Source organism: Battus philenor, unplaced genomic scaffold (assembly GCF_028537555.1).
Source record: "Battus philenor isolate CCGP_79_NKW_IND1 unplaced genomic scaffold, ilBatPhil1.0.hap1 SCAF_22, whole genome shotgun sequence".
NCBI classification, from domain to species: domain Eukaryota; kingdom Metazoa; phylum Arthropoda; class Insecta; order Lepidoptera; family Papilionidae; genus Battus; species Battus philenor.
Genome location: NW_027181685.1, coordinates 3,827,981 through 4,116,338, shown reverse-complemented (window position 1 = coordinate 4,116,338; position 288,358 = coordinate 3,827,981). Strand labels below are relative to the sequence as shown.

Sequence of the window (288,358 nt, the reverse complement as noted above, 5' to 3'; positions counted from 1 at the left end):
ATAGAGGCAACATTTTTCGGAAAAGTTAAAAAAAAATGTATACTTGGCAGCTTGCGTGCGTGCAACGCGTTTATAATATACCTGATACAACATATTTGTAAATTTGCGCACTCTTTGTCGCATTACAAATCAAGATGTTTTTATTTGTAGGACTTTAGATCTGTATTTTACAAGCTTTTTTGTGTCTTACCCCTTCTTAGCCTTTATAATATTCTTACGCCCCCCTATGTAACATACATGATTTTTATAATATAGCGAAAGGGTTAAACTCGTGTTCACTTCCGAATTGCCCCGTTTCACAAATAAATTGCCCCCCTGTGGGGCATATTTATCTTAGAGACCTCTTTTTAAAATGTAGGCTTACTTATTATATGTAACGATGTGTATCTTCATGTGTATCATTACATATACGCTTAGAGCCAGGCTATTGCATGTCGGTTTGTTCGTGCTAGCGGCCGAACCTTTGACCTCCAAAACTTTGCCCTTCTCAGTTGTTTACTATGTGTTCTTTTTAGTATATTTAGTTCTGTAACCAGTAATTATGCCAAGCCCTTTTGACAGAATGATTGATCCCTAACCTGATGTAGGAGGATACAAAAAATATCTTGATAGATTATTATTTAGTAGCAAATTTATCAGCAAAAAGTTTAAAAGGTTTTACGCCTACTTTAAAATATCCTGTATAAAATGATCACTTTGAAAACATTCATTAATTTTTTCGTGATCGCCACTTGAAAATCTTTGAACTCGAATGGCGCGATCGTGGTCATTGTTGTGATCTTGAGGGGATGTCTATACCTTGAATTGGGCCTCTATCTGCTGACATGATGATTGTGATGAACTTATTAATTCTGTTGGAATTCGGTGCGTTAAGTTTAAGTTTTGCAAAGTTTCCAGGAACAGATAATAAAAAATAATTGTTTTATCATAAGCACTCCGAATTTTGAAATCGCTTTTTTTACTTTGTTATAAATTATTTCTTAAACTGTTGATTTTTGGATGAACTTTACTTGCATTAGTTGACAGTAAACGAGATGAAAATTCACTCCTTTAAAGTTTTTTCGTCTATACAGAAAACTTATATAACAATTATTTAATATTTTACACTACACACTACTCCACAGCATCCAGTTCTCGTCGAAATGAGATTTATTAAGTAAATTATTCACATAGAAACATTTTCACTTAGGGCGAAAGCGGGAACAAAAAGGGAATGCAATATTCGCGGGAAGTATCAGGGCTCGGGATAGATTGAGTTTCATGTAAAAACCAGTGCAGCGACTTTGCACGCATTCCTAGTGCGGTAATCATTTTCCAGGGACCAGTTCCCTTCTCGTTAGCAGGATAAGATACAAGCGTTTTATATTGAATACTAGATGTCCTGACAGACTTCGTACCGTCAAGAGTTACTGGTATGTTGCAGTCAAATGCAATAAATAGCTAAATAAAACTTTAGTGTTTAGTTTTTTAAAGCTTTTACATTTGAAAAGCTCCGAAATATCTTCACGTTTGGGATTGTTTACAAAGGGCGTTATATGAAAGTTCAAGGTCACACAGAGAACATTAAAGAGGTCGATGCTTGAAGCTTCGCCGCGAGTTTGAAAGAGCAATAAGGAGGTAAGCAGAGAGTCACTGACGTTGCTACTAGTCGTTGGATACGAACCTCAAGACCCTGGCCATGTTGATGATTCACATCATCATCACTTTATTTTATAAGTTTAAATATATCAAAAAGCAAATAAATACAGTCCAATATCATGAATTTGATATTAATCGATGTAATTCTTCAATAATTTTATTCAATACATTTGACTTATATTAAAAGAAGCTGCTACTCCAAAGGCTTCGCATTGAGGATTATGTGAGGAATCTCACACTTTTTCAAGTGTACGTAATGTAGATTATCATTAGAAACATGACTTTATTTCTGTTTAAAATTACCTCTAGTTTAACCAGCGAATAAATTGATTTGCTTCGTTAAAGGATGTATGTATATAAATGTATTCATTTATGTATGTATATAATTGTGTTAAGAAATTTCTATGTTAATATCACGTTTGGGATTGTCAATTGGTGATTAAGTTCCAACTTAAAAACATCAGATATATGAGAGTATCATAAGGACAGAGTAAAACCGAATGTTTGTATTTAGTTTAAGCAATGCCTTTTTATCAGTAATTAACATTCTATTTTTTGTAAAAGCATAGTAAGTGAAATAACTAGGATAGATTCGAAGTCGAAGTACTTGCGACTGAGATGTAGAAGTGAACAGTAATATAAATCACGTTTATAAGTGTTTATTTGAACATCCATTACTAAACGAAGGATTATTACTTATCATAAGCTAATTAACAATCTGGCGACACAAAAATAAATTTCTATAATTGAAATGATAGTTGTTCAATAAAACAATTTCACAGAATGCGTCTCAAGTTAGTACCGATTGTTCAATCGGTATGCCACTGACGAGACAATCGACTGTTTTGACTATCAACTCATAATATCCGCTCAATGGGCCCTATTCGATCGGAATGCCTCGCGTATCTAATGGCCTAATTGTGTAGATGGTTTCTTGTGACATAATACGACGTGTATTGAATTGATGTATCCTTTTAATTATGAAGGAATAACGTTTCAATTACGAGTAACTATTTATTATAAGCAATGGTAATTTTATAGCTACGGGGGATTTATACCTCTCATCATTTATACCTCATGTTATAATTTCTGCGACCACTCTTTAAAATATTACGTTGCAAAAGTTAGACTCTGCCTATTTCAAAAAATAATGCCCATTCATATTAAAATGTAATTAATAAGTGCCTGAAATTAAAAAAAAACGACATAAATTCAGTTTCTGAAATTTTCTGTGATACCTATAATCGTTATTTAAATATCTTACTTACTCACCCCCACGGGTATCCTTGAATCAGATCGCTAAACGGGTATCAACGAGTGACTGCCAAATCCGTGGTCTCCTCAAGGGGTCCTTACGCGTAGTCCCTCTATATAGCTTCCGCCTAAGCGATCTAAGAGCTTTGCGGCCTCCCAATCTGGTAAAACTTACAAGCGTACCTTGCTGAGACTTCCCAGTGAGCCTTCGAGCTTTGCTACATTAACAAAGATATATAGCTAAATATCCTCCGCGTCCAGTCCACCCGAACCCGTGGAAACATATATAAACTGTTTTGTAATGATTTTGACGTGTACGTTGTTTTTATTAAATGAAACTGAATGTAGTTAACAAGTGCCTGAAATTAAAAAAAACGACGTAAATTCAGTTTCTGAAATTTTCTGTGATACCTATAATCGTTATTTAAATATCTTACTTACTCACCCCCTCGGGTATCCTTGAGTCAGACCGCTAAACGGTTATCGACGAGTGACTGCCTAATCCGAGGTCCTCTCAAGGGGTCCTTACGCGTAGTTACTATATAGCTTCCGCCTGAGCGATCTAAGAGCTTTGCGGCCTCCTAATCTGGTTAAACTTACACAGCGTGCTAAGGCTTTCCTTCGAGATTTGCTACCTTAACAAAGATTTATGGATAAATATCATCCGCGTCCTGTCCCCCGAACCAGTGGAAACATATGTAAACTGCTTTGTATTGATGTTTTCATTTAATGAAAAGTAAAGGTAGTTATGTTTCAACATTGCATTTAAAAATGAGCAATATATAAAATAATTAAGAATCTCTTTAGCAATGCATAGATGGATGTAAAATATTAGTGAAACTTTCAGGTGTTTTACGCAAAGGCTCGTGGATTTGTTATCTGCGAGATCAATACCTAAATAGCGTATCTCTTCAGGAATAAATATCCAAGGAAGCCTGTGTAAATTGTAATAATTTATAGCACAGAACGGGACTCAACACGTCGAATCGATTCAGTGCACCAGGCCAGCATGACTCGTTGATAGTTCAAACGAAATCGAAACCACAAACGGCTACTTCATACCGCATGATCAGTACCTTACAAAAACTCAAGTAATACAAAAGCCTTAGCTTTTTGTTCAAGATCGAGAGTGAAACGGATAAGAGTGGAAAAAACTGAGGAATGCGGTGAAGCACTTAACAAGGAGTTATTTTACTATTAACTTAATGTTTTTACAAGCGTGCTATGATGAGTTGGTTGAAGGTGTTAAAGCGAGAACTCGGTTATAAGGAAAATTTTAATGTTATCGCATCGGTGATAAGTCGAGACTTAGACGATGGTGATTGGGGTCAATGGATTTTTAAAATGATGTTTTAAGTGCTGATGTTGTGTGATATGTTTAAAATTATGACATTTATAGCTTGCGGTACTTATATTTATTACGTATACTATGGGAAAAATGGACGTAATGATGAAGTCGTTGATTGTAATAAAAACACAAGCTTTGTTTTGATATAGTTTATATAGTTTTGATGATATATGAGATGAATAACTATACCAATGCTTTAAAGCATTCATAACCTTTAAGAATTTAAAATAAGGGAATCTAATTGCCATTGAAGCCCAAAGTTTCTAGAGCGGCGATCTGGTTGACGCTGGTAGACGTTACGTGGGTAAGCGGCAGGTCTTTGGTTCGGACCGGTCATCGTGGTTATCTTTGGAGGAGACCAATGCCGAACAGTGTATAAGTCCACACTCGGCTGAAAAGAAAAAGAAAAAGCCGTAGTATAATCCGCTAATAAGTTACAGTTTTTATTTGTTTATCTTATTTACCCCTAATATGTAAATATTTAACTAGACAGGTCTAATAAGGAAAGTATATGATATCAACTGTAAGAAACTATTACACTTGTGATATTTAACACAATAGATTTCTTACGAAATGTTACAAACCACATTATCGTTAGAACGTCTGATTGTAAACAAATTAAAACTTATTTATCACTGTATGTTAGTCACATAAATGTATCTTAGTTGAATAATAACAGTTTATAAATGCCAATATTTTAGACAAAAATTAGGTCTACATTTTGGTGATATTGTAAGTATTTTTTGGACAAATACAAATGTGGAAACTAAATAAATATAATTGATTTTAATAGAACAACAATTAATAAGAATATTATTAAAAAAATAACAAGAGTATTAAAGTTACAATAATGGAACAAAAATGTGTCTTTAAAAATAAACAAGAATATAATTACGTGATTTAAGCAAGCCGGACAAGACATATGAGGTTTAATAATGAACGGTCTTTATGTGTTACAATAAAATTATTTATTTTTACGTACAAATTTAATCATATTTTTTATGAAAGGCAACTCTTGCCTTGTTTGCATTTAGAAATTACACGCGCCTAGACTTTATTTTCAGCTTTAGTTTGTGGATGGATTATAAAATGGCCATCTTCAAACTATATATTTTTATCTAGTTATAATGTATATTGTAAATTTTCCGAAGACCGAAATATCGAATGCCTTTAGTAAATATTAATTATATAACAAAAATTTTTGCAGTAGTGTATCGTATTATTGAATTTTTAAAAAAATTTATTTAGATTGATAATAGTTTCTGTCTTTACGGACCGGGAACCGTAGCACACGACGTGCAACAATAAGGTGGTAAACACTGGTGGTAAATACAGGCTGCTTCCAACCGATCTTATTGAAAATCTGTAGGGGATGTCTGTGTTTAGCAGTGCACGTACAAGTTAATAAGAAAAATCGCCAATTATTGCTGGATGCAAAATCGAATTTAATTACCGTTACACTTGACATTTTCGTATTTGAATGGACTAACAAGGCGTTTAGCATACTAATATTAGATGCAAGTCGCTGCCAAGTTACTGGATTTTTTTGGGGGAGTTCTATGTCCAGCTGTGAACATGAAATAGGGCATGAAAATAATTACAAGTTATAAAGGTCGACATGTAAATGCTATTTCTATACTATATGCAACAATAACAATAACAAGAGTATGAAAATCATTGAAAACATCTGTCGCGCGTAGGTTTATTTTAATTTTAGAAACTATGCAATTATTTAGTTTCGCATCGGACGTTAAACTAACAGAGTGGTGTGCAAACAAACGTTTGCATTCAAGAAAACGTTTTTCGCACGATAAACACGTCGAATCTTTCAACACCGCACGTGTTTATGCAGTTGCAGCGTGAGAGTGGGCGTGCCTTATCCGCCAAGGTCGTATCGAGTGCAACTGAAAGGCCTGCCAAGTTATGTTAATGCGTACCCATCGACCTTGTTATTGGTATTATATAAAATTTGGTACAGAATAAATGTCCAACAGGATCGTAAATTTGCATTAATATTGAACTATGTTATATTCATTATTATGATATAAATTATTTAAATTAATAATAAAATAATGAAATATCATCTTCTATCTATGATGCATTGATATAACTAAAGAACGGAGAAGTGGTTCAAGTCTTCTGACAACCGAGTATCACTTCACACACCAAACGTCTTATAAGATGTAGAGATATAGTGAGACGAAGCGCTAATAGTTAGAAGAACAAACAAGCGCCCACCAACTTTTGATCTATATTTATTTCATTTTAACAGTAGTTAACTATGCATTATCTATTTAATTATTAGATAATTGGCACGTCAATTAGTAATGTACATTACAAAATTGTATATCCATGATAGTGTCCTATTTCGTATTGTCGAACTTGTACAAATAAAATTATTGACCTTTTAATATTTTTGTATTACTTTTACATTTACATTTTTGTATTACTTATTTATGTTATAAATCTTATAACGTGCCCATTATTACGACACAAACCTCTCAGTGAGTACTGAATGGATTATGGAAAGTCATCTTTTAGATGTTTTTGCTATTTTATTTTACTGTTAATGAGCATTGAACCTTATATTGTTTGAACAATCCGTCAATAAAAACAACGTGCCTTTAGTCTAAAATTGAACCTATCAATTCCGAGGCTTTGTATATATGAGTTAAAAACATATTTATAATCATCATTATCATCTCTGCTACTACATCTACTGCTGAGTTTAGTCCTGTTATATGTTTCTCATGAAGCGTTTTCCGACAGCAATAACAAGGTTGTCTGTCCTTGAGACCGAATCGTGGTCTCCACTACAGAACCTTAAAGCACCAGCGACCATCTGTTCTGTGCGTTGTGTGATTCGCAAATTTAACTTGTTAACCATCGAACCTGTTAACCGTTGAGCTCTATAACTAAAAACATTTCAACCCTTTAAAATAGGATATTGTGTAGCATCTCTTAATTATTCGTATTCATGTAATCCTTGTCCCTCGTAATTATTTATATTATATGCATATAACTATGTATATGTAAATATTCTCGTATGTATTTGTATGTATGTACAACCTAAACGAGCGATAAAACCGTCTCTTGTACCATATGAATTGTTTCTTTTTTTCCCCTCTATTTATTGTCTATAGTGTACAAAAAAGTGTTGATAGATAATAAATAAAAAAAAACAATTAACATAACGATATTCAAACGGCATTGAATAATAATGATACCATTGATCCGTACCAAAAGCGTAATGCATTAGCGGACAACACTCGAACAGCGATGTTTGCCCAGCCACGTCCTTGCCTATTGTTACTAATGTAGATTGTTGCTTGGATCTTTGTTCGGATTTATCGATAAGCTCGTGCCTGCACTAGCAACTTGGCCTTGTATTCATTTACACAGGTAAAGCACGTACAGAAGTGAACTATATTATCGAGGCTGCCACTCAATGTCGTGTTTTGCAGTTTACAGTCCGGCCCTGACTGTGTAACATTATCCCTACGATGTATATTTACTTTGCTCATACGTTACTATTTATTTTCCTTGTAATATAACAAGCATGTATTAAATATACAGACATTTTAATCATTATGAGAACCGATAGAGGAATTTTCCGTGATTATGGCTTTCATATTGACGAATGAATTGAGAGACATTTTTGTTTAAAAATATTCCATCTGTTCAACGCTTTCTTTAGAAATCCTTTCCAACGATTAATATAGATATCTGTGAACTACAAGAATGTAATAAGGGCATTTAAAATTAACATACTTCCATAAAATGTTAGAAGAAAGGAATAAATATCTATTTAAAGTTAAAGTATAATATCATGTATAAATAAAAATAATTTTATGTTGTATAAAAGAGAAAAAATATGATATTTTATGAAAAAGGTCTTTCTCTCCAAGCTCTTTAGATCTCATTAGCTCGTGTAGATGCCGGGTCAATTGCATTGAAGGGACCGGAGCTGTGTATGGTGAAAGCACCATATTCAGCTGCGCGTTTAGTTAGTTATGGATTCAGAATTATTTTTAATAAATACAACACGCGACAAACATATGACGTAAAACACAAAATGTAAAAACCGTTTCTTTTATATTCTATCTATGTTATTAACGCTATTTTTATTTAACAATTAAACTACAACGAACACTAATTTTTTGGATTATAATTCTTATGCTATGCCGAGCAATATCGAAGCTTCGATTAAATGTTCACGATAGTTAAACATAGACGTTTTATAAACAGAAGAATAGATTGCCTTGGTAACAGGGTCTAGTAACACAGTAATATTTTATCTTAAGTAATAAATTTTATCTTGAATACCAATTAATAACTTAATAGCGAAACAGTTAATTATTTCATTAATTATCTTGTTATATGCATATCTTATCTGTTCTGAATAAACATTACGTTTTGTGGCTTAGGGACCATTTGACTGCATTTCTAATGCATTAAATGTAACTATGTAATGTTTTGGAATCCGTCATTTGCTTTACTAATAAAAGAAACCACTTACGAGACATTCAAGCAGTAGTCATTATCTAAGATTTGAATAAATTCATGTGATTCGTGTATCAATGGCGTATCAAATTTTAAAATCTTACTGTTTTAAGAGAATCTAAAAGTTACTACTTCTATCTATATAATCTAAAAGTACTATAACTATTCTATGGCTAATATGGACGTGATAGACGTTTTTACTATAATTACTTGCATTCTATTTGTATATCTTGTATTATTAGAAGAAATGTAAATTTTATAACGCTGTTTAACGACAATACAAAAAACGCATGAACTGACAAATGCGCAAATCTTATTGAAACTAATTACTAAGACGCTATATTTGTATACGAATTTACACAGGATCCATTAGCAAAGCGATAACTATATAAACTAGTATGTTGTATAAGTAGATTTACAACCATATTATAGACGTCATAGTTTCAGCCAATAGACGCTCACTGCAAGGCATAGGCTTCCCCAAAAGTATCTTTGGTATATCCTCCATATACCATAATTCCAGCGCTGCGCCTTCTGCGTCTGCGTTGTCGATTTTATTGTGGTATTATGGTACGCAAAGGAAGTTGCTACCTATCCTCTGGAACTTGTTTGTGAGCAGTGGCAATTCTATAATAATTAATCCATAAAGTGCTAGTTATATAATATTTTATCTCGGGAATTGAACCCACGATTTACTCTACTACTGGTTTTGTTATATAGTGAGGTACTAATACATTTCTTATTATTATGTACGATAGAGAATCACTTTCCTTGAAGCAAATACTCTATAATTTCATATTTACTTGGACAAATCCATTGTAATAAACGGTAATGTCTTTAAAGAGATAGATTTAATATTTTAAAGGTTATTGAACTCTCTCTTGTTTCACGAAAGCAATCACAAAGTCAATTACCGAAGTGCACTCAACTGCACAAATAATATTTGTTGATCGTACTAATATTTATTTCGTACAGATCATTTACGCGGAATGTCTTACTGTGTCCAGTGTTGTAACGAATTGCTGCCTTGCTTACACAATATATATGTAATTATTTTATATTATAAATATTTAAAGGGGTGAGTGCATAGTCCATTTACTGACGATGTGCTCAGTCTGAAATATTATTTTTGGAACTTTAAATAGTAATATAAAATCTGCAGGGATAGATAAGATTACATTATAGTAAACACAAGTTTTTGTAATAACATATTATCAATACGTTATTTTTTATTATTTCTGAAACCGTTTATTTTTGGATATTATGTATTAAGCAATAGCAAATGAACTATACATTTACTTTTTTAATTTTTTTTTCTTAAAATTCAATCACTTTTTATAAAATAATTTACGCTTTACATATAAATTTATAAATGTTTAAACTTTGCAAACTCTATTTATAATAGGAATTCAGCTGAACTGAACAAGGTTACCTAATTGAGGTCGCAGATGGCAAATAGTTAAAACACTAAACACAAGTCAGGAGACCTTGTTTATTTGTAACTTTGGCATTTGATATTTCGGCATTTAGCGTCGTACATATTATCTATCAGCTGCAAAATATCACCTGTAGTTTTATTGTAAATATTTATTTATATGGGTAACACCTTTTCATTAGTTAAATTTAATAATTGATACATGAACTGAAATTTCTTGAACAGATCATTAATATTTTGATATTAAAAATCGTCACGCGATTTCCCGCGCAAGCGCGTAGCTTGCGCATGCGTTCTGTTTTGTTTGTTAACCATGTTTTCAAAGATTTTTCAGGATATTTCATTTTGTATGTTAGTAATTTTTCGAAACATAAATAATGGAAAGATTCTCTAGTTATAACTATAGCATTAATCTTATTTACCTTTTTGATTTATTTGGAATAAGTGTTTATAACTGTTCCTGACTATATCATATTTAACCGTTGTCTTATATAAACATTAGTTATATAAAAATATTTGATGGGTAGATTTTTTACCCACTGAAGACCAGAAATCTTATATTCGGTTATGACTATATGATTATAATTTATGTTACTAAAATAACGATATTAAGGTGGATTGAAAACCTTGTTAAAGTCGTCGGAAAACGCAGTATGTAGACAGATTTCTAGCGGTCCTGTAGAAAACCTATGGGAAGGCTTAAGTGTTGACGTACTGCGGTTAAAATGATGATGATGATATACTGTAAGAATAGGTATGATCATATATTGATGATATGTGATCACATATTCTTGATCCACAGGTGTTGAACTATGCATTATCAGTTTACCAATTTTTATTAAATAAATATAAATGTAATATATTAAACAAAGTGTTTAATATGTATTTTATGTTATCTTAACGAGATATTATAACACAGTCCTCTTTTAATAGGTACGTATGGTCACACTAGTGTTGCCTAGTAACGCGACCGTGATTTTGGGTGACAGCTGCATCATATTGATTTATTTTCCCTCTCGCTTACACGCTTTGTTTGTCATTCGCAGTTGCCGGTGTGTGCGATGTGTCAAACGTGAAAAATCTTTTGGTTCATTTACAATAGTTTATTATTAGTTAATCTACGTTGTTTTTACACGGGATACCTCTAAGAATTGCCATGGTAAGTGTTAATATACTTTAGTCACGATGTTTTATTGGACTATTATCCTCTGATATTTCCGGAATTAATTCATAATTAGTCACAGCTGGAAACTGAACCTTACTCAATATTCCTAAACGATAATTTTGTCTCACTTTTGCGTATTATGAAAATCTTTTTATATCGTTCAACTAAATGTTATTTACCTATTGGCGTTTGCTTTTTCGGGTTTAAGGTGAGAGAGCGTTGAAGCATGGATCTAAATTCTAGAAACTTCATAATCAGTCAATGTTTAAAATGAATACATAAGAATTTCATTATGGGAAAGTGTTGTGTATTTATGGATGTTCTTTATACATACATTTATGTATGTAAATAGTACATACAAACGAAGATTTCAGAACGGCGTTAGGCCTATTTTCGCATATCTTAATTTCCTTTTATGTATTAAATTATGATTACGATAGGCTTTAATTGCCCTGTATATCTTTTGTTAGTAACGAATAGTTTACATAAGACGCAAACTTACATCCTTTAAACTGGTAAAAAATAGTTCCTTTTTATTATAATCTCTATAAGTACCTAAATAAATGTTGACTTGGCTTTCGAAAGACATTTTTTTTTAAATTTCAAACACGGAAGCATTTGAAGCATTCGAAATCGGGATTACGTGGGATAATAACGGCACTGAAAACTATAACCGATTTGTGTCATTTGAACCCTTAAGGTTTTCAACCGTTACAAAGGCTATAAATTCGTTGGGATTTTATTCAACCAAAGCATTTTACCGTTAACCGTTGCTCTGCTTCGTTGACTTGCTGTTATTTATCAAGGTGACATCCAGTTTAATCCCATGGCACAGCGGTGAGAGAGTCAGAGACCGATGTCACGGAAATTTTGATGGGATTGCTATAAGTCTGAAGTCGTGCATAATACATTGAATTTACGATAGAGCTATTAAGCTATTAGCTTATTCGATAGCACAGCGATAGCGTATTTATATATCCATTAGAGATAAATAAATAATCGCCAAATATGTTGTTAAGCTATAGATTAGATAATGATTCGACAAATCTTACAATTTTTTTCCTCAATTCCTTTATGCATGAAAGGATTATGGAGAGAAACATTGGAAAACTGCCAGAAAAATAGTTAAAACAAAAGCTTTCTTTTCTATTCTGAAATATAGCATAGAGTAAAAAAAATGAACTGATAAACCAATAAATGTGTTAAGGATTTAGTTTTACTATACACCAAAATTGAAAATTTGTTTTTGTAAATTATCTCTTGTTACTAAAGCTCAAAATCAATGAATAAACCTATATGTCTATGTATGTACGTACTCTGATACATATTTATATTATTTATATATATTCTATTCGTATCGTAGTATTCTCCTGACACATAGCAATCAATGATAGAGACAACTACTATATAAAAATATAAATTACTTAGTTTAAAGTATCTTAAATAAACATTTGAATTGGTATGTCCGGCCGTTTATAAAAACCTTAAACTTTTTGATATTCATTGGGAAATGAAAGATTACCGTTAGTGATTGGGAAATTGGGATATTTGCCGATACAGACGCGAGCGTGTGGGCAGGTGTGCATTAATTATACCTTTGCGTAACTTGTAGGCGCGTAGCGATTTAGAAAGCGGTGTCATTGACCTGAACTTGAATATCGCCTGTCCCAACCAGTTAGAAAAAACACGAGCGATCTGAATCTAAGACAGGGACAGGTGTATGCTTTGTTTTGCTCACCTGCCCGACCTTCGATTGTTAAATCTAAGTATTCGCTAATTATGCCGCCCTGGTACTTTAATGCCTTGTTAACCTTGAAATCAACCCCTTTTCAATTATTCTTTTTTAAGTTACCTGTCATGGATTATTATAATGACTTATACTCTACTACAATTTATAATGGATTAAATGTTCGATTACGTACAATACAGGATGATTGGTTATAGGTCTAAAAGCTTTAAAGAGGCGAATGCACAGCAAAATCTTTATTTCCGATCATCTTGTATAAAATTATCAATTTGTAATAAGTCACATTAATTTATTTTTTCGACTGGCCAATAACTTGCGGTAATACATTCTACAGGAAAATATATAGTAAACATATCCTTACGTCATCTATTATTTGTAAAACTATTAATTTTTGATAGGGTGCACAATACGTTCATTGATAACAAATTAATTATACATTCACGACTATAAAATCTTTATAGCACCCTGTATGCTGTTTTTCAAACGTTTGGACACGTTCATTTGTGTCCAAAAGGTCTATCATTACTAGGTTTATTATTACTACATTAATATTTCATTACATTATATTTATACAAATGAATAATTACAATTAGCTTCCAAAATAAATAAATAAAAAAACGATAAATGTATTGTGTAAATGTCATTTACTAGTGCAATATTGTTAATCCACGTCAAAAGACAAGGGAGGGTATGTATGTTGTTTTACATCAAAACGTATCAGTTATGTATATATCGTTTTAATTCCGTAAAGAAAAGACAGTTAGGATTTATTCCGTCGTTGAGTAATCCGATGCAATGTTTATGATAAGATAGGTGGAGTGGTTTGTGCTTAGGGTCAAGGGCTCGGTGTATCTTCCACTAGGGAAATGAACTGTGACTTTGAAAATTAAAGATTTTTTTGCCTAATATGGTCTATGTACATTTTATTTCGGGAGAAATCTTCTGAACTTTTAAGTAACGTATTCTTTGGGGATGATAGAGTTTTGAGGGGTTTCTACCAAAATTAAACTTTCTTGTCGTCCTTTGCGCTGGTCTGATGAACCTTGGTTGAACATTGGGAACTTTTTGCCACCGTTCCTTGCGTTGTAATATTTTGAATAGCTCGGTCAGCGATAAGCGTTGTTCACCCTTGAAACCTTCGTTGTGCTATCGCGACAGTTCGAAACCACGTAAATCTACCGTTGTTTCGTAAATAGACACAATATAATTTGTCATTTTTATCTGATCTTATTAATTTTAATGGGACTGAAAGGAAATATTATAAATAGATAGATAGAATAGAATAGATAGTCACGTATGCCTAGTAAGAATTGGTAGCTTTTTGATTTCAGATATGCCAGACTCCTCGCTAAGAGACTTTCCTTTATCATTTCGGATCAGGGAAGTTTTACATAGTGTTCATCTGAGTCATTCATCGGGTTATGATGAATCTCTATGTGTGTTCGAATATGATACTAGGAGTTCTGCGATGGAAAGTCATATAATCTACTTAAATAAAAATCAAAAAAGAGAGACAAGCAAAGGTTGTCAACCTACGTTCAGTTCATATCTTAGCGCGTGTAAGTTTCGTTGCTCTATTGTGAGTTCAACGACCGATTAGGGATAAAAAAACATCCAGCGGGACCAGGGTACACATCTGCCACGCGAGGCACCATGCACGGCAAACATCCGGGGCCCGTGCGTGGAACAATGGCTACTACGGGATAATTTACAACGGGAGATACAAGTGTTATCTGTCAACTGTGACCTACATTGTCCTTGTAAATATTTACGTACAACTTTAAAGCGTTAAAAAAGCGTAAACAATTACGGGCCCTCTTAAGATATGAGATAGTGAATCTAGGAATGCCCAACTTCGTACAAAATCCGATAATAGCAATCGATTGAGCCTGAGACATAATCAAGGTCAGGGGAAGTTGTGTAAGGTCGATCACTGTCGCTGAAATGATGATGACGATGAAGAGTCTTAGTCAGTATCTTGCAGTTGAAAAACTGTCAACTGTACCCCACCAAGTCAACATACCCAACTCCGTACAAAATCCGATAATAGCAACCGATTGAGCCTGAGACGTAATCAAGGTCAGGGGAAGTCGTGTTAGATCGATCACTGTCGCTAAAATGATGATGACGATGAAGAGTCGTAGTCAGTATCTTGCTGTTGCAAAACTGTCAACAGTACTCCGTAAAATTATTCAGAACTTTGGCCTCCCTAAAGATTTGAAATAAGTCTTGTTGGAAGAGACCTGCATCCAGCGTCTTCTGATTTTCATTATTCGGTCTTCCGAGCGTTTATTTGCCGATCCGTGGTCTCTTTTCAAGAGTAGAATCAGCCAGTCGTTTTATGTCAAATCGTGGTAAATATTGTCTTTTAGAGATAATAGTAAAAATGTATTATAGTTTACATAGATGACATCGGTATGTCATAGATGATATTTTAATAAAATAATTTTTTACATTAAAAAAACGTTTAACAAACAATAGGTTATTATGGAAATATCAATCGATCTATAAGCTTGGTACACATGTAAGACGCGCGTGACGATAATAAACCGTGAAGGAATCGTGACGTAGCGCCACGCGCGGGTTCGTGCGGTTGTCACGCGCGTGTATTTGTATCCTAATGTTATTTTATTATCAAAAATTCGAATGTCGTAAATATATACGAGTAACATACTAATCGTATCCAGTGTTTTTTAATACCAGCCACGCTTCCATAATCCATTCGCGTTTGAAATACAGTGTTCACAAATAGAATTGTCTTTGCGAGAAGCAGGCGTGATACCAGGTCAGCGAATAATGATAATTTACTATATTATTTAGGCAAAGGTACTGTGAAAGAGCGGTTATATATAATAATGTAATATCGTAGAGGCAATGGTCATCGTATCAGTCGTATTTCTCTTGAAATTGGTACAGGGATGTCTTTCACGGGGACGGCAGCAACGAAGTTATATCTATATATATCTCTATATATCTTACGAATTCAATTTCAAGAGTTTGCGATGTTTTCCTTTGTCTTTTTGCATAAGTTGCAATGTCATTATTGAGACAAAATGTACATTAGCCAACTGTGGCACAGTTCTAAAGCACTTATCTACCGCAGTTTAATAATTTCACGACAGACTCCTTAAACTCATTATAATTTCAGTCGTAAGCCTTATGGCCTATTAGTAATTATTCAATATATATTACAAATTTTATTATAACAAAAGTGTGCGATGTTGTCTGAAATTACCTCAATGTAACTATTTCTATGGAAGTAATTACATATTTCTTCTATAGACACTACGTGTATTTACACACACAAAAACACATATACGATGAATCCCTACGACATAGGTAAAAAAGTGACCTAAGTGGCGCTGTAACTTAAGAATGGTAAAATTTAATTTTTTATGAGATTTATAATACTTACTAGAAGGATCTTAGGGGAAACAATAGGAAATTGTGGAGAAATTCGAAACTTCAAAAATATAGTGACTTTTGTATCATTGCGTGTTTGAAAATACTTGGCGCACGTCGGTATGTACATGGAGTATAGAACTAATATAATTCTTACCCTACTCGCCGCCCCAAACGCGATATGAGAGGCAATGCTTCCAGCGCGGCAGTTTTACGTGCAACCTAGGGACAATATCCCATAGAAGAGCAGAAACCGATGATACCGTAAAAGTCAAAAAGGCTAAGCGTCGAACACCAATCGAGTTAAATAATTATTTGCGATGCAATTGTATTATTGTTTAACTGCTGCATGACTCAGTATTTAACGATCAGGAAATTAAGTTAATTAATTATTATAAAATGTTTACTTTGAAACATTTTATATTAAGTTATTTTTTCTTTTCCGTATCATCATTAGCATTTAGCATTAGGACGTTCATCGCTGAACATAGACTTTCCCCAAAGATTTTCAATAGGACCTATAGGAATCTACTCTCTCAGATAACCTTAACACGGTCGTCTGTCCACCGTTGTATAGGTATTTTAGTTACATAGATTATTTATATAGTTTTAACACCTTTTGTACGTTATTCTTACATATAATGTAATTAACATAACAATTGGTTGTAATGAGATTAAAAAATAAAAATAATAAGTAATATAACACCCGAACAATTTCCTTTGTTTAAATAAATCATCGGGTGTATAGTGTTTACACGTAACCGGGGTTACAGAGTGCATTACAACATGCATCCAGAACGGATTCGAATCGCGTCCCCTACGTAAACCTACCCCTAAGTTTTAGTAAAAATCAATACAGCGCACGCGCGCCGTTGAAAGATCGATATTGTCTTTCGTTCACCCCCTCGACGCGCATCTGCTCACATTCGCTGCAAGGGCCCCGGTTTATTATTACTCGTCAGTAATTTTAGATGCATTTTTCTAATTTTATATCAGTTAAATATTTATTTAAATATTTTTTGCTTACACATAAATATTACAAAGGGCGGACTTAATGACTAGTAGCATTCTCTACTAGCGGACCCTGGAATAAATGTGTTGTTGAAATATTTATTCTGAAGAGCCACGAGGAGGGCTATGCTCAGATTCTCTACTAGATCGAATCTGGAATGAGAAGTTCCGTAGACGAATGAAAGTAATATATAGACCAGTGGATTGTATAAAGTGTTGGTGGATAGACCACATTGAACGCAGAACAACATAACATAGTACGTTATGACCGCTTTTGCCTGAAGGATTTAGAGGAAAGATCACGGACCAGCAAAGCCGTCGGAAGAGACTTCTATTGGAAATTTATTGGACAGGTCTTTGTCCATCAATGGACATCCTTCGTGTGAAATGATGGTTACACTAACAAGTACATATAGAATATAAATGTATTTTTAACTGTGTTCTCTTAGCAAAGCTATATTGGACATTGTTAGGATTTACTGTCTCCGGTATTTCTCTCTCAAAGAGACATTTCGTGAAAGCTTTTACTTGATTTTTCCACTAAAAGTTGTAAACTTTGCGGGTGGATGTTCTACGTCTCGACTACAAAGCCTCATAGCTCAGAACCTTATTTTACAGTTAAGATGATTTTAGACACACAGTCTAATGACATTAGTTTTTTATAGACTAGAGTCTGAGTATGAGTGAAAATTTGAATTACTTTTCCAATATAACTTAAAAAATTAAATCCAGGTTCAATACGGCAATAAGCGTCCAGTCTTTTAAAAGTCCCCACGAAAAAGTAACGCAAAGTTTTATATGATGTTATTTGAAAGATTCTCTTACGAAATTTTACTTAAATGCGACGGCATAAGAATTCTGGATTGCGACATCTGCATAAGAATTTTTTGAAAACAAAAAAAAAGTGTAAGGGAAGTATTTCCAACCCAGTCTATTTCAGTTCGAGGGGTGAGGGTGGAGAACGAAGGGATGTAGATGTTTGTTTACGTGCGATGCGACGTGAGAACGGATTTTGTTTCGTGCTTACTTATTTGTGTGTCGGGTTGAATTGAAAACAAGTTTTATTGAGGATAATTTACGAGTTTGGAATTGCTAATGTATAAAAAATGTGCCGTTTAGAGTCGACAACGGAGTTATCCATTATATCATTATCAAGATCTTGAAAATTATCGGTCACGATCACTTCTTTTCATGTTTTTATAAATACAATAAGTCTCCATTTAAATATTTAATATACTTTTGTAATTCCTCTTTTATATTCATGAATGAATGAAGTGGTTTTCTTACATTTACTGATCGCAGACAATCGGGAAAGGGATTGCCCTATTTAATACGGATAGTTCTTCTTCCTATTTCATATACGGGGCAAGTCTATGTCTGGTTGTGGTCGTCCTATGGCGAAAACGAAGATGACCATTAAACACTTGTGTTAGGACACTTATTCTCTCTCTGTTTTTCTCTCTTTTCAGTCGGTAATTGCTCACTCTAAGGCCATAGGCCACCTCCATAGAGGGATATAGGGATGGAACATGATCGCCAAGCTTGGCAGATAGATTGGTGTGTTGTGTGGAACACACTGCTACTCAATTTCTTGAAACTTGTGAATTATGAAACACGAGATTGCATTCCGGGAATCGAACCCGCGACTTGAGGGATAAAAACAATTCTTACGAAACCTCCTATAGACACATACATGACACTATTTACATAAATTGCATTGGATTTGAAATATTGATAAATCAGGTTTGGACGCAAATTTCTTAACAATCAAGGACATTTCATTAACATCAAGAGGTTAATTATCTAATTTAGTCTAACTTCTGTTGATTGCGATCAAGTATGCATAAAAACAAATATTATGTAGCAAAATAAAGTTTCTAAATACTATAACAGTTAGCAAAACATAATGCATATTTATTTAATGGCTCAAAATTATTATTCTTAAATAGCTCTATGGAATAAAATAATTTCGATATACAATGATTGACACATTTTTTTTCACATAGAATATTGCAGTGAAATTTTAATATGATTACAATTTTTGTATTTAAGTAAAAGCATATTTCTGTATTATATATTCGAATTGAATCTAAAAGCAAGGTACGATACATATTATCTCCACAGCTAGAAGCTGTTGATCATGACATCCGGTGAATGAGGACGTAATATGTTTTTGGAGTAGTTTCATGCTTCCGGGAATGGCTGGTATAGATAAATTTATGTTTGGAACTACTTTGTATGGTGGTTGTAGTTTTGTTATACATAGCTTATCACGCTAGTATTATTTAATATTATTATGATTGAAAAGTTTATTGTTGAGCAGAGAGAAGGTATAATTTTGAAGCTGAGACAAATGAATTGTAACTTACTTGAGGTGCATCTTAAGGAGGTAAGGAAATCTAATAATATGAATAAATGAAGCTATTTATTTCCTAACTTCAAAGATATTATAAAAAATACATTTCCTGTAATGTTAGTAATGTTTAGGGTTTCTTTAATATTACTTGTATTGACCTTTTTTGATGTAGATCTACTCTATCGTATTTCTCACCTATCATCCATTCATCTTTTATATAGCCGACCAACTTTTATGTCATCATTTGTCTTGAATCGCATGTGCAAATATTGTGTTAAGATGAAATCGAATCTATAACGTTTCTTGCTCACTTTCTGATTTAAAAAGACCGCTTAGCTGTTGAAAATGAAAATATGGTTGCTGTGTACGTTCAACATCGTTTGTTTTAAAATTCATCTATGCATATTGACTTTGTTTATATTCATAAGGCGCGCTTGTTTCAAAACAAGACCGCGTTACACGGTGTTTGTTGGAATATATAAGTATGCAGTCTATTATACTAGCTTACGCGCTTGATTAGAGCAGCTGTAGCTCAGCGGCTGGATGGGCTGTGACTTAGATCGTAAGTCGTGGGTTTGATCCACAACAGGTTTTGAGGATTTTAACATTAACACAGCAAAAGAAATTATGAATAAAAATATGATAGCTATATTACCAGACAATAACATACCTGAATATAAGGTTTGTACCCTAACAATCGATGTGAATTTATATAAATAAGAATGAATGTCTGACTGTACTAAATAGACTCAAAAACCATACTTTCAATCACTGAGAAAATTTAACTAAAATTTTTGGGTACATCCCTGGCATGTTTTTGAAAATTATTAGGTATTAAAACTTTCTTTTTGGTCAGATTTTTATTTAAACGCGTAAAGCAGTAACGAGTGAACGACTACAACAAGTATATAGGCCATCTTTTTAAAATTGTCGAGAGACAACGAATGCAGGCTGCTTTAAAAAAATATATCAATTGTCTTCTCGAGTACTGATCATACACCGGCAAGCGTAGCGTGGGACATCCGCCCACAAAGTTGACAATTGTTAAGATCGTTTCGTTATGATTTGTACGTGAAGATTAGAAGGCAATATATTCAGATAGCAAGCCTCCGCTATGTGAATATATTTAGGTCCTCCTTTTTTAGTTTCTTAAATCCTCCGCCACTACCGCCTTACTGCGTAGCATTAGAATTCCCTGTTAATGTTGTTAGAAAATGCTGTACGCAGGTCACTTCCAAGCTTATTGCTTATGTCCAACAGTGGACGTCTCTTAGTTGAAATAATGAAGAATATGAATTGATAGTTAAATGCTTCAGAATTTTAAAACAGAATAAAATCCAGAATTGCTTAAGAATATAATTTTATTTACTTTAAATCAATACGATTTTTAAACATTTTAGATGACACTTTGTTATCAAGAGTATTATCGCGTAAATAAAATTCCGAGGAGTCGTTAAAACTTTACGACTTAAGGAGTCATTTGAATAAAATAAATAGTGCAGAGACGTTAGTGAAGAGTGCTTAGTGAAAATCTGGTCATACTAATCCAGATCATATAATTTTTGGCGCATGATCAAAGATGCGTGGGACTTTGTATTATGTTTAGCTGATTTATTCGAATAGCACCGGCGTATCGGCTAGTTATTGTATACACGTTTAAATTAAGTGAGTAGAACAAAAAAGTGAACATTGACAAGTACACGCACTTCTCGTCCCTTGTGGCGCTACAGATCTTTGGTACAGCCGCCAATTATTATTAGATCGTAGAGTACGATTTACCCCCCAACTCGCTTAGTTGCGAGGTTATGGAGACCTGCAAATCGTCATACTTACCTTCTCTCTCCGCGTTCAACTTCCAATGCAGAAGTAGAGACAGATGCTCTTATCTCTGCTCCGTGTAGCCTTACAGCTCGTCTCTGAAGTAGCCACTTCGAGTTCCTTTCAACAGCCGAGTCTTGTGCCTCAAGTCGATCATGTGGGAAACTTTTAATGACTATGCCATAGCTACAGAGCCATGAACCATTATAAGACCGGAACCAGACTAAAAAGGTCCAAACCAGTGTTTCCTTATGTGAGGCTCTCACCCCACAAGGGGGCAGTTTGATTGTCAAGGGGGCAATTCGAAAATGGACGTGACACGCGTTTAACCTTCGCTTTGATATAAAAATTATATATGTTAGATAGGGGGGCATTAGAATTTTAAAAAGGCTTAGGTTGTGCATGGCACAAAAAAAGGTTGGAAAAAACTGGTCTAGATTGTGACCAGTGGACAATTCGGACCAAATTCTCCAGGTAACGACTCGTGCCGGGGATCTCCAGAGATCTTATTTACTAAAAGCAAGACTTTAAAAAGAAAGCTAAGAGCCCTTCGCGTTCAGCCAAAATATGAAAATTAAATGTCATTAAGATGAGTAGCGGCCTCTCGAAATAAAAAAATATCGAATCTCGTGAAACTGAAAATGCCTAATAGCTACTTTTATAGTAGTTTTCATACCAAGTTTACATTTAGGGATTACCGCGTCTTGATTGTACTAGTGTAGTAATGAAATTAATTATAAAAAGACTGCTATACGATTCTAAGCAATATAAGGTGATTTATACTTCGCTTAAAAATAAACCGTGTGTAACAGATTTTTTTAAATACTATATTTAATTTAATCATAGTTGTATTTCGCATTTAACAGATATATATTAACAACCATGACACGATCTACTGTTTAGTAGCAGGTCAAGGTGAAGGGGGAGCCTTTACTAATTATCATATCATCATTGAACACGTTGGATGTCTATTAAACATGGTCTATGTTAGACCAGTTTAAAGAGGCTTTCATATAGTGTCTACAGCGATAGTTTAATCGAAATGAAAAAAGTTCTATTGCATGCATCTAGTGTCTTCCGACAATCTAGCACGGTGTACATCTTATGGGTCAGACGATCTCATTAATAGAGATTTATTAACGACAGCGTCAATATAATTATTTTATAAACAAATATTTTTATAACAGATTACAATTTAAAAAAAGATTTCCAATCAACTAGGCAAGTACTGGCCACTCCGGCGGCATAAAATAATCATAAAACATTACGGCCTCCCGGAATGTCGCGCCCACTGGGTCATTGCCAGTTCAGTTCAGTTATTCTAACGATTTATTTAACAAGTTTATCTATCTAAACAAACTATTAATTTATATCAACGGTAAGGGAGTTATATGGTTATTTAGTATGTTCGGTCGAGTAGGGTTTTATGTTGTAATAAATTTTACACAGCAGCCATACTTTGAATGGTTGTATCGAATAAAACAGACGACTTCTCCCTTCTTACGTACTTCGCACGTATTCCCCGATTTCTAGGTTAAAAGTATATATAACTGACGAAAATATATCCACGAGGAATTTCTCAGGTCTATTATATTCGACTGTTGGCGGGCGCTGCTAGTCTTTCTAGATTTTAAAGCTTTATTGTCATTCTCAGATTCGACACAGCTTCTTACAATTAATAATCCGCATAGTTGTTTTATTAGGGTTTGAAATTCGTTAATGAAATAACTAAGGAAAGCTTTAGTAATTACTTTAAATGATGACTTTCATCTTAGATGTTGTGAACGTGGACAGGAATTTCAAAAGTTTGGACACAACAAAAGAAACGGTGTATATTTATTACACTCTTTACTGAATAAAAAGAACTTCATTTTTACACTTTTATGTTATATAATGTTGTCATGTATATGCGTTTTATTATAATATTCTATTTATAAACGTTTTTATAAAAAAATATTTTCTTAACGTAGTACTGTGATAGGCACAAGGTTTATTTGACTATTGAATTTCTTAACAGGCCATTCCAAACCAAAGCCGTGTCAAATCGCTGTCGGAAAAAAATTTCTTTTAAAAGAATCAGTTGCAAATTAAATGCCGGTAAGGCACATTGGCTTTTATGAGTTTTATTATACTCTTATATAATTATAATTGAAGATAGAATTATTATACACATGTTAAGTGTAATTTTTAAGTTTAAATGTAACTTTTCTTTTTTTAAATCTGTGTTTTCTTTATGGTACGTAGTGGACGCTAATGCCAACTCTCCAGAAACTTGTTGGTGAATCGTAGGTATCCTATATAATTAACGCACAAAGTGTAATTTATGTAACATTGTTTTCTGGGTGTCGAAACCGCGACCTACGATCGTTTCGACCAAGTCTCTATTCTTTACCCGCTGGGCTATGACTACTCTGAAATTATTCATATAGGAACTTTATTTAAATTAGTTTTAACATCATACTTTCTCTATCTTTAACTTTTTTTAAGTTAGAAAAAATTACAAATAATAGAAGGGTAGCAAGACTCCACTTAGGAATACCGCAGCGACCGTGCTCCGTAAACATCACGATATACACTTCCTCAGTTACTTAGTTACTTAGTGAAATATTGGCCCTCGATTGCCTCTTGAGTCCTTCAAGTAGTACGAGAATGGTTAAGTACATCTTATCCCACGGGTAGTAAACCCGTCAATACTAGACGTAATTATGTAACCGTAGAGTTTTTAAAGCCCTCTGGTATCATAGTAATGTTGTTATTTTTCGAATACAATATTTTCTTTTTAAAATAATGTATAGCTCTTTGTAAATAATAATAGTACAGTGTCCTGCAGGAACCAGTTAAGGATGCTTTTGTGCTATCTAGTTAGACGTAGCCTCTCACTTTGATCCTTTTTGGCGAACTCAGTCGGTCAATGAGCAATGGAAATAAGTATGGTCGGAATATCTCTACCAGATTGAATCAGGTCTAAGCAGATCCATAGACAAACAAGAGATCGATACAGTCAAGCGGATTTCATTTTTTTTAGTCCCGTTGTTAGGCACCTAATTCCTATATTAAATTTTGTTTCTTTAAAAAAATTTCCTATTATCTATCCTCCTCTATCATTCTTCACATTTTGTGCCATTCTTCTTCCTTCATTTCACACATTATCTTTAATTCTAAACTTTCATTTACTTACCATTATTGTAAAGCCTCCAATCCTTCGCGACATTCCTTACAATATTACATTAAATTTTTCTATTTTATTATTTTCCTTTTCCTATATTTTTATAGATTTCAACTTCATTTATAGTTAACTCTATATCTCAGTTTCTTCTAATTACATATTTACTCCTTACTCAATCTTAAGTTTAGTCATTTAATATCACTTTTTTGTAATAATTTTTTTTCAACACTGCAAGAATATTCTGGGACGTACAGCCTAGTTGATTGGCGAGTTAAAATGGCAGTGAGCCATATAGCACGCAGAACAAATGGCCGCTGATCCTTAACGTTTTGAAGACTAGATACCAGCAAGAGCAGAGAAGGAAATCCACACATAAGGTGGGCAGACGTGCCTACTAAGGTCATTGGAAGACGCGTATACAGGACCCTTGCCACAAGTCCTAGCAGAAATTTCTGGACGAGGTCTGCTTCTAGTAGAACTGCTGAAATAATGATGATGATGTTAACAAAGTGTTATAGGTGGTGAAATTATCGGAAGAGACGTCAACGAAAAACAATGTTATAAGTCATCTAGTACGAAATATATTTATGCTATTGTAATAACATAATACGAGTACTTTTCTTGAAAAAGTGCCTTAAGTAGTGAAAATATTTTTTAATTTTGCATTAATACATTTTACAGTGTAACTTCAAGAGCACAGAATGATTTAGTTTATAAAATCTTCCTTGTCATTGCATCCTGCGTTCTACTAATCCATATTTCTTTGTAGAAGTACGTCTATTGCTGTGTTTTTCTGAAATGTAATATAATAGCTAATAAAATTATTGGGATAAAGTCAATGTTGTACGGTAAATCATATCAATTGCAGACTGCTGGTATGTATATATAAATCTCTCGGTATTGCAGCGCATAATTTTGCATTTCAAATTTCTAAACACCGCCGCATACAACGTTATACAAGACTAACAATTTTTTAGTACAAAAAATCTCGGCTGGTGGACATAAATCTATGTTGATACTCGGTAAGGAAAGTTGCTATAGAAATGTGCAATGCCACGCTTCCGGTGCTTGCTACGTGCAGCTTACATGGAGAGATGTTCTTTTAAGGAACAGATACGCAGTAACATCCCGCAGTCCGTTGACTTCTTCGTACAACTATTCTAAAAAAAATTATCTAAGTATTGATACATTCAAGACTAATTAAATTTATTGAATTTTATACAAATTTACTACCTATCACTCGCCTTCTACGCTTGGCGTGCATTTTGCGGGTGCAACTTTATAAAATCTATTTTTCATTATTTTTTAAATTCAAAAAAAAAATCTGTTTTATATCGGCAAGTTTTATACCTATAAGAGCAATAGTTTAAAAATATGCATTTTAACAAATAAATTTCCTCCCAATATACTCTGCGAAATTCGAAAAACTCGTTCTTTGCTGATCCAACCAATTTTAAAGAGTAGAATCAGGTGGAATTCTCATATTATATATATACTATATACAATAAAAAAATATTTCCTAAAGATCTATATTGTTAGTTTTTAACCTCTCATTTTTAGGTTTGTTTATTTTTTTTTCCTTTTATTTTTAGTTTTGCTTACAGATTCATTAAAGATTACTATGAGTTTTGTTGTACCTAATTTAAATAAAAATGTAGCACACGTCTGTCCTTTCCTGTAGTTTAGTATCTTATAGTTTTGTATAACGAATTATTATTTTGTTCGTAAATCCCGAGACACGGAAGCTATGTAAACCTTAATCACTCAAAACGTGCGACGTTTTTAAAGTATTGTTTACGGAATGCAGTAAAAGATAATTGGAACATAGAGCCTTGACCCTCGTGTGTCATAATATGCATACGTTATCTGCGCGGGGCATTGACAGCTGCGACATGGCGCCCGCTTATTTCGTTACACCAGTTGCTTCGGTAATGACACAGCAATGAGCAGGTTTGCAGAAATACACGCTTCTGTAATAACTTCCCTCTCTCCGCTGTCATTTTCCACTTGGAAAAGTAATATTATGTGTATACAATGGAAAATTTGCTTTTTATTGCGCGTATTAACGACGACCGCTGATGGTAAGTTGGCTGCACTGATTACGGGGTATTTTGTGAAGATTTATGTTGTTGGTTTATTACTTTGCCTACGCTTGAGAGACGTGTGGAGTCGTAAGTGAAGGATTGATTTCTTTGAACGCAATAAATCTTTTATAGGTGACAGTTGACAGGGTTTTACATATGTACGTAATAATAAATCTTACAAGCATGCCATACAACTTGAGAGCCATAAATTTTTCCGTAAATTAATTTTTAATTCTATTACTTATGACCGATTATAAGGCTTAGCGTTGGTAATTAGTTTATCTTCTATTGTATGTAAAGTTATTTGTAGTTTTTTAAAAAAATAAACTATTTTTGTGTTATAAAGCCTTGGTAGCTTCTTTTTAAAGCAGCCGTTGTCAGTTATCTTACATTAATGTCTTGGGAGATTCGAACGCTCGTCGGTTCCTCTTGGTTATTTTTACCAATCAATGGACATACAAATACCTTTAATAAATTCTTAATAATAGGCCATAGTATGTCCATAGCTATACATAGGTCTCACCCATAGATTTCATATGGAAAATGCCTACATGTAGCGCCTTCCGAGGAGATTGACGAGGTCGTATGTCAGCCCGGTGGACGCCAACAGTGAGTTTTCTGGTCCGTGGTCTCCACTGCAGAATCTTAAAGCTCCAACGGCAGTCTGCTTTGTACGCTATGTAGCCGGTTCACTACCACACATATGTTAATATTTTCAATATGTATTTATTTGGCAATAATTATTTTTTAATATTGAAATTTTAAACGCGGTCACACCGACATGTTTGAGTTTATGGTGTCATTATTTTAACCACTAGACGTCGCCCCAAAGATATCTATGAGTAGATATATGTTAATTGCGCTTGGCAAGCGAATTGGCGAAGTGTAGTCTTATGGTACGCAGAGGACACTGTTGCCCGTCCTTTGGAAGTTGTTTGTGAGTAGTCGCAATCCTATACAATTACTTCGCAGTGTAAATTATTTACGATTGTATTCCAGGAATCGAACTCGCGACCTTCGATTGCAAGTTTCAGTTTCTACTGCGAGACAACCAGAGATCTATGAAGTATAAATTTTCAAAGTAGAATTCTTAGAAAGTACATCATATATTCATAATGCTATGTAGACAGTATAAACGCGAGTTACCTTCTCGTCCGATGAAACCCGACGGTTGCCGATTCACATGTTTCATTCGAATTTAGAACACAGAACTGTTGTTTTGCTACTAGGTCAAATCGAAGTCAAGTTCACGGGCGTACAAATATATCGGTGAAGATTTTCTGGTGCGTAATTTCGCTGTGATATGCAGAGCTTACTATAGACGATTTCAGAACGAACTTATTATTCATGTTCAACTGTTTAGATTATTACAAATGATCGGCTAGGCCAGTGCTTCCCAACCTTTTTAGTGCTATATCTCATCTTAACCGTTCTACAATTCTTATGTCCCCTTTATGTAATATACATAATTTTTGTATAAAAAAATTAAATTCTTCGCTTAAGAAACTAAATGTTGAGTTTTAGGAGGAAATCACTAAGAAATTGTCAATGTAACATAGTAAGTAAATTTATAAAACATAACAAAAACTTATTCAAATTCCATTAAAATTTAATTAAGATTTTTCTATATAAATTAATTTTTTACATAATTCCTTTTCTTAATCGTACACTGTTGTCAGAGTGGTCGTGCTCGTGATCGGTTCTGGTGTTCCAGCTGCTTTTGCTATTGTGACAATAATTATTTACCGCAATTATTTGAGAGTTTGCTTTTACAAAAAGGTTAAATAAGTGTATAGTTCATTTTCGAATTGCCCCCTTTAATTATCAATTCCCTTCTGTAAAGCGATGGCCCTACTTTCAAAACATTGGACCAGCTATAAGTTTTAACATGCAGTTGTATAAATAATAAGCAAATGGATGTACCGTGATATGTCTCAGTATCCTGAAATACACCGATGGTCATTTTATCTACAGATATTGGGCCACCGAAAACAATATTTAAGAAAGATATATCTAATTTTAAACTTTTATGTCAATTAGAATTACACACTAAGAAAAAAGATTGCACATTATTTACGTGTGCAATTTGTTTATCATAAAAGTGTATTTTTTTCTCATTATTCATGTAGAGTTCGAATTCTTACATACAAACTTTCTATTATATGTGAACGTCCAATTCAAATATCATTCGAATTTTATTCTATGTACCAGTATATTTTTTATTGATGACTTGTTTTCAATTATGGCCAATGATAATTATAAATATTTCACATAAAATATTCATATTCTCGACCTGTGATTGTAAATAATGCTCAAGTAAAAGCATACGCTTGATGCTGGCTTCTAACCAGTCTTATTACGAATCTAAGGGCAGGCCTTTGTCCAGCAGTAAACGTTCTAAGATTGAAGTGATGATGATGATGATGGCTACCGCTACGCAGTGTGGGACATCAGCCCACAAGGTGGACAAATGACTTTGTTAAGGTCGTTGAAAGACGATGTATGCAAGCTGCTTTCAACCGGTCGTACTGGAAATCTAGTAAGTTTTTACCAAGTTTAAAAAAAATATTGATGGTGTTGCCACAAATTGCCAATTACGTTTGTCTCGCGTGCCGCAGGACGTGCCCGGTGTAGATTTCTTTAGCGATCTTGGTCCTGGAATGCGTGCGTGATAATATTATGTATGGATGGGGGTGGCAAAGTAATATCTGTTGCGGCTTGATCATTCATTGCACACGGCGTGTTGTATGGTACGAGTGTTAGCGGTTGCATAAGCGAATAGAATCAGGATTTAATACAAATATTTTTTTATCATTAACAATAGCGTATCTGGTATATTTTTTAATAAAAAATAGTTATTTTGCACACTTTAATAAAAAAAAAAAACTAGGGAGATTAATGCCTATTGTTTATTAAATATCTCAAAAATATATCTCGTGAAGAATTCGTTAAGAAATATAAATAATACTATAAATGATATGAAGAGACATAAAAAAACAATTTTCTTTATATTTTCTTAACAATCTTTTCATGTTGTCTGAAATTTTTTATGTGTTAGGGCGTTTTATAATAGAAGTAGTTGAAAATGTTGTTTTTAGCTTACTTGATTTGTTGTTTTGTTTTAACAATAAGTGTGTATGCGTATGTTTTATAAACATATCATCATACAGGCCTCACCCAATAATAGCAGTTTGAAGCGGCCTTCATTCTGTATTTTCGTACGAGTTAAAAGAAAAGTTACATTGTGTTTTTTCGGACTTTTGTCTGCTATGTTTGGTTTTCCTTTTCCCATACATTTAAATTTTATTGTAATCGCAGTGTATGTACTTCAATGATAAGTAAATTAAAACGCCGATACTGGGACCCCACCCCGAAGGGCGCTGATTATCTGCGCATCATTTGCTCGTACGACTACCGCCATTACGGATTCGTCTCTCAGTCGCGATGTTATTTTCTATAAGCGTTGTCATTGTTTATTTTTTTCACGCTGTAATTTGTTACAGTTTTTCATTTACACTGACAACATAAAGATTAATGTTCATCCGTAGCAATGTTTTTGCTTTTCTTTGCTACGTAAATATAACTCTGATGTTACAGTGTAGTGTTTTATGTTGTGGCCATTATGTATTATCATATTTTGTTTCGAGACAGGTCTGCTCTTAGATTTTTTTTTAAATTCATAACATACATTGATTTTGTGTGGTTATATCAAATAGATTTTAGGAGATATACGTATGTGTATGTAAATCGAGAGTTCACACCATTATAACTTTAGAGCCAACGAATTATAATATATAATTAAACTTTAGTTACCAAATGGGATGCAAAGTATTTTTTCGTAATTTCAATAAGACACGAGTAATTATTAAAGATAATTCTTATGAAGAGGAAAATTAAAACATTGCGTAATTGTAAACTAAAATACCTAGCCGTCAAAGTTTTGAAGTACATCAAAATCCATTGGAATGAAAAGATTGACAAAACGAAAAATACCGTCTTAAAGTGAAAGTACTGTATAATCACATCATTATAAAATAATACTATCGCAATGTATGAAATAGACACAATAGTTTTTAAGTAATCGTTACGTATTATTGACAATGACAATATATAAAGTGCGTATGTTTAATTTTAAAAGGTTTTTTTATTTATTTTACTAACGAGGCAGCTAATTTATAATAAGAATTAAGAATTAGTTTATGGAAATTACATTCTTTTGTATTTTAAAACATTGGTGAGCTCCGCCATATCGTAGATAGCATCAGGTAAAAGTCGTATTTCTTTACGGTTGAAAGGTAGATATCTCTAGTGAAGTCGAAAGTCGTTCCAATTTTAAATGTTCATCGTACATCCGGGTAATTGCATCCGGATCAAAGGGTCTCCGGTACTCCGGCGTCCGGGGAGCGATTCGCGTGAATAGCATCGTCCGAGTTGGGTTCGAGTCCGCGGCTTCGCTCGACTAGCCCCGAACAATACGGCAGGATACACGCCGCTCCATTATTTGAGACAATGGACTCCGATCGATGTCGTTAGCCGCATTCTTTGTTATTTTCCAACTGGCCGGTGGAACTGTGCTGGCGTGATGTTGGTTGGTGGTTTATTGAGGTGCATTGGCTTACTTTTAAGTTTTTATAGAGTCGAGAAATTTGACTCTTACGTCCTGCCAATAACAAAGTGTTGCTGCTTTAGGTTTATACATTTCCAATCCTAGTAATAACACTAGCTACGGAGCCTACAAAGCAAAGTATGGTGCCTCGGTGTAGTAATATCTTTTATTATCTCTTATACTTTGCTTTCACATGACGTGTACAGAGAACTTAACTTTAAAATGCTTATAACTATGTATAGCTTGTCTATGAGATGGAAATGGGAATGGGGAAATCCGTAGACGAATGAAAGTATATATAAGCAGGTCACATAGCTTGTCGAACAGATGGCCACTGCGACCATAAGGTTCGGCAGTGGAAGAAACCAAGGGTACGCAAGCAGCAACGTCCACCCACTAGGTGGACATACGATCATATTAGGGGGCCCGAAGACTAGCCTTTGTTTCCAACAGGACTTTCTAGAAATTCTTTGGGGAGGCCTATATCCAACGGCGGACATTCTACGACTGATGATAATTGTATAAAACATGAGTTTTCGTTTTAAACTAAGCCTGAAAATCTATTATTACACTGCTATATTCACTTTTATAGTTTGCATTGTTTTTAAATAGCACGTCTTGATCCATTTCTCAGTCGCTTCCTAATGACTGATGTTCGAGGCCAACATGTCATACTCTGCTACCATTTTTGCAGACTCTTGCCCTTTTTCCCTCCAAATTTCCACCAATATTAGCTTCTTCAGTTTATTCTAGTTTCTCCGTGCGACATTGCTAAAGTCAAAGGGTAATCTGCGTAAACAGATTGTTGGTAGTCGGATCCTTATTCTATCACCTGTACATAAAAGTTTATTTATTGTATAACGTATAACGCTCAAATAAAAATGTTCGATGATATCGTAAAGTAAGCATAGTTTGAGTGCAGGATGGGTGCGCCAGTCGGTTCCGTTCAGCTGTAACGGAAATGTCGCGGTCCCCGCTTTGCATATGCCGTGCATCTCATGTTACAAGCGCACACCAAAGTTTTGTATGCAATGTGCAGGTTAACTTCGTATCTCTCTAGCTGTACCCCACACGCTTTACATGGCCCGCGCTGCCTTTTGTGGGTGAATTTTCTTAAAATTCTTTCTAGATAATTTTTTATATACCAAAAACAATCCGACCTTCTTTTATATTTATAAGTTTCAAAAATGAATTTTTAATGTACGCCTCCTTAACCCCTTACGGAAGCAATTTTGAAAATTTTCTTCTTAACTGACTATAACAAGTTAAAATAAATACTTCTACCAAATTTCAAGCACCTAAACCTTATGGTTGAAGATATCGTGATGAATCGGTAGATAGAAATCTCTTGTATATTATTTATATATATAAAAGGTTATTAAAGAACATAACTTTTATACATACAAATACGAATGCACACCTTTAAATATATTAGCACTTATGTGCATTCTATATGGTAAATTGCTTTCAACTAATTACGTTATATAAAATACTGTTATTTAAAAATACTAGTCTTTTTTAAGTAAATATACATCTTTTCAATATTCATGTTTATTTTGTAACATTTATTCGAGTTTATTTACATATATGTAGCATATTAAATTTTCCAGATAATTCTATTTTAATATGTGCTGCTATAGTGAGTTATTTACCTTACATCGAAACTTAAATTGTGTTTTCATATTAAAAATAATTATAAATTACAATGAAAGTGTTACAAAGGTTTACTTAATTTTTATCTTCCTAAATATATTTAATTGATTTCTGAATCTGAAATTGTCGAAGATCACTAGAGTAATTTCTTGAGACCCCTTTTAAGGTTTACCTGCCCAGGTATGACACGATTGACAAGACCCACGCGGGATATTTATTTTTATTCTATTCGAGTACGGCAAATAAACAGTAATAAAAATTAACACTTTCTTCCAAAATTTCAAACTTAATGTCAATGTAGTTTCCAACATCTAAATAGAAATAGTTACAAATTTCGTCGACACATATCACCTGTTGCTGTTTAATATTATTGAAGTAAATACAAGGAAATAGATATTACCTAAACTTGACATTTATCTTACGTCGACCTTTAAGTTCTTGTGAAATATATCATTATTATTGAAAATACGCATTTAACGGCGCGAAAAATCTATATAATATTCACGTTTGCGAATAATAAGCGGTAACATATTTGAAAATAGATAGCTTGACGTTTATTTAACTTATCCGTTATTCTGATAACATGTGTGTGTGTGCGCCTTAATTTGTATTGTACGACTTATCCCTTGTTGTAAGTTCTTTTATATTATGTCGTGTTTGAAACCTTCGTAGCTTTAAGTTGAAAGATGCTTTATGGAGGAGGTCAATCTGATTCTAGTTTCTAACGAATAAATCACTTCTGACATTAGTGACGTACACAAAAGGTAATTTTAAATGATATTTAAATAAATATTCCATTTTAATAAGCGTCGACAATTAGCGAGTTGGGTCGTTCACCCGGTTTTCAATTACAAACAATGATAGCTGAAACGCGACCCGCACCTAACGCAACACTAGAGAAGCGCCAACAAAGCGGTTGACAATGCGCCTTTGTACATGCGTCCTGTGTATTGTTTCACGCAAACCACCCGTGAATCGCGGAGTCGGATCCTCGGATGCTGTTGGCACTGGACCGCCGGTGCAATACGATACAGTTACAGTTTTTATTAGTATCAATTAAACTGGTTTCTTTTGTTCTTTACTTGTTAGCATTTGTCGTAGCTCGCCCGGGCTCTGGTCGCTTCCTACAGGTCCTTTTGGAAATCTATAGCCATGTCCAGATGTTGAGGACTATCGGCTGAAATGATGATATTAATTGGAAGAATGGCCTCTGACCTGGCGAGAGAAGACCTACCTTCAATTATTACATTTGTGATAGATGTTAATAATAATATTAATAATTACCTAACAGCTTTTTAAATTAGACTAAGATATGAAGGTAAACAGAGCATGTGCAGGCGCATGTTGTCTATGCCTACCATTAAATTGCTATTAGTCCCGTATTTTTTAGTTGTTAATTATATCGATAATCTTTAGTAAAAAGTTTCTCATTTCCTTTTTACAAGAATCTTTCTCGTCCTTTAACGACAATGATGAAAAAATTAAGCCGATTTCCGAATTTTGCCCTTAGCAACATATTTGACGATTTATTATTAACATAAAATTTGCTGCTGTTAAAATATCATCAATAAATAAGTATTAGTTTTGAAAGAAATAAACGTTAATAATTTTGATTATTAAATAAGACAGTAAAAATCTTTAATAACGATACATTTAATGTCTCATTCCTGGAAAAACCTGTGGTAAATGGTGTCTCCCTGTGTTCTCAATGTGGTCATAATGAAACCTTTTTTTATAGTAAAAGGGGCATTAGGCGGTATGGTGCACAAAAGTCATTACCCGTCACAAATAACGAGCCCTGCAAACGCAATAACACGTATTACTCGGTAACCGTTTACCGGTAATGCGCGACAAGACGCGGAAATGGCGGCGCGCGATGGTCACCGCATCGCGTCCCGGACAAGTGTCGCTAATGTCCGTCGATAGTGGCAATCATGGTCGCACTTGCCTTTTTTTGCTTTCGCGGCTTCCTGTATTGAAGGAATTGTGAAAATTGATACGTGGTTGTGCGGTATGAAATAATTTTGCTCTCTTTTTTTATTTTCAAGTGGTCATTCAAGAAATGTTCTCGTATGGCGACCACAATATGGTAGACGCGGCATAGGCAGGCCCTTTACTAGGTCGATGACCCGAAAATATAGTCTAGGTTGCGGGAAATCGCTGAATACGTCCAGCGTAGCAGTTTTCACTGTGGCGACCTTTGGAGGAGGCATATGTCTGGCAGAAGACGTCTATAGGCAAATTTATGTGAATAAAAATAAATCTGTTTATTATTAATTGCAAATAGTTATATTTATAATCATTTGTGTACAAAATAAAGTTATCAACATCACTGAGCTCTAAAGAAAGCTAGCCGGACTCTCCATGGTGTGAGGTAACTTTAATTCGGGCTTTCACTGAATTCTCGTTTAGCATTCCGATTTAAGACCGCACGGATGGACCTTACTACGAGTCTCATGTATATAATTTAGTACAGATTTATTGACATTGAGAAAAATTTAGATTTATTTACTATTAACATTTTTTTGTACACCATACACAATAAATAGAGGAAAAAAAGATACAATTTATATGGTACAAGAGGCGGTCTTATCGCTTAAAGCGATATTGAAAATCGCCTTCATTTGCCAGTATTTTATCGTGTATTTAAATAACAACTTATTTTTCCAAACTAATATAATCTTAGAAATGTATAGGAAGATTTAAGTCTTACGTATATATTAATATTACCTAGTCTGTTTTCCCAAAGTACACGTGCAATGTTGAATCTTTTACATTTTTTCTAGGCGTGATAGGTTAAGAATATAAAGTCGTCTTAGTAACTTCGTATTTTTTTTTACAAAAAAATGTCTACATTAAGCGTAGACATGTAAGGTACCCTGACATTTCCTTTTACAGTATCGGAAGCTACGAGATCGTCTTTTATAACAACCACGTACTCGTGAGAACACTGATAAAAAGCAAATACTGATAAGGTATCCAAGTCCTCTAGTTGATATGCGGACATCATTTCCGGGTTTGTTGTAATTGAATAATGCTATTGATTTGCATTAATATTATATTTTACACAAGCCTTAATTAACCTTCACTTTAAGAATATTCTATGTACTTACATATTTTAATCAGAAAATAAATAAAAAATATGTATTATTCTACGATTAATGTAAAAAATTATGATCACCCTATATGTTGATTTTTTAATGACACCGCCTGAATGAGTTACTTTTACGGAGCTGGTGATAACTGAATTAATAAAAAGACTGAAGCTATCGCTTATGGATATGCAAGTGTTAGTTTTATAGTGCGCGTGACGATTTTACAGCGGGTTGTATTATTTAAAACATATGAGAGAGTTTAATGAACCCATTATTTTAATAACTTCATAATAATAAAGAGTGCATCTGAAGTCCTTTTAAGCCTGTCTCTTAAATCCAATTAAATATTTGACTTTAAATATTTTGGTTAAGTTTTAAATGCGGGATAATTGGTAACAGGTGTAAAACCTTTTTAGTGAATGTCAGTAAATATGTTAGGAAAAATCTTTGGAGCTTTTACACAAATTTCCAATCAACCTGTATAAAGTGGACATTCTGTATAAACCGAAACTATTGGAGTGCTATAGCTGCAACTTCTTACAAAAGTCAGGGGCGGATAAACATTAATTAATATTAGTATTTTTATTTTAACGCTATTTATTATTACTGAAATAAAAGATTTATTTAACAGCAAGCTATTGATTGAGCTATGTATAGCTTTTACACCTATAACCAATTAACCTGTATAATTTTAAAATGTAGATAAGCTAAGAATTCATTTCATAAATCGTAATGTCAGATTTTGAATCGTCAAGAATACTGGGTTTGTGTAGTCACCATGAATTAAAATATAAACAGATGGAGCAATTTTCAACTAAATATAAGTGAAAGAAAATGTTAAAAAAAAATGGGACATATGTAAAGGCGTACGCGCCAGCGTGGTTGTTTACGTCCGTGTCCTCTTTTGATCTACTTTTACCAAGCAATTAAGTTTTTATATAGCTGAAATAACTTATTATGTTTGTGTTTAAACTATTATGATGAGTTGGGCGGTGTCATGAGAAGGTATTCATTGAAAAGGATGCAATTTTACCAATGTGACTGCGACGAACGAAATGATCGGAGCGTTGAACTCTGTTTTTTGATTGTAACTGACTGGAATCAATTCGGACAAAACATTCATTGTACTCGTCGTGTAAGTTTGAATACGTTTGTTTGCAATAGTTTTGTGTACATAACATATATATATCCTCTGTGGTCGTTTACCTCATGTTGCAAGATCGTAGCTTTCAATACATACATTAAATTTAGGAACACTAGCTCTGTACACATGTACAAGTTACCGTATTAATAATGATTCTCCCTTGGATATAGAAATGACTGCACGTAAGAGGAAATATCTGACTTATAACTTAAGGCACCCGAAGAGTTCATGTCAAAATGTTCCCTTCGGCGCGCAAAATTTTTTTTAAGAAGAAGCTTAAAAATACACAACTAGAAATCTGTTGTATATATATGTCAAGTTTATTCTACGATGTTCGAATGATAAATACCTCGGACAGATGATTAAACAAAGTGTGTTTAAGTATAAGAGATGTGAACTTAATTTATATCAATAACTTTATACCTGGGTAGGTAAAATAATGAAAACGATGACGTAAGATGACATAAACCTTAATTAGTATTAAGGTTTTTAAATTTAAATATATATTAGTAAAATAATAATAGCAATTGAATTGATATGTGTTGTAGTTGACAAGGAAATGAATTATAAAGTGGAATTCAAGTTTAAGTGTCCCGATAAGAGCTGTTTTATTTTAAATAAAGTACGTTCACACAATCCGAAGCGGGAAATGGGGGTCGCCGAAAACAACGAGGCGGTGATTATACGGAAATCCCGGCGTATGTAAATTGAGTCTGCGAACTTCCGAGAGGGAGGCAGGCAGACGTGCAGCGATGCGGGCGCTAATTCACGTTTCGCGCTGTGCACGGCGATTAAGTAATGGACGTAAATTGTAAGGCAATTTATCAGTTAGCCTTTATTACACTTGTTGTGAAGGACACGTCGCCCGTGTTAATTTGGTGAGAACTTTCTTCGACCCAGAATTTTCATACAAAACTGTCTTTGGATACCGCACTGTCACATCTGTAGGCGTAGCCAGCAATGGAGTTTTACAACTTGAACTTGGTCACTCTTGAGTGCAATTGATCCTTTACTACGCTATTGATCGCGACTCTACTTTGCGTTTTAGTTTCAGTGGTTGTCAGTATTTCTTCTCATAACATATTCAAAATACTCAAGGTAGAGTAGAGTATAGTAATAACTTTAAGTTACTTTATTGTATAAAAACTTGTTTTCCAGTAAACTGAATGTATGTGTATGTATGTATGCAAACGTAATTTATGACTAATTTTACGAAATATGAAAGAACTTTGGAATTGTAATAAATATACACAAAATACTTATTCTTGTCGAGTGTGTACAAAGTATTACAATAAGCAATGTCTACTAAGTTTTAGCAAACTGCTCAGAGTGCGTTAGAATTTTACAAGCTATTTATTACGTATATTAACGTTTGTGATAATCGATCTAAAGAATACGATTAATCGGGAATCCAACTCCGCTACTAACCATTCACAAGATCAATAACAATTAGTCCAATGCTGCAAAATTATTTTTATCATTTCAATACGAACTGTTTTGTCTGGAACTTCAATAGGTAAACAAGGACTAAAATAGCTTGCCGGTTTCACTGTTTTAAAAAAAAATTGACTAAAACAATAAATATTTTTTTTATGTTACTGGCATTGTTTAAAACCGCAGCATTATACAGTATCGTTGTTTGTGATCGGCGTCTGTAAATGTTTCCGCGGGAGGAAACTATTTGGAGAATCGGCGGGTGTCCAGTCGAGCTAAATCTAGAAGGGTTTCGGCTCGCACACCTCCTTGCCCGCCCGCCGCCAAAATGTCTATTTCCATCACACCCATGCAGAGTTCTCTTAAGTTCGCGCCATATTTCTCTTTGTTGTGATTTTATTTAACACGCTATCCACGTAAATAGGAATACGACAATTCAAACAATATATTACATTTACAGCACCTTTAAAATTCAAATTAAAATCTTTACATGATTTATTAAATATGTATAAAATATTTTTTTAATATAAATAATAAATTACATTTCAATGGTGTTAATAATAAATAATAATGGATAAAATATTTAACTAAATATGAAAGAATGTACAATACACAGGTCCGTTATGGGAATAAACAATTTCTTCATCGTCAAAATTTGCTACTGACAACATTTGGATCGTGAATTAATTGAAGTTCGATATGACTTCAATTAATTTTGGTTCAGACACTGCCATCGCCAACCTGCCTGCCAATGTGGTCAATTATGGTATATTCCCCCATAGGTACCTTTGGGGGAGACCCATGCCTTACAATGGTCATCTATGAGCTGAACCGAACTTATCTATAGTCTTCATTTGATCCGTAAATGTTTCGACTAGAAAACCATTTCCTCTTATAATTATATGTATTAACGTATGGCAGTGTTAACTTAATGGTAAAGGTTCATGACCCATGGTTGTAGTGTGTAAGATCAATTAATTAATTGTTTTATTACACTCCACAATTGTTAAATAGGTTTTTAAATAGGTTTATAATTAAATAGTGGATATAATTGGTCCACGATTCTACAGGGGGCAGCATAAGAGAAGAGAGGGAAAGTTTCATCGAAAAAAAATGTTTATAATTGTTTTTTGCCCCTCGAACATCACCAGAGCATAAACGGTGAAGAAAAAAATCATGAATAATTAGTTAAAGATAATAAAGATTTTTTTTACTCCGTGGAACATTTAGAGACTAGAAGGTACGCTAAGTTAAGTTTAAAATTTAGAAATGAATGTCGCAGTCAATTCTCTGTACGTTTTGTATATCGCCTTTTTAAATTATTTAATAGTTAAATAAATAATTGTAGAGGATAAACACATGTTCTTTTAAGCCTTGTACTTGGATTATTCTTGAAATTCCGTTTCCGATGGTTGACGATGAACAGGTTTTTTATCGTAATTATCAAAGATGTGTGTCCAAAAGTTCGAAGTCTTCACAAATGAAGATAACAATGTAAAGAGAAAGGCGAAGTTAGGGGTATAAATAACAACGCCCTAGCCGTACAGAGAGAGCAGTCGCTCGAACCCCCGGAGCGTTAAGTTCTATCAACTTCTTACGACGAAAGTTGAATTTAAGAAGAATCGTGTAAACTATATTTTATTTTAAGAAGAGTATACATTAAAGTCATATCCGTAATAAAAGTCTCGATTAAAAATACAATTTTTTTTTAAATTTTGCTCCTTTCTTTCCTCTCAAAATCTTTCTCTCTTACTTAACATCTTTCACAAAATCTTTTATTATTTATTCTTCCTTCTGATCTTCTTTCACACAGCGTCTAACTACTGAATACATTTCATCGACAATTGAATTACTCTTTTATTACATTTAACTTCTGGTTTCTTGTCGTCGTGCTTACCCGAGTCCTTGTTTTAATTCTTAGCTTTGTTCTTATCGATTGTCTGCTGTAAGACTACCTTGCAGAACTCAAGGAACACAGGCGGACATTTATTGTCGTCCACGAAGGATTCGATGCTATCTTCTATTCCTCTTCCTATTTTTACCTCGCCATCAAGGCGGAGTCTTCTAAATACAGTACAGCCGGTGATAAGGTGCATCACAGTCTAGTTAACTCCAGGGTCACAGATGCACAAGGGTCTCTCCCGGGCTTAAACATATGCAGGTATTCAGAGAATCCTGTATAATAAGCTGAATTTCCTGGAGAACACGATAGGCTGATACGGTGTCCGGGAAAAATTTCCTCGTAGCGCCAAGCGCGTCCAGTCTGATTTGTCGATTGACGATAGAAATGCGACATTTCTCGTATTCTGGTCTTCTTTTGCTTTTCATAAAACTTTGTTAGAACCTTCGCTTCGACCTATGTATGTCATCACCTGCAACAGTCAAAATAACGTGTTTTATAAATAGGAATGTACAGTGTATAATGATTTCACAAATTCTCTTTAGGAGGAAACTTATACCTATACAGTGGAAATAGTACCGCAGTGAGACAAAACAAGTAATATATATCAATGAGAACTTGCGAATGTCTGAATTCTCTTACGAAATATTATCTTCAGTTAAAAGCACAACAGTTAGTTTAATCTACAGGAATCAGAGTGCGACGGTTGTCGTGTATAACTGTAGTTTCTTGTATAACTGTTGCGTCAGTTGTAACTATGTTATATGATACGACAATGACGCCATTTTATAATACAGGGGCGGTCAAGCAGTTTGAGAGTCAAGCATGTTTGAAAATTTGAAATTTTCGCGGGCCATTATTAAGTACGTATTGATGTATTGAGTTTAATACTAACAATTAAACACATTTGTCTTAATTCTATTGATCATTAAGTAAGAAAAGGACTAATATTTAGCCACTTCCACGCATGCAGTGGTAGTCGTGCAACAAAGTGCACCGCCCGCCAGCCCGCTGATAAATGCACATGCGGCAAGCAATGCGAATTACACAACTATCGTCAAATCACTCAACACGCGTTTCACCCCTCCACGGGGCATCTTCAGGAATTATGTTACACCGATTAGTGCCAAACACAGAGTGCCCTGTGGATGAAGATTTATCAGAAGAAGACTTTGTTGCACGACTACCATTGCATGTTCGGAAGTGGCTAAATATTAGTCCTTTTCTTACTTAGGATGGACTTCCGCAAAATAACGCCTGATTCCATTAAATATCTATTGATCATTATTTAAAATGAATAATCGGTGACAGCAATCTTCAGTTATTTTTTCAGATACGGATAAATTCATACTGATCGGTGTTTAAATTTCACGAACTTTAAGAGAAATAAAATGATACACATAAATGTGCTGTTTCGAACATTGAAATAATACCGAGAGCCACAATCTATTTTTCAAAGAGCCGCATGCGGCACGCGAGCCGCAGGTTGGCCACCTCTGTTATTATACATAGTGTTAGAGATTGTGCGAAAATAGAGTTAGTAAATATTTGTTTTTACATAAATAATAAACACAATATTAGTTAGCAAAGCTGCACGTTGTTCTTTAAAAATACTATCTCGGCTAATTTCTCTCTTTCTTAAAAATGATAAACTTTTTTGGAATAAAGCGATTTGAAAATGGTAAAGAAACATTAATGCAGTTTATTGTAATTACTTTTAAAAACAGTTAATTTAGTACCACTAAGTGTACCACAGTAAAAGAATTGTCCATGTAATTACATCTAACATACTACACATTCATATTCATTTAGCTGCTAATTATAAAAAAAGTTTTTAATACATATAAAGAAAAGCGTTGTCTTGTAATATAAGCATTGCTATACTTAAAAGAAGATACTAAAACTTGTTGATATTTATAATTTATTCTGTAGGCGAAAATATACTTCTTTCAGGCAATACCGAATGTGAGCGGTAAAAGTCTACCAGCGGAACCACGCAGTAGACGGACCAAGTTATAGCTACTCTATACATATATAGTGTTATTGAGAAGATAATAGGAAAGTAGGAAACCATGAAAGACATAGAAATATCGGATTGAAAACGTAGTAACTGAATAGTCAGAGTAAAGATTCTTACCTGTGAGAGACAGATTGAAAAGATATCAAACGATAATACGAATAATTCACTTTGTATAGAATAGTCGAAAATGTTTAAAAGTTCCACGCTGACGTGAGAACATCCCCGACTTCCGATCGCGCGGAGGGACGTGACGTATCAATTTCGGATGCACTTGTCGGCGTTCGGGACGGAAGCGGTTCGTTGAGGCCGCCATTTTGCATCCGCGGGCCGGCGCGTGCGCGTCCCAATTGGGCCACACTCCTCCCCTGTTCAAATTTAGATTGTTGTTGCTCCCGCGCAGTTTGTCGCCTTCGGCTCCGTGTGAAACTGCCGCTCTGATTTCGAATGCCAGATAATTTATCGACTAAATCGTTGCGACGATTTAGACACGCGGTATACTTTATACAACACATTAAAACGGACGAACAGACATTTGAACATGCATAGAAAGATAAATCGACAAATTACATCATCATTACATACATTTATCTAAATAAACAAATTTATTATAATAATAAAAATACTTAACAATTCACTTTAAAAAAAGTAATATTGCATTTTACTGTAAATTTTTGTATTTATTAATCGTAAAGGAGTGACGTGTATATCATTTAATAAAGAAATTAATTAAAGTCAAAAAGTCACGGCCTAACAAACTATGTAATAAGTTTAAGTGTAAAAATAGAAATAATTCTACCATTATGTTTATGTGGGTGTAACGAAAGAAAACTGTAACGTGTTTATAACAAATATATTTTTAAACAATTTTTTTTTGTTTTTTATCAAGCTAATCTACAGGAAGATCTAGTTTGTGCTGGATTTCGTTGTTATCGAATTGAGTAAGAAACTGGAAAGTAATGTTGGGTTTGTCGAGATATTTTACAGAAAAATTGATTGATTTCTACCGCTCCGGAATTGAAAATTATTGTACTAGCTGGCAAAAGGTTGTTGATGACGAAGGTGAATATATTGTTGATTACAAATAACTTGTACTATCTAGTAGTGTGAATTTAAGTTAAGAAAGCAACATTACCTTCCGGCCTCCTTAAAATTTAGTATAGTTTTCAAATTTTGATTTTAAAAAGTTGTGAAAATTAAAAAAAAAATAATCTTATATACCTAATATTGTTCAGATTTATTATTTCAGATTAGAGTTACAATTTTTTAAACACAAGTTAATAAGTAAGTTAAATTATTCAAAGCTGTTAAAAATTTATGCAAAAATATATGTTGCTTTAATAACGACAATTTGACGCAGATCGATTAAATAATTTTGAGATGGCACGTAATATACGCCCGTAAATTTCACTGCTATATTAGGCAGTATATTCATTGTCATTAATAATGTGCTTGTAAAAAAAAACAATATGGCGGCATGGGCTTCGCGCGCTTTTACTCGACGAGCTCGCGCTGAGAGTAAAAGTGGCCGGCGGAAGTAATAGTTGTAAAACATATTTTATTACCCCATTCCGTTCGAAGCACGCCCTTTGAAGAGACACAAACTGACAAAGCGTTTTTGCCACTTAAAGTTTTGAGATGATATTTACATTTACATTTTTACTAGGTTTATTTAGGAATGGACAAAACCCGACGACTCATTTATACTTTTAAAAAAAATGTTAAGAGAAGTATGGCAACCCTCTAAAGGTTACGTATAAGACATAATTTCATTATTCGCTGACCACTCAAAATACGCACTAATTTTTGATGGTAGATATAAATGCTGCAGTACACAATACCTTGCAAAAAGGACCTTTCGAAAATATATATATGAAGATTGATTTTATGTATTAATAAATCTCGGTTTAGTACTTCATCTTGGTCAAGTGTGAAGTGGTTCTGCCCCTTGGGGTAATGTACACGACTTTACCAACTTCATTCATCTATAAAAGTGACCTAATACTAAAGAAGTAGTAGTAGTAGTTTCCAGTGCGTTTTCCATTTGCAAAGTCGATAAGTAAACTTCAAGGCCAGTCGTTGAGCATTTGTGTAATCTTTTTAGAAACAAAAGTCAATTATATGTTGCCTGTTTCCGTATTGGTAAAGCATTATCATTATTTATTTCATAACAACGTTACAGCGTATTGACCACTTCAAGGTATATACCTCCCTAAAAGATATCTATAGGGCGATATAGTACAATCGCCAACCTTGGCAGATAAGTTGGTGATCGCAGTTTGGTATTATGGTACGCAGAGGTCGGTGCTGCCCATCATCAGGAAACTATTTGTGAGCAGTGCAATCCTATTCAATCAATGCACCAAGTGTCAAGATTGTTTATATAAGATAGTATTCCAGGAATCAAATCCGCCACCTACTATCGCAAGTCTTAGTTCCATACCGCTGCTTAGTAATTTATTTACTCAATACTCAATAGAATCAAAAATCATTACAATATTTTTCTACAGGTCTGTGTAGGCTTATCTAGGAGATAATAAAATATTTTAAATAATAGATATTAAATAGGTTTATAGTATCTAATAAATAAAGTACTTTGACAAATTGTCGGTATCTGTTCTTGCCAAAGTCTCACGTCTTTATTTACGCGACCGCTTCAAAACGATTTAAAGTATAATCGTTCTAAATGCGTTGTCCATCAGCATTAGTAATTGTTGGGTCAATGTTTAGGTCAAGTTCGAAATAACGGGATGTGGGAGTCTGAATGAGACATTAGAGACGAGTGATTTGATTCGTCACGCTGGGAATTGCTTACGGATTGATAACGTGGTTAACTAACTTACTGTTACCGTTTCAGGCTTTATACACCAAATGCAATACATAGGCCTCCCCCAAAGATATCAATGGGAGGATATACTATAATCGACGAACTTGGCAAGCGGGTTGACAATCGCAGTGTGGTATTATAGTACGCAAATGACGCTACTGCCCATCCTTTGAAAACTTCCTTAAGAGCAATGGCAATCCTGTATAATTAATACACAAAATGTGAATTATACATAAGACTGGATCTTAGGAATCGAACCCGCGGCCTGCGATCGCAAGACTCAGTCTACTGTTAGACTATCACTGCTCGAGCTTTTCAGCGATAGGACATATGTATGTTTTGACACCAGGATTCTTTCCGAAAAGGACATCTTCTCTTTTAATAATGAGACTTGTATAGAGTTTAAAGATACGACTTTACAAATGTAACATAGAACATCCATGTTCAGTAGCTGATAACATATTTAAAAAAAACTTAAGATTATTTCTCTGACATTATATTTACACTAATATTAAACAATTTATATACGAGTAATTTGCTTGGCACTCTATACGGCTTGCATTAAAACCTTTTCGAAAAATTTTAATCGGAGAAAATAAAAAAAAGAACACGTCAAATGTCGAAGCAAAATGTGGAAAAATTAAAAGCTATCGACATGATTTTCGGCTGCGGCTCTACACACACGAATTGTGTATATAATAGCAAAATCTCGTACGATTTGCTAAACTGTTATCAACACGATATAAATGGTTTAATCATCGCTTCAGACAATCGAGAGCACTCTGATGAAGTTTCAATTAATCACCAAGTCACATCATTTGTTTTTTGTAATAAGGTTATTGTTATTTAGTGTTTATATGCATGTTTTTATCCTGCAAGTATAAAACATACTGCCTGGCTGTTAAGTCTTGTCAGTGCCCGCTGTTGGGATATAAATCTCTTCAAGAAAGGGTATGTTCAGTAACTCGCTGCAATGACATCGATAGTCACAAAACTACAAGTTAAGATTCTCAGATTTACCAATATAATTTTATTGATATTAAATAGCTTTAGTAAATTGGATCACTAATAATTTTTCATCTAAAGGAAACACGCAATTAAATGTCTATTCAATTGTTGCCGCTCCACAAAACAGTACGTAATCAAATTCACATGCAACTCCATTACGCAAACAGCTCGAACAATTCCTTTGCATAAGCACTCGTTAGTGAAATTGCAGCGGGTACGTTGCAATGCCGATTCGTCACCGAGAAGTCTAGATAAATATAGATCTGAAACTAGGTCACACCCATTGTCGTTCCTGATATTAAACTCCCCAACGACCTAATTGAAAACTCTAACGATTTAATTTGTCCCACATACAAGTTTGTTTTGTTCACACTGACACGGTAAATTGATATTATTCTATGAATAATCAATGTTAATTTTATAATGTATATATAAAATTAAACTTTATTATGTTAGATGTACATTTTCAGAAAACGCATGTATTGCTGTTAAACTCTTACAAAACAGATGTTACGATAAAAGACCTGTTTTGTAATTTACGTGATTCTATTTTGAATTAAATCTCTCTACCATTAGTTTCATTCCGAAAACTTTTATGGTCTACTTTGTTTATCAATCCAATTAAAAGGACTAATAATACTAATAGTTTATATTGATTGATGTGCTTGTAACATCCTATTTGAATAAAGAATATTTTGATTATTTAAACTAGTCTAACTGATTAATAATGAATACAGCGAAGCAACCGCCTTTCATTCTAGAAAGATATTGAGTTTCTTTCACCGCTTTTACGGGCAGTATTAACTACTTAAGTAATTTTAACCAAGTAATAACAGCGCATCAAGTATAGATTTAGCCCTCTTGGACGGCCTGCTAAATGCGTAGTGAGTGACATCCTAAGCCGTCAACCCCTCTTAGGTTCTTTTGGAACTGGTGACTAAATGGAACGTCTGCCTAATAGATGAAGGGGAACGTCGGCCTTCCAATCCAAGTAATATTGGATATGCTGTAACGGACCAGGTCAAGAACATCCTCGAGCTATAAACGAGCTAATGAGGATTAGGTTAAGCGCCTTCCACGCTTTACTGTCTTCACCTTGCGGAAGTAAATGCCGTAAGGTAACAGTGTAGATTCAGACAGACATAATACTCGGTTATTATAATATAACATGATCAATTGCCACAAATAGTAATTGAAGTGGTCGTTAAGAAGCCGTAATCACCATATATGCTTAATATAGTATACGTTTATTAATACTATTGTACATCAAAGGTGAGTGAATAAACTATAACAACAAAAAAATTATAATCTTTAGATGAAATATCTACCTATACATGTATTTATATATAGGATATAGGATTCTCGGTACGAAGAAGCCTGTAAGACAACGTTTGATGTAATAACAACTAGTAAAGTATAAAAATAACATACGCTCCTTATCGCACCATGAAGGTGAAATATGAAACGGTTCTTCATCAATCTTGTATCTAGTCGTATATATTTAGTTTTTACAAAAACCCGTAAAGCGCTCAGTAAAAACGACATTATGAACCATCAATCACATCGCGACATACGTAAGAAGTATCGAAAGAACACCAGCGTCTTCACGTTGCGTAACAGTATCGACGTTAGCAATGCATTCCTCGTGAGCACTTTGTTGAGGACGACGGCAGCGGCCGCGTAACGGTCACCGTCTGCTAACAGCGCGATAAATGCACGCTAATCGCAGTCCGGAATGCGTTTTCAGACGTCAGCTACAACTAACTCGGCAAATGCACTCATAATCCCTTAAGCAATAACAAATGAAACGACAAACTAATTTCTTTGAAAACCGCGATTTTTCTTAGATAAAACATTTATTTCACACCGTAATGACATACATACAATTCCACTTACAAAACGATTTTTAAAAATATTAAATTGAACACAAAAACCTACACTAAAATAGGCACCTATAAGTAATAAACATGCTCTAATGGTAGAGCACTGAGACTTGCGATGGTAGGTTGTCATCGGGTTCGATTCCCGAGATGCAATCTTATATAATTCTTACTTTGTGCATTAATTATATGTAATTTTTACTGCTCACTAACAAGTTTCCAGACGATGGTCAGCAGTGTCCTCTCCTTATCATAATATTACTCTGCGATGGCTAATCAGCCTGCCAAGCGTGGCGACTAAGGCTGGGGGGATATCCCCCATAAATACCTACTCTGTGTATTAACAAAAATGTTTAAGCAAGTACAATTAACGTGTGTCGTGTCAAATAGGTCATGTACGGGAATCGAAAATGATCTCTCTCCAAACCATCCCGTCTTAAGGTTTGTAAGGGGCAGTTGTAACATGGAGTCCAATAGTACTTACGTATACTACTTATAACAACAGACTTGGTTTCATCAGACCAGCGGGTAGAACGTCCATGCAGTCTTTCAATCGTCTACATTCCCTACGGTAGTTAGTCGAAGTAATCAGGTTATCTGTGGTTTGTTAAGCATACATTGCGTCGAAAGTAACTAAAGATGCTTGGTAACAATTGATATGTGAACGAGCATTTGCGGTCGCAGGTCGTGTTTTCAAGCCCCGGTATAAATTATATATTACAGATAGATTTAGGTCATGCGCCTTCAGTGTTCCGCCACCTCATACTCGAATATCCTCTTAATGCCTTCAGACAAACAGCACTTGTCTGTCACAAAACATACCTTTTAATATGTACTCCGAAAGTCTAACTTGACATCGCGTTTTAGTTCACAGCTTTGAGCAACTATTTACTAACTTAGCACAATAGTTTCACAAGACGTTGTTGTCTTTACTTATATATATGTATTATAATATCACACTGTTTAAGTATGTGTATTTGTATTTAAATAATCGAAATAGAATTTAATATATAATACGTATCTGCCATTGATCGATGTCTGTAAAAAGCGTAAATCAATGTATCAGACACTATAATCCGAAATTCGTCAGAATTAACATCAGTGTTCTACGAAGGGCGCCGTAGCCGTCCCTTATCGTAGCACGTTTGTTAATTAAATCATTACGTTTTTTCTTTCGGCGGAGTGCAGACTTCCGGAAAACATTAAGCTCTCGCCACGTCGTGAAGTGCGGCGTCCAACGCCCGACAGTGTGTCGATAGCTTAATTTATTCTCTGTATACATTACGTCGTCGAGGCGTCGACACGATGTCTGCGGATATCGTACAAACCACTTGAATATGTTCACGCTTTCTGTTTCAAGACGGTGTAGACGTGAAGAATTAATTTGAAGCAATTTAAAGTTGATTGATTGCATTTTCTTAAGAGTTACAGTAAAAAAAAAATTAATAAGTTACAAAAAATTAAAAACAATATTTTAATACAAGTGTGTTGTTAATAATAACCATTATTTAGAAATAAAGGTAAATTTTATGACATCTTTGAATAGTAAACTTTTAAAAAAAAGTATATTGAACTAACCAAAAGTTCAACTATCTTTAAAACTATTTGTATCAAGTTTATTTATGTAAAAAATAATGTTTTGTTATAAATAGAATAAAGACTAATTAGCGTATTATAATCTGTCCTTGTGAAGTAAATTATTAGAAATATTGTTCTTTTATTTAACAAGGAAATAGTTTTGTAGTTTTCTAGTTTCACAGCATTGTATAAGTTTTATGTCCGGATACTACGAGTATATTTATATTGTGTCTTGAACATAAATCAAAAGGTTTTTAGCCGTTTTATGTACTTTACAAGTCTATTACCCGTTTTATTGAAATGATAATATATATAATTTAAACTAGATTAATTGAGGATTATTTAATGTAATAACGAACCCACATTTAATTAAATAATTAAAATAATCGGATGCATTATTTTAAGAAAAATTTGATTATATTTTTGTAATTCTTGAAAATTATCGATGGTATCTGATGTCGTAAATTCATGATACCAAATACAACTAAACCGAAAAATATAAACAAAGTACATCCGGGTTAGAGGAAAATACGGAACGCGCGCAAATATTTGTACCAACTGAGCTGGGAACCCGTAAATCTAACGTTGGGAAGTCCGACAAAGCTGTTGACGAATCAAAACCAGGCGTATGCGAGCTCAAAGGAAGTTGCCTATCCATTACTCCGTCAGCACTTAATTCCATGCCAGTGTAATGTTTACACCGGGCAATGCTTGTCATCGAGTCCGGATCTTCGTCGAACGCTTCGCGAACGATGTTTGCCAAACATTCAATTGGATGTAGGTAACGTTAGATGTGTCGCGATGATGCATTGTTTTTCAATACTTAGATTTTGTAAAGTAAACAACAACAGAAGATTCTTTTGACATTACTCTCGCAAAACGACACTAAATAAAAATAAATAAAAGTTATGAAATTCTCTACTAGTCGTTCAAGATTTTGTATTTTATATTTAAACCATTTTTCTATTTTTACTTTATATTTCACTGTCATTTCAATTTTGTAGTTGTTTGTTTCGTGACATAAGCTGTAGTTTACTGTTTGCTTACAATATACCTTTATATTACATAAAGACATAAATGTATCCTTGTAATTCTAAGTTTAAAATAGAAAAATAGCGTAGAATATTTCATAAAATACACGTCTATAAGATATTGACAAAACTATTCAATGACAAAATTATTGGTTAAATTTGAATTCTCAAAGGGAAGAAATTACATTTATGACGAATAACAGACTTTTGGTAAGTGGTTTTCTAAACTAATTAAATTTTTCTATTGTTCACAGACTACCTCAAATCACCAAAGAGCGAGAATGCACCGAATATCGCCCAACAACCCCGTGAGGAGACGACTCTTTTCCGAGGACTGTCTAGTCCAGGCCCAGATCGATAATGTTATCAACATCCTACAAGAATCCACAGCAAGGGAGAAAGTAGAGAAGATGCACAAATGGAATTTCGACTTCGAGAACGAGATTCCTCTTGAAGGAACCTACGAGTGGTACCCTTGCACTGGATCTCGCGACTGGATAGGAGTGGAGACAACCAAGTTTGATGACGTAAGTAAAGTGGGCGACGACACCTTCCTGCGGATGAGATTAGGAAATGAACTTACACCCAAATTAAATAAGGATGAAAATATTCCGCTGCTTCGGAAAAGGAGGAAGGAAGGCATAGATAAAGTCCTTGAAGACAGAAGGGCGAAGCGCAAGATTAGTTTCGACTAAAAATAGAAAATGTCACTTTAGAATCTAATTCTCATTTAAAATCATACTACATCTATAACAAACCTTTATTTCTATTCTTTTAAATTTAACGGAGCACAATACACACACATACACACAATTCTAGCTAAATATTTTTTATTCGTTTATTTTAATTAATTTTTTTATTCTTTTGCACGCTAAGAGCTGATGTTTTTCTAATTCAGCCCTTATGTATTTTTTTTTATTTTGAAATTTCCTCCTCTCCATTGATATCCACTACAATCATTCAACACAATCTTATAAAACGAAATGAAAATTAATTACTTTTTTTAATAACTTAGGTGCCATGATTTATGTCAAATATTTATAGTACGAGTATATAACATTGTATGATATTGTGACTATTTTAATATTGTTTTTTTTATTGAACGGATGGATATATATTCATCAAAATAAGACTGCTGTCGTGTATATTGTTGTAAATTTAGTATTTATTTATTTAGCTGTACATATTGGCTGTTTATTTAATAAATCATGAAACTTTAGACTAATTGACAATGTATTGTAATTTTAAAATTAAAATGTAGTCTCAATTATAATTGTCTGATGAATTGGATATTAATTTCGACAAATATTTTTACTCCATTTACTATTAAACCTATTTATTTGTATCATAATCTAATACCTCGATATCTCATTAGGTTATCATTTAAACAATGTGGATATTTATCAAGATATTAAGTATTAACACGTATTAAAGTTAAATTAATTAAAAATAAATATTGGCTTTGATCTCTTGTAACATGTTTAGATGTAATTATCGTAAAGGACGAACGTGATCACCGAATGTTTAAAAAATTTAGTCTGTACGATATGTATAGTGAGATTAATCTTAAAACACGTCTGCAATGGTATATTTCAATTATTAATTCATATATAATTTAATATGACACCAAGCATAACACTGAAAGACGTCAAGACGCCATGAGCTCATTCTGCATTCCGAAAAAAATATAAAATTATCCACTTTAATCATTTTAGACAAAAAAGTACCAAATTTGGTAGAAACTAGAACCAAACAGAGCTCCTTAATAAGGTCGTTCAATACAAAGAGGATTCATGCATTTATTTGAGAATAACCTTCAACAAATTCAACAGGATTATACTTCCTTAAATAACTTTAATTCAATAGTTTGAGCTTTATTTTCACTTAAATTCTTTTTATTATACTACAATCGTTATTTTACGAACTCTTGTCTTGTATTTTCTTCATTCAATTACATCAAAAAAATACCAATTTTGAAGGTAACTCGAAATACATATGACAGGGGTGGCCAACCTCTTTGATAGTGCGAGCAATTTTTCGAAAATTTAAATATTTTGCGAGCCGCAGTTGAGTTCGTATTTAAAACACACGCAAAAAATGCTTTTTTTACAAAAATCGTATTAATTTAAATTATTTAAAGTCCAAAATTTGTGTATAGAATATATATTGGCACACCTATACGACAGCACTCCTAAAAATAAAAATGACGGTTAATTAATTATGATCGGTGTTTGGATTTCGCTAATTCTATTGTGAAATAATGATAATTACTCACACCAGTAATTTGTTTCGATTTCCCAGGAGCTGACATAGGTAATATAAATTTAAATATTAAAGTAATTCGACAATCAATCGGAGCCAAAAATAATAGTTCAAAGAGCCGCAGTTTGGCCACCCCTGATGTAAGACGTCCAGCACTTTAGTTCTTTCCGCTAATCATAAATCTTGCAAAAGACGATGTTGCCCGATGTCGCCCGACTTGCACATTATAATCCATTTAAATTAGTTTTATTTTAACGAGTCAGTAAATAAAAGTTTAAAATATTCGCGTAAAGTTAAGATGTCAATAAATAAATCAACGACTAATACTAATCACATTACTGATAAAAGCGAAATATTCATCAATGTGACGTTACGAGTTTCACGACTGGTTTTATATAAAATAAGAAAAGGACCAATATTTAGCCACTTCCGCACATGCAGTGGTAGTCGTGCATTAAAGTGCACCGCCCGCCAGCCCGCTGATAAATGTGTATGCGGCAAACAATGCGAATCACACAACCGCCACCGCCAAATTACACAACACGTGTTTCACCCCTCCACGGGGCATCTTTAGGAGTTATGTTACACCGATTAGTGGCAAACACAGAGACTCTATATATGCGGAAGTGGGTAAATAATGGTCCTTTTCTTACCTAGGATGGACTTCCGCGTGGTAACGCCTGATTCCATTAAATATTTATATAAAATGGTAGAATTAAATAGCAGATATACGAAAAACAAATTAAAGTCGGATCATGTTACTCTTTCAGTCGACGTTCCATGTAGAACTAGAAATTTGATTTTTTTTTAATTAACGTTATCCATTCAGACAATACTCCATTCGAAACATCTTAGCCTAAGAGCGTGACATCCTAGATCCTTTTTATATTGGCAAATAAATATTTTATAGATTGTCATATAGTTTGTTCTATTGGGAATACTAAACATTCCATAAATAATTTCAAAATCTTAATTTAATCCTTATTTGTTACTAATAAATAATTTGGTTATTTATTTAACATGATCACTAATTAAAATTAAATAATTTTAGTCAAGCCTATAGCGGCAAATAAATCTAGTCTAGCACTACCGAGATCTGTTTTGAAATATACCATTGCGGTTTCCAATGTATCATACTTCGAACTTAGGTATAGAATTAATGATATTGTACGCGTAACATATTTTTCAGTAAGCTTAAGGTTTACTCAAAAATAGTTTTTATTTTATTTATTTTTAAAATTAATTTTCACTTTTTTTATTTTGTATACTTTTAAAACAGCTATGTCCCAAAGTCCACGTAGATCCTACAATTTAAACGTATCACAATATACTTGTATATTTCTCTTTGTACTTTGAACTGTTCTATAATTAATTTTTTTCCGTTGTCTGAATATGGTTTCACTGGTCACTAAATAGGTTTATTTATTTGTTAGCGTTACTGTATTTGATTGTAATATCTACTTCTTTAATAAATCATCGGCATTATAAACGGTATTTTTATTTTATTTAAAATTCCCCTTTAGTTTTTTATGTGATGGAGTTTGATGTTCAGTGATTCCGTTGGATTTCAGTAATTAATCTTAATTTTATTATACATACGAGGAAATACTTTTATTAAGAAGAATAGCGGAAATTGGTAAACTGAAATCAGTTACTTTACTTCCTGGAAACCTTTTAGTCAACACAAAAAAGACATATATAATATCCTAGCTTAGCGGATTAGTCAAGGTTGAAGTGGACAGGTGGAGGGAACAAATTATGGATGCAGACAGCTTCCGACCAGTCCTGTAGTAAATCCTTGGAGGAGTCCTATATCCAGCAATGGTATAATGATGATACAACTAAGGTATATTCTTAGTTATATACAGGCTGTTCCATAATTTAAAGTAAAACTGTAATCAGTCCATTCAAGTCCTTAATGGATGGTTAAAAGTCAAAGAACAAAGTGTACTAGTTAATAAAAAATGCTGCAAGTTACTAAAAGATTTAATTATTTTTTAATATTAAAATATTTTTTAAGTATTAAAAATTTATCATGTTCAATTAAATTTTATTTTAACGGTATATATTCTGATATCGTCTTTCCTGAATTTGGGTCTGTTCCAACGTCATCAATTTATGTGATAAAAAGGAAGGGGAGTTATTTTTTAAGTGTTTATTTTATTTATCTGTTTGTTATCTGTTCAACGATATAAATAAAAAGGAATTTCATTATATTTTTTTTAAAATAAAGGTTTTCTTAGTCTTCTTTTTCACTCCGTCTATACCTTATAAGTCTTGGTGGTCTTCTATCACATCTCTTTTCAAATACCACTTCCACTACCTTTTTAACCTTTATTATATAAAATTTATTTTTGCGACGCAATGGGCAGTAAGATCCTTATCTCTATCTGTAGTGTACATTTTAAACTTGTAAATTAAAAACACTAGAATATCAAAATATTTTGTTGTCCATAATCTGACTCATCATCTTGTCACGATCGTCACCCTATAACAAGGTATGTCTAATGTCAGAGAAAAACGTAAACATGTTTGTTGACTGACAATTCCATCGCTTAAGTTTAACACTTAGAATGACTTACGCAAAAGAGATTAGATACTGCATGCTACATTGTTTTATGACGTTAAAAAAAATTAAAAAGTGATTTAATTCGTTTGCTTAATCGCTCTATTGTATTAAGATTGTCTAGAAAAGACTTTAAATTATAGTTTACGACAGTGGCCGCGGATGTGCTAATCACCGCTTGAAGCGTGTGAGCGGAGAGACGGGAAAAGACGCGATTGGCAAGACGCACACGAGATATTTAAGAACAGTTATATCTACGGATCGCTATTTAAAACTGATTTTTAATTATTACTACTACTACTCCGCTAGCTCAGTGACCCAAAGTGGGTCTTGGCCTCCGAAGCGAGAGACTTCCACTTTCCTCTATCTTGCGCTATCGTCTGCCATTGGCTGACATTCAATTCGCGCAAGTCTGCCTTAACGCAATCGATCCAGCGATACCTGGGTCTACCCACTGGTCTTCGACCCCTCGGTTTTTCCAGGTACGCTACCTTCATGCTCCGATCCGATCCCATTCCCTCCAAGTGACCAAGCCAGCGGATTCGTTGAGCTTTATATTCGCCAATGATATTTGGCTGTGCTACTATAGTCTCAATTTCGGCATTCTTTCGGAGCCTCCAAGATCCGTCTTGATTTATTATTATTATCCGTTTTAATTATTACGGATTTTTAATTATTATATTACATTTTTCTATATTACATAGCTCAGGATGTACACACTATAATGCTAGGAGTACGTCAATAGTAATTTATATCTAAATTTCAGAACAGACAGCGCAGTGAACAAGAACATTATTGAATTAAAAACTTATTCACAGAGAATTCATAATATTTATGTCATTATAGAAAGCCAAATGAAGTTCACTCTTGGACATAGGTTTCCTTCTAGATATCTAATAGGACCGGTTGGAAGCTGCATGCGTCTAGCGTCCTCCGACGATGTTAAATCGCCTGTCCACCTTGTGGTGACACATCCCCCGCTTCGCTTACCAGTCTGTGGTTCTGCACTCAAGAATATTTATTTATTAATTATTATAATACTAAGAAATTTCTTTGTTACATAATACAAGGAATTAAAATTTATTAACAAAGTCACATACGAAAATAATATTGAAGACTAAATAGTAACTTCCCCGAAGCCGGACGAATGAATTTAGGAATATTAAATATATTCAAGGTTAACAATGAGTGGGGTCTAGAGAGACGAAATCGGGACAATTTATTATTTTCCGTTTGGACAGACGGACCATAACATATCCGGTGCGCGCCCTACTCCAACGAAATGCGCCTCGTACCAATACGTTAACTGAGACAGTTAAGTGTTACAAATTTACTTTTATGTTAAACGTCCGAGAGCGACGCTTCACTGATTCGTATGCCCTTATAAAAGAACGACTCTTGTCTAATTGTTTTCGTTACAAATAGATTTCCGGGTTACGGATTTTAATTATAATAATTACTTGGTTTTTGATTTCGAATCAAAAATTAGGAGGTTCGATTATAGAACAAAATAATCGACATAGTGCAGCAGTATGGCAAATAGAAATAGCAGTGGGTAGGCTATGTTACATGCATACAGGTGACCTATAATACCTGAAGGTTGTGGTGTAGTGACCAAGAATCAGCAAGCAACAACTCATAAGATGGACAAGACAGATGACGGTTCCAACCGGTTCCGATCGATCCTCTTGAAAATCTATGGAGGAGGTCTATGTCCAGTAGTCAACATCTTACAGCTGAAATGCTGAAATAATAATGATCAAATATTACTTTATAGTAATGCTTTCCTTCATTGTTTATAAACAATGCTAATGTTATATTCACAGATTTTGTATATTCTCGTATAGTCTCTCAGAGCAGGTTAAACTTTAACTGCAAAGCTTCCGTTTTATACTGGATTATTACGTAATTTGAATTACTCATAATCACTCAGACAAACGTAACATTAGGCTGCAATCCAAGAACCAGCTACCGAAATGGACTATCCAAGAAAAAAGAATAATGGTATGTCATAAATACTTAAGTACAATTTAAAAACGTATTCTAAGAAAGTGTAAGTAGGGTGAAATAAGAAAGGATCGTACGTAACTTTTTATAGATTCTAATTACATGGGCGCCCGGGGTGGAAAGGGTCCTGATTTCGATTTAATCGTCTCGCAGGATAATGGCGGACAAGCCAGGCACCGTGACGTCCAGATCGGATCGACACGCGCGCCCCCGATCCCTATGTGAGGCTTTCCCACGGGACCTCCGAGGATAATATCTGACCCCTTTTTTGGTAACACTTCCTTGCATTGATTTGTAATTTATTACATTTTCCAATTACGAATTGTTAAGAAATTTGTTAACTTTTTCTTTTAATAATATTTCATAAATCAAATTTATAAATAAAAACGTGGTACGTGCTGTTAGCTTGAATCCTTGGTCGTTCTAATATGAAGAAAATAATTCACGGTTAGTAACTACAAATAGGTACATAAAGAACCTTTCTTCACATCTCAACACATATGTACGATTATTACTCTTCTGCGAACTCAGCTCTCCAAGTGTCTGTGGAATCTTCACTATTTCAGCCGTGTAACCACCTGGAGACTTGAACATAACTTGCTACTACAGTTAACTAGCCGTAACAACAAACCGTCGTGGCTAATTTAAACTTCAGTGACAGTCGAGGTGTAGGGACCTCATAGTTATTCGAAGTAACCTCATATTCCAGTGAAGCAAATGATGTTCCGGCTTAATACAAGACTCCTAAGAAAGCCTTTAAATTTTTTGCGAATATTTACTTTGCGCGAGGTGAGACGAGAGGGAGTTTTGGCAGCTTCGTTGCGTCACTCCGCCAAAAATGCTGGCAATAGCGATGCTAATACACTTTTTTTGCTTAGCTCATCTCTCAGAAACGATCCTAAGATGAATTCAGTTCAGCGGCTTCGGTAACACTGTGCTAAAGTGAACATCTTAGCATAAAACTTCGAATCACCAAAACGTATAAAGAACTAATCATGGTTTTAAAACAAAGGATTTAAATTTTTATTTACTATCAACATTTGTATATACTTTGCACTTGCCCGTTACGATCGTGGGGGGTGGATCCTGATAATAAACACGTCACTGACTCTCATGAATAGTAATGTAGAGGAAATCCTGCTTCGTCGGCCCTCTGTTACTACTGGATGCGTTATCACAGCCCCCTGTTTAAATAAATGTTTAGAAACGATATCGATCTTTAAGACTACTTAACAATTACGAAGGACACAATAGCAAGATATTTACAAAGAGAACGATTTAATTAAATTAAATATATCCTTTCTGCATTAATATGCAAATATTAAGTTATAAATACTATTTACGTGTATATTTGAAGAAAAAAAAGATAAGTTTAGGCCTATATGACAACAGTGCAAACGTTACAAGATAAGAACATAAAAAAAATGTTTACGTTACATTATCACCATTATTTCAGCTGTTGGTTGTATATAGGCCGCCCCATAGATTTCAAAAAAGACCGGTTGGAGGCAGCCTGAACAGAGCGTCGTCACATAGCCTTAATTAGGATCTCGTCTTCTCCTCTTTCTTCTCCTTTATTAAGCCGATAGATACCCACAGCCTGACTAAAATGATGATAAGTCACTAACATGTATAACAGGTTAAGTACAATAATGTTACAAATAAATTGATAATACTGTAATTTAAAAAAATGTCTCGTTCTAATTGTTTATAGTGTAGTATTTATAATTCTAAGATCCTTTACTCAACTGACTTTACAATTTACAGTTCTGTACGTCGCATTTTCATATAGAAATGTAAGTTAGATACTGATCAGTTTACGTATAGAATAACATCGGCCGCAACTCGATACAACTTGCGATACAATTACGGGTCGGTAATCGAACCTTTTACCGCAGCCCTGGAAACGGACATCCGCGAACATCCCTTAGCCAACACCAAAGTGTGGCCCATCTGGACCATTTTTATGGCTTCACACCGAGCGGTTGCGACACCCTTATTTTTCTTAGATCGTTTTACGTCAATTTAATATACAGAGCGGTTGGTTATCGGTGCAAAAACTTTAAAGGGGTTAATGATCAAATATAACTTATATAAAGTGACTACTCTGAAATATGCTTACATTCATTTTTAATTGGACTTCGATATGGCGATAACTTCTGACAGTATAAAGTGTTCAGGAACAGATAATAAACAATAATCAATTTTAATCCTTAATAATTGTGATTTTGAAAACGCTTTCCCTTACTATATTATATACATTAACCACTTCTAGCATTTACATCTAAAAACAATCAGCCTGTATAATACTTTGTGGTCAGTGGTTGCAGTGCTTTGACTTCAGCTCATTTATTTAATAGTGTTCACGTTTATAACGATCACATTTGTGCTTCGAGAATATCAATTTGATAGAAACCAGAATCGAATTATGTTCTGATCGGGGATCCCAAAAACTTTCTAATCTGAAAGCGCACAATTATATCTGATACGTTTTTTTTTCGTACTTTATGAACTAACCGTAAAATATATGTTTAAAGTTCAATACATAAGTTTTGTATTCGAATCCATTTCGAATATTTTAAAATAAGTTGTACGTAATGTGAAAATATTGGAACTATGTATACCTTACTGCCTAGTTGATTGTAATCATCTTAATGCATTACAATATATGCAAAATGGATTAAATTAAATCCACCCTGTAATATTCAGTTGTATAATATAACAAGTAAAAATTATAAGTAAAAAAATGGTCACTAATTTATATAAATTAATATATTTTTTATAATATAAGACCCGCAGTAATAAAAAAATTAAGACTGTCCTGTTCTTGGTTGTTTATAAAACAATTACGAAAAAATTTAAATTTAAAATTCGAATTCTGCTACCGGACACTGTATTTTCAAATTTGATTTTTGGTATGCATTGCACGAAATGGTAAACGCGACGTGGATATTCGCGTAGCAATCTTCGAAAAAGGCCTAAGTCTTGCAATGAGAGACTATCAGCTGAAAAGAAAAAGAAAATGCATTGCATTCTGTACAAATAAGACTAAACTAGATAAAGGTCTATAAAGACCTTTAAACTCAAATGAGTATAAATTAAATTGCGATGGAAATTTCGTCGTAAATAGCAATTTGATTAAATTTTTAACTGTTTCATTTATGGTATATTTAATTTTCAGCAGTAATAAAACTTCCTTCCTTGATGTTAATAGTTTTACAAATACTTAATAATCTATGCATATAACAATTAACTAGATAAATATACGGTATACACGTTCGATATATACAATATATACAATAAAAGTTAAAAAACAATGTAAGCGAACTGGGACAAAATATTTTTTTCTAGAACGTTCATTAAAAATTTACATAACATACAGAGCGAATTTCGCGTTCGGAAATAAAATAAAAAAATCTGCAATTTTACGAAATAAATAACAATAACAAAAGCCCTTCCTAGTTCTGTCAGATGCCCAACGACGCGTAACAACAACGTCGGCAACGAAAGTGAAAGTGAAAGTCACTGCATAACGGATAGCTGTGAACTTTATTGAACAATGCAACAAATAAGATTCACTTTACATCTACCTATTGTGGATTCAGCAAACGATTCGAAAACCTATAATTCAAAGAACTGGCTATATTGACTACTATACTTAAATTGCACAATTTTTTAATTTTTTATTGCACAAAATTTATAGTTAAGAAATTACCAACTTATTTTATTGTGGCACCAAACACAAATAAGTTTGGTGCCACAATAAAATAAGTGAAATCAGTAAAGGTTGATTGTTTAGAGGTTTAAAAGCTTTAGAGGTGAATGTATACATAGCTCATTTCGGCTAGAAAGCTTTTATCACTACTTCCTTATGTTACATTAATTTACTTTTTCTTTTGGAACGCAAGCTTCTGACAGTACAAAGTCTGTTGGAACAGATAAATAATAATTAGTTTTAAAATGTAGTGACGCGAAATAGCTTTCTTGCTATATTTTTATAATATTATTTCGTAAACTACGGATATTTACGCAGATGTACCATACATTAACTGGTACAAATGTGGTAGAAATGTGTTATAGGTTCACCCCTTTACATCTTTTAAACATATAACGAATCACTCACATTTTTAATTAATGCGCTATCTTCATAGCGCATCAACTTTTTTAAATAATAATACAACTTTCAGTCATGGAATGCTTTGTCTGTAGCTATAAAAACAGTCGAAATCTCTACGAAAATTATATTCTTAATAAAAATAAATATTTTTAGTATATAACAACCACAAATTCTTTAAGAATTTATAACATGTACCTACATGTGAAACATGCATTCATTAATTTAATTTAAATTAGTTGCATTAAGTGATATATGTTTTTAGTTATGATATCTCGTCCAGTATACGTCAACGCGTTAAGAAAAGCTGTACGACCAATTTATGTCACGAATGATAGCTTATTGTTAGGGCTTACAATTCCGGGATTCCGGGTTCCCGAATACCGAAATCCCGGACGATTTTTATCCGGTATTAAAAACCGATATTTATGTTAAAATACCGGAATTTCGGTATCACATTAGTTGATAAAAATTTAATTTATGTACAATATAAATCCAATTTAAAATAATATTAATTAATTACAATTTTTTAAGATATACAAACAATTTCATTGTATTAAAATCTATATCAGGCACATTTATTACACAAACGAAGCCGAGTATGGCACCATCGAGAAGCGGCGGTGTCGGCACTATAAAGCGATTGTTTATGTTTTACGTCTACTGCCCAATGAACAGGTTTTGTTTATACAAATACATAACGTATGTAACACAAAAATTATTAAATAATTAAGATTAGATTATTATATTTTGTAAATCAGCTGTAGTGTTTACAAGTAAATTTCACGATTGATTGTTTATGTTTTTAAGAGCATACTCCAATGAACAAAACGCAAGTTATTAATATTATTTCATAAATACTTTCATTTTAGTTATATTTTTTGCTTCTTTTGTTAAACGTAAAATGTAATATAGAATTTAATTTTGGATTTCATATATTATTTGTTAAAAAGTCAAAATAGCAACTGAGGCAAGTAAAAATATAACTAGTAAATTTTCTATTAATAATAACGGTTTTAATACCGGTAATCTCGGTATTTCAAATTTATAATATCAAATACTGATATTAAGATTTTAGTCGGGTATTGTAAGCTCTACTTATGGCGCCGGGGTGGTTCCCGTCATTTCTGGCCTCAAAGGCTAGCTCTCAGTTGTCCAACAAACGTTGGAATATATTCAGAATTTCTCTTCGCGATCAAATCAAGAATAAGGAGATCCTTAGATAAACAAAATTAATGCAGCAAATTCGCAAGTTAAAGGGTAATAGGCAGACCACACAGTACGTTGCCGTTGGGAATTTTAGGTTCAGGAGTAGAAATTCAAGTGGACCTGCAACCTTGTTCAGGTCGTCAGATCTGTCTTAATTCTGGACGCTTCCAACTTAAAAGTCTATAGGGGAGGCTATGGCTGTACAGTTTTTAAGACTGACCTGTGTATATATGTCAAAAAGACATCGTAAACATATGACATTTCATTAAATCAATACGTAATAAAATTAAGTACTAAATAAAGCTATAAAGAAATAAAATACTTTCTTAAAATCAAAGTATAAATCCAATATGATTTCAAAATAAAAAAAATCCATAATTTTATATTGGTAAAAAGAGAATAATTTTAAAACCGCGAAATCAGTTCGCATCAATCTAAACTTGAAATGACGCCACAGATTAAATAATTTCTTAATATATTTAGCAATAATATGGAAGAACTAATAAATTTTTATCTCCACATTCATTGCGCCCTTTTATTGCGATATTATCCAATTGAATTGTTAAAATTGGCCCGTACGACTTTCGCTCGGGTCCAATGAAAAATAGATAAAACTTGATTTTTATAGCGCATTTCAGATCACAATGTGGGTGTTGCGTATTGGCGCGTATCATACTTTAGACGTATAGTTCATCTTTCTATTACTGTATTTAACCTTTGTTAATTTTAAAAATGGATTATTTTACATTACCATAAATAAATATTTTTTTATTTAAATATAGTTGAAATAGTTAATCTTTTGTTATCCAAAATGCACCGGTAACCCAGGTGTTTAGAACTAAAATTTGCAATCAAAAGGAGAGATTTTGATTCTGATTAATGGTATAGAATTACCCACATTGACAAACAAGTTTCCAGAGGATGGGTGGCAGCTTCCTCTGCATGCTATAATACCACACTGCAATCTCCGCATGCCAAGCGTGGCGGTTATGGTATGTCCCCCCATAGATAATTTTGGGTGGAGTCAATGACTTGCAGTAGACGTTTATGTGCTAAAATGACGACGACTAGTTAATCTTTTATATTCTATTCCAATAGTATTGATTTAATTAGCAAAAAAATAGGGCGATTTTATTAAAAATTTGTATACTTATATTTTGCAAACGTATGTTTACCGTCTTGATAAATAAAGAAATTTGTTATTCAGTTCAGCTTTGTAATTGATAATGGTGCTCGCGTTTTGTAATAATAAATTATCAGACTGTTTTTTCTCGTTTTTAATGTTTTTAAATTTTTCTCGTTACATATATAATCCGTTCCGGCGGTGCAAGTTACAGAAGTTTTATAATTTTTATGTATAAGTGTAAAAGTTTGTTACTTCGTCAAATATATACATAAACATATAAGTTATAACTTTACAAGACTCGAGCACATCACTAGCTTCTATATAGATAAAAAAGAACCACTATTGCCTACTAACACTATATGTTTCATATACTTATTATGTTTCTCTTTTAAAATTAAGATTTTTTTAACACCTACTTGCATGGCTTTAACCACAAGTCGGTTGATGGAAAGCGATAATGTGATCTAAGATCAAGCCGAGCCAGTAAGTACCTATTCACTCAGCCTGAATAGACCTGAGTCATAATTGTCAAAACTATTTGCAATTAAACGGTATTAACATTTCCGATGTTTAATTTAACTACTTAAAATTAAAAGTTTATAAAATACGACTCTTCTGACACGAAAGTATATATTATTTTTATGCACATTTAGAGATTTTAAATAACCATGTCAGCAATTTGATAGAACATGAAAAAATCTAATTTAAGAAAAAAAAATTTAGAAATTTTTACAAAAAAAAACATTTACGTGTCTCTCCACAGCCCTTCTATAATTAACAGTTTGAAGTAAAATAACGATCTCTGGACCATCGGTCTTCATCAATAAAGGACGACAAGTGTCCCGGGACGGGTCGTCAGAACTCACCCTAATGGTTCATTATGACAAGTCGTTTGTATTTAGGGGTAGGTCGCGTATTGGAATCGATTCGGTACGGTCTGTACGGCCACACGTAGTCCAATGTAGCTGATATCTTAAAATCATTTTATTAATAAAAACATTTATGTCGTCTATAAAATAAGTTTGCTCTGAAGAGGGAGGGGATTGGGTCGCTTAGTGAGACAAGAAGTGGCAAGAAGATGAGGAGGTCTAAGAAAAAATCCCGTTCATAGTTAACCCTTGGACATGTGAACAAAAAAGAAATTGTATGATAAAAAGATATTGTAAGACGTTGTATGACAATTTTTACGGGACGGAATCTAGCTTTTGTTACGTGATATTTTTCAGGGGGAGTTGCAGAAGTCGCAGAAGACGAGGTGTGATATCAAGGGAGGAAAGGGTTGAGAAAAGTGAAATTTCAGGTGATATATTCTTTTATGTTCCCCGCTATTGGGGACCTCTCGTTCCCCTATATTGTGTGGGACAGACACTTTTTATTTCTAATAATTTATTTATATAATTTTTTATTATCATTCTCCTCTTTCATGTATCATATTATCTGTCGTACTGTTTCTTTCGTTCTACAATTTTCCCAGTCTTTCTCTTTCATTCCATTAGCCATACATCCATCCTTAACCACTACATTCTAGGTTTCCTTACAATTTTATTTATATCACATTTTATAGTTTTTTGTTCTATCTTTTAGCCCATCCGGCATTCGGAATCTGCGCGCAGTCTTCCGAACGCCGGACAGTGGGCCACAAGGTTGACCACGGTCTGGCCCATGCCCGGTTCACAGAAACACGAGAGGTCCTCCTTGAGCTTGAACCTGTGAAGGTACACAGAGAACCCCCCGTAGTGATGTATTCTATTTAGCCCAAGAACAGCCTCATTGAATTGTTTTGGTAACTACAAAAATAAAAATATTGTTTATAGTAAATTTTAACTACGGCAATAAGGTACATGTAATTCAAAACGCAAAACTTGAGTCCAACCGCACGCAGAACTAGATTAGCAATGACCTAAAAGTCTAGATCATACTCACACATACTCGCTAAATTTGTATACTGAGTAGTAGTAGCCCTGCGGTAGAGGACTGAGACTTGTAAACGTAGATCGCAGGTTCAATTCCAAGGGTGTAATCTTACATAACAAACTCTTGACTCTGTGTTTGGCACTAATCGGTGTAACATAACTCCTGAAGATGCCCCGTGGAGGGGTGAAACACGTGTTGAGTAATTTGGCGGTGGCGGTTGTGTGATTCGCATTGTTTGCCGCATACGCATTTATCAGCGGGCTGGCGGGCGGTGCATTTTATTGCACGACTACCACTGCATGTGCGGAAGTGGCTAAATATTGGTCCTTTTCTTACTTACGATGGACTTCCGCGAGGTAACGCCTGATTCCATTAAATATAAAAAACTCTGTACATCAATTATCTACAATTACCACTGCTCACAAAGAAGTTTACAGAGGATGGGTAGAAGCGTCCTCTGTGTACTTCAATTTTATTTTTATAATTTTTCTTTTAATTTAAATTTGTAATTTTATTGTTTTTACTTTTAATAATTAGTTATTCTTCAAAGATTGACATCAGTGAAAATCTATGGGGGAAGCCTGAAGGCCATCAGTAGAATCTCTACGGCTGAAATTATGATGATGACATTAATGCAGACCTAATACGATTTCGTGTACATATGTGAGAATTTTTGCTACAATATAAACACACAAAATAATGATTTTCTATTACCAACATTTATTATTAGTTAAGGTTTTTTGTGCTTCATATAACAAATATTTTATTGGCAATGAAAAAACGAAATCTCATTTTGCGTTTCTGTACGCTTTAACATCGACACAAGCCAGATGGCAACACCGACACTCGACACCGCAAATAGATGAAATATTTTCTTCAAAACTGCACAAAAACTAGCTAAGCATGCGGTTTTCGCGACGGCGTTCACGAGCGCGGATTATAAATGTAGAGCATTTTTTGTCACTAGGTGACATGAAAAAAATTACGCGTCATCTGCTTAAGCTAGGACCTTTTTACGCGGTAACAAAAAATAACTAAAGATTTAGGATACGGACGCTTTTTTTTAAAAGTAATGTAAAAGATTACGACGGAAACGTAAGTAAAACTATGTCTGTTGGATTAAGAAAATGACATTATTTTACTGGTCTTCTCGAAAAGATATCTCTTTCTAAAGAAAAGACCAGGAAATGGTTGTATGTAGTGCGGTCGGACAATCTAAACTTGTAAGATAAAAAATTACTAAGATTGCTGAAATTACTGATTTTGAATTCAAACGCCATCAGTGGTGAGTTCGCTGCTGTACTTCCCAAGTGCTGAGGTGCTTAATCACTTCCACCCACTAAACGTGTACATTTCATCGCAGGAAGATCAGACACATGCTCGGGTGGTAACATACCTCCGTCCGCTTATCGCATATAACTCTATCTCAACAACGGCTTCAGATATAATATAGAACCTAATTATAATATAGTAAGATAAAGCGCTCTAAATTCGGATCACTACATATAAAAACATAATTATTGTTATTACCTGTCTCTGCGGAATTTGTACTGTCAAAAGTTTTGCACTGCCTGTCGTATTTTAAATAATAAAAGGGATAACGTATTTCGTACATGGAGATTGGAAATAGGTGTATGAGCTGTAAATATTATTGCTATACATTCAGACCTTTAAAGCTTTTACAACTTCTACTACTTATCCTGTAAATAGCTGAAAAACATTTCTCATTAAAATTTATTTCGTCAACCCTTAACAACATGTAATCATGAACGCACAGTAGATTCATTACCTTTGGTTTAAGAAAACACAATTATGCTTCCGAAAGAATGGTTTACAAAGACGCTACAATAATACTAAGAACATCCCCGGAAATCCATCACAAAACGACCTCAATTGTAAAATTTGATGTTAGATGTGAATGTTCGTTACGGAAACAATGTTAAAAATCTCATATTTAAACAAACTCTAAATTAAACATACAACAAGATTTTATGTAAACTGCCAAATAATAAACGTTTGCAACTTATGTAAAACTCATTTTCAAATTAATGCGTTCTTCACGAATGCGGATGTATTTTATTATTTAAAATTTACGAACGAAACAATCAAGTTTTATAATTCAAGTTAAAATCTAAAAGTTCATTTTGCATAAATTATCAGAGAATTTCTTAAAAACGACACTGACATCTATCGACGGATAGCAAAAATGTTAAAATTTGTAAAATCTTTGCTTGTTTTTTATATTCACTTATTAAGTTTTATTGTTTTTCGCGTTATAATATCTCATATTGAATACGATCATATGTATATGAATATTTACAATACCTATTTTTAAACATTATGATTATTTGTTTAAATTTTGGAAATTAATATTTTTGTAAATGTTTCATTTTAATCTAATTATCTACTAAAATTGATACTTTACGATTTAATGTCGAATTATAAATATTTCACGATATTAGTACTCTTAAAAACTTAGTGACTCTAAACAAGGTTTTTTATTAAGGCAATGTCGAAAGCATTGGCGTTTTTTCTACGATGGTGGCCAAATGTCCTAATGACCAATACATTTCAATGTTGCCTCAATTTCACTTAAAAAATAAATAAAAATCACACAGTAGCAATAATTTAATTATTATAACAAAGTCTTGCCACCCCTATATCATTCGACACATTTGTGTGTTATTAGAAAAGATCAAAGAATAGTCCCCTATACTCGCGAAGCAAAATAGAGGGCGCTAGCTGTTAAACTCGTTAGGGTCGCCACATTTTATTCATTAGAGGTTTTTTAAAAGACAAGAGGGGATGCTGGTACTAATCACTGTGGCTGTTCGAATTACCCGACATTTACCCCTGATATACAATATAAACCCAACGGCAAAATACGTACTCTGTCAACCCTTCTTTATAAACGATATAACGTAAACTAATGAAAATCTATATATACATTACGTATTATTTTAATATATTGCATATTGAAAGTGATTCTAACTTAAAAATTTTTGATAAAACATATTTGTGAATAATATTATTGTCTAAAGCTTAGAGATGTCACTTGTGCTAAATTTTACATTGGACTCGTCAAAACTGAGAAAGATGCGCAAGTTCAAAGTTTGATATTTAAAATCATTTCCTTTTAAATTCGTACTTCGTACAAACAGATAAAAATCTAACTTTAACAGATTGGCTAGTTGAAGCGACCGTAGGTAGGCCTTTTAGCGAGCAGAACGAATGCAGAGGGCTATGCTCGGGATTTCTCGGGAGACGAACGAAAGGAACCGATGCACGATAACACAGAACACGTGACCGCTGGAGCCTTATGTTTCTAGAGGGGAGACTACGAATCGACAAGCGCAGCGTAAGACTTCCGTCCACAAGGCGGAGAAAGACTTTATTAAGGTTAGAAGACGTTGGATGCAGGCCGCTTACAACCGGCGCTACTATAAATCTATGGAGGAGGGTTTGTAGGTGATTTGAACTTTTGTCAACAGATCTTGGGATTCCTGATTCGATCTCTTAGAAACATTCCGAGCATAACCCTTTACATGGCTCGATGAAGAACTGTGAGAATGCCAATAACGTCCAAAGAAAGAGATCACGTTTCATTACCGTAAGTCATCACTGGTATAGTTATGAACGTCTACGAGTGCTAGTGTCTCGGGGTAAATGAAGTCTGGCCAAGCTGATCTAAATTGGCCACCTCTGTCCATCCAATACACAATATTCTCCAAATGATTAACGATTCTTGAATGAGATTACGAAGGATAGGGATAAGTTTCTAGGAATCTACGACCAGTGAGTATTGTTGGTCGTATACCTTCATTTTAGGGAACCGTAAAATATGTGACATCCGTCTATTCGTATAAAACATATGGCCAAGGCTCTTACCCTCACTTTGAGAGGAGGTCTACGTTTTTAAAATAAAAAGGGTGACAATAAATAACAAAAAACGCGGAACTATTTATAAGTGAATTATGTAGAATTTTTTTTAATTTGTAAACAAATTCTTTTTTACAGAAGTTAGGAAAAACACTGAATTAAAACAAATTTTAATTTGTGGACCTATTTAAGTTTTCAGTATTATTATTAATAAATTTTACTGTATTGTTACTATTGATGTTAATGCTTTTATGCTAGCCCGGAGACTTTTACAGCTTCTTCGTTAGCAACCGACACAGCCGAAGTTCGACTATCTTGGGCGCGAATGCTAAGCGGGTGTAGTCGACAAGTGACAGCGGGAGCTGAGGTCCCCTAGTGGAGGTTCTTTAGTCTAGTTACTCCATGGGGGTTCCACCGAAGCGATCTAAGAGCTCGGGGGTCTCTCGATCAATCGTATGCAGCGGCCCAAGCCGAGACTCCCTTAGGAATCTTCGCTACTTTAAAAGAGGTCTTGGGCTACGCGCCCTTTGCTCTCTAGCACATTAAATCCACGGAAACTGCAAATGCATTTGGGCAGCATTGATAGTCCGGTTCAAAAAAAGGCTTCATAAATGTTATAGAATTCAAAAGTTTTTAGTTCGTGGATATGTGTGAAACTTAGTTTGTTGACTCATTAGCAGGGTTAATATTACAATGTATACAGTTAAATTTCATTTTAAAAGACATCAAATGTTAAGGTTTTTGTCGGATCTTCTTAAGACATCAGCGTTCCGAACAGGTGGTAGCTTGCTAATTTAATCTTCGTTTAATATTAAAAATACTTAACAATTCAATAGTGAGTGTCAATTTTACTTAAATAAAGACATGAAAACTAATTGAGATTTTATGAAGACATTTGTCAAGATTAAAAAAAGCAACCAATAGAATCATGATTAATAGATACAAAAAAATGTTGTAAAAAGAACACACAATGGTATCTTGGTTACTTTAACTTTACGTACGATACTTATCAAGTATGCAACACCAACCCCATAAAAAGTAACCATGAGTTATGAGAATTTAAGATACAACATTAATTTCTATCGCCAGATGTTCGCGCCTGCATTTGTTGTAGAAAAAAAAACACTACGCTTATAATCCCTTCGAAAGAAGCTTATTTTAAAATAATTAGTTATTACAAGATAAGAGATAATTTATCGCAATCGAACGATTACTTTTTTGATCAGCTTAATGTGTTGAAATATTTAAAAATAGGTTTAAGTATGGAACTCAACCGTCTTTAAGGAGATTAATAACTAGCGACGATTTGTATCACGTACGACAATAATAAAGGTTTTTTTTTTTATTTATGGCCCATCATACGAGATAGTACGAGAGGCCCCCGCTATAAACATAAATAGGGAGCCTCTCGTACCCCTATTTATGGTGGGACAGGGACTTAATTGGCAATTTAATTTTTTCACATAATTTTTTATTTTTCCTCTCTTCTTTCATACTTTACTTTCTCTTTCGGTCTATTATCTACCTTTCATGCTACATTTCTGCTATCTTTCCCTTTTTCTCTGTTCGATCTTTCATTTTTTACTCTTTTCTATTGGCATTTTTTCAATTTACATTTTTATTTTACATTTTTATTACTTATCCTATAATTATTTTCTATCACAATTTTGTATTTCATTTTGGTTCTATTTTGTCTTTTGTTATCTATTTATCTATTTATTTACTGCGTTTGCTTTTTGTTTATTTCTATCGCACTTTTATAAAGGTTGTAAGTTGTAAATATTAAAGGTTTTGATCGTAGTTCGGTGATCAATCCGGTAAAATATGTAGCAGACCAGGCGGAGGCTTCCTGGAGCCCTCTTAGGCTAGGTGTCGGTGCCCTACCACTTCAAACCAGAAACCCATGGAATCTGTAAATGCTATTGGAGCAGCAGTGATGGTCCAGTCCAAAATTAATCAGGTCAGACTTCATAGACCGTGACAAAACCCGGATAACTCACAATAATGTAAAGCTTTGCGTATGGTGTATGGAAAGGCATTGTTGATTTATATTACTTTATAAATATAAGGGAGGCGCAAAACTAATGTCGCTTTTTTCAGTTAAATTTGCACGACTACATTTTTAACTAGTTTTTATTACTAATCAACAATATATTTACCTTCGTTATCAACAACTTAGTATACAAATCTTCAATGCCGGAGCGTAAAAAAATCAATCAGGTTTTTCAATCGGGTGGTTACAAGCACCAATTTTTTTACAGCAATGACGTCATGTCACAATAGCCAAAAGTCATTGAAAAATTGCATCTATATACTATAGTTAAAAGAAAATAAAATTTGAAAGATGTGTCTTGAATTTTTATATAAATTGCGAAGTAACTTTAGAAAAAAATAGTTTTACTCCACATATTTGTCTCGAAAACTCTAAAGAACACAGATTCATCCCCTATTAATGGAAGCGTAATTACTTAGCTTTGCTTGCTATGGATATACCATACGAGTGTCAGTTTCATGTCACGTTATGGGGAGTAGGGCCAGATACGATGTTCGAGATGGTCGACCCGCGTAGCAAGTTTATAGAGGTTTCTTTGCAATATCATTGACTTTCTCCTTTACCGACTAAATGTCTCTCTTTGCTAACCAAATTTTAAATAATCCAATCAATGCTACTTGGGAAGCTTGTTCTAGAAATTAACTAATACTCGCTCTTGACTGGCCTAAATCAACATATAAAGAGATTTCGTTGATATATCCCTCTCTGATCCACCACCTACAATTTCACTGTGAATTTACTTCTCGTTATTTCATTGACCAATTTGCAGTATGCGTTTATTTTAATTTAGGTTATATAAGTATATCTGCATCACAGGTATGTGTTCGTATAACCCTTTCAATTTCCGGTCTAGAAGACATCACCGCGAAATCCTGAGGCAATATTAAAAATGAATAATTGAAGCAATTACATTAATTGAGCCATCAGAAGGCATTAGTCCGGACAAAAACTTTACTCGCCGCGGCGGCTTATGCACAGTCGAACTAACCGCATTAACAATTACCAGTAATTCCGTTATCGATGATGTTCGGGGACAGTAATGGGGGCCTGCGACAGATGCGCACCGATACCATCGCCGGGCCCCGCGTCGATGTCCGCGCGTGCTGCAGCAATATTCACTTAAGGGGAAACCATTTGTAATTTATAATTAATTTAAAAGTCATCATAATTATCTTCATCATATCAGACGATAGACGCCGGTTATAAAGCAAATGCCTCTCTCAAAAATGGTCACAATGAACAGTCTTGCTACCAGTGACTTCTACCATGGGCTACCCAAGCTGTGTTTCTTGGCTATGTTCGATTGACGCTGTTAGCCGCTCTGATTTTTACAGCTTCTTCAAACTCAGGGCTCTCGAATCCACAATCCGCGAGTTAAGAGATTAAAAAAAATCTACGTCAGATGCATCACCTGAAGTATTAACTAATTTCTATATACTCGGTTTTCTGAGAAAGGTGTGATCGTTTTCTCCGAAGATATTAACTGCTGAGTGTGCTGGCTCATGGTTGTACTAATATTTTAGCGCGTGATTGGTCTTATTTATCATGCATTTCTACGACTGATTTAGGAGGCTGTTTTAAAAACTACGTACTAATTTAACTACGTAAGAAAAAATTGTAAATGATTTATTAATAAAGGTTTCGTTTTATTTTGACACATTAAAGGTTTATTTAATATATTTATATTTTTTTTCATTATTTCAGCCGTAAGACATTTTAACAACAGTCGATAAAGCTCTCTTCTAAATATTTCCAAAAGAATCGGTTCGGAGCGGCCATCTTCAATTTTTTACGTCTTCGGACGACTTCCACTGAGCTTACCAGTTAGTGTCCTCCATTTCAGAATTTTAAAATCCCAGAGTACAAATACATATTTAAATTCTGACTATTACATATGTTATTAAAAGCTCTAGTAACAGCAAACAGTAAAATATGCGCATATATTAATAACAGATGAATCCGCAAGCAAAAGTTTTATCCATACGTTGTTGTCACACCTAAAAGTCGAACTAATCGGTTTGACAGGTCGTATTTGGTAAGAGTCGCCAAGATTTGGAATGGCCTGCCTGGGTCTATTTTTCCTGATGAATTGAACTCTGGAGCCATTTTAGGGTAGAGTGAACAGGTTTGTTTTGGATTGGCGTGTACCACCTTTGTCTTCATCTACACTTTCCATCAGGTGGACAAGACAAACGCCTTTTACATCACAACTATATAAATAAAACTCTATATATGTATTTCGCTCAGAGGCAAATCTGATTAATTGAGTATTTCTTTAAGTAAGCTTTGTTTTTAAAAAAATTAAAGTTAAGGTTTCGCATCACATTTAGTTTAAATGTCACTAAATGAATGCGATTTTGTTCAGCAATGATTAAAAATACAAAATCAATCCTATCATCGTCTTGTAACTTTTCGTTATATTCAGTGATGTTTGGTTGTGTGATCTTTGATCTTTTACAGTTTCTTTTAACTCTGAACTCCGTTTATTAATTTTATTTAACTATTTAATTGAACAACATGTCGAGATTTATTAAATTAATTATAGGTAAATGAATTTAAATCGATGGTATTATCGCATGGGGTATACAGCGATTTATTCCAGAGATCCATATGGACTATTCAAACTATCTGTTTTAAACTAGAATAGAGTTTTTCGTTGTTAGAAAACAAATGACAAACCTCAGCATTTAAGTGCGTTTAAGTTTATATTTATTGCTACATGTTTACTAGTGCATAACTTCGCCTTAACATAACTCTACGTGCGTAAATTTACAGCCCAGCGATGTACCCCGCAGAGTCGTCACGTCGAATGTGCACTTTTAATATATGCACGGACAGAGAGAATAGACGGCAGCGATCGCGAAGATAAGTCACAGGGATTCCTGTCACATAGAAAATTGTTTCTATTTTTACAATAAAGTAACACGTACAGACATCGACGATAGCTGCTACGTGATAATTTCTTACAACAGTTATTTATTTTACAAAGATTATCAACTTTATGCACAATTCTAATGAAATATACAACAATATATATAGTGTCAACATGCAAAGGTTTAAATATTATTCCATCAAAAGGATCCATTAAATACTAAACAAATGAAATAAACAATGGATTGGCAGAATAAAAATTGTAAAAGAATCTAACTACGCCTAGTTTTAAGTTTTATAATGATCATAAATCTGCAAAAGACAGGCATAAATAAATCCGAAACCTTGAGATAGGAGGTGCAAGTTCAAAGTTATTTATGTATCCTTGTAAAATAAATTATATATAAAATGTAAATAATTTAAAAATTCTATATCTGTAATTTAATAATAAATATCATAAAAAATATAACCTTTCTGAATTAACAAATCAAGTCAAAACATTACAATATTTTAATTATAATCATTAGTAATATGAGTAAATATTAATTGTTCATTTGTACTTACGAATTTTTAAAAACTTCGGCTTCGATGTATAAAAGAAACACGAAAGCTTAAAATCCTTCGACGCGAAATTTTTAATTGGCCTCTGCTCTCTCCCCAAAAGGAGACCCATCGTTAAGTTTTCAGTTTTGTTTTAAATTCCTTCTTTCGTGCTTCATATTTCCTTTGTTTCATCATCTTGGCTTCTTCACAATATCTGTCACTCTTCACATTCTTTGAATTTCATTGAGACTTCCTCTTAAATCCCTCTCCTGCATTTCCAAGAGATCACGGATATGTTTTAAATATCACATTACTTTGTTATCACAGCCTAAGTCACTGATTTATGACTTACGTTCATTTTTTTTTTCATTTTCTTCTTTTTAGTAAACACCTGTATTAATTACAAAATATATCACAGTTTTACCTTAGCAATTTGGGGCGACGTTCTTCGTCGCCTACCAGAGGGGCGAAGTTACTTGCTTTAATCCTTTCTTCTAGCTTTATCTCACATACCGAAGTCCTATAAATATGGATCTGTCACCCGATGCACTACAGTTCTGGTCCACCGCAGGATAAAAGTCTGTGTAGGTACTCAGTGGACCCTTCGTGTCCCGCGAACATCTAGACTGTGTCCAGCTTAATTTTGCGTAGCACTCATTTGGCCAACGTGACGCTCGGAAAAAATATCCGCGATGTGGATGCCGTCGTTCCTTCCAAGAAGTATACTTGTTCCATTCGTAAAGCGACCCTAGCCTCAGCTATCGCTTATCAAACGTAACGGGGCATCTCTCATACTCTGGTCGCCGTTTGCTCTTCAGTTCCGCATCTTTGGCCAACAGATTGCTACCTTATTATCCTCTGTCCCCGCGTTCGATTTTGAATTGACATTCACACTCTTTCCTATCGCTCTCGTTTTCATTATATTAGTTTTCATTTAATCTCATCGCTAGGGAATGGAGGAACGACACCAAAGCTTTTACGAAAGAACACATCATGACCACAAAATGTATCGATGCGAGTAAAAGGACCTTAAACTATAAAAAGGCACACAGCTAAGAAGACAAACGTAAAGTCAAATGTACATACTTAGCTTACTTGCCTCATCAACGATATACAGTATTAAACGACCTAATAAATTGGCTTCATTGTATGCTTATGAGATGCGCACATAACCTATAATTTAGCTGATTGACTTGCATAGAAATTGCTAACATCAATGTGCCCCATTGTTATAATAATCCTAATAACGTATATTAGCATACAGAAATATTTAGACAAGCATATGGCGCTTAAATATCTCATTCTATATTGAATCTGTGGTAAAATTATTTACTGTATTTTGTCACGTAAGAGAAAAATATTGAACTTTTAAATTAATTCTAGAATTTTTATCTGTCAATTTTTTTTTAATTTGGTACCCTTCTTGTTTAAATAGAATTTTTACAATTCTTGTAATCATTAATATTTTACTATATTCTAGTCTAGTATCTTTAAATGAAAAAATTCGGTCAAAATCATTAAAGTTATTGCTCTAATGCAAGAATGTAGTGGAAGAACACAGTGTTCCAGATGAGTTTATTAAAGCTACCTATACCATATATGTATATGTGAATATATGTAATATATATTCAAGTAAATTTAAGACACATTTATTTTAATAATATTTAAATGGAATATTAAAAGCCTATACGAAAATAAGTTCCTTCGCTTCCTTCGCAGTTAACGAATCTTTACGAGCAGCTTTTACTCAGAAGACATAGCTGTCAACATTCATAAAAATAAATTAGTTGTATTTTGTACCTATGTTAGTGTATATAGTAGTGTATGTATTTGTATGTATGTTTATATATATGTATATATTTATATTAGTACGTATGTACATATGTATGTGTGTATAGCAATGTATGTATTTGTATGTGTGTACACCCCAAACTGCCCTCTCCTTCATGTCTCCCATCTCCATCCAAAAGTAGTCTAGTAGAAATCTCATTGAGCGATAATACCGGATAAATAACTTATACTACCCTAATATCACGAAAAATAGTCATTTTAATACATTAACTGTTTATGATTGATAGTGCCTGTTGATTATGTAAGAAAAAAATAGAATCTAATACATCCGTAATTAATTCAGATTTTAAACACCGCGGTAATAGATGCTTAAATTTCAAAGAACTCGAACAAGACTTTCGTTTATGCTTAAGAATCATTTATCATTAAAGTTCCAAGAATGAACTATAACAAACTGACAAACATAAAACCGACCGGAAAATGTTGTATGTAATATATCCCGTAATACCCATGACGAGTGCGGCTCTTCAGACATTTTAATGTACCCTTAAGTTATTCACGCGCATTTGTTTTGAACCCTATTCGTTAGAACATTACTGTGAAATTATAATTACAGCATTAATTTGGGTCCGATTTTGTAAAAAAAAAATACCCTTTTACGAGTGTTCTTGAAATAAAAATGTTTGATGCGCTTTAATTTGAAAAGGGCGTGGATAATTGCGATAATATATTGCGAGATAGAATATTGTCTATTTCTGTACTGATATAAAAGTGTAAATGTTTGTTTATTTACGAGAAGCCAGAAATTGCAATTTTATTTACAACTTCAAAAGGGATTTTCATAACTTAAAATATATGTCGGCGTCGTTTTAGCCCGTAGATGTCAACTGCATGGCGTATGGCGTCCTTCAAAGATATATATGAGTGATATACTATAATCGCAACACTTGGCAGTTGGGTCGTCGGTCGCAGTGTGGTATTATGGTACGCAGAAGGCGCTGCTTTCCATCCTCTGGAAACTTGTAAGTGTACTTGTTGTACAATAAGCAGTAGCAATCCTATGTAATTAATGCACAAAGTGTGAATCACATAACATTAAATTATTCTTGGAATCGAACCCGCGACATAGGATCGCAAGTCTCCTTTCTCGACAGCTCAGCTACCATTACTTACTTATCAGCTGTTGAAATAACCGGTTCAACTACTGACTTTTAATAGAAATCATTTAATTTTTAATGAAAGAATTTTTAAAATTACGATCATAGTTTCAACTGTAAGATGTCTACTGCTAAACATAGGTCTCGCTTATAGTTTTCCAATAGAGCCAGGTCGAACCTGCAAAGGATCCTGCAAAGCAGTTGTTTTATAAATAACTTTTTTTTCATCTAACACTCAAAAACATGTTAATGCTAAGGATGCATATTTAGAAAACCTACAAAAGACTTTTAAACTAGTTTGAATTAAATGTAAAGTTACGTTTAGAAGTACTCTGTACTTAAAATTACAATCTGTTTATATTTAGAATATAATGATTCATTTATTTTTTTAAAGATTTATGCGAAATATAACGGCAAAGGTCAAAATGCCGTTGGCATGCTGAATATCAAATATATATAAGTGAAAGTCGATAAAATAAATAAATATCATAAAAGAAAAAAAATAGCCCAAAATAAATATACAAGAGACTACTACTAACTACAATAGTATACGTACGTAGTATGTATAGCTAGCGTATTGGTCAGAAAAAAGATTTAAATCTTTTACACCTATTTCCAATCACCCTAAATATGGTGATTAATGAAGGTGGCTCTGAAATATATTAAATTAATTTATATATTCTATTTAAATGCAAGAGGCTTATAACTCATCATAATTTATTTGATGATATATAATATATATCTATACGTACATATACGATTTAGATAAACGTAATATGTACTGTATAAATATAACATATAATTATATTTTAGTATAGTGATGATTACATCAGCTTTTCAAGCAGATTCTTCATCGTATTGACTTAGTGTCGTCGTAGCTTCGCAACGCTCCTTTTGCAATTATATGAAAGTAATTTATCGCGCATTTTATTGACGAAAGATTGGTGCTGTCTGCGTCCATGCATTGTGTGGCACCTTCGAGGACATCGGCACAGGCCGACACGTAATTTATCCTCATTACCTGTTTGGGGTAGATAGACGCGACCGTGTTTTCCAAAGTGATTACTTCAACTGGTTAATATGGACCCAGCTTTCTAATTCTATTGGTCGGATTAATTAACTACATTATAAATATTCCACATATTATTTTTTCATGTCCTTCTATTACCGCTATGAATTATTTACCTTACGTTTATTACAAAGGAACACATTTGAAAATATTATGAACGAAAGCATTGTTGTGATAGAGTAATGAACATAATTTATTTTATGGTAATTTAATTAACAAGATATCTTTCAGTTCTCTGGAACCATTATTCCAAACTACACAGGTTATCAAAAACACACCCGTAAGTCGCTATTGCTACCACCGCCATTTCTTCTCGAATATTTTGGTTTAATTCAGCAAGTTTTTTCGGAGAATTACAAAAAAACTCTACTCTTGAGATGATACTTACAAAGAAAATCAGGCGACAAATGTTGACACCGCAGGGACCACTCAATGTGGGTGACATTTCTATATGACTTTTCTTGGGAACATTTCTTGTACGATCTTCACTTTGGTGTAAGATAAGTGACATGTGGCTCATTCCTTTTGTAGCCATATCATGGTGCTGTACTCAATAAGCTTTTGAAACTTAGTTCTAGGCCTCCCCCAAAGACGTGGCGGTCTTGAGCGACCTTTCGCTGCCTGCATCCCGTAACATCCGGTGACCTTGAATATGTCATCGGTCTACCTATGGAGCCTACTCAAGCTGCGTCTACCAGCAGTCATCAGTTGAGCGATGTGCCTTTCTAACTGCCACCAATTTTTCCAGATACGTGATCTTGGTTTTTCTGCTCCATCCATGTATAATTTTTCTTAAGCTTTGGTTACAATAAATTAATTATAAAACAAAAAAGTGAACATTACTGCTCTCCCTTTATAATAATACGCCCGTGCGCATAATTAAATAATAATAACAAAAAAATGCCATATTGATACGGCCGCGCGTGCGCCGATTCGTAATTAATTCAGCGATATGCCACCAGGTGGCGCGCGGCAGATGCGCCCACAATTTACATTAATGGCGTCCGCACGCCACAACGTTTGTTTTACTCGTTGACAGTTTGTTGTGGTCACTCACTGATAAATACAATAAATGTTTCAATTACGAAATAGATTATCACAACACGTAACCATAAACTAGCTGTATACTTCACTATCAAATAACACTCCGTAGTTTGTTCAATTAAGTTTATTATTACAGTACACTAACATCACCATCGTGATCATCATTATTTCAACCATAGGGCATTCGCTACTGGACATGAGTTTACTCAGAAGGTTTCCCCCACAGACTCCCAATGAGACCAGAAGGAGCCTGTCTCTAGCGTTTTCCAACAACCTTGACTCAGTCGTCAATTCACCTTACAGAACAACTACAGTCAATTAAAACTTATTTAAAAAGGATATAACTAATAAAACGTTTCTTGGCTAAGCGATTTCGCGAGTGTCTCTTTTGACAGCTGTCATGTTGATATTCCAATGGTTGCGGTCTGTATGTCACCACATCTCTATACATTTAATCATCATTGCCAATTTCTTTCGGTAAAATCAAGCAAATAAATGAAGATTTCATCCATCTTTCTTATAAGTTTCCTAATAGTTTGTTGAAGTTTCTTATGGGTAAATAAATGCAAATTTTACACATGTATCAAAATTTTTAGTTTATATCATGACTATTGAATATTCGCGCATTCAACAGTTGTTCACGCGCCGCAAAATGATGTTGTCTTTGAACTGCTGAATCGGTTAGTTTTTATCGATTACAAAATAATTATTCATTTATATAGATATCTACAAATTTATTTATTTACTTTTGGCCAGGCCGTGATTAAAATTTCTCTTGGAAAATCCTATGCTTATATAATTCAACAAAATAATATAGCTGTTTGATACTAAACGCATATATATACATTATCAATAGTGGCTTCTTTTATCTTCGCTTTGCTTATCAAAAATATCAAACATTTAAACTTATTATAGTTTTTGTTATTTCAAATCTCTTATAAGAATTTGTTTTAGGAAGCGCAAATGTTGTATGAATTATATAACATTATAGATTTACCAAAGTTAATAGGTTTAAAATCTTGCATAGGTAACCATGTATTAAAATATTTAAATCAGGTTTTAAATAATGTTAACTGACAAGAGACTATATTACACTGAACCGCCGTAAACGGTATTTTAATTAAAATTTGTACTGAAGTTAAACAATGCAATATGTTACCAATTAAATAAAAATTACACAGTGCACTAATCTAATTTTTCCACATATCAAGGTGAACCTTATAATTACTGTTATCAGTTCAAATCTAAGACGTTGGGGGTTGGAACCACCCCGTCACACGCAGCCGGTCACGGCACCGACCAGGTGTATACTTACCATACTTTACCGTCTGGTCAGGACTTAAGAAATATCAGAGCGATACTTCAAATTATTACTAATATATATACATATGTGGGAGATAGTATAAGTAAAAGCTATATGATTTTCAGTAAACTCTAGTTTTTTTACAATAGACATCACAACATTTATCTCCCCCCTTTGACAGCTTGGCTCCCTCAATGTCTATTATCGATGAGCGACAATCCAAGCCGATGTCGTCTCGTGGAGACCCTTGAATCTACTCACTCTATGAAGCGTCTTCCCAAAAAACACGCCCAGATTTAGGAAGAGCCCACAACAAACTCAGCCATGTTTTTTTGTTTCCGCTTTTGACAATACGAATAGAAGAACATTTTGTTATGTCAAACTTGTAGGCTCTCGGAAGACGTTGGATGAATACCACTTCGAACCGTTCTTATTGAAAATCTACGGAGGAGTTACTTGTTTACATCTCACTGCTGAAACGATGATGATGATAATGATGATGACTATAACAAAAGAAAGTAGATCTTAAATAATTTGTTCTTTAAGACCATTTAATTTTGCGTAAGTATGTGTACAATATCTACAACTTTTGTAGCTCTGTAATAAGGCATCGTTTTAAGTCCCTCGGAGGCGTCGTAAGACACCCGGCACGGAGAGGGTTAGCTTACGTTAAATTGCCTTTTTTCCAATTTACGAGACACCTGGAGTGTGGCTTACCCCTGGAGTCGTTTATAAGACTATTTTTGTATCGATATTATTTTTTTAATTTAAACTACTGGCCAAGGAAGGTTATATACGATACAACAATCACATATAGAGCAATATATCTGTGATTTACTACGGATATGATTACTAAACATAGATAAGATTGTATCTTATCAATTTCTGTTTATCATTTTATATTTATCGCTTCAGATTTGAGGATTCATAGCGAAGGACTCCTCAACCTATTCAATAAGTGGGCACTTTCGTGGTATTTGCATCAATTAGTTACATAAGGTATTAAAATTCGCCAACATCCGGTCTTATTGGACATCTATGAAGCCTGTACAGCAGTAAATCTCCTACTGCTATGTAAGGAAATTCCTCGTATATACTAATCGCGATATCTCTAGAACCTCAAAACTTGAAATTTGGTAAAAATATTCCTTTTGCCGAGTGGAAGTCAGCTTAGTCGGATTTTACAAAATTACTCGTGCAAGAGAATTCGAATTCGTTCATTTAGTTCGCAAAGGATATAGGGGACACGTAGTTTAATACGTATCTTATTGTGTTATAAAATTTTTGTAATTTTTTCTTCTAAGTACATGAATTATATCGATCTTCATGTACCGCCACTAGCTTTTGCCGTATGATGTGAGGCGGTTGATCCCTATTTATTCGTCACCTTCGTGGCGTCATATACTGTGTATTCAGTGTGATACGGTGATCACCGTGATGATCTGCGGTTCACGTTGTATATGAGATCCTTAAATCTTCATAAATTTTTCTGATATGTTACCATCTTTTATGACACTTAGATTTAGACAATAATATTATATCAAAAAATAAATTACAGTGCATATAGCATAGTCACAAAATACGTAATTGTAAACCGCGATACAATTTACGGGTAGTAAATAAAAATACCGCATAACGAGTGTATATCACCCTCCTCCGCGATGCGTTAAATTTATACAAGACGTTCGCAAATTAAGGAATTTAGGGGAAGGAAGTTTTACCCTCTTCGTTCCGATAGCATCAAGTACAGTGGTATGTTCTGCCGACACTTATCGCCATATGCAAAGGTAATATAGTTACAAACTTATAGTTCGAAATCAGAGAAATTTGGCTGCCATACCTGCTCAGACTTGATTAGCCTGGAACAATAAGAGAGACGACAACGAGCCATTAGGCACAGAATGGATAGGCCCAACTTTAGGTAAACCAACGATATAGACAAGGTCGTACAAGTTGCTGGATGCTGGCAGCATAGCACCGATCACCGTGGCGACTTTTAGGGGTGATCTATGCCTTGCAATGGGCGACTGTCGACTGATATGATGATGACGGTGATAATAGCGAGAAGGCATCTCACGTTCCACTGCCTGCCGCGCTGATATACCTAACGTTTTTCTTCGTTTATTCTTTCTTCTTCCAGTGACGCTTCGTCTTCCCAAAATGTTTTTTTTTAAATAGCCGCATTACGCGGCTATATACAGGATGGTTAGAGGAGTAAAAGCTATAAATTTATTAACGTATAGCACATTTTCTGAGATCCAGTGTGTGGTACACAATAATCTTTTGTTTCAGCAATAATATAAAACTTGATAACAAAATAGCCAAGAAAAACGTTTTCAAAATTCTCGTTTACTATCTGTCCCTACGGCAAGCTTTTTTCTGACAAATGGGATATATATTCACCCCGTTTAATGCTTTTAGACTCAATCAATCACTCTGTATATATTGCTATATACTGGGGAATAACAATGCTATGTTATTAAAACGAATCCGATCGCTTAAGTTCCCTCACGCATTTTAAGTGAAAAAAATAAAAAATGGAACTAGCCTTGGTAAAGAATTGATACTTCCGATCGTAGGACACGAGTTTGATCCCCGGAATAAAGTGCAGTTTAATTCACACTTTGTGCATTAATTACTTAAGATTACCACTGCTCACAAACAACTTTCCAGAGAATGGGCAGCCGTGTCCTTTGCCAAATTTTATTTTTTGGTACTAAAATACCACACTGCGATCACCCACCCGCATACCAAGCGTGGCGATTTTGGTATATCCCCCATAGATATCTTTGTGGGAAGCCTATGCCGTAAGAGTCTATTTATTATTGAAGAGTCTATTTATTATTATTGCTGTAAGAGTCTATGGGCTGAAACGACTAATGAATAGTTTTGAAATCCTTCATACATTTTTAAATAAAATTTTGACTCACAGTATTTCATATCCTCACCAAATACAAGACTTGCAACACAATACATTAAAAAATATTAACATATGAATTTACCTCGATCGTACGTATAGGACGGTATTTAATATTTTATACTTAATTGTTTGACGTGGATGGCTTAGAACTAAAAAAGCTATATGAACTAATATCTGTAGCCGCTAAATATCTTAGACAATATATTTTTTACAATGCAAATTAGTTGTATTAAAGAATTAATATATAAGTACCAATATATTTATGCTAAATACGTTGGCCTAGTATAATACATAAATTTCTTAGATTCGCGTAAATTAAGGAACAAAATGTCTCTAAATCTACGATCAATTTTTAAATTTTGTCTTTTGAGGGAATAATTTTATAATCCTTGGTCGGTATTATGTAATACTTACTAACGACATCTAGCGATGGATAGCTAAAATAAATTAGTAAAAGTTTAAATATTTATTGTAAATATATAAAAAAAATTTCAATTTACTTTATTTTTGACTTGACTTTTTTAATAATATATAAATAACAGGGTTAAAATGACATTCCTCGATTTGACAGAACGTATTTAGTTAAAATTTAATCTCAACGTTATAAACTATATGAATAGAAGTAAAGGCTCTTTTACGAAATTCTTTACTAAAATAATTATTCCTAATATCTATGACAACTTTTGTCATAAAAATGATTAAATATTAGAGTACGCTTTGAAGAAAAGCGCTCAAAAATTTTACATTCACATTTTTAACTATTCAATTAAAAATAATTATTGTGTATCAAAAGTTTTAGGTTACTCATACTTTAACGTAATTAATCAACTTTTAAGCAATTTATTATAACATATACTTAGTGTTTTAATTAATATCTGAGTAGTGTTTAATTTATCATTTATTTGTATTTACACCTATTATGTAATATTTAGAACATATCACCGCTAGTTACGCTTAAATAATTCAGATCATTTGAGAAAATCACTGATCAATAACTTTGATAGTCCAATCGTAATAAAAACAGAACACCGGCATTTCAAGATTTGAAATAAAAGTTCATTTGCCTATCACAGATGTTGACCCTAAACAACGCATCTTGTGCACAGATGCACACAAGGTGCAGCCTAACAATGGTCAATCAGGGTTCGATCCCCGCACCATACATCAGAGCACGCTCCATTTTTTTTAAAAAATACCCTCTTTTTTGGATCAATTAAACGCCATTCAATATTCGTAATTGTCAAAACATTCCCCCTTGTCCATACGACAGAATTCAATGGACGCTAATAGACATTATGTTTTGTGATTTGCAAATCGCGTGACATGAAGTGAACCTGTATGCAATGCTATCATTAGGTGAAATGCTTTGTGTATTATTACAATAACAAAAAGTAATTGAAAAGAACAATAATTTCATTAAATACTTTATAAACGTAGACAGGTATCTGCTTATTTATATTTTAAAATATAGAAAGAGTACGTCTTTCTATAGGGCTGTTAATTATTTTTTTCTTAATTAAACTTCATATATATCATTACTTCTTAAAGTTACCTCATGTAATATGAAATACGTTTTATTTAAGGTATCAAATGGGGCTGTAAATAGCAAGTATATTGTGCGAATTTCTTAAAAAAATCTACGACGCCTGCCTTGCATGTAATAGCAATTATATTCTGTGAATCATTTGAAAGATGAAACATCTTAAAGATTCAATTATAGTATAAATTAGGTACATTAATAAAGTATAACATTAAATATTATTATAAATGATGCTAAAAGTAACTTGTATAGTTATTAGAACTACTAAATCACACATTGCCAGGATAATTTATTAAAAAAAAAAGTTAAGATCTTTTATGGTTCCCGTCAAAAAGTGAATAAATATAATAATTATGTTAGTAAAATATTTATTAGGATTCATACATACCTAATTTTATAACAAATATTTGTTTTTAATTGGTATGGAGTTTCTAGAAAGTTATAAAAAAATTCTGTGATCTTAAGAACCACTGAAGACGTTCGTCTTAATTGCTATGATGTTTTTGAAAGGCGCTCAAGAAATTATTGTATATTTTTTTAAAATAAACGTTTTGATTCTAATAAAGGCTGCTACATTACAGGTAGTATTAAAATTAAAAAGTCAATACTTTTTAAAGTCATTTAGCATATGTTAGCACTTTTTTTAACTTCTTAACACGTTTGTTAGGTAAAATGGAAAAAGATTGTAAAATTTATATTTTAAAGCATTTTTTTTTATAAAATTACTTTTAGGAAACGCCATGGCGTTCCCTTTTTTTTCTATTACAAATAGATGTGTTCACTAAAAGAATATCAGTCTTAATTCATTGGCGTGCATCACTCACTTTTAAAGAAGACTCTGGATACAAGCCGCTCCCGATGGGTTTTTTTGAAGTCTCTGGGCGGGAGAGGGGCGCCTAATTGAAGTGATGACGTTTGTAGAGGAATATAAAAGGAAGGTACCCTGGAAATTGTATTATAACTTGATGCATCTTATTTTATTGAAAATCATATAAATCTACTGACAATAAGTCATAACATGTCAAAATCTTACAAGGGATTTTTATTTCTAAAGCCTGGAATATAGAATAACTTCTGGTCTGTTATCAGTTAAATGCCCTGAATTTGATAAAACAGTAAATCAACAAGGGTATGTAAAATAATGTGTGGCGACATTCTGTATAAAAAAGATCGCACCTAGATACCTTACGCGATCGTTCGTTGTTAACTGAAATAATAAGTATTAAGTTTGTGAACAAACGGACATTAACTATATTGGTGACCCCGACGTGATATGAACATGCAACCTTCTGATCTGGAGTCTTCTCCCGGTCAGCTGTAAAGACACCTTGCGCACCTTTAAAAATATCCACGTATCATATTTGTATATCTGTGTATATCTATCCCATTATGACTCAGTTCATTCCTGTCAGCCGTGACTCATGCGAGTACGGTTCCCTGTTCCTTTTACAAAAAAGTAAATTTTGTTTTTTTTTCTTTTGTTATTTTAGGGTTGCGTAATAAGATTAGTGATATTTTTTAGTTTTATTTTTATACACTCAATAATACATATATAGATTATTCTACTTTTAGACGCTAAATAATCACTAAAGAAATTACTTTCTCAAATTATTTATAGATGTGAAAGTTTTTAAGGTTGTCAATTGTCATTTGAAAGGTTTAAAAGAGTGAACGCATAGCTCATGTTAGTGTTTGGTACATCCTATACAAAATAAATAGTTTTATAAATAATTAATGATGTAATAATAATAAATATTATAATGAAAAGCGGTTTTAAAATTTAGATCGCTACTTAAAACTTTTTTTTATTATCTGTTCCTATAGTCTTTGTACTGCCAGCAGTTATTGGCCTGTTGCGTTCAAATTAAAAAAAAATGTGACGTTCACCCATTGAAAGCTTTAAACCAACAACTAATTACCAAATTATACTGGTAAAATATTCAAATATCTACAGGTTTTTTTTTTAACATTCTTCCGTGTTCATGCCCCTTGATCTCCAAAACTGCCATTCTCATAAGCCTGTGTTTTCGCCACGAGCTAATTAAAAGAAGATTGAAACTAAAATTGAGTGATTTATTAAAAATTTTAACATGAAAACGTAATAATATTTGTGAACTGTTCACCGATTTTATTTTTATACGGACCCCAATTTTGTTACGGGTCATGATACATTTTAGGGTCGGCGGCGTTTTTAGTAGCGAGTCGTTCGGTAAAATATTTGTCGTAGAATCCGATCACGTGGGAATAAGTGATTCCGAAAAGATGAGCTTCTCGAGAAATACTTAACAAAATAGATCACCACTATCCTTTACAAAAAAAAATATAAGACCCTTATTTTTATGTTCATTACCTTTTTTTAATTAATTACTTATTAAATATAACGCGTGTTAAAACTAACAGAACTAATTTTAAAGCTCTGTAATGTTACAAAGAGCTTTCTATCAGTACTGTCTATAATAAACGTTACATATTTATTTTGCAGTGAGACTCGAAACGCCAGAAATATAAAATTAAACTGCAATAAAATGCAATTTAACTTTGTTTAATAATCATTACCTTAAATTTTCTGAACATACAGAATGATTCGTTATTGGTAAAATTATTAATTGTTTACTATATGTTATTGCAAACCGGGAGTAATTGGCCTGTTAAATTCTAATAGAAAAAAAATTGATGTAACTTATTTCAGTAATTCCTTCATACAGGTCGATTAGAAATAGATGTAAAAATTTTTAAGATTTTTGCTGACAAATAAGCTATATATTCATCCCTTTTAAAAACTCATGATGAAACAACTGATTCGAATCGCTCAAATAATAAAATCATAAATCAGAAATGGAATCCTCAGAAGAACGAAAGTAACCCACATAGACCAACGGATGAGCAAAACAGTGTGCAGGCCACTGGGGCTTCCAGGTTCTGGAGTAAAGACCATGGGGTGACAAGTGCAGCATAGAACATCTGCCCGTAAGGTGAACAGACGAATATATTGAAGTCATCAGAAAACGCCGGATGCAGGCCGGTTTAAAACGGCCCTATAGGGAATCTATGTAAAGGCCTAAGTAATTTTTTTTTCAGACTTTGTCGACTATGTATATATAGGCCTACTTTTTTTTGTCTTCATTTTCCTTGTTTTTGGAAATGATGTTTTGGGTCTACTTACTCATGGTCTATTCTGGTCCCATGGTTGTACGTCTTATACGTGCGTCTTTAAGCAATAGTTTCCAATTATTGATTAATGTTTAGTAGTAGTTTTTCTATTGCAAATTACAAACTAATATAGTCTTGCGTTAAGAATCCAGTGGATCATAATTATAAGCCGACCTAGCCTTTCTAATTTGCGGTTAACTTCGAAAGTAAGCATGTTTGTAACTGGTCACTGTGAACTTACTTTTCTAATAAGGAACGATTCGGGCGTGGGTAGGCCGACGGACAATGATAATACACAGCGTTCTTAACGCAAACGTTCTGTAGAACGGATATTAACTTGAATTCTTATCGTTGAATAGTGATATTTTCTGTCATTAATAAATGTTGTTGTCGAACTTCTTTATTTTCAGATTGTAAACCATTTTCTTTAATGGCCCCCGCTATGAGACTCTCGTACCTTTTTATTTTGGGACAGTGTTTCTATTCTCCTTTGATTAATTTTTTTTTCACGTCCTTTTTAATGTTCTTGCTGATTGTTGAGCGTTGTTGACTAATTGTTTATGGGCCAAATGTCTCTTGAAATTTAGTTCGTTTAGTAACAAATTGTTTAAATAAAAAAACAGGTTAATAATTATCATTATATTTTAATGTAAAAAAGCAATTAATAACTTTATTGTTAAATCTTTTAAGACAAATGTGATATTATTATTATGAATATATCTGTAGGGTGGGTATTGTTGACGTGCTATAATTTTCTTTTAAATCCGTACAAAATACTGTATTTTGTTTTGAAAATTACAGGTATCAGGTGGTTTCTTTTAGTAACAATCACTATTGTATACTAAAACAATGTACCGTACCCGGCGATAAATATTGCACATGGAACTGTAGTGTGGGACAGAGATAGTGCTCTAATTAGCCGAAATAAGCCTATTGTCTCTTTTCAAAGATGTGAGATGTGCAATATTTATCGCCGGGAACTGTATACACTTACGTAAAGCTCTCATCTAGTGATAAAACATGGATCAAAGAATATTAGAGATCTTTACGATAACAAGTTATCATGTTTACCTTTCAGTTTATTTTTTATCATTGAACTATTGCTTATATTTTTTTATTCAATATGCACTTACATGTTCTAAATAAATATATAAATAAAATATTTTCATCTAAGTACTGACTCATCACGATATTTCTAGAAACATAAGGCTTAGAGTTTTGAAATTTGGTAGGAATATTTCTTTCCTCAAGCACAGGTCAACTAAGAACGAATTTTCCCTCGCGATAAGCATTGAAGAGGAACGGTGTAAACATGCGTATTTTCAAACTTAATATGGATAAGAATATTTTTATTATATATCTATTCAGTACACGGTTAAATCATATGTATAAATACCATCACACAAAAATAATTGATTAATTTTTACATTAATTTAATAAGTTTAAATAAAAAACAAAATCATTCACTAACTAATATTAGTCTTTTCTAATTCATATTAACACTAAAGGACAGATTATAAGGAAGAGCACATAATGCAAAGTAAATATTTATTATTGCAGAGATCACAGACTAGATTCTACATGAATTTGCTTTCATTATCTGTATTCGTTTAATTCTTAAATTCGTTATTCCCAATTTTTCAAACTACCCCCGTTAAAATAATTGGCAGATATCGATCGTTTAAGACGTATTCCATTGATACTTCACTTATATATTTTCTATGCGAAAGTATGAAGTTTCTAATAGACAATTTATTATTTACAAACATATTTCGAAACACCCACAAAAGTTTTTGTTTTGTTACATAGCTTCCGCCATTTCCATTAGGATACTATTTTAATGATCTGCAAATAATGAAACAAATGATAAAATCGAGCAATTTGAATGAAAATTTTGATAAAAATTTAGCCTCTGATATAGCAAGATCAAATTTCGTTGGGAATTTTTTTAAATAATTAATTGATTTTGTCATAATAATACATAATTTCTTAATCACCGTTTCATATTATATTTAAGTCATAACAAGCTTCGCTTCTTATCCTATTACAAAAACACATTTATAAAAAAAATAATAAATTAATCATCGACGTATATAACGTTGTTAATATTGCTATGGTAAAATTAATATGATTCGCCAAAAAACAAAACTGAAAATTCTTTCGATCATAAGTCATACCATAGACCGTTTTCCCGCGCTTTTTGCAAAGCGGCCATGTTTGATTGAAAAAAAAATTAATAATATGCATATTATTCATCAAATATGCATTTTCACATAATTTAGAATACACTAAATTAGTTTAAAAACAAGAAAACTATATTTAAGATTACCAGATAATAGTTATACAAGAAAATTATAATTCCTTTCACACTTTTATACATATACTACAAGATTAGCTAAGTTTTAACATGCTACTGGCTATTTTACAATATTAAATAGTTGATAAAATTGGTTCTCTGTAATAATTTAGAAACCTGCTTAATTTAGTAATATTAGGCATTTAACTAATTTTTAACGCCTCTGCTAGTTTTCCTTGTCACTTGATGCGGATTCGGTGTGCTTTCTTAAAGTCCAATAATCTGAAAAAAAGAAAAACAACATTTAATACATACATCATAATATAAATAATGTTTATAAGTAATATTATGATAACAATGGTAAATCCCCTTTTAAATATCTTTCGGTCTGACCAATGCCTTGCAGTAGATGTCTATGGACTGAAACGATGACAACTTATTCTTTATAGAAATATAAGAGTAAAAATAAATAATTCCATTTTTTTTATGAAATTTTATGGAAAGCTAAAACAAACAAACGAAACATTATCTATAAAAAGTTATCTGTTTACCCTCATAAAAATATTTTAGTACTAAGCATTACAAAAAAAACATAGTTTTGGGACAGGTACGATAAGTTTATAGGGTTTCGGATATCACACCACAATTCTTATCCAAAACGTTAGTAATTTGATTTTTATGACCCAGTTCGTATAAGTTTTAACATCTTAAAATCTGAATACATCGGATATTATCCGTGAATGGGTTAAATTTTAAACGGCATTGTTTATTGCTGTAGCGTAACCAAAACATCACATAAAGATTTACAAATTCCTATATAAAATATTCCCATAAAAGTATTTGAATTCGGTTCATTGACTTGAAGTGATATGGTACCTTTTCTAGTTGATACATTTTACATTGTTGTACATTTTGTATGAAATATTAACCTTGGTTTTCACACGTAACTGGTATCACAAATCTAGATAGACGCTGCTACTCTTGTAATTATTTTTTTTGCTATAATGAAAGTTAAGACATGATTTATTAAAGTTTTGGGGTGTTTACCAAGGAGTTGCCACCACAATTTCTGGCAATAAATGAAGGCATTTCTGATATTACTGCATATAAAATTATAAAAGCGTTTTCTGCGCACCATAATACCACTCTGTGATCGCAAGAGTGTTGACGACGCCAAACGTGGCGATTAGGTATACTCGTATATAGGGCCCGCTTTTTGGTATCTTCGGTGGAAGCCTGTACCCCTTGGGCATCTATGGGCTGGAACGACTTGTTTTATGTGTTAATAAACATTTTTCTATCCTTACGTGGTTGGTTGTTACGTCATAGTTAGACAGTATCTCGCAGATAAAATCTACCAAACATTGACCTTTTTTTATCCAACAAAGATAATTACTGTCATTACTATTATTCGTTGCTTCACTGTATGTTATAAATATAATAGTTGCGTTGCACGCGATTGTACTCAAATGTTTTTATAACGAACTGTAGTTAATTTACTACTGATGACATTAGTTACGGATTAGTTTAACCATCCGGGCGAGTCTATCTCTTCACGACGATTATCACGGTGCATTCATAAAATTTCTGTTGCATTATATTCTTCTCATGGTTTATGTAGTTTGATAAGTGTTATAAAAGAAATGGTTCTATTACATATTGCTGTTTCTTAAAAGGGGTCAAATTACTTAATTACGGGATAATTTTTTTACCTTGATAAATATATTATATCATTGTCGAAATTATCTTTCTTAATCATTCTCCGGTGAAGAACTACAAGATAAAACATACGATAGAGTAAAACATCTTTTTAAAGAAATCTCCGTTACATAATACTGGCATAGTTCTCTAAATTCAACTGATATTTGCAGATTGAAGAAATTGTGTTAAAGATAAGAAATATTGTCTATCAAATGTAATAAATAATCTTTATACCCTTCTATAAACGAGTTAAATTTGTGGGTTTTGTTCGTATTAATTAATGGGCTATAATTTTTTAGCATTGGTTGACGTTGTTGCGTTTATAACTTGCGCTTAAATGCTATTTGCTTAATGCTATATATACGGGAGCGGCAGAACGGAACATGTAGACCAAAGTCAAGCCGTCTGTTCTTAAACATCTCGTGTGCATCTCGTTAACTGCACTCTTGAGTGTAACCGTCTTTTCTGTATAGGACTATTATTTCGATTCGATTCTAGGTATGCAATCTTATATAATTCACACGTGGATCATTAATTATATAGAATAGCTACTGTGAACAAGTTTCTTGAGAAAGGGCTATATATAATAATACCACACTGAGATCGCCAACCCGCCTGCCAATTGTGGCGATTATAACATATCCCCCCATAGATATATTTGGGGGAGGTCTATGCTTTGCAATGGGCGTGCATCAGCTGAAAAGAGAGTTAACTAAAGAATTGTTTAAACGAACTAAATTGATTTTAAACTAAGATAAATAACCACTCTTCGATTTACAGATATAACAATTACTAAACACAAGTAATTAAAATAAAATTACTAGCGTTTTTATGCGCTATTTCACGCGAATGTTACTTTAATTTTTGAGTTGGAAATTTATTAATCCGAATGAAATATATTATTAACTAAAAACAAAAATTAATAACTTAAACATATCTCTCTTTTTAACATCGACAAACACGCAAAGCAAAACACACAGAAAAGCCTGCACAGCATCATTGGATCACAGTACCTCTTCATCCATATTTTAATCTGTCAATCCCGTGAGATTGAGTTCTTTTGTGGGTAATATTCATAAAAAAATTTTACCCAAAATCAAGCACAGATAAATTTTAATTATATACGAAATATTTATGTAATAGTAATAAATAAAAAAGTGAAATTCATTTGTACAAATGTAAGCAGTCGAAGTTATTATTTTTTTATTTATTAAGAAAACGAATATCATTACGGCAACTTGTTGCAATAATTGTCTTAATGAAATCTTTTTGAGCACAAAAACTTCAAATTAGATACGGCAGAGAGTAGCTAACTGCAGTAGTTATTGTAACTGTGTCAAAGTTAGCAGTGTCCACCTCTGGGTATGTTACCAAATAACTTAATCTAAATTTTTAGGCGGAGATTAAATTTTAGTAATTTTTTTTAATAATTTCTTTATATATTTATACTGTATTAATACTAAACCTTTCCCTTTGATATTATTTAAATTTTTAACATAATTTAATGTTATTTGATTTTTTCAAAGTTTTTGTTGTACTCGCGTTAAATATCGACAGCGTCGCCTCATTGGTAAGCAAAGAAGAAAGCCCTCAGACTTGGATTACTGCCAAAAGATAGTAAGTAAAGCTATTAAAAGCAATGGAACACAGTAAAAGTTGAAAAACAAAAAGGTAACAAAATATATAAAGAAAATGAGTTATAATACTTTGACATAGACATGAGTTAAAACAATTAATATAAGAAATTAGAAATTAACATATCAAAGAAGTAACTAAATACATAATTTATTTTAATTTAAAAATGTAAAGTAGCAATCCAGGAAGAACGGATATGAAAATAAAGAAATAAATGGAAGATATTGTGACAGATAAAAGAAGAATGAGTCAGAGATACCAAGAAGAATATAAGAAGTATGAGATAATAAAAACGAATTTCAATATATAATCAAGTAAAAATGTTCCTGTGAACCCAAGAGTTTTTACAGTTGTACGAAAGATCTCTAACGTAGGTAAGATAAGGTCGAAAAATATTAATATCAATAGTAATTTTTTTTTTCTCAACATCTTTCATAAACGTACTTTCAAATAAAATTGTATATAGTTTAAAATCATTTATAAAAAAATATACGACACATATTTACGCAAAACTTTTCGAATCAGAATAAGTTATTAAGAAGGAAGTCCTTATCAATCTGTAATCTATTGTGACAATGACATGTGCATTTATGGCAATGCGATTGGTCAACGAATCGGAAACATTGTCATATAGTAACAAAAATCTTATTTGAAAAAAGCACATGGTAACAGGAAAATTCGATTAACATTTTGTTCCACAATCATACGCTGCTGAGGATTTATCTAAACACACATTAGACAAGCCAATGACTTGCATACGAGTCATTGCCTCCGCTATCCAACCAAATAAGAAACGTCAGATTTACAACACGGATACTTAATAAAAAGAGAGATATACAATTTAACAAACTTATACGATACAAAACAATTGGCCGATCTCTTCAAAAGTTAATTTAAAATAACAGAGTATCTAACTTGGTTAGACAGGGACGGTGATACAGTCGCGCAAAAACTGGTTTCTAAGGTACAGTGACCACGCTTTTAGATATAAACAATGTCTTGGTTATTACTAAGGTTTGCACATTTGAAACTGACCATATGTTAAGTGTCAGCTATTTTTCTCTTTGGCGCCTTTTGAGCTTCTTAAACGGTTGTTGAATGACACCATTAACACAAAGAGTGCCAACTATGATTGTAAATCGCCTTACATAGGCTATGTATTTCAATCCACGCAAACACTTTTTCTTGTTTTAGTTAATAAAAAAAAGAAAGAGTTTTAAAATATTTTTTTTTTACTTAGTACATATTTCTTGTTTTTATTTACAGGTGTGACTGCTACAAAAATCATGGTGACCGTACACAGCGCACACCCCGGTGTCTGACACAGAATAAAAAAAGCAGCATAAAAAACGAGCGCGGTGTATACGAACGTATTTATTGAGTCCAACTGGCCCGCTACCTGTCTTACCCGAGGCCCACAATGTAACATATTTTCCAATTTACCTTTTTTTCCATCCCGACACGACAATGGGAGAGATGTGGTTTACCGAAATACATTTTTGTTTACGCGCCGGGTTTATTGCTCGCGTATGTAATTTTATGGCAACATTCATTCGAATATGAAATTCGAAACACTTGTTTCCTTTTGGATTTTTTATGATATTACATTGAAAGAGTGTATGTAACACGCACACTATGATACTTAAAACATTGTCGACTAAAGTGGGCGGCTTATGTCCTAATATTTTCTTAAAAATAAGTAAATAAAATGAATGATATAAACATACATATTTTAATTAGAGGTGTTGCATTTCACTTGTGCGATAACTAACGCTTTTATAGCTAATTTTATAGCTCTTTTAAAAATATGTAAATTAATAGGTGTCGGCTTAAGTAAAATCATATTTAAGTCATTCCCCACATAAAACAAATGTAGTATATATATACACACACACACACACATATATATATATATATATATATATATATATATATATATATATATATATATATAAATATATATACACGAAGTATTGCAGTTAATAAAATATTTTGTCGTTTATCGTATTGGAATATTGTAAGTTGTATAGATCAGTATAGAAGTATAGAATCATTGAATTTACTAATAATATACATAATAGTTAACGTTTACGGTTAGATATGGTAAAAGTCGCGGGTACTTGACAAGATTGGAAACACTTATTTCTGTTTGGCCTAGGTGTGAAACGAACATACTATGAAGCTTAAAAACATTGGCGTCTACAGCGTGCGCGTATAATACAAAAAATTTTATGCCCAAGTTTTACCTATAAGAGAAATACTTTGAAAAAATGCGTGTATTTTGTGTGAACGCTTCCACATCTCTTGCGGGTAGAATTTCATAAAAATCGTTCTTGGCTGACCTATACTCCTAATGGATTAATTCTACCAAATACTGCAAGCCTTATCCTTCCTAACATATCGTGATGGGTCCATATACAATTCGACATACCGTATATATATACGATGATAAATATCATTTTCTCAGGCGAGTCATTTATTTTAAATGTGTATATATATACATATTTAAAATAAATGACTCGCCTGAGAAGATGATATTTATCAATACGCATTAACTCAAATATAATACAACAAAGTGACCACTTATGAAAATCGATTTTGCACCAGTTGGTCATTAAATACAAGTAGATACAGTTTAATAGCTATTTACAGCTATCCACAGATCTTATCCATGTGGAGAACATTCATCTCAATAGCACAAATATTAATGTAATTCACTTTTTATACTCTGTGGCGTAGATTAAAAAACGTAGATTGTCACTGAATATAATCTTAAAATAAAAATACAGACAATAAATAAAGCGCATCGGTGCCAATGTTGCGAACACGTTGTTAATGCAAATGATGTTTTTTTTTAGTTTTATATAACTAAAGCATCGTGTTTTTACAGCCAATTTGAGATTGTCTTATCGAAAATATTAATGTTTATTATTTCTATTTTTGTTTTGTTATATTTCTTTCGACTACAGCAGTTTCGAAAATTGTCATAATAGTTGTAAAAAATTAATCGATTTAAAATAAGTGATTAAAAAACTTTAACAGTTTTTGAATATTGTTCATTAGAAAATAAATGATATAATTTAATAATTAATAAAAAAGGTAAATAGGAACACTTACATCTCAACATTGCTTTTAATGTCACTAAAATAAAGTAAGAAAAATCTTTATGTAACATATTCACGTATTCATAAACAAGTTTTTAAAAATCATATTCAAATTAGTTCTAAATGCATGCGCGAATCTCTAGAATCCGCTGTTTTAATGTTCGAAAGGAATTTAGAGTAAAAGGTATGTTTATAATAAAACGCGAATGTTTTTACCTTATTCCACAATTTACGACATCCTTATGTATGTACATTATTAGCCTACATAAAGTGTCCCTCTCATTCGTAAGTCAATGTACGAATTTATATCAAACTACCAAAAGGCGTGGTATATTTATCGCTTAGTAAAATCAAGAGTTTTACTAAGTGTGGAGTCTGCGAAAAGGCACATTGCAGAGTATGTCCACGATAATGTTTGAAAATGAATTGTTCTGAAACGGAAAAATATGTAAATAGAATCATTAACTTAAAAACCCCATTGACTTTGTTAGTTCTCTGCACATGGCGCGTTATGAACTAACGTAAACTTAATTTTAATTTAACAATTTTAAATGATTGTATTGATAGTTATATTGACTTTTTAAGAATCCTTGAGTATCCCAATTAATCTTAAAGGATTGACGCCGGAATGAAACGAGCACTTTTATATATTAATTTAAAATTTATGATTAATTTAAATGATTAATTAGAACATGGTAATTAACACCGTATATTGACAAGTCAAGACGAAGTCTGACAGTGCAAGGGTTGCCTGTACTGGAATTGTTGCGTTCAGAAAAACGCCACAACTTTCGACATTATTTTCTCGTTAATGTTAGTTGAATTGTTTCCTCATTGCCAGTCCCTTACTATATAAGAATCGTGTGAATAACTAAGGCTCGACATCCGGATTGCGTTATTTTTCGGGAATGCCGACTCATCGTACTACTACCCTTAATTGCCGATAATTGGTGACGCAACTGCGACAATTCCATGCAACTTCAAACGAATCAAGTTCACGGAACATTCGCGACATATTCGAGTTAATAAGGAGCTAATTGCGGAGCGATGTGTTAATGTGACGTGCTTTTGAGTATTAAGACGAACCGGTATAATATATATAATATCCACAACCACAGACTCAAGACAAGATAACTTCTCAATTTAGATAGAGAATATTGAACACGATATCGAGTGTTTTTGAGTAATCTATTTATCTATGGGATATAGTCATATAGTTTCTGACTATTTTATCTTAGCTGAAATGAAATATAGATAAAAGACGGAGAGAAATGAAGCGCGAGATTCAAAACAGATTCAACTGGAAACCAACCATAAATCAGACATTTAATGAATTTATTCTAAGCTGTAACAATACATCAATTATCTAATCATTATTTTCATATGATCCCGAAGACCTCAACCGATTTTCGCATCGTCTTATGACAAGAAAGTCTAAGACTAATGTGTGTTACCAGTGATGATATATAGTATTGAAACGTAGTCCCTCACTTATCGTTTTGACAAGCTCACAGTCGGAATTTAAGACCTCAGAGTCCTAAATTTCGTTTTAGGACTCTGAGGTCTTAAATTCTTCTAACGGACATATCGCAGCGGATTGAAATGGCAGACGGATGTTGGAGTGGCAGTGGGAGGGAAGAGATGGCTGTAATCTAAGGTGCTGTAGTGGGGACCAGGGACCGGCAGCACAGGTTAGTATTTCCATCCACAAGGTGGACACATGACTTTGTTAAAGTCGTCGAAAGACGCTGGATTCAGACCGCTTGCAGCAAGTGTAATTGAAGATCTATGGGAAAGGCCCAGCAGTAAACGTCTACGGCTAAAATTATGATGATAAGGAAATACATTATGTAACCACCTCATTTTTAATAATTAATTATTATGGACAGACGGACGTTATTTGTAGTAAATCTGTTGTCATCTGTAAAAATCTCTAATCATGATGATGAAGCGGTACCGTGCACGCCTTACAATGTCATCATGGCAGCCGATAGATGTCCATTGCAAGACATAGGCCTCTCCCAAAGCTACGGTGTTCAGTCTTTCGTTGGCCGTAACTAGCGACGTCCAGCAACCTTAACCTTTTATTTATTTATTTATTTATATATATATATATATATATATATATATATATATATATATATATATATATATATATATATATATATAAAAGCGAAGGCGTGTAGGAATGGGAATAGGAATTAAGCCGTATAACATCGAATCGTCGCAACAAGCAAATGTCACGTGAGGGAGCGCATAGCACGCCTTCCGCGAAGCCCGCCACTGGCACGCTAACCCGCGAATCACGAAACACGAGATTAACGAGAAACGCGGATACATTCGAAGCTTTACGACCCATGTACTGCGTGAGTCGACGACCTCAAATTTAATTTCATTTTGGTTTAGTAACTAACCACTTGCTGAAGACGTATCACAATATATCTACATAGATGATAATAGATATTTTGACTGTCTCTTAAAACCTGTGCCAGTATCGACGCAGCTGCAAAAGCTGAAGAGAATAAAAACACCGAACGTCACCAAATATGAATGAAATCTCACGTTTCGAGGGTAAAATGAAAAACAACTTTTTCTGTAAATACGTATTATATTCAATACCTTCATAACAATTTCATATTTAAACATATGGAACGTTACAGAAGGTAGTTACGAAGCAATTTATGGATCAAAACTAACAATTTCAGATGTTTGTACCTATAAAACCTTACCTAAATACCTAAATTCTCAGAAAGCTGTAAACGGTACTGAAAATGACGCTATTTAAAAAAAAACAAACAGGAAAACAGTTTAGATGAAAGTAGCACGACTGGAGATGAACTGGGTAACTAAATAGTAATAAATATAAATAATGATGATATAAATGTATAACTTAATTAAAAAAATATTATCTACGTTTCATGTGGTCCTTGAATTTTAAAAAATAAACGGAGTAAATATCGAATGACGAAAATATTATTCTTTTATAAACATAATTGATTTTAACTACTCCATGCTTTTTTACATAATATATAAAGATTTCTGATGCCATGTGTCAGATCATTTGCTTTATATACTGTACGTCATAATACGATGCGTCAAACACAGTAAGCTGGTGATTACCACTTACCACCATATTATTCAGGTAATAGCAACAACTAGGATTTTTGAGGTATTACGCCATCCAACTGTACGCAGAATATTTTTTTTAAAAAAAACTACTTCAGTTATTTTATATGATAGTAAAATGTGATTATATACAATAAAATATATATAACAGTTAATAAATAAATGTTGTTATCATGTACATTAAAAACTAAAATTGTTTCTAGAATTTTTTTAAACTTAACTTTTTATGCTTTATTAGCATTAAACATTTAATATTTAGAACACATTAAACGGTTTTTAAGCGTTCTTTGAGCCTTTCGAAAAAGATCTTTACGAAAAACGTATATTTTTAAGCAAATGGTTAAGAACTATATGCTACCTATGATTATTTATCAGTTAATTCATTTTTTTTTCTTTCCCTATTTCTTTATTCTTTCCGAGGCAAGTGCAATCCAAATCAGTAAGTTTTTGTTTATTATTGTATTATATTTATAATACGTGTGATACCTTATTTATTATAACTATATATGTGATATAAATATGTGTGTATGTAAGTTTTGTACACGTTAACTACCCATTATTTATACTTCTACTGTTTCTATACTATTGTTGTCTGAAAGAGATTGACTCGTGTGATAAGACAGCCCATTGTATTTTTGGTTTAATATTATGAAACTACTACTAAATGTATCCTAGCGTGTACAATAAAGAATATTAAATAAAATCTATCTATATCATTCGTATAAGGCACAAAGTTTCGAATACAGTTAAAACATTACCTGCCAAAGTGATGTACACTCGCGCAAACGCGTACCGGTCTTCTCAATTTCGGTACATGTACCAGGAAATACCTGAGATTCACTCGAAATGGTATTGCCTGTCAGCTCCGACGTGCAATATTGCGGCACGTAGCGATCAACAAGAACTTTAAAATAATAATATCGACGTCACGTATTGAATTTCCTTATATAAATAATTTATCCATCTGACGTATGAATATACAATTTTGTACGACAAACTGTTTTAATACATAGCTGTGAAACGGAGAGAGCGTTGACCAGGTAAATGACACATCGTGCCTATATTTATGTAGAGTTACTAATGTCAATTCAACGAACATAATAGTAATTATGCTAAAAATTAAAATTAATAATGAATTAGAATAATTATTGGTCTATTTACTTGCTTGTCTGTATAACAGATGATTTGGTTCTAAACCTAACTAACCTAACCTAACCTTGAGTTTTTTTAAGTTATCGAAACTGGAACAGAAAAGTTCATAGAACATGTTTTCGACGTCGCTCCTAAAATCTGCAAACTAAAGTGGGAGTCGGTCCGGCTGCATGACATAAGGGAGTCAAGTCTTGGAGTAGATTCAGAGTATGGGCCAAAGAATAGAGACACTCCTTAATATACCGATGACTTTATAGCCGACTTTAAATTATAAAAAAGAGTAGAGAACCGTATAGGGTAGAAGACATACATAATATACAGGGTGATCAGACATAGGTGTAAATAGCTTTAAAAGAGGCCAATAGTTTCAGAAATGATAAATAACGTAATCATAACAAAGAAAGAAAAAGCGCTATCAATATTCAAATTAATGCAAAATAAAATATATATTGTTTACTATCTGTCCCTGTAGACTGTACTGCCAGAATTTATTACCTTATCGCATTCCAATAGTTTTTTGGGCGTGCAATTGATGTAATAGCTTCAAAGCTTTTTGTTTATAAATGAGCTATACATTCACCCATTTTAAACTCTTACATCTATAACCAAACATTTTGTATACATCACAAGAAACCTTTCACTAATGATTAAAAATAATACAAAAATCATATATTAATTATTTTCCACTTAAAATTATATACAGCCATCTCTTATGAATGTCATGACAATTTTAAACAGTCCAATTTGATAGAAAATAGAGTCAAATTGAGCATACCTACCATGACATTCAGTTTAAAACTACAAGGGTTCGAAACGCGCCTTGACCTGAAAAGTGCTCACAAACATAAAACGTTTTTTAATCATTATATACACATTGTTATTTTACGAATAATTAATCTCGATAAAGATTAGTCTATTCTAGAAATATTGCCTGACTATAATTACAGAAGCCATTCCATAATACCAGGAAAACGAGTATGTCGATCTCCCTACCGGCATACCTGTTTATAAATAATGGATAGACCGATGAAATGAAACTAAAGTTAATTATTTCTCTATAATTTTTTTGTTTATTGGATATAATATAGCTTTTTATAAAGAATAAAGGAAAACCATATTAATGAAATCGAGTTATTCAGTCTAGGTAGTGCTATTACATACAGAGAGATTAATAATATATGTATAAGCTTTAAAGCTTTTTGCCCACAATTAGTTAAAGCGGGTAATCGTACAGAGTAGATCAGTTAATATAAGAGGAAGAGAAAACAACAACAGACTTAGACTGAGATTTTGTCTTCATGTAAACTCATCCTTACCTTATTAGTGGCCAATGCGATAAATTGTGAATTTTACGGCATTTCCTACACGGCAAACCCAGTATAGATAATATTATGTTTAATTTATTTTTTATTAAAATAAAGTCACATGCGACCACGTTGTCAGCCAGTATCAGCTGATATTTATCTTTATCGCTATGTACCTAATCTTTATTTATTCAGATTACATGAATAAATCTAGCGGTCATCTCGTCGACCGATTGGTAATCTGTTTTGGCACATATTTATATATTGAATGTAATTCCGCGAAAAAATTAATACTTGCAAAAAATACTATCAGGCGAACATCGTAGTTCTGTTATGTAAATTGAACACAAATGTTCTATTAGAAAAAACCGAAGGAACATGATTGAAGTAAGATTTTCTAGAATATTCCTTAAGGGCTCTCTCGAACCGACCACTTCTTTCACGGCTATTAGATTCCAAGATAAGTGTTTGCTGAAAACGTAACTGGAAAACTTTGAGCATTGAGTATCACAGTACAAACTAAACAATATATCATTAAAATTAAATACATACAATTTTGAAGGAATAAATTTAGTGGAGATATGTGAAATTAAAAAATGTTACATATCACTTATATCTAAATCTCGATGACATTAAAATTCCGAAAAAGACAGATGTATATGAAGGCCAATAATACTATGTATACATAGTTAAATGTACATTATATCAATGTTTTGACGTTTATATAATAAATATGCAAAGAATGAATATTTGTTTCATTGTTTAATTATAAAAATAGATTTAGGTTTTTAATTTGGTTAGTATTTCGTGACGTTTTTTATGTATCGGATAATCATTTTTACCTCATTTGCATTACTTGAATATAATCGATGTAAGTAATTTAAATATGACGATTATCTTACTTAATATAAAAAGGCAAAGGATAGAATATTTTACGGAACATTAAATTACTAATTTCGCATGTCGGTATCCAATTAAATATTATAATGAACTGGTAAAACTGGCACCATTAAAATCGGATTATAAAAAAAAAACATGTGACATGTCATTCCAATAAAACCAGCGTCTAGGTTCCGGAATGCGAGATTTTCGGCAACACATACGCGAGCCTCGGTTGTTCACCCTCGCTAACGGTACACCCACGCGTTGGATTACACAGCGTGTTGGTAAACAATACTCGACTTTCTTTATCATTGTATTGTGCGATGTTTTTATTTACATTATACGCAGAATTCGCGTGTGCGTAGACGTGTGTGAATGTGTGTGCCAGTAAACGGGATACTATACCGTATTAATGTAACGAAAAATCTTTACCTTATCCGTAAGAATATATTTTAGGCGAGCCTGGGCAAAGTTCGCTGATGCCGATGCTCTTTCGAGCCCATTTAATATAAAGTGGTATATGCTAAGCGTTTGAAGTCATATACCCTGGGAAGTTATAAATGGTCAATTTATTAAAGTAATTAATTCTTCATACGACTTATCATTTATGTAGGTATTAAGTTTTTAGTATATTAATAAATAAAAGCTTGTTATGTTAGTACCTCCTAAACCTTGGAATTATTATAAATATGATATAAATATATATATATATATATATATATATATATAGCGGAAAATCCCGTCTAAATATATCCAATTTTTTTTCAGATTAGGGGGCTAATTTGAAATAATTTAAGGTATTTTGAGATATGAAGGAATAAATTCTTTTTCTGTTGAAACTCAAGTTCTCTTTTAGAGAGTTCACTAACATCCACCACTAAGGCAAAATGCGGATATAGGCTTTTGGTCTAACATAATCCGTTTTTAATCGTTTTCATTATCATGTCCCTTGAACGTCCACTTCTGAACATAGGTCTTTTTCATAGAGTTCCAATAACACAGATCCGAAAGGACAAACTTAACAAATTCATATGTCCACCTTGTGGATATCAGATGATGTGTTTGCCGATCCTTCTCAACTCTAGATCCTTACGTCCCCAGCTGCCACCCTTTCGGACCGCTATATATAACGTTTCACTTTAATCAGAGATATATTGTATGGTATTGTTTCTGATGATGTTAATGCTGTTAGCCCTAAGGCTTTTACAGCTTCATCGGCACTGAGTTCACGGAGCGGAAGGGTCCGTGAACTAGATTTAAAACTAGAAACTAAAAGCTGGTGGGGCGCCTACCAGTTGCACAGGGACGCTTGCACGTTGTTAAGGCTCTTCGCGGTAGAGCTTTGACGGGGCGATTCATAGATATATTACAATTTATGGTGTGCCGCCTTCTGAGAATAGAACCCGCGACTTTCCATAATAAGGTATCTTTGACGAGTCTACAATACATTTTATCTCATATTTACCACATGAAGGAGAATAAGTCATTTTTTTCTTAATTTCGATCCAACATATATATATTTACGTCAATTAATGTCAAGCGTGAGGTCACGAGTTCGCGATTTACTAGTGAAATGTATTCGATTGTACCGGGAAAGTAGTATTGCCAAAAACCACACGGTAGCCGCGCCAAATTTGGTTAACTGATGGCATCGGTATAAAAAGTTTGCGTTCCTTACATCCTTAAATATCTCAATAAATATTTTTTTTTGTACAGGATGATTGGTTATAGAAATAAAAGCTGTTAATTAATGGATAGTATACCCTTATAAAAAATCAATGGCTTCGTAAATAATTAATAAAGTAATAATAAATAACAGTTTTTTATTCTTTTCTTATTATAATGTTGTATATAGTAATGTATAAATATTGTATTTACCTAGAAATGAATACAGAACCGTTATTTGTACGGAAACTTTAAATGTATTTTTAACTTTTTGTGTACTACAGGTGTATTTAAATGAATAGGTAAACTAATACAAAAATTCACGAGGAAAAAGTACAAAGGGCAGAGATAGATTATAAACAATAAATTTAAAATGTAGTGCTGTGAATTTTGAAAATGCTTTTTCTCACTATATTACCATTAAGTTTTTTATTATTTCTAAAACCAATGATTTTTATTTATGTAGTACATTAATTGACAGCGAATGGGCATTATATTCACTCATTTGAAGCTTATACACTTATGACCAATCACACTGTATAAGGAAGCGTTAAAATACAGTGAGTTGAATGAAAAATATAATACTGGATGAAAATTACAATAACGTAATTTTATTTTAAAAATAGATCGAAGGCCAGAATTTACAAGCAAAAGTTTTTTTTTCTGTTAAAAGCACAACTGGTCTGTTATCGAAACCATTGAAGAATTCTTTTAATAATAAAATTGTTAAATAATATTAAATTATTTAAAAAACAAAAGGCTCACGCGGAACACAGCGTGTATATTTTATATGTTATAAAATGCATTCCTTTGTATCGATGAATACATTTAAATATTTATCTTCGTTACTGTACGTGTATTAGTATGTTTGAGTAGATTAATAAAAATAAAATATTTTAGTAAAAATATGTTTGATTTTTTTTTTATTTTTGATATTCTCTCATTTAATGTTACTAACGGCTTTTAAAAGTTATATCCAGTGTTGTTTTTAATAAATGATGTCATGAATGTATGTCATTTTGTCATTGACAAATTCTCTTTGACGTTTGGCATTTAAAGCTATTTTTTTAGCAAAGATCTATTTACAGTAATTAAAATAGGGGGTTCTTTTGTAAGCTTATTTCAGTCCGTTACATTGTGTTATTTATACCTCTGTAGCTACCTTAATATCTGCCTCGGACTGAAGACAAGTTTATCATTCCGTTTCAAAGACTCGACTTTATTGTTTCATAATCATCATTTCAACTGTAAAACCTGCAGTGCTAGACATCACAGTCTCCCCCTATAGATCTTTAACAGAATCGGTTGGACAACCTACTATTAACTTCGGGCGATAGCTATTTCGCTTCTACAAATAACTTTATCACTTGGCTCGTTAGTTCCGGAAGAACGATATAAGGAAATCAAACATCGTTTCTTTTTTATACATGGTACGGGGCTAATTTTTACAGCCTTTTGCAAATAGACTATCCCTTTGTATACTATCGAATTATAAAATGCATAATGTGATCGTTTGAAGTTATTTTTCATGTAACTATTTATATTTTTGTTATATTATTTGCTGTCGTTTTTATCTAATTACCATGATAATTTTCATTTCAGTCGCAGGGCGTCCACAGCTGGACAATGGCCTCCCCCATGGATTCCTAATAAGACCGGCTGAAAGCGACTTGCACCCAGGGTCTTCCGATGACCTTAACAAAGACATCTGTCCATCTTGTAGGTGGACTACTTACAATGCGCTAGCTGGTTCATGGCATTCACTTAGAACCTCAAAGCCCCAACGGCCATCCAATGCCTCTTTATTTACTTATCGGTCAGATTATATCGGATATTTTCATTCAGCTACGAATCTCCTAATTCGGATTTCATGGTTCGTTGAGCGATTGCAAGCTTGCTAATGAGGCCAGAAGTAAGAGACCACGTTTCGACATAGATCATCATTGGCAACACACAATGATTCTGGAATTTCGTACTAAATTTGAAGTATAAATAGATTACATTAGTCTTATATTATTTATTTATTTATATCATTGTACACCATAGATTATAACTAAAAAAGAAACAATATATATAAAAGTACATAAGGCGGTCTTATCAAGACGAACTCTACCAGACAGCCTTTGGATGGAGATGAGAGACATGAACGAGTTCTCTCCTTTAGGGTATAAATGAAACTAAAACAAATCAGTCTCGATAGTGTACTTGGGGACAGTCAAGGTGTGTCTTCATCATATCTGCCGATAAATACCCACTGCGAGGAATAAGCATACCCAAGGATCGCCAAGATTACCTTAGCACGAAATGAGTGTTAGCACTAGTGGTAGTTGTTAAAGTTAATGTTTAACTATTAGGTAACTTTAACAATTCGAAAAGTAGGTCGCCGCAGGTGCGAGTCGGCAAGTGCCGGCATTGTTTGTTATCGGGTGAACCTTTAACAAGAACCGACGCTTATCAGGGGCACGTGCGTACATTGAACTTCTCCATCGGGCCCACGACTAATTTACAAATACAGGTTGGATTAGAGACATATGTTCATTATTTAGTTTTACTATAAAATCTATTCAGATGAAATGTCTTCGGAGGAAGGGATCACACTTTTCTCCGAAAACCGACTAGGTAACAATTAGCTAATACAATACGTCAGGTGAAGGATCTGACGTAGATTTTTTTTTTAGTTTATTAGCTCGTGGATTTCGGATCCGCGAGCCCTGAGTCCGATGAAGCTGTAAAAGCCAAAACGGCTAACAGCACGCATCAACATTAGATTATAGCCAAACTATAAAATATAAATTTAAAAAAGCATACAAAAAAGTTAAATATCTACTCAAACTACATTTCTTGAATAGCATAATATATGTATAGGTGTATACTCAGTGAACAAAAAGTAAAGTGAAATTATCATTTAAAACCAACGAGAGCCACGTCCAAAAAATCAAAGATGATGCTTGTAAATGATCTATTTATAATTAGTGACCTCGCTGATAGTGTTGAAATATCGTTTGGTTAAGCCAAAAAAACACTTTGTAGGATGTTATCTGTCTCAAACATGTCAAGTTTCGATTGGACGATGTCATACTGAACTGGTTCTTCGCAACTCTTTTGCTAAAAACTCGACTCATATCGTTCCGCTACCACCGTTTTCACCCGATTTAGCTCCGTGCGACTTCTGGCTATTCAGCTAACTTGGTTTTCAAAGCTATAATGGAATTTACATTTTATAAACAAATTCACATTATTTTTTATCACAGTATTATGCGCTGCGAGTTCAAATCAGAAATGACGTGATCTGTAGACGTAAAGTCACTGACGTTGCGTAAAAAATTTTTGGTCTGAAATGGCAGTCTGGTCGCTTGTGTACCCAATGTCTGTTGGAGCCGAAATGAAGTACAAGTATGATAATGTAAAATATATATGTATATACATCGTTACATAGACTGGAGCATTTGTGCATCTCTGTGATACTAGTTAATTCGCTCATACAGACCCGGTTATCTAGTTACCATTTGATTTGTCGCGAATAATCTATGGCAATATATCCCCCATTAATATTTTAAGGGGGCGGCCTATGCCTTGCAATTGGCGTATATAGGAAGAAACGACGTCGACGGCGTAATTTGTAACACAATTTTTTTAACAAGAGTCTATATTTATTATATGTTACATTTGAATGTATCTTAATTTATGTTATTTTAAAAGAACGCTGACGACACAGCTTATAACTAGCACAGTGGCCAATAACAAATAAAAATTAAATATTTCATAATAAAAAGTAAAATAATAAACAAAGTCTACACTTTTTTAACAACTAGCAATAATAGTCACAATAAACATGCCCAAAAATCATATATTTATTATCATTTACTATATTTATAATTTAATGTACCATTAATTGTAATATGAAGTAAATTAATAATTAAAATCAAAGTCTAAGATGCCATAAAAATTGGTAAAAAAAATGTACAATAAATATTTTAAAAGTTTTTTTTTATCGCAAATGTGCAATCTTGGAATATATATTTTTGAAAATCGAATTTAAAAATGCTCCTCATCGCTTGACATAAGTCAGTTGGGAGTAATGAATGGCAGGACGTCGGCGTACCTTGACGACGGCGGCTGCTTACTGAGTGGCGGGCTGGACATATTGCTAATCATTTATTATTTTCAATAAACGCACATGACGTTTGTAAATTGAAGTATTTTTATTTTTGAACACCAACGATCTTCGTAGGAATTTATTTATCAGTACTGGTAAGATATAAAACACGTAAAAGTAATATTTTTAAATTTATATAGTCTTTTTGTAAGTAAATAATGAAATAGTAAGCAGTGATTTTAATATTTAAAATTGACAAAACATGCATCTAATTTCTAAAGTATTTACTTCAACTGGTAAATGTGAACATGGTTTTCTGATTTACTATAATATAATTGGTCAAGAGGCATGGCCAATTTACCACTATTTTTTGACCGCGAATAAAATTATAATAACTGATATAAGGTGTAAAACAATATACCCTTAACAGCATTACTGTAGCGTTTAAACTTTTAAACTAAATGGTACGGCTGGCAGACATTTGTTCGACAGATCACTTAAGTGTTATTTTGGCGACGATCAGCAGGTCAAATAATTTTTGATCCGATATAAAGTCAAGGATGCATTCGTATGTCAAATAAGTCACATTGTATAAGAATGCCGTTTCAACTTTATAACAAAAGAACGTAGAAGCCAATACGGTACAACGCAGGCTTAAAAATTGTGACGATTATATAAGGAATTAAATAACTTAAAATATACACTTAGTTTTCAGTGATAGATACAAATAAATTATTTATGTGATATAACTCTAGATTAAAAATGTATTCCAAAACTGATAAACGATTATAATGAATTTGATATTTGATATTGAAATGTATTATTCTGTTACATAATAACATAATATATCTAAATATCTATTAATATATGTAACGCTCTCTTCTACAACGATGACATGATTTTGATTTTTTTGGAATTTCATTTTCATTCAAAATCATCATACCCTTTGTAACAACTTCTTGTATGTAAGACACAAATGAAATTATATTTTCCATAGGAACAACTGTTACCATGTTCGTAAAAAGATTGAATATATTAACATTCAAAAAATGTTAAAAAAACTCCAGACATCCGTGCGATCGGTTTTGATGCAATTTATAAAACAAAGGTAGTCAGACGGTCTGAAAATAGCGTGAGAGGGAAGTTCTCTTGTTAATAAATCTTCTTTCGTGACGAATTACCGTCTGGCAACCGAACACGTGAACCAGTGTTGTGCTTATCGATATTTTAATTATATATACACGTTTTTATTTTTTATCATTTTCGAATTTTATACAAAAATAAAAAAACATCTATGAAGTATAACAGGTAATAATAATATAAAAAACATGTTTATAAACAAAACATTCATTAAAAAATGTCTTGTTGACTAAAAAGTAAATAGAAATGATTTCGTGCTTTAAAAATTTACGAAAATAGAATATCGATATTTTTCTGTCCCATCTCTAACCGACACGCCGGTCTCGACTTCTGCCCGCGGGCAATGATCAGCTCTTTAAAATTAGAATACTTTGAAACGTCCCGTTATTTGAAGAATGCAAGACACTTCCAGGCATACTTTATTAAAGATATACCAACTATTTTACCGGATGTCTAGAAATATACAATTTTAAATATAGAGATTAGGCAAGTAGATTTATGTAGTGTGACTGGTGGTTGTGGTTTTAAGGGGTGAATGCACAGTTCATTTATCACTTTTACTCCTATTACCAAGCAACCTGAACAAAGTGAGTAGCTTTTACAAGTGCAGTACTTTCACAGGGACATATAATAGACAATAATTAATTTTATTTGTCATATATCGAATTTCGAAATCGCTTGCTGTTACTATAATTAATATCATTACATTATTTATTATTTCTGAAACCACCGATTTTTGGATGTACGAAACTAATGACGGCGAATGAGCTATACTCTTACTACTTTAAAGCTATTACATCTATAACCAATCATCCTGATATATTTAGTTGACGTTTAAAATCGCAAGGATTGGGAGCACAGAGCTGAGACCCGTAACTTCTTTACGGTGCCTACAGAGGAAGGCTTTCCCTTTTAAGATTACCCACGCGATAATAAAAAATAACAATAGAACAGACATATGAATAAAAATTTCGAAAATAGATAATTTTGTTTGCTGTATATAAAGAGTTATAAATAATAAAATGAAATAACGAACAATTTTAAAAACGATGTGGAACTGAATGAGGTTTGAAGTCAAGACTGCGTTTCGGCCTTGAATAAAAATTATATATAAAATTTCTGCTCGATTGCACCTCTCGGCGTCATTAAAATAGTTTTTACTTGTTACTATCAGAACTTGACCGTGAAAATTACCGTGAATAATGCTTTTGTAAGAAGAATGTTGTCAGTGAAAGCTTTGGACCTTGAAAGCAAAGTAGCGTTCATCGTTTTAAACGTAACGTATTTAAATGCCGCTGCTTCCCGGTCCGGAACGAACCGGCACCCGTGACGGCTTGCCCTACCCACTGTGCCCTATGGGAGAATACATTATTCTACTACTCTCCGCTCCACCGACCACCAATCTCGTTGCCATCCAACGTTGGATGGAATTTTTTTTTAATCCTTGTTCACTGAAGCAGGCCAACCGCTCCAACATGGAATTCCCTCAGCGAAAACAACAGGCGATATTAATGTTTTGTCTTTGACTAAATACGAAATGTTGCCAGTTAAACATACGTCGTAAATTTTCTTTTATGAAGTGAATTTTGTGTTGACCTTAATAAAGTTTAAACTAATATAATAAAATTTATTTAAAATTATACTTACCCATACCTTTCACATGTAATTAACCAGTATCGATTTTTATTCTAACCTTTTATGAACGTACGTGATCTAGTACGAACATTCATTCCCAGGGCGACAACGTGTTCAGCACACATTCGTATGTACGAATCGTTCTTAATCTGAAACATATAGCCCTGTGTCCTGCTTACTAACACGATTAACTACCTAACATTACTCTTTACCCACGGCTTCGTTCACACAATTAATTTAAACAATGGTTTAACGAAATACAACAAGTATAAAAAACCTTAGATAAATGAATTATATGCATATGTAAATATATACCATGGGCAACCCAAGGATTAAAAATCCATCGAGTCGCTACTCAATTTATTGAACACGACTTCGAAGTCCGGCAGGTAGTAACTTTGTAAATACTGGCACAGATTGATTACAGATTTAAAATCTTTAAAGCGATCTGTTACCAAAAAGCTTTAAGCTTTAATAATTATATTCAATTATTTAGTTTAAAGTGATCACATTGAAATATGCTACGTAATACTTTTAGTTATAATAAATAAATAAAAAGTTCGAGCCGTGGTAGTCCATCGGTAGCGGACGGAGACTTTCGACTGTAGGTTGCGGCTTCGATTTCCGGGATACCATCTTATATAATTCACACTTAGTGCATTAATTTTATAGTATTGCCACTGCTTACAAAGAAATTTACAGAGGATGGGCAGCAGCGATATCTGCGTACCATAATACCATTCTACGATCGCTAACCCGCTGTCAAGCGTGGCTATTATGGTAATTCTATGGGGATAGATATCTTTAGAAGTATACCTTGCAGTTGGCGTTCTATGGGCTGAAACGTTGAAATAATATTTTTAATTGATTATGCCAAAAGTAACCAATAGTGATTCCAACGTGAAATTTGTACTAATTTTTATTTGTATAAACAACCCCAGTAGTGTTTTCAATTCAATTCTATATAATATTGATGACTGCAATAAACAGTATAGGAAATTCTTATTAAATTCTAATAAAAGCGTAACGTTGTTCGATATCCGAGCTCTGGCACAAGACAACTCCTAGCTGTAGGAGCTTCATTATTTATAGCCTTAGCAAGACTTACAAGTATCCATCCACCCCAAATTACTTTTTAACAATCATTCGGTCACTAAGTATATATCTACAACACAATAAACAAATTAAAAAAATTACTCGAAAGCATAAAGCGGTTACGCCGACAAAAAATTTTCTAAGTCCAAACATTAAAATTCTGTTTATTTAACGGCGTATACGAATTTTTTTTAATAAATTACACAGGATTCGAGTGCACTACATTGATGTTACTGAGACCATTATCGCTCCCACAAGAGTTTGGTTAGAAACGAGAGAACAATAGAACAATACGAGGAAACCGTCTGTCGGTATGTTTGTTTGGGCGCATCTTAAGTTACGAATGCGTATCGAGGGGCGTAAGTAAAAAAAGAACTGCGGCCGTTGACCTTTAAGGGCGGAGGAGCTCTGGACGATTTGATACTTTATGGTACGGTACATTCGTACGTGATACTTGATACAGCGTCCCACTTTACGTACATGTTTTCAAGGGGTAAATGTAGTGGAACTCAAATGGCTACGCTTACCATGTATGGTTGTCATGTTAAAAACTTAACAATGAAAGAAAAATAACATGTGAATAAAAATCTCGTCTTCGCGATCGTTTATTTAAGAAATTAATTTATATGAATAATCAAAAGAAATAATAAAAATTATGTTACATTTATTCTCGCTTGCAGTATGATTCTTTTATTACTGGTTATCTTAGCAAACATAATGCGTATAAATCAGTTCCTTAACGTTCACATTTGATTATAAGGATGTCTTAATATCACAGGTTTTACAATACTGTATTAACTATCCAGAGTTAGTAGTTAATGTAGCGCTTCTTTTTATGAGAGTATGTTTATTAAAATTTTTATATACAAACCTGTTTAAAAACACGCCAACTCATATAGTAAACAGGAAAAATAACGCGTCCGTGCCATGCAAATATCAAATATATACTGAAATTTTTTCGCATGTAAACGCAGCTTTACCTCGTTATTAGTACCTATGACAACCAATGCAGTTCATTGTCGTACTGTTATAAGCTGTATTTTTACGCAATTTTGTGAAGACCCTACTTAAAAAATATAAATATTAGACAGTGTAACGGATTCAACAAATATAGCTCGTGGACCCTTCAGGACCGCAAATTCAGTTCCGATGAAACTGCGAAAGTCTAAAGGCTAGCAGCATTAACGTCAACAGATGCAATATATATAGATCAATACAATAAAACCTCCGTCACTCCTTGTTATAAAAGATAAATCGTAGAGTGAATCATATTGTTAGTAAAAAGAAAACATGTTCGATCCTGTCCTATTACTATGTAACTGTATGACTCATAATGGGCGATCTCGTGGGTGTGGTCATCGTGACTTTACCTTTTTTGACAGCTGACATACGTTAAAAATAATTATTACGCCATCGTATAAATACGTAACCGATTTCAATGAATACCCCGTTTTACTTTAAGGCGAGAGACAATGACACGAAAATAATTTAATACAATGGTCGAAGCTTCCCGACGTCGTCGCTTCTGCCTGTAGACGCCTACTACAAGGCACAGGCCTTCCCTAAAGACATCTATGGGGGGACATACCATAATCGCCAAAAATTTGAACACAAGTGAGCGATTGTAGTGTGGTAATATAGTACGCAAAGGCCGATGCTGCCAATCGTCTCAAAACTTATTTATAAACAGTGACAGAATCGAACCCGTGACCTACGATTCCCGAGATACCCTTTGATAGAGATATTAAAAATTAGATTTAAGCTCTACCTTCCGTGCGTTATACTATGTTCAATATACTCAAACTCAGACCATCACGAAATTCATATCATATCTGTAAAGGCGTCTTAATCATTCAAAAGCTAATATTTAAGTTTACAATTATATTTTACAAAAGCAAACATGTAATGGTATTAATATAATCTGAAAGCACTTATAAATACCTATCAAGCATGTAAAATTACAAGTTGACCGCAATTTAACTTTCATGTAAACGTAGTACAATGTTTCGAAAGGTGATTCAGGTCAAGTGACACTCCGCACCCCGCCCCGCATGCCCCTGCACTCCAAATATTTGGTCATTGCATGCAAGAATTTAACCTGGTAACAGCTATCATCGGCAAATATTTACTCGATATCTATTTAGTTTGAGAACCACTGACTCGGTATTTATGTCATGAGAACAGTATATCAAATTATCTATTGACAATTTATAAACGCAAACAATCTTATGGTTTAGGCTACGATAAAGTAACCTATATGAAAATAAAAAATAATTTATTGACAAAATTTTTTTTTCTTCGCGGCTGTATGACACTGCCTTGTTGATTTACTCCTATCAGAATTTGTGTAATTCCTCGTATAAAAATAAATATTAAAACAGTTAATTGCAATCAATTGAATTTATTACCCTTTTGTAAATTGTACTTCTGTTATTTTCACAAAATATTTCTCTTGGCCACACCGTAACTGTTTTTTTCAATAACTTTGCTAATACTTTGTAGATGATTGTTATGAAAAAAAAAATAGAAAAATGGACAGAAATTTGAAAAATAAAAAAAAAATTGTATGCATGTGAAGTTCGAGTATTGGACAATTCACACGCTGCAAATTTAATCTGTATTGGTCAGTATTTATCGATCACAATATTTATTTATTTGACATTGTCATAATAAAAAATAAATTTGTCATATTATTATTTTTCTATTAAAGCCTGGACAGTGTATTTATAATACAAAAAGTCTACGTAACACAAGAATATATAATACAATGCAATATTAAATTAAGAAGCTAAATAAATATTAAAACGTCAAGTCTAAATTTTCCAAACATGAGTGCGAGTCGAATATTTAAGAAATCTATGTAATAAATAATCTAGTTTTTAAAGTAAGGCGAAGCAATTAAGATTTGTTAATGTGACTCAAAAATATTGCCGCCGCATCATAAACAAAAATAATTAAGATATGAACGTACCAATCGATGTATTTTTTTTTCACAAAAAATTGACGTAACTAACAGGGCGTTCACCTGTTCTTAAGCGAGATGATCTGTTTTTAACTGTCATATACAACCCAGTTTATTTACATATAAACTAAATAAAACTTGTTATCTCATAAGTTTAACTATATCGCTACCGAAACTGCTGTACCGTGGCGTAGATATGCGGCGAGACAGGAACTCCCCCAGCCTCTCCATCGGCTGCTTCGTTCCTTTAATCGCTCGCAGCAGCGGCGCTCTAGCTTTTTTCCTCGATCTCCACCTTGCCTCGTTTTACTCAGGAACGGTACAGCGCTTTCGGTCGCACTATAATTACGACGGCCATTAGTACTTAAAAATACGTGTTTTATACAGTCACGATGTTGGACAACAGCTTCACACATCATAGTATAAGCTCTCACCATGGCTACTTACGAAAATTCTACCACTTTTGAAGTAAGCACGAATATTGTCTACCTGCATGGCCTCTTGCGAAAATTCGTACAACTTATTACGTAAGACCTAGTATTATCCTTCTTAGCCTTTATCGATATTTCCTTCCACTTAAGAGCCAGTATGGTCCTTCAAAATTTTAAAGTTAACTTATAATTAGGCAGTATATAGGCAGTAGAAGCGCATATATTGGAGACAGACATAGACGTGATGTGTCCACCTAAACGGCCTCTTGTAAAAATATCAACCACCTACGTCGCATAAAAGCTTTTCTCAGTTCGCGGTAAATATGAATAATTAATATCCGCATAGCACCTCACACGTTCTACTTAGGCAATGCCAGTGTTATGAAACGTCGACCCGCTGAGCACGCTATAATATTTTTTTTAATTAAAATATATTTTGAAGTGGCCTGTACATAGATAAAATATTTGTAACTGGTATAATAAGGTTCATCTTTCATATACACTATATGGCGTATGAAAACGGGGCGATGCGTAGAATTATGACGATAAGGCCCTAACTTCGTGGTTAAGAAAAACTACACAGAATTATCGAATTCCGGTTCAAAGAAAGGAAATTTTCGTCTTAAAACTGTCTTTTTTATTTGAAACTCTATAACCATACCTTCACCTCGCTCGTTAAAATACATAATGATTACTTTGATGTACTCGAATATTAATTGTGAAATACATAATTTAATTTTCATTTATACTGTACTTATTTAAAGGTAAGTTTAGGAAAACTTTTTTATGATAATGTTAATATAAACGTATAATCCTAAGACACAAACTTACACAATCATTTACTCCAGTGGTTCCCAACCTTTTTTGTGTAACACCCCATGTTAGCCTTTCTAAAATTCTTATGCCGCCTTCTGTAATTTTCATATTTATTAAAGAATTTACTTTTATAGTACATTTTCAAATTACCCTCCCATCGGACGTGGGTTCCATGTTATTAAACACTGGTCTAGTCTAATCCACCACAGTTTGAGGTACAAATAAATGTCACCTGTATAAACCTTTTCAATCGTGAGTACACTGGTGTACAAAAGTGATTAGGTCGGTCCCTTCTATAGCTGACTGTATATTTGAATAAATATAGACCAATGCGTAATGCGATGTAAATTGTTCGTTGAACAGCATACAATTTGTTCCGCAATATCTGCACAACAGTAAGGAGTTTATTGAACTTAGATTCTAATATAGCATCGAATACATATCGACCATTCGATTAATCCATTTCCTTGTTAATTTAGTAAATTTCTATATCAACAAACTGGTTGCCATCCTAATTCTGTTATAATCAAATACGAGAACTAGTTATTTTACTATCAGCTAATAACACTTTATAATCTGTATAAAATTGTAATAAAATCCATATTAGTTACATTACTGTTCATTATGATGTACATTTAATTATTATATCCGTAAATTAATAGACGTACAACAATCCCTCCTATAACACGGTTATCTTATTTCATATAACACGATTCCCTCGCATAAGTGTTTTCACCTAAAGGGACTATTACCTGCGTTAAATTTCTGTACTCTAGAGGACGAGTCCTTAAATCATTTTCCCTTAGCTAGTCCATTATCCGAGAGGTCTATGTCCAAAATTGGACTATTATTGAATGATGATGAATTTTGTACTGGGATATTTATAATGATTTGTGTGCACACCAAATTATGTTCTCAGTTTAAAAAAAATAACTCACTCACCCTACGACTTTATTCGTCTTATCTTTCAAATTTCGTGATACTTTGAAGAGGGTTACTATGAGAAAAAAATCTATTTCTAGAACAATAATTACAATAAGTATATAATAAATCACAAGGGCAATTGTCGAGTGTCTGTGGCATCAATTTGAGACCCACGTTTTACACATGGCCGTTACATATGCCACCTGTTTCCGTGTTGGTAAAGCATCAAGATATTTACACGATTAAAATGTAACTAACAATGCTGTATATCAAAAATCATTACAATAAACAAAATATTTTGTAAAATAATAATTACTTTTTTTAGATTATTAATTATTAAACAAGGCGGTATCTATCGGAACAAATAATCTAAAAAAAATTAAATTGTAGTGTGTTTCTAATATTAATATATTCGTTTTGAACTAGATGCCAATGAATATATATACGTTAAATATACCAAAATTACAGTTTTTTTTAACAAATTTTAACTGGATAATATCTGATATGGCTGGACCGATTTTGACAGGACACATACTGGCAGGTAGCTGATGTGATGAAAAGTAACTAGGGCGACTTTTATTTAAGAATAATTATTATAATATAATAATATAATGAAACATAAAGATCAGTGCGAGTCACGGGCGACGAATAATCAAACACTTCATTCCAAATGAACCACGAAATAATCAAAATGGCGTCTCAAACTACTGCGTCTAAAATAACCAAAGGTCATCAATGTTCATTTGTAATATAAATCAAGGAATGTACTCTCCGCACTCGACTTGCTATCATAAGAAACAGTTATGTCAGAATAATAGCGGGCAATGATTCATGGGACCTTTTTTTACGTTGTTTTTCTCCATAGTTTATTACGACAAACATCTAACGTCGCTAGGGTGTCTCCGTGTTATGTGAATCGTCGGATTCCCGGTCACATATTATTACTTTTAATGATCAAGATTAACCATTAAAATTAATTTCACGAATGCATATGCACTAAAAATAAGGTTTAATTACAGTGATCAATTTGTGTACGTCAAATGAAGTACGCCAGAAGATAAAAGCTCCATCAGATTGAACATCTGCAATTATAACGCCATTCTTCAATTGAAAGCTGCAATAGTTTCATACGTGTCTTGATCTGAGAATATTCCAATATCTTACGGCTTTTTTTGGGTCACTTTCACAACATTCTCAACACAATGTAGTAGGACAATTTATTCTCGAGCTTAATTATTACTTAGAACCTATGTATTATATTGAATTTATGATTAAAATATGACTTTTCACTTATGTATTTCCAAACTGGATATAATAATAAAATTATATGTTTAAGATATTAAACCAATAAGATTAGTTTCTATCGGAATACAAAACTCGTATTGAATGACAGTCCAGGCGGAAGTTTCCTCTTGGAAACTGGATGACCCACACCTTATAAAAAAATCTATGTAACGAACATTGCTAAATTTTCTAGAGGATTATCTTAATAGAGATTTTAGACTAAGCGCTCTGTACCCGCGGAATCTGAAAATGCTACTTAGGCTGCAATGCAAGTCTAATGCATAGTTACTAAATAGGAGGCTTCAGATATTTTGGAGGTCGCCCTTTTCAGTTTACCACTTCCAACTTTCTAAAATCTATCTAATAAGACAGTGAAAATAACAAAAATGAAATTAAGGGTAATTACATGTAAAAGCGTCTGAGATTAATATTCATCGTTTGTCGGCAAAAAGCATAAAAGTTTTTAATTTACAAACACCCTGTTTAAAGTTATCAATACGATACTCGATGAAAGATAAATGACGACGATTACTAATATGATATTTAATACATTTTAAACCACTAATATTCGGAAAAGGAGTACTATACATTATTTGACAAAAAGAGCTACATATATATATATATATATAAAGAATGCAAGCAGCACAAGATCGGCCATAGTGGCAATCTTTGGAGGGGTCCTTACAGATAGCGTATATTGACTTCCATAAATTTGATGAGCTATACATACGCCCCTTTATAGCTTTTACACTTATAACTAATGAAATTAAATATAAAGTTGAAAAAGTCCATGCAACACCAGAAGCATGGCTGTAATGAGATAGTATTCTGTTGCAACAAAATAACAACTGCATCCTTGAAAATAATAATATAGTCCTTAACGCGATGTCATAAAGTCGTTAATAAAAATCATGTGGTTTGGAGCAAAGGTAGCAGAGATAGCTTGCTTTAGAGAGGTGGAACAAAAAATGTAATAGTGTTGGACCATAGATGACGCAACCGGACGTTGACCCCTATACCCCATCGGATTTTGAAAGCGATGGACTGAATACGAAATACTCGATCAGGACGTACATCGGAAATTTCGGGAGGATGTCTTCCGATTTATTATTACATAAAATATTGTTAAATTTCATGTTTATTTATGACACGTGTCAAACTGTCTAAAATTATTTCCATTCTTTTTTCAAATGTAAATACGGAAGACATAAATATATTTTAATAATCAAGGGCTGATTGGTTACATATATAAAAACTTTAAAGGTGAATGTATAGTCCATTTTCTGATGATTATTGTTCCGTACAGTCATATATCCAAAAAAATGTTACAGAAAAACAAAAAGTACAATATTAACATATAAAACTTAATTATTGTTTAAGGGACTGATTGCCTTGCAGACTTCGTGTAACTGGAAGTTGCAGTCCAATAGTTTCAGACTGATCACTTCATACAAGATGATAGGAATTATGTGTAAAAACATGTTGCTAATAAATGAGCTACAAAAATGCACGATCACAATATTTATTAAAAGTTGAAGTAAATATTGCGATATTAATAATGGACGAGAATAGAATTGCGACGTGAACTTTATAGTAACAAATTTCATGAAGCGACCGAGCGCGTCGGTTACCTTATATGGATTAGATCAGAGGAGTGATAATCAATGTTCAGCGGCTATTAAAGTTAAAACACGCGGGCGCCCGGGACTGTGCTTGAATGAACTTAATGAAGCCCTCATTGTATATAAATGCACTTGAATTATGGCAAAAACTTCCTTCTTGAACAGAAATTTGCTTTAGATATACTTATGTATGTTTAAAACTAAAGTTAATTTAATCATCACATTACATCCACAAAATCTTGGAGAAATGCGGTCACAAATTTCAAACAATCCTGTAATCGAAAAAACTTGTTAGAAAACTTTTTTTTAATTCACCATACGTTATCTTTATTATATTGCCAATGTTTTATTAAAGATTTAGTTACTAAATCAGAAATAATGAATAAAATATTTATTTTAAAACATTTAATGTAGAATGATAATGAGATGTTTAAAAATATATATACTTTAATTGTTGTACATATACAAAGATTTTGGAACTTAAATTTCATTGGTTTATATTTTCATAAGTTTATTATATCAAACATTCGTAATACGTTTATCTAACTAGACATAAATAATCTACAAGTTCATCTAAACTACAATCATTGGGTTATTAGGTATATACTGTAATTACACATAGGTAAAAATAAAACATAACCTCAAATTATACATAAAACTATACGTACATGTTTACCACAGGCACGGCGGCCACTTTTGGCGGGAAGGCGAAAAATAAGTCGATCCCACAGTTTTATTCCAATTTACTATTTACGTTACTTTATTACCGATTGTGTGTGTAATTTAACTAATTTGTTTACTGTATGATTACATGTAATAACCCAGAAATGTAGATGTCATAGCATGACTAAATAAAAGAGTTAACAACATTGCAAACTAAATTTGACACCTGTCGAAAGTTGAAAAGGTCACTTTTTAATTTAAATATAAAGAAATTAATAAATACACAGACGCAGAGAAATGAATTTTTGGATGGACACTTTTAATAATCCTATGTGGACATATGGCCATATACCATTGATCATGATGACCTTTTGTGTACATCATGAGAAGAATGAGAGTCCTATTTAATAGAAACTAGAATCAGATTGCACTCTTCCATAAGGCTAACAATATTGTTTAATATTTTCTTAGTACAAAAAAAAAACTATTTAGCCGTACTGACCTGTCATCTGCAGCTGTCTTCTAGAGGCAGGCGTGCGTGGTGTGCGGGGCGTGCGCGGTGTCCGAGGGGCGCGCGGGGTGCGGGGCGTTCGCGGCGTCCGCGGTGAGCTCCCGGCGCTGCCGCCGCTACGCCTCGACGGCGACCCTAACATCCTCAAATCTGTATTCCCGACACACGAAAGCGCCTCCGTAGCTGTCCTAGATCTCTCCTTATCTTCCTCCGCGAATTTCACAGGAGAATCCATCTTCGCCGCCTTATACGCACATTCCGTCTCGACGTCGAAATTGAATCTTCTAATGAAACGTTTGCGTTCCCGCGCATACTGCTCCGCCATTAGCCGCCGCGTTTCCTCTCTGTCCGGCGCTCCGAATAAGCACTTGCAACTCCCGCGTCTCCGACGTGACCAGTTCACCTCTCGCACACCCATCCCTGTCGACATCTCGAACCTCCGCTGCTTCGGTGTACGACCGCCCGCCGCCATGATGTCAGGTGAACGACGACTGGTTCGCGAGAAACATCTGACTAATCTCCCGAGAGAAAACAGCTGTTGTGCAGGTATGGAGGGAGAGAGAAGCGTGTAGGGCTCCGACGCGTTAGAGCGGGGGCGACGATAGCACCTGGCGGCGAAACCGCGCCAAAAACTAACCTACAAAGTACGGACGGGGCAGCGTGCACGCGCTCCGACCGACTATAAGCGACTGACGCTACGTTTCCCGCGCATCACCGCGTGCGACCATTTCGGCACTCACTTGGCGCGCAAAAATCAACAATGGAGCCAAGGACGCGTTTTTATAAGTCTACTGATACAGGTGAAGTTAAGAAAGGGGACGCAGAAATTGTTACGTTTCAATGACAAACCATAAACGTCTTACGAATGGAACAAGTGACTTATTAATAGAATATTGCCCGTGCTCGCACTGTCCGAGTCTTTGAGTCGCCGTAACAACGATGTTCAGCTATATTATTATTACTTTATCACTGACGAAATTAAAAATAACTAAATGTATATCTGTTGCTATGCCACATAATTACAATTTCGACTTGTTCATAATTTGTAAATGTGTAGATAACATGACCTTCAGTGTGAAATATAATAAAACTGATAAATGTTTTCCCTCTAATATTGACAAATCACAACTTCGTACGGACGCTCCGATGGACTATTAATAAAAACGTTAACACAGTTTATTGCTTTAATAGGTTCAATTCGAATAGTTTACTTTTACCTTAACTTTTATAAATTGATAATTCATTGATGAATGTTTGAATTTTCGTAACACTGTATGTAAGGTTATGCAGAATGTGTTTACCTGATGTATATATAACGAGTATTTGTATTATACTTTTTTTTTAAAAAAAAAGGATCATTTATTATGAACATCTCAATAAATGGTACTTACATGAAAAATTATTCATTGAAAAATTAAATTATTAAAAACACATTTAAAGCAACTGTTTATTATTGATCATTAACGGACAGATATTATAAAAAAATCCTATATTATTCGTGAGGTATTCGAAAAAACTTTACTTATATACCTTCAGGTAAAGCAATGATTTTAAACACACGTCACATAAATTTGAACCCTATAAGCGTTTTAGTATTAGCAATAAAACAAATAATCGATCGGATTAGGTTTAAATAAAACGACTTTTAGTGTATGAGTAATCATTGGCTTGGTATGTTTATCGGTAGAATCAAGACAATGTCAATAACTACCTAAGCATACGTTAAAAAAGGAATAACACTGGTGTGTCGTCACATTTATAATTAGACACGTAACTAAGCGTGTATGTCTTTTCGAAAATATATGTTTTTTGGGGACAAAAATAAATTGTTATAATCATGTATAGTTTCTATAGAACAAAGACAGCAAAGAGTTTTCATAGCATATGCCTAAATATTTTTTGGCGCGAAATAACGAAATCCCAATGACAGTACCAGGTGCGACGCATTTAAGCAAAAAATACTCGTTTTTAGAGATTGACTTCCGGCTTTTGGATAATTTGGTACATAAGAACTATGTTACGGTTACAGATATCAATTTAATTTTAAATAGCAACACTGATAATAATAAACGCATCATATTAATAAATATAAAGTTAGGTAAAGTCATTTGCTGTCAATTATTGTATGGGAGACCCTATCTAAAAACTAATAGTTTCGGAACGTATAAATAACGTAATGATTTTTAAAACCCTTTTTCTTACTATATTTTTCTTACTAAATAATTAATTGTTGTTTTCTACCTATCCCTGGAGATTTGTACTGCTATAAGTTATTTTCCTGTCGCATTCACATAAAATAAATTAATCTTCAAAAAATTAACAAATCCTTTATGGTTCTGATTGAATGGATACATAAGAAAGTGATGATGTCTTAGGTATACCTTTTCTTAGTTTTAAATCTAAAATTAAATGTTTATTTAGTTGATCGAAATATGTAACTTGACTTAACTTTGACTTAATAACACGGCAGATATTATAATGTATACATCAAGCATTGTTATTTTTTTGAAAAGAGCAACTTTTTAGATTCTTACCGGCTGTTCTTAGATCAGCATTTCGAGCCGATGGCTGCTAACTATTTACAAACTTAAAATAATTGACTACTCAAAATTAAATTGCCTACTAGTGTAATTGCTTTATATATATATATATATAAATATCTCTCTCACTTGTTTAAGCCTTTAGATGCCCTCTGCCAGGCATAGACTTCCGTTAAAGATATCTATGGTTGATATACCATAACCGCCAAGCTGAGCAGACGGGTTAGCGATTGCAGTGTAGTATTGTGGTACGTTGAAGAAGCTGCTACCCCTCGTCTTCAAACTTGCTTGTGAGTAGTGGCAATCCTATATAATAAATGGACAAAGTGTGAATTAAATAAAATTGTATCTCGGGAATCGAACTCACGCCCTGCGATCCCAAGTGTCGGTTCTCCACCGCTAGCATACCGCAGCTCGACTTTATATAACTGGTTATCCTAAAAAAGACAAATTAATATTGTTGATAGTGTTTTTGCATGTTGTAGCTTTTATTTATGCTATTATTGTAAATAAACACATTGTATCCAATGACGCCGAAAGTAGGTACAGAGTGTCGGAGAGAAGACATAGTGCGCTTCAAACTTTCCAAGGAGGGTCAAAATCCACAGTATTAAGGAACACGAAACAGTAAGAAGAAAGACGAGATAAATTAAAAGTCTATAAATGTTTAATTCGATAGAAGGGAATTCAATTCTTTATCGGTAAATGTTACGAATTGTTGTAAAGTCAATGCGGGTATTCCCCCTCTCACTTGTTACTCACGGATCGAAGACCGAATAGACAACAATAAAATTTTTATCTGCATTAGGGTACTGTGAAACATTGTATCGCAAACAAGGATAAAGCGACGGTATTTGGTACGCGAATGTTATAAAATCGATTACTTTGGTAAACGTTCTGAAATGTTTCACTGACAAACCATTACTATGCTTTGTCAATAATGATCATATCTATTTTTGGTATATGCATAAAGTTGTGGGGTTTTTTTTGCACTTTAGTCTGCACGTGTGAAGACTTCTGAGAATTTTTTTAGTAAAGTTGTATATATATATATATATATATATACTTATGTATATTATATATACACTCACGTCCAATAGTTTGGAAAAACGTCTGTAATTGGCCAAAACAAAACAACACCTGCTACAGGCGGTAAAAATTTGTAATGAATGTTATCTTTGCAGCTTTTTACTATTGTTTATATATTAAGAAAGGAACCGTCAGCTCTCATTAAAAATGGTTTACCAATTTCTTAAATTTTAACAAAACAGGTTTTTAATGACTGCGGTTGCATTGTTTTGTGGTTTGAAGTGTTGCTGTCGGTGTTATTTTGTTTATTTAAATTTTTTGCGTCCTGTTTAATCGCATTTGAATACAGGCATGCGCATGTTGCAATTTATATATCAATTGTAAAACATATAATATAAAATTTACAATTTGCAAAAGGTTCTTTAACAAAATTATCCAGAGAATATAATAACTATTATTACTGCGCATTTGACAGTTCATTATAAATTTCGCAGTATTGTTTAAAAAACAGCTGCATTATTTAATATTTACCGATAACAAATTAATTTATTTATTTGATCAAAAAAATGTTTTTATTTTTTCCTATAGGAATGCGAGTGGGAAATAAATCCTGATAACACAAACTCACACAGCTAGTAATTCCATAAAAGTTGTTTTAATTGAATCATCACCAAAACAGCCATTATACGCCCACTATAAGGCACAGGCCTCTCCCCTAACGATCGTCACCATCACCGGTCTTTCGCTGCCCGCACCAAGCAACTTAACTATGTCGTTGGTCGACCTAGTGGGGACCCACGTCGCGTCTACCAGTTTGTGACCGCTATTTTATTATTAACTCTAATTTGTATCGCCAAAGTGTTTTGCTTACAATGCAATTTCCTCGTTTACCGAGCGCAGAGAGATAGATTGCTGCTATTTCGTACGGATCTTTCTTCTCCTAGCTGCGAGTCACGTGAAAACTTTTTATTATTTACAATTTTTCTAATGGGTAATAAATACCACAGATTTTTCCGGCCCCAAAGAGAATAAAATATTAATATACTATTTAATTGAATGCCTATATTAAAATAAATGAAGTAAAAAATTTAAATAACTTTTTTTTTAATTTAATTTAAAAAACTATAAACTTCCGGTATTGTTTAAAAAAACTTTACTAACGATTTTCACACGTCACATTTTACGGTCGCATACCAATTTTAACTTCAATTGATATATAAACCAAAAAAAAGTAATAGCGGCCAAATGTCATACTTTTCTTAATTTGAAATCGAAAGCATATCTACATTAGACATTTCTTATGTAAGCTCACTTAATTTCAATTGCTGCTTGTCTTAAACGTAAACAAGAAGCTTTGTACTTGCTGACAGGACGTGTAAAGACATTAAAAAAACTAATTACTTCCCAGTAAACGTTATAAAGTCAAATAACTCGAGTTAAGTCGCTAAAATTCCAAGACTTAGTGTTTATTTACGCAACAAAATAGTTCCGAGTAGACAGTTTGTGGAAAATCACGTTTTAAAACCATGATACCTTACAAAAACCGGCAGTTTATATCAAGAATTGTAGAATAGTATTCTAGATTGTAATGGTAGTTTTAATGGTCACTAGAATATTTTTTATTTATTTAATATTCTTTATTGTACACGCTAAGATACATTTAGATAGTTTCGTAAATAATGAACAAAATAGTACAATTGGGGGTCGTATCGCACAAAGCAATTTTTTACAGACAATCATTCTATGGAAAAGGTCGAAGCATAAATAAGAGGTAGTTAACGTGTACAAAAGTTACAAACATACATAAACACACAAACATATGTATATAACATATATATATTTATAATAAATAAGTTATAATACATATTATAAATATAATACGATAATAAACATCAAACTGATTTCTTTATTAAATACAAATGATATTAAACTTTAGTATCACACAAAGATATGGTAAAGATGATGTTTACACAAGTAAATAGACTAATGGGTTTGAATGTGATCTTTTAATCTCATTATGAAGAATTCCATATTCCTATAAACATTCCGTCCAAACAGTTTTTCTATGGCAAAATTAGAACGTTTCTATAAAAACTGTTTATATTAATAAGAAAATTAAGTTTTTAAAGAATTTTTTTTTTTTGGTGGAAACTAAACAGGGCGTTTGCTTATAGGTGTAAAAGATTTAATGATTTTATTTAATTTATAATAAATAAAATCCCCTTTCTAAAGTCTCAAAATTATAATTATATATTAATAATCATTTCAGAAACAAGACGCATGTCATATTTCCGAAATGTTGATTAACAACGATGTTATAACATACATGAATATCGTTGCAAATATATAAATGGTGATTAAAAATAGGTATAAAAGGTTTAAAATGGTTGTATGTACAGCTCATTTGTGAGCAAAAATATTTAAAGCTTTTTCACCTATTTCATGTCACAATCATCATGTATAAAGTGATTATACTGAAATATGTAACGATAATTTATATATATTATTAATATGCGAAAGTTCAATAACTCTTCGAAGTACAAAATCTGCAGAGACAGATAGTAAACAATAATCAATTATATATAGTAGTAATCCGAATTTTGAAAACGCTTTTTCGTACTATATTATTATTGTTATTTATTATTTCTGAAGATTTGTTTTTGGATTAGTTATCCCGTATATTGATTGATAGCAAATGAGCTTTAAATTCACTATTTAAAAAGCTTATTTCGATAGATGAAGGAACTAAATATATAATAATTACGAGTAAATATATTAATTGGTTGAGAAATTATAATAATATATATTTATTTCGCACAATAATAATAGTAATTTAACTTATGAAAACACAAAGCAAATAACAAAAAACATGTTTTATAATAAATAGACAATTACATGAAAACATTTCGTACTTATTTCGATGTGTGAATGTGTACGCATTTCGTTTTGTGGCGTCTTATTGACAGTGAAATTCTTATTTTGATAATTCTTCTCCTTGCATGATCCTCATTGCTGAGAGCCTTGATTTTTTTGGACATGGAATAACCTCCATCTTTATTTTGCTGCGCCTACTACTCCTATTTTTGGTATCGTGGAGCGTAGCATGAAGTTTTTTTGTAAGGATAGAAGATGGTTTGTGTTCGACCACCTGATGCTCGCGACTTTTGTAGTCACCAAGAAATGTTCGAAGTTTTGACTGTCCTTTCTGTATGTTCTCATCCAAAGAACTTGTATAATAAGCAAATGATTGTAATATGTTATACGTAACTTATAAAATCGTTTATTGTTTTGCTTTCGGTATTCCTATTTAAAGGAATAAATCCATAAGCAGATGCAAATTAACTCGTGCAAACAAGTGACCCTTGTAAACGCATCCTTAACTAGCAAGCGCTAACCTAAGTAAAGCAATTTCTTTTTCTAATTCTGTTAGGCAAATACAATGTAGTTTAATACATGCAATAGCCGGTAGAACTAACTCAGGTCCCAATCAACGGTACCTAGACTACCTGCGTACTGAGTTTTTATAGATATTACAATCCCAAAACACGTTCGGTTTACTACCCATTGTGTTACAATACACCGTGTATGCGATGTAAGACCGAGCTCCGCATAATTGATACTCTCGTTGTACTGCGCTGCAGTCAGTAGCGGTATTATGCATCCTTTTAGTAGGATGTTACGACTAGGGATGGCCTTCGAAAAAAATATCGATAATCCGACATGTACCAAAGTATCGATATAAATATCTAATGTTTAATTTACCGAGAGCTTGTCAAAAAAATTTATCATGACGTCAGCTTTTGATGTGCTATACCTTCAACCTTAAAGGCAATAGTATATAAATATATATACATAGTTTCCGCGATTGACTAAGTCGCCGGTCTACCTAGCGGAGAGCCTATTGGTCAAAAACTTTAAGACCATAAATTTACTTCAATTTTGCAAATAATTGAGGAACCGATTAAAACGGACCGGTGAGTGAATGTATGAACGAAGCGTAAGGTATGAATGAAAGAACGGATCTAATTTGCAATTGAAGACAGTCTGCTGTATTCGTCGCTCGAAATACCAACTTGTTATTATTGTTTTTTTATGAATTGGTTGTGATGAAAATAGACAGCGTTTAAACGGGAGAGCTATCGTAAGAATTTAAACAAGATGTCGCACTGGAAGAAGATGATGCGAATCTCGTAGACTACTTTTCATTTGCTTACTGGAATGTTTGGACAATACAGACAGAAAGATCAACCAAAAATATTTATCCTCTCAAACGTTTGATCATCATCATCCACTGCTGTCCATAGACTTCCCCCAAAGATTTGTAATAGGACTAATTCATCCAGTGTCTACCGATGTTCTTAAAGTTCTCAGTCTACCTTGAGGGCGGACGTTCTACGCTGCTCTTGCTGGTCTGTGGTCTCCACTCCATAAACTTAAGGTCTCAGCGGCTATGTTTTCCGACCGAAAACTCGGGACTAGATGTCCAAGAGCTCATAGTCGTGACACACTCTTGACAAGAATTTTCATGCTGCACCCCGTGTGTAACACGACTCTTCAGAACAAGGATAACGATATAAGGAGTAAATATTACATGGTAAAGAGATTAATGATTTCGCTTATGTTTGTATATGTTATGTTTTCTCAATATTGAGGGATGTGGCCCCTTCCTGTGAACAGTTTATTATGGCATTTGCATGGCCATTGGGATCGAAAGGTTATTGAGTGGCGACGATACAGTCAAGGCTGCAGGAAGTTGCTGAACATGGGCATCGTGGCGATCGTTGGGGGAGGCCCATGCTGTGCAGTAAGTGTCTATCAGCTCACATGATGATGAGACCAGTTTCAATATTTATCTACACCGACATCGAACATCCCTAGTTACAAGTTTCAAAATTGTGCCATTACGTCGGTCATAATATTCCCGCCTGCTTTTCGAGACGTGAAGGTTTTACGAAGCAAATTTTGTAAAAGAAAACATTAACAACAACTCGCATTGAAAAACACATTCGATCTTACAAAGTAACTACAACATATGAGTTTTTGTTAAAGTCGCTAATGTTACCAGCATTGGTGCTATAAAATATAAAACTTTTTATTTATAAATAAGTTTAACGATTCGTAATAAGATTTTTACATTCATTTGGACTTTACAGTAAGTAATTTCCATAAATTGTTTCCTTAATGCTGGCTATCATCTCACAGAAAATATTTTTGTTTTATTAGCAATTTCCTTCTCCTTAAGACATGTTAGGTTAGCCTTGTTGGTTGTTACTACCAGCAAACTGAGTTTCCGCCTCCGTCGTCTTTTCAGTGAAAACCAGCTACTTGTTATTTTCCGAGACGTAAAGCCCCAGCGACCATCAGTTCTTCGCGCTATATGCACTGCCCACTACTTCTTAAGCAATCAATTCGTAAGGCTGTCTTTTACTTTCATTCGTCTACAAATCTGCTCATTCCAGAGTGGATCTCGTAAAGAAATCCCTTTACGTGACTCGTTGAGCGATTGAGAACTTGCCAATGAGATCTATAGAGTCTTAAGATAAATAAGTAGTATTATTTTTTTGGACAAATACTGTTTGTCGGTCGGCATTAACAGCTACAAGTGACCTGTATATAGTCGCTAAGATCCAAGAATACTCGGTCTAATAAATAGTGTGTCGAAATATGGCGACTACAGCATACTAAATGCTATCATGCAATGAACTTCTTTCTTATTATTATATTTTTACTATTCTATGTTTATAGAATATTACTTAGGTATGCAATAGTGTACTATTATTAATTTCTTACTATGTCTTGTGCCGATTACCATCCAGCCGATATAATAATACCTAAGCCGTTATAATTTATCAAAATGTCCATGTACCATTTCTAAGTTCATTTATCGCAGATGGATAGAAATAATTTGACTTCGAAATATTTTTTATGTCGACAAGATGCAAAACCAAAAAGATATTCACGTGATTGTAATAGATGTGCCCTTCAACGATTTCTGACGAGGACTTTGAAATACCAAAATTTCTACCACGAAGCGATGGAACTAATTATCTAATAAAAAAATATTTGTACACGTTATTGATTCTTTAAGAAGTTTCTGCTGTACTGGACTGCGCAATTGATCTCGTATTCAATAATGACGCGTTTTTTAATTTGTTTACCAGTGGAAAAACAAGGTGTAAACGAAACGAAAACAGGCATAAACAAACGAATAACTTTCCATTACTATTCCAAATATTGCAATTGGCCAATAAACTAATTTTTAAACGAACTAAATCTAAATTGAAATTAATGTTACAAATTCGTAACCAAAATATATTTGAGTTTAATTCATCAGTCAGGGAGTCTGTCTGCAAATTCATTCACGCACATGTGGAGAGCTTTGTAAGAAATCAAGAGCCATTTCTAAAAGGTTGGCTTTTCATAAAGAACTACGTTCTTCTTTTTGAACTTAGCGAGATGAAACAATATGGCCGCTTTGAATCTAGCATTTTAGTCTTGGATTACCCGGTTTATCAATAAATTTCATTTCTATCATTATAAATTGCAAGAGATCATATCCATGGTATCTAAATACTTCATGTTTTTTGTTAGTTTTTGTACATTTTTCTAAAGTACCCACACTTTTCGTAAGATTGACTCTCTTAGTGACAGAAAAAATCACTGCGGTGGTATTAATCCCAACCGCTTCCAACAAGGATCACCAATAAAAAACTATTTCGAAATCCTTAAATTATCGCAAATATTATTTAATTAACATTATGGCTTATACGTGGGAGCTACTGGCATGTCATATCGTCGCTAATACTTTATGCAATCAATGATTCTGTTTGCTAACAAACTAAAAGGTGCGATGTCTGTATTGGTACAGTCGGAGACAAATATGTTATTTTTATAAAATTATAAATAAAAATTTACTTATTTATAAATGTCACAATACAAATAATAATCTTTTCATTATAATATTAAATTATTATCTTTAAAAAATACTTTATATTAGTTTATAATTGACATCAAAGTAACAGCAGTTCTATACAAAAGTACAATATAAACTTTGTTAAATTATTATAAATAAGAAAAGGACCAATATAGCTACATCCGCCATGCAGCAGTAGTCGTGCGATAAAGTGCACCGCCTGCCAGCCCGCTGATAAATGCACATGCGGCAAACAATGCGAATTACACAACTACCACCCCTCCACGGGGCATCCTCAGGAGTAATGTTACTCCGATTAGTGCCAAACACAGAGTCAAAAAAAAGACGATGTACGACTACTGCTGCATGGCGGAAGTACCTATATATTGATCCTTTTCTTACTTAGGATGGAATTCCGCAAAATAACGCCTGAATCCATTATAAAACACTGATGTTGGTAATAAGATGAGTAATCTATAAGAAACATATATTTAATATCTACTTGCTTCACACTATACGTTAGGAAGATTATAAAACTTTTTTTAAAACATAATAATATTTGTGCAAACATTACATCAACGTTTCTATTTATATAGAACAATACCTAGTAGAGTTCGAACTGGTAGACGCTGTATGGGTAGAACCACCACACGGTAGACCGACGACATAGTTACGGAAAGTCGCTAGATCCTCATCAGCACCAGGTCAGTCTTTGAAGGGGGCACATGCCTTTTAATAGGCGTCTATCGACTGATAGGATGATAATGTCGATACCTAATATATTTATTGAATCATCAGGCGTAATTGAAAACAGTGCTTGAACAGTTTATGATTTAGTTATTCAATAATTTGTATTTTATTTTATAATCATATTCTTATAAATTCTAATAAAACACAACTGTTGAACACGACTGTACAATATATCTTGCAGACCTGTCTGTTTATATTGTAACGATTCTTTGTTTTTATTACAAGAACTTTTTTCAGAAGAGGTGTTTTTATTGTAGCTGGCCGAAAATATTTTATAATTTCGATATTCCTATTAATATTCTACTTTTCTTCACCCGATTTATTCTAAGCTTTTTTATTAATCTGTTGTCTATAGGTCGGTAAGGTTTTTTTTTTAAATACACATAGAAAAACCCCGTGAGCAATAACGTAGTGAAGCTTTAAAATTCTAAACGCGTATTGAATATTTAAAATGTATGTACGTAATTGAATTTTTAATACGCGAAAATTTTCCTGTCGGGGGCTATATATAGGTGTACCTTATTTTTAAAAATCAACCAACTGGTTAATTTTTTTCGTTTATCAGATATTTTCTTATTGTGGTTTTAAAATATTGTGGTATCTGTAAATGGTAATTATATTTTTAATTTTTATACAGCAATTTCGTTAAACCACAAACCTTTGTGATACGTGACATAGTAGTCTATAAACTCAATCTATATGTATTTTTAATATATAAAAATTACGGTTTTAACTTTTACTCATTTTAAATATTTAAAACAAACGAATACTTATAAATATACTAATAATAATACTAATACGTAAAAAAGTTTATAAGATTTTTTTTATTTTAACTCGATGAAATATATATCGTTGAAAGTTTAATTTACTTCACATTATTCTTTTTCAAAGCGACAAAATTTATGTATAGCTGTACCCAATTTATAACAATGGTACTTGATTTTGTGTAATATTTGTTTTTAATTAGTCTTGACTCAGGGGGAGAGGACTGAGACATCCAATCTTAGGTAGCGGGTTATATTCCCACGATACAATCTTATTTCATTCACAATTTATGCAATAACTATATAGGATTGCCACTGCTCATAAGCAAGCTTCCAGGATATGGTCAGCGGCATCCTCTGTACCATAACACCACATTGCGATCGCCAACCCACCTGCCAAAGCGTGACTCTGTCTCTTTCTCTCTCTCCTGAGCATTATTAATCCCATCTGATCATGGTGTCTGCTTTCCTTATCTTCTTTCTCCACTTCGCGCGAATGGACACGTCGTCGGCAGTCATGTCTTTCGCTATGTTATCTGCCCATCTTGTTTTCGATCTTCCTCTTCTTCTAGACCCAGAAATGTTTAGATCCATAGCGACATTTCTCATGTATTCAGGAGATCTCCTCTTTACGTGTCCGTACCATCTAAGCCGACTCTCTTGTGACTTATCGGCGATGTCACGTATCTTCGAGACTACAGTGAACGTACTCGTTGCGTATTTTTTCGAGCCTCGTTACTCCGTACATCCACCGAAGCATCATCATTTCGGCGACTTGTACTGAACGGATATGGCTTTGTGTCATAACCCATGTTTAACTCCCATAACCTGCCAAGCTTGACAATTATGATATACTCCTGTATTGATATCTCAGGGGAAGGCCTATGTGAGAGCAGCGGATATCCAACAGCTGAAATTATGATGATGAGTCGAGGTTATTAGGCTATTAATCTTTTAACACAGTTGAGTCAAATAGTTTTAGCATTACAAAGATTGTCTCATAATCTTGTCGAAACAAGTCTAATGCATTTTCGACCTGTTTGTCTGCGGTTACTAAGAATTATTATTCAGTTGGCTTCATACATATTCACTTATAACAAGCTTTAAGTTTTTAAACTTCTTTGTTTGTCTAATAGCACACATTACAGCCAGTATGACTTGGTTGCTTGAGTTTTTTTTTATAATATCCCTGAAAAACGCTTCATATTTTCTGACGACTACTTCTATGTGGTTAATAAGTATATAAACGTAAGTATTATAAAAAGGAACCTATAAATTTATTTTATTTTAAATTCTTCAAGAAAGGTGACACTATAAATAATTACAACTTAAATTAAAAAAAATAACTTACTAAACAATATGCAGCTTAAATCAATAGACATAATGAGCATTACCTGAAAAAAATAGAAAGTTAAAAAATAAATTGTTTCTAGGGATTTTAATTAAAATTATGATAAAAATATAAAATTTTAAATATACTTGAGAAAAAAATTAAAATATTGCTTTGTCACAAAATTGAATAAATTAGAAAAAAAACCATCTTCTTGTGCCAAAACTTTTTTTTTGATTTATTTTGGATAACTTTGGATAATATTCTGTAAAATTTTCAAACTTTTGATATACTCGTACTTGGCATATTTCTTTTAACTAAAACAGTTCACCGTTTATTTCTGACGTATAATACCACTATTGATATAATAAACAGAAGATTTTGCTTTTAAAATATAAGTAAAAAGTTTGGCACGAAACATAGCAGAAAAAAAACTAGCCTCCACCGAAGATCGCGACGATGATCGGTCGTGCGCTGCTCGTTGCCTACCTTCGCCGCGTCTACTGGCTCGTGACTGCCACTCGAGAACCTTTCGGATCCAACGGCAATCGGTTTCACCAGCAATGTGCCCCGCCCACTGTCACTTCAGACGAACAATTCTTCGAGCTACGTCGGTCGATCTTGGTTTTTCTCCGGATCTCCTCGTTTCTGATTGGACCTCGCAACGAAATCCCGAGAACAACCTTCTCTATTGCTCTCTGAGTGACCTTGTACCATCTTATGAGGCCTATCGTAAGTGACCACGTCTCGACTTCGTATGTCATCACCGGTGATACATATTGATCATTCCCGTTTACATTTATCCAATATACAATGAACAGATAAGTCTAAGCGAACTGAGAAATATAAACAAAACTGTAAATGTAGTTCTTACCTTGACTCATATGTTAGACCTAATTCCCGTTGCTCCAAAAAAAAAATCCCACAGCTATCTAGTAGTTTAAATAACATCCTCAGTGAGTCAGATGACTCTAGCTTCCTGAATTGAATCTAAAAGAGCTTTTCCGGATTATAATTTTTTGCCAGAATGCTTCAATCGCCTGGTAACAAACATTTAAAATTACTGGTGAATTACGTAATATCTTTAGCCAAGCAATACACTTCTATACACCATTAATCTAGTAATAACATTTACTTCGGCGCCCTTTAGGTGAGGACATATTGTAATTTTACAAACACAACCACATATAAACTAACAAACATACTGTTTATCTTATATCGCAGATCTTAGATATTGCTAACGCGGCCTTGTAAGCCTATGAACACAGTTGATCAGTTATTGTTAATTTCAAAAATTATTATCTAACTTATTGGGCGAAGAAGCGTAGCAAACCTAAGACTAAAGTAAAGGTTATTTACTATCTTCTTAACGTAAATACACATGAGTAACTATCAAGCTGGCCGAGGCACTAATATCACCAAAAACGAGGTTCGCACTCCAAAAGTTTCACAAAGTATCTTAGCTTAGGTTGCCATCGTCGTTTTGTTGTCATTTCAGCCCACAGACGTTCACTGCACCACATGGGACTCTCCCAAAAATATCTATGGGGGGAAATACCATAACCGTCACCCTTGGTAGGCGGGGGCCTTCGTGATCACAGTGTGATATTAAGATACGCAGAGGACGTTGCTGTCCATCATTTCAAACTTTTTTTTTCAGCAATCGCAATCCTATATAATTAATGAAGAAATTGTGACTCATATAAGATTATATCCTGGAAATCGAACCCTACGATAGCAAATCACAATCCTTTACCACGGGGCTAGCAGTGCTCATCGCAAAGTTGGCAAGGTTAACATCACCATTACCATGAATGAATAAACAGCACAGGTTCTTCAGGTTCACGTCCTAAAATAAAACGAAGCGTGTCGCTATTTAAAATTGCTGTCCCTATATTGAGGTATTATATTAAAACAAAAATAAAATTAATATCTTGCAACCCTATATTTGCTATTCATAAATTAAGAGGCAATCAACCGTATGTTATGAAAGTAATTTCAAGCAAAACAATAATTTCGTGCCATACCGGTAATGCATCGGAAATCGTTACTGGGCGAAAATTATTAATTGAATAATGCAAACCAATAGTCCGGGGTCAGTAGCCGTGAAATTGGACACCGGGGTCCGGGCAAGCAATCTGTTCGTCACGGTACGGACCTGTAAAATGATATGTTCCACGCCTTTTGAGGTTTTGGTGTCATAACGAACCCGTAGACCGAGGGACCCCATGACAACCGAACAATTTATTTTTGTCAGAACTACGTGATATTAAATATTACTCTTTCGAAATATTTTGCTATATAATTGTAGATAATGAGAACTATGTAATTATATTAATTGAAGGCCTCGTCCAGTGGTCGAAAATTGACTACATCACATTTTTGTTGATCGTTGAAGTTCTATTGTTGAATCTATGCACATAAATCTTTTTTTTAACATTTAAAAAAGATAAGCTATAATTCAGCCTGTAAAACATACAATTTTCCTGAAATTAAATACCAAACTCTTTAATTACTTTGTTCCTTTCTTAGTTTGAACACAGTCTTTAACTAGAAATAAATGTCTAAGAGTGTGTTATGTTTTTTGTAAATTTTTAAAATAGTAAAATTCTTAATAATAATAAATAAAGTTTATTTAGTGTTATCAATTTCAATAATAAAGTTTATTTTGTGAAAAGATGAAGATAATATTAATTTATTCAGCATTGGAACTTCTAACAGAACATTTATTGATCGTCAAATTATAATTTATTTAATGTATTTTACTTTTGATCCAATTGTTTCGCATGGTGTTATAGTTGTGGAAAAGAAGCAGGAAGAAATTCCTCTACGACATGTCTTTTTATAAAATTCAACAAAACAGATTTACACATATACACTTTACTAGATGTAGCCTGGGACAGGTATAATTCGTCAGAAAAAAGAGAAAAAAGATCAAAAATATTTATTACATAGTAAAGACCTTGTATCGATTCTTAAAGATAATTGAAATATAATCGCTGATTAATTTTATCATTATAAATCTCTTTCTCAAAATCATATATCTTGCAGAACATTTATTGCTGAACACAAACGTCCCCATTGATTTCCAGTAGGTCTGGTTGGAGGCAAGCTGCGTCTAGCGTTTTCCGAACACCTTAACGAGGTATTCTGTCCTCACCTTGTTGGTACAAGGACCTCGTCGATGTCGTCGCTGGTGTTCTAAGTTCCAGAACTTTACCACCATCACTATAACTTCGGGGGTTCGGTTACTTTAACAAACCCTAATAATTTACTTCTTTTAAACCGATTGTACTAAATGGTCACCATTTTAAATACTAACAGGTATCGTCTGAGATCGCCACTCTTCTGTTTATCTTATTTTTTTACTTACGAGTGTTGCCACGTTCATTATTCGATACCAACCTTTAGCTGCTGGGTTGTGGAACTAAAATAAGTTAATTTTATGAATTATGCACTTTAGACTCTCGTAACATTGTACACCTGAAACTTATAACAGCAAGTTATATTAGTATTCAATACATAATATTAATCCCGATTTAAATCTGTACATATTTTTATTTTGTTTCTTTTTGGAATCAAATATGTGGGTTACATCTCTGATGTACAGGATAATTTGTTATAGTATAAATCTCGTGATCGGCACTAAATGTGTAATGTGTAAACAATAAAAGTGAACATGTAGTATGATATTGTAAGCGCGTAGTCGTGAAAATTTATTTATTTATTCGTTACTTCATTTCTATAGCAGAGTCCTTAACTCGGTTGTGTCGATGCTAAGCACACCTGCTCGACGGTTCGCTCAAGGCCCGCTATTGTGCAGAGCAGTGCGAAATCTTTCTTATTCATCTCGCGGAAGCAACAGCGGCCGTAAAGATGGCGGAAACGTTCACAATGAGCACTTACACGGCGCCGGCTTCCGGTACAGTCGGAACAAAAATCAATCTACAACCTTTTTTTTCACATTTATTAGTTAATAAATTATTGGTTGAAACTTAGATGTAGCTCCAAGAATTGCTCGTTTGAATTGGTATTCGACAAGACACATCGCTCGTGCAACGGCTGTAAGGACTGAAAAGGTTCCGAGTGACGACCTGGGAGCAGCGCAGGACTCATTGTCACTGGTCATTGTTGTGATCGTGGTGTCCTATACCTTGCAGTAGGCGTCTAGTCTGCGTGTCAGCTGACATGATAACAATGATTATAAAATTAGATTAATACAAAAACTTTAATTCAACTAAAATACAAAAACATCATAATGCATTATATATTAAGATAAGTTAACGTTAAATTTAAATATCTAATAGATTCAGGCGTTATTTTGCGGAAGTCCATATTAAGTAAGAAAAGAACTAATATATAGCTACTTCCGCCATGTAGCAGTAGTCGTGCAATAAAGTGCACCGCCCACTAGCCCGTTTATAAATGCGCATGCGGCAAACAATGCGAATAACACAACTACCACCGTTAAATCACTTATAAATCATCAATGAGTACATAGCTGAAGTAGCTATGTATTAGTTCTTTTCTTAGTTAAAGTTAGAGAATACGTTCAAAAAAGGCAGATGTACTGGTTCGAATAAGAACTGATCCCTTTTAAACAAGCGCGTCTTGTGACGGAATTCCAAAAAATGTTGTTCCCTAACTAGAAACGGGGCGTTCAGAATCGCAGATGTTTCAGGTGGAGAATCCTTCGGATAAACGTGGTCTCGAATGGAATTTCAAAGGGTTTCTCTCGTTCTAGAGGACCACAACTGAGGGTGAGTCAGTGAATAGAAACCTCATACAACCCAGTCCTTCGCCCAGAAGAAGTATCTTAAAAATCAACAAAATTACTCTTTTTTAAGGAAAAAATATATGGTTAAAGAATATGTCAATAACTTTTCGTAAGACTTTAAAAAATCAGTCGTCTGGTAAATTTCGTTGTTATAAATAAGATTGGGCTATGTACCATTTACACAATATATAACTCTTCATGATCATATAACTATATGATTTGAAATAGGCGTAAAAGTTTTATACCTTTTTAGTATCAAAAGAGCTATACATTCCTTACTTTATAGCTTTTAAATTTATAACCAATCCCTCTGTATAGGAATGTGTAATTGATTTTTAAAAGCATTCTCCTTTTATCTTTATTTCCAATCACCCCGTATTTAGTCCATCTTATATTTTATTTACCAATAGGCTAATAGTTACGACGTAATATAAGACATCAACTTGATATTCCAACCTGCTGAAGTTGTCACAACGTACTAAAAATGAGTAAACAATAATTTCGTATAAAGAATAAAAGTAACGAAATTTTAATTTAAAAATAGTAACACTTTTGCGCACGACTGTACAGCAAGTCGTACCTGTACACCAACTTTCGGAAGTGGTCATGTATTGTCTCACGCCCCTCTGACTTGAAAGCTAACGCAGTTTTTGTTCGCCTTTTTTTATTGCATGATATACTCGTGTAGATTTATGAGTACGGCATCGTTATTCAATGACGTATTGGTTTAAAATAAAAATAAATTGAACATATGTTGCAACTGGAAAAGTTTAAATCGTATGATTACTATTTTGCGATACTGAAAATTTTATGTTTGCATGTAGCTATATATATGATGCTTACCTTTTTTTTACTTCGTATTTCATACAACGTATTTCATCTCTCCTGCAACTTCTGCCGTTATTATATTTTTTTTCTTATTGCAAAGAAGTGATAACTTATTTAATTATTACAGACTTTTACATGGTGTTGCTGGAGTTTCTTCTGCCAGATTTTCTCCCAGCGCGAACGCTTTTCGAAATGATACTAAGGTTAGTCAGGTAATAGTAACCAACCAAGTCGAAGTCCAGCCCTCTCGGGCATTTTTGAGTCGAAATGCTAAACGGATATTATCGACGAGTGACAGCCTAAACCAACACCTTTGCGGGGCCCTTGAACCTGGCTACTTCCCGGAGCGTCCGCCGATGCAATCTAAGAGAACTGCGGCCTCCCATCCTGCCTTGTATATTTTTCAATATTTTACCAATTTTCAATATTTTATCTGCCTGTAAAGCAACACATGTCAGAACCATTATTAATGCGAAAACATTTAATGTTTATTTTAATTAACGTGTACTGCACTGTACCTAAATGAATTAATTTACATGTAGATAAATAAACAAACAAACAAAGAAAAGAAAATACGTTATAAAAATCGGATTATTGCATATTAAAATAAATTACAGTTTACAATCGGTCGCTGCAGATGCCGTACTTGTATTGCCAGAAATTATTGGCTTGAACGATTCCTGTAGATAAAATAGTTTGAAAATTTTCAGAGTGATACAGAGATTTGAAATTGTTGTAAAAAAACTTTAAAACTTCTTGCAGTCAAATGAACTATACATTAATCACTATAAAGCTTTTTAACCTATAAACAACCTATTTTCATAAAAATGTGTAATATACTAAGTATATATCTATAAGTAAGAACTTTGGCTTTTAAAATAAAAACCATTAATGATGACACTCTCGTCAACCTAATGGAATATAATGAGCATTTTATAAAGTGAAGAATTCCAACACTTCATTGTTTAAAAAACTATGCCATTCATAGCAATATTAAGTAGTTATTAACCTTTTGTTTTACTAGAAGACAATTTAATAGGGTTTTTACAAAAAGCCTTATTTAAGTCAATAAAAACTTTTTGTTAATAAAATCAGATATTCTAAGACACATCACTGGTGGGCGAGAAAAGTTTTGGAGTAACTTTTGTATTAATAACCTATTATTATATTCAGAATTTTTATGATAACAAAAGTAATTTGCCTGTTTAGATCCAATAGAAAAACGAATGAATAAAACGTATTTAATAGAAACTTTATTTATAGAAACAATGTTTTATGATTAATTATTATTTTGATTATTTTGTGATATCGATGATTAAACGTTACATTTAAAAGTGTCTATACGTTTCATCATCATATCAGCCGATAAATGCCCACTGCAAGACATAGGCCTTCACCGATGATCGCCACGATGATTCGTCTTGCCCTGCAACTAGCAGAGCTTAACCACGTTACGGGAACCTTTCGTCCCTATCAGCCGTCAGTTGCACGAGCAATATATAATATTCGTAAGAAGTTACAGCGGGCCTGACACGCTGTAACTTCTTACGAATAATTCTTCAAGCTGCCACGGTGACCTTGGTTCTTCTGTTTTTTTTTTGCGTATTAGTATACCGTATTACTAGTTGTATGTCATACTGCAAAAAGATATAAACCTGGCGCAGTCAAATAGAAAAAGTTAATAAATAAAACACATTTCATAGTTTTTCCTTTTTATTGATTGCTTTCTTAATAATAAACAGAAAGAGTTTTTTCGTCGTACACTGTAAGATTGCAACAGTAATGCGTTTATATTTTCATTTCGCACGATATTTTTAGGTGATTCATTTGGATCCCAGTGACTAATGGCTGTTCACTGACCCAAATAAATGCTCCCCGGCAAGAAATTTCGTTATAATAAGAAGGCTATTGCTGAAAATGAGGTTGTTGGTGAGGAGGTTCTACAAAAATGGTATTGATTAATATAAGCAATGCAATCTTTTTTCTATTGTAATGCGACTGGGCAAAAGATTCTAGCTGGACAAAGTCTGCAGGGACAATTAGTAAACAATAATTAGTTTTAGCTGTATAGATAGCTCAAAGTAATCAATAAATTTTAAATCAGCACAAGTTTATTTTTGTTTATAATTAATCGGTCTCTTATGATGGTGACCTGTTTTGTATTGAGAGTAAAAACTGACCTTGATATTTGCTCCCCTTCGGCACGCATTGAGTACAATAGTGAAATAAATTGTACACGTGTAATGTCCTCCGTGTAAAGTCGCCTAATTAGCTCGCTGATTTAGCCGACCTGTTTGGAAAGGAAACCGCACATCCGGGCATCTGGCGGGAATTGCGCCAAGGCGCCAGTTGCGAATTTGTTTCGATGTATTATCACAAAAAAAAATCCAACGAAATAAGTGTTTAATTTACACATTATTTAAGTTTTTTATTTACTTTTTGATACATGACATTTATTTAAAGAAATTAAAGTATCGCTATAAAATAACAGATTCTAGGGGTCACACTTTTGTTACATGTTTACAGAGCGGTTTTTGTAAAAAGTAATAATAAATGTCTTTGAACAAACTTGTGTTTTTTTCTAGTAAAATGATTGACAGCTACATTTCCATTGAATTACATTTCCTTCTTTTCAGTCGATTGACATCCACTGCAAAGCAGAAGCCTCCACCAAAGATCCATATAACCTGTTTTGCGCTGCCGGTTTCTACATCAAATATTACATCTTCCCCTATAATATACATGGTGGTTCATTGTAGGTATAAAAATTTTAAAAGGTAAAAAACGAGTATTATTACTAACCTATTCAAAAATAAATAGTCTCTGAAATATTATTAATTTAGTAAGAAAAAGCTTTTCAAAATGAGGATAACTACATAGTAAAATCAATTATTCTTTACTATCTGACTTTGTACTGCAAGAAGTTATTTGCTAGTCGCAAGTAAAAAAAAAATTGGTTATACAAAAAAATAATATTACTTATTTCAAACTGATCTTCTGAGCTTGACCAAGTGGATATAGATATTTATGGCATAAATTTTCCAGTTTGCTGGACATTTTTTAATGGGTAAATGCTGTTTACCTGTTGACATCTGTAGCCTCGTCGAGCTGCTGTTAGTGGGGGCCTCTCGTTCCCCCATTTTGTTTTTGGGATAGAGTTATATTTATATATATATTTGACAATAATCTTTTTATTTTCACGCTATCTCTCATCCTCCACAAATTTTCTTTCTTCTTTCATCCTTCACATTTTTTCTCATTCTCTCATCTTTCATTTACATTTCATTTACGCATCGCCTCCCATCTTTCGTCACACTTCTAAGAGATTTTTATTATTTACATTTTAAATTATTTATTATCTTTGAATATTTCTTTTCTCCTTTAGGAAACTAGGTTGGGGCCGATATATTATTAATTTCACCGAATACGTAAGGCTGTATCACTATTGACATGTTGGTTTTGGTGCAGCGATTTCGTTTTTTAATTACAAAATCAAGTATAGATTTTTTTCCTCACTGAACTCTACAGATGCCCAAAGTGGTATTTGCAGTAATCGAGTTCGCAAGAGCAGGGCGCTGATAGCGCTTTGGTTAATCCTCTTTTTGAAGTAGCGTACAGTGCATATCAGGTATATGTTTTAATTATTCATCATCGTTAACATTTCAGCCGTAGAACTTCTATTTTAGGACTTAGGGACCTCACATTGATTTAAAATAGAACCGGTCGGAAGCGACTGACATAGCCGCTTTCGACAACTTTAATAAGGTTATGACCATTAATAAGGCTTTATGTGTGGATGTCGTCCGCTGCGCTTGCCGGTCTGTCGCCTTTGCTCCAGTACATAATGCCCTCTGCGCGCTATGTAGCCTACCGACTGATATTATAATTTACCAATCCGCTGGACTCGATGCTTGGAAATAACTACAAAAACACGTTATTTTAAAATATCAACGTCAAAAGACTCTGTGTTTGGCAATAATCGGTATAACATTACTCCTGAAGATGCCCCGTGGAGGGGTGAAACACGTGTTGAGTGATTTAACGGTGGCAGTTGTGTAATTCGCATTGATTACCGCATGCGCATTTATCAGCGGGCTGACGGGCGGTGCACTTTATTGCACGACTACTACTGCATTGGCGGAAGTAGCTGTATATTGGTACTTTCTTAATAGTAAGTAATTATATCAATTGTAAAGTGTAAAGAAAGATTTAGGTACAAAAATATAAGAATAAAATAAAAATATAAGAAACGAACTTACCTTTTTATTTTAATTTATATTAAGTTTGAGACGAGAAAAGAGCTCTCATGTTAAATCATAACAAAGCTTTCATTCGATTTTACCAGAACTCATAATTTCCATGTAAGTTACATTTAGTAGTTTCATTACACAACAGTTAATATAATAATATTATGGAATAAAATAAAATTTTTTCGAACGTGTCTGCCAATATATACCACAGCTTTGATATCAATAACGCATATAATCCTATTAGATATCGTAATGTCTATTCATATATAAGGGTGGTAGCTTTCAAATTTATTTCTTCCTAAAACTGAATGAAATATTATTCTCTCGAAATATATCACAATAGATCTTATAAACAGATGCGTTAGACACCTTTGCGATCCCGAAAGATGTTTTCTGAATGGGCTCAAGTGGTCGTATCAACATACTTTTTCTGTCTGACACAATTCTAAAAACGGCCCTGCGTTTGTATTTAATTTATTTTTTTTGTAATCAATTACCTGGTATATATGTTATACAAAAATAAATCTTAATTTAAAGACAGTAATGGACAGTGTGAGGAGTGTCAACAACATTATCATCAGTGCAGTTACGTGACATAATAACTGAGTAGGGGATTTGACTAATTGTAATTCACCGTCGAAATTTCCTGCGGCACACCAAATAAGGATCGATGCGACGATGCCGATGACCGGCGCCAATTCTTTTACTTTTTTATTTTTAAATATACATTTTAAATGTAAAGAATAAATTACTTTTTAGCGTAAAACAAACACATTTTCAAACTATTTTTTTTTTGTTTTCGAATTCCGAATCCATGAACTCGAAGTTCTACGTAATGCCTTCATCTGTAACCATCACCATTATGTTAGCCGGTAAAAGCCACACAAGGCTTTAGCCTCCCCCAAAAATCACAAAGATGACCAGTCTTGTGCTGCCCGCATCTAGCGTATTCCCACTACCTTGCTATGTCGTCGGTTCAACTAGAGACACTCTTATCTAGGCCGCGTCTAACAATGAAATGAGTAAAAATAAAATCCATAATTTAATGCCTCAGAACAATCATAAAATAAATTAAAAACGAAACAAAATTACTTAAATTTTTAATGGAATCAGGCGTTACCTTGCGGAAGTCCACCCTAAGTAAGAAAAGGACCAATATTTAGCCACTTCCGCACATGCAGTGGTAGTCGTTCAACAAAGTACCACTCTACTCTGTGTTTGGCACTAATCGGTGTAACATAATTTCTGAAGATGCCCTGTGGAGAGGTGAAACACGTGTTGAGTAATTTGACGGTGGCAGTTGTGTAATTTGCATTGTTTGCCGCATTCGTATTTATCAGCGGGCTGGCGGGCGGTGCACTTTGTTGCACGACTACCACTGCATGTGCGGAAGTGGCTAAAAATTGGTCCTTTTCTTAATTAGTTAAATGGGCTGTTAGAGTTAAAATGGCAAAGAATTTTCAGGAGATAATAAAAATTGAGAATGGACTAACCTCTTCTTTAAAGACCTAATGACTCCAGTAGAATTTGATAGTCCAGTAGAATAGATAGATAGTAATTATTCTAAATTGTGAGATGTCGTTATAGAAAAGTTCAGTTTGATACTAGTTTTAATTTGTGCATTTCTTGATTTCTTCTTTTGAGTCATAAGTAATAACTACAAGCGTTTCAAAGAGAAATATGACGTCAAAATATATGTTAATGGCACTTACATCACTGTATGAACGAATGAACAAATGAATGTATACAAGGCTATAGGTTCACAGATGTAATAGCTTTAAAGGGGTGAATGTTAACCTCATTTGTCAGTAAAAAAGCTTTTAAGCTTTCTCACCTATTTTCAATCACCCGTTGGAATGCGACAGGTCAATTAATTCTGGCATCACAAAGTCTGCAGGAATAGATAGGAAAAAATTATTAATTTTAACATAGTATAATCCCAATTTTTAATACGCTTTCTCTTACAATGTTATCGTTACGTAATTTATTATTACTGAAACTACATTTATAATAAGGTATACTATAAATGAATTGACAGAAAATGAGCTATACGTTCACCTTTCACCACCAACCCTTTTATACCAATCATACTGTATAATACAAATCCTTCATAAAAATGTTACAATGTCTTTACACTTAGATACTTCATCTTGTAAATAACAATGGCTGAATACAACAGTGGCGCATTAGTGTAAATAAAAAAAAAACACACAAAAATATCAATAACGATTTTTTTTAAAGCGTGCAACCTATGGTTGTTGTACGGTCACGAAGTCAGCGAATCGGAAATACGAACAATATAAGGATGCCACTAATGTACAATCCACATCATATGTCTATGTCTACATCCCTTTAGAAGTTTCTAGAAATACATCGAAGTAAACAAACACATTTCCTTCAACTTATTAAGATTTATGAAATTCAATTTCGAATATGGAACATTTATATTATCCTAATGTTTACAATAAAACTGACAGGAGTCACTTCCTTTTTAATCAACGCGTTAATTATACGCGGCCAGTACATTAAGTAAAAAACAATACTTTTATAAAATACTATTTATTATCTACTACATTAAAATTGACTGACATTAAATACGCTTCAATAAATTATTATAAAATAATTTTCCACGCATTATAATCGAAAACACGTGTTCCTATAACATTAGCAGAGTGATTGCGCGGGAAATAATTGATTTGACATTAAGCGCAAATTGTCAGTGTCACGAACGTCATTTTAGTCCAGGGCTGTGTTTGTATAAGGAATCAAAAATTAAAATAAAATGAAAATACACCTATGTTATCTATCTACGTATTGAATCAATCCTTACACGAATTATTATTAATACATGCTTTACGTAAAAAAATGACTTTTGAACAGACGTAATTTTATGATTAAGGAATGTCCTTAATTCTAGTCTTATTTTTTCACTTTTAATTTATTGTATTCTTTTTGTTTTTAATACGCTTCACTCCATTGCTTTCTGAAATGATATTAAGATTTTATTTTTGTATGTATTTCCACGTCTGGCATCCGTATGTGTAATATAAGTAGGTAAGATGTAGGTATCCTAGAAAATTTTCGTTAGATGAAAGGTAAATTCACCTTTTTATTATTTGCTTCAGAGTCAAAATCTTTTTCCAGCTCATGTTAATACACCGCTCTACTTCTAGTTGTTCATTACTGTTTTCAAATGATAATTATTTTCATGAGTAAATGTAATTGTTCACATATCCAATTCATATTATTTGTGAATGAATAATGAACAATATGATAAACTATTAATGTAAGCAGAAACTAAATTTAACCAAAAAGCTAAAATAATACGTATTTTCCATTACTTTAATATAAAGAATCCTTAATCATTTTAACAGTTATTATTTTATTAACATAAAACTGTACTTTACTTTTAAAATTATTCAATTTCAAATGAAAGGAAAAATAAATTGCCAGTCTACTTAAATATTGACTCAATATCAGACAAATATAAAAAGGAACTAAATATGTTGTATACAATTTCAAAATATATTCCATTTAATAAAAAAGATGACTCCTCGATGAAGTAACCACAATGAACACTCCAGACGTATGATTCACTCTTCCAGTAAATGAAACCCTGTATTAAGACTCGGAAAGAATTTGAAACAATTTTTACTGCATATAATAAAAGTTACTAGAGCATTTCTTTATGGTAAATTATATGACAGGCGGCAAGTTTCTGGTTGCGGACTGCACAAGACTTGTGGCTTATGCATGACAGTCAGCGTCTATGGGCTGATATGGATGAATGAATATGATAGTCTAAAATTGTTCTTATTTTTCTCCTTTCAACTGAAACACGCCCACTGCAAGTCCTTTGACATCCCCAAAGATATCGATGGGGGATATACCATCATCGTTACGCTTGGCATGCGAGTTGGAGGTCGCAATGTGGTATTATGGTATGCATAGGACGCTGTTGCTAGCTCTCTGGAAACTTATAAGTCAAGTTATGATCGCAAATCTCAGTCCTCTACCGCTTGGCTACAGGGGTTGCTGCAATATAGAACAGTGGGTCTATATGGTGTTATTTAATGTGTAGTAATTGGTCTCGTGTTTGTTATACTACAAAAGATATTTGTCACGTCTTTTGAAATATTAACCACGAACTCACTGCTTAGACTTCTCGCAAAGCTCGCCAAGATGATCTTTACTTGGCGTTAAATGTAATTAATTCAAATCTCAAAAAACACTTAATCCTTTTTTTTATAACACGAATACTATTAAAGTAAAAGTTGTTCTAACAAAGAACATAACGATTAAACAACACTTATGTATAACGGCAATGAACACTAAAACAGTTATAACATATGCGTGTGGTTGTGTTATTATTATTCCAAGTTTCTTAGGCACATATCTACAACATTTTTTTTAATTAAACTCACTTTATTTTTAAAGTTTGTTCTTCAACTACGTCAATTAATGGCAGATGTGCACGATATCTTTATTTACATTAGTTACAGTAAAATATTATAATATTTGAAACTAGCATAACAAAAAATAAAACATGTATGGCAGGCAGTATGACAGTAATTAAGTAAAAAATTTGATAAATAAATACTAAATATTTTTTTTAAGTAGACGTTATGGATATTTAACAACAATCATAAGTATTTTAAACAGAACTCTTGTGGTATAGTAATAAAAAACAAAGCTAAATATGATCCACTTCGTAATTCACAGTGAAAACTTTATTTATATTCTTTACAACTTTTTTAATATATAAAAGTCAAATACAACTAAACAAATTTTATAACAATAGATGCCTTAAAAACACGTGTACAAAAAAAGTATAAAATAATCTTACTAAATCTAAGAATCAAATAAAGGGACAACCCTATTTAGATACTTTGTAACACAATGGAAACCCTAAAAATATGTTGAGTCACGTATCGCTATTAATTTGTTCGCGTAGAAATGATTAATGTGTACGGCACGCGTCAGCTTCCAGCGCTGGAAGGAGAGCATTGTGCCCTTAACACCTGGTGAATGCAATATAAATAACATAAAGCATCTGTTAATTACAAATTAAATTTATCTGGAAACCTCGAATAACTTTTTATTGATTTTCTATATTATATGTTTTTTTTCTCTCAATTGTATATTCCCTATTAAAGAAAATACCTATTTTTATTTATATAAATATTACCTAGTCCAGCCATAAGTTCTATTACAAAGAAAATATCCCATAATTTAATTATATATATATATATATATATATATAATTATATATATATATATATATATATATAATGGGATCCCATAATTTAATAATATTATAATATCCCATAATTTAATTATATATATATATATATATATAATGGGATTTCGACGAATTCTGGCCTTGCCTAGATTAATGGATCTCTTACGGTCATCAACAGATATGGTTTCAGTGCTCTTTGGATGGTACGATACACAAATATTGGGCTAGCTTTTTCAATGTATCAAAAATGTCGGCTGGGTTCTTACCTACTTTGTACAGTACATTTACTGCAATCCTTTAGTGCCTATTCCATTTTTAAAACAAATAATTTCTAAACAAAAAACATACAATAATAGCGGGAAAGAAGTCTATTTATTAATCGTAAAAGTTTGTGATCGAAATTCAAATTCATTTTTTTAATGTTTACATACATACATATAGCATACAGCCAGTATTTTACTTAGAAGGGTTAAAGATTGATAAAAAAATATTTTATGACAAAATCTATTGATAATTATAATATTTGGTAACAATTAATGATTATGAGGTAACAGATACACAGTGTTCACTACAATGCGATGTTACCCAGTATTTTGAAAAACAAAAACCTGAAATCTGTGTTAGCAAAATTTGTTTAATTTTTAGACAGACAAATGCCAATCTTCACTTTATAACAATTAAGCTAAAGTTTCTAATTTGAGTAACTTATTTTTGACTGTACTCTGCTAATCAAAATATCGCATATAGACCAAAGAATTTTACACGGTGAATGCTAAAAAAATATATGCCAGAAAATATTCTAGTAATACGGAAGAAACCTTTTTATCTAAGTTTTCGATATTATTATTAGATGGACTATCGTCAAGTGTTGACTGTTAAAGTTTTTATGCAATACAAAAACGTAATTCAAATAATAAACCTATTTATTTTTAAGTTTGGATTACCACTCCCGGATTCAAATTTACGTAAAATTAGAAACTGACAGCGATGACACTCGGATCCGAAAGTCACTTACGATGGATCTCATAAAAAGGCTGAAGATCACCCAGAGGGCAATGGAGAGGGTCATACTCGGAGTTTTGCTGCGAGATAGAATCATAAATGAGTAGATCCGCAGAAGAAAAGTCACCGTCGATGCACGAAGAATGCTGGTCTAAAATGGCAGTAGGGGAGGCCCATCGTTCGTGCAACTGATGGTCGCTGGGGCCGAAAGTTTATCGAGTGACGACAGCGAACCGGTAGACGCTGGGTGGGTGTGGTCCCCAGCGAGATAGACCAGCGACATGGTTTAGGTCGCAGGGAGTCATAGGATACGGGCAGGCTTAAAAACCTTGCAATGGGCGTCTATCGGATGAAAAAAGAAGAAGATACTAACATATATCCACAGACTACAAAATGCAAAAAGAAAAAAAAATAATATAGATGGGTAATTAAAAATACTAAACGATAACCACTATCAAGTGTAAAAGAAATTTTCTAAAAACACAATAACCTAATTCCACAAATAAAAAAAACCAACACATATTTGAGATTCAAACATAAAATAAAATTGTTGTTTTAGTTTCATTATAATTTCATTAAAAACCTGATTTAAATGTCGCGGGCGTGGGAAAGTTCACTTTGCATTGAAATCTGAATTTTTAATCAAACAAATAAAAAAATTGTTCACATATTTATATAACTAGCCAAAAATATTTTCCAAAAGCTTCAGAAATTATTCGTTTATTTCACATAGACGTGCCAAGAGCTTACATTACTTTCTTTTTACAAAGTACAAAATAAGTATGTTTGCCTATTGAAGGCGCACACAGCGCTGTCCATAATTAAGCAAGCTTATAATATATATATAAACATTAACAAATAAATAAAATAGACAACAATATTAAAGGCCTTCCTAAATAATAATAAAATAAGACGCCAGCGATTTATTGAATGTTAAATATAGCTAAAGTTCGACACTTTTGTCACAATGATTTAAAAATAGATAATTGAAAACATTTGTTAATTTGTAAATATTATTACAGCACATTTTTCTTATTTCATGAATATTTAGTAATAATACTAAGATTGATATAAAAAAATTCATTATTCTGATAAGGATATATGGCATATATATATGCAAGAACATATAATACAAACAATAACCATTTTAGGATAGTATGTTCGCTGTACCGTACTGTAACCAATAACTTTGTAGGGTATTCTGTATTAGCAACACTGGACAAAAATTAAGTAATAAAATATAATGATTCAACTTGAGATTTTTTTTACTAGTATTTTGTTCAAAGAAAACACTTAATGCGTAGATTGTATTCGCCCCTTTTGACCGCATGCACATTTCGCAAGATGTTACCTAATTTGATGCACACAATGCAGGCAACCCTTGCTTTCTCCTAGCAACAGATGCGACTTATAGTAAACACAAACCGTGTTGCCCTTTTGCGGAATTCCTTTCAAGAAAGTAAAACGTGGACCTGACGAGTATTATTTTTTTTAAATGCTCTTGAGTTTGCCGATTATTTATTGAGTGTAAGAAGACGAAATTAACTGACTTGTCAGATTAATTAAGTTACGAGTTCATAGTTAACATAAACAATCTAATTCTTATCCAAAATCTTTAAATTTTTAACCATGAAAGATTCTCTTCGATTTCCTATCTATTTTCAGTTCTTCGAGTATGTACTAGACATTTCTATGCGCTTTATGTTATAAAACAGAAAAATTGCAAAATTTACTCGACGCTCCGACTAAATGTTCTATAAAAACTTTTATAATATTTCAAATACTTTAATGTTATACTTTTGTATAAAATTCTAGGGACATACATTTTATGGTATCAGATACTTAGCCATGCGTGAGCAGCGGACGAAATGTGTTGCCAGTTGTTCCCGCACGATCGCTGCATCTACTTGTGTAACTTATATCCACGTATTAATTACAGATAATTTAAACTGATTTCAAAATCTTTTATTCCATGTTCCATAGCCGTAGAGATCTGGTGGACAAACTGAACTTTCATATCCTACAAAAAGAAAATATGGACATGTTTACGTTTATCTCGCTTTGTAAATTTTAATCAATAAAAAAAATCTATTATCAGGGTTTTAAAAGGCTACATGTTTTATCAATAAAGACTGCGCTATTTCTTAACATGGAGTAGGATTACACTTACACCAGTTACAAAACTGGTTAAATAAATATACTACAGGCATGTCCATATTATCCTTACAGCGGTTAACGATCAACAGGTGGGCTTTCGGCAAGGTCCGCATTCTGTAGAATTATCAACATACAAGTGACCGAGTTGCAGATGTTATCTGGGTTACCATGTTAACAAATAGTTTAATATAAACTAACTAAACACTGAACTTTAACTAGTTTAATAAATCATAACACGTAGTAATACTTTATTACATGCTGAAATTGTTTAATATATAAAATCCACGAGGGTTCGTACATCGAAGATTCAATCCCTTGTATCACTCTATTATATTTGGTAAGTAAGTCCATCCAATTATAAAGTGGACAGACGACCTTATTAAGTACGTCGAAAGAAGCTGGATACAGGCGGCTTGTAACCGGTTGTATTGGAAATTTATAGGGGAGTCCCATTTCCAGCAGCATGAATCAATAAGCCATACAAAGGTTCTCTGGAAAAAATTGCCGTTTGTACATCTTCTTTCGCCTACTTTGTACGATTTCGCTTTTTTCCTGTGTCTAGATGCACCGAAGAATCAAATAAATAGCATTATTTCAACATCAGATTACAACCGACCGCAGAACATTCTTGTAATTCCATCAAAAGATTTTTTTTTAATTTTTCGTATTTCATCGAATCTCACAGGTCGAATGGCCGTTATATTTAAAATATTTATGTAAGGTAGGCTAGTGTTGCTTCAACTTTCAATATAGTACAATACAAATATACAAAGATTGTATACAAACTGCATACAATCCTTGTTTAATTAAATTAATAAATTATTTACTAAATGACGGCAAAATGTTACTTCGGGTCTTTCTATGTCCGTGCTTAACTACAGGACCCTCGATAAAAACCATTTATCGTCATTAAGTCAGCCGATAGACTGCATGGACCAGGCTTTCCCCAAGGACCCCGCTCTTAGCTTCCGGTCTGTGCTGCCCGTATCAAGCGACCTTCCACGACCATGACTATACGGCGCGTCGTTTGAGTATTAACGGCAACTTTCATATAAGTATTCGAATACGGGGCGGAAAAACCTAAGTAATTATAGCTTTGTACATACATAACTTAACTCACTCTACATATATTTTCCACGCTACAAAACACAACTGGCCTACAGAAGATCACTGCGCCGTAGCTCGTACTTGGACCGCGGAATAGGTATACTTGCACACAAACACTATGAATAAATCTTTACTAAATACTACACAATTTTTATTTTGATTCATTTCTTTATAATTGTAAATAAACAATCATTATTTTAGCCAGGGTGTCCATTACTGGACAGAGATATCATAGATTTCCAATAGGACCGCTAGAAAGAGGTCTCCATCAAATCTCTTACGTACGTACTTCGTCGTTACAGCCCCTAGACGACCTTTGCAAGACATAGGCCTACCCGAAAGATGTCTATCGGGGGATATATCGCCACGCTTAGTAGTTTTGGTGATCGCAGTGTGATATTATGGTACATATAGGAAGCTGCTTTCCATCCTCTGGAAACTTGTTGAGCCTTTGTAATCTGATTTTATTCCGGGAAATCGAAACCGCGACCTAGAATCGCAAATCTCATTCGTCTACAACTGGACTATCACTGCACATACATTTTATTATAAAAATATTAAGAGTATAAATAAATAACTCAAATTTTTTATATTATACAATTTATTTAACTAACTCTCTATTATAATTCTTACACATAAATTGACCTATAAAAGAATTACAAATATTTTAATTAAAAGTAAGAATATAACTAGATGAAATTATTGTCAGTGTCATATGTTATAAATACACTCAAATGCTTAAAACAAAGTGAGTGAAGATTCAATACGGACGTAGTGAGAACTTAAACGCAGAATAACCATGTTATTGGCAAAGTAAGGTAGAGCTGTAATTATATGATATTCGTCGAACATATTTTTAGGCCCAAACGAAAATGGTAGTTTCCGCGGGTTTGTGGGGATATGGCACAGATGGCGCTTATCCTAATTCTTTTATAGGCAGAAAGCACGAAGGCTTCCTCGGGAGTCCCGACTCCGGGCGTTACATTTCGCTGTATTACCGAATAGGGCGTACTGAGTTCATGAAACTCTCTTTCATTAGCAACTGAAAGGTTTGTAGCGGACGCCAATTGTAAAGAAATGTAAAAATGCGTTTACACGTGGCAACTTTTTTTAATAACCTGCAAAATCCGACACCACCTGATTTACTGTTAGTTATTGAATATCTTGCATTAATAACAACATTTTATCTCTCGTTGCGTTTATGTTATGATACATTTTATTCAATTACAGTATTACAACCTCCACAGCGTAATTCAATAACAAGTTAAAGAGAGAAATCAGTCACAATCTATTCGATCCTTGTAAACGATTAATGTAGAATGATATTTACCTCTGTGTAAACGCATCCTCAACTAGTTATTTATTCGCCGGTCCGAATTAATGAAAAAATATAAGACGTGTTACGTACTTTTTACTATAACAATATCTAGTGAGGTTCTCAGTAACTAAAGTACAATATACACATAACAATAAACTAATACAAGAATTTGCATTCGGTATATAATATCAGCAAAATAAAACCAATTCGTGTATACGTGGTAATATAAATATACTTCTTTCTGTCAAAATAAAACGAAAGTTTCCACACTGTAGTGCCACTGAAACCCCTGTATCGCCTTAGATATGTGCGCAGTGTGACAGGGCGAGTATTGGCCGCCCCGTTCCGTCGGTTCACTGTGAACGCTCTTAGCGGCTTTTTTCATCGATCCCCACCTCACCGCCCCTCCTCAAGGCGCAGTACAGTAGTTTAGGTAGCACTTTTATAGTATGACGCGTGTTACAAGAAAGTACGTATCTATATAACGAAGTATGTATCTTTAATAAGCTCATTGCGTTCCTATCAAAGAATTGCATATAATATTAAATGCACGAAAGATATCACATATATAGATAGCATGACATGAGACATATATTTTTTAGGAATGTATGAGACCTCATTTTCTAGTTTCATGGGAGGAAAGAGGAAATATCCGAGGGTAGAACAATATTACATAGGATTCCTTCTCGCGTTTTCTGCACTTTTGGAGGGAACCTTCTACGAAACACACGGACGCCTCCCTCTAGTACTGTGCAAAGGCACATTTTGGATAAAAAACCTACCTAAGAAATGTATGAGATTATATGAACTAAACTGTTCCGTGCACGGTTCGTGATGGAACGGTTCCGGTATTGTGCGGTGACGGAACGATCTAGTCCGCAGTCTCATACATTTCCATACAAAGAAAATGAAAACGATAGGAGTCAGCTTTCAATCCGTTTTAAGAGGCGTAATAGATGGTACCATTTTTCTTTGTTTCGAATATATTTATATTATGGTATAGCATTGTATGGCATGTTGCAGTGAGAAGGTTCCTTAAAGCTTCATAGAAGAAACTTATTGGAACAAAATAATTATTAAAATTTTAATAAAATTAAAAACAATATAAACTTTATTCACCAAATTAAATATATAATCTTATTACGTTATAGAGATTTATAGTAAAAATCAAATAACGAAATTTTTAATGACAGACAATCAACACTAGATCAATAAAACTTTTTTTATTTATTTGTACACTTCAAAATATTATGGATAAGCAACTAAAAAGATTTGCATCGTGGAATTCGTTGAGAAATTTTTATTTAGACTTGTAAATAGATAATCATATGATATTATTTATATCGGTATATGGATATGTACGGTTGGTCAGGAATGAAGTAATCTGGCCAATTGGCAAGAAGTAATAGCAGTGAACAGACCAGATAATGCTCTGAAAAAATGGCTGCCGGAGCTCTAAGAATCTAGAGCAAAAACCACGGCTAAAGGTGGACACATGAACCTTGTTAAGGTCGTCAGAAGCTTCCAAACATTTTCGTTAAAAAAAATTGTTTGTTGCAATTTTAACATCCAAAATGTAATTAAAAATAATTAAATTGTTCATATATTTTCAGAGTTAATAACTGACCAAAAACACGTATGACACCGCATGTTCAGATAATAAATCCATTGTTTATTTTTACATGGTATGAGAAATTAATATATACAGAGTAGGCTATTCTATAGTGTTACCGAAAGAGCTATGCCGCGCCTTAGATATGCGCCCGGCGAGAAGTGGGGAGTTTCGGCGGTTTTATTTTTTCGGTCCGCACAACGCACTCTTCTTCCTCGGATCCCATCTAACCGCATGCTTCTAAGTCGCGGTACAGCGGTTTTGGTCATACTATAGAGTTAGTAGTATATATCACCACATATTCACATGTGTTAAGTTTAATAGTTGGTATACCACGAGAGGTAGGTAGTGCACTCAATGCCTTCAAGTATATTAATTTCAATATAAAATTTAAACAGCACCAATTTGTATGATGGGTAATGCCAGTTGAAAAGCGTTCTGAATGTATTTCGAACTGTTTTCTGCCTGCAAACAAAAATGAAACAGGTAAGAAATAATTAAAGGTTTAATAACAGTAAGAACATTTAAGATTTTTTTCTTTATGTTAATATTGTTACAGACAATAGCGATGGCATCTTAAAACTTAACGCTGTCAGCTATGAATTGAATTCAGGTACTCTATTTAACACAACGAGCGAAGTAGGACCTTCTATATATAGCATTAAGGTCAATTGTCACTTGGCGTCAGAAGCTATATACATAATTTAAAAACATCCACTGCGTTAGGCTTAAACTTACATGCTTTTGTGTGAACACGTAATATCTAGAGAATGTTCAAATACTAATAACTTTATCGAAAATAATACTCTACCTCCAGGAATATGTTGGTGACGAGAGTATGGACTTGCTCCTTGTTCTCCACATTGAGTTTATTCAGCTCCTCAATAAACAACATGGCAAGGTCTCCAATATGCTTCGTAAGAACTATTGTCATTCTAAAATAAATAAAAAAATTATTGTTAAATACCATAAAAATTTCAAAGCATCAAAGATTACCTTATTGTAAGTGATTTTCATTTATTTAAGTTTGATTCTATTCTAAGTAGTCTATAATTACATTTAGCATCCTATATTCTTGTCCTATCTTTTCTTGTCATCACTCCGCATATGTCCTTTGTCCAGTAATTAGAGTGATTCCTTCCTCTAAGTATCATATACATTTATAAATGTATGTATATACACACACATATGTATATATATATGTATATATATATATATATATATATATATATATATATATATACTACTTTATATTTTTTTTGCCGATAGATACCCACTGCAAGACATAGTCGTCCCCGTTAAGAGTGACTGTGGTTCTGCGCAACCCGCATCTAACAACCTCCAGCCCACCTATGTCGTCGGTCCGCCTAGTGAGAGACCCACGCCTCGTCTATCGGTCTTTTCAGATAATCAATTCTTCAACTACATAGGTGACCTTGGTTTTTCTGCAAATCTCCAAACACAGCCATCATCATTGCTCTCTAGGTGACCTCGAGTTTTTTTATGAGGTAAATCGTAAGACCACAGACCACATCCTGGATCCGTAAGTCATGGCTGGCAACTCATTGGTCAAAGACTTTCGTTTTCAGATATCGCAGTATTTTGGCTTTTAAAGGAAAATATTTAGACATTAACTTCAATAAATATTTAGTGTTATTACCTAGGTAACTATTCAAAATAAAAACAACTGATATAATACCTCCCAAAATCCCTAAAATTAAGCAATCTAGAAGAATCCTAAGAAACTTACCACAATAATATATATTTTAGAAATATTTTGCATATTGAATAAACTCACTGCGTCAAGGCATCAGCTTCATCAACAGTTGACCGCCTCTGTTTAACCAACAGCATCTCCGCAGTCTTGTGGTATACCTCCACTGACAAAGCCGTTGCTTCTGCAAGACTGCTCACCGCCTTCTTGTATATTCCTCTCTCTGTTAGATTAGTGTCATTTGACAACCAGTCGAGAGTATCTGTATATTGTCTGTGAGTAATAAAATATTAAAGTGTTATTAAGAAGCATTACTTGTGGCTAGGTTTCCCACCTTAACCGACGACATAGTCAAGGTCAAAGGAAAACACTGGCAAAGCCTTTGCTCTGCATTAGGCTTTTGGTAAAAATTAGTTTATTTTTGTTGATGTTATTTTATATATTGTTTATTTTATTTAAAAACTTTAAAAACTAACTGCTCATATATAACAGGGTGAACTTTTTGAAAAGTCATGGTATGCAAAGAAAAGATGGTTATATGAATTGAAAGATTCTAGAATGATTGATGATTTAGAATATGTTTTACACATATTCTATAAACACTATGTGCATAAAATGGGTGTAGTTGATATTATTATTTTTTCTGTCAAAAAAGCCTAAATGAAAACATCAATAATCAACATCATTGCCAAGTATTCCTGTCATTTAAATATGATTTTTTGTTAATTTAAAATACAAAAGAACTATTAATTTATACTACTAATAATTTCAATCAAACCAATTAGCATATCCTCATTTTTTTTTTTGAATATGCACTTAAGGGATATTAGGTAATTTCATTGCTTGAAATGGTTCATGTTTAATTATAATATTTTAGGTTCTGTGTACTCTATTAATTTAAACACAGATCAAAATATTACATAATCATATATATAAACAATATCAATTAAAAAACAAAATTAACAAACTAAATAATCGATAAAAGACTTTCTCTCTTAATCTGGATATTAAGGAATGAAACTAAAATTATATTTTCCCATAAACATATGATGTCTAAATAGAAGTTCTTTGGTTATAGATATAAAAACTCATTCTAATCACCCTGTATAAAATGATCACTGAGAAAGTAACAATTTTTTTTTCTATTGTAATGTGAATAGCCAATAACATTTGGCAGTACAAAGTCTGCACACTTATAATATAAGCAAAATAAATGTGTCATTAAGTGTATACTGCTTTACTGTAAGACAAGAATAAAACTATGTAGTTTATAGTTAAAATAATTATTACTTGATAAGTGGTTGGTACTGCATTTTAAGCCCAATGTCTCTAGTTGAAGCCATCAATCTCTCTTGCAGAGCATCTGGTTTGGATGAGTCACCTGGAGATTCTTCTTCATCGTCATCATCTTCCTCTGGCATTTCACACAGCTCTATGGAGAGGCAAATAAAGAATAAAGAAAGATCTAGATAGGTTATTCACTAAAAATACATTAATAATTAAAAATAAATCTAATTTACTTCACATGAAGCAAAAACAATTTTTATTTTTTTTTCTTTGAGCACCCAACGTTAGTTCTATAAGCTTTGTGTAAAGTATTCCAGGCTTGGTGTAGCTTCCAGCAAAGTCACACACTTTACATATGGAGTTACATCGGTTCATGCTGCTTCAGGTGTTTGGCATAATTAGCAGATGTAACAATTTGGATTGCCAACTGGTTTAGATAGGTAAGCCATCATCTAATCTCCCCTTTAACTGTGTTAACATAACCATTTGACAACTATCCAACGAAATCCTTACACATCCCTAAAGTGTAGCATATAATTTGGATATTGTCACATATATGTATACATAAAAGTTTTTCTTAATGTTTCAACCTCTACATGATTTAAAAAACCTAATATCCTTATTTAACCGAAAAGATGATCTAAATCATAAATAAATAATATTTTTTTTGAACGTGAGCTAATTAAAATGATATTTATGCTTTTAGGAGGAGCAATGTATTGTAAGTTTTAAAAGCAAATACATGTTTATGTATAAACATATACATGTATATATATATATATATTACCTGCGACTTGTTGCAATGTTTCTTTGATATCTTGTCGCTTGTTAGGTTCGGCAGTCCGTAACTTTTCATCTATCCTCATGCTGACCTGCTTCGACAGCATCTCTAGAGCCTCTAAGTGGACTAAACCTGAAAATGAAAAAAAAATTATATAATTCTAAATAAAACATTATCATTGCTAGTAGTAGCCAATTTTTATAGTAAACTTTATCTAAAAAATTGTTACAATAAAATATAGAGACTAAAAGATATTGCTTACAAAATATCATAAAAACATTGTTTAAAAATCATTCATGGTAAGGAATCAGAAATATGTTAAATATTAGCAGTAATTAATGTTAGCTAAAACGAAAAGTTTAACCTGACATGGCAAACACATATATACTCATATTTTGTGTATTATAGCCAAGCCTCATAGATATCAAAAAGATTACTTAATATGAGTAAAATTGATTTGGTCAGTATAACAATTACAAAAAATGTTTATGAACATTTAGCTGTTCTATTAAAAATGTATTATTAATATTTACCTTCATAATCATCAAATAGAGTTTCATAATGAACCTCCTTGGCTTCCCTCTTTTGCTCTTTAATCTTATCTTCTTCATCTGCTTTAGCTTTTGCTTCTCTTAGCACTTGCGACAAGACAGGCTTTTCAGCAGAGTCTAGACCAAGCATGGCTCTTTTCTTAGCTAATCCAGGATCACCATCTTGAAGAACTTCCATAGTTTTCTTGCCTATTGTTTCTAATGTATCTAATCCACCTGCCAGCACTTTTGTTCCTGTACAAGTAAAGTTACAAATTAAAAATCATCTAATGGAGACTGTTGCCTGTTAGCAAACTACTATAATTTAAAATGATATATCTCTATCTATCAACACTAATCTCAAAAAAAAATTTTTCTTTCATTAACTAATATTAATTTTAATATTTGAAATTTAAAATATTGCATGAAATAAAAAAGGCTAATTATTAAATGTTCATTTATTGAACTGTGTCCCACACTGTACGGCACAGCTGCCATCCCCAAAAATTGCCACAATGAGCAGTCTTACCATAGCGGTCTCTGTAAACTTTACAACCTCAAAGACTGTCAGCTGCATGACCTATGTGGCCCTCACACTGCCACTTAAGATGAGCAATTATTTTACCTACATCTATAAATTTTATTCTGCGGATTGCAAGAAAATCTAATTTGTGAAATATCATTTTTAAAATTTTTAAAATTGTTTGAAAATAATTTTTTATCCTAAAGTGGTAAATAACAATCATAGGGATCAAGCTATTATTAATGTGTTCGGACAAGTGAGACAACTGATGTAATAATTAAAATAAGTTAGCATACAACTAACCAGTTGTTTCCACAAATTTAGTGACACCCGATATAAGACTGCCAAATGGAAATGGTGCTTCACTTGCATTGCTTCTAGAATCTTCAATTTCTTGTTCTGCTTCTGTATCTTTAGGTAGGCTCTCTTGTTTCTTAGGTTTATTCTCAATATCTCTGGAAGTCTTTCTTGCCAGTTCTTCAGGATCTGGGGCACCTATACCTGTTTCTAAAACTGTAGAAATGCCCTGAAAAAGAATAACTACTAGTTATTTTATCACATAAATACTTTTTGCAATATGTTTTAAGGAAAGGACTATGACACAATTGTTGGTAGCTGAAGACATATAGTTTTATATACTCATGTAGCTAATAAATGAATTAGTTACCTGTGAAACCTGGCTGGTCAGTGTTGTGATACCTGCTGTTGCTGTACTTAATATGGAATCCATACCCCAACCCCAGCCCCAACTATCACTTTTAGTAGAAGCAGCTGCCAGACGCTGTGTAACTTCCTCTATATTCTTATCAGGTTGTTGTTGACATTGACGATTTTGGTCCTGAAATAATGTAGAATAAATACTACAGACAAAGAATATATTGCTTATAAGCTAAATATCTATATGCAATAACAAATACTATTTGCATTGAAATAAATGGGAAGTGCAATGAACTATTTGGGAAGTTATTATACTTACTAATACTACAAATAATTCCATTATTTTTTTACACCATTTCTATTTGTGTTAACATGTTCAATTCAAAAGAAACGCTTTAAGTTTTTTTTTTAACTGGCTAGTAAATTACATAGGTCATTAACTTGATAAGCAACATATTTTAGACCTCATTTTGGCAGACACTCCATTGAGTTGCTAATCATATGGGTCTTTAAGTTGAGTCTTATACTTATGCATTCTCATTTAAAATGTATTGGGCTTCCTGATTCAAATGTACCCAAGTAGACCAAGACACTGGTTGATTGATGGCTATTATGTGCTCAGATATGTATAAATGTTAAATATATTATAAATGTTAATTTACCTTCATATTACTAGGTGCATCATCTCCCCAATCTTCAAAATCATCCCAGCCTGTGTCTTTTGGTTTTTCAGAAACCACTGTTTTACTCTTAACATTTATTTTGTTATCTGTAGCCTTAGTTTCAGTTGCCATTTTTGAAGAATTGGATTTACTTTCTGAGGTAACTTTAGGTGGAACTTCATCTCCTTCATCAATATCAAAATCGTCCCACCCATCTGTTGTTTCAGCCTGTAATTGAATTGAAACAACAATTAGTTTTGAAACAAATCAAATTTCAGTTCGTCTACTTGCTAAATAAATGTATTTCTCTGTATTTTATTAATATCTAAAAACACAAAATTGCTTTTGTAGCAATAAAAAAATACTTGAAACCTAAAGGCATAAACACCATTATGCTCACCACTCCAGGATGAATAATATCCTACGGTAAACAGAACTTACCAATTTTTTGGATTCAGACTTTGGTTTAATATCTTCCTTATTGTTCAGATCCGTCTCTAAATCACCACTACAGTTTGACGAAGTCAAACGCCTTTTGCCTTCTTTTTTATTGGGGCTATTTTGGCCCTCATCGGCACTTTCAAAGTCCTCACTATCGCTGGAAGGCATTGAAAAAATACCACAATGGGATTGACAATAATATTCAAAACGGTGAAACAAATTTCCGTTTACGTGTTGCAAATTTCTTATAATTTGACTATTTGTCCCACTTTGGCGTTTAAACGTCAAAATGACAGTAACGTATTACGCATTTCGTTTAGAATTATTTTACACGATGAATTTTTTGGCCATATTAATTGTTTTCATTGGTATTTTGAAAAATGATTTTGTTAAATAGTTAAGTAATAATAATTCTAATAAAATTGGCAAATACTCAATAAAAAATATATGTATATTCTGGAAAAAGAAATCCTACGCCAAACATCCATAACATCGATTTCGTTCTGTGTAACTCTAGTTTAACGTCGATTTTGTTAGGACTTCAGGATCAACAAAGTTATTATTTGCAAAAAAATTGAGATTTAGATAATGAATAGGGTTTTTAATGTGTAATTAAATTTTATAAAACAGAACGTAATAATAAAAAAGAGAGAAATGTTAGTAATAAAGAAAATCAACTTTTTGTTGACAGTAGCACCTATTCTTGGAAAATTAAAATAATAAATTTTGGCAAGTGAAATAGTTTTTTGGCAATTCTAATTTTCCGAGTAATTTTTATTAGAACTTGTCATACTTTCCAGTCAAAAAAATGCTGAAGTATAATATGAACCTTTATTAAATTATACTAATTTCGTAGAATTCATATAAAACTATACCCAAAATAAATGGTAGTATTTAAATATGTCATATTTACGTTACGTTGCAATTTAGGTACAATTAACCTTGAATTAGCATTCTCTTTTATCTATCATATACTTTTCTAGGAAATACCCCCATATCGCTATGTAACTGGTAAAGTAATTTAATCTTTAAAGATAAATCAAACATTATTTAATCATAGTAGCTTTTAATACCGGTGATACGCCACAAGCGTTCCGATTGTAAACAAACCTTTTCACACTGTTTTTTTGAGAATCGTAACCCTTATCGTAACGTTCTGAGATAAATAATTCTCTAAAAAGTCTATTCTGCAACAAAAACATTATTATAGGCATAATTAATACGAAACTAAAATTAAACTATGAAACATCATCAATATTTTAATGTTAATCTTATTTATTAACGTAGAACATAGCCAGGAGTAGATAGATATGAAGTCTTTTATTTTTTTATTTACCTGAAATCAGATAATACTAAAGAAGAATTACGACACTAAGTGTGATTTTTGGAGCCGTACGTAAAAATAAGATGAAACCTAATTAAATATCGATTTACAACATTATTTGAATATTTTGCAATTTAAAAGTGTAATCTGTGCAGGATAGGTTATTCCGTTGTCGAGTGATTTATCTCCTTGGCGATTCCCCTGACTAGATCGTTTTACTTTTGACCCCTTGTATTTGCCATTCATTAACCAACCCTAAAAAGTTACAGAAAATATATAAGAGCAGAAACTTACAAAATTAAAATAATTTGTGTATATACAAACGTATATACTTATATATATATACATGCTTGTGTATATACGAGAAATACATAACTGAAGGTTTTATGTGTGTTTTATGGGTGTGTGAAAATTCATTGGTTAACATTATTATAAGTGCATGTTAGCCATTACTCAATAATTATTAATAACGATGGAAATAATAGTGAAAATTCAACCCGACAAGATTTTAAATTCATGGCAGTTTTTTTTTAAAACTGGCTCATGCATAGATTTATGAAGACACTAAATAAAACAGATCAAGCTAACGCTACTTTAGTTCAACCAAATATTGTCTACGTCCAAAAAATTGCCCGTGACTATTTGTAAATTGACCCATATCAATAAAATATTTAGTATATTTTTGCTACTTTTGCTGTTTTAGATTTTGCTTAATATTTGCAGGGTACCATATTTGCACTTAGAGAGAAGATAGAGCTGTCGCTTACGTAAAAATAAAAAAAAAAACCTTTTCAATCCGCACGAAAAAATTAATGTAAATAAATATTTAAATTATATTTTAACTTATTTTGTTTTTAAATATACGTTCGAATCATTTACAAAAGGAATGTACTTATTACTTGCTATTAAAAATAACGTATTAAATTCCCTATTCAATTACTACATTAGCATAATAATAAATTTATATATTTATAGTATCTTTTAAGTAGCAAACATATATTTAGTAATGTATATTTAGATCAATAAAACTTTGTAACCCTGTAAAAAGGTACATGGTTGCAGAAATCTGATCATATCTTTTCTATTATTAGAAAAGTGCTAACGCAATTGATTTGCAATGCAGACGGTTCCAGCGAAGCAACACTTACAGTGTTATGCAGTTGTATGTCTATAATTTGTGGGTATGTCTCATACATACGCGTCGGAATGCGCACCATACATATATATGCGGCTACGTATATGCGTCGGAATCGTAAATAAATTGAATGGATAGGTACCTACATTTTGCCTTCACTGTTGGCTAGCTCGGTTTTGTAGTTCGCACTGTGAACTGTGGGCACTCGTCAGTGGCTCAGCGTGTTTGCCAGGGCACGGCATGTAATGTAAACATTGTGGTCAAGAGGAATGCATTTAGACGGTAGGTGCTGGTAGTGAACATTATCATGAGCGGTGATAAGGCGACGACGGTCGCGCGCGGCTCAGTTAGCGACGCAGGCTCGCGCGGTGCGGTCGCGTCCATTGTATGTATCGACAAGAGTGACGTGCGGAACTGTTCGCGCTCGCGTACGCGCCGCATTCCATCGTGGGGGCCCTTCGCCGCCATTGGCCGATCCCGCGTGACGTCACACCTCGTAATGAGGTATTCAACATGGCCGTGTAGCTAGTTCGCGAGTGTGCTTCGTTATTCGTTTGAATGGATTTAATCAGTGAAATATGCCAAGGAGAAGAAACGGTGAGATACCCTTGCCCGACGGATGGGATTACGCGAGGGACTTTGACGGAAAGTTATATTTTATTGATCACAACAGTAGAAAAACGACGTGGATCGACCCGCGAGACAGGTAAGTTTTCCGAAGAGAAGTGTTAACCCGTAAGAGCCCCATGTCAAAACTGCACATTCCAATGCGATTTACAACGTTTTTTGATTAGATTTATTGCTTGTTTGGCTTTGGACTGGCGTCGCGAGTGTTTTTCCCCGTTCTCATTGTGCGAAAAATAGTAAATACGGTTCCTAAATAGAATAAATTGTCAAAAACAAACCGATCGCTCGCTGCGATTCTGCTGCTCTCTATCGCAAAACACGCGCAACTGTCTCGATTTCACACGACATTCCACAATTGACTAACAACAACTGACCTAAACACAAATTATGGTTATCAATTTCATCCTTCGACATTGCCATTCTTATATTCATACAGGTTGACTAGATTCGTATTAGAAAACGATGAATTAGGATAATAAGCCTGTCAATCTGTTGTTGTTTATAATGCAATAACAAATGGATACTTTTAATTAAGGCAGGTCTTGATGGTCGCTTTTCGTATTGCGATGTGCGGTGCGTGGAGAGCGGGTTGTGAGATGGAATGCACTGCATAGGCAAGCTGTTCGATGTGAATGACAGGCCGTAGAATGCGGCCCGAGCCTGCGGCGATGGTCGCGCCTTTCTAAAGCGGCGCAAACCCCCTTGGCCCCCTTCCACTTCCCCTTCGTCGCCACCACATCGAATTGCAGGTGCTCAACACATCCCCATTAAATACCAATCATGTCTAGCCGTATCTATTAGCTATAGTTAAGACGACACCTGCGACATTGTCTTAAAAAATTGACCTTAAGAGTTGACCACCTGCAGCTAAAGTGCACGGATACCGTTAAAAATGTTAAACGTGATCGTGATGAAGTCCTGACGATTCATCTTATTGCTTCTATAACTTCATCAAAAAAGTTATAAATAAAAGTTAGTGAATGTGAGCGAGCAGTAACATATTACCAGACGCAAAATTAAGTTGCGTAAATTGTTATAAATTATCCATGTCGGAACATTTTCGCGAATAATTTTTTTATTTGAGTTGAACACCTATAACCATGCAGGATATAGACGTACGTACCTACGTCGTATTTATTTTATAGATTTTAAATAGGCAAGAAGGTATTCAGACGTATTTGCGGACAGTGACACCACAATAAAATTTATCCTGGACACAGGAAACATAAAGTTAAATTTTTATTATACCTTTTGGAACTGCATTCCAAACGGTTCACAATATGGTATGCCAATATACTTATGTAAAGTATTTGTGTAGATTGTAGAGATTAAAAAAATTGAGTGTGGCATTTTAATAAATAAATTTTCTACTTTAGTGTCGCCTCGGTACTGATTTTATTTACTCCTTTGCTATAAAATCGATTCTCTAGAACGCGCTTACACCTGGTGTGAAGATGACCAGGAAATTAATTTAAAGTGAGGGTTACAAAGCCGTTTTTCTTTGACATGTTAATGGTATCATCACAATGATGTGAAGCAATGATGATGACATCATTTCAGCTGTAATCTACTGCTGAACAGAGGCTTTGTTGATTTCCAATAGGACCCGATCAAAGTGGCTTACATCCAGCCCCTTCCAATGACATTAACCAGGTGTCTGTCCACCTTCCACCTTCGCTTGCAGGTCTGTAGACTCTTCATCTGTCCCGCAATGTCACTTGCCCATTGCCAACTTGCTAATCCACTGAGCTATAATCAACGCAATAATTAGATATATGTAGAAATGTGGTATTAAAATAAATCCTTTTGGAAATGATAGGCTTATGTCCAGCTGTGGACAACTTTAGACTTAAATATTGATAACGATAAAGAATGTAATTATTTTCATTATGTTGATTTATATAAATATATTGATTTATTTATTATAGATTTCATACTTTTCGATTCACAAAAGTATAAGAATAAAAAGTAGTAGACATATTTTAACTTTGACTTTCTTATTTTTTGCATAAGAGTACTTAAAATAAAATAAATTAATTTAAGTATAAACTATAATGAGCTTCTACAATTCTATTTATGTCTTAACTATATTTAAAATATCTTATAATTGTTAATTATATATACGTTCATGACCTCTGTACTTACCAAAAGGTTGACGTAACGAATTACTTTGGCATTAAATTCACGCGTATTTATATTGTTAATAGATGAATAAAATCCTGCTCCATATTGAATATATAATAATTAATATATTTTTTAAACGAAGCAATAACGAAGTGGTCGGTGATGGTTCAAAACTGACCTAGAAGTGTGCGGATATAATACGATGTCGCTCGCACACAATAAAGCGTAGCACAAAGCCAATTTATTAACGCTAAAAATAACCCGTCCATGTCTCGGGCGCTTACTTTATTAACCTTATACGGGGTAACTAAACGCTATAACTGAAATTATGTCAGCCACCGGTCATTGCAAAAATAAATACTTCGCTTACGTAAATAAAAAAAAATATACTAATGTGTTGCCAAGTGCAGCCGCAAACGGTTCCATCAATTCGTCTAATATTGCAAGTAAAATAATGAAAAACAACGACCTTTTTTTTTAAACTTAAACCACAGATTAAATTAAGACTTCTGAACATAACTGTCATAGATTTGACATATGTAAAACAAAATAAAAGGTGTGTATTACTTTTATTTATATACAATATTACTTTTGCCTCGCTGTGTAAGAAACAGAATATTTATTTTTGTAAGTAATCCTTAAATGTTATTGAAATATTAAATCAATAAATAAAATGGTGTCTTTAAAATAAGTTTTTTATATACTGTGGCTGGTCAGTAACTTTTGACAGTATGAACATCTGTCGAGGCAGCTATACTCGTATAACATAAAACGTCATCAATTATTTTGAAAAATTAAATTTTCTTTTTTGATCACGGATTGACACTGCTTGCATTTAAGGCTTTACCGGGTTTTAAGCGACGGAGCTTTACAGGCTCTTGACTTGAGCGAACCAAATCCGATAAAGCTGATGTATTACAAACAATAATTTCGCCGCCCCAGAGAACTCTTGAACTTCGCTGCCTTAACAGGTTTAGGCTAAACCTCTCCTTTGCGCCATGTCCTATCAAAGTCACCGTATCTGTAAATGCTATTTCAAAAAAACATGGGCCGTAAAACAGATGCGTAATTTGACCTAATCATTCGTAAAGTTATTTTCACTTTAAAAGTGCTTTAAAAGATCACTGATAATAACGGTGTTAAAGCAATGAAATGTTAAAAACATTCGCTGTAACATTTTAAAAACCTGGAAAGGGTTTACGATGTTCGTTCAATAGATTGTATTGAGGACGGTTCCTACAAGGTAATAAATAGCTTCCACGCTTCCAGTAACGAGATATCGCTAGCTAATAGGGATTGCGGTTTTCGCAGATCGCTAAAGCCGGTAGTACATAAAAAGAGAAAAGATAAAAACTATCACTACTTATTCTTGAGATAAATTTAATATAACGTTTCTTCAACTACACTCTAAGTACGTTGACTGGAAAGATAATTGTAATAGGCGTTAAAAATTTTAGTCATGCGTTTACACGTGTCTATTTTTCTTAAATAAATATTTGACGTTAATAAATTTCATTAACTTGACGGGTCTTAAGCCTGTGGACTGTTTTCCGTAAGCAAGCATCACTGCGCTTATTTTAATTATTATTATTTTAAATCAGTTTAATTATTTTAATTTCATTCTCACTTTGCATGCATATGTAATAAAGCTCCACTACATTTTGTTTTTAGTGGTTAAAATCTAAAATAAAAAGTAAATTAATATATGATTTCAAAAATTCAATAGTTTTTTGCTGATCGAAATTTATGAAACTTGAAATTTATGAATTTTTGCCCACATGTAAACTCATCCTTACTGTGTATAATTAATGATGTAAGATATTGGACTTTTTCAAGTGTAGCAAAAACGAACGCCGCGGGCGATTGGAGATGTGTCGTAAATTGAAGGAAAGTTATTGTCTCGTTAGGAAACGAAACTGAAGACGATGATTGTTGATGTATGGGGTCGTCACTTATAATTGTATCAGCTAAATGTCACTTGGAACCCCACATTGTTCGCATTGTACCGGTTAATGGATAACTTATGCAGTCATTTGTAACTTATAACCGTTTTTGTAGTTACACTACGTTATTTGCGGTATAACTTAGAATGCTTAACCAAATTAACTTTGCTATCTCCAATTTTATATATGGCTTATAATACTGTCCACTTGGACTTGGCATTTGGTGATTCAGCGGGTACGACGGGTTAAACCTGATAAGGGTTTCTTAACTTCAAACCTCTTTTAAGGTTCAAGGGCTCCATGAGGAACCATGCTTCGAGCTCCTACAAAGTCAAAGTCAAGGTTATATGAGATCATTATAATCATCTGTTTATGTTAGTACGTAACGCGCTACTTACTAAGAAGAACTAGCAAAAAACTCGTTGGAGTTTGTATTTTTTTATTTGTTTGATTGTATTAACAATAATTCATACTACAATTCCACCGGATTCGAATCGCCAATTAATCTATCGGTGTATATGTATATAATTACAACTACACAATAACATGTTTACATAAAGATAATATCTTTTGTATGATATTAAGGAAAATCGTATGCAAAAATATGTGTATATCTGTAGTGTTAATTGTTTTATGATATCAATATTTTAATTTTACATTGGAAAGTACTTTGGTATAAGTATAGTAGACTAACTAGCTGAACTTCTTACGATTTAAGTTTGTCGATGTCGACAACATTAATAACCTTAGAGTTTTTTATATAACTTTAGTGTCTTAATATGTACATTCTATTTCGTACACTGTATAAATTTTGTACTAACGTGATGATATTTTCATTGCAATACTTTATGGTACAGCATATTTCTTGTTTCATTTTATCCTAACTCTTTCTTATTTGTTGATCATAAATACAGCACTACTTACTTAGAGACAGTCGATTATTGATAGTAGCATTGAAGGAAGATAACAGAATGAGATTTAGAAATAGATATATAGCTTTAAAGAGGTGAATGTACAGCTTATTTGCAGTCAAATGAATTGTTCATTGTTATATATCTTAACAACAAATTAGTAAATTATTACGTTTTAACAGCATAAAAATATTTAGTCGTTTCAACCCATAGACACCCGCTGCAAGACATAGGCCTCCCCTGATGATGTCTTTGGGGGAATATACCATAAATGCCACGCATGGCAAGGGTTGACAATCGCAGTGTGGAATTATGGTACACAGAGGACGCTGCTGCCCATCATACAACTGGCAACCCACACAGCGTCTACTGGTTCTGGTTCGTGGTCGCCATTCGAGAACCTTTCGTACCCAACGGCAATTTATGGTACCAGCGATGTGTTCCACCAACTGCTACTTCACACGAGTAATTCCTTGAGCTTTAACTTTAACTTAATCTTAAATCAACTTGTCTCTTTGAATGTACGTTATAACAGACAACTTAGATCTGCTTGGCCGGATTGACTTACCTTGAGACCCCAAAAAAGAAAGTTTTGTTTATACTGTTTTACTACCAATATTTCCTTTTTCTTTCTCCGTGATATCTTAATTATGTGTCAATAAATTTCAAATGACAGAAGTAAATAGAATTGTTCAAAGCGTTTCTTGATTTTGAACTTAGCAATACATATAGCGATTCACTTTTATTCACATAGATGTCGCCGGCGTTGGAATAGTCTTCTCAACATTGTAATACAAGTATGTACAAAGAATCTTGTGGATGCTTCCCACGCACAATGCTCCATGGTGCGTGACGTCAAGGGGCTGCACATTTTATAACGTTTCTTGACTCCAAAAGGGAGGTAGTTGCGTTATTTTGTGAATTAACAACATTCTCGTATACAGAATGATTGGTTATAAATGTGAAAGCTTTAAAGCGATGAAAAAAAAAACTCATTTACTGCAGTTATTGTTTATATACATAGATGTAGAGGAAAATATACAAAAATAAATATATCTAATATATAAAATTCTCGTGTCACGGTGTTCGAACTTGAACTCCTCCGAAACGGCTTGACCGATTTTTACCAAATTTTACATGCGTATTCAGTATGTCTGAGAATCGGCTACTATCTATTTTCCATACCCCTAAGTGATAAGGGTCCACCCCTAAATTTTATTTTTAATTTTTTAGACAATTTTTTTGGTTTTTATTTTATTATGATACAGCATACAAAAATACATACAAACCTAAATTTTCAACCCTCTACGATCAACCCTTATCTTACATTGGTTAATTAAAAACTTAATTTTTTTTTGCAAAACAACGTTTGCGGGATCAGCTAGTATACATATATGTTTTACACGTCCCATTAGAAAGTATTCTGTATATAATCTACCTTAATAGTTTCAAATGACGGATCTTCTCATTCCTAAATCGAATAAAACAATTCAAGTAAATTCCAGTAAGTTAGTTATTGCGGTCGCGATGTATTTAGTCGTTGCAGGGCGCGGTTTGAGGCGAAATATCGTGTAACATTGTTTACTGTACGCATTCCACTCAGATAAAGATGTCCTTGGCGAATGTACGCGCAGACGTCCCGAGACGACGACGTCTTGCGTCGATTTATTTTGATTCCTATGCTAATCAGTCTCGCTTTATCTGTATTCAGTGTATAATCTATGTTAAATTAACGACCGTATCGAGTATTCGAACGTCTTTTTTTAAACCGTGCTAAATATCGAATATTAAATCCTATGTACATAAACGTAAAAACGACAATGTAATGTAAACTTTATAATCATCTATTGAGGTTTATTTTCGATTAACACACACTTGTAGTAAATATTTAACTTATTTTCAAAGTTCGGATCGTTTGGTGTAGATAGTTTAAAAAGTAAGGGTAGATAAAAATTGTTAATTTTCTCAGTTTGTCTCGTATGGATAGTTGTTTAGCCCCCGTATGGAGTTTACTCCTAATCGAGATTTCAGTATTAATAAAGCTATACAATAAAACGTACAAGACAATTGCAATGTATACAGACAGATGTAGTAAAAAAATTATATCCATATATTAAAACCAACTGCGCCTTCGAAAATCGTGGCGGGGTAAGTGGGGGTTGAAAAAAAGAGGCCATAAGCGCTGCCGCACTCCCGTCTCACCGCGTGCATACCCAAGGAACGGTACAGCGGTTTTGGTTGCATTATTCTGCCGTGTCTATTTTATTCATATTAACGTCATCAATTTTAAATAAATGAATAGCGTATATATAATTGTATGTATATATTGATAAAAGCCGCAGTGGTTACGAATCAAGAGCAACATTCCGACGCTATCTACGCTCCGTCACATTTATTGTTTACTCATTTGTAATTTGTATTCCTTGCTTAGGCTATTTTTATCGCGTCGTTTCAATTTTACAGCTGTGACATCGTTTTAAGAGGCAGTTTGCGTTTAGATTAATAGAAATATTTAGTTGGTTTACATTGTAATTATACGTAGTAAACGGCAGTAGCAATTAATTTTAGGCTATATAAAATTATTAACACCTTTGTTAGCGATTGTACATAATATCACATTGTACATTGATTGTACATATATCTGACCGAATTACAAACCTCAACTATTGTAATAATGTCATTTTTGAAAGTCATGACAAAAAAATCAGATCGAGGTTTTTGTGGTTGTCGAGGGATGTTATTAGTTCATTAGATTTTTAAATGATAATTAAAACTGATAATACATTGCGCCATTTATTCTATAAGGACATTTTTGAGTATTCATTGTATGAAAAAACAACGGACTATTGAGGTCTCTTTGATTCAGAACGCGTATGAAAACTCGAAGCTTTGCGAATTCGAAAGATTTTATAGAGAAGCACAATTTGATTTTCATTTCTATCAATTAAATATCTTTCTGCACTATGACGCACACGGTTTAAGTTCATTCTTGTAAAAAATGTATTTATTAGATAATTATGACGTAAAATATTAATGTTTGTGCATGTTAAGTATATGCACGTAAATAATAAAACTAGTATAGTACATTTTTATTTAAATATAGTACAACGAAATATCCGAATTGAATCTATAAGCAAAATAAAACAATGATAATAAAGGCAAATTTCCTTTGAATGACGTGCTCCGGTTATGAGTTTTTATTTTCAGGGAGCTGGGGGTGGAAGACTTATATGGGATTCCTACCTACTAACCCCCCCCCCCCAGCGCTATGTGAGAAACGCCAGTATGTCCAAGTTAAGTATCACCTGCGATATTCTATTCCTGGCAGTCTTTTCTGGGATACGCATTTTTAATAATAACTCATATCCTTGTAGTATCACGATGATTCGAGATCACGTCGTTTCCATAGCAAGTGCTTCTCGCTACTCCTCCCGTACCTCAGTAAAGGGCAACAGACTTACTCCTCACGCCCATTACAGGGAGACCACACCACACCACAGCGCTAACTTCAGAGCACCAGTAACCACTGCACCTACGACACTCCGCACAGGACACCGGTTTATAAGCAACAGAACCAAACGTTACTCACCACACCACAACACCCATATTTAGGAAGCACCTGCTCCCTGACCTAAGGCGAGCCGAGGTTGGGTTCAGATCCTTTCTTGGCTCGCCCGGGGTCCACGCTACTGTCCATAGCCGCATATACACAACACAAACACTACTCCGCTTTACTATCTTTACTACGTGCGAATGACTTCATGACTCCGGTACGCCAGATCCTTTATTTTTAAGTTCACGGACCCTTCCGCTCCGTAAACTTAGCTCTGATGAACCTGTAAAAGACCTCGGGTAACAACAACAACCGAGAATAAGTAATAATCGGTAGTAATTATAAATTTTTGTTTACGTATATAACCTTTTGAAGTTTTGTCTACGTAAATAAGTGGGCGTGTGGCGACAAAATATGTCGTGTCGACATAGCGGTCTCCGGAATGGGACAGAATTTCTGCGTGGTTAGTCTTTCCAAATAGGGAATGTTGATGAATCGTGCGTCTACCGAGCGCGGCTAGCGGGAGATGACCGGACTGTTCCTAACGCGAGTTGTGACCGTGTTTTTGCACGATTTATTCGAATAGCTTTTTTTTTTTTTAGAAAATTTGTTACGAAGCTATTTTTGCGGTCTAAAATCACCGACTATTGAATCTAATGCGAACTTAAACTGATGGTAAATATTGATACTTGTGATGAAATGATAAAATATACTTAAATTACTACCAACAAAGTGACAAGTCTACCTGGTTATTATTAGCTAGGCCTACCTAGTAATAGCCAGGTAGACTGGTTTCTTGATAGCTAAGTCTACTTAATTGTTAGTAACCTACTAGCTACTAATAACAGAATGACTAAATAGTAAGCTGTTAAGCGATTGTACACTGACAATCGTTTGAATCTCATAAAATTAAATCCGTAGTATTGTAGTAATTCACCAAATTTGAGAATCCAGCTACATCTTGTGACCATGAAGAGTCGTCGGCCTATCTAGTAAAAAAAATTACGTATTATAGAGTAATGAAGAATGGAATCAATTTTCTGTTTAAATATGAAGCGCTCTATATATTTAATATTATAAAAGGTAGCACGTATAAAACTAAATAGATACTAATTTTATTAGCATAAGATGTATCGTACGCCACGAGAGCGGGCAGACGTCTGCGAAGGAATGCCGCATACTTAACGATCTCTTTATGTTTAAAGTCGCTTTATATAAAAATGTGCGATGCAAATCCGCTATGAGACGGAACGCTGAACGCCATTTTACCGCTACTCGACTTGAAAATGTCTAATAAAATTAATTTAGCGATCGTCGAAGGTTCTCCACGTGGCTGTAATTAAGATCATTAATTTACAGTAAAGCTAATTATTTTAATTGAAACATTATTTATTTTAAAATTAAATATAAGGTTAAACTAATAAGTAATGGTTTAGCCAATGAGAGAGCTTTGCTCGGGATCTCTATACAAAAATATAGTCCAGCGGATTGGCAAGTTAGGCAGTGGTTAGTCCACCATAGTGCGCAGAGCAGATCTTGGAGCCTCACTTACTGACCTTAAGCTGTGGACGACATTCGGCTGAAATAATGAGAATTGAGGAGCCGGACCGTGGATTATTTGGTTATATATGTATATATTTATGAATATACGATATATTAATATGTACACTTTTGTACAATTTATGTTATGGCTAAAGAAATGTACTCTTATCTCTGTTTAAGTGGTTACAATACAAAAAATATAGTACCATAAATGCAAAGTGATCTTGATGTAACATTTCTGCCGCTGACTTCCAAGGTTTTCATTACAAACTTTAAAAAAGTATTAATACGGAAAGTATCATATATAAATATCGTTTTTCTTATAATTGACACGATCATTAAATTTGTGTAAATCGGATTCATTTAAATAATTGAAAAAATATATAATGTAATTATTAAAGATCAAGTCCCGGTTTAATTAACTAGAATGTATAAAGGAGATCGAAAACCGCTAGGAATGGCGACTGTCTGTCGATGATGCGGCGTAAGGTTTTCCCCTTGTTCAGCGTTGATATGTTTTAAATAAAAATAATTATAACTTATATCGTTTAACTTAACATATTTAAGCACAGTATATATCTAATTTGAAACGTGTCGCTTATAAATTCAACCCTTAAATGCATAATGATGTAAAACTGCAACATACCACTTAAACGTAAAATGAGTACTACAATTAAAAGTAAATTCATAGTGTTGTATATCTGCAACATAAGTTTTTTAAAAAGTAAGTATAAAAAAATTTTATATACATTTTTTTTTCTATTTTTCCCTGCATTGTAGTGTACTTATCTGCAAGATTATTTTTTTTTAAAGTATGTGAAAAGACATGCATTTAAGGGTTAAGTATAGTGAGCAAATATTATAATAAAGCTACAAATCGTTTACAAGTATTTTGTAATAAATCTGTATAAAATGATCACTGTGAAATATGGTATACTTTTTTATTTGAATGCTATAAGACATTTACTTCGGGCAGTACAACATGTAGGAACAGATAGCAAACAATTATTAGTTTTAAAATGTATTAACCCCAATTTAGAAAACACTTTTTCTTACTGTATTATAATAACATTATTATATTATATTGATCTTCGGATAAGGTTTAATATATATTACAGCTTCTTTACAAATAAAACAAAAAAAATCTGTATCGTAAATCTTGTTTAAATTAAAATAATTAATGCAGGGTTCGAGTTAGGCTTGACCATAATGATATGCACTCTCAAACATAAAGCAGGAATTGCCAGCACCAATTATAAATAAATGATGAATAAGAGAGACAACCGGCACAACACATCTAAGAGAAAAAAATGAATGTCATTTGAATTTGGAATTGGTTATTACATCCAAAAAGGTTGTCCGCAAATCCTTGATCATGTATTGACAGGCGGACGTGGGCGACGCATGCGTCTACAGGTCAGACATAGATACAGTAAAATGCACCTTGTCGACTCTATACACCGATTGCAAATGGTAAGAGGCCCGCAATTGGCGTTAGAACGTAAGCATAGCGGAATGCAACCCAACCACCTGTAACACAGATCACTTGATAGACTCTGCGGCCGGTTAAATTATACTATCACGTATTTTGTCGAAACGAGGTAAGCAGCGAGAGCGGTACACCTCAATACTTCTCCGACGAAAGCTTAATAACAATTATGATCGCTGTATTACCTTTCAGAACGATATTACTTTGTAAATTAATTAATAACTCACAAGTAATAAGTTGCAACATGAACTTTACGGGGTGATTAGCATGTACATAAGTGTAATAGCTTTTAAAGAGATGTCATTTAGCCTATGGTATACCTAATCCAAAAATCGTAATGATAATATAATAAAAATAAACGTATTAAAAAATCGTATACATACTAAAATTAAAAATTGTTTACCATCCATCCGTGATAATTCAGTACTGTATTAGAAGCTATAGTTGAATTCTAATAGAAAATTAAATAATATAACCTTTTTTCAGAGTGACTTTATATCGGATGATGGGAAATAAGTTTAAAGGCTTTAAAGCTTTTTGCTGACAAATAAGCTTTTATAACATATAACCAATCAAGCTAACCTTTACTACAATATTTGTCACACATTATCAGAAACTTCAAATAAATTGGATGTCAATAATATTCGTCGCTTTTTGCTTGTGTATTGGATTAGCAATTTTACGTAAAAACTACATTAACAAATTATTATACTTAGTAGTTGATTATAAATGAAATGTTGCCAGTTTAGAAAAAAAAAATCGTTTTAATAAACGCTCTAAATAATTCTGGTATATCGATCGAAATACATCTCGTTGGATATCGCGCGTCGAGTTCTATACGGAGGTAGTTTTTTCGCGACGGCTTACTGGATCGGCCATTCACGAAACAATGGCACAGTGGAATTTCGTGCCTCAACAAATTTTCGCAGAAGTCGGTCGACTCCATTCATTCGCGTTGCATTGCGGCGTGCATTGATATCGGGTTGTTTTGGCCGAGTTGAACCACACTTTCCGGTCGCGACGTTGCTCTAATAACAGCGTGGACGCGGTAAGTTGTATTGAAAACCACTGTTGATTTAATGAATGAAAAATGTAATCATTCGATGGAATTCTGATTGATAATTAACAATATACTGAATTCATTTAAAATAAAGTTAGATAATTAACGAAGATATAAATTCAAATATAGATAAAGTAAAAAAAATCCTCCGTTTATTTCTTTATTATGACCATCAAAAGTAAAAATATGTATTCTTTTCTTCAGCAATATTTTATCGAAGTATTTAATTATGTATTAAATATCGATATAAAGAAAATACAATGATTCAATGAACAATTTTTTTTTGTAGGACTGTGCTTATAAGCATGATATACAATTCTATTTTTATGCTTCGTTTTGATGAACAATTACATTTAGAAATAGTAAATGATAATTGCAACTCAATATATTCAATTCAATATTAAAATCCACAAAAACACATCCGTACTGCACTAACGGTTTACACTAATATTAATATATATATATATATATATAAACAGTATTTGTTTCAAGGACGGGATAGAGAACAAGGTTTCAAAATTCAAAATCTATTTTTTATAAAAGTAGTTTTTTCCACGCACTTATGAATCCACGTTTTAAATTATATTGTAAGTAATAAATTAACATTGGCTCGGAATGCTGATCTGCTGACAAGAGCCGGCAAGAAACTCAACGCTCTACATCAATTCAAGTAGGATCCAAAGTTCCGGATGGAATTTGAATTATAAAATCCTATTTAACGCAAAAGAAAGTGTATGTACGTTTAATATTTTAGACTACGTCAAAATTTTTCGCCTGAAAAACATTTTAGTTCGACACGATAAATAGTAAATCTTCGATCACAAAAGGAACAGATCTTAAGATTTATCTCGAGTTAAATGTGCCGTGGTTATTCAATCTATGCATTAGTTTCGTGCTCTAAGCAACTGTTCTGTTAGACAATGGTTCAATCAAGTCGGCGGTCATTTATTACGCTCAACAAAAACTGTTTAAATTCTTTGTTAATTTTGTTATCGTTATCCGCAACATATGTAATTGTTTCGAAACGTTGTTACAATAGATATAATAGTTTCATTAACGGACGAGTTTATTGTACGTTTTACTTTGTGTTTTATATGTAAAACATTATACTTTGATATTACTTCACCTCGTATTAATTAAGTAATGTAGTTTTATGGTCTGTGAAGACATTAGTGATTTATGAATAGTTATTGCAAACGTATGTATTTACGTATGTTTAGCAGTGATAGCAAATACGTTGAGTTCAGAGACATGCGATCATAGGTCGCGAGTTCAATCCCCGAAATACAATCTTATGAAGTCTTATGTAATTCACACTTAGTGTATTAATTATATAGGATTGCCACAGCTCACAAATAAGTTGCTAGAGGATGGGCAGCAGTTTCCTCTACTTTAAATTCACGGACCCTTCCGCTACATGAACTCAGCTCTGATGAAGCTATAAAAGCCCTCGGGCCAACATCAACATCAACCGAAAATAAGTAAGTGTCTTCTGCGAATCATAATATCACACTGCGATCGTCAACCCGCCTGCCGGATGTAGCAATTGTAGTATATTCCCCCCATAGATATCTTAGGAGAAGGCCTAAGCATTGCAGCGGGCATTTACGACGACGATATATTTACATGGATATACCACTAAAAAAATTTTATTGAATTAAAAAATTCGAACTATTTACGATTGTGTAAATTAGGTATGTCCTGTTACTTTGATAACAAATCGCTAACTAAATATTTGATGGATTCACGTAAACATCGAATCATTTCGGAGAAAAAGCATATCTATGTTATGATTTTACATTATAAGCAGAAATCGCTTTATCTATTACGATGGACGGCTAACACGAAGCCGCAGCCCCATGTGCTGCTACGATCGGTTCCGTACCACGCTCGTTACCACAGTAGCCAAAACAAATAATAACATATTGCTCAAGAAACTTTCCAAATGTGTCACGAGCCACAGTAGTAAGCGAGACATCAGAGGAGGAAGGTTACAATTATTACCAATTAACACGTTCTATGCCGATAAAAAAACGCAGTTGCCTGTTCAGGCCGTACCGGCCAGTGATGGGTGACATAGACTTTCAGTTCAAGCCGCGTCAGTCAGTGATGACCGCATTTTAGGAGGGTTTTCGTTTTGTTCTTAGGCCATTGGGCAGTGCTGAAAAACTAAATCTCATATTAATTGATCCGCGTGACTCTCTAGCTTTACCGTACCGAGTTGGTTTTTAAAAAAAAAATAAAAACTTAGAAAAACAACAATTACCATGCAAAGAAATTTATTGCAAAAATCATCCTTAAATAATGACTTTTGTTATAACCAAGTGACATTAGAGTAAAAGATAAAGGCATATAAGCAAAGAAACAATTAAGTAAATTTGAAAATGATTTATGATTTTTAATATATCTAAAGAGAAACCTCACTGACGGTCAGTACTGACCGCGTTAGCAGAGAACGTGTTAATGTATAATATTTGCAGTGGTGGGTTAGTAGTCTAAATAGGTCCTGGGTTCGATTTTCAATGTACTTAAGTAATTACTACTACTATATTGAAAATCGTATTAAGATGCCCTTTGTTACTTCGATTAAAATCATCATCATATCAGCCGGTAAATGCCCACTGCAAGGGACAGGCTTTCACCAGGTCTTGCGGTGCTTGCATTCAGAGAATTACCTCGACCTTGACTGTGTTGTCGGTCCAGCTAGTAGGCGGGCTACCTACGATTAATTTAACTAAAGTTAAAGTGTAAGAATGTCTGTTTTAACATAGAAATATTGGAATTCCGTTAGATTTTCCATAAATACTTAAAGTAAGCCGATATTTAGGCCGCATTTCATGCGTCCACGCACTGCGAGCATATTCAAATACTCCAATACAGTGAGTGGATACATTGTAAGGCACGCGCCGGTCCGCAGCGTGACGAAGTCGGCTGGTATGTAGCGTGATTCAGACGGAGCGACGGAAACCTTGCGCATATGCAATGTTTACACGATCATGTCGGTCATTTTCAGACAGTGCACCATTATATCGAAATGTTTACAGTGGTTCAACTTTTGTTACGCACTAAAAAGGCATAGTCGAATCCAATTAACCACAGAGTAAACATTCAATCGATTTCGTATCGCTGATCATCGATTATTTCATTTTGATATCGATTGTCTACATTTTTCAGTGCAGTGTTTTTCAACCCTTTTAATGATACTACACATAATATAATAATAAAAGTGTTTCATTCAAAAGAAAAAAACAATTTAGACAATCTTTGGATAAACAGTTAGCAATTGAAAGTCCATACTTATTATTTTGTTTAAATTATTTAGTACACTAATTATTGCGAGCTACGTTTTGAATGATGGCGTAAGAATTTTGAAATTTTTAAAAAGAGAAATAGCCGTTAATAAAAATTAAAAAATAATCATTTCGTAAATTTAACAAGCTCAAATTTTTATTGTAGTGTGGAATATTGTTTTTGTCCAGCTACCTTTCCTTACGCTTCTCAATGCACAGATTAAAAAACACCGGTACAGTGCATTAGAAAATGTTTAATATTATTTCGAACGATCAATACAGTTTAACATTACAAACAAGTGACTTGAATTTGCAAAAAGGTATGGCTAAAAATTAAAAACGTTTGATTTCGTCGCACATAAAGCTGAAACGTCGCAGAGACCTTGGTAGCCTAACGTGACGCGCCTCATTTCTGTTCACACTCAACGTTGGAATGTCGTTTGTCAATGATCGAATAACATCTGACGTCAGAAAGTCACATTAGCTGTCCGCACCACAAATTTGCTTGGGAAATTACCTTTTTTTTTGGCAGAAAAATAGCTGATTAACTCTGATATTATTCAACTTATAATTATTAATCAAGCTGGTTACTTTACCACACATAATTGAATAACTCTATTAAACATAACTGTTTTGTTTTTGATTATAATTTCACCATTTGTGATCACATAGTACGACATCATGAAGAAAGACAAGAGTCCAATTTGATGGAATCTAGCGGTAAGGACTTGTCGTAGGTCACGGGTTCAATACTTGATATACAATTTTATATAATTCACATTTTCTGCATTAATTATATAGGATTGCCACTGCTCATAAAGTTTCCAGAGTATGGGCAGCAGTGTTCTATGCGTACCATAACACCATACTGCGATCGCCAACCCGCCTGCCAAGTGTGATGAATATGGTATATCTCCCCATAGCCATCATCGGGAGCAAGTAAAACAAGAGTTCCAAACACACTCTAATCGGAGGAGATTCTGCAATAAATTCAGACGAGTTTTATGTAAACTCATTCACTGTCTTACATATAATCTTATTGTAATACCTTTTAATGGTTTATTTATATTTTTATGTAAACTTTTAATGTCGCAATGTTTTAACAATATGGAAATAATCAATATCAAATTTTCTAAAAACAAAGTTAAAGTATTTAATGCGTATGCTGATTTTATTTGTAATTAGAGTCGTGTAGGTACACCGTCGGGTGTTATTACACTGTACAGTTTCTTTTTTAAATTCCAATACCGAATTATTCGATTCAATAATGGCGTGATTGGCATCGTGTCAGCGATTCGGAATGCGGGAGGAAACGCTGTTGACCCCCAGCGTTTCCTTTTTCGGGCATCCACTGATGCTCCTATGTGCTTTGTTTGAAACTCGCACGGAATACGTATGCCCGTAATAAAGTCTCATGACATCATTCGTATTATTTTAATTTTCACGAGATATTTTAGACCTTCCTTTTCTTATTTTTGAATCTAAAATTCATTATAGCATTCATTAGTTTCTGATCGATCGAATGTGCTGCTTGGTTTGTTGACTCATTTGTACGATTAATATTTTAATGTATATGACATTTGATATAAGAAGAGCAACTAATGAGTTTCTGGTCGGTTCTTCTCGGCAGATCAGCATACCGACCCGGTGGTAGCTTACTGCGTATAATGTTAAAATAATCGACGATTCAAGTCTATTTGAATATAGAAATTTTAAATATCAATTTAATGACAAAAACTGTGATACAGAGCTTCAAAGTCGGACAATGGCCCGTAATGAATGCGTAAAGAGTTTATATAGAATTCCAAGGGAATGTGCATTAAACGGGTTGTCGGGATTAAAATATTTCCCGGGTCGATATTTATAGAGCGCTGGTGGGAGTGCGTGTTAGTGTATCGGTGGCCCGCTGTGTGAGACAGCGTGGCACCGCCTTCGACCCGGCCGGTCTCCAACTTTGTCGTAATCCAGGATTTGGCAATCGCTCTTTGGAAACGTTCAGACGGCAACACACGATCGAAATATATACATATATATAATAATAATTACGTAATTACCGTTATCTGTACAAATTCCACAGATGTTTGGCAATCTGGCACGGATTCTTGTAATGCCGATTGATTCACGAAATTTTTATGCTTTGATAAGCGAAGCAATGTTGTTTAGACTGTGAACAGTATTATCATTTTATTTTACAATGTATTAATCGTATGATGTATACGTGTCATGGTTCAATCTTCATGATATTATTTTAATATCCCAGTCAAAAATACAGGCTGGTTGGTTATACGTAAAAGCTTTAAATTTGTGAAAATTTTTAATCATCCTATGTGAGGTGATTACTCTGAAATATATTACATAAATTTACTTATTCTATTGGATTGCGGCAGACTAATAATAATTTTTTTTGATCTTTTAATATTATTTTTATTGTACATAATCAGTAATTTGAAAACGTTTTTTATTTATATAATTAGGTTATTTGATGGACATATCCTAACAAGAATAATACTTGAAAATAAAAGTAAAGATATTAAAGAAATCATTGCGTTATTTAATGTTTTTGAAACCATTGATTTTTTGAATCCTATACATTAATTTACAGCGAATGTGCATTCATTCTTTTGAAGCTTTCACATCTATAATGAATTACTATATATATATATATATATATATATATATATATATATATATATATATATTTAGTTAGTTAAAAATATTTACGCCAAATTGTTTATGTGAAACAAATGGTGCGATTGGATTATTAATGTACTGTTTCCGATTTAACCCTTAATAGCCTGATTTAAGGAAGTGATTTTTTTATAATATTACTGTGTTTGCTTGAGGGTTTAGATGAAGGGAAAAATATATTTTTTTAAATTTCGTTGGAAAGAATATTATACAACAGTAAAATTCGTACAGTCAACCTATAAAAAAAACTAATAGTAATGTGAACATTCGGTTTCAAAAGATTGGTATCAAAATTGAAACTCTAGGCTAATAAGAGTTAAGACAATTACGTGTAATTTGTCCGTATAGTGTGATAGTGCAGTCACCTGGGGTACGCCATGAAATATGAAGGATATAATGCGCGTCGGGCGGCAATCTCTTCGCTTCTATTTGCGGCACCCGACCGACAGTACATTGGCCCTCTGCGTGCTATTTTCCAGCGAATCTGCACTGACATATCGCACGGTGGAACCACTCGTCTATAGACGAGTTAAACGTTACGTACCGATACAGTTTTGCGAAGTGCATTTGCAAAATGGTCGATTTGATTATCTAATATATAAAATTCTCGTGTCACGGTGTTCGAACTTGAACTCCTCTGAAACGGCTTGACCGATTTTTACCAAATTTTATATGCGTATTTAGTAGGTCTGAGAATCGGCTATTATCTATTTTTCATACCCCTAAGTGATAAGGGTTGTTCACCCTTAAATTTTTTTTTTTGACGAAATTTTTGGTTTTTATTTTTTTATGATACAACATACAAAAATACATACAACCCTAAATTTTCACCCCTCTACGATCAACCCTTATTTTTAAATTGAAAATTAAAAATATTTTTTTTGCAAAACAACGTTTGCGGGATCAGCTAGTCAATACTATACTATATCAGAAACGTGTAGTTACAAAAGTACTGTTTACACTAATATTCTCTAATATATTATATATGTACGTTGTGAATCTTACTTAATTGGAGGCACTATCTTGTATCTCACTTATGAAATGCTTTTTTTTTAATTCTAATTACATTGATCTATCAAATAGTATGGTTAAATATACGTGTAAAGTTTCAAAGTAAAGTATGGTACATCTTATTCAAAAGCTATTAGTTTCAGAAATAATAAGTAACGTAATGATATTATAGCAAAATATATATTTTTTAATTCGTATTATAACATATAAGTTATATGACTATGTATGTCTCTACAGATTTTTAGTGCAGAAAGTTACTGGTCTATCATATTTTAATATGAAAAATAAATTAATATAACATATTTCGTTGTGATCACTTTATACAGGTTGATTGGAATTAGGTGTAAAAGCATTGAAGCTTTATGATAAATGAGCTATAAAGGTATAAACCTTTTACACATATAACGAAACACCCTGTATATTTTATATTTAAATCACTCATGATTGACGGATATTGAAAAATAAATAAATAAAGGAACACAACCAATACTGTCGGTGCAGGTGGTGTAATTTTTGACTTAATCTATTCGTATATCATTGAATAATTATGTTATTTAATTAGATAATATTATTGTCCACAACAGATCGCTTATATTAATTACTTGAGTGGCATGAGAAGAATGAAAGAACGGATCTAATTTTATAGAATTTAGATTCAAATTGAGATTTAAAATCCGTGTTTACGTGTGAATATGAAATTTATATTGCGGGTATATTTAGTTTGTTATATTAAGTTTATATTTGTCAAATTGAAATTAGAAGGTTTATTAGCGAATCACTAGAACCGATTTCAAATTGACTCTTGAATTTTATCTGCCTCGATTTTTATATAAAACACCTGAAGTTTTCGAGTATTCATGTACTTATATTTTTTTAAAAAAGTAATACGTTAAAAAAAATAAGATCATTATTAGACTAGTAATTTACTATAGACATAGGTTTAAAGGAAGCTTAATCGTAAAACTGAATGGGAGAAGTCAGTTATTTTAGTTACACGCTTAATAAAAGCTACACAATCATTTTTCTGTAAAATTTATTCTCTATTAATATTACAAGCAACTAAACAGTAGTAATTCCATAAAATAATGACAGCAATAAAAATTCTGTCACTACCCCGTGCGTATACAGCCTAGTTATACTTGTGTGCGTGCTGCTGTGTGTGTGCGACAAGGGATTCCGTGACACGGGTCACCGTTTCCGAGAACTCGACTCGTCTTGACGTCCCGCTGACAGGACTGGTTTTGCCGTTCAGTCGCGACGCAGTAACATTGTAACATGCAACTGTCTCACTCCCGCTAATGGGTAAAATCTCTCCCAACTCTTTCCCTCGGCGATGCATTGGATGCGCACACGCATGCGTCCTCTATCCCCTCACCTCGATAAGAGCGATCGCGTACTGAAATGGACGCCGCGCTTTCGGTAGCAACCAACAAGTAGTAACGAATTTCCATTGAAGATCCAGGCTATAGTATCGCCTTTATACGTATTAAATATACTTTATGTGGTTACAAATTTTCATTCGAATAATTATTAAAATGAAACCGTTATATGTATGTTCTAACATGTTATCTATATGAATCACAATTAATTTAATTATGTGTGTACAATAAGAATTTGTATAACTGACAATTCTTGACCCGATATAAATTTCAATAAGTCATTATCAAACCAAGATCAAGATGTGCAAGGACTACCAACTTTATGGCATTGAATAAAATGACATTGAAAGCTTTTCTAAATAATAAGTAATAAATTTAACAGAACAAAATTTAACTGGTTTATTATCAAATTTTTTTACCCTTTCTGCTTATAATGAGTCACTTCTAAATACATGTATTTTAAAATAAATCCTTGTACCCTCGTTTTCATTTACGATCCTTTTAAAATATTATAAAGCAATTCGTTATGAAAGAAAATTACAAGGTTTGTGGCGACTTGTAATTTTTTTATCGACATTTGCAATGTGCAGTTTTTTAATGTTTGTAGCATCTGTCTGGTAAATTTATGTTTTTCACATGGCCAATTTTACGTCGCCTGTTCCCGTGGTGTAAAAGTACCAAAATTATTTATGTACGCACTAGAAAATAAACATAACTTTAAAACTAAAATAAACCATGTCGTTTATAAATTAAAATTCGAATTGATTATTCAAAGTTAAAACTTGGACAATGATTTCGGTAGTAAAGGAATGTATGTATAAACTGGTAAAAAATTCATAAAGCGCACGGTGAAAATATTGGTTTGAACGATAATTATGCTATTTAGTAAGCATTATGCAATAAAGTTAAAGCATATTACATAGTATGCTTATTATGTTGCGGTAGATTGTGCAGTGGAACGGTGTTGCAACACGCAAACGTACGAAAACGCCAATTGCATCGAGTGGCGCATGCGCCGTGGTCACAAACGTGCTCAATCAACCGAGCGAATCTTATTTAATAATTGACTTTCAGCGTACAGCGACGCACTCTGTCGCGTGTTCCGTTAAACGGGATGTGCTGGTAGGTTGACCGCTTTCGTCACCATCCGAAACGCGAGCGGTGGAAACTGACCGCTGCTGATTCATATGTTCACAATGTGTGTATCAAAATAAAAAAAAATGCAAAATAGTCACTTGCTATAATGACACGTCTAAAAATTTAATACGATCATTTATTTTATAATACAAATTTTTTTGGATCATATACAAATGCTACTTGGTTAAATTTCCACCTTTACCGGGATTGAGAACATAGGCTAGACTTCTGCCGAACTTACTAACGAAAACCTGATCTTTTTTTTCACATTGACTAACGCTGTCCGGTCATTGACATTTACAACTTCCTCGGATTCGATGTGACAAAGTGAAGGACACAGTCTATGACTCTCTACAGTAACTAAACTTAATGATCATGTCAGACGATTGACGTCCATTGCAAGACATAGGCCTGTTCCAAAGATCGCCATGATGACCGCTCTTGCGCTGCTCGCATCCAGCGACCTTGGATATGAGGGGTTAGTCCCCCACCTAGTGAGAGGCTAACCCAGGCCGGGTCTATTGGCTCGTGGTCGCCGTTTGAGATCCTATCAGCCCCATCTAAGCATTTAATGGAATCAGGCGCTACCTTGCGGAAGTCCATCCTAAGTAAGAAAAGTACCTATATTTAGCCACTTCCCCACATGCAGTGCCAGCCAATGCCAGCCCGCTGATAAATGCGTATGCGGCAAAAAATGCGAATTACACAACTGCCACCGCCAAATCACTGCCAAACGCAGGTCACTAATCGGTGTAACATAACTCCTGAAGATGCCCCGTAGAGGGGTGAAACACGTGTTGAGTGATTTAATGGTGGCAGTTGTGTAATTCGCATTGTCCCATAGTCGAAACTCTACGACCCCCTAAGCTGTAATTTGCATTACATTTCTAAATTTCGCGAGTGGACCAAACCTTGGCATTGATCATAATAGTATATAATTAGTAGTTAATAGGTGATTGGTTAAAGGTGTTAAACATTAAACCGGTGTATAGATCATTTTCCAGGAAAAAGTTTCAACGTTTTTACCTACCTCTAATCTAGTAGTATAAATATCAATTTAGTGATTACACTATGAAATATAGTATGTTACATTAATTAGTGTTTTCTTTTGAAACGTGACTCGCAGTTATAGTATAAACATCTCTGTTACCAATGTGAAGATTACAAATTTATCTTGCAAATATCAAAAATAATTAGCGAAATTAACCTTGTTTAAGTTTATGTCAGGAAACGATCTAAGATATATCTGGGTCTAGCTTCGCGTAAGAATATTCCGGTTTAAAGTACACCGTTGCTAATGAAAATATTGAGTTTAAGAGTAATACTAACTGGTATCGAAGTGGCAAGCATAGACGTGGTTGAATAGAATTTTGTTATACAGGTGTGTTACAGGTATAAAAGCTTGAAATACGTAAATGTTCAGCTCATTTACTGTCAATTAAAATATAATGTTTTTTAGAAATCGTAATTAACGTTATGACAAGAGTTATAAAAAGGAGTTTTCAAAATTCTTATTACAACATGTTAAAATTAATTATTATTTAATATCTATTCTTGCAGACTTTATAGTTTGTATTATTGTATTTTATAATAGAAAAAAAAAATTGATGTAAGATTTCAGAGTGATCGCTTTATACAGAGTGATTGGAGATAGATGAAATTTTTTTAAATCTGTTTACTGATAAATGCTCTACACCTTCACCCCTGTAAAGATTTAACGCCTCTAACCAACCATCCTGTTTACTTTCTTTAAAGGCCTTATTGTGTGTATGTGTGTTCTCGTAATTAGAGAAACAAATTAACTATGTTGAAGCAATTCTAAATCGTGTTTGCGTCGTTGAATATTTACACATTAAATAATTAACAGAAGCCATCATGGTTTCACTCCGGCACTTGTTTTATCTAATGGAAATTATCCGGAAGACGCAATGTAATCATTCTCATCTTCATCATTATAACTATTCCCTGTTATTTTTATTTTGCTTTAATAATAGTAATACGGGGCAGTTTTAATAGGTTCGCTACATGCTTGCGTGGGAACCAGTTGGTTGCCTTAAGATGTTTTGGAAACGACTTCATATTTCTAAGCTTACAAAAAATGTTTCTAAGAAAAATATGTACACAGTATAAGTACTTTTTATCCGCTGAATACTAATTTAAATTCGATTAAAGATAATATTCTGTTCTGTGAATTAAATCTGTGTTATATTGTAAAACACATTTTAAAAAGTGTCAACACCTCGAAGTACATTAGTTATTGTTCTTATTAAATATCGAATATTCCAGACGTTTCACCAAGCGATGTAAAGTCGAAATTCCTATCTAACATCTCTACCAACACAATAAGATAGGTCGTGAAGGAATCGGATCGAAAAAGTTTATCATACCCAATTGCTATGTTTTGAAAGATAATAAAAAGCGATCATTGTTTCAGATATACAAAGCCACAAACATTCGCGGACTGCATCGGCAATGAATTGCCCCTGGGCTGGGAGGAGGCTTACGATCCTCAAATCGGACCGTACTACATCAACCATCTCAATCGTATGTATATTTATTACATTATACGTCATGTCATTATTGAATTAATTTATATCTTACACTCATATAAATAAAAATCAAATTCAAATGCAAAATGTTTATTTGTTAAAACAGGTAACATGTATTGGTCTGATTTAAACATGTAAATATTTTTATAAACGATTCACAGACATAGCATGTTTCCTAACCTGTAATCGAAAAACATGTCTAAAGAAAAAACGTTTTTTTTTAAATAATTTATGCAGAAATCTAAAACTCTTGATTTAAATTAAATTCTTTCGTCGTCAGTCTTCTTGGACTATAAATTTATGAGACTTTAGGTATCCTACCCAAACCGCGTCTACTAGTTCTGGGTCGCCACTAAAAAACCTAAATGCCGAAGATATTATCCACCAGTTAACGGTTTGACCGATGAATAAATAAATTAATAATACTTTTATCATGAAATGTAATAAAAAAACATTTTTGTTTTTTTATTGTTTAATTTTTAATGATACATTGAAAAATGCCTTTCTTCTTAAACCAGATTTAAAGAATCAACTAGTAGTCAGTAGAAATATGAAAAGGTTGCATGAAATGCAACAGATCGCAGTAGTGACGGGAAAGCTATCGACCTTGATCATTCTTTATTTCAAGCTCATATGTGGACAAATTAAAACGCCGAAACTAAATATTAATTCATTTAATACGAAACTCTTTTAAAATTAACATAAAATTGTAATCGTGTGACAGTGCCATAACATACTATATAATACAAGTAATTTGTGTACATGTTGGATGTCATTGTAAAAATAGTTATATGTACTAAATTAGTGTCGAAGATGTCATTTTTACGTTATACAGGTTGATTGATTATAGATATAAAAGCTTATGCAGTCAATGAATGTGTGTACACACTATTCAAAAATCAATGATTTTAAGGAAAAAGCGTTTTACAAATTCAGATCACTGCGTATTAAATTTAATTATTGTTTACTATCTGTCCCCGCGGATTATATAGCCAGAAGCATTTGGCTTGTCGCATTTAAAAAAAAAAACAATTATGTGTGTATTTCATATCGCTCGCTTTATATAGGATAATCGGAAGGAGTTACAAATGAACTATACATTCGTTTATAGCTTCTACATTTGTGTAATAGGGAATGCGTAATAAAACTGTTGTTACTGGGAGATCTTTACAAAGTATATATATGGATAAGAATACCATATCACATTATAAATATAAATCGACGAACGAAGTGAATTCGACGACTGTGTACCTTCAGTCGTTCAGTCGATACTAAGTCATTCCACGTAAAGAATCGTTTGTATTGGACGGAGCGCGCCAACTGTTATTTATACTCTCTGGATTATTCAGTATGGCGAGTGAAAAATGTTCCACGCGGGGGGCGTATGAAGGACCCCAATGCTTTAGTTATTACCCTATGAATTATGTAAGAGCATGATTTATATCTAGCTCATAGAATGTTAGGTGTCCTACAGTGAATTCAGTACTTTGTAATCGTGATGCGACCGCTGAATGTGTCGATTGTCGTGCTATAGATGGCGCTACGAGTGCTGTTTTGTGTAGATTTTTGTCGCTGGATCGCTGCGTACGCGGCCAGAGCTTGTAATTTGTAATGTCTAATGTTTTCTTTATACACGGAACTCCTTATTAAGCGTTTGACGTGAAATTGCAAATGATAATATATGTCACTAACCGTTATGGTCGAAAAGAAGCAAATATGTATGTACAGTTATGTATTAGTACTGTTATGTCATAAGCGCTAAGGGCAATAACTAAGCTTTTTTTCATTTCTATGATTAATAGTAAATATATGTGTACAGTTTAATAAATCGTGAAAGATAAATGAAAGTAAACAACTATGGCCACTTAGCGCAGGAGATTTTAGGTTCTGAAGTGGAGACCACGGAATGACCAGGGTAGCGTAGGATGTCCACCTTGTTCTAAGGTCGTCGGAAGACGCTCGATGCATGCCCCTTTTACCGGTCCTATTTAAAATCTATATCTGAGCAGTGGATGTTTTACGGCTAAAATAATTTATTAATTCATTTCTTTCTTTCTTTCTTTCTTCTGTTTCTTTCTGTGGCAAGTGCGATCGATGTGTTATATACGTATGTATGTATGTCTATGTATGTTTATGTTCGTTTGTAAATATTTATTTTTTGTACACGTAAACTACCCATTATTAGTACTTTTACCTTTTCCATACTATGGTTGTCTGTAAGAGATTGCCTTGTGTGATAAGACCGCCGATTGTACTTTTTTTGTATATTATTGTAAAACTTATTTAATGTATCTTAACGTGTACAATAAAGAATATTAAATGAAAAATAATGATAATGAAATAAAAATGAATCGACAGATGTAAGCTTAAAACAAGAGCACGGCTCGATCATTACTGCCAATTATTTCTTCATATTTCCATAAAGATTCAAAGAGGGTTTAATGGAAAGAAAAAAAAATAGGCGAAAAATATTTAAATTATCACGTTTTGTAATATAAATTGAAGAAAATAAAAACACCAGTCCTTAGTTATTAAAATGAAAAGGTGTTAGGGTGTTATAGAACAAATAACATTACAATGATGTATATAAAAGTGATTATTAGTCTTGGAGTATACGTAATAAATTAAATGCGAAGACCACGAGTCAGTGCGGTCTGGGTAGGCATTAGGAAGACCGAGGACGTAGTCAAAGTCGCGGGTAGTCGCTGGAAGGCAAGCAGCGCTGCAAGCCTTACAGTGGGCGTCTATCGGCTGAAGAGAAAAGAAGATACGTAATGATAATATTGTTAATAATTGTTCTTTATTATAAGAATAATCAATCGATAAAGTGATCAGTCTGGAGTACATTTTATATTTATTTGCTCCTATTTTAAATCTATGGTAGAGGCCTATGTCTAGCAGCGGACATCTTACATTTGTAATGGTGATGATATTTTTTTTTAGACGTGCAACAAGTCTAGAGTTTTATACTACATAAGCGAGGCATATAGTATTAAATGCGTGAGTGTACAATTCGAAAAAGCTACTATACATCTTCTTTATTAAATCAAATTTTATTTTTTTTCACGCGTTACTAAATTTGTAAGTGGTCCATTAAAGAGTCCAGTCGTGTGCCATACCGAGCGAACGTCAGACCGATATCAATATTGATTGATTGAAAGAAAAAGCATCGTGGTCCAAATCCAGCCTCCACGATACAGATGTCAAATAGGGCTTGACATGTGCCGTGAATTTTAACTACCCGTTATATTTTGCCGCATCCAAATTCGTTGAATATCTTTTATATTATTATTTTGATCAGCGATAGCTCTTTTCAAGCGAATTCAAGTTTTAAACTCGTCAAATGATTATTGTTATTGTAATTTTAATATATTGTATCCATATCTAAATAGGGAATCTAAACAAATATTGTGAATATATGTTGGAGAACATTGTTACCGAGAATGTAATTTTGATAATATCGTTGAATAAGTAATATTTCTTTGCCAAATTTTTATATAAAAATACAGTTAGTTACTTGTTTCTAAGAATTATGCGTATTGATGAATCCTAGCCTTTTCCTAACAGTCGTATTTGAAATCAAAGAAGATAGGCTTAAGTTCAGTAGTGGACGTCTTATAACTGAAACATTGATATGGTTAATTGTAATTAGTAACTTTTCAAAATTTGATGTCTTCATCGTCTCCCAAAGTTTATACCCTTTATCACGCGGGTCTTGCGTTTATAGTCAGTGACGTTCTTCTCTTATGCACGTAGCATCGTATTGGTGTTTTATTTTAGATACATCAAAAATCGTAAAATGTAAAGGTTGATTTTATGTGAATATAAAAGAAAAAAAAACGTTTCGTGTTATAGGCAGGTAAACAGCACCTTTCGCCACCTATCTGCTATTCAGCGAGCAGCAGGGCAAACAAATCCGCACGGCGATAGGCAGCGCGTGCGAATAGCAATAACGGTGTGCAGGCACAGGGCTCGCGTACATTTTCGCACGACACGCGCATTCCGATGCATTATTTATGTGCGACGGTAGCTTTTCCGCCATTTTTCTTTAACATTTTTTTTTAATTTACGGCTATCCAGTACTACCTAGTTGGTGATTTTATACGGCTGTGAAAATTCCAAAGATTTCCAATGTAAAAAAATAATTGAGTGTAGTGTGTATAATGAAGATTAAAATTCTGTTCGGCGCTAAAGGTGCTTAGCCTATACTTATTAAAAAGTGATATAATGTAACTCAAATGTGATATAAAGTGTGATAAAAATGTAAATGAAAGAAAAAAGATAAAATGTAACAAGTAATGAGGGAGGAATGAAAGGACACAGAGCAAAAGTGAAAGAAAGAAGAATTGTGGCATAAAAGAATAGAATGAAAGATTATGTGAAGAATGAAAGTAGAGAATGAAAATAAAAAATTATGTGAAAAAAAAATTAAATTGCCAATAAAGACCCTGTCCCACCTAAGATCCCCTATCTTACTACGAGAGGCCCCCAATAGCGGGGACTAAAAAAAAAAGCCTATACTTATTTCATCATCATCATTTCAGTCGAAGTATGTCCATTGCTGGACAAAAGTCTCCTCAATAGATTTTCGTCAGAGATCTGCGCCTTCCTTCTACCTTAATAAAGTCAGTCCACCTGGTTTAAGGATATCCGACGTTTCTCTTGCCAGTTCGTTGTCTCCACACTATCTATGATTCCAGAACTGATGAAAGGTGATGGTGAGGGCCTATATCCAACAGTGATGATATTGTGTATAAAATATAAATGACATAAGCTGTTTTCGTACATATTAAACTATTTTTGGGAAAAGATTTTATTTCAGTTTTAGTGCAAATGTACTTAATGTCCTTAAACTGTATTTGTAATAAATTACAGGCTCCCTCATGTTTTATTTTAGTTTAGGTATGTCTAGTTGATGGACATGTGTATAAGCTATGACTACCCTATGATAGTATTACGTGCCCTGTACATTAAATGCAACTCAGCAGCGTTGCGTTATTTTTTATATTTCCATGTTTATTTAGAAGCGTTCGGCTGCATTATTTATGAAGGTATTCGAGTTTTCCGTCAAGTAAAGGCTTTTTAACCGACGACCGTTCGACGAGCAGCGGGTGTTCCGGGGCCTGCTTGTCAGGAGTCTCTTGAAATGGAGGCTTAGTGCGCTTACTCTTCAATTAAGATTGTGCTTGCGTTTCGGTTTTGCACTGTTCAATTACATGTTATTACGTTTTTTGTTACGTCTTTAATCCCCTTGATTATCGTCTTTCAGGCCAATAAAATTTTATTGGCTTTCCTTCGCTTTTATATGTGTATGAGAAACTTAATTATTTAATAATTACGAGAGGTAATAATAGTATAAATACCCCATGAAAGGGTTAATTTGTAATTCAATTAATAAGAATTCTAAGAAGCTAATCCCTTTTTGTAAGTTACATATATAATTATAGACATACTACTTTTTTATTAAACTGTTTGAAAATTAACTATATATGGTAATATTGGTTGTTAGAAATATAATTGACTTCTTTTAGATCTTTACTTTTATTAACTATAAGTTTATTGACCTTGGCTGTATGCACTCAGAAGAGATTTATTTCAATAGTCGATCAATAAATAATAGTGGAAGTACATAGAAATTATTTCAAGGTACAATGAAAACATTTTCAAAAGACGTATAAATTGAGTAAACTAATTTACAAACTTGATCGAATATTAAAAGCTAAAAAAAGGTTTACGATAACTGTGATTCGAAAATTAAATCTTGTAATTTTATTTCGCAGAAAAATCAGCTGTTTACTTAATTAACTCATCTAGCGCCGTATTAGTGTCGTTTTTAATTAAAATATATATTTATATATATACAAACAAAATTATTTAATGTAAAACAGCAGCGTTCTGTACAAACTCGTTAGAGCATGTTCCGAGCGCGTTGGAATTATAAATTTCGTCCAATTCCCGGCAACCGCGTACATATAAATTGTTCCATTACGCCGTACTGATTACGGTTCGGATATTTTAATTTAGAAGCGAACAGGTTTAGTTAAATCGACTCCTTATTTATGTTGTCGTAGCTTAAGCATCTGCATAAGTTACCCGTAAACATTCTCCAAGAAGCCAGCATGCCCACAACTATCTCCACGGAAGCCGGCTGGCAGACAAATAATACAAATTTCTATAGGTAACTACGTTCACACGATATTAATTTACAATTAAAAATAATAGTTTAATTATCATATCTGCCGATATATGTCTACTGGAAGGCATAGGACTCGCACAAAATCTATACTTTGACCGGTTTTGTACTGCATTCAAAGACTTCCCTTGACGTTAAATATGTCGTCGTACCACCTAGTGAGAGACATCGCTGATGCCTCTACCGGCTCGTCTTCGCCACTTTGAAACTGTCAGATCCTAAAGGTCGTCTGTTGCTGGAGCAATGTGCTACTCTTACTGCCACTTCAAGCATTTCTTTAATCTACGTCGGTGAACTTGGTTCTTCTGCGAATTTTCTCATTTCTGATTCGATATTACAGCGAAGCTCCGTGCATAGCACTCTTCATTGCTCTCTGGATATCTTTTTGCCGTATAATAGTTTATTCTGATAATAAAATCTAGATATATGTAAATATTTATATACTATATAATTTTGATGATGCAGCATGGTCTGTAAGGTCCTAGAGTGGAAACCACGGATTTGAACAACAGTGTCAAAATTTCAAAATAGATTATCTTAACGTTTGCAGTGTTTTCAATATAAATAGTATTGTATATAAATTAACGTTAATAGCTTAAGGCTTTTTTCAAAGTAGCGAAGCTCAAAGCCTCCAGGGGTAGTCTCGGATCGTGCTACTATTCTACCAGATTGGGAGTCCACTGAGCTTTTAAATCGAATAGGCGGATACCCCATGATTTGGGAGTCGCCATTACTGGTGGAACTCTACAAATCATTTATACACGACGATTTCATTCATACTGGCTGTTTTTTTTTTAAATATTAATATTTTTCGTATCAATGTTAATTTCAAGTTTAAAGGCCATGTCAAATAAATAACTCATTAATACCAGTCGTCTTTTTTTGCATAAAGAACGAGACCTAGAAAAATGTCATAAATCTAACTTAAGTTATTTCTATCACGCAATGCTTAATCGAGCACGTTTATTCCTTTAATTATTATTACCTTTTAACAATATATTATCTTGACACTAAAGTAACGGCGACATTTTATTGATTTTCTTATAACTAAATAAGAGTACAGTATTGTCGATAAGTTCAAGGATCGACACTCACTAATGCAAGCAACACTGTGTTAAATATTTTCAGTGATTTACTATATTTTAGGCTGTTATCCTATATATATCTTGATATATTTAAAAGGCGAATAACATACTTAAAAAAGAAAAATAAAAAGTACTCGAGGTTGAGGAGTAAAAGAGGTTTTAAGCGACTCTGTGAAATCTACAAATGTCTCTCGGGCTGCAGTATGATGTCAAAAGAAACGTCTGTGTCACCTTTCAATTTGATTGACTGCCTTTGCCGAGGTCCCCAAAGGCTTTATTGCATAGACGATTCATAGAACGCGCATGTACGTGATTTAAGAGCTAAACGACCAAATGGGTGAAGTAAATGATTGTATCGTTCGGTGCCGAGGTTTCCGTTTAGTATAAGCAAATTAAGTTATATCATAACAAACCTGGTGAAGTTGTCGACGGTCTAACAACATTTGTCCATGTCAAAAACTTGATAGAAAAACTTGAAGTATTAATATTGTGTCTCGTGTGATAAAAAGTATTATTGAACGAGGCAGGAAAGATGGTCACCGTTGCAGCGACCTATGTATATATAAAAGCTTACTGTGTTTTGGTTGAAAGGGCCGTATAGCGTTACTGTAACCGCTGTACCGCGCCTTAAGTAAGTGAGACGAGACGAAGTGAGTATTAGCTGTTCTGTATCTTCAGTCCGCCGTCAACGCTTGTGGCGACGACACATTTCATCGCGCCACCTCACCACGCTACAGGTTTATGTAGCAGTAGAGTAAAGTTATTCGACTTATGAGACATTCGATCTTACCTTCCACCAGAATTTCGCATATTACTTGCTATCAGATGGACGTCTTGTTTATCATCTCGCATTAAGTATGAAAAGAGAAAATACATTAGCGAGTCACTTTTTTTTGGTAAATCACATTTCTAAAATACTTTAAACAGGATACGACTTTGATCAGATCCTGCGCCAGCAGATCGTTTGCCCGATAAGACGTGGCCAATAAAAAACAGTCTCCTGGCTAAAAACTTCCGAATTAAGAGTTCAGTGTCATAAATAAACATGAAAAGCGCGCCTTTTTCGATAATGGCGCACGTAATTCCCGCGTAAAACTGAATGATGGATGCGTTGCGCGCGCATGTTTTAAAAACCCATTTACGAAAAGATCAAGCATGGATAAGTCATTATTTATCGCTAATGTAAACAGTCGTTAGCGAAATAATTATTATTATATTAACACGGGCACCGCTTGCATGCGAAAATGAATCTTTTGCATGTAGTTATATTAGCTATATTCGCGATTATTTGAAGTTAGATTAAATAATGCAGAATAGGGCTGTGATGGTAGAATAATAGGACTTTAGACATGATGCTGTTGCGAACTTTAATTCTTGGTCTTACTAAAATTTTCTTTCTTTTTCCTGTAAGCTTTAGTAACGACTTTTTACTAGCTTACTTAGTATATAAATATACTATTTGTATGAATCCTAAGATATTATTCTTAGGTATGCTATGATTTACTTTTTTATAACGTAAAATAGAAGAAATAAGCAGTTACCAGTAGTATAGGAATGACTTGCGATTGTTTGTTGCGGCTTTGATTCCCGGAGTACAATCTTATATCATTTACGCTTCGTGGCAGTATTGCCACTGCTTCAAGGGGATAGATGGGCAGCAGCGTCCTCTATGTATCATAAAACCACGCTGTGATCGCCAACATTTTTTTCGAGGAGGCCTTGCAGTGGGCGGCTAAGGCTAAAACGGCGACGGTTGAAAGTAAAATTTCCTACATATGCAAAGCTACATTGGCGTAGGAATTTGTATATAATGCCTTTTTGTTATCAAAGTAAAGAAGGTTCCTATCATGTTTCTTATTTATCAGGTACTGCATTCTAAAATTAGACCATAAAAATGCTGCTGCTATCACATTAAACAACGTTTTCTTTTTAAAAAAAATATTGATTTTAATAGTTCCTTTTTTAAACTGAAATCTGTATGATGGAATAACATACAGAAAGTCATAATTTGTATATACAAATAATCACTATTTTACTTGTATTAATGTAATTTTCAGGCCTTCAGATACGATCTCGATTCTGTTCATATAATACATCTCTTTCACTCGCCGATCAACGCAGCGTTTAGTTGTGAAGACATGGATGTATAAATTTTGGATGTGTTATCTTAATCACTTTCACTGATCACTCGATTTATACTAGTTACTTCTCTGCTTTGCTTGGAATAAGTTTTTAATATATTATAAAACTTACATAGAGTGATTAGTTCTACATGTTAAAGCTTTGAAAGGTTCAATACATAGCTCGTAAGTCAGAAAAACTTTTAAACCATTTCACTTATTTCCACTCAACTATATTTATGGAATAACTATTAATGTATAAAGTAGTCTCTAGAACTCTAAATCGAAATGTGTTAAGCCAATAACTTCCATATAAACTACTCGTATTAAACAATGTTTATTTTTAATATACAAGAATTCGAAATTTATGTTTATGGATTTTTGGATAGGATATCATATAACGCGTATCAATATTAAATCTATAAAACTGCTTATTAGAGAAAAAAAAACAATATCATCTCTTAAGAGAACTGGATTAAAGACATATTTAACCGTCGATCGATAATATAAATAATAACGATTAAAGTTTGCAAGCATACATAAATTAGTAATTTCTATGTTCCATACACATTTTCAAGATATGAAATAACCCAGCCTGATGTTAAATAATGTGTATTAAAATGGTAATGCCTAGATATCAGATTCCTATGTATGTAATTGTTTATGGAATGAATAAATCGTTCCATAAAGTGTACTGGAAATGCCTTCTCCATTTTGCGCAGCGTGTTTACAACATCCACGTTCGTTATCGTGGTATGCGATCTCCCCTATACTTATTTTCTGCATACGGCGGCAATATTTATGCGCTTTACCCTTTCTAGCTTTTATTTTAAAGCTTCATAGGATAGAAATATTTTCTATAAAGAATTCCATTTTATTCAAAGCACTCTATGGAGTAGATTCTTGTTCATGCTGGATTTAAAATTTGTTCTTAAACTATAATCACAATTATTGATTATTATTATTATATATACTGTTAGCTGTCTCCCGCCCACTTCGTTTGTCTGTTCGTAAATTCATTGATTATACTACAAACCGAGAGATTATACATTAGCTACAATGGAACCCGTTGAAGTTGGTGTTTATCCAATAACTTTCGACTTTAACAAAGTCGTCTGACCACGAGAGCGAGCGTCCTATGCTGTGCTTGTCGATCCGTGGTCTATACTCCAGTACCGATAATAGTGTCAAATAATGCCGCCACACTATGCTACATAATAAATCGACAGTACCAATATATTGAGGCAAAATTCAGGCCTTTTGAGCATTAAAAAATTAAAATGCTAAAAGGACACCCCACGTAGTGTCAGTATCCTAAGAGCTTGGCGACTTTAGTACAGTGGAATAGTAAAGGGAACGCTACATAAATTGATCTCTAAACTTCAAACACGTTACATTACACATATGACTGCACTTGAAAATTTTTCAACAGTTTCGATGTCTGTTATCAAAGGGTTTCATCATTATGTTGCCTAATATATTATTTATTAATCTGTCGTCGTGTGAGGCCCGTCTGTGGACTCGTCACGCGCACCACGTTGTGTCATGCTAATATTGTTTGGTATTGCTTTTGATATGTTCCGTTTCCTGTGGGAATTGTAAGGTTAGACACGTTGTGGAGCCTCCTCGGCGTGTTACGTCACTTCCTTAATTTTCATGTTGGCGTTAGTGAAAATAACTTAGCCATTTTAATTCTACAGCGAGAATGGTTAGAGGTATAAAATTTTTAAAAAGGTTTTAGTCATAATTTTCTGTCAATTAACGAACAATACTCCAAAAATAAGTGGTTAAATAATACTGTTATCATAATGTGATAAGAAAAATAATTTTTAAAAATTCGGATTATCAAATATATAGGCTTTGTTCTGCCAAAGGTGATTAACCTGTCCAATTCCAAAGAAAAAAAAATATTTATGGGATTTTGGCTTATACGTGTTTGAATCAATGATTGAAATCACTTCATACAGTTATTTCAAGTAAATGTATAAGCTTTAAAGCTCTTTGCTGACAAATTAGATACATTCAGTCCTTTAATTCTTTACACCAATGCATCATCATATGAAACGAATACATCATCCATTTACATTTGTCAATTCAATTCCGTCGACCTTCACCCTCAAAGTGAGTCTAAATCAATTGTAGGTTCTAATCGGCCGGGTCGGAGCGTTCGTGAGCGGCCTTGCGGGCTACAGAATGGGAACTCTTAATTGAAAGATCGCGCTCGCACTTTGGATGTCACGCGGCGCGCGGATGCTGGCTGCAGCTGCCCGTTGATTGGCGTCCGCTATGCCCCGTCAACTCGTTATTGCCTCTGATTATTTATCACCTCTACGCTAAACTCTTTCGTACCTTTTGCATCGCGACAAAGTTTATTTTTATTGCTCCAACATGTTCCTTTATTCATTTTAAGTAAGAAAAGGACTAATATATAGCTACTTCCGCTATATATTAGTCCTTTTCTTACTTAGGATAGACTTTCGCAAAGTAACGCCTGAATCCATTCCCTGATTCCATTTATTCGTCTATTATTTAAAATTGAGACGGCAACACCTGGAGTTGCTCTGCAAGATCGAATCAGAAATAAGATGAACCGCAGAATAACTTAAGTTACCGACGTTACTTGAAGAATTACTCGTCTTAAAGTTACAGTGGATAGCGAACTTATCTCCCGACGTGCGTAGAGGCCAGTAAGATCTTATCGAGTTGCGAACAACAGTCAGTATGTAGATTCTTTGAAGGAGTCTTATTTGGGGGAGCCTTGTAGTGAGTTCATGTCGACTGGCGAGATGATGATGATGAGATCTTTTAAAGAGGCGTGCCAATATCAAAACCTAAAATATATAAATTTAAATTGGTTTAGTGCAACGTTATGCGAAATTAAATTATGTGTGGTCTATTGTAGACGGTAGAGGGTTCAAATTTTGTGGTACTATTGTAGTGCTATGTTTAGTAGTGTAGATCCCCTATGGCTGAAATGATGAAAGAATGACATTAACTAAACATGCAATCGATTACTCTATTTATGATTGACTTAAACTTTATATTTTTAACTTTTTAAAAAATCGCTTTACGAATGCAATCAAACCGTGCGCGTACGTCAGTAATTGCATCGCTATCGGGCATCACCTGATCGCCGACGTCATTTACGCAATTCATACCGATCCACGTACGTATCGATTATTGCAGACGAATCGATGTTGACGCGGATGGAAACGATTCATGAATCATATTGTTGTGACAATGTGATTATTAAGCGGCATTGTTCGATAACACGCAAATTCTTTACTTTTCAATATTTCACAACACTGTTAATATTTATAGTTAAAAACCGAAGCATGCTTTAGTATATATATTTTCGTGAATCTATTAAAATCTCCAACATTAAAAGTGGATATACATACGTCGATATGGTTCTATAGATATTCATAGCGGTAGAAGTGTTATTACCTAGGCAATAAAGTCGAGGTTCAGCTCTCTAGGACGTCCTTGTGTCGGAAAGTTAAGTGAATATTATCGACGAGTGACTGTCCAAGCCAAGGGTCCTTGATCGGAGTCATTCCTTGGAGTATCTGCCGAAGAGATCTAAGAGCTTAGCGGTCTCCCCTTTGGTGAAATAGTATGGCACGAGAGCTAAAAACTTTTGATGCCGTTTGCGCCTTAGCTGCCTCTAACCTGCTGAATTTGCAAATGCCAATAGTATTCCAGAAGTAGAAAATATTGGTATTGAATAAGATACGTAAAAGCAGTTATATAATATCCAACGAATGGATTTGTTTCACTGAAAACATGTAGCAAAAAACAGCGTACTGTTTTGAATGTTTTAACATAACGCAAACGGTCGCTGCGCGTTATGTTAAACTTGGATTAACTTTCAAACGAAGCCCGCCAAGGTTCGCGGCGTTCGACCCGCCGTTATGTAATATTCTATACTGTGCTACACTCACTTGCACGTTTATCGGACCGGTCAAATGGATTGGAGTTTGTAAAAACTACCGCGATACACTGTAGCTAAAGTGACAAAAAAAATGTAAGATAATTAGAACGAAGCCCATTGGCTTATAAATCCGAAAATATTTGATATATACTTATCTTACTTAGGATGGACTTCCGCAAAACATCGCCTTATCCTCATTGTAGCCGAAATACGGTGCTTGTTATCCTTCGTAAACGAAATTTGCATTACTAATAAGAGATTTAACACTGATTTAAGAATATTGTGAAAAAGAAATATCAATTTAATTTTCTCGTGGCTTATTTCTAACTTTGTATCTACCTGACAATACGGTGACAAGCTTTACTCGTGACACTAGTAAAATCGCTTACACCTAGTATCCTTATATAAAAAAAACACTAGATTTTATAACATATTGCAGAAGTTTGATGTAGTTAGCTGGGTGTTAACTGATAGAAATAATATAGTAAAAAAAAATTAAAATTCTAAGAATACTAGAGGTATGGTTAGGTATTTCACAAAGTAATACAAATATTTAATAGATTCGGGCCTTGAGTATCAGAATAAAATGTTTGTGACTTTTGTTATTAAAAGCGTGTTCTTGTTTGCAGAGGTGACGCAGATCGAAGACCCGCGGCTAGAATGGCTGAGTATCCAGGAAGCTATGCTGAGGGAATACCTCCATACTGCGCAAGAAGCCCTCGAGGTGAGTGTTAGAACAGTTATGATTTTTTTTTATTTTGCTATTGCAAATAACATGTATTATTTTATGAGTGATCACCTTAAATAAATGTTATTATATATTTATAAATTAAAGCTTTGTCGCTCATTTCGGTCAAAAGCTCAGAGTCGCTCAACTAGCCATGGTCAGAACTAGACTCGGTTTTTCTCTATGAGATTTAATGAAGAGTTCCGGTATAGCCTAGTGGATTGGCAAGTTGAAATGGCAATTGGAAGGGTCATACGAATTGGCATTGAGGTGACCAGAGACCACGGGACGGCATGCGCGGCGTAGCACGTACACTAACATACGAATTGGTTCAAGTCGTCAGAAAAAGTATACGAAGTCTTATAAGAAATCTATAGGATAGGGATATTTACAGCTGCGGATGTCTTACAGCTGCAACTTACATATTTCAATGACTAAATGTGTTCTTAAAAAAAAACTTATCGGCTAAGTATACTTCTGATGACTTATAAGATAACGCATGTCAGGTGATATTAATCATAAGGTAAATAAATTTAAATAACTTTATCATAACACCATTAAAAATATGTAAAGATTAAAAGAAAATCGAACGCAAAATTATTATCGCAGTATCGTCGTACACCTACCTAAATGACGAACGGTCGATTGATGGTAATTAAAAAAAAATTAAAGATAATATCGATTTAATAGCTGGCTATCTATAATGAACGCATTGGAAAGCATTAATGTGCGATCCGGGCTCTCCGAGATAACGTTGGTATGCGATGCTGCTGATAGCGCAGATAAGAGATAAGTGCCCGTTTGTATTGTTTCCAATTCGGAACGCGACGCGACCGGCGGAGGCAAGGAACTGCTCATACATAAATAACTCCACCTCATATACATTATGAATAAATTAATTTTCACTGTTATATACATTACCAGCGGTATAACTTCATATTTCAGGGCATCTTAGCTATTTTTTCGCGGCGCTTCTTGTGCGTGTTCTAGTTTTACATCGCTTTAGATAATTAAATTATTAGAATTGTACATATAGTAACTCCATAGTGTTTTTTTTTTTTATTTTGGTTCCTAATTTAAATACCTTTCTATAGCTTTCATATTACCATGCACTACTGTGTAATATTTCTGAATTGTCATGAAATAAATTTAGGATATTTATTTAATAAAACTTGTTCACTATTCAATTGTTGAATATTTTGAATAACGAATACCATTGAAAGTGACCACAAAAAAAATAGTCTGAGTTTGTTGTGGACTACGAGATTTGTTATTTTACTTTTAATGTTTTCATACTATGGTTCTCTGTAAGAAATTGCCTCGTGTGATGAAACCGCCCATTGTACTTTTTTCATTACTATTATGTAACTTTCTACATATTTTCTAGCGTGTACAATAAATATTATTAAATTAAATTAAAATTCGTCACCATAATGGTATCCTACAATAAATTTTCTCAATGCGATTCTATTTTCTATCATTTGGTGGCCTCTTATGAATTCTGTTGTTGACGTGTGGTTATTGTAAATGATCCTAAATGGTTAGTAATATAAATATATATACACGTATCTTCATCTTAAAATAGAGTACGTTATAATATGGGTAAATAAAACCTTTTATACAATTTATTTAATACAAAACAGGGTGTGTTCGAAAAGAAAATGAATTTTTAACAGAGATTTGCGAATCAGAGAATATATAATTTTCATTATATTTTGTTAAGTATTGGTCGACATTACTTCAGCAAAATGCGAACCGTATTTTTGTATTTAAAATAAATTTAAATTATCGATTAAATAAGGTGATGACATATATTACTATTTCCCTTGCTGAAAAAATTGCTGTAAGAGGTTACTATAAACTTCGTAGTTTAGTTTAAAATGTGTCATTCTTTAATCCAATTATAATGAATTTAACATGAACATCGTTTTTAATGAAGTGCCACACGTAGTTCGCAAAGCTGTATAGCTCATTTGTGGAATCCAGTTAAGAGTAATGCCTGGCTTGGAGCCAAAGCAGGCGGTTCTTACCACCATACTGTGCAAGGTTAGGTTAAGGAATGCATAAAGGCGTGCGTTCGTAGAAATTGAAAAATATCTGCTTTGTGTCCAGTGAATTTAGACTTCATTGCTACGTCATAAAGTGTATATTCGTGTGGACGGTTTAAATTAGAAAATGTGTGGTTTTGCTGTATAATGGTTGGAAAATTTTTAGCTATTTCGACTTGTTTGGATTTTTATGAAACTTATCGTACAAAGTGTGATATAATCAACAATGCAATGGATTATGGAAAAATGGAAAAAATACTCTATACTCGTATATTCGTATTTGTAAAATTTCACTTAACATAAGCTCATTTTTTTAATAAGAGATATAATAATAACTTTTATATTTTTAAATGTCGGCATAATAAATCGTGAGGATTTAACTAGTGTTTATTGCATTACATAAGCCAGGCAACTCAATCATTTCTTTTATATAAAACGGTATTTGTTTTCTCTTTTGATCCTGACTTCTATTTTTAAATGTAATAAATTTTTATCTTTTATTTACAAGAAATAGGTTTTAATTGTTTTGTTTTTTGTAATCTCACATCTCATCAGAAACATCTCACGTATTAACCAACTTAAATAATAGTTGACACAGCTGTGTTCTGCATTAAGTGAATTAAAACATATAAGTATGGCTTCGCCTTCATGATACTTATTTGTGCTTAACCATTTGTAGGGCAATGAACACTTAGGTTTTATAACATGGGATAAACTGTATGACAGTGATACGTATGACGATAGTGCTTTCTTTTGTTACCCCGTCTACTTATATCATGACGTCGTAAAGTAAATTATTTGATCTTACTGGATATAGAATTTTACGTTTCATAAAGACAAGCGGAATTGTATTTAGTATTAATATTGTATGCTAAAGTTTGAGTAGTATTTATCACGCTGTTAAAGCAAAAGTTTCCTATGTATTTTGAACACGCGAAGCTTCTAGAAGCTCTGTCTCATAGAAGTTAGAAGTGCGATGAATCAATAATATAGTGTAACAATAATGACAGTAGATCGAGCCTGTGGTCGGCTCACCACGATTGGGAATGCTAAACGCGTATTGAACTATTGTTTATAAGTCTAAACCGTGGTGTCACTCGGGGGCCTATTTATGACAGTAAGAGACTATTCTACGATTCAATTGAGATTCCCGTGGGGGCCTCAAAACTTATTTGATGTAAAGATATTTAGGCTAGAAGACTCTTAATGTCCATCTCAAGTCTGTTTTAGCTGTAAATAGCGACACGCAAACAGCAATCGTTTTTTTTTTTTAGAAAAACCTGTAGAGTTTACGTAAGAACGCTTCGTGTTACTGGCCACTACGTCCGCAATATTTTTTGTTTTAAATAATCCTTGTGTTTTCGAATTTAAATTCGAACGCCGATTTCAATTTGAATGCCGTCAGTGATGTGACCGCTGTCATTGCATTTGGGTTGATTTTGAGGAACAAAATACATGCACGTGGTTGTTCGTCTTCGTGCGCTAATCGTGTTCACTTGCCCAGATGGCAATTCACCTCCACTCGCTAAATTCGTACAAAGCTTTTAGTGCGTCGTAGAGTTGGAAGTGCGTACAAACAATATTATAATCGCACGGAGAATCCCGCAAATATTTGCCTTCAGCCAACACGCAGTGCGGAGTGTTCGGTAAACACGTCACGTGCTGGCGAGTTCGCACTCCGAGAATCCCGTTATCAGATGGCGTATCATTGGTTTCGTCGCGGACGTGCGGGGCTCGTCGCCGCTGCTCTCCCGGCTGCTCATCATTTCGCTAACAATTCTCCCACGGATCAAACGGATGCTGTAGAATCAAGTAATCATGTTACGATGTTATTAAATCATTTTTGTGCTACGGTTTTATTGTAAAACAAACATGCAATAATAAAAGAATGTATTGCAATGTATAATACGAGCTGTCCCATACTCGTTTTTGCGAATTTAATAAACGGCCCTTTGAACTCCATTGCGAATGATATGAAATTATCTTTAAACCGCATGGTTATAGGGATGTCGTGATGTGTCTGTACATATCTGAAAATTTCATATACATATAAAATATATTTCGGTTTTTAAACGAAGAGCCTATGTAAAAAAAGACATTTTAAATTAAAAAAAAATGTGTTTGAATTAGATACAAGTAAAAATTAATAAAACATAAAATCTGTAATAAGACATACCACAAGTGTAATGTCAATTAAAATAAAATAGCAATGTTAATACCTTAGTAGATTTAAATTTCAAATAAATGTAATTTGATTACCAGAAGGTCAAGAACATTTACTGAAAACAAATTTCGTTCAAGTACTTGTTCACATTATAATAATTCATTAATATTTTAAAACAAACCTTTTACACAGTGTACGATTTAGTTTATTCACTTACGTTAAACTACTGCGGTATGAAATATTTTTTATAACACCATCACTGCGTTTATAGAAGTTTTTTGGCTATTACTAGTCACGTACTTTGATCATAAGATTCTCTTTCAAACCAGGGCCTATTTTCATTTTAAAATATATATAATATGTATTCATTGTACATAAAAATATACATAAAAAAAATCTTAATTCGTCTGTCTAGCTCGGAATGTGGCCCGACCCCCGTCGCAGCTAAGCGCTCATCTGACTGATAAGTGATAACCCCGGTTAACGTCTGACGTCAATTGATCGATAACGAGGCGTGTAAACAAAAACCGGCGTTAGATTGACGCGCCCGTCTGGCCTTAGACCTTTATTTGAGGCACATGACCACGTTAATACTATTCTTGTTTACGGTGCTGGTGTGAAGATCGCAACTGTACTCTTAGATGCTGTATCTGTCAGGGTCAAAGGTCAGACTGTGTGGCCATTGTACCACGTAGAAAGTATTAACTAAAATTTAAAATGGATTTTCAATCGGTGTTTTAGATAAATAAACGTCATGTTTGACCTGTGAGGTCACTTCTAGAAATTATGAGTTCAGCTGTATAGAGAATTCGGTTTTTATTTTTTATTACTAATATCATATTTAATTACCGTTAGCTACATTAATAAAATAAAACAATTTATCAAAGTGTACAAACAAATAAAGTAAAAAGAAATACACACTCGTTTTTAAAAAAAGGAAGGATTGTGATAAACATTCCTTGGTTGTCCGAAACAGAATGGAATAAGTGCGTGTGTGTAGTCGTGTGTTTTTGGCATGCGTGTGTGTCAATTACAATTGTCTTGAAAAATGACTCGGTATATCGCGTAATACTAAATTACAATTATTAAAATCAAACTAATACGCCAAACATATCTATTCATTGTATTTTATTTCCATAATAATGTAATAATTTCAAATATAAAATTTCTAGTAACACAATGTCTTAATTTGCAAACTTCTACCAACTGATTGTATCGAAAGGATAAAAGACTTTGCGTATGATCACTTACCCATTGGTCTGATCGAGTCAAATAACTAAACTCTACATTAATAATGCTCTAGTAAATGAAAAGTATAGTATTGTAATGGTCATCCATTCAAGAAGGACATGAACTTCAGATAGATATGTAGAAATGACTGAGAGAATTGTATTGTCATTTCATCGCTATGAAATTTAAATAAATATGTTTAAATAAAGTGTGTGCTGAACCAGTGTGACACAGATGTAAGAAATAATTGGGCTGAACTCGCCGAGCGGTTCGCAGACGATATACCCACATACTAATTTATATTTCTCGGTAGCGTGGTCCACTCAATAGTTCCGTATAACAGGATTTTATACTCCGGTTCACTTTGTATTCGGGTGTTTTACATTCCAAAACGCTTAGGTCAATATCGCATCGTGCGATACGTTTCCAAACATCTTATTACGTGTGTGTTAACGTAAATATTTCCTTGTATATTTCTATAGAAGCCGTTTCTTTGCGGTTTGATTTATACGTAATTTATGCTTACAATCAATCTTTAGATGCATCGCGAATAATTGTAAAATTCCTTAAAGATTCCTAGAATTGAAATTGTTTTAGATTTTTATATTGATAATTATATATATTATGATTGGCCGCATATATCTTACCATATGTTTAGATATGTCATGCAGTCGATATTATTTAATATTAATACTATCCTAATTTGTACATAATTAAGTGTTAGTAATCTAAATACAAAGCATGTGACTGCATAATGTCGGTAAATTAAAGAAATATTATTTTATATTTCGAATTCACAAATGCATATTTAACATATAGGTTTATAAATAAATTATTACGTATTTCCTATACGCAGTTAAAAACCTTAGCTTTGAATATATAATAGCAGTTAAATTTTTTAGAGATTAAATAAAATCGCTGCGTAAATTTGTCCCGTACGCAGATCGAATTGAAACTTATTTTTACAAAGCTACGGAACCATTATGAACTTCATGCATGTACATCTGTTTGTAATTCCATAAATGTTATTAAAATAACTTCACGTTACCATATCAAATTTATCAGTCAAATTGCAAACCTCGCTTCCTTATACTACCACACATATTTGCCTGGTTCGGAGGTTTGTAGACCTTGTAAAATTCCACAGCGTACACCGGCTATAAAGCTGATTACATTATCTGCACTTCGATACACTAATATCGCTATTGTGTGAGCGTGATACGGTCGGTTATTGCGCGTGGCGAGTCGTAAAATTGTGCGGTAAACGATTAGCCGTGTGTACTAGATATCGTGGATTCCGCCGCTAGGTTTTGGCCGGAAAAGCGTAACATACCGACAATATAACGCCAGTTTCGCGTTTTAGTTAAACAGACACTTGAATCACCGCCGCTACCGCGCATCGGTTGAGTGTAATGGGCTTTTAAACGCTTTAGGGATCACTTGTGTTGAGTACATCGCGTATTGTGTTAGCTTCCGTTGTACAATTGTAATTGTTCACAACAATGTACACTCTTACTACGGTACTCTTTCTCAGGAGGCTGTTCGTCTACCTAATGTTAAAAATGTATTGTATCCCTTTTTTTTACTTCACTATCAGAGTCGTATATAGTATTAGAACTTATGACAAATCTTATAATTAACAGTTCTTGATATTTAGATGATTGATTGCGATGTCCAAACTCCATACATTTATATACTCATCGAATATTTGTATAAACATTGTTTGGTACGGTGTGTATCAAAGCCTAAAAGGGTAAAAGCACAGCTCATCTGCTGTCAATTAATGTATGTTACATCCAATTCAAAAATATTTTTTGAGAAATAATAAATTAAATAACCTAATAATAATATAGCAAAAAAGCGTTAGCAAAATTCCGATTACTGCATATTAAAATTAATTATTGTTTATTATCAGCCGCTGCAGACTTTGTACAGCTAGAAGTAATTAGTCGGTTGCACATCCAATACATAAAAAAAATGTAATATAATGCCAGTGTCATTGAAATACATGTGAAAGATAAAAAGCTTTTTGCCGTCAAATTAGAAATACGTTCACTCTTTTAGTCTTTATACTTATAACGAATCACCCTGTAAATAAATTATTATTAATAATAATGCACGCACGTGTTATCCAATGTTCGTATAGTAAAATCGAGCAGAGGTAGCCGCTGTTCACCTTGATTGATCTTAAAAAGTTGTTTCATAATCGACTGGCACGTCCTGTTTATATACACGTAAACACTGCGTCAATCGCGATTTCACATAGAAATTACTAAAACTCGTAGGCTTCATATATTTTCTATTATTATTGTAATTATCAAATTTAACCTTTTGCCCAAAAGTCGCACCGGCATAACTTTCATCAATTATTTGTTTTTTTTTTAATCTAATTTTGTAAATGAAAATAGTCTAATATTTTTGTATTTTCATAACATACCTAACTTTGTATTAATAGTGAAACATTTATCGTTCATATGTCCGGGGCTTCAAGATTCCGGAGTAGAGACGATGGTTGCAGGTGCATCCACAAGGTAGACAAACACAAGGTGACCTTGTGAAGGTCGTCTGAATTTTTTTTTGAAAATCAATAAGAAAGCCTATGTCCAGCTGTGGATACAACTGTAATTTATTTAGATGATAATGATCTATTGAGTCTCATGAAGATTTTGTACGATGATTGAAAATTCATCGCACTCATTTAAACTGGTCAAAATAACTTGCCCTTTATTGTACTTGTGCTTGACCTTGATTTATGGGACACCTCTTCATTTTCATTTTTTTAATAAGCATACAATTATATGTTATATACTGTTAAGTATCGTAGGTTAAGATGATTTCACTTCTAAGAGCATCTACAGTGATAATTTTCTATAGCTATTTATTGTGTGACGAATGGTTGATTGCAGACTACAATTACTCCGATGTAATACGCTTTAGTTCACCACAATTGATAGCCGCTGTTCTCATATGATGTTAACTTTGTACCCAGCTCTATGACTCTTCACCGTTAAAAATACGCTGATGATTATAACGTATTTATTACCCGCTAATGTTTATTTTTTTTTATTCGTACAGAATTTTATTTTGGCTTTTGGTATCAATATTGCGTTAATTATGAGGTGGTAGACGTATCGTGGTGTCCCCACTAGGTGTAACGTAGATATTGTCAAGGTCACGGGATGTTGTTGAATGCGGGCAGCGCAAGGTCAAGGTGGTGATATGTGGGGAAGACCTATGCCTTAATGTGTATCGACTGACGGATGGTTATTGCGCTTAACACAGTTTCGTCCTATTTAATTTCAATTGCATATGTTAACAAACTTTACCACTATATTCTTCCGTTCTTTAAATGGAAAAAAATACTACTGCATCTTTAAAAATGAATGCCTATTTATTTAGTTTGGTCAAGACAACTTGAGACGGACTGCAGATTTAATTTATCTTTTTTATACAAGTATTCTTATACTTTGTATAGAGATGTTATGATACAATTTTTTTTTGCATATTTGACAGAACGCTATGAACTTAGCGTGGTTTAAAATTTATGTACAATTTTACATTGTCCCTTAACAGCTTTATGACTTATTATTTATACAAAATTAATTAATTTCACATTTAATCTATAAATTATAATATAAATAGCCGGTCACTCTGAATTATGGGTAATCTTCTGGCGTTTAAATTCTGACAGGACAGCTAGGGAGAAACAATCTTATTGATTAATTGTTAATGAAGCTAGTTTAAAAATACAGTAGTCTTTATTTAGCATTATTAGTAACTAGATGAATATAAAACAATAAAACGTACAGCTGGAATCTATTGAAATTTAGCGCAAACAGTACCAAAGCATATATGTATATCTGCAAAGAGCACTCGTCCAATAGATTCATTTTGATTAATACGTCCCGATGCTCCAGTGACTCGCTCGGGTTTATCGAACTCCCAATCTATTCGCCAATCTATCTCCGTTAACGCAACGTCCCAACCACCTGTTACGTTTCGATCTGACAAATTGGTTCTTTATTTAAAATTATCCAATTATTTAATTCAGATTTAAATTTGTTAATGTTATACAATATGTTATAAGACTCATTGGGTAGTGTTAGTTTATATACGACGAAATTTATTTTTATTTTTAACACTCATATTGTTTACTGTATAGATATGTGTAAATGATATGTCATTTTAAGTTTACACAGAATTATCACATTTGTATATTTGTTTATGTTGTTTTACATATTTATCCCCCTTGACATTTCTGAACGTTGTCATAATTACAGAACTGCGCAGTTTAAATATAGTAATATATTTTAACAACACGCGGTCAGACATATTGGAAATATGTTTGAGAGGTCGATGTCCAGTAGTGGAATAATAATATATTTACTTTATTGAATGTTATGGTATTTTACCGTTATTGTGAAATACTGATTGTTGGAATTAACAGCTTCAAAAAGTATGAGGTGGCAGGCTCCAGGAGGTTATAATATGACATATATACTAAATAAAATCAGGCCGATATTTTATTGGATTGGAAGGTCGCTACTTAGATTGCCTAAACACTAGAGAAGTGTACTTCGGTTTCAGATGTCACTTGAATATCACGATGTTACCGAAATGGCCCAAATGGTTACTATAAATAATTTTATGGTGGATTGTAACTAACAATTATGTGTAAGAATGTTATAAAGAATAAGAATGTTGGCGCTTAATGCAATAATAGTTAAAACATGTCGCACGAGAATTACGACTCAAAAGATTATTGAGTCATAAAACAAGCGTTTATAAATTTTATGAGCTCTTTAGTTTTTTTTTTTCAATCTCCCGTATCAACTCCGTTGCAAACTTAAATCATTAGATATTAAACCTCCAGTGACGTCATGCTATGAATATTAATTGTGATGATATATTTATATTACTCTACGGATTTTCAAGGAGCAGTGACCTATTGAAACTGTTTATCGCGTTAACTTTTATATGTAAAACACGCAGCCACGCAGTTTTATTTTTTTTAAATTAAACCAACCTTCACGCCTCTAATATTTTGCGAAGTGGGCAGAATATCGAGGCCAGATGTTATATTGACATTGGTTATAGATACATAGTGATAAATGGTCGCAAGAATAATAATATAATGTAGCAGATATCGGATATCCGGATGAAAATCTATCTAGCTTTAATTATCGCTTTGTATGGAAAGAACTTTTGAAGCGAGTGAAACTATACCTGTATTACTTACTCTTCATCACACGCAGATATTTACTTAAAATGTTAAACACGTGAAAATTAAATAAATATAAATAAACATTGTGTCGCGGTTAATGCATTTTTATGCGCAAAAATGTTTTAATATGCGATATTAAATAGCTGTTAAGACGCTTAATAGCATTAACTGTTATTATTTTATACTGTTTCCACTTCTAGACGGTATTCAAAGGTTATGTCTGAAATACTTAATAAATGTATTTACTTCACAATAAATATATTTATGTAAAAAAAATGTATTTAGTTCACTGTAACCAAAAATCATGTTAAACGGAACAAGTCAATCAAGTTTATCTAAAGTAGAAGTGTTTGCTTGTTATGGTAAGGGTTTTTGTTTAGAAAAAATATCCATAATGCAAATAAGCGACATAGACGAATAATTACACTTGCCTGTGAGAGGTTTATTAATTTCTCTATTATTAACCTATTAAAAATGTCACCGAGCTCCAAACGAAATACATATCTAGTTATTTTGTATCTAAAAATGAGCGAATGTTACGATATTAGTTTATCTTTACAACACGTAAAACATAATATTTTCCTTAATTTTTATCTGTGAAGAACACATTATAATTTCAAATCACTTGTATATATAAGCAATGAACGCGCATTATAGCGTGTTTTCGATCTGGCTTAGCTGGCCTTTATTGCAATTCTAATAGATCAAATATTTTCTGTTGTTATTATTGCCAACACATTTATCTTTCTTGATATGACTTTAATGTATTATTGATAAAAAGATCTCTCATTAATTTTCCTACATTAATTCAATCTTTGTATGATCTGAAGTTTTAACATGAATTCCAACATCTGTATACTAAACCATATAATTATGTAGTTTAGGTCGTCATTAGGGAGGTAATCGCGATGCGGTGACGTCATTTTCTGTAAAATTCCGCTGATATCGGATTGATTATATTGTGCGCAGATGTTGCGGAATTTATTACTGACATAATAATTTTAGCATCATCTTTTTTATACCGCAAAATATTACCGCAATTTAGTCTTCATACTAACGTAATAAAGTTGTTTTATTAAATGAACTTAAACAATTGTGTGTTATTTTTCATGTGAAGGTATTTTAGCAGAATATTTGGTAACTACATTTTAATGGCTATCAGTGGTTCAAGCGCTTTTAATGCTGTGTGTAAAGGTTGCGTTTTTGTCTTTACATATACTTTATCTTATGTTGTTTACATTAAAGATTTAAATTAAAACTATTAATTATTTTTAATTTATTTGCTAAAAACATTGCACATAGAGCACGTTATGTATTAATACGTATGTTTCTACTTCCCCAAAGATCGCCGCAAAGGCCGGTCTTGCGCTTCCAACATCCAGCGATTTCTTGCTAGCTTAACCAGGTTGTTGGTCCCACTAGTGGAAAGCCTTCCCACGCGGCGTCTACGGGTTCGTGGTCGTCACTAGAGAATCATTCGGCCCCATTGCTTCTACTGCTAGGGCATAGTCCGATTCCAGTTTCCACATATTTCAGCTGCGCTTTAATGGCTTTTGATTTATTTTTTTCAACGAAAACAATAATCTAAAAGAGTCGACAAAGACGTTAATAGTTTTATATAATTTAACATATTGCAACTTCTCAAATAAATATTTTATTGTTATAATAATTTTGTGCTCAAAATAAGAAAAAAAACAATAATAAATTAATATTTAAAGAATAGTTAATTGACTCGTACGATGTTCAATTACATGTGAAAGAGCATTCATTAAAAAAAAAAAAAAACAAAAAAACCTAATGTAATAATTATTATAGCATAATAGCAGAATTGTAAGCTATAGAATATTAACGCTCATAACGAAATATCTTAATGTATAAATAGTTGGTGGAATTATCGTTAGTGCATTAGAATTCATAATGCTATGAATTCTATAAAGGACCCTTTAGTTCGAAGCTATCATAATAGCTTATTGCATCCTAACGTTGCGTAAACAAAGTAATTCCAACATGGACGGTCGCTTAATATGCCGGCGGCATTTAAAAATTCGCGGCGTTATCTTATGGCCTATAATAGTTGCACGGTAGCGACATGGCATCGCGTACGTGGAACTATGTACACGTGGGAACAAAGCTTGTTTGCGTCCCCGAAACGCGATATCAAGCGATATAGCCCTCTGTTATTATAGACGTAAGATCCACCATGATGTTCGCTGTCTTCCATGGTTGATGTGTGTTTTGTGCACACTTGTTAAAAAGGCTCTTAGTATGGACGTGCCTTCTTTGTTTGCGCAAGGATAGAAAGAGGTCCTAGAGCTCATAGAGTATTTGGCAACATCAACCCGCGTACGTGATGTAAATTTTATGTGTAAACATGTTTAAATAGCATTTTGTACTACCCACGTATGATGGATTGAGAAGTATTGTTTTGTTTTTATCAAATCATTTAAATAAAACCAAATAACTCTTTTACGGAGACGTATTTACGTGTGTTACATGGTTATCGGTATTGATTCTTTGCTGTATAGAATTTTGTGTTTAAAAATCCTGATTCGATGAACATTTTTTTTTAAATATTAAAAAAAAATATTTTATTGTCTCAATCTTCTATTGTCTTGTACGAGTATCATCACAAGTAACATAATATTATTATAAATATTCAAAATTGTGAATATGGTGCCGTTAAAACACGAAAAAAGGTTGAATGAGGCTCATGTGACAATTTAAGTAACGATTATAGATTTTAAAGCTTACTTAATATAGTTTTTAATAAAATGAATCACTAACTGTATTCGATTTCATTATTGTAATATTTATGACATTACCAAACATCATTGCGTCTGCATAAGGTTAATTATATAAAGGGTGATTGGCAATAGGTGTAAAACCTTTAAATAGATGAATGTATAGGTAATAATAGGTACACCCTAAAATCAATGGTGTTTAGAAATATTAAATAACGGAATCATAATATATTATTTAAATTAATTATTGTTTACTGTCTGTCCTAGCAGACTTAGTACTGCAAGAAGCTTTTAGCGCGTCGAATTTCAATAGAAAAAATAAATTAATATAACATATTTCAACGTGATCACTTTATAGAGGCTGATTAGAATTAGGTGTCAAAGTTTTGAAGCTTTTCGTTGACAAATGAGCTATACATATACTATTTTAATAATTTTACATGTGTATGTATAAATAAATACTTATGTACATATACACACACTTATGTAGACCTGTCGATCGGAGTGAATTTCTCAAAAGCTCACGTAATTAAAAATTAATAATTTCGCATGTTAAACGAGTCTTTTCACAATAATCCAGTTTGCGTCATCCAAAATAATATTTACATATTAAAAACCAGTATCTTTAGTGTAATAAGAGTGGGCTATGACTAATTCAATAGGAATTAGGCTGATGCAATTTCCGGTGGTAAAACAAAGTTCGCGAATAAATTAATGCGCTCGAAGTGTAGTCTTCTAGATTCCCCCTCTCCTACTAAAGATTTTTACTTTAAAAATAACGCTTTTCATTCGTAATTACGTCAATGTAAATTATTTTAATACAGCAGGTTGTTAACATTTTAAATTAAGATTTCGCAATAAATCAAAATCAATTACTTATGTAATTAGGTGAAATTATAATGTCTTAGTATGTGTTCGTTTATACTCCGACGATTAAAAACAACATTAGCATCTCATTAATATCATATTATTGGGTTTATTACATGGCATTTACGCATGATCTATATGATATATATAAATTGAATTTGTAAAAGTGTAAAAATATGTCTTAACCGCATACTTTAAATATATAGATACTAAACTATTGAATTATTTGTGTGTTTTTTGTTTGTAAAAAAATATAATTTATTTTAAACATTGTCTAAAATAAATAACAATATTTTATTCGAATATAGTGTACAATACTTAATTATTATGTATCACAATGCCTAAAATAAATTACGTTTTTTTATTCGAACATAGTCTCTATCTAATAACACGGTTAGAATTGACGTTGTCAAAATTAAAGAAAATAAGAAAAGTATAAATATGAAATTTGCAGTAGTCGATCTCTTTGGAACTTTAAAAATGGTTAAGCAACCGTATAATAAAAGTAAATGTGATAATAATAATAAATATAATACTAGTTAGTAACAATTTTTATTTAAATGTTGTTATGTTAGTTAGACTAGTATTTTATACAATTTAAATCGAAATTATTTATGGCCAGTAAACAAGGCTTCGGAATTTCCAAAAAGTGCACAAGAGGCAATGTTTTGATGGAAGATGTTCATTTATTTTTGAAAGGCGTATAACTTACTTAAGACTATAATTTATACGGACGTAATAGTCGAAATTATTTCGCGGAAGGGTCGACAGCTCCATCTCTCGCCGTTTCCTTGAACAGGCGTGCGCCACTGGTATCGCATGGCGTATCGGCCGGGCTATCCGGTTACGGGGATCATGTCATAAATACGTGATATCATAAGTTTTTTTTTTCATTTTCATTTCGTGTTAACGTTTTAATTCTTGTGTGTTAGTAAAGACGTGACCACTACGCGGTCGTGTGACATCTGTGAATTTTAATTCTTCGCGAAAGACATTCTTCAGAATATTATTAGTAATATTATTTACTATGTGTGGTTTCTTTTTTCTTCTCTAAATTTTATTTGGATCTTCAAGACATAAGTAACTTGTTGTGCATTTTTCTTACAAACGCTACATCATTTGAAATTACAATCAAACGGACGTCTGAAGAAAAACTTACATGTAACTTCTTTTGTAATCCACCACGTCACAACTTGACAGCAGCGGGACAAGTTATGTGCTTAACAATTTTTCATATTCCTTCCTATTTGTTCAATTATGGCCTCCTCACCCTCGCGTTATCCCTTGCTGAGGGCCATAACTCCCTTCACGGATTACTTTCCTCTTGACGAACCTGTGTCACCGGCACGATTGCCAACTACTTGTACGTTATCGAGTGGTGCGAATTTGATCTGTCCAGGCTAACTTGACTTCGCTGTATTTTTTTAACATTTGATCTTGTCTTTTATGATAAGCTTGTTGAGGCTCCTTTCGTCTTTGCGGCAATATGACAAAAATACTTAGACTCTTTAGGCAAGTAGTTAAAGGCTTCGTTCGGTTTAGTCGTCCAGAGGATACGCAGCATTCTCGTCATGATCTCTCTCGGCATGATCTGCACAAACGGGACCTTCTCGGCCTCAAAAAGAGAGATAGAGAAAATGAAAGTCTTCACCAGCTTATTATGGAAACCTGGTAATAATTTGATTTACTAAAGACATGAATGGAAAGGTTTGCGCAGTCGCATTTACAGTTTCACTATGTTTGAGATAGGAGACCGTTAAATTCTCATAGTCTGGACATCAGTAACCAACTAAAATATGGATACATGTTTGTACATATACACTAAATATTTGATGTCACATGCTAAATAGTCATAAATAATATATGCACAAAATATCTTAGTGTCAAAATTATTTAAGTCAGTTTATTGCTGTACTCTATGTGTAATTTTCTACAGACTAAGTACTTTAAAAGCATAATTATAATCACATCAATTAATAGAAGCACACTATAAGGCCTAGGCCTCCCTCAAACATTACCACGATGACAGGCCTAGCGCCGCCTGCATCTAGGCGACTTCCCGCGAATTTATCTACGTCGTTATATGCAATGCATAACTTGGATAAATTTGGAACATCTGATAACGTAAATAATTATTCAAGTATAACTAAGTAATTGTGAGCAACGGGCTTAAATTCCGTTTACATTCGTGTAATCCGATGATCCGCCATATTCACTTTCGATGCCCTGTTGACATCATGATGTCATCTTTGTTACAGTGTTATGCTAACAAACCGGCCTATATTTACTTTTTTATTTTGTCTCAGCAGCGCATGCGTCAGACTGTTTCCGCTCATCTAGTACAGCCTGTAGCGACCACTCAAAAACAAGTCACCGAATCAAATGATTTGATGTATTTTTTGTTCTGATAATTTATTGTATAGTAAATTTAAAAAAGGAATATCGTTAAACCTATAAATATGTTTATCATTAATTGCAGAAGATCGTACAGATGTAGTTGTAAAGGTCTTAAATTTTGACAGTATTACAAGTTTCTGAATACGAATTCAATTATTACTAATGTATTTAAATTAAAGTGATTTTGTTTTGCGACTATTCCATAAAATAATATGTAGTTATCTGTTAGCCGGGCGCAAGCGAAAAAACGACCATACTTCCCTTATTTGAGTTACTACAATTATTTATCGAATTTATTTTAACAGTTATTACACAACGTTCGCTTTCATTTATACAAGTTTTGAACTGATGTTATAGCAATTATAAAATATACTATTTACGATGTTATAAAGTATCGTAAGTCTTTATATGAAGACTTTATAGAATAAAATATGAAACAAAAATTTGAATTTTCTATTACTAAAATTAATTATATATTACGTTTAAATTTCGAAATTTTAGACCTTAATTCGTCCATGCTATTAACTCCTAAAGGACATAGAACATCGACGAATTAATTAAAGTAAATAGTATAAATGTATCAAAAGTCTTATCCTGGCTGCAAAATGATAATCTATGTCAATATTCATTGATGAATTTGGAATGGATTGACATGCTATGTATACAATAAGAACTTTTTATGAATATGCTGTGAGTGCAATTTATAGTATATTCCATTTTAATATTAAAGCGTAAGATCGTAAAATTATTTGAATGAATGTCAAGAAGTTAGGTGTGTATACGCGCGAAATAAATTTTCAGTTAGTGTCACCGCCGGCAACGCCCATGGCTTTATTGTCAACAGTGAGTTATATGGCTTGCCCTTACAATTATTCAAATGTACGACCATAACAAACGCTAATACATATTTAATTGTCCACACCCTGAATATTTTATAAGGCTAACAACTGGCTGCAGCGAATAATTTCAGAAATACCTTAAAAAAAAAGAAGCAAAGCTCCTCAAATTTCCACCTTCCGTCTTATTTGGAGCACGGTAAACCTTTGGTTCCGTATGCATAAAGGTTAAAACCGCGTGATTTTTTTACGCCTCGGGTAAATTATTTTCGGTGTCCGCGGTACATGTAATTTGTTGTATTTTGATTGTGATGATGGGTAATTGGCGGGTGCTGGGATCATTACGTCTGACCTGGGACGTTCCCGGAATGAAGGTCGTTGGGTTTAGAGATGGAATACGAAAGTGATTTTTGTGATTTAAACGTAAGATCGAGAATTTTCATACGTTTAAACAATTTACTAAAAATATTTTTTTCTGAAAATAATTTCTCGTGTATTTCGTTAATTTAATGAATCTTAATGTAAATGTTATTGAATTGCTACTAATAAATAATATATATTCTTCCTGCACTAAAAAGTAAACAAAAACTTTTTTTAAATAGCAGAAGAGTGCCATAAAGCAGTCTGATTAAACATAAAAAAATACTTCAAGGTACTTAAGTTATATAGACATTTTGTTAATGTTTTCATTTCGACTAATAAGATTTATTTTAGTAAAAGATTCACTCGAAGTAGAAAATCGTTTTGGCGCATTTTATTATATAAAAAATTTTTTATAGATATACGCGATATGATTAAAATGATAAATAATAAATTAAATCTTGATTTTTTAACTTATCAAGCGAAATCGAGTTTATGAAATTATAAAACCGAGATATCTTTTAAGATATTCAAATATTCAAAATAAGTTGAAACCGATGAAAATAATTAAAAGGTATTTTAGGACATCACTATGGTATGGTTTCCCGTCGAACAGGTGAGGAGGTGGAGTTCCCGGATCCCAGATTTTTTGTGAAATTGATAACTACGGCCGAGTTATTTCGGGTGGGGCAAAAAAATGATGCAGCGTCTGTGTTAGGGCACGTCTGGCCTGGTGGTTTATACCCGCCGGATAATAGGGCCCAACCTTAAAATTTAGTCTTCGTTATGCATCCGAAATAACCGTTTCGAATTTACTCTTAAAACTTCATTTTGGTTTATACATTTTACACGTTACGAGATATGTTTATAATAAATCTACATTCTGAAATTTACACTGTACACTGTACAATTATTATGATACTTTTATATTTAACGAACATACATGGCTAATGACATGTATTTTATACACCAAAGTGAATTCTAGTCCGTCTATAAATCTTTTGGTCATCTATTAACGCTGTATGCCTGTTTGCATTTATAGCTTAATTGGGTTTGAGATTATGAATGACAGGCCAAGTTGAGGTCGCTTGAAGTAGACCCTTAGGCTTGTCCGTTTCATACCATCCGCCTAAGCGATCTAAAAACTTTGCTGTCGTCTAATCTGGTGAAACTGTATTATGTAGCAGTTCGAGTCGAGTTTCATCAAGGAGCCCATGGACTTTTTGCAAGAAGTTTTGGGTTAAACGCCCTCTATGCATCGCTCCTTGGAACTCACAACAATTTCGGAAGGAGGCTGTGCGCCAAAGTCGCTTAACTTTAACGTTCTTCTAACTAGTAATATATCACTTTGGTCTTCGGTCTGGTGTTTCGGCTCTTCTTTTGAGCCGATAGACTCCCACTGCAAGGCACATGATTTCCCCAAACATCGCCACCATGACCAGTCCAGCGCTTCGGCCCAAACTCTTACCTTAGACATTACACTGAATTACACCGCTTAGCGCATAGGTTTCTCAGGTGAAATATCCGAGGTCAATTGGTGCAAGAGCGCCCTAGATTTCTTATTTGGGAGTGTCCGATAGAGCTGAACATCAATGACCATACGCAAGTTTCTATACAGCAACATCCTACCCAGAAATTTATTAATTCCTAACGTACTGAATATAAATCAAACGCATTTTATCAATAACAATCTTATCTGTATGTCGAAAGATTTAATGCGTTGCATTAAAAGGTCATTTTGAGAACGTCACAGTTTAATTAATTAACGATTTTTAACAGTTACACTGTCTTGCGGAATTTGTTATATTCGCTCCAACGATTTTCCGCAAAATTAATTCACGCCTGACCCCCATATTATGTATAAAGGCTTGCTTAATTCCTTTTTGGTATTATCTTGAAGGAAGTTTCATGTTCGATATTTCCGCGATGCGATCGCTTTTTATTTATTGAGGTTTTGATGACGTTTTCACCTTAATTGTTGTTTTGTATCGCTCCCTGAGAATATGAACTCTCTCTCGGCTTTTCCAAAATGTACTGTACACCCTATGCAGAAATGGTTTCAGAAATAATATATAATATAATCTTATTTAAGAAAGCGATGCTTTAACATTCACTCCATTAAAACTTATACATATCATATATACCAATCAACTGTATAAGGTGATCATTCTGAAATACGTAACATTAATTATTTTTTTAATTGATATGCCACGGGCCAAAGTCTTACAGGGACAGATAATAAACAATAATTAATTTTAAAATGTAGTAATCTGAATTTTTAAAACGCTTTTCCTAAAAGCATTGTTTATTTGGATATGGTGTATCACCCCTTTAAATCTTTTACATGCATAACTAATCATCCTGTAGTTGTTGTGTACTTTTAAGATTTTGTATATGTCTAGTTTTTAATTAAGAATTTTTATTTTGAGACAGTTCCTTTGTGTTGTAAATGAATGTCGCCGTAAAGCTCATGATGTTACTGCATTAACCATAGCGACGGAAGCCGTGCGGCACTTGAGTTATTTTTTCCATGGTAACAACACCTTGGCCGTTCTCGGAAGCCCTGATTGCCGTCATTACGCGCCGGCAAATGTCAACCGACGCTGCACCGGCCGTGTCGAGGTCCGGAGTTGTATTGTTGTTAAAAAAAATCTCAGCGCTTTAAGTGTAAGCTATTTGAGCTTAAAAACCTTCCTAACTTGAAGGCCTGTGAAACTCGTAAAGTTTTTATCATCACTGCACAGGGTTCATGGGACAGGCATCCCAGGTTTATGGAACATGATGGGAAATAAACGTTATGGAGGAGGCCTGTGTTTTGTTAATATATAAATTAAGAAAAGCAATTGTTTCTAAAACGTAGACTTGAACAAAGACAGTTGTTATTTGTCGTCTCACTCTCTAAATTAGGTATAGGTATTTGACCCTATGACTTATCTTATGGGTATTTTGATAAACTGTTTTCATAACATTTAAGACTTTAAATATGCATTTGAATATTCAATCTCTGTCCATAACTCACCATAAGATGCCATTATTAAAAGAATTACAATGATTTTTTTTTCTAAATCACATTTATTTTTCTGAAAACGAAGCCTCAGTTAAAAGCTATTGTTATACAAATAAGACAGATGTAAAACTCGTGCTAACATAACGTGTTAACAAATATATCACGTTACGTTACAACTCGGCAAATTGTGACTAGAGTGATTGCGATTTCTACGTTCAACAGGATGAAACTAATTGATTTAGCTATTTATAACTTAATTGGTGCGGTACGCGTCAGATCGGTGAGTAAGAGCTTGTATTATGCTGAATTAATTCTATTGTGTAAGCGGATACCAATGTTTACATTTATATATATTAAGTTGTTCAGTAATTAGTCATTTATAAATCACTCACAATGTAAATTCAAATGCCGTTATCATAGAACCTCGATGTGGCTAAAGCGACATCTGTGCTAAATAAACTAAGATACGTAGAGTGGAGATGATCTATGTCTTATGTATAAAAAGCGGGCTTTAAACTGGTAAAACCTTCTTTGCCCTATCTAGCCTCTAGTAACTTATTTCTCATTCCTTGAGAGCATTTCGTAGAGGAGGAAGATTTTGAGGGTCGAGGATAATATTTTTTTCTAAAGGAATTTTAAATTTAGAAAAGAGAATGACTGAATGTATAGGCCTGTTAGGAGACTGTAGAAAAATAAATATTTATTATAACCATACTCATTGTGTTTATAATCATCACTTATTTTAGATCACTTCTGCTATGCTAGACTAGATAGATATTAGATTTGAATAGAGTTTTCATATAGGGGCGTCATTCAATTTTATACGCGAGACTACGAAGCTTACTAACACAAACTAATTCGAAAAAAAAAAACACAAAGAAGTACAGTTTTAATTTCTCTGCTATCTAAATTTATATATAAATGGGCATTCTTGTTGACTGCAAGTAAGTCAACCACCTGGATATTAAATGCCTCGAAACTGAGAAGAGCAGTCGAAAGAAAATCGTCTAGATAAACTTTAAATTTATTGCATGACGATTTAGAAATAAGATTCCAACAAAAGAGTAATTATTTTAATCACGATATAGAGAAAGGTGTAAAGCTTGACTTAATTTCTCTTGCTAATTTTGTTTAAATTTCTTTATCACTATTACTATAGACATAGATTTTCATATATGTACTTAACATGGTTGTGATAGTGATAGACAGGCTTAGTGTTATGATCGTAGGTCGTAGGTTAGATATCTTGCGAACTGTATAAATTATGTGATTTACACATTGTTGCCATTGCTCACAAAGTGTGAAGGAAAACAGCAAGGAAATCGAGATGTCTTAGGATCAAATATCTAAAAGATATTTGAATTACAGACCATACTGTCTCTGTGGCAATATTACAAGGCTGATAAATAATTTCATTTATACATACACTATAGTTTAAGCGGAAGTGCTAATATCTAACTTGTAGCGTTAAGATGGGGAGGACACGATTAACAAAACGCACATGAGATATTTGAGAACAGACGGATGTCTACTCCCGTCTTGTCATTCACACCTCATTTTACAAATAGTGATGGCACGTGGATATCATCATTTCAGTTATAAAGCGTCCACTGCTAGGCATAAGCAAACATCATAGAAATCCAGGTATACCGGTAAGAAACGGTTTGCTCTTCTGTCTTTTAGTAGTGGTGATCTGATGGAAAATTACTCTATTAAAATTTAAAACTCTTCAAGTTTATAACGTACATTTTGATTACATTCGTCTTAAAAAGGAGCGTCATTACGGATCTTCTATTTCATTCGCTCACCTTAAAACGTTCGCGCACATTATTCATGTATTCCGCGTCTATTGTTAATTGTTTAAAACCGAACTTAAGAGCTAAATTCAATCTGCCCGAGGTATGGTTAAATGGGTTTTAAAAGGAAAAAGGCTGACCATAAATAAATCTTACGACCGCCGCCGTATTACGCCCGGCCGAAGCATAAATATGGCGGAATAGCGCCGTGGGACGCGCTTCGTAATTTTCACTGCGCATTACTTTGCTGAAGTATGTTCTATTAACGATGATGGACGCTGTCCCGGGAACCCGGTCCGCTGCAACCGGCGGGCTGCCTTAATGACCTGACTCGGTTGGATGTCTTTAAAATTTTGTTTAACTTTCAATCTTGAACCAACTAGGTAAAGTTTGTAAAAGAGCTAATGTTGCATTATAAGGCTATGTAAAAGCTAATTGAAGAAACAAATAGAAGAGGCACAGGGTTGTCCGCCCACAAGGTGGTGAGACGATCTTGTTGGGTTCGTTGGAAAATTCTGTATGCAATTTGCTACGAACTGGTCCTTTTGTAAATAATTTTGAAAAGGAAAAGAGAGAGAGAGAACATCAGATATCTTCATCCGCAACGGAAAACCTAGAGTTCGTAGGAAATAGCACCACACCCACTAATCCGATGTGCAAAAGGTATACTCAGATATAGAATAAAAATAATTCTTTAATATATAACAGCGCATATTATTTGCAACAATTGTACTAGAATTACATAACAGTATTTTAGTTAATAATTTTCTTAAGAAATTAAGTTAGGTCAAGATGTAATCTTGAAGTAGTGCATATGGAAGATATTGACATATTACTCTTTTGCAACGTAAATATTAGAGGGACCAGAAAGTAATATCGCTTTCTTGAGTTAAATTCACAAGACTGCATTTTTAACAAGTTTTTATTTCTAATCAACAATACATTCACCTTCGACCACTCTTTGCCATCTAGTAAACAAAATCAATGCCGGAGCGGTAAAAATCAATCGGTTTTTCTGTAAAATATGTAGACAGAAACAACATTACTTTCTGGTCCCCCTAATATAAAAAAATACGGAGTTACCAAAATTATTTATACCACCACTATTAAAGTTAAAAAATTTACCCAAAATACTATTTTGCTATTAAATTAAATTGTTTTTATTTCAAAGTAAGAAAAGGACTAATATATAGCTACTTTCGCTATGTAGCAGTAGCAACTTATTAGTGGTAGTTGTGTAATTCGCATTGTTTGCCGCATGCGCATTTACCAGCGGGCTGGCTGGCGGTGCACTTCATTGCACGACTACTGCTACATAGCGGTAGTAGCTATATATTAGTCCTTTTCTTACTTTGGATGGTCTTCCACAAAGTAACGCCTGAATCTATTAGATGTTTTTATTTGAGAAAGCTTACCATATTTGTGTTACAATTGTGATAAAAATAGGTCCAGATCTTGTTAAAACTCTATATATTTATTATTTGCGTTTATGACTTTGAGATGTTTAAAATGTTGTATACTGGAACATGATGGATTACTTCATACATTACTACAGAATTCCAGTATAAAACAATATTATAATAGAAGTTTGCAGTTAGATGTACAACGGTATCGTGATATTGATAGTTTTTAACTACAGTTTCGCAGTGACACACTTCGCAACAAACTTGACTGTTATTAAGAATAGATTGCATAGCGTACAGAAGTCAACGCTGGCCGGCCGCATTCCAGCGGGCCAACAATGTAGCCCGCGGTGACCCGGCCGCTCGTTTATCATAACTATTGTTTTGTCTGTATCATTATCTACGTAATTTGTATCGATACGATGAGCGACGCAAGTCTGCCGAGTGACGTTACTCTTTCCTTGCTTTCTTCACATAGTCATCGTATGTTTGATGTAACTTGATTGACAGTGCGTATATTTTGGCAACATTACTAGAAATGATTTAGTTATTTCGCCACGCGACTTTCAATGATGCTTTTAAATAAAAACGCGGTAGTTGAAATAATAATGAATATGGTAATGCATTCAGTTTTATACTAAGGGTCATCAGCGGAGTTTATTTACGAGGGCTTGTTGATTTTCCTTTCGCGGTAACTTTAAAAGCAACACTGCTGCTGTCAGTTACCATGTTTTAATAGGCTATTGTTAAATTCTGAGCAAACTGCGTCAAAAGACTTGATATAAATATTATGAGAAATCTGCACTATCAATATTAATGGTTTTGAAATGGTTTACTACGTACCGTTATGGTTTTTTTTATCTAACTTTCTCTGTTGCCCGAATGGCGTTTGCAAATTTCGCGAGTGCCTGGGGTGAAGTACTGGGGGTACGTAGCCTAACACCTCTTTCAAGGTATTTAAGCTCAAAGGCACTCTAGGATGCTTCGGCTCGGGCCGCTACATACTACATACTACTAATTACCGGATTAGGAGGCCGCCGAGCTATTAGATAGCTTAGATTACGCTTCATGAAGTGATTAGATTTAACGATCGTCCTGGCATAAGTAAAGCTGTACTACGTTCAGGTGGCCCATAAGAGGCCTATCATGCCGCGTAACCTTCTTTCATGATGAGTATACTGCGTATTGACGTTACTAGAAGTTTCAGCGAAAGCTTCCCTAAACAACATCTATGAAGTTTAGGTTAAGAACGTTTAGCAAAGGTTTAAATTTCGCTTATTTTACTTGTTATCTACGGAAACAGTGTATCAAAGTCAATCGATCATATCTAAGTCAATTTGGTTTAATTTAGGTTTTTTATTTCACTATATGACTATCAAAATTTCTCTAGAAAAACTCTAACAGAATTTTTTTTTAATTTAAATTAATTATGAAAATTTATGCTAACTTATTTAACATCGATTTGACTTGATAGTCATCGTGTCGATTTTAGGGGGAGGCCTGTACCTTTCAGTGGGCTTCTATCGTCTAATGAATATTTAACCAATGATTAGGTTGTAACATTATTGTCACCGTCGTTGAATTAGTAACAACAAAAGGACGGTATTGAACATTGGACTGGGCTAATGCAGGCCCGTACATTACGGTCCGGTAGCGAACCTTCGCAGGAGAAATACACCATTAAAGGCAACCGTGTGACGTTTACTCGAGTGGATAATTTATTGTGGCTAGATACCGGCTTGATTATGATATATCTCTGCCACCTATTACAAGCCAGCGACGCAACCTTGTGGGCTTGCCTTAAGGATGTTATTATGTCAATTTTATGCTCCGCGTCCGTAGAAAATTTCAGCCTGTTAACGAATAGTAATGGCAGACGTGTACAGTATACATCAAATGGATTATGTTAATCTAAGATTATCCACGTCGATATCTTCACCGATGCTTAATATTGGAGCGGAATCGGCCACGCCCTTGCAATTAAGCTTGTTCTAGACTCCTCGTGTTTATACACGGTATGTTTCCATAATTATTGCCACAATAAAACGACGATACATACCTCCGCAATAACTCCGTGTAATTACTCTTGTAACTGACTTGTATTTTGCTTTATCGCGTGATTGTGACATGTGATCTTTATTCACAAACGTACAGTGTGATTGGTTATAGGTGTAAACACTTTAAAATGTGAATGTATAGCATTAAAGCTTTTAAATCTAAATCCAATCAACTGATATTAAGTGATCACTCTGAAATATGTAACATTAATTTATGTTTTATATTTATTTGTTTATTTCTTATAAAGGTGGATTGATCATAGGTGTGAAATTTTTAAAAGGGTGCACTGTTAACGTCTAAAGTGACCACTTTTAAATATCGTACATTTTTTTTTGAAATGCGATAGGTCAACTACTTCTGGCAGTACTGTCTGCAGAGACCGATAGCTGACAAATAATTCATTTTAAAATGTGGTAATCAGCTTTTTTAAATGCTTTTTCTTACTATTTAATCATTACGTAATTTATTACTTCTGAAAGCACTTATTTTTGGATAGGTTTACCATTAATTGACAGCAAATGAGTTGTACCTTCAAATCTTTAACGCTTTTACACATATAATCCATCACCCTGTTTATTCTGAATTGTTCTCTATATATACTTATTTAATGTCAATTAGTCTATTCATATTGATTTTATGTTTTCAATTAAACATTTACTAAATTGATTTCCTAAACTTTAAATACAAATTATTTTGTCTGTATCTACAAGTGTATAATCTGTGTTTTGTATGGTAAAATAAATGTAATTTTTTTACATAATAACCTTTTTAGAGGCATAACTTAGAAATAAAAAAAAATGTGTAATGAATGCAGCTGTTCACCAGTTTTTCGATTAATTTTAGCTATATAGATATATTTTCGCGATTATATAGTTGTAAACGATTATTCACTGTCCAACCAGTAGCACAAAGCAGTAGCACAAATAACAGACTCAACAATAGATTTTTAATAGTGATGAACTTAAGATAGCCCGTGGAAAGCTTTATAGCAATATGACGATTTTAACAGATAGGCCATTATAAATGACCGTTTCTAGCCTAACCGATGCATTCAGATAATACGCAGAATGAATCCACTATTTTTCATCGTGAGCGTACAAAATAACCAATAGGAATTGATTAAAAACATTAACATAACTCTGTTATAAATTGTCCGCGTCCACCCATTTGTCATAAGCAAAGCTACTCGTATTCATTTTCATCATGCAGCTGTAATTCGGTTCGGATGCGAGCGAAATTTAAATATTTGATTATAATCTTTATGAAAAATATGTATCGATCCGTGTGAATCATGGCTGCTTTTTTATGTCATCTATCTTACGGTACTGTGTGGTAATGAAATTCGATATCACGTGGCCAGTTGAGGAAATTTTTTAAATATTTAAAAAGTGTTTCTGTCACTTCTTACACCGACCACGTATACTTAGGTGAATTTTTCATTGTTTCCGGTCACTTTCACTGACTATATATAAAAATATACCAATTTTTCTTGGCCTCTCCAAAATTTGGTGTTGATTTTTGTCGAATGTACTTTTGAAATGAACGGCGCTTTAGACAGTTATACTAATCATAAAATGAATAATTTATTGCACATTTAATCAGTGAATATAATGATCACTAATTTGTCACATTTTTATTTTTAAACAGGTCAGTGACTTCTGGCAACTCAAAGTTTGTCTGGACAGCTGGCCAGGTTTAAATGTCGACAACCATCTACGTTACACTTAAACTGTGCATGGACTATGTTTTTGCATTTATGTCTTAAATAAATGATTACAATTTTAAAAAAGGGGTAAAAAGCGTAAAAGAGTTACATAGTGTAAAAAATCAGTAATATGTTTTTATGAAAATATACTATTACTTATTGCAGAAAACAAACTTAAGTAAAAAGAGTATATTCTTTTATGCCGATTAATTATTATTATCGATAAATTTAATGCCTATGGCAATATTTTGAAGGAAACAAAATGCGTACCAGTATAGACAGTTTTGGATAAGGAGCCTAAAGTATAAATAATCGAGATGATGATATATTTATTTAAAAAAATGACTTTCGTTAGTGCCTTATGTTATTCGTTGCAGCACACAGACTCCCACTGCAAGGCAACCTATCTTCTAAAGATATCTATGGGGGATATGCTATAATCGCCACGCTTGGCAGGCGATTAGACACTGCGTTCCATCTTCTGAAAAGTGTTTTTGTGAATAGTGGTAATCCAATATAAATAAAGCATAAAATGTGAATTATGTAAGATTGTATTCCAGGAATCGAACTCGCGACCTACGATCACAAGTATCAGTCCTCTACCGCTGGACTATCATTGTTCTGCCACTATTTTATGTTATCTGGATTTAGAGTGTCACGTAATTTTAAGGGTAATCTGTTAATTGTGGAACAAGGTAGAGGATCCGCTTGTCGCGTATACCTTCGACCAGTCGTTCAGATACACATCTTTCTGGTCGTCTTATGAATTTCTCAGAATTCCCGACTAACGACATAACACGTCGTAAATTCAAAGACAGCTTCACAACAGATTTATTAATCTCAATACGGTCTGTAATAATAAAATCGTTCGCGGCATAAGAATCTCTCTTCGTACTTAAATACCATCACAATCAAATGAATGCGATCTTCGTGACACGTGTGAGAGGAGTCATACTTTTGGAATGTGTAGAATGGGTCATATATTACTCCACAATGAAATGTCTGATGTATGAACAAAATATGCATGAGTGTTTTGTGACTCCCTTTATATTCTTCTCTTTTTATTAAATCTCTTTCTTTTAATACGATATTAATATAAAAGTCCTATCTTAAGGCTGCATGTAAATGTATAAGGCGGAATTTATTCAGGATACTACATCATCTATTCAGGCCAATAAGTATACATAAACTTTTTCTAGCAACCTAGCAAGGTGAGGTCCGGAATGCTAATTAGGTATTATCGGCGAGTGACAGACCAAGCCGAGGTCTTCACGAGGGTTCCTTAATCTGGCCTCCCAATCCTAGCGAAATTGTTGTATGTAGCGGCTCAGGTCGCGGATCTTCAAAGTTAACTACCTTAACATAAGTTTAAGGCTAAGGGCCTCCTGCGACCTCACCTCTCAAACCTATATGACTCTCCATATTATTATTGCTCCATAAGGAGCAGTGAAAGTTCGGTCCTAAATAAAAAAAATAATGTGTTTTTAAATGCAAAACTTTATTTTTTATTTTATTATTTAATTCAAGCACGAGAGGATTTTATGAAGGGAAACAATGGAACAATTGAAAAACGGTGTCAAACATTGACGTCAATCTATAAAAAAAGTTGTGAGCTATAAAGGGTTACAATGAAAATTTAATCATATCATCACATATGTCTTGCAGTGTGTGAAATTAAAAATGTGCTTATTGACCTTTGTTTATTATTACGTTAATTTATTTTTTTATTTCTTCGTGATAATCGAATAACTTTTGACGTTAGGTCCACGGTAACAGTAAGTTTTAATGTAAATTATTAATACATAAAAAAATTACAATAGCTTTAAATGACTGATACGAGATATATGAAAATTGGTTGATACGTGAATGTCTTGTGTTATAAGACAGTCACATTCTATATTTTTCACGTTGTCATTTGATGAAAACTTTACCATTTGTTTATGAAATTAAAATAAATTTCTAGCACTTTCTGTTCAGTTGTCGACACTCATTGTCGAGGATACAAAATAATAGTCGAAACCAGGTGTAAAAAAAAAAATGACAGTTAAAAATAAAATCTTTATTATGAATGACATGTAAATAAACATCCGACAGCGTGAATTTTTAACGAAATTGAATGGAGTAATTCACGTTAAGGCACGCTAAGGGCAAAGCTCTTTAGTTACGGACGTAAAACAAGCATTCCCTGTAAGATTAACGAGTGGCGATGCGATTATCAAGGGACCGTACATCTTGGAATTTTAAGAAGCTTTCGACACCGCGCCCGTCGACGGTAGCCGGCCGTAATCAGCGTGTGTACTTACAAACTCGTGGTAATGGCTTATAAGAGAAATGCGATCGATGCGTTCGAGATTATACGGGCCTTCTCGCTGTTTTTTTTTTAAACTTAATCAACACTTAACGGTGCCTCGAATGTTTGTCTAATATTTTATAATTAATTTTTAGTGCACCTTTTCGTCAAAGATAAATAAAACTTTAAACGATATAAAGTTCAAATGCGTAAAGGACTTTTAAAAGATATAACAGTTAGAGAATGAGTTGTTCTAAGTATTTCGTTACGGTGCTACCGAAACCGATGTACCGCGCATGCAGAGGGCGGCGAAGTGGGAGCCGAGGTCAAAAAAGTACGACCGCCGCCGCGAGCGTTGACGGTTGACTGGAAGAACGTATCAGACGACACTCCAACTTTTATAACAAAGGTTTCATTACATATATGAACTATGCGAAAATTGATAAATATAAATATTTCAAGTGTCTTCAGCTTCTGTTTCCACAATTCTATAAAAATCTGCTTGGCCTCCTCCATAGATATCCAATAAGAGACTGGTTGGAAGCGGACTGCATCTAACGTCTTCTGACGACCCTAACCTTACCTTCTAAAGAGATTTTTAGAATAAATTATATGAAATATAATATATAAACATAATAACGTTAAACATAGAGACAGTATCTTCATTTGGGTCGCATGTAGATTCCGATAGCTATAAAACTGCTTGCTGGAACCAATAAAATGTGTACCGCTTCGGTCAGATCTGACTCTCGATAGATTTTATTTCGTACGACTCGACTATTCACTTTTCAAATATTTCTTAATAAAATTTACGAGAATAAAATCAATGGGGCATTTAATTTTACGTAAATTTTATTCAAAATCATCGGACCAGAAAATATGTTACAGTTTAAAAATAACAATTACATCTCAAGTGTTTTAATTAGTTTTTTGAGCTTAAAAGTCTTATTATAAATAAAAATTTTGCTAAGCGACTTAAATACTAGAACAGTGCAAAACAGAGTTATGATAGAAGTTGATCGATATTCAAGTTGCTATAGAGACTAGCTATTGATTATGTACGCGGTCGCTGCTTGACTGTTCCCGTTTTATGAAGTTGTTTATTTTATGCAAATAATAGACACCGTATTGAGATTTTTATCGACGTTAATGTTCTGCGATGACTCCGTCTACGACAACCATTTTAAATTCAGTGGATTTTTTTTATTCATCTGGATAATCAGGGACAGTGCTGCCGACACGAAATATTATTTAACTGTATTTGATTGCAGAACTAAGTTACCTAGCTGAACTGTTATATTATATAACACACACACACACACGCATACACATATATATAAAATATCTTGTAAATATATGACAAGTGAAGTAATTAAAATAAGCAATTCAAAGTATTCCGTAACTTATATCTACACATATATTTACATATTTGGAAATATACTGGTTTATATATATATATATATATATATATATACATATATATATATTTATATGTATATTTACACACACATATATAGATATATACATATTTATATATATACACTCTATACATTGTTAGTTTGTGTAAGTTTCTCTTATTGATGTCAATATTATACATCTAAATAATTTCGTACTCGACTGTACACAGGATACTGGGTTATATTTTGACTTGTCTTTATACCCGTCGTGTGCAGTGAGAATTTTTAAAACGTTTACTCTTCGACCAACGGCAATCAAGTCCTGAATTAATTCAAGAGGCCAGTTGTATTATGTGATGTTTATGCCTTTTTGAATCAATGATTAGATATGAGAACCCCCGCGTTGATAGTATCTGATATGTTATTCACAGATGCAGCAAACTCAACCCATTATTAACCTCCATATAACTTAATGTACGACAGATGTTGAATGTAGGTGTAGAATTTACTAGTATCGAAAGAAATGTATCATAAATATATATATATACAAAAAAATACAAAATATGCACACCGCATGTCAACACGTTGCATTTAATGCATTTAAATAATTGCCACCGGCGAGTGGTTCGGTTCAGAAGCGTTATAGTGCACAAATTACAGGCTCCTCAATCTATAATTGTAGAGGTGGTTGTGAACAAAATTATTAAAGTAATTAGACGTGCACGGTCCGAGTCGTGAGGTATTCTGCGAAGTTTTCCTTTTTCTCCGCGGCCAGCTGCCGTACATTGTATGGTGGCCGTTAATTATAGACTTCGATTTATGAATAATATTTTTAAATCACTCATTCTTTTTTTTATGTGTTTCACAGTACAAATTAAATTTTTCAGACAGTATTATTATGATACTCTATTTCATTTCGATTTGTAACTTTAATAATTTAATAACGGTAAAAGTTTAATTTAGAACAAGATCAATTCTACTATAAGTGAAAGTAAATATAAGTTGACTTAATACCTTGATTTTGCTTAATATTAGGTCGGAAAAATTTGTACAAATATGATACGTACACTATGATTTATTAGTTTCGGTTTCCACTACTCTATATAGGCAAAAAATGATTTCGTATTTTTTTTTATTACCAATCTCAAATTTTGTATAGCAACCGCACTATCTGACTACCTAAATGGAAAAAAATTCATCGAACAAAATGTCACCAATAAGTAATAGATAAATGTGAATAAATTTTGTAAAAATATGTATTGCATTTTCGTATGAAATACGAAGCTATATTTTTCTTACCCTGTTATATCGTGTTGAGATAGTTTTAGATCTAGAATTATTTAAAATAAATCATTAACATTACGGAATGAACTGGTTGAAGTGGCTTATGAAGACTTTCTGATCATTTTGAATGAAACCAGTGGATTAAAAATTTAAATGTGCCAAATCTTTACGACGTAACTCAAATGCCGAGATGTACGCAAACTCACGACGTCCTACTTGTTTAGTTTTGATACTCAAGCGCTTTGGGCAATTAAATTTTATTCATACGCCGTTGTAACGCATACTTCCAGAGATATTCGGTTTCCTGCGCGCCTTCGACGGTTTTAAACACATGTGCATGCATTATACCAATTTGACTGTTGCTTTTTACATGTACAGTCCGCAACACAAGTTATCTAATCATTTTCTCGATTATACAGGTGATTTTCATAGGAGTGAAAGCTTAAAAGGGTTGAGTATATAGCTCATTTGCTTTCTATTAATTTTTGGCACACCCTACCCAAAATTTAATAGTTTCATAAATAATAAATAATGACAGAAATCGTTTCCAAAATTATATTAAAATAAATTATTATTTACTATCTGTCCTTTTACTACCAATAACCATAGCGGTAGCATTACAATAGTTTCAAAGTAATTATTTTATCAAAGGATGATTGGAAATAAGAGTAAAAACTTTAAAGTTTTTTTTACCAACAATCACCCTATATAAATTAAATAAATTTGTAAAAATATTTAAATCACACAATAGAATTCTATATTAACAACAAGTTATATGTAATACTTACATTTATAAATGTAAAATTCAATGCATACTACGGTAAAAATGCGAGAATGCATCCTGTGGCGATTTTGAAATTCATTGTTCGTTGGATGCACATCCTGGGCAATCATCTAGTTCACAGATATGGTCAGCAAATTATTTTATTTCTTATATCTGTGTTTTGGATTATACCGAAGATAAGAAATTGAAGTCAAAGATTTAAGAAAAAATAAAAATAACAAAATAACTTTTTACGGTATTGTATAATAATTTGTGTAAATAATTTCGTAATCACAATATAAAATGATAGTGTTTTAGCTTTAAGAATATTGACCAATTAATTATTACAATCAATGCACACAGAAGAACCAAAATTATAAATATAATTAAACTAAGACTAAGTGTACACAGTTATAAGGGGCAAAGTAGAATAAAAACACTAGGCAAACAATAAATGCGCACGCTATTTATTAGGTCATAAGAAAGCCGCTTTCACATTGACCAGTTAAAGAACGGCCATCAGATGATACTCATGCATCTTTTGTGACTATTTAAAATCTACTTCATCTGTTGAGTATTAATATTGAGTCTACACAAATAAATATTAATAATGAGAATACACAAAAAAGTTTAATAGTGTTAGTGAAAAAAGTAGTTTAGTAGAGAATCGTCGTCATCGTTGTTTCAGCTAGTATCGTCTGATATGAAGATCGTGATCACTCAAAGTAAATAAAGTCTTTAGTCTTAATGAAAATCTCGTAGTTAAATCGCGATTAAAATTACAAAATCCCTCTCTGTGCGTGGAAAAATTTAATCAGAAAAAAAAAAACATCCGGCCGTCTGTCCGACTAGCGTGTTGACTGTACTTAACGCTCGTAAACCGGAGAATTCCGAATGATAAACATTCCATGCGTTTTATTTTAAACCACTACACTTCTTTGGGGCATTACGTTCACGGTTCTTTGTAATTATACCGCGTTCCGTAGTTACATTTTTAAAAATGGATTTTTACGGAATGTATCTGGTAATTATTTTCTATGGCCGCTAAGTGCGACCGGCGCGGACGGGTTATGCGGGCGCCAAGTTGCGTATCCACTGCGTTCTCGCATATTTTATGTTCCCCGTACATTCACAAGTTCTAGCGTAAATAGCTTTCGTCGTTGTTAAATGAATATCTTTTCTGTGAATTTTTTGGTGATATCGATATTTGGACTATATTATTAGTGGTATGTATTCTATGACTCGCAGTGAAACCGACGTCATCAGCGTCGCTGTTAACCTGAAGTAACAGGGCGTAGGACACATTGCTTGTGTATCCGTCGCTCGAGCCGAAAGCTTCTCGAGCGGCGACCACAAGCATGTGGACTCGGCGTGGGCATGTCAAAATCTCGAGGTTGTTGGATACGGGCAGTGTAAGAAAGTCATTGTGCCGATCTTTGGTGGAAGCATATGAAGCATCAATAGTTGGTTCTATCAGCTGACATAACGATGATGGTTCCACGGTTAAAAGCTTCCGTAGTGGAGATCACAGACCTAGTCTACAACGATATCCTTACAATAATCGAATCCGTAATCTGAGATTAAAAATCATCTATTATATATAAATATGTCAACGCTACACCATAGAATATATGTGGAGAAAAACTTTACAAACATATTATTACTAGTTAGCGGAAAAATGTTTGACGTCACACAACATCGGATGATCTTGATTCACATCTAAAGCTCAATTAAAAATCGATTTTGTATAACGTATTCATTTTATTGGCTGTGGGTTTTTGAAAAAAAATATATATACATATATTAAACAAAAAAACTTGTCATGCTGACGCTATACTGGATAAATGTAACACATTAAGAGGAATGTTAAAAGATATATCAAAAAGCATATAAATTTATAAATTCTAATGTCGTATCTAAAAATTGTGAAGTCAACAAAGAGTTGCCTATTGAAAAATGTATAAAGCATTTAAGCATTATCTTCGTAAGCAGCTATTATGAATAACAATTTCACGTCGCATGAGGTTCCGTCAATCAGCTTATACACAAAGAGTCATTTAACGCTATCTAATCTCGAGCCCCGCGTAACTCGGGAGCCGCGGCCCATTGTCCCTTCCACTCTCCCCCATAAATTATAAACTTCCTCCTACGGGGGACATTCTTTTCTTTTGTATAGTAGCGCTGTCGCACTCCCTCCGTTGCTTGGACACGCCCTCTTTTTTAAAACCACTATTTAAAATACTCTCGGACATTTTATAGCAAATTCTTTAAACATTATACATTATTTTACATAACACAAACATTTCAATACGTTATTTAATCTTTATTCAAAGTTGGCATAAAAATATTATAAGAAAGATTTTAGCGTTTTACGAATGTTTTCAAGTTAAATTTTATCATCCTTCTTTTCCTGTCCCAAATGTGAAATGAAGTCCCTTTCGAAATTAGAGAAAAAAATACAAACTTTTCAAAAATATCCTCCTTGATGACCGCTTTTTCTAATTATAATCTCTTTACTTGAATTTTAATCTAGTTAATGTGTTTAAATGTATTTTTCATAATACGAGACGAGACATATGAGGGGCTATGTCCTAAGTAGACACTAAGCCAGCTCTGTAAGACCTAATGTGAGAGTGAGAAAGTGTTCCGTAGTTTCATCAATTTATGTCAAAAGATGACCATGGTGTTTTAAACAATACACGTTCGAAAATAAGGCCCTTATAATGGTCTGAAGACTTTTTTGAGGTCGTCGGAAAGAGAAAAAAGACCCGAAAGACAGACATCATATGTAGTTAAAAATATTATTTTTAGATTTACATATTTACCCTCCAACGTAAACAGTTGTAAGAAACGTATAGATGATTAAAGTATAAAGAAAGTTTACTAAGGTTTCCGTGGCCTTGTGCTTCTTTGTCAAAAGGTATCGTATTCACCACTTAACCATTTAAAAATAAAAGTTTTATTAAGAATTTCATTGTAAGGTATAAAGGGTAAATTACGGGAGAATAACTTTATTTTTAATTCGGTTTTAATCTGTCTTATTTCTCTTGAGCATAAGAAGGCCAATTTAGATCAGATAGCCAGACTAAACTTAACCCGAGACATTCGGACCACGAGAGGTATAATTTTGGATTGTTTACAATATATCTGGCAATGTAGAAAATTATAGAAATCTTACTACTACAAGGTGATTGGTCCTTGATAAAACTTCGCAACGTTTCAGGTACATCTGCTGTCGATTATTTTAGGGTATACTCCGTTAGAAATATTCAATGCTCACAGAAATAATAAACATCGTGATGATTATATGGTGCGAAAAAGAGTTTACTATCTGTCCTTGTAGATTTTTTACTGCTTAAACGTATTGGTATGTCGCTTTCAAATACAAAAGTAAATTATTTTAACATATTTGTGAGATCACTTTATGCAGGATTGTAAATAGGTGTTATAGTATTAATTAATTCTTTTAAATGCTATATTCCTATAACCAATCATTGTGTATATTATTAGATGTTTCCTACGATTTTTATTTTTCCGATTAAAATGATATGTCACGTGCTGTCACGCCATTCTAATGGGTGCCCACTTTTATTCCGGTCGTGAGATGGAATGTTGCCTCAATAATAAACATTTAACGACTCGTACGCTTTTGTGACATTTCTATGACAATCTCTCATTTATTATGGTAGCAACACAACTTAGATAAATATAAGTGCTTGCTTTTACATATGCATTTGTTTTGTGACGTTACATTATAAATCACGTCATATGTTTTACAGTATCGGGTAATATTAGTATAGATTAACGGTTATTTTTTAAAAAAGAAATTTTAGTTCATAACCTTGTACGCTATGTAACTGTCTCCGAGCAATTGTAAAGTGGTCAACTGCTTCGATTTATGATTTTTGGTATCAGGTTCTTAAGTGAGCATTAGAATATATAATGACGTGACTTCTCAAAAGCACGCAATCATTATATTCGAGAACTAATTATATAAAAGATCTTCTGCCTGTATTCAGCTGCTGCCTGTATTCAGCTGCCTGTTATAGAATTTACTCAGTAATCTTATAGTCTTCTGGTCTCTAAGGATATGTGACATTTATCCACTAGTCTTCATCGGTTAATTCAACTCGTGTCGTGTCTCTGTTTTTTATGGTCCCCGTTATTGAGGGTCTCTCGTACTTTCCCTGTCTTGGGTACACAGGGATATTATAACAATAATAATTTCTTCACAGAATTCTATTATCTACACCCTCATCCTTGTTCTATCTTAATGTCAATTATCCTTTCTTCTTTTATTCCTCACGTACCTTTTCATTCGCTTTTATTCTTTGTTTCATTTTTACCTAGGTATTAAATTTTGTGTATTGCTTTATTTTTGTCTTCTCGCTTTTTTTTCAAATTTTACGTTTATATTTATTTCCACTATTTTAATCGGTTCTTTAAGGTTTTGATTTGTTTATCTAACCTACAATCTCTGTAACGATGTTGCACTGTTTGCATGGCATTTATTGATTGGACGCTGGGAGTGTTTAGCCTTCTTTTTGATACCAAATCGAGCTTCTTTAGGATTCTCGGTTTGGGTCTTTAGGTTGACTACCAACTGGATTGGTAGTCAGGTAAAATCTTAGCTTCCTTGGGGAACATTGATAGGAGCTATGGCTCCATAGTGAGATCGTGAAGAAGGCTGCCACTCAATATCTATTTAGCATATAATGAAATTAGAAAAAATCAACTAGTACTTTATAAGATTTCGTTAATTAAAAAATTGTACATAAAAATAATTTATTACGTAGTGTTTTAATGGATATTTTTTACGAGTGGTTTGTGCTTTATCAAGTCACATTTGTCATCCGGCCGGTCAAAGAATGCAGATTTCCTTTTAAGATGTCATAAAGAAACCGTTGCGTGAGTCCGCGACACGTACAAGTCCCAGTTGAAGACGTTCTTAACATTACAGAACGCGTTTACGTTTCGACCATTACGGATTTAAATCGCAATTAATTATCTTTGTTAATTAAAAACGACCGTTGGGTATTAACTTGAATGACAAATCATTGGATTAATGGCGTGGCGTAAAATTCCGGACGAGGCTGAAGTTGATTGGGTATTAAATCTCTTATTATCTTTTTTAAACCTAAGATATATAGTCCGGTTCAGTTACCTATTTTCAATAGAACAGTCCTGATAAACATTTCATCTGCAAACTGAAGAAAACATGCACCGAATTAATTCACAGTTATGTAAAGGAATTAAGTCCAAAAAATATTTTTAGAATGATTGTTTTCCATGTTCAGATTTTATAATTGTACCATTTCATATATCTTCTGATGTTTATCTAAAAAAAATATTGAATTTTGACTTCCTAGTTTTCTATCGATTTTGAAGCTATATAATGTCAGGTGAGACACCTTAATGAGAATCGGCAATTACTCAGTGTTTAAATGAAACAAGAACGTCGTTCAACTTTTGTATGATGCCTTGACATTCATAACACGCAAGCCCTGGGTATGTTGCGACAGCCCTGGATATATTGGCAATAGTTTCCCCGGGGCCACCAGTTTGGCAGCCCTGAGCGCGGGTTGAAGGCCGGGGAAGGCTGTGCGCACGTCCTCGACCCTCGTGACCTCGACGCGTGCCGCATTGTTCCCGCCGACCGTCGCCGGCCGTCGCCCGTTCTGACTGTTCGTTTTGTTGCCAGCACTGCTGCGCTATATGCTTGTACACTACTATATGTATATCTTTACGCGCATAGAGAGTGATAGATACGAATTCTCTTTTCAATATATAGTTTATAAAAAGTTTTATCAACAAAAAATTAATTAAAATTCTTAGAGAATTATTTAAGGCAAGTTGAAAGCTCTCATGACAAAATATCGACAAAAATTACGTAACAAAATTAATAAAATATTAGACTAATTGTTCCGTGAAGCAGTATGACTTGTTATTTGAAATTGGTAAAGAGTTTTGTTATTTACTTACACGCTTTAACTTTTCTACAGAGTTTAACATGACAGAACTCTACCGGCATTAACCTTGACAATTTTAAAATATGCGCAATAGTACCCTCTGGCCCTAAAATTGAGCCGTTAAATTTATTATCACATTGGACTAATGTCGCCTCAATTATAAAATACTGATTTAAAGTGTATTGGATGATTGTTTATAGTTTTAATAGGTATAGACGGTGATTGTATAGCTTATTTTCTATTGTTTAATGTAAGGTAGCTCTACCCAAAAATCTATGGTTTCTGAAATAATAATGTAATAATACAGTAAGAAAATAAGGTTTCTAAATTCGGATTACTATAATACTATCTGTTCCAGCAGTACTGCCATTAGTTATTGTTCTGTCGTATTCCAATACAAAAAATAATTATAATATTATAAGAATGATAACATTGTACAGGCTGAATGGAAATAGGTTAAAAATATTAGGTTTTTCAAGACAAGAGCTACGTTTTTTCCTATTTAAAACTTTTACTGCTGTTTCCAATCATCCTGTATAATGAAGACTATTTATGTTCACAAATTAACACTGAACGTGTGTGGTAGATTATACTTGTCTAAGAAGAGAAGCCATTATACAAAAAATGCTATGATTATAATAATTTTTGAACCATTTTTTTTTATATAACTTGTGAAATCATTGTCTAGTGTAAAGCAATTTCACGAGTTGAGCTGGTCGTAATCAGTGCCTAATTTCGCGTAATTGTAACATTTACCGCAATTTAAATAAAACGCAAAACTCATTAGGTACCGCTGGCGCCGTGTCCCATTACTAGTTTTAATGAGATGTTGGTGGACGTTATTATAGCCTGGATGGTCTGGGCCCGCATTATCTCATATTACTTTACATGTTTTCGAGTGTAAATAAGTCCCTTAGGCGTAACTGCATTAGTTTTTCATATCTCGCATCGCGTTTACGTACAGGCACGTATAGTTTCTTATTGTGACATGTCGATATACAGGCTGATTGTTTATAGTGTAAACGCTTTAAAAGAATGAATGTATAACTCGTTTGTTGTTAATTAATGTATGGTATACCGTATACAAAAATTAATGGATCCAGAAATAACGAGTAATGTAATGATTAAATATTAAAAAAAGAATTTTTTAAATTTAGAGCTTCTACATATTACAATTAATTATTGTTCACTCCTACAGACTTTGTTTTTGTAAAGTTCATTCTATTTTATTTATTTATTTAACAGTTTATTGTACACAATAAAAACACTAAAGTAACAATACAAATATAACTGACACAACAGGCACTACTTATTTCTAACCAGAAATTTCTTCCAGTAGGCCTACTGAAGGAGATTCATTAAAAGTAAGGCAGACACAACGTGCACAATAATTAAATTGAAATATTTACAATAGATACGACTTTTGACCATAATTACATACTTAACATGAACATAAATGTATACTTACATATTATATACTTACATAAATAAGCATAATAAATAATATATATACATAATATAAGCATAAATACATATATAACATATATAACTAAAAATATTATATATACTAGACAACTAGCGATAAATAGTGCTCTTTGACTCGCTTTTTAAATACAGGTAATGATGGACAATTTCTATATAAAGAAATGACTCTGAAATATGTTACGTTAATTTATTTCTTCTATTGGAATGCGACAGTCCAATTACATTTTGCAAAATCTACAGGGAGATATAGTAAACAATATTTATTTTTAATCTGTAGTGATTATAATTTTGAAAATGCCTTTTCTTACTATATTACTATTACGTGATTTTATCTGAAATGATTTTTAGATACTGTGTGCATTGACGGCAGATAAAATAAATATTCACCCATTTAAAGTTTTTACACTTATAACTTAAATCACCTTGTATTCATTTATAAGAATTTTTACCTAATTTAATGGAAAATGTCTGTCCTGTTCTCTCGTGTATACCTTCTGTTGTGTTTCTGATATTAGTATTTCGGAGTCAAAAAAAAAACGTGTTTTGCTTTACATTGATGTTTTTTTAATGTGTTAAAATTAAAACGTTTTCACATGTTTTTTTTTTAAATATAAGAGTTATTTTAACCGTTAGAAAAATGCCTCCAATTACACTCGAGTAGTAAAAACACTAACGCATAACGTGAAATTACTACGCATGTCATCTGGAGGAGAGGCAAGTTAAAAATTTTAGATTCGTTCCGACCCGGCGCTTGAACTATGAACCGCGGTCACACTCGCCGCGGCGTACAGTTTTGTGTTGACACACATTATTGTTAGTTCTAATGAGCGGATATAATGAGTGTTTTCGTGCGAGTGGAGAGATTCGTGCTGTCTTTTAATGTGTACCTGAGTCAATCATGAGTCAGCTCTTGACCCAACTGACATCTTACAACACCAGTTCCCACGTCAGCAGGCGGGGCTCGTTGCTTCTATTGTTGCTGAAGAAATTTGAATATTAAAAAATACATTTTATATCCACATAACTTTTACGCCCATAGATATTTGAATTCAATTTAAAATATATATTTTATCTCGTTCGTCTGACAGTTAATTATCTAATATTTTTTTAAATTTACTACCACTTAGAACTTCAGTACAAATGTTCCTGTCGTATGCTAAGCACAAAGAATTTAATTACGAAGTTAATAATAGTGGAGACGGCTTTTGAAATATAATTCTGTCTAATACACAGTAACGTGTCGTTAACTAATCAAATAATCTGAATACAGGCTAGATATTTTTCAGTCACAAACAGAGGAGGTTTTATGAGAAGGTTTTGGAAAGAATAAACAGCATGACCACCGCAGCCGTCAGCGTTTAAATCTAGTATTTAATTGGAGTTTTTTGAACGTTTTCTGGGATCCCACTGTAAAAGCAAATCTCTTTCCAAGATGAGAAGAGGTTTGCTTTGATTTAATAGATTTAGAATTTGAATATACAACAAATAATATATAAAAGATAATAATAGTTTTTGTGATGTTTACATTGTATATATCACTATAAATAATTTACTTTTGTAGTAAAAAAAAAATCATTTTTGTATACGTATTTATATTAAAATCATTGTTTATGAGTAAATCCAAACGAGTTACAGCTAATCTTTGTTTTATAGCTCCATTTGAAAAAAAAGGAGAGAGGAAAACAAAAGTATTAACAGGGGTGGCACAGGGGTGGTGTCTGGAGATTTTGTAAAAAAGGAAAAGAAAAATATCAACTCGAAACAAGCTATTTACAACAACTGGGTTGTTTATTCAGTGCATTTATATTTCCAGGTACATAAGTCGGACGGCTTACAAGAGTAATTAGTTTAGCGAAGAAAAAAAAAAGGTTAATGTTGTATCTGGAAACCGTATAAATGCAAAACAAACGGCGCACGTAGTCACTGAACGCGAAGTTTAATTTTCAAAACGTCAACATTTTGTAAATGGAACGGAAAAAAAAAATTATTTTATTCAGTGCTATTAAACAGTACTGCGAGTGTACGATGATTTGTTGATAAATACTCCGTATATAATCCAAAGTTTTTGAAAGTCGAATTTCAGGGGAGTAATGTTTTTAAACTCGTAACGTTGTGTTTTTTTGTGGCAGATATGTGTTTGGTTATGGAATTTTTTTAGATTTAGACTTTATAGTTTTAAACTTTCACCAACTGCCTACAAGTCTACCGTTAACTGCCAGTGATATAACTAGCTAAATTAAAATAGAAATAAATACTCTATAGTCAAATTCCGTTGTAATACTTTGCATCGAGCCGAAACTTCCAAATGAGCACTCGACTTTAGTAACAAAAAACGCGATTTTGTCAAAGTACATTAAGCGTCCTACCGCCTCAAAACGACGGAATCTGTAAATGTCAAAACGCACCCTTGGCAAAGAAAACTATACATTGATTAGGGTTCATGACATACAAAACAAAAGGAGATCTGTATTTGTGTTCACATTGCGACAAAATGGTATAAGCTCAGCAATTCACAAGACCGTCATATACTTTTGTTTCAAAAATAAAGCCCTGTTTTTGAACAGTTTTTATTTTTTATGAATATTTCTATTCCTTAATAAAAAACATTACTATTATTCTAGTCATATGGATTTTTTTGTTTGGTTGTAAATGTTATTCAAACACATTCATAGTTAAATGTAATCCTCTAAAAACAACACCGCAGTTATCGTAATAATAGAAAATCGTAAACCGTTAATTAGCGCACAAATATAAATTAAACACAGTAATGCTTATCAGTAAACATAAAGTGTCAAGTACTAAACATCCTGGACGAAACCTTCAAAAATTAAATAATAATGCAAAATGGACCATATCGCTTATGTGTAAAGTACAAAATAAGTTTAGTTGAAGTTTCCTGCCGGCTGTAAGTCCACGGGCCCAACAATGCCTATATGGCACGCGAATTCCAGGAATACAAGATTCCCATCCTCGACAAAGAATGTCCGGTTTTTTCATCCATTTACCCGCATTCCAGAAATGTTTACTTTTTGAAGGGCGCAGGTAGGCTGCCCTTCTCTTACTATTACTTTACGGTTTTCGGTGCCATTACTATTGGGGGTAAAAAAATTAACAGGGATATTGGCTCAACGGAAGACACATCTGTCAATTTATAGTTAGTTCAAGATACATTTTAAAATCATTAAATACACATAAATTATGCTTCGTTCTCGTAAAAATATTACAAAAAAAAATTGAACTGTCATCACAGCTTTATTAATATAACTATATGATGTGATATTTAGCCGATAGACACGACTCTCAAGTCATTTTATTATTTTATTTATTTAGTAAAACTTTTGATTATTAAAATTTGACTAAAATAGTTTTGTCTTATCTAATTTAATTACGATAAGTCAGTATTATACTGTCTTATTCAGATTACACTTCTAAAGGAGTCAATTACGTTATCATTGTCAGTGTATTATTTTTTTGCTTTTTAGTTTTATATGGTTTTTTTTATTAAACTTCCTCGCTAAAATATTTTCCGCCATTAGATTAACCAGTTACTGGTTTTGTCTTAAGTTATTTATTTATAATTTTTTTTTTACTTTTGTCTGCGCCGTATATTAACTTATACAATATATACAATGGAAACTTTTATTGGCCTTTCTAGGTTTTAATAATTATAGAATAGGTTATCAAATGTTAACGTAAATAAAATATATTTTGTCTGAAATTATAATAAAGAAAAATTTGATAACTATATTTTAGTTCAGAAGGTTCTCCGATCTACTGCCCGTCGCCAACATTCATTACGTTTTATCTTTAAAGCAACATTTAAAAATTTATAGTAAAAAATATAACGTATTTTGAAAGTAATGCCTTTAACTGCTAAAAATAAATGTTACGTTGGCATAAAAACCAATTTATTTATAAGAACAACTTCCTTTGCCAATATCCTGCAGGATTCCATTTACAAAAATCCTCTTTTTTAAAAGGCAACGTCACAAAAAATATTAGCCGTTGGTGCACTTTGCGAATCTTCGTGTATAAAATTGAATGTTATGTTTATTTAAAATTAAATTAATGTTATTTGTGTACGTGATCCAATATCAATTTTTATTTATTTATATTTGATAGGCACGCCAACAATGCATAAGCTTACATTATTTTCATATAACATAGTACAAAATTAAATACATTAGCTGTTGTTAGTACATAACTCTGACCATAATTATGCTAGCTTATATCTAAACATTAATGAGTAAATGAAGTTATAAAAACAATATTAAACGGCTCAATATTAAAACAAGACACGAACAATCTTTTGTATGTTAAACTAACTTAGCCCAGTTTTAATACTTTCGTAACAATGGTAATACAGGAAGAAAAGTAAATGATTTACGTAAAGTTTTACCAATATGTTGATATTAGAATTATTAAGTATACTATGTATGTGATGATCCGAAAAGCAGATCCTGCCACAGACGATACGTATATATATACGAAAAGTATGTAAGGTATAAAATTATTGCAAAGTTATTAAAACGTATCTATTTCTACCGTCACACGCAACCATCTTCCTTTCAACTGTAGGCGCCCACTCCAAAGGCGTCCCTTAAAAAATTGCCAAGATGGCCGGCCGGTCTAGCGCTGTCCGCGATCCTATGTCGTTGGTCCACCTACTTGTTGTCGTCCTATCCACGAACATAATACAATAATGACTCGCCATAATTTTCTTCTCTGCAGTTCTACATAATTCGTAATAAATTTATAAAATATCGTTTTGAATGTTTACTCAACCTACAATATATATATATATAGTTAAATGCTAAAAATAACCATAAAGATAGCCTTTATGGTTATTTTTTTGCCTCGGCGAAATCATCAATAGAATTACCCTGCACTGCGAGGACGGCGAAATGATTTCGAGCTATGATCGGCTTAAATGATACGATTTTATTTTTCGCTTTATATCAAAACTACGGAAATGCTTTACCATATTACGGTACTTTTTTTATACATGGTTCCCGCTATTGGGGGCGTCTAGGGGTACGAGATCTTTGGTGGGACAGGGACTTTACGGGAATTTATTTTTTCACTTTATTTATTATTTCCATTCTTTCCTTTCGGTCTTCACATATTCTTTCAATCCATTCTTTCATGCCACATTTCTGCTATCTTTCCCTTTTACTCTGTGACCTTTCATTCCTCCCTCATTACATGTTACATGTTATCTTTATTTCTTTTCGTTTACATTTTTATCACATTTTATATCATACGGTACGTTTTAACGTTGTAACTCCCTGAGAGCATAGTCTTGTGGTAATGGAGTTAGAGGAGGGAATAGCATAACATCCTTTGACGTCCAGATCTCCTGCTAAGGAAAGGGAGATCTGATGTACTTACTCTCTATCCGCAGCCTCCTTCTGGAATATTATTGACTTATTCGCATTTCTGTCACATCTAGTGCATTTTTAAGTACATGAAAGACAAAAAGATTTGTTTTTTTTTTATTTTAGTAATAGTGTAAATCGACTATAGCATATTTAGGACCAGTAAATTTATTTCAGTATATATATAATTTTATTTTGTCATGATATTAGGTACATGTTCATTCGTCATTCATAGTTGGAACGTAATAATTTTATTTTCAATCACTGTGACAGCGAGGGTATTAAAACGTTTTTTTTTTAATTTTGTTTCATCATTTATCGAGCGCCGGCCAGTAAGTTAGATTAGCGTTCCGATGTGCTAGGTTGAGGGCAATAAAAAATATGTTTATGGTATTGATGGTCACAGGCCTCAAAATGAATTTATAATAAGACGCACGGTAGCCGGGGAACGAAATACTGTTATTGGAGATTTGGTTTTGAAGTTCATAACAAATGAAACTGCTGTAGGTAAAAAAAAATGTGAGAAGCTCGGATTATACTTTTATATTATAATTTATTGTTGTTTACTTAAATATTTTCATTTTGTAGTAAATTTCTAACATTATAAATCAGTTTGATAATCACAGTACTTTTCAATTAAGTCTACATAAATTTTAAATAATTATTTAGGCTACATTATTTGTTTTTTATATAAATTTGTTGAGTGAATACATATCACGCAACGTTGACTGGAAAATTAATGCTAAGTAGCATTTTATCCCTACCTACTTAATCTATGAACTTAATAAGCCATTTCCGATTTAAATAATTACTTGTTAATTTTAGCACAAGTCACCAGGGCCTGTGTCGCAGAAATATCAAATTAAAGATAATTTCGACCAATGTGATTCGTTTGCTTTGCAAATTTTAGTGTAAAAAAACTGCTATGTCACTGCTAGAATTATAAAACTATTATGATTGTTGAAAAATATGCAATGTGCATATTTTTCAACAATCATAATAGTTGTGTTTAAATACGAAAACTCGTATCAAGGAACGTTTTTATTAATTTTTTAATGATATGCTTTTTTTTTGATAAAAGTAGATGTTAGTTTGTCCACGATGTTTAAAGAGTGATTAGTTATGGATGTAAAATATTCGAAGCTTTTTGTTGACAAATGAGTTGTACATACATTTTTTTATCTTCTCTTTATATCCTAAGTGATCACGCCGTATAAAAGTTATGCTATGTGTACATAGCAGATATTAGTTTGACAACTTTGTATAAAATTGAAGATTGTAGGCAGAAAAAAAACAGTGTCGTATCTGCGAAGGCGTCGCTCTGTGGCGCATTCCTCTCCCGTAACACCGGGAGCGGTCGGTCGGGCCCAATAATAAGAATATGAGAGTAAAAAACGAAAAGGTAAAGCCTCGCGTTTCGTGCGCCGCGCCCGGCCGCGGCCTTCTGTCGTGTGCTTTTTTTATTATTTTCTCTTTTTTCTTTTTCTACTTTTTTTCTCTTTTCCCTCTCGAAGGGTTGCCAGGTGTCCGGTATTTTAAGTCCGTTATTCCTGTATAGTATACTGTTGTGGGGAGCAGTTGTTTCAAGTAAAAATTGTATATTGCGAATTGGAATACTTTTTTTTTTGCTTGTTTAAAGTTTAGTGGCCTGGTATTAGTTGTTCTTTTTGTTCTGGCAGCCCTGCGTTTTAACCGCATGTAATGCTAGACCTCTTGCGTCCGGAATATGAATAATTTTCGGCGTATTATTTCCCTTTGTAATTTTCTTGTCATTTGTTTTGATGTATAATTAAACTTTTGCGAATGAGAAGCCGGTGTTTTTGTTTTATTTACAGTTATGTTCGTGCTACGTTTTTTATGAACTTGTTCTTTATTGCATACAGATATATATCCCATTATTGTTAGTGGTAGACGTTAGTATATTTACATCAGGTTTACTTGTTTAATTTTTTGTTTCATTTTATATTTTTATTATCCTCAGCTTCGTTTACCACTGTTCAAATGGTTAATCGGTAGAAAATGCTTTCCGCATTAAGTACCTTGTTTCAAAAGTATTTAAATAAATAAATTAATGTCAAATTTCTTCAGAATTAACTTACTAAGTAATGTATTTATTAAACGTGACTAATTTTCGTGTTGATATCCTATTTTTTACTTACATGTTTACAGACGCTATGGCGTTGTGTCAAATAGTTCTGGTATAGATATAATGCTTGTCGGACGCGGGTTCGATTCTTGGTTCGTGCATGGTTCCACAGATGGTGTACTATTCTTGCACACATCTTCTAAGAACATGCTATATTAAAATTTGTCTTCTCTTGTAAGACCATATCTGTTATAGAAATGGCCTTTAAAGGATACGAGTAACATTTTTGAAAATATTTTGTTAAAATTTCTTAATTAATAGAATACTTTCTATAATAATGTTCCAATAGTTTTTATAGGTTTTATTTAGTAAAAAATTAATTTTTTTCAAAATATTTCATACTATTATAAGTACATACCAGTCATAGATGGCGCCACTTGTATGTCATACAATAATTGATTTTATCACTACGAAGATAGAAGTATTAATTTTTTTTCTGTTTATGCATGTAAACCAAAATAACGGTTTTTATTATATATTACAATTTAAAAAGGTATAGTGAGGCACGTGGCATTGGTTTTGGTTAGTTTAATTTTTGTCATATGCTAATATAGCGTATCTGTGGTCTGGACTCTTTGCCAGTGGTCGAAGCAACAGGCTCTTTGGTTGTTCGCTGTTAAGAATTATCAGACACGACTCATATTATTTTATTTAAAAAATTTAAAGGTGGAAAAACTGTAAAAAACAAAATGAAAACGGAAGCTCGTCTGTGAAGGTTAAACGAAAGGTTTTATATTTTTTAAATTATAAGTAACATGTAAATATTTGAAGACTAAAAAATAATCAAGTAAGGTGTCGTCGTCTTAATTTTTTGTGTTTGTTTTAAATTTCAATGGATAATAAAATGATGAATGCTGGCCGACATAATTACGAGATATTCGTCTATATTTTATTGTGTCTGTGGCACCGCTCCGCTGGGGTACGGCGTGAGGCATCTCAGGAATTTTAATCGCATCCAAGCGTTGGCCCGGTGCACGCCGTCCGAACGCAATAAAAACGAAACGTCCCACCGAGGGCAGCTTAAATTTCGGATGTGAACTCGCCTTATCTAGCTTTGTAGGCTTTTGTTTTATATCGATGTCGATTTCCGACGTCCCAGGTAAATTTAGCGTAGCTTTTTAAATTTCGAACTCGTATTAAAAACTTATTTTTTAATCTTTAGTATATTTCGAACTTACTTATTTATATGTATTAATCCATAGTATTATTGGTTCAAATTTTCTCCATATATTACTGATTTTATTTTATTCGATGTAAATCAAAATTTTTGTTTCAAAATGTGACACTACAAAAAATAATGAGGCAAGTTTTTTAAAAGCACAAAATTTGAATTATTTTTGTACGATTTCGTTTAGGTATAATATTTGCGATGATAAAAAAAATATTACAAAAATTACAAATTTATTTTGATTTTATTATCGAATTATATTTTGGGCATTAAGTAAAAACATTTTTAAAAGATAATATTATAGAATGAGCGTAGTGTATTCACAGGTTGTTTTATCAGTACATTAGGTATTGGATTTGTAAGACTTCGATTACATCGTCTGTTCGTGCCTCGTAACTATTGTTTAAGCGTACATGGAAGTTTCTCTTAGACACAGGAATTCCTACATTTTTACTAAGATTCTTGCATAAGAAATGTTCTCTTCGTTTATATTTGAATATATTACATACCGTATTGTTTCAATTGAATCAACACCGTTCAATTACTTATAATTTGACTTCTGAGATGTATATACCAATAATATTATATATTATGTTATAAATTCCATTAAAAATTAAACATACCTACTATATTAGAGGGGGAGAAAACTCCATCGTCCGTTTCCAAGATAGGCGATTGAAAAAAAAAACGTAAAATTAGTTCCATGGAGGCGCAAGTGGGAACGGTACGGCTATTACTCTCAAGTTCTATGAGTGCGAAAGAGACGGCGAAACTGTAGAATGAGTCGAAAAGCAACCGGTCTGGGGGAGGCAGATGTGCTCCTTAAAACCCCCACGGCCAACCTACAGATTCCAACAATAAGAAAATAATTATTAAAAAACAATTCCAGGGAGGGTTTCGTACTGATTTATAAGTCGATGCGTTCGCGGTCGTTTTATTTATGAAAATAATTTCGTTTGGTAATAGTTACTCTTGGCTTATAAGAACAAGATGTGTACCTCGAATAATCCACTTTATCATTTGACTTTTCTTATTTTTTTAAATATAGCTCCTTTATAGACGCATGTCACGTGAATATTTGCGGCAATAAAGCTGTTTCACTTCTTTATTTTGACTCTTCGTACATCGTCGTGGTCATTATGGAATAGATATAAATGTAATCAAACCGACGTAATTATTAAAAATATACAAGTTGAAAAGGACAATGATTTTATGACTATAGGATATAAATAACATTGATCTTTACCAAAAATACTTTAGTCATAAAGGACGGAGGCATTGTAATTCCGTTAACACGCATAAGACCCGGTAACTTCCGTCAGAAGTTATCTTAATAATAGTTCAATACCAAAACCATAGTATTTTTATTTCGTAAATCTATATTTAAAATCAAATGAAGAGAATTCTGAACTATTCTTATCGTCCTAGAATGTCAAGTCAGGTTAAGATCTGTGTACAGTCTGTTTATCACAACACAGATTACATATCGAACACATTACAATAAATTACGGAAAAAAAAATATCTCTCAACTCACACGACATGCTAGTAAAGTATTATGAAATAAGTAGTGTCCCTAATTTACGAGCAGTTTTTATTATTATTTTATTGTCTGATTTTGTTTATGCGCCTATAAAACGCGGACAAATGTTGTGACAGGCGAATTTTATCGTTCCGTAATATATTGTGGCCGGGATAGTCGGGGTGAAAGATAACTTATCATATCTGGTTGGTTATGCAATGAAAGACCGCTCTATTGCATAGTTTTCGCTTCCATATAATCAATTTATTTATTTATACACTAATACAAAGTTAAATGACGAACTTAATGCCTGCGGCATTCTCTACTGGTTGTCCATTTAGGCGGCGCAGAGAATAAATTAATGTAAAGGTAAAATATATAAATATGATTAAAAAATAAGTATGGTGAAGAAACCTGACAAAATATGCCAACTACAAACACTTCAATCAATACAACAATTTGTTGTAAACAAAAATATTTGTTTTCTATTTTGTGAACAATGTTTTGGCATTATGGATGGTATTAATGAATTTAGGAAGCGGATGAAGTATTCACTTCTAGAACTATGCATGGTGAAAGATTAAATACTTTTTGTTGACAAATAACCTATATATTCATTACGTTTAAAGCTTTTGCAGTTATAACCAATTACCTTGTATTTTTACGTCTAAATATGTGCTCTGAACCGTTGCGCTTAAAACAGACTGGTAAGTCAAAATTAGGTTAATTTAAATCAAAATATATAAATTAATCGTGGAAAATTATTGTTGGTGTAATAACATTTATTGTGAAATAATTAAAATTAACATCTTCTTTGTAGTTTATTCATGCAGAGATGATAATACCAAGTAAAACATACGGGGGCGTATATTAGGAGTGATGAGATTAATGAACTATAATACAAATATGCCGTTTAGCCGCCAGGGCCGGAGCTACGATCCGGGAAATGCCTGTTGTTTACGTCAGTCGGAAATTCCACTTGTCGGTCCGATCGTACGTAACAGTTATCGATCGCAGACGCCTCTATTTCTGACTCTACCTGAATTTTTACCGACCTTTTCTCGGGAAAGACGAGATGTTATTACTATTAGCTTGGTTACAGCTGCGCGGAATGCAGGCAATAGGCCAAATTACACGCGTCTGTGGAGTTTTGTATTTGTCATTATATGAATTCGCCCCTTTTCTTTTAACTGTCTATGTTCTAAATTATTCCGGGAAATTCATTTAAAAAAAATAATCAAAATTAATAAATCCTTTATTCAAGTAAACACGTAAACCACCGGCACAGAATGCTGATATACTGAGAAGAGCCTGCCGAAAACTAAACGGTTGTTTTTCAATATATATTGGTTATAATGTATGTAACATTATAACCAATCATGTAAATGAGTCAACAAACCAAGTTACACACCTTTCGACCAACTTAAAACTCTTTAATACGGATTATATAATTTAATTCATGAAATAATTTTAGATTCCTAACAGAAGAAAGTCAAAATATATCTTGTAGAAATTACTGTTGAGTTGTGTTCAATACTGTTCAGCTATGCACGTTGGGTTTTTACCTCCAGTCTAATCGAGTTTGTTTCGATGAGATAAACATCGTTATTAATAAATAGTCTTTCTTATCTATATAGTTTAATTTGTTTACTGTCGTCAAATATGTTTTATTACGAAATAAATGTATATAACTCTGTTAAAACACATAAAAGTTAGTTTGAGTCATAATATTTTATTTGTTTGCAAATTTTAAAATCCGACGTCGGTCAAAGATTTAAAATATGTTACATCTATAATATTACAAGTCTGTTCCCTGTACTTCAAATAACTTAAGAATGCTTCTAATAATTAAGTTTGAGTTTAAGTTAAACTATACTTGCTTTAAACAGGGAAGTCTTGGTTCTTAAGGTTTTTCTTGGTTAGGTTAAAAATTTAAACGAAAAATTGTGTCATGTTTGGGGTATTAAAATTATTCGGTTACGTAGGTATAAATTATTATGGCGTGAAATAATTTTTTAAATATTTATCCCAAATTAGACGAAATAGGGACACGAAAAAGCAAAACGTATCAAAAATTATCCGTTATCTTGGGCGTCTATTCCGAACGTGTCTCCGAGTATTTCGCAGTGGAACCGCGCGAATCGATTATGTGGAAAATCTGAGGAAATCGCATTCTAACAGTGCGTAATGACCGTCGCGTCCACATGTCGAATTGTGGACCTTTTTGCATTCCTCGCGGCCCCCGCCCCTGGCGACGCTCAAGCGCCGCCGTGGCTATGGCTTAATGTCTTTCAATCAGGTTTATCGTTATAAAATCTATAAGGCTTTTTTGTAAGCCTTATTTATAGTCACGCAGTCTCTCGTCGGTTATAATTAGCAGAATATTACATCGTGGTTAAACTTATGTATCAAAGTCGATCGAGTAAAAAGCGTACTATGTATAGTAATCGTATTAACTCATTGTAGTCGGATCTTAATACCTTATTGGTCTATAAGTACTAGAGAGCAGATCACATATATATTTTTCATAGACTGGCGGTAGAATGTGTGTCGCTTGTTAATATGTATAAGTACACGGAACTATGACAAATAAATTTCTAAAGTAGTAGAACAAAAAATATTTTAAAATCAAATGAGTATTTTCCAAGCAATTGCAATTTATGTTGAATTTCGCGAAAAGTGCCTGCTCCCAGCATAGTCCTGCGGCACGAAGCGCCCGCATACAATGTGTTAATAATTGGATGAATGATTCGCGCGATGAGGACACGGGGCGAGGTGACGCGGGTCCGTTACGGGCGCGGGGCCCATTGCGACAGATGGCCGCGGTCCCGGCGGGAGGCGAGGACGGCCCTGTGGAGAGATCGACCTCCGAAATGCGTCCGAGATTGCATTCTTTCGACGGCGCGGGCGCATTCCGACGAGTGGGTCCGCGCGCCCGCGCCGCGCCAGTCGACGCGCGCCCTTTTGGGGGTTAAGATGTGTCGGTCGCGGCGGGCGCTCACGATGTGGTCGCAGCCGCCTCCCCCGGGCCCGGAGCCCGAGCCCGCCTTCCGAGCGCGCGCCGCTACCGCCGACGCTCCCGCGCTCTGCCGCGGCCGCTCCGACGACCGCCGCGTGGCTCGCATGGTGCGTGAGTATGGCGTGTGCGTGGACCGCGCCACCGCCGGCCCGCCCGGCTTGCGCGTGCGCGACGAGCCGCAGTACCAGAACCTGGACGAGCTTCGCAAGCACCCCGAGTACGCCAACCTGGACGAGATCAGCCGAGAGTACGGCTACCGACTCTGCCCGGAAGGCCAGAACCTAGAGGACGAGGCCATATATGAAAACATACTATCCGTGCGGCAGCTTCGTTCCGCAGAAGTGCGTCTGGTGCCTGTGTCTGAAGTGGCTTACTACGAAGGTCAGGGTTATGTCGCCACTCAAGTGCTCAGTAGAAATGGCACGTTCCCGCAGTGCCCGCCGCACACATGGAGTCGCCTGCAAAACGCCGGGGGACTTACTGGATCCTTAAGGCTGTTCACAGTAAATATTTTAGTTTTTAATCTCTTTTATTACTTCCTAAAATTTAAATTATTGGATGCTATTTAAAGTATGAATTAAATTTATCGGAAATGAGCGCAATGCTTATAAATATTAAAACTAAACAAATACATGAACGCGATTTGTATTAAGCGCAACAGGATACGCGCGGCGTGTATATTTAATCGTCGTTGTTTTTGCGCGCATTCCTTACAAAAAGTCGCTGCTCATTGTACCTCTGTATTTATGTTCATAGCAAAAAATAACCGACGAAATTTCGCTCTAATGACTCGTTAATTTCGGAACTGACTCGATGGATACCTTGCCGCCGGGACGCGTGGAAGTTATTTGACTCTTCTCAATTATTTCTACATCGTGTTATGCTTAGCTATGGACTTTTATTTTTTAAATACAATATTAACATACATTAAAAAAAATGTCTCCTCTCCTATACATTTACACCAAGCTGTTTTGAAGTTTCCATTTATTTTCGTTAAAATGAATATAGAAATTATTTCTTCATTTAAACTATGCATTTGTTCAGAATCTTAGCGTAAATAAATATTTATTCAATTTTGTTTCCATATTTTATAATTATTATTTCGACATGGTTAAAAATGTTAAAATTTGCGGCTAAAAAGTTAAGTGTGCTCTGAAATATTTTACAAAGTTTTAGATATTGACCATACTATATAAAATTTAACATTATATTCTTTGCGCTTAGTTTCACATAGTATTCGTGGTTTAGCTGTATAATATAACATTTAAACCTTATTTTTCACATACATCTAGCAATCTCACATCTATTTCATTTTATATTGTTTATCTTGACCCACTCTCAACTATTTAAACATATAAAGAAGTCGTATCACGTAATTCGCACATGATTAAATCTAACTTTATTTTGCAAAACAAATTTTACACGATTCCACATTTACCAAAAATTTTTATCGTTAAAAACAAATGTGCGAAGAGCTATATATTTAAGCTATAAAACTGTGTATATTGTAACGTAATTTCGAAAATCAGCTATTTGCTGTTAAACTTTGCATAGACATATTGAACAGGAATTTTATGAATAGCCTAGCTGCTAATACATCTGTATAAACTATGATATTTATTAAATAAGTTCTTCTTCAGTTATTGTGTATTTCGAATTTACAAATGCTTATTTTATTCCCTCCAACATAGTACTTACTTACCCATAAATTAATTGACGTTACAAGTTTTAATAGAAAAGTAATTATGTATTTGTTTTAATTGCTATAATTTATTTTATTTACTAACCTATAAAAGTATTAGTATATATAATTTATGTTATGTTTTATTAGTGTTAATTGCTACAAAAATATTTTTATTACCTAAACGATTGTGTAATCTTCTTTTATAGAAGTGTTAAAAATGAAGAGAAAACATGTTTTTATAGCAGATTTATTTGTAGCAGCGGAAAGCCAGGGTGACGAAAAAAACCAGTAAATGTAAAAAACAGTAATGATTTACTATGTATGTTATATTGTATACTAAAGTTACTATTTACAATAATAATTGACCCAACAAATGGCAGTGATTACCAAATTGTAAATTCCTGAAGTCCAGTTTGATTTTATATGTAATTTTATTTTATATGTAATATTTTCAGTTAAACGTTATTAATAATATATTAAGGCACATATATAAACGAAGTTACATATAAAGACCAGTTGGTAAAAAAATGTTTTTTTTTTCATAATTATAACTAAAAAATAAAACGTTGAAACGTCTTCGAGCGTAATTTCAGTCGGTGGGCAGCGGACCTCTGCGTTATTATAGCTGGCAAAAAATTAATGACGAATAATAAAATTAATCCAAAAACGAGATTTAATCTGTGCACGAGGATTTTTTTGTCTGACCATCTTGTTTATGCGAGTCGAGGATTTTTAAAGTTTAGATTTTTATAAATAAGATGTACTCGTAATATTAGTTGACTTACTGTATATTCTTTTAAATAAAACTAATCCTGACAATCTAGTGTGGACTGCAAGAATTTTTTAAATTTAAATACAAAAATCTTCAGTCATGTCGAATCAATTAGTTGATTCTCTCTACTTTCATTTAAACTAAATATATTGTTAAACCAATATCCCTATGTGGGGGCCCGTGAGCCAAATTACTCCATGGAGCGTAGGTAGCCGTTGAGCTTTCCTAATTTACAAAGAATTTAAGCGACTTCTGTGCTGTTTTACCGCGAATTCTGCACATTCAACTAGGGTAGCAGTGTAAGTCAGGTCTATAATAAAATTTTATAACAACGATGATATAGCAATTTAATTTCCATCCATAGTTAAATTATTTTATTACATCGCTCTGATAAATAAAAATCGAGATCAAAGATTCGTTAAATTGATTTTTTTATATAGTTTGGTATGATAGACTAAATTTAGATATAAATTACAATACAATACTCCTTAATTAACAAACAAATGTAACAGTAAATTAATAATGATATACTAGACATCGGTATTCGGATGTTAGTTTTGCTTTTCAGCATAGGCCTCTTCCGTGATGTCTCCGCATCTCGCGGTCATGCGCTTTTCTCATATTTTCTTTTTAAATTACGTTAAAACATTAATCGAATAAAGGTTGTGATTAAATAAACACGTGTTAATAGATATATTAAAAGTTTTTTCTTTGTCAACAGGCCAAGCGGGAAATGTACGATGTGAAGAAGCAGAGACTGTGTCTTGCCCAAGACGAGTACAAACATTTGAACAACGCTCTTTCTACCCTCGCCGCGTCCAGAACAAGCTGTGAGTACCTCAATTTTCTACATTACATTTAATGCAGAATTTTGTAGCTATGACTCTAGATCTAATATATGTACAATGTCTTCGATTAATTGTGAAGGTGACAGCCTACGTGGACATGAGTTTAAATCAAAAATAAATTAAATGGATGTAGTTAAAACGCAATTGAATTTAATTTTACAGGTTTATTATAAAAAAACATTGCAAGTACAGTTTTAACTTGTTCATAAGTGACTGTCAAAATAATGCTATATTCTCGTGAAATTATAACGGTGTATTTGTATGAATTTCTATAGACAACTAAAATACGTTAAATTTGGTTTTTCACCTTGCATTAAAAGTGAAATAGGAGAAACGGATTATACATGGTTAAGTTATTGGACCTTTTAGTTCCGCTAACTCAGTCATGATGAAGCTGCGAAAGCCTCCAGGCTAGCACCATTTATATACTTTTTAAGTTAATAATATAAAGAGAGAATATTGTAGGTTTTTGTGACGATACTGGAAATCATAAGTTCAATTTTATATCATACGAAAGTACTATGCTCCTAAAGCAATAAATTAGATTCATTTGAAAATTGAAAACTGTTGAATAATGAAAAAAAATGAATCGAACATAGTTGGAAGGTAATCTTTATACTTGTGAACGGAGAGGTAAAAGCGAGTTATTAATATTTCATGCGCATTCATAATGACCGCCATATGAATTCCATTGTGAAGTCATCGTTGTGTATTGATTTATTATAATAATGAATCAGGATACATTAAATAATTACGCTGAAGCGTGATGGAATTCCGTTGCGCGAAAACATGTCAGGCGTCGTGGAGTACTCGGAAGAATGCCGAGCTATGTGGATTTGCAAGTTTAAAGACGCCCATACCAGAAAATTCTTCCCCGTCTTGGTTATTATTATTTAATAGCGTAACTGCTCGTGGAGAAATTCGACTATTACTGCAGCATTTTAGCGCCCCTATCATACGCAACGTTCATTATAACATTTTTTTCCGTGACGCAAGGTTATTTTATTGATATAGATATTTCTTGGGTTGCTTAGACGAAATTACCATGGAGTGAACTGATGCAAGTGTCTACCAGAGAGACTCATAGGACTATCACAGTACATATTCATAACATATTTGCATCAATATATTTGTGACTCGTTGTTAACTGATTAGATTTCAGTAAATAAGAAAGCCGTGTTCACATTGACCAGTTAAGTCATTGCGAAAGTGCAAAGGAATTTTTCAGCCGTAAGTCAGCTATGAGCTTCCCCAATAGATTTTCAATTAAACCATTTGGGTTTTGCAGCGACCTTAAGGTCATCTGTCTATTTTGCAGACGTCTTAGGTTGCGCTTACCAGACCATAGTCTCTATTTCAAAGACTAAAGGCTCTTCTGTGGCCTGAAGACTGTCGCTTTAACTTGTCAACGGAGAAGCTCGGTTATAACCCTTCGTCTATGGATCTCCTCACTCTTGATTAGTTCCTATACATGTCAGTGATTTAGTCATCACAGTGCTTGATAGCGCCGTACCTCGACTCTGTTGATATAGTCGGACTAATTAGCCGTGTATGGCATTCTTTAAGAGCGAATAGTATAGTAGGAATAATAGCTGTGGTCGCATAGTTCAGATGCCTCTAAGATACCGCTTGCAAATTTTTTAGTCGCACTGGTATAAATTTACCTGCATAGTTTCAACGCTTAACGGAGTAAAGTCTAAGGTGGACGGTAAATGGTTCAATTATTTAATTATAACTGCGCAAGATCGTAGAGAAATATGTGCACAATGGATATTTAAAATTAATGAAATGAAAATCTTATACTTTATAACATATTGCATCGTATATATTAATGTGGTGTTTTTTTATATAATTATCTGTAATCATAACAAGAAATGCATTCTACACTCGTAACTTATTTATTGATAAAAAAAAACTTTTTTAAATTATTCTTTGACTTCCTTTTGTTTGTACCTATATGAAAATAAATATTCGCTCTTAACTAAAAGCAAGAAAAAATACTATGTATAATTTTAAAAATTTTATTGATAACATAATTTATTAACTTTATCTTTAAATACGTGTAATATTATGTTTTCCTCTGTCATGGTGTGTATAGACTGATTACTTATTATACTTTACAATAATAAAAAGTAACCTATATCTTGTTGTATCTACCATGTCTCCGCCCCCACTGAATAAAATGACAATCGCCATTATCATTTTTACCGGGGTTTTTAAATATTTGCAATTTTCGAGATCCAATACACCTTGACAAATTTTTACATAATTTTCTGGCTAAAAATGTTGAAGATAGGCAAAGCTATCTTTCTTTTCTAAATAAACAAGGTGAAGTACAAACAAGAATAAAAAGATTATACGATATTCGTAAAAATACACCCATTCGATATGCTAAAAATAGGTGCAAGTATGTTTTTACCATTACTGCTTTATGCAGCCAAAATTTTTGAGATACAACCAATAGTTCGTTTCTCCTGAAAAGTTGCATTTTCGGATTTTCATTTTATTCGATGGCGGCGATATGTACATAAAAATACCACGTGTACTTATCACGTTCTTTCAGAAAAGAGATTATATGTTTTCATTAATTATTCACATTAGATATAGAGAAATATTTAGACTGCATAAATAAAAATATAAGGTACATCACAGAGAAGGCTGTCATATTAATTCTTAACATATGTTTATTAAACAAAAGTGCGGGTTAATGAACTTTGTTGCGTTGTACTGTCTACGGAATGTAATATAAAAAAGAGTGAAGAGTACACACCTTAATTGTTAGCAAATGAATCATTTTCACGTATGTCAGCGATATTCAAATGTGCAAAATCAAAACTTTTCTTTTTTTATTCCTTTCAAATAAGGAATGACTTCTGATAGAGTATAAAAAGCATAAAATAAGTAGGTTACTTGTGTTCTGTTTTTATCAGGAACAAAATATATTAATTTTAATACATTAAATAATATCCTTGATATATATGGATGTGTAAAAATGTTTTCTATCGTAGTTCAACGTTGGGCCACAGAGCAAAAATTATAAAAACACATTTTTGGTCAAAATTTAGAGAAATAAACCATAAATTTCCTAAATTAGTGCGTTTTATAAATAGATACGACTTTGTATATACCGTGGCTGATATGAATATAGGCAGTGGTCATATTAAATTTATAAATTATAAGAATTGGCAATAAATAATTTATAACAGTCCCATAAATCAACGTCAAGACAAAGTAGAAGGATATGGCGGGTAGTAGCTAAACTTAAAAAATATGCCATTTTGGAAAACGGTCGGTTATAGATATAATGTGTATATATGTATATACATTTAAGTAAGTATGTTTCTATATATTAATGTATGTACTTGTATGTATACCCTAAACTGCCCTCTCCTTCATGTCTCTCATCCCCATCAAAAGGTTGTGTTGTAGAGATCGCCTCGAGCAATAAGATCACCTCTTGTATCTATATAATATAGGTTTCTTTTTTTTAATTATTATCTAGGTTGTACAAAAAGTGTAAATAAATAAATATGTGCATAATAATTTACTTCATTAATTCGTGTCTATAGTTGACTAAAAAGCTGTCTACGGAAATATTAAATTGTAAACAATAATAATAATAAAGATAAGATTAGTAGTCAGAAATGTAACAGGGTGCATAAAATTAATTTAATTTTCTGAAGGTAAATATTTTAAAAAATACGTGTCATATATTTTTTAATTAGTTTTCTGGATGTAGCAACTAACCTTTTTATACGATTTCAACTAAACGTTAATTGGTGGGACAGTCTTGTATATAAAATTATTGTATTCAGTCTTCATATTTGTTGAGAAAGAAATGATGAGATGAACTGTTTACGTTTTTGCGTTTATCTTACAGCGTATTACACATAATGAGAGGAAATAGAAAATCTTGAGAGCTTCCTGCAACTTATCTATACTTATTGTGTTTTTTTAACAAGACCATCTTGATTCTAAGAGTAATTGTAAATGTTTACAGTAAAGTTGGATGTGCATAAATGTATTAAATGAACGAGTAGGTGCACGTGGCATAGGGTGATTAGTTATAGGTGTAAAAAGCCTTAAATCAGGTATATGATAATAAATAACGTAATTAACATATGTAAGCAAAAGTAATATAAAAATTCGGAAAACTACATATTAAAATTAACTATTGTTTACTATATGTACATGAGTAAGTACTAGTAGAGTTAATGGATTGTCGTATTCTAATAGAAAAAAAGAAATTAATATTAGATATTACACAATGTGGGCAGGTCACCCAGAGAGCAAGACTTGGGGTTTTGCTGCAAGATCGAATTAGTAATGTGGAGATCCGCACAAGAACTAAGGTCATTAATGTAGTTCGAAAAATTGCTCGTCTGAAATGGCAGTGAGTGCGACATATCGCTCGAGCACTTGATTGCCGTAGGGTTCGCGAGTGGCAACCACTAGCCGGTTAGATACGGCGTGGGAAGGTCTCCCACTAGTGGAACCGATGAGGTAGTAAAGGTCGCTGGTTACGAACATCGTACATATACACACACACACATATATATATACATCGTTTACACACACACACACACATATATAGATTGATAGAAAAATCTAGCTGAAGCGAGACTAAAAAGATCAAATCACTTTATAAAGGGTCATTGGAAATAAGTGTAAAAGTTTTAATCTGACAAATGAAAACTTTCACCCATTTAAAGACTGTATATATAATTAAGATATGTTATGACAACCGAATCAAAAATAAAAAAAATTACATGTCGAAGATAAGCCACGCGAATAATTTTTTTTACTTAAAGTTAAAGTTGCAATAAATAATATCTATAATTCGCATCTCTAAATATACACGTATTGGCTGTAAAGAGATAAACGCCGTTATAAGGAATGGCGCATCGTTTATTATTCGAACAGAATTAAACGAACTGCAGTTATTTAAATAGCGAAATCAATTTACGTTTACATCCAGCGCCGGATTGAAGCGTAACTGCTATTTCAATACAAAGTTCGTTACGAACTCAACACGGGTAGGACACGATTATAAATTTTAATCAGCAAATGTAACAACCATAGTGATGTTCCTGCGTTACCTGCAACTAAATAATTTAATTTAATTGTTTAAAATATAGTGTCAAGGGCCCTTTTGTTCTCTAAACTCATTCAAACAATATTGTTCTGCGATAATAAGAACAAAGCCTATTCTTTTATTGTTATCCGTTGCAGTTTTGGGGAAGGCCGGGTATTTCTTTTTTTCAATAATAAAAAGATCGTTATTGCTCGGACGTTAATGAAGGCTAAAAGTATTTATAGTATTCTATACAGGGTGACTGCTTATAGATGTAAAACCTTTAAGAGGTATACATAGCTCATTTGCTGCTAGTTCATGTATATATATATATATATATATATATATATATATATATATATATAAATAATGTAACGTTAATATGTTAAAATTAATTATTGTTTACTATCTGCCTCCGCAGACTTTAAACTTCCAGAAGTTATTGGCGCATTTCAATAGAATTCAGAGTGACCACTTTATAACGCGTGATTGAAAATAGTACATTTATTACCCCCCATCTAGTATCTCCCACTAAGAGAACCACGACTTGGGGTAGGCCAATGCCTTACAGTGGGTCATTGTAAATAAGTGAGCCAATACAAGTGAAGCTATACAACAATCCTTTAAAACATGGTTGCACAGACTTATTAAGACTAGGGGCCACTCGGGCAAATCATGAACTGAAGGCGGGCCGGCCGCCAGAAGTATAGGTAATTAAAGACAATAAAGAATTGATAATAATTTATTAAAATTATTCTGGAATAGAATTTAATATTTTTCGAATGTACGAGAATATTATTTTTGCTGTCGGCGGGCCACCAGTATTCGACCGGCGGGCCGCGGTCTGTGCATCCATGCTTTAAAAGCTCTTACCGTATATTTCAAATTAAACTCTGTTTTTTAAAGATCTTAATTATTTAATCCTGCGTGAAAGTAAACAGTATTTATTGAATTAATAATTACATATTGTTGTCTACGGTTTCTGTAAGAATATGTAAATGATGACATTTATTGATGATTATTTTTTGTGTTGTTATATCCTACCACATGCAAATAGATTTTTATTTTTTCCAGTTCCAAATGGCGTTAAAATATATTTTTTATTATACAAGTGTGAAGCACTGAACACAGTAATTCCAATAAATTAACTCTGATGTTAGCTATGTTTCAATTTCGCATACCAAGTTGTTTTTTTAAACACACTAAGTTGTTATGTTGTAAATTCAGGTTTGCGGCCAGTAGCGTCATAAATTTTTGTGTCATAATTGAAATTCCTTGAACTTTTTCTGTTTGTTTGTAAGAATTGTATGTTTTAATAGGCATTAAGATAGACTATAAATATATACTTAGACTTTGTATATATAAACTGTAAATTAAATAACTTTATAATATAACACATTCATCTCGCTTCTTATGTGACTTTAGCGTTGTTTTTTTTTTGTGAGGAACTTTTTAATAATATTCAATTTATTTTGTGATTATTCGCTTACTTCGTAATTAAAATCACTTATACGACTTATCAATTATTAAAAAGGCGTATCGCCGTGGTCTAAACAATGAACGCTATATAAAAAGTATAAACATTACCATAATAACTTCAACTGCAGGGTTCTCCCATATAGATAACTGATAAATTGATTTAAAAAAATATTTAGGGTTGGTAAAGTACTTATAATAATAGTGTTACCGAAACCGCTGTGCCGTACCGTATTGTATTACCACTATATCATTATTACATATGTCCAGTAGTAGTAGTATACGTCTTGCAGATGAAATTCAAAAAGGACCTATCCGTCGAATCGTAATAACTCCAACAACACACATATATATATATACATATATATATACATATATATATATATACATACACACATATACATACGTGTGTTTACATAGTATATATCCCAATTTAAAAATGTAGTATATGTTCAATGACATAAATTACTTTTATATAACGTTTCAATACAATGCAAGGTATAGGCTTCTTCAAAAATCGCCACGATGTCCGATCCTGCGCTGCCCTCATCCAGCGACCTTAATTATTTTTTTTTCGGTCCATCTAGTGATGAGCTTACCAAACGCTGCATCCACCGGCTCGTGGTCGTCACGTTGAAGTATTAACTTAAGTGTATCTTAATAACTTAAGTCAATATAAATATCAGTCAATTGAGTATATTATGTTTAGACTTAGATATTGACTTTTATATTTCAGTATGTTCGTCAACAACGTCGATGACGACGACGTCAACGACCTCGCGTCATGACCCAGAAGTGCTTCGTGCGGAAGTGTCGCAAGCCAGGGGACGGGTCGCGCAGCTGAGGAAGGAGCTGAGACAGGCGCGAGCAGAAGTTGCTTGCGCTCGTCGAGGAGTCGATACACTTGCAGAGTTAGTACCTGTCTTTGATAATAGAACTTGAGATTAAGAAGACTATTCTTTTTCCATGTATATTACAATAATTTTGATAGATTTAAAAATTATATTAAAATTTGAACTTATAATAGTCCCTTCTGTGTAGACGTGTAGGTACAACCACTATACTCTGCGCGCAAGTGCTACACACTGTATTTAAATGGCAGGAAGGGTGATATAAACAAACGTCAAGCGGTCTCAATAGCTTGTGCATGTCAATGTCATGTGCGTCTTGTCACTCGCATAGTACGGAGCCTCCTGGCTCATATACCTATGGTTTAATGATGCATACGAAATACCGGCAATATCTAATCAATTTTTTATTAGACTCCAAATATATGGCTAAATGCAAAATGAAAAAAAATGCTCGTTATAATTTTGTTTATAATTTTCAGGGTGGAACAAAAATTAAGCGCCCAACAGGGTTGCTACAACATCACGGAAGCACAAGCTATTATGACCGAATTAAAAAACATTCAAAAATCCCTCAACTCCGGCGAGAAAGAGAAAGCCGATCTCATGCAGTCTCTGGCGAAACTGAAAGACGATTTGACGCGTTTGCAACTAGCAGAAGCGTCTCCTGATCTGTCAACCTTAAGTCTCCCTCAAGAGAAGCTAAGCACAGCCTCTCAAACGGATCTTTGTGCTGACCTCGTGCCTATTGGTACCAGGTTAGCAGAGATGGCGCGGGTACGCCTTCAGTACGATGAAGCTAGAAAACGGATACAACAGATCCAGCAACAGCTAGCGGACCTAGAAGATAAAGTCCAACCAGGTCAAGTCGAGTCTGATAAAGACCGTCTCCTTCTCTTCCAAGAGAAAGAGCAGTTACTTAGAGAGCTCAGGAGTATAACTCCGCGAACGAGATCTAAACAAGAGATGACCGATATACAAATAGAATGTAAGAAGTTGGAACAGGATTTAAAAAACGCTCTCGAAATGTCCAATAAATGTATAGCTGATAGATTGAAACTCCACGAAGAGAAGCAGCTGTTGTTACAGCAGTTAAAAGACGCGTTGGCCTCTATGACGACGTTAGAAGGACAGTTGAAGACCTTATCTGCCAGTACGCTTTCTGTGTCCAGTAGTTCGAGCTTAGGGTCCTTATCCACAGCGAGTAGTAAGGGCTCATTGAGTTCGGGGATCAGTTTCACGGATATCTACGGAGGTCCACAGATAGCGAGTTCGTTGCAAACGGACAAACCTATTGATATGGTTGATTTACATCGGAGAGTTGAAAGGTAAGACTTTCTTTTTTTTTTCAATCATTAAAGACGGCAAAAAATTAGACAGCTTGTAACAGTCATGATCAGGAGAGAGGCTCACTTAATACGTCCATCACCAAGCTGGGAGCAATTCTGAATCCTGGGCCTGAAAAACCTCACCGCATGCTAGTTCGAGTTATAAATTTTTAGTAGGGTTTTGAGTTTACGCTTTCACAACATGATTTCGAGAATAGTTCTAGACTTTTTGCTAAATAATTTTTTTTGTCAAAAATCATTTATTTACTACAGGTTATTACACAATAAAGGAATATTTAAATGACAAAGATTGTACTTGAAATGCCAAATTTTGAGCAATCAAAAAGATCTTAACTATATTGTGTGTTATACATATATTACAACTATCATTTTTAAAAATAAATTAAACGCTGCATGTATTTGTACCTAGAATTGTAATTTTTATAGGCAAAAACACCTTATCAAAAAATAATGTAGTAAATAATTTTCAGTAATATTATTCGATTCCAAAAACTTGAAATTCTTTAGTTTTACAGATGTTCATGGTCACTGTCAATTTTTATATAAGTTTTTTAAACATAAAATAATGTTTTTTTTTTAATTTTTGTAATGCGTTCACTGAGGTTTTTTTGGACGTGACTTACACTGATAATTATGTAACAATTGCAGATTTAGCGGGGTCAAGCTGATTATCTTTATAATGACATTACGTGACAGTATTGTATATTGTATTGCAGGCTACTCCGTGGGACGAGTTACAATGCGGACAGCATAACGCCAGGCACGAGCAGTTCGCCTTCGCAACCGTCTCTCTCACCAAGAAGCAGCCTCTCCTCCGCCAGCCCTCCTCCTCCGCCACCCTCTTACAACCAGGTATGATAACTGCACAGTTATTACACTATAAACTCAAGGGTAATTGTTTCTAGAATTTAATATCATACACTTAATGCTTAACTTACATAATTAATGCCTACTTAAACCCTATTAAGTGCAAGATTTCGTTAAATCCGTTCTTAGCTGATTTGTACTTGGCGAAAGGAATGTCCTTACTAAGTTTCGAGGCTTTAAGCCTTATGGTTCTAAAGATATTGTGATGAGTCAATACATAGGTGAAAACCTTTTATATATAACAAAGGTTATAAGTATCTGTTGTATCTGTAATAATTGAGGAACGAGGTGATAGAAGTGAGGCGACATGACAGGACCGTAGTATGGTATGGAATGATGTAAAAATTGTAGAACGTAAAACGAAGAAAGAAAGGTCATACGACGAATATAGATAGCAAAAAAATAAAAGATTATGTTAAAAATGAATTAGATTGTAATCACCCTATAAATACAATAGGGAAGAAAGAGTGGCTCCCAATAGCAGGGGCCATAACAAAATCTCTTTTAAATATAGATATATAATTGTGGACAAGATATATGAATAAAGATATTTATTTCTTTGGTCAAAAATATCTATCAACATAGTTACAGTTGATTGTTGCTAACTACAGTAGATAGAATAACTAACTGTATCACAATTAAATACCCTTAACGTTGGGTGAACAAAGTCACAGATTTACCTTTTTAAATATGGCTCAGAATGTGTAGATTCATAGTATTGTTTAATAAAACTAACTGTTTAGAACAAGCTCTGTATATGACTGGCTAGTCAGTCTGGTTTAGCCGATATAAATTGGTCACAATACTCTAAAGGTTACTCAGTAAGCTCTGTCTTAATACGTTAAGATTAGATTTAAGTAAAATCATATTGAAAAATACAAATAATAAAGAGAACACAAGATTAATTTAGTATTCCGGAAATATATTTTCAATGAGATTCTGGATAATTGTAATTTTATATTAATAAAAATATACTTTTAATAATTATTAATATCTATCTCGCAGGTTGAAAGACAAAGGCGGCAGCAGCGAGAACTGGAGGAGAAACTAGCTGAAATGAGGATAGGAATTGCTACAGGACTTAACGAAGTCACAGGACTTGCCACAAGTAAGAATTAATTTACTATTAATCATTAATATCAATATGCTATTGAACAGAATGGCATAGCAGTTTACTGCTTATGCCCTTATCAGGTGTGACGTTAAAATTAAGTCATAGCATGATCCTTTTTATTTTTCAATTTTTTTTATATTTATCAATATATAAAAACAGCAATTAATATACAACAAATAAAATAAACATTTTCATTATAAACTTTAAGTTATCTTTAGGTAGCATTTTGGCTTCCCTTGTAGATTTTCAATAAGACATAAATAGCTTATTATCAAGTAATCAATAGGCTTAAAGTAAAATTACTCGTTGTTACTACTGTCGTAGATAATTATATTACATATATTTTATTTGTCCACAGCCCCAGTACAACTGCAAGGTCCAGGGCGGCCCTGTGAACCTTTGTCACCCATATCGGAGACACCACCCCCACCACTCTCGCCAAGAACTCCCTCATCTAGTGGTGAGTTTTTAGTTATATACAATAGACTCAATTTTACTCTAATTCAAAAATCTTTACTGGCATTTATATGATTGATTACCATATATTTTAATAATTTAATTCTATTATATATGTAATTATAATTCAGCCTATATGGGGTCGAAATTTCCGCCTAAGATTATATCACAGTTACCTTCTTATGTCAGATTTTTTGTACAATTGCAATAAGAAACACTGTTGAAAATTTTGAGTGTTAGTTTTGAAATATAATTGAATACATAAACAGATACACAAAAGGATACACATTTACTTCATACACTTAGGTAATTAACTAATTATATACAAGATTAAAAAAAATTTACTTATAAAGGGTTTTAAATATCTAATTCTTTGGTCCAAATTTAAAAGAGATAGCTACATTGTTCATGGGAAGCAGGTTTCATCCAAGTTTATTTCTAACCTGGCTTCATTTTTAAATAATTGTCTGATTTTACATAGTGAAATTAACAAGAATTTGCAAATTCTTGAAAAAAAAAAATTATTTCCGTAACAGACAACAATTCCTAATCCATCATGATGTCTTGTTAGTCGACGAAATATAAGAACAGTTGTTGACTTGAATTAGTACATCATGCTACTTTATTTAGATCATATAACATTCTCTTTTGATTTACTTAAAGGTGTATTTTTATAATATATCAAGTTAGACATTTGAATTTTGTATACGTTTAGTTATTTACTTTATTCTAATTTGGATCAACAACCAACAGTATCTCAATGTCCATTGATTCTTTTATACCCCTACGAGGGTTTTTCTACCTAAATTCTCTGTTATAATGGTACAAATAAATGTTTTTCGCTGCAGGTACAAACACTAGATCAGTGTCGGCCGCAGTAAGCGATGAGTCGGTGGCGGGTGACTCCGGAGTGTTCGAGGCAGCTCAGGGTGGAGACGCTTCTAACGCAGGTTGGTACCATTATTGAATCACAAGCTAAAACATGGTCTGATGAGATAGTTATAGAGTGTAGTGTTGCTTGTAATCATATTTAAATTAAATTTTTACATTATTATAAATGGTTTTAATTATATTATCTTTGTTACAGTGAACAGTGCGCAAATTGAGATCAAATTGCGCTACTGTACTGACGAGAGCGCGTTAGAGATCGGCATCCTGAGGGCAAGAAACTTGCACGCCCTCTACATTGACATGGGCACCGAAGTGTGAGTATTTTACTTGTACTATAGATATTCTAATTTTTAAAAAAATTCTACAAAATTTTAGAAAAGTCACTGATCATCAAGTCTCTAACAAGAAGCTGTATAGAATCGCATGGGTATTGTAACTGTCAAGTATCAACGTAAAAGCATTATTGTGATTCAGTTTAAGAAATTCTTCTCAGTATAGTTATCAGAATAGAGGGGCAAATTATGCTAGCGTAGGCTAGCCACCGATATTCGGAGAAGCCTGTACCTTTTAAGTGATATATAGAAAAGTATTACTTATTTTGATCTTCATTTAAAGAATATAAATTAGAAGATAAACACATTGAGAATGTTAATGTCGTTATCCGAAATCCAGGTACTTTTTACTTTTGGTGCTATTTTCATTTATAAAAAAAAGACATCGTTGCGATCTTTGAAGGGTGGCTTGAGTGGAATTAAACAATGAAATTTTAAATACGATGTTATGTTAGTATGTGTTTTTAATATTTTGTCAAAATTTCCAGTGCGGTCCGTGGAGCGCTGGTGGTAGGTGGTGGTGGAGGCGTAGCTTTCGGCACCGCTGCATTAGCGTGGAGGGGAGCAGCGCTCGCGTGGCGAAGGTTGCAGCGCGCTGCCCTCGGTCCACGAGCCTTACGCGCTGCCACCTTGCAACTTAACCTTACCGCTGGACCCGAGTGTCTGGTACGTATCTCCGTCACTGTACTGATCTTCTGATATAATAATAACTACATTAAGGCACATACTAGAAAAAAATTTTTACTTAAAAAATACATTTTTTTGACGTTAATTTCTGAAGTAAAAATGTTGGAATTATATTTGGTAAATCACATTATTAATAAATTATTGCAATGTATCAAATATTAATTAGTATAGTTTAAATGTGTACTCTTTTCTCACTATTGAATCATGGTTTTAAAGGTCAATTGTTTCGGTGTGGTATTAATATAATAATATTTTTGCTATTGATGCAATTGCCAGCCTTTCCAAGTCCTAAATAGTTGCACCATCATTTTAATTCAAGTCAAGTCCTTTTATCAATACATCCGAATTCATCTCAATGTTTTATTACACTATATGTAACCAGTTATATTAAAGAATAGTGATCATAATTCACATTACTTAGTGTACAGCGCCCTCTTGATCTTAAACAAGTGTGTGTGACACAAGTCTTGTATATATTTTGTATCACTTAAAGCAAGCAAGCAGCTTCGGCTGACGTTGAACTCTGGCCGTTGCCTGTTAGTCTGGTTGGAAATATGCGGAGAAGGCTTATGTCCAGTTGTAGCAAATCAAAAATTTTAACTACATATAATAGCATACTTTTACAATTAAATAAAAAATGATGAAAAATAGCCAAATTCGAGTATTCGGCTGCAAAGCCTCGAGTGCCATGTGAACAACACACTAGGCGAGAGCGATTATTATCTGAATTTTCATAATATACGCAATAATCAATTTTAAATTATTTTTTAATAAAGTTCGCTTTCCTTTGTAGGGATGCGCACAAGTCAGCTTAGCGGACTTCGACCCCGACACCGTGTCCCAGAAGTGGTACAACGTGCTCAGCTTCCGAAGTATGAGGCGGGACGAGAGCTCAGATGAATCTACTGTTATCTCTTCGCAAACGTCAACTCTCACAAGGAACAGAGGTTATTACTCTTCTTCTTTTTGTCTCTTCTTCCTTCCTTCCACCTTAATTAATTAATTTTCTTCACAATATTGACTATCCAAATGTATTTGGTTCTTTCTCTCTAATTCATTTATATGTATTTTTTTATTTGTGTTTATGTGGAAGGTTTGATTTTTACGACAAAACTAATGAAGAAAAACAAAATTTTGGGCATTGAAAGCACCCATTAAATAAGTGATATTCCCAATGAGAAATCTACTCTGACCATCCATTATTTTACAACATCCGTTTGGCAGATACTCAAGAGAAAAAGGACACACGAATTCTATAATATATTGTATTAACCTGTAATTTTGGTATTTATTCAAAAATAAATATTATTACTAGTATTATCTTGTCTTCGTCTCTTCTGGCTGGTTTCCGAGACCTAGCGGCACTGCGCTTTTTCTTCGGGGTTAGCCTTAATCGAGCCATCGCAACTACTTGAAAAACTCCAACTTACTTGTTACTAATGTTAAAAAATAACTTATATCATTCTCGTCGATTACGATGCCATCTGTATTTTTACTTGTGATTATTTCATTAATGGAATAAGATATATAACTATTTATACTTATCATAGTTTATTTATAAAAATTATTATTGTACAGGTCCAGAGAGTATGACGGGTGCGGATTGCAACGTAGACTGTGGAGACAACTCCGCATCAGAGGATGAAGAATCTCGAGAACCACTTAATCAGGTATTTAGTGTAACATAACGTTACTAAAATATATAATGTTTTGGCAAATGGCATTGTGGTTTAAGTGTGGCTAAGATAAATTATTATGTATAAATGATCTTTCAAAAGATTTTATCCCTATACTATATATCTATCATTAATTTTTAGTCAATTTAAAAGATCTAAAGAAAATTCCCTGTGCTGAGAACCTATATTTTACCATCTGATACCGGATATTTTACCATCTATCACCCACTTTTTATATCATGGCATTACATTAGTTTAGTGTAGCGGATGGTTGCCGTTGCAGTAGCTTTGTCATTCGGGTGATTTTTATTTTGTTCTATTTCTAACTCCTTAACAGTTCTTATGTTCACTGCTTCATAGATCTCTATGTGGGTAAGAATAGATCACAAATAATTTAAAAAAATTACGCCTTTAATGTATATTTTTAATAAAGTTTTGTAATATTAATGACTCTACAGATAGTGGAAGAGGATTCATTTGAAGACTACATTCCCGAGGAGGACATTGCTTTAGAGGAAGAGGTGGAATACCTCCACCCCACCACTGCTGAGAAGGAGACTAATACAGAGTGCAACTTCTGTCCAGAAGGAGCGAGACAGCTGCATAGACGGTGAGATTTTTATGTTTGTGCTTGCCCTTAAACTGCTTTACGCTGAGCTTTATATAGAACTGAGGTGTATGGGTATTAAATTATTGTCAAATATTTTAAAAACATCAATGGGTGTTCATACCGGTGTTTGTTTTAATATTATTTACGATATTTATTTCATTTTCATAATTTTATATTAAAACATGTAAATATTTGATTTTATATGTATTTGATATTGATATGGTAACACAACATATTTAATGTGTTCATCTATAAATTGACATACCTCATTGTTACACCATTAATATAACATAAAAGTAAAATTTTAATTGAGTTTTTGAATATCTGCTATTGATTAGCAAAGTAGAACCTGAGGATGTGTTTTTACTTTCTTCAGATACTTAAAATGCTTAAGAAGAGTGGAGGCCGATGGGAGGCCTCAGGAAGAGACAACGTTAGAGAAATAATTAAAAAAAAAAACCGTCCAAAAATACATATCTGTACATAGTTTATAAATATATGTAGGTATGTTTACATTGTGTCGCTGTGTGTTCGCTTTCTAACGAGTTGCATTTGGTTGCTAATAATGTTAGATAACTGGTAATTGTTTAGTAGTGAACATGCTATTATTATAGCATTTAGTAGATTTAGTAGTGAGAGCTGTAGTAAATTGTAGATTATTTTATGTAGTAGCTGTCCCCCACACATTCTACAAACTTGATAAACATCCTTTTAGACACTGCGAAAGCCGAATGAAATGTTCCTACTAAATACCCAGTCACTAAGCCTTCTTCTTTTTGATCGTTCTGGATCTTCATAGAAAGCCTTCGTAGAAGATTGAACGATTTGCCTCAACAAGTCTCTATGACCTAATTTTCTAAGTGCTTCCGATATATCGAGGCCCGTCACCACCCGCACATACTCCGCCCATCGGGTTGGTGATCGCGCCTTTACTCTTTCCCTCTACTTTCCCACGACAAACAAATTATTGAGACTATCTGGTTGCCTGAGATATATGGCCGAAGTAGTTCAAAACCCGTTAAACAATCATGGTTACAGATATATTTTAATAAGTCAGTACATTAGTGTAAATGTTATGTTTTGACATATAAAGTGGAATTATTATCAAAGTTTAAAAGTATGTTTCCCTTAAATTATTATTGGGCTGAACTAGTTACGCAAAATCAGTTGTAGTTTGTTATCTCACTGGTAACAAGTAAATTACTCAAATCTGCATCTGTAGGTAAATATATTTATAAATATTCGATATTTGATTACAGAGGGTACATACAAATTATAATTTTTTTTTTGTTTTATAGTATTTTTAATTAGTTTATGTTATTTAGCGTTTTAGCAGCTATTTAATATTACACGTTGCATGATTTTTTTTCGCATGAAAAATGCATGGACCGTGGCACAATGTGGATGTATCCCTAATTCATTTTAACGTTTTTCACATTTTGTGTATAACTTCGTATGATTTAAAAAGCAACTAATATTTTATAAGTACATTTGTTTCTATATTTTGAAATTGATAAATTAATTTGTTAGTTGCACATTTTTAATTACTATGAATGTGTATGATAGATAACTATAACTTCACTGCATATTTGGTATGTTTTAAGATAAATTTAGAAAGAGAATAAAAAGTTCCATTTGTTTTGCAGGAAAAGTCAACATGTAAATGCGAGCATTGAAGAGCCTCTAGCGACGATAAAAAGGTCCCAGACCTTCTCACCCCAACCACAGAGCATCGGCAAAGGGCATTACATTTGCAGGTAAGATAAGTTAATTATATCCATAAAATCTTTTTTCTAAATTTCACATTTAAAAGGTTAAACTACATAAGCCAACCAAGTCTGTGAGTATATTTATCTGGCAGACAATTTCAACAAAGTTATTTAGCTAACTACTTAAGTAAATATGTGAAGGTGAAGGTTTGATTTCAATGAATTAACCTTACACAAACGAGACTATGTACATGTTTACACTTTGGTAAAGCTCGATGGTATGTGGGGCCAAATCAGACTCACATACGAATCCAGCAGGGATGGATTTCTTTTTGCCCATAACAACACCTACATTTATTTCTTAAACAATACAGTTCTACATATGTTATTTATAAAAAAATTAAAAGGTGTTGATCATGTATGTTTTAATATGTTTTTCAAAAACAGTACAAAATTTCTACAAGTTTCTTCAGCTTTACATTTATAAAAATTATTATTTATTTCTAGGTTGAATCGCTCGGAATCTGACTCATCTATGGCTCAGTACGCCAGGAGGTTCACACTGCAACCTCCACCCACCACCGGCATACCGTTTGATAGAAGTGTACGCGAGCGTAGATCCCTCAGGTAAATTTCTCTTTAAATTACTTCATTATTCATTATGGCCATACAATTTACTCCCTCAGCCGATAGTACTGAATTTCGTCATCCAATAGAGCCAAATATATATATATATAAATTCAAAATATACCATATTTAATCATTTTTTTAAACAAATGAAAATACTAGAAAGCCTGAAACTTATGTATGTTAGGTACATATTGCTCAAAATGGCTTCATAATGGAGATTTACCTAATGCTTAAAGAAATTTTTTATTGATTGAAATTATCTAATAATATTCATAAATGTTTTTCAAAGGTTGTTAAAAGCAACCAAAAATATTTCAATATAAATTCGCTTAATATATGTTTTCTAATATTATTTATTTATCTACAGTTATATGTAAGACTATTTGCAAAAGAAAAACGTTTTCATTACATACATAACTGTTTTCATAATTATAAAGTAACCAAAATGTCTTCCTTGTGCAATAAACTGTTCAGGAAATTATCGGGGTTGGTATAAACATTATTTAGTAATTTGTAGTTTGCTTACCGCTCTATTATAGGCAATACAATTGATATATTCTGTTCATTTATTACATTTTTAACATAAAATAAAAAAAAGAAAAAATAATGTCTTTATAAATTGATTGCTAACGTAATTCATGTCATTCAGATGGGGCCGAGTGCGTGGTGCGCGTGTGTCTCGCGGTGCGAAGCGAAGCACTCGCACCTCCCTGGACCTCACGCTGGACCTTCGCGCGCAACACGCCCGTCTCGCAGACCTGAGATCCGAGATCGCCACCCTCGCCCACCTTAAGAAGAGGTAAATGGTGTTTAGTATTGATTTATTAGTAAAAGTGTTTATTTATATACAAAATTTTAGATAAAAGTATTGTAATTATAACATGATCATCATCATATTGGCTGATAGATCGTCGGTACACCTAGTGCGCCTTACCCATATTTACATACCAAAAATAAAGGTTTTTTTATGGGTCTACTTCGAAGAGAGAGTTTATAATAACAATTTCCGAACTCTTGTGAATATGTAACAAAATATTCGTCGAGGAATCAGCACAATTGAAACAAGTTTACTTTAGCTTGTGGTGCAGAACATAAGGCAAGGCACTTTTTGAACAGTGTGTGCAACTCGATGGATGATTTTGATTGACATTCCTTTAAAAAAAATAATTCCTCGTTTCTATTTTATTGTGTAAGGATTTTATTAAAACTATGCGTCAAATATTGGATTTTTTATTTAAGTTTAAAAATATAAATCTGCTACAAGACATTGTATAATTAAAATATTTCACCGTAAGATTCTTTTATAGTTCATTACTAAAGGCAACATACTCCAATCTATAATTTATAAATGATACGACTGTTAAAATAATAGGAATATGATCAATAACAAATAGCAAAAAAGTTATGATTTGATAGATGCTGTACTTTACAGTTAAACATTAATTTGTACTTTTACGTATGATATTAATAAAAAAAAATGCTTATAAATTTATTTTATTGTACAGACTCGAAGAAGCGTGCACTCGGGGTGATGCGGCGGTAGCAAGCTGGGTGGCGCAGGATGAGAATCTGAGGAGACTGGTGACCAAAGAACCTGAGCCGCCGAAACTACTGCACAAGACCGCGCGGGAGATCTACCGGCTGCGGCGGGCTCGCCGACCCGACCTCGTCACCTTCAAGTGAGTGCCTTCACATGATTAAATAACTATATGCGCTATATTAGCATGAAAACTCGAAAAACCGCATTTTTGTAAGTAAATGAAATGAGCAGATTGTAGTGGACATTAGATGAAAATTAAAAAATGCGTTGTAAAAATCGCTTGGCCAATTTTTTAAAAATTAACAAACAGATGGGGGAGATATACCATATTCACCACACTTGACAGGCGGGTTGGCGATCACAGTGTGGTGTTATGGTACGCATAGAACACTGCTGTCCATACTCTGGAAACTTGTTTGTGACCAGTTGCAATCCTATATGCACAAAGTGTGCACTAAATAAGATCATATCCAGGGAATCGGACCCGCGACTAAGGATTGCTAGTTTTAGTCCTTTACCAGAGGTCTATTACTGCTCAAGGTCATAAAATTATCTCGTTCATTAGTTGAGTTTCTAGGTAAAATCATAGTAGTATTTAGTTAATAGAGTGTAGAGTTTGTAGTAGTGTTTTCTGTCTTAATGCTCATGTTATGGACCATAGTCTTCATTTTTCAATTAAATAAAAATCAGGCCCTTAAAACAGCATTAACACAGATAAAAACTGATATTTATCCGTGTAAACGCATCTTCGATTAATTATATATTAATATTCATATGTTGGTATATAGTAAAATATTTAATTTTCTTTTTCTTTATAGAGAGAAAATGGCGTTCTTCACACGAACAAAAACCATTATCCCCATACCTCCAGACGAGGAAGGTGACATCTCTGAAGACGATTGGGAGGGAGAATTGGAGGAGAGAAGGACGCCGGACGGAAGATCTTCAAAAACCTCATACGAACTGCGACGGGAGACGGCAAGTCAAGCTTCGGACACAATGTCAGTGGAACAAGTCGTGGAGTGTAAGAACCCGTGCTTAAACCCTGAGCCGCGCTTCGAAAACCTTCCAAAGCATTCTGAAGAGTTGAAGATAACTGACGCCGATAAGGAAGTGAAGACTGAAGATGTTAGATACGACTTCGTCGTCGACAGAGTGCTCGGCGTACAGGTCTGAGCGAGACGGGAGGCGAGTCCTTATTGTCTGTGGTTTAACATCTGTGGTCATAGAGGTGATAAGTACTACGTTCAAAGAACATGAAAAGCAATTCCTTAAAAGGAAATGCTGTCTCGCACTAGTTAGGAATAGTGAATTATTATTTGAAGCCATGTCGAAAATTAAATGCTAATAAAATTAGTATGATTTTCATTATGTATTTTAAAAGTACAAAAGCTTATATATATGTAAGTTTTATTTGGCATTACATCTTTGTTGTATGTAGTACTTATTATTTCTGACGTCGTTGGACTTTATTTCGTAATGTCTTTAAAGTTCGTTACTATGAACAATTGCAACTTTCTAGGAATTCAGATTCTGTGAGAAATAAACTCTTTGTAATTTTTCATCAATATCGACTCCGTAACTTCTCCTAATAATATCAAGTGTCTTTATTTATCTGAAATAAAACAATTATTTATATAAAAGGCACCGTTCAAAAATTCTCATATAAATATATGTATAACTGTGATTTTTATTTGCCTATTGAGATTTCTGGACTGAAGACTGACACAGAATATGTATTATAATAAATATTTGTAAAATAACAGAATAAAAATATGAAATCGAAACAATATTAAAATTTTGATATTATTCAAGTACGGTTACATTTTTACATTTCTGCGATAATATTATTTAATAGTATGAGATTTGATTTATTTATTAAATCATTTTTGTACAGTCGTGTAGAGTAAAAATTTGTATAAAATTTTGGAAATGTTAAAAGTTTTCTTTATTGCTCTGAATTAATTTTAAAAAATTGGGGCTGGAAGGTTTTCAATTGGCGACCACGCGTCGGTAGATCCGGCTTGGGAAGGTTAAGTTTCACTATGTGGACAGACAACATAGTCAATGTCACGAAAAAAACATTTTATGTGGGCAGCGCAAGGCACGTCATCGTGGCTATCCGGGTGAGGCCTATACCTCGGCTGAACATAAAAACAAAAAGAGTTATTAAACCAAAATTATTTAAATATACGTAAATAAATAATGCAGCATCATGAAAAGAATTTAATTTTTTTTGTGCAAATGATTTGTTTACGCGACTGTACAAACAATGTCAGGACTCTAATCTATGTACGTATATATGTGCAAATAGAGTGCCATACGAGAAATTATTTTATTAAAACAGTTGGTTTCTATGTTAGTATCGAAAGAATATTTAGTTTTTACAATACAGAAAAAAACACATATTGTATTTGGTATTATATAATCAATTTTGTATGTACAAAAGTATAGTGCCTTAACATTTCGGTGCCTTAAATTCGTATAGCCTTTAATGTGCCATATATTGGCATAATAGACACGTTAGGGTACTTAGCTTGTATGGGAGAGTCACAAAATATATGCCAAACAATTAAACGTAGGGAAACTAGTGTGGGGAATGACTTTATCGCTTTTTGTAAATAAACAATACGTAATATCATCGTAAGTGGTGACCCACCGGGATAGTCTACTGTATATTTCAGTTTTTTTTTTTTAATTTTTTTTTTTAATAACTCCACCGAATAAGTAGGACTTGACAGGCCAAAAAGAGACCGCTTTGTAAATAAAGGCTCTTACAAACGATTTGTGGGGTTAATATTGCATTTCTTAACAGACCAGATCGAAGAGTAAAAAAGTTTTTTTTAATTGATTTTTTCTAACATTTAGCCAGTGATTACATTTTTATATAAAAAAATTCATTCCTTTTTTAAAATAGTGACATTTATACGCATGGAGATTATTGAAAATACTTTCAAAGATGCAAAAAATACTATAATTGACAGTATAGTGGAATATGTGAGACATTTATAAATTTTGAGGTAAATATTTAATATGTGTGATTAAATTGAAAAGTGTCTGTCGTGCAATATCGTGTCTTACTTTGTTATTCCATGAGTGTTATTTACGATCTGATTTTGTACTGAATTGTTTCTCATTTGGTACGTCGGCCGCGATATTTAGTTAGTATGACCTCGTTAAAGTGTACATTTTGTAAATTATTTTAATACTAGCTACTGTCTCTTGTACATAATATGAGATTACCGACGCCCCCATATTCTGATTTTTGACTATGAATTTATATGTAACTAGATTTAGTCGATGTTAAGTATTTTTTATAACAAAGCAAGTCTTGTATAACTTAGTCTTTCTAATGTTACATTTTTGTAAAAAATGTATATTTTATATAAACATTTACGTGAAGTTTATACATATATTTTTTTTTTGTAATTGTTACGCAAGTGAATTTGGATTTGCCAAATTAATATAATTTGTTTTTAATTCTTCCATTAAAGAAAGGGTTTATTATATTTTGTAAAGATGCCAATACTGACGTTAGCAGGTTCGTATGAATAAAAATTGAAAATAAAAATAATAAATTAATAAACTTTTTGTGTTTGATTTTCCTGGATCAATTAAAACTAATACTGGGTGATTAGTTAGAAGTGTAAATACTTTAAAGTTGGCTTGTTGAGCTACTATTTGCTTGCTAATGAGATCGGAAGTAAGAGATCAAGTTTCAATGTCGTCATCACCACAGAACGGATGGCTTTTGGGACCTTAGGGTTTTGGAGTGAAGACCTCGGACCAATAATCGTAATGTGGCGAATACGGATAGCAATTTGGAGTTGGGATGAGGAAGTG

The 288,358-nt window shown here is 33.3% G+C and overlaps 4 protein-coding genes across 5 annotated transcripts; 2 read left to right on the top strand and 2 right to left on the bottom strand.

Annotated features, from left to right (window-relative positions):
* The first annotated feature begins 50,767 nt into the window (after positions 1 to 50,767).
* Positions 50,768 to 52,114, top strand: LOC137923813 (uncharacterized). Its single transcript, XM_068767083.1, has 2 exons — positions 50,768 to 50,846; positions 51,355 to 52,114. The coding sequence occupies exon 2, from the start codon at positions 51,382 to 51,384 to the stop codon at positions 51,793 to 51,795; it is 414 nt and encodes a 137-aa protein (XP_068623184.1). The 5' UTR covers positions 50,768 to 50,846; positions 51,355 to 51,381; the 3' UTR covers positions 51,796 to 52,114.
* A 38,838-nt stretch (positions 52,115 to 90,952) lies between these two features.
* On the bottom strand, positions 90,953 to 124,317 carry LOC137923743 (uncharacterized). The gene is made up of 2 exons (XM_068767004.1): positions 123,654 to 124,317; positions 90,953 to 92,196 (listed from the first exon to the last, which is right to left on the bottom strand). The coding sequence occupies exons 1-2, from the start codon at positions 124,132 to 124,134 to the stop codon at positions 92,141 to 92,143; spliced, it is 537 nt and encodes a 178-aa protein (XP_068623105.1). The 5' UTR covers positions 124,135 to 124,317; the 3' UTR covers positions 90,953 to 92,140.
* Positions 124,318 to 159,569: 35,252 nt separating this feature from the next.
* On the bottom strand, positions 159,570 to 166,146 carry LOC137923729 (protein FAM114A2). The gene is made up of 10 exons (XM_068766986.1): positions 165,877 to 166,146; positions 165,436 to 165,663; positions 164,784 to 164,954; positions 164,420 to 164,642; positions 163,597 to 163,848; positions 163,070 to 163,195; positions 162,286 to 162,427; positions 161,080 to 161,268; positions 160,093 to 160,216; positions 159,570 to 159,746 (listed from the first exon to the last, which is right to left on the bottom strand). Exons 1-10 carry the CDS (start codon positions 166,042 to 166,044, stop codon positions 159,672 to 159,674), a joined length of 1,698 nt encoding a protein of 565 aa, XP_068623087.1. The 5' UTR covers positions 166,045 to 166,146; the 3' UTR covers positions 159,570 to 159,671.
* A 2,552-nt stretch (positions 166,147 to 168,698) lies between these two features.
* kibra (WW and C2 domain containing protein kibra) lies at positions 168,699 to 288,048 on the top strand. 2 transcript variants are annotated; one of them, XM_068766941.1, is made up of 20 exons: positions 168,699 to 169,041; positions 193,524 to 193,633; positions 207,600 to 207,694; positions 265,130 to 265,238; positions 272,543 to 272,717; positions 273,137 to 273,982; positions 274,720 to 274,855; positions 275,876 to 275,978; positions 276,343 to 276,444; positions 277,289 to 277,390; positions 277,528 to 277,645; positions 278,152 to 278,329; positions 279,144 to 279,297; positions 279,929 to 280,020; positions 280,485 to 280,636; positions 282,283 to 282,393; positions 282,853 to 282,972; positions 283,625 to 283,774; positions 284,481 to 284,654; positions 285,334 to 288,048. In XM_068766941.1, the coding sequence occupies exons 1-20, from the start codon at positions 168,914 to 168,916 to the stop codon at positions 285,689 to 285,691; spliced, it is 3,513 nt and encodes a 1,170-aa protein (XP_068623042.1). In that variant the 5' UTR covers positions 168,699 to 168,913; the 3' UTR covers positions 285,692 to 288,048. The 2 variants fall into 2 exon arrangements, with proteins under 2 accessions (XP_068623042.1, XP_068623041.1); XM_068766940.1 differs by lacking the exons at positions 168,699 to 169,041; positions 193,524 to 193,633; positions 207,600 to 207,694 and adding an exon at positions 261,910 to 262,455.
* Positions 288,049 to 288,358: the final 310 nt, after the last annotated feature.

Coding starts and splice junctions, on each gene's coding strand:
- LOC137923813 (XM_068767083.1), top strand. CDS start 51,382: ATGCACCGAATATCGCCCAACAACCCCGTGAGGAGACGACTCTTTTCC.
- LOC137923743 (XM_068767004.1), bottom strand. CDS start 124,134: ATGGCGGCGGGCGGTCGTACACCGAAGCAGCGGAGGTTCGAGATGTCG. Junction 92,197..123,653: donor AAGACAGCTGCAGATGACAG/GTCAGTACGGCT, acceptor TCTTTTTTTCAG/ATTATTGGACTTTAAGAAAG.
- LOC137923729 (XM_068766986.1), bottom strand. CDS start 166,044: ATGCCTTCCAGCGATAGTGAGGACTTTGAAAGTGCCGATGAGGGCCAA. Junction 164,955..165,435: donor ATGCACCTAGTAATATGAAG/GTAAATTAACAT, acceptor ACATTATTTCAG/GACCAAAATCGTCAATGTCA. Junction 159,747..160,092: donor TCACCAACATATTCCTGGAG/GTAGAGTATTAT, acceptor TTTTGTTTGCAG/GCAGAAAACAGTTCGAAATA.
- kibra (XM_068766940.1), top strand. CDS start 261,910: ATGTGTCGGTCGCGGCGGGCGCTCACGATGTGGTCGCAGCCGCCTCCC. Junction 282,973..283,624: donor CGCGAGCGTAGATCCCTCAG/GTAAATTTCTCT, acceptor CATGTCATTCAG/ATGGGGCCGAGTGCGTGGTG. Junction 284,655..285,333: donor CCCGACCTCGTCACCTTCAA/GTGAGTGCCTTC, acceptor TTTTCTTTATAG/AGAGAAAATGGCGTTCTTCA.